Below are 243,716 nucleotides of genomic sequence, written 5' to 3'. Positions count from 1 at the left end.
ATAAAAAATCATCTGGTCCTTGGCAGGTCTTAAAATGCAACAACGCATGACAAATTACAGCGGCATTATTTAATTAACAAACTCTAGGCCAAAATGGGGAAGCCATTGGTGACAAGCTAAGTACTCCCTTACTCCTTCGAATTAAGAGAGTAAGTAGCAGTCAGGCACTGCTAATCTAACGTCTTTGATTAATCGATCATCAGCAACCGTGACCAATTCTATAAAATCAGAAGTTCTGGCAGTGTGCTGGTCTGGGGCATTCAGGTGTGTGTTAACATAATACCAAAGAGGAAAGACATCAGCAATGATCTTAGAGAAGCAATAGTTGCTGCCCATCAATCTGGGAAGCGTTAAAAGGCCCTTTCCAAACAATTTGAAGTCTATCATTCTACAGTAAAGAAGATTATTCATAAGTCGAAAACATTCAAACAGTTGCCAATCTTCAACGCCTAAGGTCAGACTTCATACCAAAGTAGAGTCAAATGTGAGGCCATCTGTCCGACAGCTAAAGCTTGGGTGAAATTGGGTCACACAACAGGACAATGTTCCCAAGCACATCAGCAAATCTACACCAGAATGGCTGAACAAGAAAAGAATGAAGGGGATGCACTGGCCCAGTCAAAATCCAGACCTCAACCCTATTGAAATGTTGCTGCGGGACCTTAAGAGATCTGTGCCCACAAATGCCCACAAACCTCAATGAACCGAAGAGGCGTTGTAAAGAAGATTGGGCCAAAATTCCTCCACAACGACGTCACGTGAGACTGATAAAGTAATGTAGAAAACGATTACTTCAAGTTATTGGTGCTAAGTGTGTACTTAGTTACACATGGCTTCTCATTTAGGCTCTATTTTTGCTAGATTAATAATGACTGTGTATAATGTTATGTGTTGTTGAGGTTGTATTTGCCTAACTTTAAGACCTATTAAAGACCAAGGGCCGCATGTATAAAGCCGCTCAGAGTACAATATTAGACTCAAGTGTGTCAAAATTCTAAGAATTATGTAATTTGACTCATTACTCAAGTGTGATTCATAAAGGTTATGTGTTAAGACTAGGTCTCAGCTCCTACATCTTTAAAGATGGCGAGAGGTGGAGAGGTATCCTAACCTAGAAGTAACAAGATGGCAGCAGAGAGGAGACGACCACATATATTGTTGGAGTTATGTATATGTATATTATATTGAATATTATGATATGGCAGGGAGGTGATAAAACGATGAAGGCTTGATTGTAAAGGGATTATTTTTGTAACTGACCTTGTAAGAAATGTAATAACTGTGACTGCAGTACTGAAAGTAATAATGACATTTTTTGGCAACTGGAAAAATGCACAGTGAGCAGGGTCTTAAATATCATTATTGTGGCACTGACCACACCAAACATACGGTAGTAGCCAAAAGTGTGCAAAGGTTTTTGTTTAATGACCTTACAAGTTTGCTTAATACAAAATATGAGAAAAATATTTTATTTTTAATTTAAAAAAAGTAATATTTATTTAAATATAAAGGAAGAACTAAACTTCATATTCAAGGAAAAGGAATACATAGACAACAGCATAATCGGTTATCAATATTTCACTGGTTCTCTCTTTTTTTTTGCATGTGTTCATAATTTCTTCGTATGATTTGTATAAAACAATTGACTCCAAGCACAACTACGCAATATGCTTACAAAATCATTAATGCATTTTTAATAATATTCGGATAAAGTGTGAATATGTCAATTAGGCTGGTTAACACTTTTGGCCACTACCGTATGGCAGTTCATTGACTTTTCAACTGATTTTCAAACCATGCGGCAAAAGCAAGCCACTTTTATGAGGATTGCAAGCTTCTCTGGTGCCGTTGGAGTTGTTGATGGAAGGAACTCATGTTCGCATAATTGCTCTATAATTATAAATGAGGAGACGTATATCAATAGAAAAGGATTTCCGTAGCATCAACACAAATCTGTGATCATTTTAAGTGCAAATCCATTTGAAATATTAAAAGAAATGTTTCAGTGTCAAATGATTAATCAAATGATTTTATTATAATTAAATTACATGATTGGTGTCATGCTGCTGTGACTTAACCCCTGCAGGCTCACTATTTGCTGATTCAGAGGTCGGCCATTTTGGGTTGACGTCAATGTGGTCCTTAGTTCACAACTTCACAACCATGTTCACTTAAAGGTGCAGTCTTTAATGAATGACAGCTAGTGGTCAAAATGGGTACTGCAGTGAAAATTCTAATTATCGGAGATCGTTGTTTCCCTGTAAATGTTGTAAATGTTCACGTACAAATACAAATATTTATTGTACAAGTTCTCAAATTAGCATCTACGTGCTCTCGAGTTTTGCTACTCATTTACCTTCATACATCCCGGGGTGTCGAAATACTATTGGGTGAATTGGCCATGGGCGAGATCACACAGACCAAAACAAAAAAAGACACATTTCAAAGTAAAATAACTGGCTGTAGAAGTGTTTTTCAGAGAAACGAGTATGTGAACTCAGCATGTTTCCTAAATATCTCTAAACATATTTAGAGTGAAAAAGTTACATACAGCACCTTTAAGTAAAGTCAAGTAAAGATTTATCTTTTAAGATAAGTCTCCTCCTCTTAGACAAGTCCTAAGTTTTACTATGAATTTTTGACGCTTAAGTCAAAGCTTAAGACTATTCTTAAGAGCATTTCTGAGAAATGTTATACATACGGGCCCAGATGATTTTTTTTAATATGCCCTGACACTTAAAACCATAGAAAGAGAGAGAGAGAGAGCGAGCAGTTTAATGCACCTTTACATTAGTTTTATAGCATGCAAAAGATAGCACAGAAGATGTATCACTTGAATTTTGGTATGAAAATGTCAAATGGAAAAGTTTATTTTACAACTATAAAAAAATGTCATATATTTTTGAATACTTCAGTGGTTTGAAATCACACAGACACAGATCCTCTTGGACTACATTCTGATTAGTTAAAGATAAAACACCCACATTTACATTAAATAAAAAAATACACCGGTTCAGTGGTCATCTGAACAATACAGCTTTCCTTATAAAAGCACTTCTCCCATTTCCTACATTTCTGTTAACACCCACACACTCATTTCTTGTTACATGCTGATCCCTGATGCTATTTAACACAGCATAATTCTTTGTATCATCCATTAGGTTAGATTTTTTTACAGCACAAATGTCACAAATTGGCTTCAGTAGGAGATTCCATCATGGCTCAAAGTGGCTCATGGTACGTATGCAATAGTGGTTCTATCGTTTGGGGCTCAAAGTAGATCACGCTAGCATTATGTTGGCTAGTACCATGTGAGACTGGAGTACAGTACCCGTTTGAGATCACTCTGTGTGCGGGGCAGTCATATTGTTGTTGGCCCGGCTCTGCTCTTGCGCCCTGTTTAGATCGACACGCAGGAAGATTCTGTCGGCTGTCCAGTGTAGAGTCTGTGGGCATTTCGCCGAAGGGTGTCGCATATTCTGGTTCGGGTGGCAGGGGATCGGCGTATTCGGGAAGTTGTCCGGGGGTGTCGTAGTGGTTGAGGGTGAAGGGGATGGTGTAGCCCTCCTCTATTGGGGGTCGGAATGTGAGTCCCATCATCTGCCCACCTGCTCCTACATCAGGCTCAGCATAGTCTGGAAACAACAGAGAAATGTTAAGTAGAATTGGGAATAGTAGAGAAATAGGAAGTAGATATTCCTGATCATTGGACATTTGATGCCAAGAACAAACATCACATTTAAATATCCTAATGGTGTGCTCAAGTCGAGTTAGGAAGTTTTAATTATGACGTCAGGTGTATTCAAATCACTTCGGTCGGAGCAAAGTAGTGATCTCCCTTTTTTACATCAAATTAAATAAAAAGATTAAATTACTTTCAATTTAAGAAGGGGCTGTTCATAAATTCATAAAAATGTCTTATTAGAGGACAAACATTGCATGAATACAATAACAACAAATAACATAAAATGTTTTATTTAATATGTAATCCTGTTGATATTGATAAGTATTTATTTATTATTATTATGCATATTTATTATTTTTTTGTTTGATATTAAAAATATGATATTAAAATAAATAAAATAATAAAGAATATTTGCAAACCCGTAATTAAGGAAAAATAACAGTAATCGAACATAACATTTTCCATTCTAATGGAATGGTTTCAAAAACTTCAAACTCATGCATATTTGATGTTTTAGATATGTGTCAAAATTACATATCGTAGTCTTTAAACACCTCACATCAGTTAATGACTAATCAGATTCATATAGTGAATATAAACTCACCCTAGATTGGCCTTCATGCCCAGTGCTGGCTTTTCCCTTGGCCAACCCATACCCAATTTTTTTTTGTCCTGCCTGTTTACATTCACTTTAGACAATACTGGTATCCGATATCTGTGTTTATTAAGTGATTTTGTTAGTGATAACTTTCCTATGCGACATGTTTGCCTATGATTATTTGCCAACATGGATAAGCTGTCATGGATGTTTGCAGCAAACAATCTGACTGAACAGATATAGCATTATTAAAGGATAATTCCGGTATTTAACACCTTAAGTCTATTGTAGTTTGTTTTGGATGAACAAGAGTGGTGGACAACATTTTTTTGACAATGGTTCCTCTCTCGAGTTTTTGACTATAAAAGAATTGGCCATGGACCCATTTAACATTGGAGTCAATGGGCATGTCTGAAAATGTCATTAAAACAGCCTTTAACATTAGTTTTCAAAACTGTGCAACTCACCGAGTGATTAGTGATGTTAGTTGATGTTCCAGAAACAAAAAGTGTTGCGAAATACAGTTTCTGTCGTGTTTTATTCGTCATTTTGTAAAATCCCATTGAATTCTGTTGAAGGACTGAGTGCTCGTTAATATAAATGCGCTACCGGAAACGGAAAGGGGGCTGTTTACATTTGGTCGATGTAGTCTTTTTGCTCGCTTCCGTTTCTCATAAGGCTAGCGAGCAGAGCAACTGTGCTCCGGGAGAGTAAGCGAAATAAACAAACAAAACCTTGAAAATATTGAAAGACGTGACCACTGACCAGTGCAATATGAAGTTGAACTCGACTGTGACCGTGAGTGTCCCGCGAGACATAAACATCAGTTATCGCCATCAAGTGGTCGGGAGTGTGCTAACGCTTCAGATTCAAATATTGAGCGGAAGTTACACGGCTGTGAAGTGTCTGAAAAAATAGTTCCACTATAGCAAAATAAACGGATTGGAATCATATATTGCGACGATATATTGTTTATAATCATCAATGAACACCACTAACCACTCGGTGAGTTTAACAGTTTTGTAAACGAACATTATTGGCTGTTTTAATGACATTTTCGGACATGCCCATTGACTCCAATGTTAAATGGGTCCATGGCCAATTCTATTATAATCAAAAACTCGAGAGAGGAACCATTGTCAAAAAAATTTTGTCCACCACTCTTGTTCATCCAAAACAAACTACAATATAGACTCAAGGTGTTAAATACCGGAATTATCCTTTAAGTTCCCACATGATCCCACCGCACTGTGTCCAGCAGTAGTTCGGGCTATGAAAGGGGTCCCACGGTTCCCCCTCTCCTTCTCAGTCCTTCACTCACTCAGCAGGAATGCCAAGAGGGCGAAGCCGTTTTAATTGAAGCGACTTTAGAAAGGACTCTGATTGTCTTGGCCACTGACCCTCTGTCCTCCTCATCCCAGAACCTCTTACTGAAGGGTCTGTTGGCCAGTGGGTGGTGAGGAGGGTGTTCTTCTGACTTGAATGCCCCTAATTTGGGCTCCAATTAAAGAAGCCTTTCAGGGAAGCACTGCCGTACGAAAGAAAGACATGTTTATGCTGCCACTGAGCAACTGCTGGAGGAATGAGTTCAGAATGAAAGCCATTTGCCTGTCATGTCTCCACTGGCAGCTCAGCTGAGCAAAAGCACACAGAGTGGGGCAAGCGAACAAAGGGGTCAGAATGACTACTTGGCTTTCTCTCAGTTTCCGTCCTGCTGTTTGAGCCACATTAACCCTCTTTATCACTGCTATATATTACTGCAATGTCTGAGGGCTGTTGATCTGAGATTCTGAGAACTGTTGTACCCAGCGGCGTCCTCTCGACAAACACTGCCTTGTCTCATTTGCCGTTTGAAACATTCCTTTATGAATTTCGGTATTCATTGCTATACTTGTCTAAAAAGCTCTGTGGATGTCTTACCATTGAGAGGAGGGTTGGGGAGAGCATCGTGGATGTTCCGAACCAGAGGGTAAGATACAAGCTCTGGGTTTGTGCACGGAAGCTTCTTCCCGTGGAAACCCTGACAGCCTTAAGCAGAGACAAAGAAAGTCAGTCAGGACTCAGGACATAAACCAAGAAACACATGGGAGACATATACAAAACAGTACTAGAGATACAGAGCAATAGATTACCTTGGTCAACACAGCATTTCTTTATTTGTGTATTTCTTTTTCTGAAATAAAAAACACAGGTGAATATTACAAAACCTGTCAAGAATATGTCTGGCTCATATTTCACCCCAAAATAATAATAAAAAAGAATAATATTTTTCATAATGAATATTAATCTATTTTTGGACCATTTAAATTTGTTGCATTATTTTTAAACCCAGCGAAAAAATGTATTACTGTACATTTTAATTTTATTTCCTATTATATATATATATACATCCCCAATTTACGGAATAAAATCATACATTTCCAATTTGTGCATATTTGATGTATTAAATGCAATTTCTTTTTTAATTAACATATATTAGACACCTCAACTGAAGTAACCAGTTAACCTCAATTGCATCAGATACATTATGGTTAGGTCCAGTAAAAAAAATTTTTTTTTATAATAAGAATTGAACCATCATGGTTATATTTGTTGTACTGCATTTAATTTTGTATTAAAAAAATAATGTATATAACAATATACAATACATATTAATGTGTTTTTTTTTTCTCAATTTTGAGTGAAAATTCTCATCAATACTTGTTATGGTGACATGTCTGCTTTTTAACATTCATTTAAATTATAGAAGGTATTTTTATATTTCTTATTTTTATATATTATTCTATATAAGGAACAATAAGTGTGTTACCTTCTCCACCAAATAAGCCCAGCTAAAAGGCAACCCACACACAGAGCGGCTCCCAAAACCATGCCTGCCACTAATATCACTGCTTGACTTGGGCCTGTAGGGAAATAATAAGAAAAGATTTAGCCTTTCAAAACAAATCTACTACCAGTTTACACATCATGATGTTAGCAGATTAACTTACAAATTCACCTCACCTGAGCTTCTTGTGATGACAGGACTCTCAGTGGGCAGAGTTTGTAGAGTTGTCTCTGGGACAACTGCCTTCCCAGTATTCAATTCTAAATCAAATAAATTGAAAGAATTCATCACAGGTTTAAAAGACTAAGAATTTTAAGAATGAAATGAATTCTTAATTTACCATAGCGTGCTTGGACTTCGACCAATACAATGGTCTTTTATTGCCTATATGTACTATACAAATTTTGAAACTGAAGTTTATGTGGCTTAAGGGAACTTTAAAGAGATTCTGTTGCAGGCCCTCACCGTCTCCATAGGAACGGGGTCTGAGGGGGGCAGAAGGGCAGCCCAGCACTTCAACCTGCGCACAGGCCCTGATATGCCACTTCTGGGGTTTCAGAAGAAGGTAGCGTGCTACTACTGGAGGAATCAGACTGTTGAGTACCGTCACATGACCATCAGAATGGGCCTCAAACACCTTAACAGAGAAAAAATTGGTAATATGAATATTAAGGTTTATTTATATTATAAAATAAAGCCAAGACCGAGATTATACCTAGTAATGTATATAAAAAAGTAACTGTTTAGGTAACATTCACACAAAATGTGTTTGTGTGCAATGTCCATTTGCGCTGTTTATTAATTAGCTTTTTTATGTAAATATGCGCATATTTTAACACCTTAAACTGGTTTACTGAGGCACACTGTAAAAATTATTTTTCAAAGCTGTACGTAAAACAAAGATTACTGGAGCTTGTTTTACTAGAAAATACAATATCAGTCTTTCTACTTCAAAAATTCACGTTTAATTCAATGTGTTACTTCCAGTTCCTTCGTAATTAATTGTGAGATTTATTAATGAACTCTAAATGAAAATTATTTCGGTATTTTTCTAATGTGCAGCATTATGTACCTTCTTGTCTTTGCTCGATGCCGCTTTGTAGGCTTTCCAGTTTTTGCGGTCTTTGCTGAACATGAGGGAGTACGATTCAATGTAGTAATGTGCCGTACCCTTTGTTATGATGCCTGAAAGCAGATGTAAAAAAATATATATTTTTGTGCTTCTGTAACATTCACTTTTGCTCTAATATTACAGTTTGCACAATGATTATTAGAGGTTGACCTCTGACCTGTGACACTACTCCTGTTCCACAGCTCAAGCTCCATCCACGGTTGCTGGTCCCCAGAGCTCGCAGCCCACTGAGAGCCCCCGTGTCCCGGAGCCCAGGAGACCTTCTGACCCAGTCTGTTCACCTCGTCCCACACCGAAGAAGTGTTATAGGCCACCACCGTTAGCTCCCTGTCACACTCTGGACGCCCATGGAAAGGGAACAGAACTTGTTCAGACAAGTAAAGACGATACTTTCTCATACCTCCGATATACATTGTAATTGTTAGTCTTCAGTTGTTAGTGTTTATCTTCTAGCAATGTATAATTACAAATAGGCACTAACAGCATGTTTAAGGTGTAAGTATCATGTAGCAGGTGTAACTGTGTATTAGATAAACTGTAATTTATTCCTGAACACTCACACACACACAGGCTTATTCCTGGTATTAGGATCCAATTAAACTATTTTAAAATGCAATTAAAAATTAGACATTTGAGAATACAGCAGTAAATGTTTGATGTTTTTGAACCAGCTTATTTACATATATTATTATAAAGCATAATCATGTCAGGGTTTTTTCAATAATGGCTTTTGTATGAAAAAAAAGTATTTTACAATATAAATTACAATAATCTTATATATTTAGTGTTATTTTATGATTACAGCACAGTGTAAGAATACATTTAACTGAATACATTTAAATGTATATTTTAAAATAATATCAACTTGCATTTGAATTGCAGTTAATAAAACATCACAAATAAATTCATAAAGAGCAAAGCTAAAATTCAATTAGTATTTAAAAAAAAAGATGTTACTGGATTACATTTGCTATGAATTCGAATAATATCTCTTGAAATCATATTTAACATACAGGGAAATAACAGTTATTACCTCTGTGGAAGACAAGCCGTTTATCTGACAAGGAGCCGCTGTAAAAAAATATATAATAGATTATTTATTGTAAAATAATAAGTAAATTTCTTTTAATTTGGGTTGCATGGAGGCCACCATGATAAAATCAAATGACCAGCTGAATGCAACTCAGTTTATCTTGGTGGCCCTGCTGTTATTGGAGCTTTAACACATTTCTAAGGGTACGTTTACACGACAACGATGTACTAAAAATGGGGAAAAAAAGGCGACAATTTTGTCAAAACGATCCTCGTTTACACGGATCCATACAACTATACAACCATACAACTATAACTATACAACTATAAAAAAAAATTTTTTATTATGCTGCCAGGCAAGTAGTTGGCGATGTCACGTTGTAAAGAAAAACAATGTGCCTATAGACTGAACACGTAATACACATATCCATGATATTACCGTTTTCACAAATTTGCGTTTTTGTAGTTTAGACAATAACGATATCGTTTAAAAAAAACTTTGAAACCCGTTTTCAAAAGTTTGTGTTTTCAGATCCCCAAAAGGCAGTTGTCGTGTAAAAGAACAACTAAAACGCATAAAAACTTTCTATTTTAGGTTAAAAAATGTCAGTAAAAAACCCCTTTGCTTTTGTGTGATGCTGCATCCACACCACCAGGTGTCAGTATAACTTGCACAACATGCCACACACTCACGTTTTCGACAGTACTCCATTAGCGAAGTTCGACTCATACAAGGTAATGCCCCTCTGCAGAGACGCGTTGATCATGCCCCCCAAACTGTCTGAAATAACCCCCGCATGGACTGCAGCTTTGCATAATACAGAGGTCTAAAAAACACCAACACACACATATGTTAGAATATTACATCATAAACACTCCTCTTCTCAAAAGACCTCAATGAAAAGTGACTGTTGTGAGTTTTTAAAAACACAGTTTCTGGTATCAATCCACATATGGTAGTAAATTCAAATGCGGTGACTAATAATCTCTCTATATTGCACACAGATAAAACCCCGGCTTACATCACGGTAGCCTTGTCCATGCCAGCCCCAGATTTCTCCTGCAACACCTTTGCAGCCTGCAGGACAGAATGCACTGGAACACAAGTGAGTCCAGGATTCAGATAATAAACATTAAAATGTAACCTACAAGAAAGAGTGGGACTATTCAGAGTGATTTTTTTATTTTACTTTGCTATAATGTCAGGTCATTGTTGAGGATTTTTTTTCTTACCTAATTTGCTGGGAGGAGAAATGTGTCCCTCGGCGCAGACATGAAACGAGCTCTATGGGACAGAAATAGCATTGACAGTTACAATTCGGAACATGTGCTCATATACACTGGCTTTTTGTTGTCTACATTTCCCAAACTGACTTGACAAAATAGTATCTTGCGAAATCTGATGTATCACTCAAAGGACAGGAGAAGGTCAGTATTTGATGCATAGCTCAGTCAAGTTGTCTAGGGCTTTACAAACAACTAAATACACAGGAAAGGAAGGATGATACGAACCACTTCTGTTAACTCCGGAGCAAATGGCGAACTTTTGACAAAACATTGACTTCAAGGGATATTTACTGGAAAGTTACATCTTTTAACTTTGAGTTTAGTAATGGGATCAGTAATACTTTTTTTTACATAGTTTCAAAAAAGGAAGGCCTATATTTCAAATAAATGGTATTCTTTTTAACTTTCTGTTCATCCTGAATCTTAAAAAAATGTATTCCGGTTTTCAAAAAAATATTAAGCCGATCAACTGTTTACAAAGAAATGTTTCTTTGCACTAAATCAGCATATTAGAATGATCTCTGAAGGATCACGTGACACTGAAGACTGGAGTAATGGCTGCTGAACATTGAGCTTTGTCATCACAGGAATACATTACATTTTTAAATAGAAAAGTTATTTTAGATTCTAAGAGTTTTTCACAATATTAATATTTTAACAGTTTATTTATCACATAAATGCAGCCTTAGTGAGCATAAGAAGCTTCGTTCAATAGCATAAAAAAAATCGAGCTTTTGAATGGTAGTGTAAGTTGCTTCTATGTAAAAAAATAACTAAAATAAATGTATTCATATAATATATTAACTAATAATAGTAATAATACAGAAATAATATTTAAAAATACATGAATATAAAAAGTTTGCTCACTCCCCTTTCCCCTTTTGTTTTATTTATAGCTCTAACGACTCTTACAATTACAAAAATGTTTTAATTTATACAAATATAGAAAAAAATATATATTATAACATCTTAAAAATACGAAATAATTAGTATATGTGTCTAAGATTTTGACAGGTACTGTATGTACCTATGAGAGTTAAAAGCTTAAAACTTCGAAAGAAAAGATTCTGAAATGATGCATGCCAGCCGGTCAGAAACGGCCATGAGTGACTGCTACTGTGTGGTCAGGTGATGGTTAAGCTGTCATGCTGTGCTTGTCTATGCAGGAGGAGTGAGCATACAGCATTCCATCTACTTCAGTGTGTGCCCAAGCACTGGGGCCTCTCCTTATTCAGGCCAGGAGCTGCAGTCTGCTGCCCTGCTTACAAAGCAAACACTCTGAAACTCAGCCAAGGAGGAGAGCTGCATTCCAGTCGGTCACCCTAACGCACTTTTTAAAATCCCTTCAACCAGGGCCGGCCCATTGAGGTCCTCTAAAGCCTACACTCCTGGGCAAAAAATATATAAAAATTGGGCCAAATGGCAAAATATTAAGAGCTCTTTTAATGGACCATTTTAATCACACATCACTGGTCAGGAATTGTAGATTATGCTGTAGATAAAGCACGGAATGGCCTTCCCCAACTTGCAGACAGATTTTTACAGAGAGAAGAGTCAGTGTTTTTCCACTTAATATTAATGGATTCAAACAGTTCACGAGTAGTTGAAAAATGTCTCCCAGTTCAAGTATTCATTATACCAAATATTCATTATAGGGTTCAAATCTGGACTCTGACAAAACATGAGCCTGATGGACTTGTTCTCAAGCCAATTCTTGGTTGGTCTCGCATAGCCAGACCTTTAGACTGATGGCAGAAGGTCTGCACAACGCGGTTTGGTATGTTGCTGCTGTTTTTCTTCCGGTGACCTCAACCCATGGCTTGCTCTCTCATTGGCTGAAGCTCATCGTTACACTTGACACCCCAGGATGTCGAGTCGGCCGACAGCTCCAGATATTTAACATGCTAGATATTTGTCTGGCGTCGATGAGGCTTCGGGCGCTGTTGAGTAGTTCACACACAAAGATTGGCAAGCGCTGATCACCCCACGATCACAGTCCGATCTGTTGGAGAAACTCGTTGACTTGCAAATCGGGCTTAAAATCCTGTAGTGTGAACTTGGCATAAAGCAACCAATCAGTTTGTTTTTTTCCATGTCACGTTTAGAGGTGTGAATAATATGTAACGTAGATGTCCCTACAATAATAGACCAGGAAAACTCTTGGACGTATTTTAAATAACTCTATGCCGCGAACTTTACATACATACTTTAGAAAATCCAGAATTGAGTTGATCCTGATAAGCGCTCATTGTCACAGTTGTAAACACGGTGGCGTTCTTCTTCCATAAGAGGGTTTGGCATTACGGCATCTTTGTTTCCAGGCGTACCGCTAAAGAATGCGATACACATGGACATCCATGTGACGACTAATCAGATGACGACTTTGAAAATCCTGAAGTGTTTCCATTGAAGTGTGCATCAGACGTTCAGCCAGCTTCCTGTGGGCGTAACGTCTGAGACTACTACTTGGTTGTCTGTGCAGTTTGGGCAGGAGCATTGTCTTGAAAATAACATCTGATCATTCCTCTTTAGATAGCAACTTTTCATTTGTGGGAAACAAGCCATTCTGTAATATTCTCCTGTACTCCAAAGCATTCAAATAAGACACTTCACAGTAGCTCACCAATCCCAGCAGCTAAAAAGGCCCCCACACAACAACACCTCTTCCTCCATGCTTCATTATGTCAGTGATACATTCATTATTATATTTCTAAGCAGATTTTTGAAGACACCACTCTGGAGCATCACCATGCAACTCATGTTTCATTTTGATTCATCACTCCACATACAACTTCCCATTTTCTGCCAAAAACCTTATTCTGTCTTAGTGTCTCTACTCTCTGTTTTTCTGAGACAGCAATAGCTTTTTAAGTAGTGCATTTGCTTAAAGGGATACTTCACCTCTGGAAAGATGAATGTGTATTTAAAATGGGTCATTTATGTAGTAAAAATGTGAAATTATTTTTTAATTTGGAGCCTTCTAGACTGAGAAAAGCCAGAAAATGTATTTGTGGCTCATGTGGATGAAAGACAACAACTCCCAGAATGCACTTGCTTCGCTGCCCTACGAGGCCACTCCCAAGCCACGCCTACCGGTAAGAGCGCAGTTAAACAACTAGGCTAGGCTACTAGTGAGTCTCCGTGACAAGTCTGCCCGGGATTTCGAGTAGGGTTGTCAACTGTTCCGTATAATACGGAATCGTCCTGTATTTGACACATAAAAGTCTTGTTCCGTATTGAACTGATAAGGAACGCACTTTGTTCCGTATTTTTGAGAATCAATTCAGTGCAAATCCATGACAGACACACACATAGCCTATAATATATGTCAGACTATGAACGAAGACATTTGTAGGCTATGATAAGAAAAAAAAACAGACGGTGCGTGCAGTAGATACTAATTTCTCCCCGTTTGTCTATGATCAGCGTAGCGTTTTTTAACATCTTGGAACATCATCAGAGAATGCCCTTTTAATTTGTCGTTTCAGTCATGGTGAGTCATGTATCGTAGCAACGATGACGACAAGTGACAACAGCGGGAAATGTAAAAATGACTACCTCCGAGCAGCCGGCGAAAAAGAAAATAGCTCATCACTTGTTTAGCGTTCATGTAAACACTACATTCAGATTCACCAATCGGAATGAATTCAGTTCGATTGAAACAAAAGGTGTGCATGTAAACGATGAATGACGACTGCAGAAAGCAAAAGCCGAATCCCGGATATTTTGGACGATCTCGACGGCGGGACATGTCTGGGAAAAAGAGGATGGTAACCCCTACTACTCAGCTTTCTCCACAGAATAAGAAACTGTTAGCTTAGCTTCCAAATAAAAGATGGCTGACACTATTTGTACATTCTGTGAGTGAGATCCCACCCTCTATGGGCGGGTTGAAAACATGCGGATCTAGCGCCTTCTACTGGCTGTAGTTTTTAGCCTCTGGCCAAAAAAGCCTCCGATGACGCAAAATGACGATTTTTGCGTCATCGGAGGATTTTTTACAGACAAAAAAGACATAAATCTCTCGTCTCAGGGGGATAGGAGGGAGGGAAGCACGGTAATTTGAAAATACTACAGGTTTTCTACTAATACAAAGCTTAATGCTAAATCCTGAAGTATCCCTTTAAATTTAGCACATTTCCTGACCAATAATTTTGTGGTTAAGACAATTGAATGCTTAGTGTTTAGCCATTTTGGGCTTGGCCCTTTTTTTTTTTACTCACGAGTGTACACAATGGGCCTTGGTCCCACTATAAAAAATATATCAAAAACAGGGAATAGGAAACGTTTTTACTAACCTAAGACGGACACTTAAAGACATTATTTTAGTGTAGTTTACCACATTGACGCATGTATTTAGCGATTTGCGTGGGACCTCCGGTAGAACAATTTACATATGTTGGAAACGAGTGTAAACAGTAGTTGAGATTAGGATGGGAACTACTTCCACTCCCAGAGTCAGATGAAGTCCTGTTTACGGAGTAAGCTGTACAAACAGTCCTTGGTGTGTTTACTCTGATCATATACAACGTGCTCAGAGCAAAAAGAACCATGAAGCCATTAACTCTTATTTTGTTGATAGATACGTTTTTTTTTTCCTACTGTTTATAGGTGACATCACGAGGGATGGAGCGGGAAGTGTTCTGTTGCAGGGCATGAGCCATTACCTGAGTGCTGATTGGTTGAATAGGACATGACAAAGCCCCGTCCTGAACGGTGAGTGCCGGAGATGAAACGCACTGTTACTTCATTAGTAGTCACAGATATATTCCTGTTTGTGGCGGACAACTGCCCACACAGAGGACCTGTGAAACACAGACCACATAATATAAACACAGCAGATTTAATGCAACACAATCCTGCACAGCTTCACTGCCATAAAAGGCTGACATGTTCATGCAGACTTATGTGACTAGGAAACTGTCATGCTACAGCAGAGTGGAATGCAGCATACAAGCTAGAGTCATGCTTATGGTCACATGACTTCGAGGCACTAAAGAACAGCATGAGGTTGGCTCTCTGGAATTTCTCAGTAACATACTGTAAATGAGGTGGCTATAAAATTACAAAAGTTGAAGGTGGTGAAAAACTGTAAATTCCCTTGTTAATGTTGCCTTTTGTGGGTGAGAAGGTATTTACCGGTAGTATAAATGATTTAATTCATATTTAACTTTATCATAATTATATTGCATTTTTTCAATTTCTTTAATATTTAATATAGTTTATATGATAAGTAAATTCATACTTGGATATTTAATATAATTTTTTTTTTTAATTATATAATACAATTATAACAATATAATCTAATAATTATAAGTATTATCATTATACTTTATATGATAGCATTTAAGAAATTTAATTTTGGATGTTAAATTGTTATCATTTCATTTATATGTAATCATTTTGTTATATTAAACTATATTGAATTATTTTATTTATTTTTAAATGTATAATTTTAAATATTTAATATAATTTATATCATATTTATTGCATTTAAGAACTTTAATCTAAAAATGTATATAAATGATTTTATTCATATTTAGTTTTTTTAAATAATTTATTTTATTAAATTATATTTAATTATGTTATTAACTTATTCTATTTAATTCATAATTATAAATAAACAACTAAAATTGATGACATCCATTCCATAGCATATGAGAAAATAAATCCTTGATTAGTTTTTAATATCAATTAAGCTAATTTTAATATCCTTATAAAAAATCATTGATATGTATTTATATTATAATATTAAATTAGATTTAATTATATTATTTTTTTATAATTTTAAATAATTTATTTGAAATCCATAGCATGTGAAAAGTAAATCTTGAAGTAATTTTTGTGCGTGTCATGGGCAAGACTGTCATTCCGTAACGTCTGTGTGAAGAGGGTCATACCCACTCTAGTGGCTCCACTGGTGTCTGTGATGGTAAGAGAACCAGATATGCAGTCTTGGCTCCACTCCAAGTCAAAGTCCCCAAAGGTCAAGAGCAGAGTCTGGCCCTTCGCTCCCCTTAGGCTCCACTCACACTGGGTGTGGTTAGGGTAGGTTCCCGGGAAGTTCAGCGAGGTCAGTGTGCCACTGGTGGGACTGAGGACTGTATGTCCACACCCATTGCCTAAAGGGGAAAAAAGAGAGGGAAGATCAAAATGATATTAATGTGAAAGTAGTTGAAAAGGCATTTTATCTTCAGTTCATGTTCTGGTTTTGTGGTCTGTTTCCACACATAATTAAACCAGACATTTTATCTTTCATTTAACTTCCATTAATCATCAAATATTCTCACTAGTTTCGCTCTTGGCATGTTTCTAGCCCATGGGAAAATGAGACGGGGGACATTTACAGTAGTATGAGAATTGTGGGTATTGGCAGGTCGCTGACTGCATATTGAAGAGTGGATCTCTAAAGCTTGTGTGGCAAGGGGGCTTGCCAATATCAGTATTAGAGTATCACACTAGAGGGGCTTTCCATAACTGATGTTCATTAAAGCCATAATTACAGTAGGGTTTAGTTGATGGCAATGCTGTGTTATAGGGTAGTTTCCACAGTCATGCCCAGCCAAGTTCATTAACAAGACATAATCACTGCAACAAAACCCCAAAACAATTAGCAACTAATTTGGAGCTCAACTAAATCCCAGTATGAATTGCCAAATGTATCTAATGTTTTTGAGTCTCCTGCTCCATTTATGGGCTAGACGCTGTGTGACAAAGTAGAGCGGTCTGAGTCCATCGTCCGTCTTTCATTCCTAATTTCTCAGTCACCTCTGATTCATTGGGGTTGAAGCTTCTCTGGCCCCCTTCTTTCCGCTTTATGTGCAAATGTGCAAAACCTTTTGCTATGAGGAATCTTAATCATTGCATACTAGGAAAACAAACATGATTTGTGGTCAGGCTGTTTACTGGTAATGCTCAAACAATTCACTGTGTGACTCAGTGTGGTTAAAGAGTTCATTGTTTGACTTTGGTGAGAATGATTTGATCATTCAGATACATTTCAGTCAATATTTTCAGTGAGATTTGTGGATGAAGCAGTTTCTTGCAATTAGGTGTTATTTCAACCCATTCTCATTCAAAAACAACTATTTTATGAGGTGGCGTTTTTGTATGAATTCATTAAATGTGATTTCAATGGAATTAATTTTTTTTTTAGAAAAACTGAACCCCATTGCTAAACCTAACCATCAATGGGGCATAATCAGATCGTTCAAAAATATATACGAATCACGTTGTTATCTTGTGTGTAATCTGTTTGGTTAAATAAAGTTTGGAGACCAAATAATAACAGAATATAATTGTTGATAAATTGAATTAATTAATTATCAAATCAATTTGAAGTATCCCCAAAGGGCAATTTATTTTGCAGCACTGACGCAATTTTAATGCAATACAAAAACTACAATGTTAAGAGACAGAAATGTACAAAATAGATAGAAAATAAATTTGTTAAAAAGATGGATTCTGCCTATAAATTGTGAAAAAGTGATGACGTTTTAATATTTTAAAGCCGGTCACACTGAATGCAATTTTCCATTCCACTAAGCTACTTTTCCATTGTTTTTCTTTGTAAACGCGCTAGATGGACGTATTTAACCATTGCACTCGCATCTTGCATCTTTTGTAACGTCTCGCACATAACAAGGTATTCTAAAAAAGCAGAGCTCAAGTTATAATGCGTAACATTTAAAGGGGTCATGGACTGGCTTTTTGATTTTTCTATATTGTTGTCTGAGGTTGTCTTATGACGTTCGCTTGGTTTTTACATTCAAAAACATCAAAATGAATAAGTAATAGGCTATCTTCTACCCCGGTTTTTATGGGCGTGCCGCATTGAAGACTTGGAAGTAAACGCCCACTGCTATGATTGGATAACAGTTTTGCATATTATAACGCGTCTCATGTAATGCGTGAATCTGTGGGCGGGGCTTAACGGGCAGTGTTGAAGTAGGCGTTGATCTTCTTCTGTGGAGGCGGTGTTTGATACCCTTTGACGTCGTAGATCCCCACTTTGAAAAACCTGTCGTTCGCTGTGCCTGGTGTCAATAAAAGCTTTTATTGGACTAACAAGGAAGTTTTCAGTTCTGAAACTTACAGGATATTCTGATAGTATGATGATCTCTTATATGTCAAAAGCTCAAGGAAAATTTGATCACCCCTTAAAAAAAAAAAAAACACACTTCTAGTCTAGACCTTGCACTTTTTTTTTCATTCCACTGACCTGCATCTCACATTTTTACCAGCAAAAACTTGTTCTGTGTGCTCTGGCCATGAGTGTGTGATTTCTCCAAAACAACTACAAGTAATCCATTTTTATATAGGTTAATTTGCCCTGATAAGTGCAAATGCTGTCCCTTTGTGGTTCTATCAAAACATTGCTTGTTGTTTGATCCAGCCCAGCAACACTGGCTCAACCAATGATGCGAGTTTGGGGTGGGGCTATCTGTTTTATTTGACCAATGGCAGGCAGGTTGAGTGTTTATGAAAACCTGTGAGAAAACAATCATATCTGCAATTCCATTTGGTGGTGCTATGTTCAGAAATGAGACACAATGGGTTGGCCACAGTTTAACAAGGCCAGTTGTTTTGTAACCACAGCTGAAAAATTCACAATGAACACCTCATGAAGCACAGCCTGAGGCAATCTGTAGACATTATTTAACAGCAGGCAGACACTTTGATGACATCTGTGCGAGTTGAGTTTACAGCGAGGTGTTTAAAGCATGCAGTGATTGAGGATGCATAGACTGGGTATAATTAAGACACTTGCTGACACACAATATAACATTCCTTACAGCTGAGCTACTATGAATGCACTGGGACCATGGATCCTAATCCATCATCAGCGCTACACTATCAGGCAGCATGTAATTTTATTTTCTCGTCATGAGATTTGCAGGCACGTCCCTGCAGGCCTGAGCCCATGGCAGACAGGATGTTCGGGTGTTTAGATTGTCACATCACAATTCCTCTACATCAATCATATACAACTGTAAACTCAAAAATATTTGTGGACAAGCTGTTTTTTTCCCTGCTCTTTTGTGTTCTGCTAAATCCTGGACACTCTTGTATAATAGTACAATCTCAAAAACATGTCAGTTTCCACTCCGCTACAATAACATCCCGAAAAACAGTCAGCATCCCATCTGGCTCATCGGAATGGAAGTGTTGTACACGTAGTTCTGGGGGTGGACGCTTGACTGGAAAACATTTTCCTTAGTCCTCATAGTCTGATTCCGGCTGTAGTGATTCATGCTGACCCCACACATATTGAGAAATACCATAAACAAAGTCATTCTTCCTAACAGACTCTCTAAACACAGGCAGGGCTTGAGGACATCTTCCAGTCCAGAAGTCTGGATGCTGATATGATTGTGATCTTATATGGACAAATATTGCTATAAACACTTTATTTATTCTTTGTGTATATTTCTCAAAATAAGTTTTAGAGAATGCAGTCAAGGGTGATTTCTAGCTGATATGTGAAATATTGTTGAGCTTAGCATAATATCAAATTATTTACATTTTTATTATATAGCCTGCCCTAACCAATTACAATCGCATGATTTTTTCTTTTCTTTTTGCTCCAGGTATTTTCGGGTTTCCATGACCTGTTGCTCATGATCCTAGTTATAAGTTCATATTTTTAAATGGGTAAGATGATCACAGAGTGAAGGAAATACAGCCAACAAGTGCCCAGCATAGACTACACCATGGGAACTAAACTTAAAAAAAAAAAAAGCATCTAAGTTACATTTAAAGTTTGTTTCGACAGTGTTCAGAACTGTAATTTTAAACATTTCGGTTACATGGAAGAATCTAAAATATAAGAATAGTTTTAAAATCAAGGTTTTTGATTAAAATAGTTTACTGCGTCCATTTGTGTTATTTCATTGTTTTGTTGACTTTATCAAAAAATTTTTTTATAAAATATTGTTTATTATAATATATAAATTCTTCTTTTTAAAACATTTTTTATTTCATTTTATTTTACATAAGTATTTAATACCTTCAACCGTATTAATGTACTAGTAGTATGCACAAAATCTTACCCTTTTGACCGCATACCAACACCAGCGTTTCGATGCTGAGAATAAGCCAAATCCTAGAGAATTCCATAGTATCCCAAAGCGTTGCATATCTAGCGTGCATGGTTTCCTTCGGGATATCCCGTCGCTGACTCTATCGTTCAGAGTTTATGCCATGAGTTTTAGTTTGTCGTAGTCAGTCTACAGCCTCTCACTCTTCTCATCCAAGTTCTCAGCAGTAGCCCGTCCCCAACTGGGCATGGATTAATGCACTCTCCTCTTATTGGCCTCGGGACGTGCTAGTCAACTAACAATTCCTGTTTCAATACCTGACTTGTGTAAAGCGAGATGTTCCCCTCTCCCCTTTTCTTTTTCAATAAAACGATAGAGGGTGCAACGGACCGTGCATGCAATGAGAAAGTTGGGTGGCCATTGCGTAAAAAACTTTTTTTTCTTCTACAGTCTATGGTTAAAACACTATGCAACAACATAACGAAACCGAAATAGTTTTAACTGCTGCATTTTATTAAAATATGCACTTGAATTTAATGTAGCAACAATTTAAAATCCTTTGAATTATGGAAATACAACGAACGCCCTTAATAAAATTAAACAAAGAAACTTAATCGAGAAACGCTACATAAGGGACCACGTGATGGCGTAAAATTACGATGACAAGAGCCGGTTCTTTAAAGCAAGCTGTCCGAAGGAGCCGATTTGTGGAAATGAGACGGACTTGTGAACATATGCAGCTACACACATGGAACAAAAAAATACTGGCATGTAGGCTACACACTCTCATCCATAGGCTAATATAAACTCAGTAGGCTACTACACCATATATAGCCTATGCTATATTTAATTTGATCTTAGGCTAACCGCTTTTATTTTAAGATACGGCAAGGGGCAATATGAGACCTGTTTCCTGAAATTGTACAAATTAAGCACCAACTGATGATAGTTTAGTTTATTGACTCATTGCCGACAGTAATTACACTTCGTCCCACATAGTTTCTATAACTAAATATTGCTTCATAAGGCCAACCACCTTATAAAATAGTTACACTGAAATGAGTAAAAAGGCCTAATAAAGTTGGCAACCCTTTTACAAAGCTATTGTAATAATTGACTTGTGGTGCCCTCTGTAGGAGAAGTGAGGATATTACTGACACAGACACAGCTGGATTGGCTATGGAAACTTGTCAGGGGCAGGTCTTTAGATTAACTGTTCCTTATACAAACAAATAACAACAACAGAAAGAGATGGGGTTTTTTTGGGGCAGGGTGTGTCCAGTACTTTAAGGTGTTGTCTACATTCTAAAACATTTCTTCTAAAGGCTACAGTAGTGTGTTGTGGCTTTATTTTGGCAGAGTTTGATTGCTTATAGTCTTCAATAGCTGCACTTCTAATGTTGTCTGCAATGCGTATGTCTGTTTAAGCCGTCTAATTGTTGTAGTAGCCTACTCCTGATTTCCATGCTAAAATAACAAATATAAATACAACCTGTAGGCAATTAATTATTAAAAGTGCACTCAACCAGTCATTTGTTACTGTGGCAGTAATCTTGAGCTTACACTGACACCTAGTGGCAAATTGATTCCTTGAGTGATTGTTGGGGGTGTAAGATAAAGCGAATAGTATTCAGCCAGCTATCTGATCTTTTTAAAAGGCTGATTTTTTTTTTTCAGTACTGATTTTAATTCCTATCTCAGGGGTAAAACTTTAGTGTGGTGAAAATGACAGACTGTGCCCTTTTAATTGTATTTAACAAGTTTTTGTAATGTAAGTGCATGCTGCAGATGTTCTGTGTGTGGAGCGAGCATATTATTGGCTATATACGTGGCTGTGTGTTTTGTGTCATTTATATCAGATGTGGCAGATGTTTGGACTGCTGGATTCTTGGAGACTTTTAGACCATCAGAGCAATAAAGCAGACCAGTAGCAAATTCAGGAATCACGTAGGCCTAATAGTGAGCATAGAGACCAATTGGAATACATTATACAACATTAAAGGGAAAGTGCACTCATTGTTTTTTTTATTTATCCCTAAACCTCCCCCATCCCGTATAATTTATTCACCACCATGTTGTTCCAATCCTGTATGTACTTTTTCTTCTGCAGGACGCAAAAGAAAATATTTTGTTACGTTTTGAATGGCAATTAATATACAAAATCTCATAGTCTCGTTTGTAAATTGTTCTGTTTATTTAAGCAAATGACGTTTTAAAAACTGATTTAAAACTAGTAAATTAATTTTATTTACTAAATTTTTTCCCTTTATAAATGTACATTTTAGAATCAGAAGACTCATTCAAGTATTTTTTTTAAATGAAAGTAGTCAATCTAATTCCAAGTATTTACACGGTGTATAATCACGTATGACGTGTTCCTCAAAAATGAACAGCAAGTAGGCTAATGTTTTTGAGTATTATTTACTAATTTATTCCCACGTCTCTTTTTCCTTCTGCATTGTATGATGACAATCAGATCCTAAATATGACAACCTCCAATAATTTGCAATACGCAATTTGTGTACATTTTGGAAAAATAATGATGCTATGTGCTACGGAAAAAAAAAAACATACAAATATTGCTATGAAATTACAATTATTTTTAAGCAAATTGTAAGCAATTATTTGTTGCATAAATTAGTAAGTTGTATTTAAGTAGCCTACTGAACTTTTGACAATATTATTTGTAACCATTTTTAGGTATTAAATGTTTTTTATTATTATGAATTTTAGTCAGGTATTTTTTATTTTAAGAGTTTTTTTTATAGATGAGTTTTAAATAAAATCAATGTAACCAGCTATTATCTATTACTACTTCTCACATTCTGAAATTGTACCACCAGATGGCAATGAAATATTAAGAAACAGCTGAATGAGATGCATGACAATCCTGTTGTATACGGTCTGACATGCTAAAAATGTCAACATATCTGTTTCCCTGACAGATTACAGTCCATGTAAGTTTGTACTTAAAATAGAGATCATTCTGCTCTCAGTATGAGGTCACAACCTTCAGACTGTTTTCTCTCACAACAGCCCAATCTTTCTTTCTTTTTTCCAAGTGTTTAATCATATAAACAGTGCTACTGTTTATTCTTAGAACAATGTTCCCTATACAGGACACATACGTGCACACAATCTAATTTTACGTGAGAGGTGCTCTTCATAATCCTCCCACGCTTCGCTCGAATCAAATAAAACTGTGCACAGTCCATCACTCTTTTGTCATTTACCTCGAAAAAGAGGTTTGTGGGTGTACTGGTGACTCCCTTAACAGGGGCTCAAAGTAGTTTTGTGGAGGAAAGCGCACCTGTCTCAACCTTCATAATGCTATACAGGCCCCATTCTGACGTTCACATGGGACACCTAAACAAATGATAAACCGCTGCAGTGTGCCCGCCGAAGCAATGACTGAACAAGGTCACATAGAAGATGGTGACTATTACGCAGTGATTTGTGCCTTTGCTCAAGGCAGGTCCCAGAGATCATGTACAGTATTTGGATATTGCTGCAGTATCAGCATAATTAGGGACTATCGTCTAGGCAAAATAAGCACACTTTGGGTACAATTAAAGGGATTGTTCACATACAAATGTTTCACTTAACTTGATGTTTCAAACCAGTATACAAAAAAAAAAGAACGTTTCAAATGTTTTGTCTGTACAGTACAAGTCAATGTGACCTCACTGACTTTTATTGCATTGATATTTTCTAAATATATCTTTTTTTATTTAATTTTTTTTTAGTTTAACATCAATGAGACATTTTTAAGTTGATAGGTGTAAGATCTGCTATTTTGTGGCCTGATGGGTGATTCCCAACAGCATACTGTACTTTCCCATATTTGAGGTTTAAGCACAATAAATGTATATAGAATGTCATTATGCTTTAAACAGGTGCATATTTGCTTCAATTTACTCTCTGGCATAATTTATTCTGCTTTTTAAAAAATAGCTGACTATCATATTGCTTGATCTGCTGCTGTGAATATTCAATATTCAGTGCAGTATTCTGATTGCGATAGACAAAAAGGTTGCACTGTTCGCCGCGGTGTGAAATGAAATTGGTATGAGAAACGTGAATGGATCTGCATGTGGCTATCTGCACCTGCCATCCTCGCTGGCTGCGGGACATGGCTGGACCTGGGCAGCTGAGGTTCAATTTGGCCCTGTTGCTTCTATTCATGGCTCAATAGGTAGTCCTTCCTTTGTGGAGCCTAAACAGATTAACACAAATCCATCCAACCTGTGGGACTGCGTAGATAAGATGCCCCATAGCTTGTTGGCCACACAATGGCTATTGTTCTGGAGAACTGGAAACCTACAGCGCGAAAGTCTGCTTGGTTTACCGGCTTGAATTTGCATGAAAAATGAAGAGTAATTTCAATAACAAATCTTATATATGCTGTTTCTTGCATGACATAGTTTTGACAGTTAACATGACAGCTATCCATAATAAATGTCATGCAAGAAACTGTTTATAATACATATAAGATGTGTTCATTTACTCTTTATTTTCCATGCAAATTCAAGCTGCTAAATGTAGCCTACAGCAACCATTGCAAACTCTGCAAACTGATATGCCAAAATATATTATTCTATTCATATTTAATGCATTTAAATACACAATATATATATATATATATATATATTTATGTTAAACAATCTTAAAGCTAAAATGCAAAAAAATAAAAATAAAAAATTAAGACAGAATGCCTTGTTGTAAACTATATTGCATTTTTCTCTGGATCTTTTTTCAGCTACATTTATATCTTGATATATGCACTTTTAATGGATAGTAATACTTTAAAAAACATTTAAAGTCTTTCATACCGCGTTATATGTATTCATACCAAAATGGACATCTTTTTTTTTGTCCACTGAACCCTTTTATTAACCCGTTTTGAGGAAAATACAGTTCTATATTAGTGTGTATCAGATATAGCCTAAACAACTCAGAGGCAGCAATGCAACCTTGGAGTCAAAACAAGGTTGACAACTAGAATTCTGTTTTAGAGAACGCAAGAATGCATACCCCTTTTCCTCTCATTTTATTAACCAATATAAATCATTAATTTCCCTGTTATAGAAGCTGCTTGTCTTCAGTAGACTAGCCAGGTTAAAGAGATTACGATGAATCATAATGAACACCAGGATGATTCGAGCTGAACTTCTCTAAAGCCCCGCATGGGGGCGTCGTTCGCACACTTTCAAGTACACTACGCATACTCGAGCGCCAGAAAGTGCGCTCGGAGAGAAAGAAACATCGCTTCGAACTGTTTATCCTGACGTCAGTTTGAACAGATCGCACTGCCCCCGTATCACTTCACGCGACTCTGAACTGAGCTTCGGCTGGATTTCGGGAATCGATGAACGGGAGTGAGTCCACAACTTCACCATCCAAACTACTGGAGCCACTGAAATGATTTCGGCTTGTTTTCCCAACTGGACTAACAACAGAAAATGAATACCTGCGCATTTCTCTTGATCCTGGCTGTTCAGATTCACGCCGACAGCGTAGAGGGACCAACAGGTAAAGTCCCGTTTATCTGGAGTTACAGGGACTGCGCACTTTCAAACTTGTGTGTGTTTTGAGGATATGGGAAGCATACGCTTGTTGTCTTGACAGCAAAAGGAGACGGAGTTGCACTTATAAGTCGTTGAACTTTTCTAATAAGGGAGAGCTTTCGTCTCGGTTGTCATAAATGCAGTAAAGGAAGGTGCCATCAAAAGCTAAAAAAAAGAAGAAGAAAGAACTGTGTTTCAGGCTGTTATTTGCTAGGCGAAGACGCCTGTTTAAACATTCCCTCAGAAGTTATGATGGACGTGGTTCATAGTGTGGGTCTTTGAATTAGTGTATTTTTCATTCAAGTTGTCCGTTATAATGTAAACAAGTGTAGTCTCATCTGCGATGCTTGAAATCAGTGGTTGAAATAACGAATTTGTGGATGCACCGGACGTGTTATAAAAGCAGTGAAGTGGATTTTTTTGTGTGTGGATCGAATCCACGTCAGAATGATTGACAGTGAATTGTATTTTAAAATGAATTACCCACCAGCATAAGTTATTTTTGTTTTAACTGAGTTAACACTTTTGGTTTGCTTTTTTTTTTACACGAAACAATCGTTATACGTTTTTTCCCGCTTTTAGTAGGACCAGTATTTTACAGTGAAGTATATTTGGAGAGTAGTGTGAAGAACAGTCATGATGCAACTGAATCCTTGATTCACTTCACCGCGCTCTTTATTGCTGATAAAAAGCTCTCGCATATATTATCGCCCACAGCGTCCAAGAGCCTATTATCTCATGTCCAAAATAGGTTTCTTAATCATTGAAATAACACATTTGTCTTTTAAAGTCCATCTGAGTTTGGCTCCACTCTCCTGTGTTTTTACTGTATAAGAGATGAATGAATAAATAGCCATAAACGAGCCTAAGATTGTTTTCTGGTCTTATATCTGACCAATAAACAAAACCAGCCTACTGACCAGGCTGGGAGACCACCTAAAATCAGCAAACCAGTTTAGGCGGATTGATTGATTTGCAAGGTAATGTGTAGATGGGAGTACATTCACATTTGAATTAAGAAAATATACAAATGCAAATTGTACACATTTGAGTCATCTTTCGTCATTTCCCTCCTGAAAAAACATCAGCTGCTGGTAGTTTGCTGGTTTTAACTGGTTTAAGCTGGTCTCTCAGTCGACAGATCACCATGACCAGTCTCGGAAAACCAGCAAATCCTTTTGCGTTCTTACATGGACATTATTTTAAATGACTTAGTACCTATGTTTTGTACCTGAGCTGTTTTCTTCGTGAGGAGTGTTGGCTGTTCGCCACAGTTTTTGATTTCAGATTTGACTATCCTCGTAGGCATAACCTGATCCGCACACGCACAGATATTATGAACTGCTTCCTCCTCCACACACTGTCAGTGGGCTGTATGAGGACAGACCGAGAGCAGGTCCAGGAGAACTGAAGGGTGCCGTGTGTGATTGCTCATAATGGACCACTCCCTCTGAGCCAGGCTGTAGGAAACATGTCGCATGATTCGGCCAAGAAACTTGACAAACAATCATGATCCATTTGAGGAAGCTATTGATTTTCAGTTAACTAAATGGCTTCCATTTAGCAAGCTGTCAAGTAGCTGTAGGGTTCTGTGACTACTGCTGCGGTCTGTGCATTCCCCTCTGCTCTTCGGCTGCAGTCTAATCCTAGTTTCTGTTGGTTTTTGGCCTGATTTACACAGTGTAATCCACTCTTATTGTGTTTGGCTGCTGTTTCCGCCATTGTTTTTTTTTCCCCTCTTGTTTTTCCACGTCCTGGTTGACAGAAGGTAGCGATGAGTGACCTGATGTGAGATGAATACAGGCATTGTCACCAAGTTCAATCTCATTTATAGCTTTTCACACCCTCCCTATCAAGCATGCTGCATGCTTTCCTTTTGTGAGCTGTGCATCATTATTTTGAGTTTCATAGTAATGAATGGGTGAACTTTATGAGCACTGATGTTGTAGGCTAATTTAAAAAAATAATCAAATGGTTCGTACAAATGCATAAAAGCACAAAATCCTTCAACATTTTTAATGAAAAGGCTTTTTCTTTTTCAAATCAATGCATTTCCAATCATCCAAGCAACCTCACAGCACACTCACTGGAATCAGTATTGAGGTTAATAAGTAAGGTTTAGATTATTTGTTTTAATGCGTCTATGAATAGCATAATGATTGCATGGCTGACGGTGACCTCCAATTGATTTCACCTTTCAAGGATATATTTTCTTTTAGTTCTCCTGTTCATAATCATAGATGCTGTTGCAATCCAAACTGTGTCGCTATGCTGGAACTGACACAAGCGAATGTCTCTCATAATAAGGGGAATGAAGCACATCATTAGGAGGAATAGGGAAATAATTAAAGCACATGAAGATAATTATACTAAAGCTGAGACAGAATGGGGCAGCTTCACACATTAGCTGCCTAGTGATGGAGTCTCATGAGGTTTGACATGCAGTGCTCTTTGTTGGGTTGTGCCACAAAGTTTTATTCTATGGTATTGACATTTTGAATAATCTGTTAAAGCCAGATTATATCTGTTAATATAACTCAGCATCATTTTATGATTTGTGTTGTGGTGGAATTGACCGATATGGGTCTTTCATTGGCCAATATTGATAATGACATTTAGAATTTGATTTTCTGAAATTAAAGTGAACTCATTTAGCGATTTATTGGGTGCTGAATGCGACTTATGATATTTGTTATCAGACTGATAAGTAAAATAGGCCGATTATAGCTTATTATTATGATAGCCATTAGCCAAGTTATCATACCTCATTATTTCCAGTTAGCATAATTAGCCACAGATAAGTGAATTGTTTACTCAGAGCCTGTCATTTTTCTTCCATGACATTCTTGAAAGTTATATTTACCATTTAACTTTTTAAAAGAACGTTTTTTTTCTTTATTCCAATTGTTTTATGATTGAGCACATTTAAGTGATTGAGGGATAAGAAAGATTTCGGCACTTGTTTTTAAAAGTAATAAATCATAAACTAACTGGAATTAATTAAAATAATTATGTCTGGTGTATTATTTGAGGCATACATCTGGACTGTATTTATTTATGAGTTTCCTTTTCCTTCCAACCCACAAAAATGTCGATTCAAATCTATCAGCTTCAAAATATAATGAATTATTCTAAGTGTCAGCCAACATTTCAATAGAGTTGCATCCTTGTTAATTCTACATGACATTTGATTAAAATTAGGCTACCACGTGTGGTCATTGGCAAAGTGTAGGCTGGATAAATAGGCTTGGCTGATATCGCTCTGCCACTTAGATGGGTAAATCTTGACTTGTACACAATTTGAAGTGCTTTTTCAATATGATGTCAACCATGTTTGTAAAAGATGAGTTTCTGTCCTTCCACAGTGCCTAATTGGCTTCCTCAGGTTTGCTGGACTGTCAGTCCTCTAGCTTACTTATAGCTTAGACTTCAACTGTTTCTTGTAGTACAGAGTGTGGCATGTGCATCAAGGTGATATCCATTTTCCCAGGACCCACTGAAGCAACTGAGTCATCATGCAAAAAGAGCTTGTTTGGTAAAGTTCTGAAAGTGGGGATGAAGTTTTATAGGGATTTCCCCACTGATTATGAGATAATACAACATGTCTGAACTTCAACGAGACCCCCCAGGTGTAGGCGGGAGACCGTGGTAGGATGGCTCGGATGGCTTGGATGTCTCGGGCGCCCAGATATTACGCATCAAACGGATTCATCATTAATCAGAATCAACCTGACATCCAAATTCTTTGACCTCATTTAATTGCAGAGTACCTGCTGCGGCGAGGACCCTGGTGACCAGAATTATATTTCCTTTGTAATTAAGGAAATTGCGTAGCTTTTCTCCCCCCCCCCCCCCCCCCCTGCACTTCCATCTGCAGTAGAAGCTCAGAGGGCCTTTTATTTTTCCTTTCAGTGTTAAGCGCCACCGAAATAATGAGGGAATGTGTCGGAGAAGGTTTTGAATGCAACAGCTCAGAGCGCTCGTTCCCCGGCATCAGAGGCAGTCCGTCTCTTGTCGAGAAATGTTTTCTTTGGACTCGCCTGTCATATATAAGAGCTGGGAGGGGGATTTGGGAAAGGAGGACTGCCAGAGGGCTCTCTCCTCCTCTTCTTCAAACGGCAGAGCTGCTCAGAGTCAACATCTGATGGGAAACGAGCGTACGACAACAGAGCGAACCGGTGCTGGCTTTTCCTTTTGTTGTCTCTGGAAGGCTGCTCCATTCCTCACTGATTTATCTATGGATTTCAAAAAACAGTTCCAATTTCAAGGGGCCCCTGATGGAAATTTGGCTCTAAGAGGATCTGAGACTGGTGTTTAGATGTGAAAATGACAGTGAAATAGATCATCACAGACTCCAGAACAGGAAGGCACTTCGAAGCCTCGGATTGCCCTTAAGTTTGGCAAATTTCGCTTGAGAAAGATCTCTGCCTGGTTATTCTCCCATGTTAAATCCAGCCTGCCCAGGTGCAGCATTTTTGAATTCATGCCGACAGCGCACTATGATTTGTTCTCCTCCTTACAAGCAGTAATGCCTGAGGCTACGCTTTTTTCATTTTCATTTTCAGGAAGCTTTTTGCCTTAACTTTGTTTAGTGTCAGTTGAGCAGCACCACATATCAGAGGATTGCAGGTGTTTACAGTGTGTGGGTGGTGAATATACTTTATTTTTAAGCCTAGTAATTTCACAGGTGATGGTAAACAATGATTGAGACTAAAGAGCGTCTCAGCGTCGCCTTTTTGAATTATATCCACCCAGGGTGAGAAATATTTTCTGGAAATGTTGTTAAATGATATTTAGGTGCATATTTCCATTCGCAAAATAAGATACTTGCTAAGTCTAACACAATTTACTTATGCTCACCAAAGGCTGCAATTGTTAGGGATGGGCATTTTTAAAATTTTTCATTTCAAGTACTGACAGGTCTCAAAAACGAGTACTTGAGTACTAGTTTTAATAGTAGTAGCCTAATAGTTTGCAATTAGTTAATTTGTCCTTATTTTATTACTGTTTACTTGTTTTTTTTTTTTAAATCAAAATTATCAAAACTAATTTTTTTTCATGTTTCATTTCATGCATTCATTACTCATTTTGTGGATGCGCTCTTCCCATTAAAACGCTCTGAAGCATGATTAATAAAGCACAAATAATTCATAACGTTTTATTACTATAGTGTAGGGCCCTATGTAATCCGTAATTTTTTTTCCATATTCCGTTTTTTATTTTATTATTTTTTACCAAATTCTGTTTTCTGTTTTAAGTTTTCTATTTTCCATTTGAATGGTTTCATTAAATTTGAATAATCAAAAAGCCTGTCTTATTTAAAAAAAAAAAAAAAAAAAAATATTATTATGAGTGTTGTTGTAACACTCATTACACTTTTTATTTCTATGAAATGTTTTTTTTTTCAGGAATGTTGTCTTTAAATTTAAACTTTTCTGGCAGTCAAATGTATATAGAACATTACTTTAATCTTTGAATCTTGAAATTAAACAACTTTTTTGTCGAACACTACAGAGCTTTACTCTTAAAATTAAAACATGGAAGAAAAATTGTGATTATCCCTTAAAAAATAAAGTTTTAATAATTATTATTTATTATTACCATTATTGTTATTATTATTAGTGTTAGTGTTATTATTACATTGAGATGTAGGCTATAGCTAAATTCTAAGTACAACTGTAATTCTGTCACAATTTCAAGTTAAACCGAACTTTTATTTTGACGGGTTGCCGTGTCGTGCCGAGTTTGTGTGTTTATAATATATGACCATAGTTTTATCAAATGAAACGGTAAAATGCTAATGAAGTGACTCTCAAAGCGGCTCTGAATATAATATTCACAAACACTAGTCTATATTGTGATTTGATTTAAAGCTGCAGTCCGGCACTTTTTTGGGTTTAAAAATATCAAAAAAGACATTTAAAAAAAAAAACGTAACCAGCCAGTGTTCAAAACGATCTGCTTGCCTTACCTCGATTCAAAACGGTAAGCATGTAATAATGATTTTAATTCCAGTGGTACTGGTGGATTTCCGCGGGAATTTCGAGCATGTCTTTGCGTCATTACGTCACTTCTGTACACATAGAGAAGGAGTCCCCGGCTAGCGTGTGTGGATGACGGAGGTGGAGATTTAGCTTAGCACTTGGTATGGCGGATCCCGAAAGTTTAAAGCGACAATCACCAGTGACAACTGGAGATTCACCAGTTGTAAAACCCAAAGACTTCGGACTTCAGAGTGGCTACAGAAAAAATATATTTTTCACGTTTTGACGTGATATAAGCAATCGTTAGATTTAATCCGCATGATATAGCCTAACGTTACTGCAATGCTTCCCCCCACCCCCCGAATTTGGTCAGAACAAAAGTGAATGTTACTTACTTGTTCAGATGACATTTTCCGATGAAAATTCTAATGTTGACACTTTCAAAAAGTATACTTTGAGATTGCTGATGACAGTAACGTTACAGTATCCACAGCGACGCGGCAGCCTCAATACATTGTGTTCATCCGCGCTGTTTCATGCCGATTTACTACCCACGCACAGTTAATAATTCCGCGAATAACTGCAATTGCAGATTTCTAACAGAGATGGCGACAAAGAGGAAAAACGACGGACTGCAGCTTTAAGTACTGACCTTCTTTTTATTAATTCATCAAATTTGACAAATTCCGGTAAATTCAACGTTATACGGTAAATTCCGAATTCATTAATGGATACCGTGATTCCGTCCGTGTTTTCCGCATCACTGAAATCATAGGGCCGTAATAGTGTTCTCATTATAATGTATGGCAGATTGGCGCTGCACATCTTGCACTATACCGGTAACTGTATTTTCCATGATCAGAGTGATTCAAGGCTTCACTGTGCACTTTCAAATCCATAGTTTCACTTTATTTCGCCAGTAGTTCGAAACGGGGCATGAACCTGAGATTCCCTAAGAGGTGGTCTGAGTTCAGTTGCACTAACTGTGGCTCAGTAACTCTATAACTACATTTACCTCTGATTTTATTCTCTCTGAATGCATTCTGCCTGTCTTAAACTCATGGTTTCTAGAGGAACAGTGTTTGGTCTATGGTTAGGCCTTCTTAGTGCAGGGCTTATTGCCATGAGAGTACCTTCTGCTGTTCTGGCCAAACTTTGCTTTTTCAGGTGATTTTTTTTTTTTTTTTCTTTTTTTTTTCTTCCTGTCATTAGAAAAGCGAGCCAGTCACTCTAGAGTCCCTCTCAGCTCCTGAAAGATCCGCTCTGAGAGATGCCACAACAGCCGAGGACATAATTGCACAGAGCATGTTTTTGTGGCAAGATTTCCTCAATGGACAGTTAATTAAGGCCGTTGAGGTCGGAAACCAGTCATGTTCAATAGAATGCTCAGTGGTGATTTAGGATGTTAAGAAGCAACTGGCTGCTGAAAAGATTTTAACATTAAATAAATGAAGATGCTTAGAGACTCCCGTTCTTCCTCACTTTACAAGGAATGTGAAAGTGTGCAAACCATTTTCTGACTAATTTGGATGTAACTTCATTGTTAACAAATTAAATGTTAACTGTTATGAATGAAAATGATTGCATAATAAATGGATTTAATATTTTTTAGTGCATGGTTTGCCCACAATTGAACATTTTAGGATTGAACTGAACTTATATGCATTGTGTTCCGCTAGTATAAAAATATAAAGAGTTTCAGCATATATTGTTTTGTCTTCATTATATTGCTTTTCTGAACATTTCTTTTCTGTCGTGAGACTTGCGGTGCAGTATTCAGCGAGTCTTCGTGCTGGCCTTTTGTCTTCATGACCTGTTTTGAAGGTCTCTGCTTGTTTCAATGCCTCCTTATAATCAATGTGGCCCGGTGGCATTTTCCTTGTTACCTTCTCTTTAAACAAATGGGGTGAGCTCTTGTCTGAATCATTTATCTGATTTGCCAGTTCCTGGCAAGTACGATGATCTGAGGATGCAAAATGTCCCCTCAGTAGAATAGATCTTTTGTAATTGCATGACTCTTTATTCTCTATTCATTGTGAGTGTTTTTCTAAGCCTCTCCCTCTTTCTCTATTTCTTTCTCTCTCACCTTTTGCAGTATTTCTCAGACTGTGCATGGCGATAATGAGACTGCTCATAACATTTGGTTTATGGCAAAACTACCCATTTCCCTGACCTTTTTAGCTTGAGTTTTAGATTCACAACGCTACAAATATCACGCTTTATGGATTCCCCGATTAGCATTTAGTATGTTTGGATGGCTTATGTGTTATGTGCATCATCGAAGGAATACACACACAGCTGTCACATAACTCTCAGGGATGTACTGATGAGGTTTGTGGTGGTGCTCTTGAGGTTTCTGAATTTCATCTTGGCCCTAGTGCTGCACTGACAGGCTGGAGAGATTTACACCAGCCCTGCCCTTATTCTCCATACTCACTCAGCCTCTCGCTGGCCCCGTCCAGCAGAGATTAAAGTCGTATTGATCCATGAGCCCAGGAAAGTCCATTTCACTAAGACTCCATCAAACAAGGACCCCCTTTATGAACCATGTGTTTCTGATATAGAGACATGAAATATAGTGGGTATGAAATATAGTGGGTGAAAGCCATCCAGACTCATACCTGGACTCGTATGAATGTAATGTGATCATAAAATATCTTTCTCTTTGTGTTGTATAACCCTCAGGGAAGGAGTTAGAATACATTTGGATTTCCTTGTTTTTTTTATTTTATTGTAAATTGGAAAGAGTGTTATTTTGTTATACTCCCATATATTGGCAGAGATGGATAATAATTGATTTTATGATTTTGTGACAAAATATCTGCAAAAATATCCACAATAATATTGTATGTCCCTTGTTCACCCCATGTGTATTCATTAACTATGCAACCGTCATGGTAGAAAAAATAGCCTAAACCTTTCAGAATCTGCAACATGTTCATTAGCCTATTTTAAAGTCCCCCTGTGGTGAAAATCAAGCTTTAAATGTTGTTTATATGTCTGCTGTGTTTTTATAATTGTTTAAAAACAAACTATGTGCAAATTCATGAGTCAACACTCTCTGTGGTCATGACTCTCTGTGGTCATTAAAAATCCAATGGCATTTCTCGTAAAGAGTAGGTAACCCCTGTGTCCTGGCCACATTCCACCCATTGGCCCTTACAAATCACGGCCTTCTAATAATCCCCATCCATTGAATTGGCTTTATCATTCTCTCTCCTCTCCACCTATAGCTGGTGTGTGGTGAGCGCATCGTTGTCCAAGTGGATGCTGCACACTGGTGGTGGTTGAGGAGAGACCCCCTGAAATGATTGACTGTAAAGCGCTTTGGGTGTACAGTAGTACATATAAAAGCGCTATATAAATGCCTCATTAATGGTGCTTGCCATAGGCATTCTATTCTACTATTTTCATTCTAACACTGTTTGAGTATTGAGTGTTTTTGTTTATTTAGTACTGCCCTGAATAAGATATTTTACATTTAAAAGATGTTTAAATATAGTCCACAAGACAAAATAGTAGTAGAATTTATAAAAACGACCCTGCCCAAAGTTTGCACACACTTGATTCTTAATACTGGGTGTCATTATCTGGATGATCCACTGCTGTTTTTTTGTTTTGTGATAGTTGTTAATGCGTTTCTGGTTTGTCCTGAGCAGTTAAACTGCCCAATGTCCTTCAGAAAAAAAGTTTCCAATAAATTCTTTGGTTTTCCAGCATCTTTTTGCATATTTGAACCCTTTACAGTAGTGACTGTGATTTTTGAGATCCACCCTTTCACACTGGACTCAGTTACCCATCTATTACAGATTGTGAAAACATTTTCTGATGCACAAGTAGGAAAGATGATGAATTAGAGCTGGTGGTGTTCAAAAACGGGATGATGTTCCTAATTTATCTGATGTTGATAAAATGCTAATAATGACCAATACCGATATAGTCACGATCTTGATTTATTGTGCATCATTTGTCCTTTCTAACAGAATTTGGACTTATTTTAAAGCACATAGACAGATTATCTCATCCTAATCCATCTCTATAAATATCTCCAAAAAGTGATTCGAACTTCTAGAAATTCTGGCACTTTTCAGCAGTTATTGGCAGCGAGCATGAGCTCGCGATCACAGATGCAGTCTGTCATACTTGTTAGATCTCATCATAAACACACCCATCTGGTAGGCTGTTCACTTTCCTGTCTGTTGTTTTCTCCTACTTTTCCTCAATGTGACACCCAAGCAGAAAGTTGCCGCCTGTACTTCTGGATACACAATCTGCAGAAAGCCCTTTGTCACTCTCCGGAGATCCTTTGGGAAAGTATTGAGTTACAGTCTCAGGCATTGATCTATGAGAAGATTTAGTTTGAATTTCAAAAAATCCACTGAATTCGTTCCCCTGCTCGAATGACGCTGGGTCAGGAGTGGATGTGCGCCAAACCTCCCGACTACTTCCTCCTCTGGCACGCAAACGCCTTTAGCTGCAGCAGCCGTCATCTTTCTCGATTTCCAAAATGTTGCCCAGTTACAAATTGTCAAGTTACACAAAACTTGCAGGGTTAAATCAGCGGAAAGTGTGCTACGTTTACGTGCACCCAGTGCTAACGTCAGCTCTCACTCCTCTGTTGACGCTATGAAATACGAAACCACTAAATGAGAACAGCACTTTCCAATGAAGTTTCCTGATACTGAATGGATAGTTGTAAGCCTGTATAACAGGTTCTCATGGGCATCCTTTAGACGAGCGGTGTTCGGCATCACGCGGGTGGCCCGTAATCATATCGGCACTAGTGGTTCAGCGGATCACAAAACTCACAGTTCGGTTCGGCAAGAATAAAATGTTCTGGGGGTAACTTTGCTGTCCATTTATTACTTAATGCAGTACTCTCACACCACAGCAAAAATGACTTGCCTAACTAATAAAGTTCAAACATTATTAAAGGCAAGTGAACAGTCAGTAAAAAAACCTAAAAACGCTCATTACAAGCATACATGTAGATATTACAATTTAATAAAGATACAAATAAAGTAAGGTCTAACTGTAATATTCATTTCGGGTACAGAAATGTAATAATTAAATGTAAAATATAAAACTATAAATGTAGGTAAAAACTATAGTGTTCACTTTATATATTTAATATAGATTAATATTTGTTAAAGCAGTGTTTTGTTGTTTGATTAACATTGACAAAAGCAGACTGTCACTTTAAGACCTAATGCATGGATTCAATATAATGATACACATCCAATTTTTTTCTCAACTATTTACGTTATTTTGACATATGTTTGTATATGTGTTCATCCAAGTGCGAGGAGATGCAAAAGAGCAATACAGATAACAGCGCGCTACTAGTAACAAATTCAATTCTCTTTTGCCTCTTCTAGCGCTGGAATGGTTTAAAGGGGTCCTATTATGCCCTTTTACGAAGTCTTGTTTTTGTTTTTGGGGTGTACTGGAATATGCTATCATGCTTGATTGTTAAAAAAAAAGACATTATTTTTCACATGTTTTACATTTTATTACAGCACCTCTCTCTTCAGTCAGGCCCGAACGCGTCGTTTGTTTCCTGTTTTGGTGAAGTCCCTCCTTCCGAAATACGAAATGTGCGATGATTGGTTTGCTAGCCCAGTGTGTTGTTATTGGCAGCTCTTAGCGCGTTCTGGAAATGTCACGTCCTTTACCATAACCGCAAGCTCTAAAACTCAAATATTAAGGATGGCGTCAATTTCAAACCAATTCAAGCCTAATTCAATTCAAACAAACAAGAGGATTGGCCAGAGTGGATTTCTTGCACGATCTTTGCAAGCACGGATTTCATAGGACACTTCAGAGTGTTTTTTTGTGTCATTTTCTTAAATGTTGTATAACTTCGAATCTAAAATGTCTAATCACGAGACTTGTCGGAAAACTGGTAATGAAAACAGGTGCACCTCGTCCCCTTTTTTGCTTATTCGTGGGCGGAGATTATTTAAATGAGTTGAAAATTAGTTAAAATTCGTTGTAGTTCTGGGAAATTGCATTCTGTCAAATAAAACATCTTCCTTTGGAGTGGACTTTGAGCTTTGTAACCTTTCAGATCTTTTTCATACTCAAACAGCAACATTGCACACTAACTAAAGTTGAAAAAATCAAAAAGCATAATAGGACTTATTGAATGTGTAAACTGGCAAGACAAAACGCATGCAGATTATAAACCTTCGCTCTATGCAGGTTCAACTTGCAATTAATCAGTGAATCACATGCGTGCCGAACCGTAGGGCCTGGTCCGTATACGGATCACGGATCAACTACGATCCGTTTAACCCCTAATTGCCTCCATTAATTCGTTATAGATGGAACAAACGGGATTTGAGCTCTTCTGCCTTGAAACGATAATTAAGGCGTAGGTGGTGTCAGCTTGATTTAAACGCACACATTCGCACATCCAGATGGATAACATCAAGCCTGAAATAGTCAGTTTCCTCTATTTTACAGCTTTCGGTGACACCTGCCATGTCACAGCATTGTGAATGTTATTTGAATGGGAAGTGCTCTTTCTGTTTCCGTGGTGACTTCTCCCTGGTGTGACAGCTGTTCTCGGCAGGTTATGGCATGAGTGCGCCCGGTGTCAGCAGGGACTGCATCACTGTCACCTCAGCAGACTTCTCTTTCACACCTGTTTGTTCTACCTGAGCTCTATGTGTGCATGTGTGTGCTTGAAGATCACGCTTTCAGGTGCTCTATTCACTTTGTCATATTTGCTTACACTGATATCATGTTAAATTGTGTTCACAAGCAGTCCGTAATGATTAAGGATGTAACCTGAAGGCTGAGCTGTCTATAGCTAACGTTTTAATGGAAACACATTAACGCCTATTCTCAAAACCTTGTGAGCTCCACTGACTACACATCAGCCTTCTAACGCAGCTAAGCTAAAAAGTGATATTTAAAAAAAAAACATAAAAATAGCACTAACAAAATATAATTTTAATCAAATCCCTATAGGGAATCGTTTAGCAATCCGCACGGGCCCATATGCATACCCAGATGCTACGCCACTGAAGTGAACGCAAACTAGGGCTGGGCGATAAACAATAACGATAATTATCGTGATATAATTTTTATCGATAAAACGATATCAAGAGTTCGATAAATGTTCGATAATGTTTTTGCGCCAAAAGCGGAACGAATCTCATTTGAACCGCGCGCGCCACACGGACCGTTTATCCGCTCGGCTCAAAGTCTGAACGGCAGCGCAGCGCGAGCTCACTAGAGCAGACGCGTTTACTCTGATCGCTCTCGGTCTCGAGATCCAGTGAGAAGCGCTTAAATTCAGCGAGGAACACAAATGTCTCAGTGATTTAAACTAGTTTAAAGGCAGATGAGACCGCGCTGACGAACAGGAGAAACACTGTGAGCAACGATACAGTCAAAGCTTTTCCGTCTACACATTCCCATCATTCACCACGGATTTAACGTTACTGTAACGTTAGCCTAGTAATATTATTAACTGCACCATGAAATGTGCGTGCGTATATATATATATATATATATATTGAATTGTATAATATTATTCATGTAGACAATATATTAAAGGACTAATGGAATATAATTTTTTTTTTTTTAATGATTTATTTATACATTTTAAGATACATTACAAAACAATGGGAGACAAAGAGACACTAACATATGTAAAAGTACATAGGCACACCGAAGTCCCACAAGAAAGAAAGAAAAAAAAAAAAAGAAAAAAAAAAAAAAAAGAAAAACTTACGAGTGCAATCCAATACAATCCTGCATAAAGTAAACCCAATTATATAATGACCAGACAATACAGAAAAAGTATCATCTGGAGATTGATTGGTGAGCTTGGGGTCAGAGAATAGGGTGCAAAATCAAACACAGAGAGCAGGGTCAAGCTGGAGAGTTTGAACATGTTCACGAAGGGGTTGCCAAATCTTGACAAAAATAGCGCTAGGTCGGCAAAGAGTACCTAATTTTCTCTAATTTCATGAAATAAAGAACGTCTCTAACCCAGCGAGCGTGGGATGGAGGGTCAGGGCTCTTCCAATTCAAGAGAATTAACCGTCTAGCCAAGAGAGTTAAAAAAGCTACTAAGTCTGAGAAATAAGAAGGCAAAGAAAGGCCAGGCTGGGAAACCCCAAATAAACCAATAATTGGACAAAGTGGTATTTCCACAGAGGTTATGGCTGACAATGAGACAAAAATTTGCCTCCAAAAAGAAGACAGGGCAGGGCAGGACCAGAACATATGAATTAAAGTGGCTGAACCTGAATGACACCGGTCACACTCTGGGTCAATAGAGGGGTTAATGCGAGCTAACCTGGTTTTGGTCCAGTGTGCTCTATGAACCACCTTGCACTGTATAAGTCTATGACGTGCGCAAAGAGAGGAGGAGTAAACCCTGTTCAAAACTACTTTCATAATTACAGTTTTTAATAATGTATTTAGGCTACTGGTTTTCATAAATACCATAGAAACCATAAAGTTACATTTTATCTGTGGTTATCATGATCTAAATGCATGATGCTGGATGACCAATGGTTAATTTAAATAAAACTAAAGAACTAAAGATGTTACTGTTTTTGTTAATGAACATAATTTGTATATAGTTAAATCTGCATCCTAACTCAAGCTCATACTACTGAAATAAAGATATTTATTTTGTTAAGGAAAAATGACAAATGTTTGAATGTTCTACCTCGGATTTGTGAAATGTTCACCTGTTTGGCAAGTGTTTGTCATGATATGTTCTGACAATAAAGAGTAGCCTAGTTTAAAAACACAACGCTCTGGTTTCTACAGCTTTCACTTAGGAGTAAAAATCTGTCTTTAAACTTGAAATAAATAAAGATTTGACATTTATCGATAATTATAAAAAAAAAAATATGGTGATATTTTTTTTGGGCCATATCGCCCAGCCCTAACGCAAACATTTGAGAACGAAATCGGATGTGCATCATTATATTGGATCCGCACATAGTCTTAAAGTGACACAGCAGCCACAAATACCTGCTGCTGACTGTCATTAATGTTAATCAAACAACAAAACACAGCTGTTAATATTTTAGTACAGGGAACACTATGGTGCTATTTTACATTTAGGCCTAATTATTAAATTTTTGTATGTGAATAGTTAGACCTTACATTATTTGTAACTTTGTTGTGTCGCAATTTATGCGTTGCAATCATGGACTCTTATTTTGATATTCTGTTTTGTTTCCCTGCTCTGTTTAGTTTAGTTTCCTTGGTTTCTGATTATGTTCCTGTTTGTTTCTATGGTTACTTATAATTATTAGCTGTGTATCTTATTTAGCTCCTTGTTATCCCCTGCATACTCCCTTTTTAGTTCAGTGCTCAGTCAGTTGTTATGTAATGCGTTTATCTCTTGTGTACCCCCAACAATCTCCTGCATTTATTATTAAAGACTAAAAAGTATTCCTAGTTTGTGCGTGTTGCTTATCCTTACCAGCACGTTACAATATGCTTGTAATTATCGTATTTGTTATTTTATTACTGACTGTTCACCTTTAATGATGTTTGAACTTTTTTAGTTTGGCTAGTAGTTTTTGCTGTGGTATCGAAGTAATTAAAGCGTGCTTTAAGTAATAAATGAAAGCAAAGTTATATTAGTATGTATGTATGTCAGCATATAAAATCTATTAACATATCCACCACCAATTTTTTTCCCAGTGGATTGCATTCTTCACAAAGGTATACTTTAATTTTGGATCAAAGAAGTTTCCTAAAATGCATAATGTTGCTTCTTACCTTGCGAAACAACCGTCTTTGCAGCTCACTAGGGTTTGGAACAGAGCTTTTAAAATGAAGGCTTCTTTCAGTCCGTATATCTCTGTTATAGAGCAATGCCTCTCTAGAAGCAATACTTTTAAAGTAAAAGCACAGTAACAAGCACATGTCCACTGTCCATTTTGTGTGATTTCCTGTGGGTAGCTGCATTTTCAGTTTCCCTCTCAGACCATCTCAGTCTACACCTACATGCTCCTAAATTCGTGTGGCGTACAGAATGATTTCTCCCACATGGCCTCCAAATAGTGCCGAGACGTCAGTGGAAGCCTTGCCAGCACCCGCTTGGCACGCCAAAGTAGATGTCAAGCAATTTAAAAAATGTTCGATATGATCCATCATATGGTTTTGAATTATATAAATGCAGCATGAGGATAATCGAATGAATGAAGGGCCCAGGTGACAGGTGAGCCGTTCAGACTCAGGTGTTTGCTGGAGACCTGAGAGTGAAGGATTATTGATCTACTACCGACCGGCAGAAAGAGCTTATCGCTGCTTTTAGAGCTCTTCTTCCAGTTGTCTCCCTCAGGTCTCTGGACTCTATTCCCAGATCATGATCCGATCACCTCAGATGAAGTGCTTCTTCCTCTCGGCACTTTCTCATCTACTCCCTCTCTCTTTCTCACAGTCTCTCTTTCCCTGTCTGTCTTTAGTCTTTCCTCTCCCTCTGGTTCCCTCTCTCAGATTGCCCGTATTCTTGGGCTCTGCTGAAATCAGCATGCAGCCGTTGGTTGACATCCATAATGCATATGCATGCGCTATGAAGCTCGCTGGAGTTTGCGTTCCGTCTTGTGGGACGGTGTCGGTCTCGTCCTGAATTCTGAAGGGCTTCACTCTTCACTGTGAACATTTTCTCCCACCACCTCTAGTTTTGATTCTTTGTCAAACAGTTCTGGATTTATGCACAAAATTTCACTGTCAGACTTGTAAATGAAATATTAGATATTCGATAATAAATATTAGAGATTGGCCAATATTATTTTTTTCTAGGACTAGAATATTTTTTGTGTCTAATGTTATATTATTATATGTTTATATTTATTGTTATATATTTAATAATAATAATAATAATAATAGTGATTTTATTAGCACTAGAAGTATTCTATACAAATATGTACTATTTATAATAAAAAGTTTTATTATTATTATATTGCTATTATTAATGTTATTACCGGTATGTTTAATAGTAGTAGTAGTAGTAGTAGTAGTAGTAGTAGTAGTAGTAGTAGTAGTAGTAGTAGTAGTAGTAGTAGTAGTAGTAGTAGTAGTAGTAGTAGTAGTATTAGTATTAGTAGTAGTAGTAGTAGTTTTAACAAATTAATTTATATTATTATTTTTAAATAGTTTATTAATATTGTTGTTATTGAAAATAATAGAAATATATTTGCTACTAGTAGTAGTACTAGCAAATATAGTATATTATTATTAATAATATTATTATTATGAATAATAGTAACATTATTACTAACATTAATAGTAACATTATTATTAATAATAATAATAATAAATAGTTTTTTTATATTGGTAAAAACTATTGGTCAGATTGATTATAGTTCTAATTATTAATAATTAGATGTACAAATATCACCACTTTTTGTGTCTCTGAAAATTTTTCGGATCAGGTCCTCAAGATTTTAACTTCCTCTTGTCTTCTTTTCAATTCCCATCTGTCTGATTCTTCCTGGAAAATACTCAGCCTCTCTGCTTCCAGATACTAATCAGGAATGAGGACTGTCTGACAGGTAGAATTCATTCCTTTATTCTTGTTTTATCTTGGCGTCAGTGCTAACACAGCTAGAGAGAGCTAGATGGACCTATCATTTAGCTACATTTAACATGTGAGAGAGTATAATTCTTGCCTGTAGCCCTTGTAGATCAATGGATTGAACGCTTTGGTGTCTTAAGTGCTAAGACTGGTGTGTTTTAACTCGACTCTTACACCCCGAGCAAAAGAATTTGGGGTTTATGGACGTTTTTAGACTTCTTGTAGGGTTTCTGCAAAGATCAAACATGACTTTACACAACAGCACATTTCGGAGCAAAGGTACATGTTGTTTTAGATTTTTTCTTTCATGGAAACGAGAATACACCTGAGTAAAAGGATGGCTACATGAGTGTGGCCTTAAAATGGTTCCCATCAATACTTCTGGAGGATAGCCATTGTGCCTTGAGCTGAGGCAGCTTCAGTGCGGTGTTGCATGTCCTCCTTTCGGAGGGTGTTTTTTTGGCCTGAGGTCGTTATGGTCACATTTCAACTAGGCTACATGTGAAATGCACTGGATGCTACTGCGAGTTCTTTTATCTAGAGATGCACTGGTTGACCGGCCATAAATTGGAAGCGATTTGTATCTCTGAAGGGAACTGACTGTCTTCAGAAAAAACTCAGTGGGATTTTCTTTTCCTCTAACTTCTGTGGTAAATAGCCTAGTGCTTATTATAAGTGCTTTGTGTACAGCGGTAATCAAAGAAACCGCTGCAGTTCCATAAGCACCTCCTACTGTCAGAGAGTGAAATTGCATTTTCATTACGCTTATTTAGCATAATTTCACAAATCTAAAGTCAGATCATTCTGTTTTTGCTTTAAATCTTGCAATTGTACAATCTAATTCAAATTCAAAAACAACTGCTCATGCTACATGCGTGCAGCATCTGTGTTTGGATCGTGATTATAATGCAGTGGTTGCCTCTAATTTCAAATGGCTACAGATATTTTGTTTAAGGCCAGTTTGCCTGTTATAGAGACAATAAATAATAAATACATTTTCTTGAACTAAGAAAAAAACCAGCAACCTGTATTGGAATCGACCAATTTGCTTGTAAAAAAATAGGAATTTGAATCGTCAATGAAAAATCATGATCACTGCATCACTACTTTCATCTAGTAGTCGACTTTGATTTTTAAAAATGCTATATTATATTTATTATTATTATAATAAATATAAACCATTTATCAGTTGCCATAAAAATGATTGCTTTATCAGTATCAGTCAGAATGTTTACATTAGTGTACCATTTCTTCCATTTTTTTTAACACTTTTATTTTATACACTATAAATAGGGCCTAACACTTCTGTAGATTTACTTAGGCTAATATATGCACTACGATAATACACTACTTCAATGCAAAGTATAACTAGTATGTGCTTTGGTCTTATAGTATAACTAGTATGTGCTTTGGATACTCTTTAACTCTCTTTAAAGGAACACTTCACCCATTTGCATTAGACTTTGTATCTTTAGAAACTCAGTCACATTTTCGAATGGTCATGGTTTATTCCCTTATTTTCCCCTGAGATGGGAGAAATAAGGATTTAAGTGTTCCACTTCCTGCTTTTTGTGACGCAAAAATCGTCATTTTGCATCATAAAAAGCAGGAAGTCCAATTTCTTTGAATACGGGTAAGACTACAAACACTAGCTCATCATTTATCCAGTAGAATGCGCTGTTCCGCATGTTTTCAACCCGCCCATAGAGGGTGGGATCTCACTCACAGAATGTACATATAGTGTCAGCCATTTTTTATTTGGAAGCTAAGCTAACAGTTTCTTATTCTGTGGAGAAAGCTGAGTAGTAGGGGTTACCATCCTCTTTTTCCCGGACATGTCCGGCCGTCGAGATCGTCCAAAATGTTGGATTCGGCTTTTGCTTTCTGCAGTCGCCATTCATTGTTTACATGCACACCTTTTGTTTCAATCTAACTGAATTCTTTCCGATTGGTGAATCTGAATGTAGTGTTTACATGAACGCCAAACAAGTGATGGGTTAATGTGCGTTTTAACATTGCTAAGAAAACTCCTCCATGAGAGATACGAGAGCGGTGCGTCTCACAGGTGCCGCTCATCAGTAATCACGCCACCGGCCTCGCGTCGTTCTCCCGCGGCCGTCAGTCTCGTTCCTGTTCGCCACAGTAAACATAATGAATGGCGACTGTAGAATGCAAAAGCCGAATCCTGGACATTTTGGGCGACATCAAAATACCGGGCAGACTCACGGAGACTCACTAGTAGCATAGCCTTGTTGTTTACTGCGATCTCTTACCGGTAGGCGTGGCCTCCTAGTGCAGCGAAGCAAGTGCATTCTGGGAGTTGTTGTCTTTCATCCCCATAAGCCAAAAATTCATTTTCTGGCTTTTCTCAGTCTAGAAGGCTCCAAATTCAAAAATATTTTCACATTTCTTCTACATAAATGACCCATTTTAAATACACATTCATCTTTCCAGAGGTGAAGTATCCCTTTAAAATTGGTACAATACAACGCTGAAAACAATGCACTTTGAAGAATGTGTTGTCTGTTTGCTAATATGTTGCACTGTATTGCATCTAGCAGGCTGTGACATCTTTTGTTTTCTCTGGCATCATGAACCGCTTTTATTTCTCCCTGGATCCATTAGCTGGTCAAACTGGCTAATTGAGAATGGGTTTAAGCAGGGATTAAACCAGCATGAGATGTAGGTGGATGAGGGAGGCGAAGGAAAAAGGCTTTGGAAAGAGATGAGTGGCTAATATGGGTATTAGTGCACGTAGGTGCAGTTATTTGGCGTCATGTGACATTGAGTAGAAACAGAACAAAGCGCTGCCGACAATGGCCTCAGTGACTTCAAGTGATCTCACATTCACTGAGGCGCACAATGTTAACGGCTTCCGAATCTCTCATTCTGATCTCGACCCTTGTGCTTGTTCACTCTGGATTTATGTGCACTGCTGCATGAAATGAGTCTAAGATTGTTTAGTTCCACTTGTTCCTCAAGCTAAATAAGTTTAACATTAGTCTTGTGTAGGCAGAACTTCGATAAAAGGTCCGCATAACAGCTTATTCTGGCCAAGAACCACAGTGTTTTTGTTTAGTCTTTTTTTCGTGCCTTTTTTAAAGTTTTCATTTTAAACCAAAACGAAAAACGTTATTTAAAGTCACCATGTATTCAATAATTGTATCTCTTAAAACTAATCTTTGATCACCAAAATTACATATTTAAACGTATAAAAAATTCTTCACACCTTAAAGTAGCTTGAATGTAACTGTACGCCCTTGCCTCATTTAATATACGCGGTTCTATGCAAATTAGCCCCGCCTCCACTCACTCACCCCAGCTCAGAGATCCACTCGTTGACGTGATTGGTTACCAGGTAGTTTGTGACGTCAGAAACGCCAGCGATTTCAAACCGTGTTTTTGGTTCACTGCAGTTTTAAGGAGAAAATACTTATGAATTTGCACATTAAAAACACAGTAGTACAGAATACACTGGAAAAATGTAATCAGAATTTCTGCCCGTCAAAAAGTTTTAAGTTACTTTTTAAATAGTCTAAGTTGTCAAATGCTTTTATTAATTCATTTTAACTTTTAAAATGTTAACATATTAACTTTAAAAGTATGAACTTGGTACATTGTATGACTGATTTATACTGTTAAGACCTTTACAGAGATCACAAGGTTGCTTTTTTTTTTTTTACTGCATATTCACTAATTTCTTGATTCTTGATTAGTGTTGAATGTCTTCAGGTTAGTTTTACTTCAGTAACTTCCTTGTTGTGATTTAGCATGGTGCATCGAGCACAGTTGGACCAGGTTTACTTCAGGTTAACCGGCGGCAGCTGTGTTCTGGTTTTTAGTCTTTTAAAGAATGCAGTCTTATATCCACCACCTCTATATGTCCCCCTTCAAACTCAGCCGTAATCCTATTACAAAGGCCAGTCAGACCTCAGGACATATGAATGTAACCAAACTTCAGAGGTTTGGCGCATACTTTTTCCTGTGTGTTGAGTTAAAACGTTCAATTCTTGCCAGTAGCACTCAATGGGACTCCATGGAATGTGCATGCTTCTCACATCCTGCTGCAAGGAGAGATTTTAGATTTCTTTTATTGAGGATAGGTCAACTAAGGCTGTTATTTTCTGTAGCTGTATTAACACACACAGCTTTACCGAGGCATTGGAAGCCCTGCACCATTGGCGGTGAATTAATGCCTGAGCCCACATCGTAGCGTTGGGATGCTACATAATGGCATGACTGTGGTGCTGTGGATTTGTTCTGGTCCACTGAGCCTGAGTGGCGCCAGAGGTTCTGCCCAAGAGATTTCAAGCGGTATTCCAGAGACCAAATCCCGGAACAGACACTGAGCGAGCAGAGCAGCCCCCTAATCTCTTCGTTATTAGCTCATAAATATTTATTTGAGACTGCGTCTAAAGAAAGAGATTTGCTCACAGATCTTCAGATGAAGAGCTGCATTTTATGTCTTTTGACTGCGTGGAGGGCCCTGTTTTTTAACTTGGCAAATTATTCTTTTGTGTCTGGTCTTTTAAATGAATCAGTTGAACTGGTTCATAAAATAATTCAGTCTGAATTATTCATTCACAAATTAGACTGAATCGGTCTGAGCAGGTCTTGGAATCAACTCACTGATTCATAGAGTGAGATTTTTTTTTTTTTTCATGTTAATATTTATTTAATTGTAATATTTTTGTTATTTATATTATGTATTAATGTTATATTAATATATATTTTGTCATTTTAAATGGAAAACAGCGGTCTTCTCTTCTCGGTCACAGCAGTCTTTAGTGAAAAAAAACAGAACCATTGTACAGAATACATTAATTCAGAAAACAGTCTAAATGATTCATTCAGAAATCAGACTGAATTCGGTCTGTCTGTGCTGTTCTTGAGTCAACAAATAACTGATTCATTTAGAGTCTGATTAAAATTGATTCAGCTGAACTGGTTTGCAAAACCTGAATGATTTGTTGGTGAATTGGACTTTTGGTTCAAGCAGTTCTTAAATGAACTCATACATATCTGATTCTAAATGATCCAGGTTAACAACTCGTTGTTTCAATGAACCAAGATATCGTTCTTGGTTCATTTAGACCGTGAGTTGTGAACCTGGGTGATTTAGAATACGATATGTCGGAGTTCATTCAGACATAGCTATCTGATTCTAAGTGATCCAACAACAACTCGCAATATCAATGAACCAAGAACCATCTCTCCACAATAAATGAGAACCGTCCTATAAATTACAGGTTCTAAATGACCTTATTTTTATGAACTGAATCATAGCTGCAATAAACTGAACTAGGACCCATGAAATTGCAATAAACACACCCCTGTAAAAAAAAAAAAAACTTCACACTTTAGATTAGGGTGTACAATTCTCACTATTAACTAACTACGACTTTTGCCTTAATAAACTCATAATTGCTGCTTGTTAAAAGTTAGTAAGGTAGTTGTTAAGTTTAGGTTTTGGGTAGGATTAGGGATGTAGAATTTGGTCATGCAGAATAAGGCATTAATATGTGCCTTAAGTGAGAATTGGACCCTAAACTAAAAAACATTTTTTAAAAATCAGTTTTTTACAACAAACTGTTCGAAAGAACCAATGCACCATAATGAGTCCAGTCAGTAATGTCTGTGGCTTTGCTCTAAGCAGTGAAAGTCCTCACCTCATCAAGCTGCTCACCTTTGCTCCCGGGCAGCTTTAAGAGTGTGTCTCTGTTTTTGTGTGTGTGCACGTGTGCGTGTATAAGCCCACAGCAGACAGGTTCCCAGGGTGGTCATTAGTGCCCCAGATAACAAATAGTGTTATGTCGGTTTCCTTTTGCCCCAGGGGAGTAAAAAGCTTTGCTGTCTGATGAAAATATCACCTCGCTCCCTGGAGCAGACACTCAGTATAACTTCATTAGCCAGCTCAATCCACACATTAACTTGATTACAGTAACTAACTTATTCAGCTGGTGACAATGGGACAATGTCCTTTGCTCAGGCTTGTCAGTTTGCCGCAGGGTGTGTCTGTTCTTTAAAGAAGAACAAACTGAATTGAACTTTAACTGCAACCCATATTCAGGGATGAAATGAGGTGTGGATCCCCGGGAAATGTTCTGGTGGGTCTGTCTACTTGTTGTAATTGTAGAAACTATTTATTCATTTTATTTATTAATATTCTTGCAATGGGTGGAATTTCAATGGTTGTGTACAATCTTAAAGGAATAGAGTGCTGCAAAACACATGTGCTTTGTGGTTTTGGAAAAGGCATTCGACTGTGTCCTTCGCGGCGTCCTGTGGAGGGTGCTCCGGGAGTATGGTCCTTGTACGACCGGAGCAGGAGCTTGGTTCGCATTGCCGGCAGTAAGTCAGACTTGTTCCCAGTGCATGTTGGACTCCGGGAGGGCTACCCTTTGTTGCCGGTTTGGTTCATCATTTTTATGGACAGAATTTGTAAGCGCAGCCAGAGGCCGGAGGGTGTCCGGTTTGGGGACCACACGATTTCGATTTCGTCTCTGCTCTTTGCGGATGATTTTGTCGTGCTGGCCTCATCAGACCAGGACCTTCAGCATTCACTGGGACGGTTTGCAGCCGAGTGTGAAGCGGCTGGGATGAGAATCAGCGCCTCCAAATCCGAGGCCATGGTTCTCAGTCGGAAAAGGGTGGCTTGCTCACTTCAGGTTGGTGGAGGAGTTCAAGTATCTTGGGGTCTTGTTCACGAGTGAGGGAAGGATGGAACGGGAGATTGACAGACGGATCGGTGCAGCTTCTGCAGTAATGCGGTTGATGTACCGGTCTGTCGTGGTGAAGATTTACCGGTCAATCTACGTTCCTACTCTCACCAATGGTTATGAGCTTTGGGTCATGACCGAAAGGACAAGATCCCGGATACAGGCGGCCGAAATGAGCTTTCTCCGCAGGGTGGCTGGGCGATCCCTTAGAGATAGGGTGAGAAGCTCAGTCACTAAGGAGGAGCTCAAAGTAGAGCCGCTGCTCCCCCACATCGAGAGGGGCCAGCTGAGGTGGCTCGGGCATCTGTTTCCGGATGCCTCCTGGACGCCTTCCACTGGGAGGAGACCCAGGGGAAGACCTTGGAGACTCTGAAGGGACTATGTCTCCCGGCTGGCCTGGGAACGCCTCGGTGTCCCCCCGGAAGAGCTGGAGGAAGTGTTTAGGGAGAGGGAAGTCTGGGCATCTCTGCTTAGACTGCTGCCCCCGCGACCCGGCCCCGGATAAGCGGAAGATGGATGGATGGATATATCATATAATATTAAATAACTGAACTTATTTAAAAAACGTACACTTGAACTTACATCAGCGTGATAAAGCTACCTAAAATGACAAACGTCTTTAGAAAAAAAAATATTTTAAGTGTAATTTGATTGTTTAGTTTCTCACGTCCCATTTGATTTAATGGAGAGGGCGGCGATTATGAGCTATAATGCATCCAGCCACCTGGGGGCGATCAAAACGTTTTGGCTTGCAAACTATTCTTACTCAAACGTTCAAGGAAAATGTTTTTTAAAATAAAAAAAAAGACACTGAAGACTGGAGGAATGGCTGCTGAAAATTCAGCTTTGCCATATCAGGAATATATTGCATATTAAAATGCATCACAACAGAAACCAGTTAACTTAAATTGTAATAATATTTCACAGTATTACGTTTTTTTTTCTGTATTTTTGATCAAATAAATGCAGCATTGGAGAGATAAAGAGAATACTTTCAAAAAACATTTATAAACCTTAATGTTTTCAAACTTTTAACCGGTACTGTATATCAATTATTAATCTGCAGTCAAGGAAGATATATTGCACCATTGCTTTCCCCCACCCAGATCTTGATGCTTTTATTCTGTTTTGGATTTTAATTCACCTCAACACCTCTCCTGCCTGTTGAATATGTCCTCTAAGGTTCTTGAGTCTTGTTTTTTTTTCCCCCTCCTCTTCAATCTTCCGCAAGCTCACCCGCCTGGCAGGATCCTCTTATGCAGCATGCATGAGTGAACCCTTTGGCCCTTAACGAGACGTGTCCTCGCACACTTGCTAGACTGTAAATGAGGTGGCATCCCTGACCTACAAAACGTCCCGCAACTTTATGCCGCCAGCCTGTGAGAAAAATTGAGATGTTGAGGACAAAAGGAGGAGGGGTTGATTGTGGGCTAGTGGGTGGAGTCTTGAATAAAAAGGTGGTACCTAGGTTAAATTCCTTCTCTTTTATGCCTGAAATAACGGAATAAATTTCAGTTCAAGTTGCCTGGCAACAATCCTGAAGTGGGACTTCTCTTCAGCAGGGGGAAATCTTCATGGGGGTTCTTTGCTGACATTTAAACATGTTGTTGATTATTGGCTTATGCTGAGGGGATCTTGTTTCTTTGAGCAAATCTCTGCCAATTAGATTCGCAACGCATGCATGTTTTTTTTTAAAAAGAATATTCCACGTTTTGCTCCTGAAATTAAAAGGGAAATAATAGATTTGCAAATTAACTATTAACAAATCCCTTAATTCGCAAAAAAATTATTAGGTTCGTTTGAGGTGGTTTTTGACTTGTGCGAAAAAAGAGTTAATGGGATATGGAAACGCATTTGCCAAATAAATTCTGACATAGCGCACAGAAATCAGGATCACATAACTGTAAATGGAGATGAAAGCTGGTGTGGAGGTAGTGCTACGTTTTTTTTTAAAATTATATATTTATTGCATTCATTTTTCATCAGATACCGTGTGTGGATTATTATGTGGATTTGGTGGGTGTCTTGAAGTCAACATAAAATCATAATGGACCTGGTCCGGTTTTGATCAAAAATAATAAACTTTCAAATTTTATTAAATGCGTTTTCTGTTTTGTTTGCATTTACAGTCCAATAATGTGTAGACCTTGTCCTCATGTTTAGCTTGTGTCAAGTACGTCTCTCTTCACTTTGTCTTTCTCCCAAGTGAAGGATACTACCATTTTAGCACGAGGTCAGACACGGCTCTAAAATGCTGCCTCATGAACTGGAAAGCTCCTGTAATGTAATCAAATGTTCTCAGGGGAGATGTAGTTTTATCAGGGGTATGCTAGTGATTCATGGCTCCTAAACACTGAAATTACTGGATTATTTGTTGCAAGGAAGGATTTGGACATTGCCGGAGTGGTTTGCTGAAGAAGCGGTCTCCTGTCCAGTCAGGCGAGACGTCTGGGTTGAATACCTCAGCTGTGTGGCTGACCTAGCTGGTCAGAAGTGCATACGGAAGAGAGACATAAACAAAACCACTCACCTACACTGTCTTTAGCATAAGGATGGTTGCGTCGCCTCTGACCGATGCGGTTTGTTACCGGTTTTGTGTGTCTGAAGTCCTCCTCAGAAAATGGGAAAAGAACACACACACACACACACACACACACACACACACACACACACACACACACACACACACACACACACACACACACACACACACACACACACACACACACACACACACACACACACACACACACACACACACACACACCTCTCGTTCACATTGATAAGCACTGTAGACAAACATGTCTCTTATGTAGCAGGACTTTTTCATCTAACTGCAGCATGCACAAACTGAACTGTGCAATTTTGCTTGGTGCTGTTAGTGGTGCAGAAATCAATTACAGCAGCTTTAATTGAGTGAAATCTCATTAGCAAAACATGGGGAAGTTTAAGAACACAACGGATACCTTGAAAAAGGGGTTAAATTGTGCCTAAATGATCTGAAAAGGAGTTCTGGAAACTGGTCCATTTCTTCCAATATTTCGGCAAGATTTAAAAAAATGTCTCTTATGCTCACCAGGGCTGCATTTATTTTATCAAAAATACAGTAAAAAAGTAATATTGTGAAACAATATTTATTAATATATTCCAGTTATAGCAAAGCTGATTTTCAACATCATTACTCCAGTCTAATTACTGACCCCAAATTACTGACCCCAATCTTGAAGGTGTGTGACTTTTTTTTATTTTTAAACCCCAATGACTTTCATGATATGGACAAAAACATTTGAAACGGTCTTCAAAATATCATTGTGTTCTGCAGAAGAAAAAAATACAGGTTTGGATGAATAATATAAGGGGGAGAAAATGAATTCAGTTTAAATGTAATTAATATTGTTTTTTAAAAGTATTTTTTTGTGTGTGTAGGCCTAGGCCACCACAATCACCACTAGATTTAGGGTTCCCCCACCTTTAAAATCCCAATTTATCCCCAGGCTAACTTATACTTTGAGTAAATATGCCATTAAATGTCAGCATTTCTCTACCTCCACTGCCCAGCATTGGTGTTTAATTTAAGGAGTCCATGCATCAGTGTGTGGGCTATCACAACAGCTGCATCACAAACACACACAGACGCCTCTCTCTATTTCTCCTTCTTTTTTGCCTGTTTTTATTTAAACATTTGAGAAACAAATGAGAAACAGGGAAGACAGACTGAAGAAAATGAGAGTAAAACAGACAGAGGTGACCAGAAAGACAAGGAGAGATGGGGAACGGGGTAGACTGTCAGAAGGTTTTATCCATTTTGTTTTATTTGGCTCATTTTTTGCCTCCATGCAGCCTCATTTGTTTCCCCCCGCATTTCAATAACTGTCCTCAGTCGTGTTATCCCTTCCACAGCATGTTCTCACATCCCCCTTTGCTTTTGTCTTCTCATCCTCATCCTTCATTTCCTGCTTTGGCCTTTAGATGTGGTGTCTATGTAAAAGCTTCCATCATTTTTAGAAAAAAAATGGTTGGGTTTTGCCTTTTCTGTCTGGGAAAAGGATACAGATGAATGTTTATCTGCTGATCTCATAAGATATTTTGCAGTGTTTTGTGCTTGTGTTTCAGATGTGTGTACACTTTCATTTTTTTTATGGAACTGAAAAGCTTATCTTGTTAAACTTTGGCGTGAAACTCGTCTCGCACCGTTGAATAATACCTCAAATCGTGTGGCTTGTTGAAGAAAGGTGTGTTATTACTTTTATAAATGATAGGATTGATAATTTCTGGCTGGCAGGAATAAAACAGATGGAAAAGATCCCTTCAAGATATTTAAGGAGGACACCAGCCATATCTAGAGAGCAGAATATCATAAAGACTTATGATAAAGGGGGTGCATGGGCTCTTTTCACTTTTGCCTAGCAACGCCCTAGCAACCATCTAGAACATCCTAGCAACTGATTGACAATTGATATTGACATGCTTCTAAAACTATTTTGCGTTGACTTTGACAATACGTTTTTTTAGCTGAAGTCTTAATAGAAAAACATTAATGCAATTTTTTATTATTTGATTACCGGTATTAGCCATTTTTGAGAGAAGTTTCTTGTTTTTCCAGTAAGCATATAGGATAAATGGCCTATAATAAATCAGGAAACTAGATGAGGTAAAATAAACCTTGAATATGGGTTGACACTCTTGATTTGTGCTTTTAGGTGAAAGTGCAATAATTCTAATAAAATCTAAAACTACATTTTTGTTCAATTACAATTGATTATAATTTTGAGCTAAATAATCAGGATTATCAATTCAACCATTATGCAGCATGACGAAAGTTTTCATTGTATAAATCTAGACTAAAACGATCCGATATTTAGTCGACTAAAACTGAGACTAAATAAAAAAAAATAGCTGACAAAATTAACAATATCACCAACACAGATTTTTACTCGCATTTGGCACTTGGTGAGTGTTCATTTTAGGCCCTGCTTGGAAAACATCAACGAAACATGCATTCTCAAACACCAGGCGTCCACCCCCGGATGCAGACAACATGACAGCGTTTATTGCGTTTCGTCTGCACGTTCTGAGGCGAAAGTAATTTATGATGTACGAAACAAGCCACTGTGGCTTTCACGATTGCAGCAATTACCATTTTTTGTATTACATATATTTAGCTGCAATTTCCCAGGAAGTGACTATTTTGTTCTCTTCAACACATAGGATGAAACTAGTGCTTTATTCGCAAATGTTTTGTGTTAAATTCACAACTTTGGATGGAAACACATAGCTATTGTCCCACAATCAAATGAAAATGTATACTGCTGTGCTGTAGCCTGCTGCTAACATGCTGCTCGCTATTTGTCATTTCAAAACCTCATTGAGCATCTTTTCCCTCCGAGGCAGGTTATGATCAGCCCTTAACTCCAGCCTCTGGCCTACGGGTCTTCTCAGTGTGTCCTGTCAGCACCCAGCAGGACATCTATCATGGGTTGCCCAGGCAGGTAGGAGCCTCTTGGGGCAAGAGGTTTGGCAAACAGCCGGCTGCACTCTGACTCTGTGTCAGTGTCACCGTATGAGTCATTGTGCCCATCATACAGTAACTGTGCACACTTGCAGCTTCGTGTCTCCAGTCAGGAAAGCAGCTAAATATTTAAATTAACTACTACATTTTGTCTCTAGTGTCAGTGGTTTTAGACCGTTACTTAGCCAGATGTGATGAGGTAATTGCTCTTTGCTAAGAATGCTAAAAATGTTACTGACAAATCCTACTTAAGCAATTGTGACTGACTTTTTTCTAATGTAAGTATAAGGAGGATCTGTATTGTAGGACAGTTTTAAATGCAGTTTTACATAAATTACAGTTAAATGCTGTTGCAGGGTCACTTGTAATATTGACACAAACAGCCTGTTTTTCATTTTCCATATCTTTAAATGTTCATGCTAAATTTTTCATCTCTTCTTCCCAAATGCGTATGTATAACATCAGGACGGACACCTTTGCTCTGAGGTAAATTAATATCACTACATTTGTAGTCTTCACAGTTTTTTAAATCATTCTATCGGTAGCAATTTCTTTTCAAAGATAAAAATGGTGGATAAAAAGTCTTTGTAATGTTCTTTGAAGAATTAATTCCTGCAAATTAAAAAATATTAGTGCTATCAAATCAATTAATTGCGTTTGTTTATAATTATGTGTGAACGTGTGCATATATACAGTATTTATATGTATATATATAAATAAATTAATATCAATTAATCAATTTGACAGCCCTAAAAAAAATATACATTTAAATTGAACCACTTTATGAGCACATTTGACTGAATCTGTTGACTTACACTACCGTTTAGAAGAATGGGTTCCGTAAGATTTTTTTTTGTGAAAGAAATTAATACTTTTATTCTGCAAGAATGCGTAAAGACTTGTTTACAAAATATTCTTCTCAGCAAAGGGTCAATTGCATTGCGACATAATCCTTTGTGGATGTTATTTTCTGTACCTGTCAGTTGCATCTGCTTTGAGCTCAATGTAAATATTGGTGCATTAGGGTCAATGTGTTTGTGCTTATTAGATCACATTGACTTATTCTTTCATCAAACCGCAGAGGCTACCCGGGGCATCGTATTTTTCTGGAGGCTGGGGAACGAATGAGGAATGAGTCAATATCACGATTGTTACGCTGAGACTTTGCCCTGCTCTGGAGAGTCTTCTGGCCTCCATCATTGGCTTGTTAGGGATGCATTTGTCTTCAATCGACCCAGGAGTCTGCAACATGGCTCCCTGTTATTCTTCTCATTCCGTCTTTGATCTTCTGGCTGTCTGCTGCTTCTGCCAACCTGCTGGAAAATATCCAGTCGGCACAGTTGGTGTCATAGAGGGAGGCAGGAAATAAAGCCTTGCACCTTTTAGCGTCACAGCGCGTATAGTGCATATTTAATTACGTCTGGGTCCATACTCGGGAACATGAAACGCTCAAAAAAGTGGGAATCGGAGATGAACTGTTTTTTATTTTTATATTTCTTACTTCAAAGTCTGAAAGTGACTTTGTGGTGGCCCTATAAGAGAGCAAAGGGATCTCGCTATATTCCCTTTAGGTGCCCGCCGCACCTCCTGTCACAACAGCTTCGTCATCCACTCAAACGCTCCTCGACGGGAGGTGACACAAAGCGCTGTGACAGGACGGCCATCAGTTCGCATCCCTGTGACGTCCTGATCGGTCCCTGTGATTGACAGGTGGGAAGCACCCGCAGACTTAGTCGAGGTTTTCAAAGAGCAGCTCGCTGGGTGACTTGTGCGGGCCCAACGTTTCAATTATCAGCCTTCTCACTTGGCAAGACAATTGGCCTTTGGGCCTCTTTAGCACATTAGACGTGATGGGTGAGACGAAAGCACTCATAAATCCTGCCACTTATGCTTTCTAGGATCTGATGAACAGTTTTTGGCCCTGCGGTTGCCTCATCAAAGACACCCTTGACTCTGTATGTGGCACTGATATTCCTCAAAACGAATTGGGCAACTGTGTGGCTCAGGTGCTTGATTCATTCTCTGCATGTACAGACTGTCTGCCTGTTATGGTTTCATGTCCCATGTTTTCTTTTTAATTTTTCTGGATTCTGTTTTAATGGTTCAACACATTTTTAATAATGCCTAATCAACTGAAATAATAAAACTTTAATAATAATTTATTAAAATGTTAACAATAGACCTATATCAATAGTCGGGGTAGTGATAGGCTATATTTAATTTTTGGCATGAATGAAGACAAAACTGTGAGGGACAGAAGTACATACTAGGACCTTCATGCAGTGCATGCTATTGTAAAGACTATAAGTGTATGCCTCGTTTTTATCCGTGTTAAACCTTACAAATGTAATGCCATTAATTTAAAAATTCTGTTGTTTGTTTTGATGCAAATTTATTATCGAAAACTGTTGTAATCATGAATTCATTCAACTTTTAACATTTTTAAATTCATATTTAAAAAATGTAAGACAAATTAAATCTGAACAACTCAAATTGTGGTTTATATTAAACATGGACAAAAAGTTGTGTGATTGTGAGGTATGGTATTCCTATGAAAATAATGTTTTAATAAACTGTATTTATACATTTAAGAGCTGTAGTCTGTATTATATTTGTAGTCTTGTATAATAGTATTATATTTCTGTCATAATTTCTTTAAAATAACTGAACTTTTATTTTGGCGGGCTGTAGGTTGAGTTTCTGTGTGTAGCTGACGATAGTTTTATCAAATGAAATGGTGAAATTCTGGTGAAGTGAACTCTCAGATCAGCTTTGGAGATAATGTTCATGTGGAGTGTGACGGCAGATGCTGAAAACACCACCAGCGTATCACAATTTGATTAAGCGTACAGCTGTACTTTTGAATTATTCATTTCCATTCTGTGACCTTCTACATAATATAGTCAAATCTATTGGTAACACTTGATTTTACAGTGTCATTGTTGCATATGTTACATGCAGATACTATAGTAATAACTATAAATTATGCATAATTACAACCGAACCAAACCAATTCCTAACCCTATAGTAAGTACATGTTGTGACTTAATATTACTCAGTACTTAAATGTATAATTACAGTGTAACAACGACACATCAAAATAAAGTGTAACCATTCTATTTTTTTGTGACTGGATTCCATGATTCGGTCTGCAATTTTTTTTTTAATCATTGGACCCTAATGCGTTGATTTTAATTGTCTTTTTAGAAGCTACAACTTGTACTTTTCCTTTTCCCTGCTTCTTAATTGTGCTTTTGGAAGTCTAATAACTCCCTCAGATGATACAAAAAACTCCCTCTGTTGGGGTGGGCGTCACTTTTAAGTGTGCGTTGTTTACTTTTCAATCAGCGTCAGGCTTAATATGATTGCCAGGGCCCGTTTGACTCATTACATTGTACCGTTTCCCTGCATGGCTAGGCCCAGATGCTATGCTAATTAGCTCGCGTCTGAGGGGAGAGAACCCAGGGCTGCAAGCGGACACGGCGGGCTGGTATCAAATGGGTGTGCATAAATTAAGCAGTTTGTCGTCATTATTTTGCACCAAATTTCCAACGCTAAAAAATTCAGTGCGGCTTTGTGATTAATTTGAAAAGAGATGACACGGATAAGTGGGTCTTGTAATTACTTTGACTTTGAGAAACTTGTTAGCGTGTTGACATTTAATGTTCGTTGAGTTTTGGCACACGGCGAGCAGTTTTGACCGCTTTCCTCGCGCTCGTTCCAACGTGTTGTGCTGATCACCCAAACATCTCTCTCTCTCTCTCTCTCTCTCTCTCTCTCTCTCTCTCTCTCTCTCTCTCTCTCTCTCTCTCTCTCTCTCTCTCTCTCTCTCTCTCTCTCTCTCTCTCTCTCTCTTTTCTTTTTTTTCTCTCTTTTTTTTCTTCTTCTTCTTCCAGGAAACCCTACAGGGTTGTTCAATTTCTTCGCCTCTTTGTTCTTGTCCACAGTCCATGTCAGTAAAAGATAGCTTGCATAAACACGGATGGGCTTTTCGGTTTCTTTGCAATGTGCAATTTGTGTCTCATTATACTGGACACAGCTTCACACACAGCATAACAAAGCCGATTAATAGTCTGTAATTTTAATCAGGAAACTCAATCGTACCGCTCAACAAATGGAATCGCGATGTGTGAAAGCAATTTGAGGTTATTTTCTTCACGGCAGCTCAAGAGCAGTGGGATGGGCCATGTAACCTCCGATTAGACACTGATGAATGAAATGCTTTTCATTTGTTTTGTGAATGATTTACAATAGAACTGATTGTTGAATCATTTCACTGTTTTTTTTTCATTTTTTATTATTATTTTCGTTAAGGTACATTAGACTGCATTCTTAAGTTTAAAATTTGCAATTCACATACAGTATATGGCTGGGTTAAAAAGCAAGACGTATTTGATATTTGTGTATTTGCTCTATATAAATATATTTTTTGACTAAACTATTTCAATACATGGAATTTCCCCAACAGTTAACTTTCTAAGTGGTGATGCTGCAAAAAATAAATAAAAAAAATGGTTAAATAGTTCTGAGCTGATTCCCTATTGATGTGTGGATTACTATTTTGTGTCTAACAAGTGATAAGATTTATTCATTTAAATGAATCTGATCTCACCAACACCCTGATGAAGGCCAGTGGGCCGATACGCGTTGGTGTTTTAATGTTTTAGCCCAAATAATAAAGGCTTTTTAACTTTTGCATCCTATTGAGTGCCTGGACTTGGATTTTTTTCCAATTCTTCTCTAACCTTTAACCCTTCCAAGAGCACCAGAGGATACAAGGGATACCAGCAGCGCTCCAGTTCCCCTTTGTCTAAATCTGATCTCCGTTTAAGTGAATCGGTTCAAATCTTTGATCATAGCTTAGATGGTTATATTAAGCATCACAACTCTTTTCAACATCGATAATAAAAAGAAATATAACTTGAGCAAATCAGCATTTTAGAATAATTTCTGAAGGATCATGTGCACTGAAGACTAGAGTAATGATGCTGAAAATTCAGCTTTGCCGTCACAGGAATAAGTTACATTTTAAAATACATTAAAATAGAAAACCGTTAACCGTAAATAAATGCAGTCTTAATGAGCATAAGTGACTTTTGGCAAACTATAAAAAAATACAGACCCCAAATTTTTATTCTCCTTTTTTTAACTTTTCACTCTTTGATTAAAAGCACAACATGTGTATCCATTGTTCAAATTCACATATTCTTTTCTGCAGTGTTGATTAGAGCCACTGGTGTGTAGCTCTCTCATTAGAAACTCGGCTCGGCCCGTCTCTCATTTGGGGGATCAGCATACATTTGTTGCGCACATTCTTTATGGTATTTGCTCTCGGGATTAAACTTGAAATTGTTCAGAATGACTCGACTCAACCGAGCTCTAGGGAATGCTAGACGTTGATCAATCATCTGTCTCCTTGCTTGGTACTTTACATGTCGTTGCTTCATTATACCAACACATGGAGGAAAACTTGTCCCCCCCCCCCCTAGCCGAAGGGTAACGCAGCTCTTTTTATAATGACAAGGTATATGTTCCAGGTTGTCATTACACTTCGGATTCAACGGTTGATGAATGGGTTGACAGAGAGGGCAAGTCTTGACAACTCCCATCTAAAGTCTTCCTTCACCAGTCCCTTTCAAACTCATCCCTTCCTCTTAGACGGGTATCTACCTGCCCTAGACTGAAAATAAACATCTGTAACTGACTGTTATGCCTCAGAGACTAACCCCAAAGGCTCAGTTCGACATGAATGCCAATATTTGTGTAACCCAAACTTTGACATGATACAGAGAGGGTGCAAACATGAACTGTAGAGCATTGTAAACCATATTTTAAGTAGGGCAAGCTGCACTCAGATTTGTGTACGTTTTAAGCGCAATGAGAGATTAGCCGCTTATTTGAACTGTAATCGCAGGCTTACCACTCAACCCCAATTCTCCAGCACACAGACTTGCTAAATCTTCGCAAAAGTTTTGTGTTTGTGATTTTTGTTCATTTCTCACTACGCCACTTTCCCCTCTCCAAGGGATCACAGCTAGTCTCAGATGCACTAGCGCGCCCATATGGCAGGGAAGTCAATTGCAGCTGGATTTAAAATAAATGTTTACTGCAATATCATGTTATATTTCAAAGTAGGCCTATGTCTTCGTACTTCACTATTGCAACTTTAAATCATAATATAACGTTATATGTCTTTTTTCTCATCTGGAAATTGATTTAATCTCAAAATACAGCTCTACCGCTGTACAACATTTTCTTATTGTAAACTTTATCTCACGATTACCTTATTATTTTGTATTCTGAAGTGGAAACAGGCTTCCATACTTGTCAATGCAGATCTGCTACAAATTTTTTTTTTGGCCTTTTTTGGCTGTGCTCCTGTTATTTTCCAACTGCTTGTGTTTTTATTCAGCTGGTTTGAAGCAGATGCTTTGGTAATACTGAAACAAGCATCTTAAAACAACTTAAGAACTAAGAGGATTAATATTGTAATACGTGCACAGACATCCTGCATTTGTAAGTTTTAATAAGGAAAATAGCGTTGTTTTTTTTAAGGTCTGAAAGATGTGTGCATAACACATGGTTGCACGTCTTCCGTCAAACAATGCATGAAACCTTGAATTCACCTTAGCGTGTCCTCAGTAAAACGCTTTGCTTTTCATGCAACAAAGATAGAATAATAAATAGATTATTTTGGCTCTTTTGACACTTCGCCTGATTATGCAGATGGCGGAAGCGCAGAACCGGATGTGTTGTTTGAAAACTGGTTATTTATAATAAGGAGGCTCAAAGACAGGCAGGGAAATGTTTCTGCTGCATTGTCACAAATGGAATTTCAGACAATTTTCTGTTGAAGAGATGTTCACACATCCCTAGGGACATCAATGACTGCTCTCTCAAGAGGAAGTGGCATTTAAAAATTAGATGCAGCAACAGCAAAATTGACATTATTGCCATTAAAACCGGGTTGTTATTAAGATTAGGGCATAACGAGGGGTCGGTGCAAGATAATTATAATTTTTTTTTATCATTTGGAAGAATATTTTTGTATGACAGGCCAATTATTGCTAAAGATAATAATTATAACCTTTATTTTCTATAGCGCTTTTGACTGTACATCTCAAAGCACTTTACAAAAACAAATATAACAACAAAAATACACCATATAGAATAATCCACAATATAACATTTTTAATTAAAGCAACAAAATAAATAACCATTTAAAGTAATGCACAATGGAAAATTTAAACAAATATTCAACTTAAAGCGACCGTGAAAAACTAGTTTTAAGCTAAGATTTAAAAATGCTAAAAGATTTTGCTTGCCTTATCTCGATTGGTAAAGAATTCCATAGTTTTGGAGCTATTGAAAAAAACCCGCCATCAATCGTATGAGTTAAAGGAACCGTTAAAAGACCAGTTTCAGATGAACGAAGGCCATGCATTTATATATATAGCCTATATAATATGCGTTTTCTAGCAATATGATATTTGACATAATAAATATGTTATGGATTTCCTCTGAAATTATCTTAAAAAGCTTATTGGGTGATTGATTATTATATAATATTATCTAATGTGACATTTTATATAAGCATCCGTCCGTCCATCCGTTCTAATTATGGAACAGAAATGTCCTTTTCAACCACAGATTTTTGGAAATATGTGAGGTGTGTGTACCGTAATGTAAAACTTGTTCATCTACTATAACTTTAAGCCCTTGCTTGACTTAGCATACGTGATGTATGCACAGATAGAGCTCATCTACACGGTCTGTTTCCCGTTTTTAAAACACCCTTTATGACAATATTTACCCATGATCTTGCTTATTTATGTATATATGTTTTTCTTCCACCTGTTTATACCTGCTCTTTTCATTTTGGCCCACCATCTGTCGTTCAGGGTTGTTTCTGTTGTAGACCATGGCGCCGTGTTGACAGCCACACCTGGGTTATTGTAAACCATCCAGTCTTTTCCAGACCAGTGTCACCCCTGTTGTGCCGCCAGTCACCATCCACTCCGCCGACCCCACCTTTCCTGTTCCTCTTCTGGTACGCTGGCCAAAGTCACTCTGTCTGTGGAGGTGACCCCTCAGCTCCAGATTAAGTTATGAATCATCTCCTTAATCTGTCCAGACAGAAAGTCACCCCACAAACTAGGAGATGGACTTCTGCAGCGTGTCATTTGCTAACAGATGGTATAAATCTTACTCTTAAATGCAACGCTAAGTATTAATCATTGCCGGCCGTGTTGCTGTCATGATTCCCTGCGAAAAAGCCGTGGGCGGGCAAAGTGTGATTAATGAACTCTGGGATTCAAGAAGTCACGTGCGAACGCACTCCACCTGCCTTTTCTCCTGTTGCACCCTCCTCCAAACAGGAAGTTGACCTGCGAGAGATAGACAGATGGATCATTCTGGCTAATTAGTCCGAGGGAGGTGCCACATGTGCTCTATCTCTCACTCTCAAAAGGGCTTCTAGATTTAGCTCCTGACACATCACGAGCAGTGCTCTGCCCCCGTACAAGGAAACCGAAGGACGGACGTTAGTGTCTGCATGATGCCATGACTTGCTGAGTCAGTCGCCGTTTGCACGTTCGGACACTCAGCGCTGTGGAATATGATGTTGAAAAATGGATGTGTTGTTCTCTCACTTTCCATATGCGGATAATCCACATATTGAGGTCATACGCTCTGTTCAGAGGTTGAAAAAGAGTATTAGTCATATACTAAGAGTAATGTGTTGCAGTTAAAGGGTTAGTTCACCCAAAAATTTTCACCGCCAGCTGACAGAGACTCTCTTCTCTCTGGAATGGAAGCTTTGCTTTTTTTTTTTTTTTTTGCTTTAAATGTATTTTAAATGGGTGTTTTTTCCCTGACATGTCACAGTTTCCTTTTAATACGTCATGCGTGTATTTGCACAGGAATCACAATAACTTTTGACAATATTTTTTTTTTCTTTTATCTTTTTTTTTCTATTTTTTTCTATTTTTTTTTTTTCATTTTTGTCAACTGAAAAGGAAAAATAGATTTTTTTTATTTATAAACGCTGTTTAGAACTGAAAACCCACCCTGTTTTTAATTATATTTGTATAGTTAAATTAATACAATTTAAATAGATAGAAAATGAATGTACAGGAAAAAATTTAGTCCACACTATATTATACTATAATAACAACACGGATGAATGAATCACTTTTGGAATTTTTTTAGCTGAAGAAGGATAACAACATGGACAAAAACTGCAGCGCACTTATAATAAACAGAACGTTATCATCCGTTGGTGGGCTTATGTAGTTATCTTTATAGTTATCGTTCTAGGTGTGAATGACCCGAAGCTGGCCAGCTACTTTCTTCCAAATGACATTCCTGGTGTGACGGCACACTTTGCCCTGTCAACGCCTTTCACCTCCCCTTCGATGTGGGAGTACCCATGAGTGCCTCTCCTCTTTCGACCCCGCCCTTCGAAGGAAAAGTGGCTTGCGCCATTTACATAATCAATGCTGGATTGAGTTTACATAAGCCGCTTTCACCCACTGCGAAATACCTGGCAGAGCAGACATCATTGCGCTTAAATCGGCCTGTCTTCCAGCTCCTGCTGGTGCCACATCCACTCAGAGGCTCGTAATCTCTCCTTCCCTCGCAGAACTCGCTCATTGGATGAGGAAAGCCTTAGGACTCGTATGAGTGCTGTCATCTTCAGTCCTCACATTCAGACGAAATTGGCTTTATTGTACGAAAAACACACAACATGGCACCCACTTGTGCATGTCTTTAGGGGAAGTTGGGTTTTTGCCGCCAAGCAGAGTTTGCTTCTTGCACAAACACATCAAATTACTCAGAGTGACATGATTTCTGATGATCTTTGTAATATAGATGTTTGTTTCTTATCTTTGTGTCGCAGCAAATTCTTCCCGCCTTTTATTTGTGTTAATGTGTGCACTTGGCCCATGCTCTTGCTCTGATGGTAATGTAATCTGAAGGGACACTAGGGCTCTGAAGGGGCTCTAGCCCTACCCAGCATGCCTCAGTTGACCCCCCCTTCCCCCTCCCCACTGTCCTAACGCCAACCTTCTGCATCCCTGGACATGGCCAGCGTGATGAGAACCACAAGGCATAATTACGTTGTCTGAGCAAATCAGGAAGGAGACACTTTCATTCCCAGTGAAGTGTTGTGGCTGTGCCACTAGACATTTCCTCCCCAGCACCATTAGTGAAATCAGCCCTGTCCCTTGTCAGATTAAGTGTTGGCTTGAGCTCATGATTAGTTAAGCAACTTTTGTCCTTCCTTTCCCTTGTTTTTGCCAATTTTGGGGATGATGTGAACTTTTGCTTTGTACAAGACAAGTCTGCATACTTGTTTGTTTCTCTGGCAATCATCTGTGGATAATCAGCTCCTGACCTGATGGTTTTAAACAGTTGCATCACTGATGCCCTCAGAGAGAGAGAGAGAGAGAGAGAGAGAGAGAGAAAGAGAGAGAGAGGAAAAAAAAAACCTTTTATTAGTGGTTTTTGCCAAATCAAGCATGACTATTGGTATTGCTCATACTTGGGGTTGGGAAACAAAAATGTATTTCAATTCTGGAAGCAGGTACTTGTTATAAAATGTAAATTTTGATTTCACTTATCGATTCGGTATGATTGCACTTTATTTTGATGGTCCCTTTTTAACATTCTGTTGACTAAGTCACTTTGCAAATACATGCCTACTAACTCTTTAGAGTATTAGTAGTCTGTCTGCTTCATAATCTGCTGAATAATACCATGAACAAAAATCAGCAGCCTAAAGAACTACCGACTAATAAACTAGACAGACTCAAATAAATGTCATTATTAAATACAAGTAAACAATCAGTAATACAATAAGAACAATAATTCAGCTTTATTGTGATGCTCCTCCAACAGACATTCTACTGACTATAAGTAACTTTGCAACCACATGTCAACTTATTCTAACCTTAACCCTACCAGTCTACTAATACTCTACTAATACTCTAATGAGAGTTAGTAGACATGTAGGTGAAACGTTAGTCAACAGAATGTGTTAAAGACCCACTCCGATGAAAATCATGTTTTTCTAGGTGTTAACATGTTCTTGTGGCATTTGTCTGATGTTAGAGGACATATCTTGAGAAAAATAAGCTCAAAGTTGTATTTCTGAGTATTTCTACATTCAAATGTCTGTGAATCAGTAGCAGACGCTAAAATGCCGTTTAAAATAGACTGGAGTTATGACGTAGTAACTGCACTGGGCGGGGCCACGAGCTCATACTCAAATTGGAACACATACTGTCACAAATAAGTCACTTTTCACCGTCTATCAATCGTCAAAACTAAAGTTTGGAGAGCACAGACTGATACCGTCAGTAATTACATCATTACATAATGAGAGAGGGCAGCCAGCCTCCTCCAGCCAAGCAACAGGCGACATTCGTGCATGTGAAATTCCGCGCTCGTCCAAGTAGACTTGCACACGCCGGGTGGCGACCGTGGCGACGAGTTTCGCCTGTCGCAGTCGTTTGTCCTCTCGTGTGTCAAGCCCATCACTCGTGAGAGAGTCAGTCAGTTTTTCAGATAGAGCGGTGACATTAGCATCATAATAATCCCGAAATTCCGAGCAATCCACTGATACTAAATATGTCCTGATTTATCACTGTGGGAGGGATGAAATATTGAGACGAAGTCGAGCTGTTTTTTACCGCGACGTCTCGGAGTGAAATAATGATCGGTGATCGGTGATAACTTTGATTAACTTAATAATAATTAACGTGTATATATAATACTGTAATGCTTCTCCGTGCCAACGGCTCCGCCCACAACGCAGAGGCGAATTGCTAATGAGCTACTGCCGCTCTACTGAAGCGAAGTCCCAGAAAACGGAACAGGTTTTGAGATTTTGGCTAAAAATGGCATAATCATAATTTAAAGACCACTGGGAATGTTTAAAAATAGCTCAAAATATGATCGGAGTGGGACTTTAAAGGGACAATCAAAATAAAGTGAAACTATCAATTCCTGTGCACGCATTTTGATATGATTTTAAAATATTCGTGCCAAAGAAGACTCAACAAGAGAACACAAATACTGAATTGAGTTCTCTTTCGTGTCTTCTTGCGTTTGAACAGAGAAATACACACGCGATTGTCAAAATATCCTCGTAAACACAGTTGGTTATGTCTTAATCGAATGTAAAAAGTTGAGATAGAATGTGTAATTAGAATGTCTGTGTCATTACTGTTAATGTTTAGTTGTGTGTGCTCTTTTCCCCAACGTTTACCCGTGCTGTGTCATCTAACGCTCACTTAATCTTTAAAAACTCTTTAATAGCATAGTTAAATGTAATCTTTAGCAAACTCTAAATATACATTTTTCATACTGTACAGGGAACTACACTAACCTTTTCCACTGGTGGCACTTGCGCTACTAACTTTTTCAGTTACTGGCGCAAAACATGATTTGGTCGCACAAATTATTTATAGTAGGCTAAGCCGCTCTGGATAATAATGAACAATAATGAAACTGTATTGCATACAGATGTACTTTTTATTTTACTTGCCATCTTTTAAACCACATGCCGCCTTGTTTTCTTTAACATTGGTTGGGATAGATTTACTGCAATAGAAAATACAGCACACAATAATGTGCAAAATTAATTTCTTTTGGATTTCAACATGCTATGGTTGCCACAGATGGGCAGACTCCTGAACTCTTATAATACATATAATCCATAAAATAATATAATAATATATTTTCAGCAGCTATTGACTATTTGGTATTAAAGATACAAAAAAAACAATGCATGTCCACTTCACAATTAAGTGAAATATAATAAGGCTATATTATAAGCTACATTGAACTTAATTATCAATTCAGATTCCTCACTTGCTCGGTTTGCTTGACACCGGAATGCAGTTGGGAGTGCTGCTGCGTCACGGGATATGTACATGTCTATACATTTCGCGTGCTTCATACTGTCATTGTGAAGCTTCAATTTACATGAAGCTGCGTTTACGTGGACACTTATAATCGGATTGACGGCTCAATCGGACTAAAAAAATCTTAATGTAAACACCTTAATCGATCGGATTGAGCTCGATCCGAATGCAATTTCGATCGGATTGAAAGGGGTGGTTTATTCCTTTTGTAATGTGATCGAGAGAACATGTCAACACTTGATCGGATACGGATTGAAAACCGAAACTGAAAGGACTGCGCATGTACAATGGCGTATGACGCGCGGAACGAGCTGTTCTTCCTGTTGAATAAAGTGTCATATAAATGAGTGTCCCGTCATTCTAAAATTCTCATTTCACTCAGCGCCTGTGAAGTGAAGTAGGACAACGTCCCACTAATTGTTTTGGATTCTCATCCACAGACGGCTGGTTTTGGCCGCGGGGAGGGGCATTTTTACTGCGTGATAAATATAAGCAGCACGGCAAAACGGTTCAATCCTCATTGTCTCCAAATCATGACCAGAGACGGATTAATATTACGTCTGCTGTTTAAAACAAATAAAGAACCAATAGAGGAGAATAGTTATGCGCGAACAGCGGGAAACGTGTGCCATATAAACGCGCACATCAACCCGATTAATTTATAAGTCGCGGGGCTGAAGCCAACTGTGTTGAATGCTCAGAGCACGTTATAAAACGTATTCTTAAAATACAAATTTCTGTTTTAATAAATGCTCATAGTAAATCAAAGCATATTGCCTAAAATATAAGGTAGGTACAAAATTAATCAGTGATACATTTGCGACCCATTAAAAATTAGGGTCGCAATGGCATTTCAAAAGGTCGCATATGCGACCATTTTGGTCGCAGTGTAGTTCCCTGCTGTACATTACAGTGATGCCTAAATTCACTTGTATTATTTAAAAGTTATTGATTTTAGTTTAGCATTTTTTATGATTATTTTTTAAAATTTACCTTTGGCTTCGATTTATTTATAAAAACTCACTCAGAACACCATAGCAACACCCTGGCAACTAACCCAACGCAGCAACACCTTATCATTTTCAAGCCTTTCACTGTCAAGGGCTGTTCTCATTTTCTACAGAAAACCATAATTTCATACGCACATTATTTTTCTCAACCACCCTCTCTTGTTGCATCATGGCAGGCCTTGCTTATCTGTCTCAGGTGTGCATGGATGGAAGATCTCCCAGCCGCTCCACACAGTTGTTACATAAGCAGGTTGTCAGGCCTGGCTCTTTTCTATACTATTATGACATGCAATCAGGCCCTGTTTGACAGCAAAATATGAGTTGCCAGCTGAGGTCAGTGTTCTATGTGTTTTCAATGACAAAACCCCAACTGCTGGTATTTTTGATGGAAGTTTATTTATTTCAGGCTTTTTAGTGTAATGGAAATTGTAAAGCTCTGCAGGTGTGAAAATGCCCTGCGTCGTTTCTTTAGTTTGTCAGCTGATGCCTGCCTGAACAAAAACAGCAGTTTGACTTGTGAAATGGTCAAAGCCCGAATGCCTGCTGAGAATTTCAGTCTGAAATTAACATAAAGTGTCTGCCTATGCATTAAGAATAAATAGCAACTATTAAAATAAAGTAACCTCCCTGCAGAGAGTGATTGACTCAAAGAGTTGTTTTAAATGACTAAATGGATTTGTGGTTTAGTTACGACTATGAATGAGTTAGCGTAGAGGCAGGGGGGCACCCCCTTGTGGGGATTATTTATTAAGAGACCTTTTAAAGTGGGCACAAAGTCAGACGCATGTGAAAAACAGCCAGAAGCTAAATACATGTCTGTCACTCCAATCTCTTAACTCAGCAGCTGCAGTGCTTTAATTCCTCTTGTTCTTACATGCTGTTTGAGGTTGAGTCCAGTTGGTGCACTTTGAAGAGAAAGTTTGCTTCTTGCAAATCCAGCTGTTATTTTCATATTTTTCCTCATGTGTAGAATCATAATGCTGCTCCTCAGATTTGTATGCTTCAAGCGCATAATAAAGTACACACAGTTCTGTGATTCATTTCTGTGTGTGCTTTGAAGGCATGTGTACATTTCGATTTACAAATGACTTGATTTATTCAGAATGGGATAGGATGTGTATTATTTGGAATTTGTTGCTGGTGAAGCAGTTTTTGATTTGTTTTTGTTCAACAGTTCAAGTCTAGACTTTCTGACTAGGGATGGGAATCACGAAGAATTCAGTTATTCCGTAACGATTCCATTTAATAGTTCTTTAACGAGCTTTGAGGAAGAAAAGTAATTCAATTCTAATGCCAAATCATGCGATAACAAACACAAAATGTAGTATATCATCATTTGTTCGCTTGTTTATTCATCTAGGCTATTTGTTCGTTTGTTCTTTATTTTCTCATCAGTTTTTCTTTTGTTTGTTAGTTCATTCATTTGAATTATTATGTTTTATATAATACTGTTGACCAAAAAAAATTCTGTACAAATGTCTCTTTCTCTATCATATGAACAACCAATCAATAACTACACTGACTTAAGTCTCACATGCCTTAAGCTTTAACCCGTTTGAGGAGGATATTTTTGTAAAAAGTAATGCAATTCTAATGCCAAATTATGCGATAATTGGAGCAATCAAAAAAATTGGTTTCATTAGGCGCGTTTCCATTACAGATTTGCGCAAAACTTTCTAGATTTTTTTTCTTCTAAATGTCGACGAAAAACTATTGCAAAATGACGCCGTTTCCATTAACTGATGTTATGCGACTAAAACATAATTTTTTCCTCTCGCGAAAATTGTCGTGTTTCCATTGGCCGTATTTCAATTTGCGCAATTTGAAGGGTAATGGAAACGCGGCTATTGTTTATTTGTTTTAGTTAATTTGTTTGTTTCTTCGTTCATTTGTTCATTCATTAGTTTGGTTGTTTGTTACATTTGTTCATTTATTTGTTCATTCACTTTTAAATACTGATGTTAACAAATTCAGTACTAATGTTTTTCTTTAACTGCCTGTCATATAAACAACAAATAAGTATCCTAACTATACTGATTTAAGTCTCACAAAATAACACAGTAAGTTGTAAGCTGTATGTATTTGATTCAATAAACAGAACTGACTTACCCAGCTTATTTTGCTATGCAGAGGTAAGCTATTTTCTGTGAATGTACAAGATTCATTCTGATTCATTAGCTGGTACAGGTAAATAATAAAAGAATATCAAAGTGCATTAAACATGCAGTATTTGCGCTACAAACCAGTGTGTTTGTAATTCCGTCAATACACTAAAATAATATACCAACATCAATTTCAAGCAGCATAATGCTGTTTGTGCTGTATGATTTGGATTCACTAAATCGGTTGACTTTGATTCACTCTGAATTCACTCATAAGAAGAAGTCAAACTACTCTGCACTATTCAATTAAATTCACATTTATTTGTATAGCACTTTTCAGAATACACATCGTTTCAAAGCAGCTTGGCAGGAAATGCAGCAGTACTCATTACAATTTAGTGATCTGTTATCAGAGGTAAGTGTCTAAGTTATGTATTTCAGAAATGTATATACAAAATCACAGTTAGCGAAAAATTTATTTATTTAAACAATATAATAATTTAAGGCAGAAACAATGAGGTCATTGAAGAATGATTATTACATTTAGAAAAATGTAGCATTGGTGCATGTTGATTCAGAGTTTGCGTCATCTGAGGCACTACACCTGTTTGACTCAGTTCCAGTTTGCTAGGACAACAATATTGATAGCTTTTATTGCTCACCACCACAATTAATTTAATTGTGTGTGAATCTCAGTATGATTTCAAAAGGCATTGTTCTTTATTGTTTGTGGAGAACAGCCTTTCTTATCTGTCAAATTCATGTCTGTTGGACAGTATAATTCAAAATCTGTCTCGATTGACAATAACCACTTTTTCCCGTTACACAACGTGGATCTGGCTTTATTTCACAGGACCCCCCCAGGGTCAGAATGGATAAGGAGCAAAGCTAACTGCTGCGTACGCTGTCAGTTTTTTAGTGAAGTACTCAATGCATGACAGGACAGAGAATAGGTGCTCGCAGTATAAAATGACTTTGCGTTTGCTCTTTGATGTCACCAGGTGTAATGCGCTACGACAGCACAGAGAGCGTGTTATAATAGGCAGAGAAATTCAAATTCCAGCTGAGTTCACGTTAGGTACTTGCGATGAGGTTAGCTTTGACTTTGCGACTCCGTAATTGGATAAAATATAAAATGGGAGTCTCTAGAGTCACCTCTGATTAGGAAATTCAATTTAAATTGAAAGTCGGGCTCTGACTTTGTGGACCCTGTGAAGAGCTAGCAAGAGTCCAATCATTGGCTTTATTATCAGAGTAAGATGGATGGGATATGTTGGGACCACAGCTCAGGTTGAATTATGGGTATTACTCCGATCATGCTAGATGATCATAAATTGCTGTTCACAAAACCACAAGGGTCATTTCAGGGAGATTTGGTCCGGGTGAAATATGAGTAGAGTTGGTCAAAATATTCTTCTTAACTACTGCAGAAAGAAGAGCACTTGCTAACTACAGATAGTACAGCCAGAGTAGACCTCTTTAAAACTGAATACTTTGGTAGGCCTTTAAAATTCAATGTGGTAACATCAGTTAATACATGGTGCCATGAGCACATTTTTTTCATAGCGTATATATTAATCTTGGTTAATGGTAATTGTGTGTGTGTGTTAATATGTAATTGTTTAAAGGTGCAGTCCGTAATTATATAAATTATCCAAAATCATTTTTTGAGAAAAGTACATAACCAGCCAGTGTTCAAAACTCTGCTTGCCGTAGCTCGATTCAAAACGGTAAGCTTGTAAAAATGTTTTTAATTCCAGTGGTACTGGTGGATTTCCGCGGGAAATTCGAGCATATCTTTGCGTCATTACGTCACATTTGGACACATAAAGGAGTTCTCGGCTAGTAGGCTATATTGCGTGTGAGGATGTTGGAGGTGGAGATTTATAGCCTTTTCTCACAGCATTGATATAATTAAACTTTTACATTTTATGGCGGATCCAGAAAGGTTCAAACGGCAATCACCAGTGACAACTGGAGATTCACCCGTTGTAAAACTTCCCGAGCGGCTACAGGAGAAAAAGAGACTGCAACCGGGCCCATGCGAAAACAAGGATAAATATCGGAAGGGCATTATAGTCACGCAATGCTGATGTATTTAACATTAACAGTTTAAGAACAAAGTTTAATTTTCACGATTTGACTTGATATGATAAGTGATCATTAGATTTAATCAGCGTAATTTACTGCAATGTTTTTTTCCCCTTAGTTGGACTGAACAAAAGTGGATGTTACTTGTTCAGATGACATTTTCCTGTGAAACTTCTTATGTTGGTCATACGTCCAAAAAGAAGAATCTGTGATTCTCAATGACCGTATACACACTGGCGCGGTGACTGACAGCCGCACATTCTCCTCAAAACATTGGATTCCTCCGCGCTGTGCCGTGTACCCACAACCCACGTAAAGTTGATCATTCCGCAAATAACTGCAATTGCAGATTTTGAACAGAGATGGCGACAAAGAGGAACAACTACGGACTGCAGCTTTAACATTTTATTATGAATTATTTGCATTTATAAAATGAATAGAACCTTATTGTAAAGTGTTACCAGTGCTTTCACCAAAGAGATTCACAAATTATAACCTACTGCATTAACAAATTGGAGACTGTGAGATGGTATTGTGAAGTCATGTTAAATGACAGGGTTTGTCATCTACAGGATGATATTTGTGCTACTTCATTAATGCTAAGATTCTAAATAATTCATGTTCAATTAAAAATGGCAATGTAATTAAACTATCTTCTTCACAGCTTGCAATAGGAAGTGACTTTCTCATTATCTCCGTGGCAGGCCATTGCTGTGGATCATCATCTGTTCGTGCTTGTTTTTAAAAGTCACACACACGCTGTACAGCAGCACAGCAGTTGTCAAAAAAAAAAAAAAGGAGACTGGCGAAGATTAATTATCTTGGGATTTTGTAAGAAAGGGAACATGTAATCTTTTCACCCTCTTTTGGAGCTTATAGCACTTACTGCAATCTGAAGTCACCAGCTTCTTTTACATCAGAGCAATGGTAAAACCTCAATGTGGTGAAAAATAGGCCAGAGAGATTCAGCTCTTTTAAAGTCATTGTATTCACCTTTTTCCCCACTTCTCTGTGGGGGCGCCATAGCAGGGAGTGACTTCCGGTAGGATGCTCTCAACTTCCGTTTAGCAATTCGCCTTTGGCTAAGCCACACCCTAGAATGTAGATTGACCAATCACAGCGCAGCCAAGAACGAGCTCCCACAGAGGTCCGACACTTTTTCACAGCGCTCCATTGACTTTAACACAGGCGTCTAATATTTTTGGTCTCGGCAGGCTATTACCGTCATAGTGTTATCAAAAATATGGTTAAACGTTGTGCCTGGGGCATTTGTAACACAGATACGCATTTCCCAGAGAGGTTGGAGGGGGGTGTTGGTTTTTTTTCCCTTCCCAAAACCAAAGTCAAATCCTGACAAGTGTCGTTTTTGGATTAAACTGTGTGGACGTCCTCACGGTCAGCTAAACCCTTCAAGGATCAACAAGCACACTTTTATGTGCTCTAAGATAAATTTTTCTTTTAACCTTACTGTGAAGTTATACTAGTTAGACAGTTTTAGGTTATGATTTCGGTTCTCTACCCTAATTGTTGATACGCTAGCACACGCTGCTAATAAATACAACTTTATACTCGCATAGTCCGTTTGCTTTGTAATAACGATTATAGAAGTGAATAGAGACCTACCCAGCTTTGCATGAACAGTGTTGCTCCTTGATATTGTTAGTCCCAGCTTCCGTCTTGATTAGTAGGGTATGCAGTGGTTAATTTTTTGACTGTGACCATTATGCTTTTGCCTCTATTTGGATGCCTTGTTGTTGCTTGCGTTGCTTGTGTTGCCTACTTCTATCGGACACTTTATTTGCTGCTTTATAAAAGTTTGATAAAATTTTAGCAGGAAGAGCTGTCACAGCATAAGCCATGTTGATAGCAAACCAAAGCCCATATGAAGTTGACGGACATTAACTAAGGGGGGCGGGGCTTAGCCAAAGGTGAATTGTCATCAGCTAGACGACGTTACTGGTGATGGCAAATAGTGGAGGCTCTGGTAGAATTTGTGCCGTTAAAGGCTGCCAAAAGTCACAACAGCTACTGCAGGGCTGCCAACTCTCAGGCATTCAGCGTGAGACTTATGCAATTGACACTTTTCACACGCTCTCATGCCACACATCCATTTTCTCACACAGAGAAAAATCGCGGAACAAAGAGGACACTGACACCGACATACTAGACAGAGCAGGTTACTGCTATTTTATTAACAAATTTTCAGCGCTCAGATTCTGTCAATTTTATTATGAAGTTTAAACAATAAATACCGTTTTGGCGCTTGTGACGTGTGACAGATCGCTGTAGCGGCAGGTGAACCGATCTCACTCTTCTTTACTAAAAATTACAATAGGTAGCCACTAGCCAGTATTTTGAACGATACAGTACAACTTACCGAAATGTCTATCTATTGAGAGTTTTTTGCTAAATATGTGTACTATATTACATATTTATTATATTCCTGCTGTTCCCACGACTTCAATATTTTGTTACATAACCCACGCAATGTGATTGGATTAATTTATAGTCTGACTCGCCTCTACGTCCGCTTTTAAGAATGTGAACTGCTCATGATTATGGCAAAGAATTCGTCCAATTTTATTACTGTGCAAGTAATTGTATGCTTCCATGCTTTTATAATTTCTAAGCTCCTCGCCGTCGACACCCTCACAGGGCTTTACGGTAACTTTTTTTATTAGGAGCACTTGTGACACTTCCAAAACACTTCCAAAATGTAAGACTTTAGAGTCTTAAACGACACAATATTAATGTGCCACATATAACATGCACAAGTATGGAGTGCATGAGAAAAGATAATTCGGAAACATAGCGTGTTACAGAAGTTTACCTTATAAACATTTAAAATGTTCAGTTTTAGAAAAACAATTACACTGGCTGTCCTCAGAAAACACAAAAAACATGCATCAATTCATACATTTCATATGCACAAATACACAATGCACAGACGCTGAAGTGTAGTCCGAAAATTTATTTAAAAGGACAGTCGCCAACAAATTAAAATTCTACCATTTACCAACCCAAATGTCGTAGACCCATAATATTAAAAATGCCTTCAAGTGTGTTCTGAAGGTTAAAGAATGATAATAAATTAATAATATATTAAATGATAACAGCATTTTCAACTGTCCTTATTAAAGCTCTGAATTGACATCTGCAGAACACAATTAATGTTTCTGCCACACAATGTACAGCAATCAGATGCTGACTATTTCAGTTGGCCAGGCTTTGTAGTGTGGTCGTCTTGTAAGGCCTGAATTGTACGGGGATTATTAGGTTGCAACCTGTTAATGAATATGTCCCTGCAGCGTAAATGACGCGGGAATTGCTGCGCTTCACGGTTCTCGCTTGAAGTGTGAATGTCCGCATACAAACATTGTTGGCCCTGTTAATTCTGCACCAGCTTCTTTGCAGTATTTGCACAGCATAACATCTTTATCTTGCTCGTATTGTACCCACGGAAAAGCGTCTAGCCATTATTTTTGGAACCTGTACTGTTCAACGTTACCTGTCACTGATATTTTCTGCTTCTTACAAGGAACAACATCTTGTTCTTGTTCAACGTCTTGTTCTTTTTTTCTCTAAGCTACTCTGTTCTGCCTTTTTTGAGACAGAACTTTTAAAGTAAAATGTGATACTCTTCATCCCAACACAAGGCAATTTCAACGCTACAGTCGTCTCAAAACTTTTTCGAGCCGCTTGGTTGACTGGCATCAAAAGCAACCAATCGCAGTGCGAAATGTCACTGTTGATACATAACGTACGTGTAAGGGCATTTGGGAGTTATAGTTTTTAGCTTTGATCGGGTCAGTCGCACAAGTGCACCTAAATATCTACACAGAAATTTTTAGTCGCAAATGCCACTGAAATGCCTGCCTCAGACAAAACAAGATCATTGAATATCAACTTATGTGACTGCTGGCCATTGTTTCATATCATAAATCCAGGTGGTGGCGCTTGTCAACTTCGTAGGATGATGGACAGACAAAGTTATGTTGTTTACGGTCTTCGTTAAATAGTCTTGCCCGTGCTGCCACCGCAAACTAATGTTAGCCATTGTTTGTTGCCATTATGGACATTAAAACGAAGTTAAACAGATTACAACCTTCGTTTCAGAGCTGTCCAATAACGCCTAAACCATAGACCTAAATGCGTCAAACTGCGAACCGGAAGTTTTGAGCATCCTGACTACGCGCACGGCGCACACGCAAAGCATAACGGGTAGTTTTGCATCCCGTGAAAAAGGTGAAAAATCCCCCTCGCTCAACATACAAGAAGTGAGATGTGACTCCACTGCACTGGAATCCAGATTAGCAGCTGGAGAGGAAGTCTGGCTTTAGAGTAACAAGTATGCAGTGAGTTGAGGTGATTAACTGTGTCTTGCTGGAAAGTGTCAATGAGAATGCTCACAGAAGCTTGGGATAGTGCCCCTGTTGTGATATAGGCTACTATCTCCTGCTCCTTGTACATTCTGCAGCTAGCTTTGTAGCACCTAGACTGGCTTCTTACCCGAGAGTTGAGGCAATGATTGGCACTAACAAGCCTTATATTTTCAGCCTAGATTGCTAGACTGATTGCTGACTGGGTGAAGGTAGACTTGGAAAGCAGACTGGTTTCAACTGCTTCAAATGCTGCCTTCAAGTCCTGCTGGGAAGTTCCTGCTTCCATACTACATTCCATTTACAGTCTGTATTTCCAACTTTCTACTTGCAGAAGTGCAGTGGAACTTCATTGAAGTTTGATTTCCAGCTTGGAAATCCACAATGTGTGTGTATGACATGCATGAACATGGTGGCATGTGATGATAAACATTCACTTTTAAGGAAGTAAGATTCATCAGATTAGTCCCACAATACATTGCTGAGATATAGGTGTAAAATCCTATTATTGCTTTGTAACTTGGTTGATAGGAGTCTGCAAAGAACAACTGCAGAACAAACTTTGTTGCTTCCATATTTCTTCCAAACATTTTTGGTCTGAAGTTAGGAATATTAAGGAATACCACCTGTGACACTTTGAATGGAATGTAGCATTAGAGCTTGGAAGTTATGATTATACAAAAATGTTTTGGTCTGCAACAAATATGCATTGGCCATTTTTAATCTTATTTTCTTTAAGCTTTTAAGCTTTTTTTTAATTTAGAGAATAATAAGAAATTTATTTTTGAATTTACATGTTCATTAGTATTTATTGCAAGATTTATCACATTTTTTAATCAACAGTCCAAGACTTGGAAAAAATTAACTGTACATTCATAATTACATTTGTGATTAATACCAATTTTCTTCAGTCATGATTCTTTTATTAGTGATAGGGGAAACATAGCTTTCCGAAACTTAGGGTTTTGATGGTGTCCATCACTATCTTAAACTGACACATCCGAACATGGACATTTTTCACTAATTGCGTCTTGTTTATGATTTTGTGTGTATAATTATGATCATACCGTGACTTAAAGACAGCATCTAAATTTGATATTAATCAAGCTTCACTCAACGTATGTTGTGCTTTGCATTGAGAAATTTGTCCAAGCTGAAGTCATGTATGAGTAATTTTATTTACAAGAAGTAACAGATGGCAAGGAATGCATTCGGCAAGCGAGTCTGTTCTCCTTCACCTGTTCCCTGTCAAGGTTCTGTAGCAGAGCCACCGCCAGTCACATGGAGCATATGGCTGTTGGCCACTGCTCAAACTTTAATTACCCAATAAACCCTAGAAATACAACCCTAGAAATGCCAGTCTGCTTATGTTTGGGTTTCTCCCGTTTTATTTCAGCCTGCCGTTTCTGACACAATGCCTGATTTGCCACACGAGTAGTCCTGTGGCTTGGTCTGCATGGTGAAAACTCACTGGGATCCAACGGTATTTTCAAAAAAACAACCAGGAGCTGTGAGACGATGGAGGGCAATAGTGGGGAGCTGAAAATGAAAAGTGCAGGGGCGGGATTTTGGGAATTACTTTTTGGTACAGCTTGTCAGCATCAGCGGAGAGTTGACTTTCTAACACCTACAGCTTTGAAGTTGAGAAGTGTGTCCTGGGGTGAGTTGAGGCCTGTGTCTCGACCCTCACCTTAGTGGTGCTTTTAATTAGCTTCACTGTTAAAAATTGCTGTAAAAATACAGCCAATTTCCAACAGTAAAATACTGTTATTGAAATAAACAGTTTAATCCTGTAATTTTACAGTCTATGTTCCATAAATTAATTACTTGAGGTAAATTTACAGCATTAATATGTAAACCCATTTCTTCCTGGAAAAAACAGCCGTGGACTGTAAAAAATAGCACGTGGGGGCGGGGCATCTTCACGCGGTCTATTTTTGAACAGAAGCAGTCAAGAACAGAATTGTTTCGCAACACTCCTCTGGGCTGTTTTAATGAAGGTCACTGTTCAAGGTAAGTTTATTTATTTGCTGTTATTCTATTATGTTGCTCCCCACCTGTAAATCGCCCTTTTTACAAGGTATTTTTGACTGCCAAGTTACTGAGCGCGAATTGTGTTTTTGTAGACAGAGCTCTCAACGGTTGAGGCATTTCGCCTGTTAATGAATGTTCTCTGAGCTCCGATTATTACGGTGAATTCTTTGCTTGGTTAAAGTTAAGTTACCATTTAGAAATTAGTTTGGCTTTCTTTTGTAGTAACCTTAACTCGATTTACATGGATTTCTGATTCAGTAGCGTTACACGATGCGAATCTTACCAGATGCATTTTATTTGCATAATATCATGCACATAAGATGGAGAATAATTACAAAACTACTCGAAATATCCAGATCCATTATAATAATACAAATTTTGTGGTCAATTTGTTTAGTTTCCATGCAAACAATGTAAAGCTGTTAAAATTCCCAAAGCAAAATAGATATAACCTATATATTTTTTTGTTTTAGTGGTGCGAGTACCTGCTTTTTTGTGAGATTCACATGCACATATAGACATAGTATTAAAAAGTCAAAGAGATTGTGTTTGAAAGACGAGGCAGAGACGGATATTCTCGACTTTTCGGCGCGAAACACGTTTATACAGACAGACAGTTCTCAACAGCTGGGGCATTTCACTATTCAATGTTCTCCGTGCTCCATGCTAAATGTCTTTGCTTGGTTAAAGATTTCAAAATAATTATTTTCTTTTTCTTTTTTTCTAGGAATCAGTCACTTGATGTTTTACTGAGACTGTACACAGCTAATCTTTGGTGAGTTTCACGCCATGTTGAAGATCAGATGACATTTTATGACCAATTAATGCAGAAAACCAACCAATTCCAAAAGGTTGAGGGTTCACATAGCTTTTTCCCCACTGTACTATCAAATGTACTTATTCTGCTTTAAACATTTGTTTGCACATATACCTTAACAGATCTCTATACAATACACACACACTCAATCACTTAACTATCTACTCCTTTCCGGCTAACTGGAAAAAACAATCACTTTCTTTTACACACAGCTAAACTTTCTCATCTTGTCCCCATAATCTTTCTGTTAAAGGTATAGTTCACTTTGAAATTAAATTTTGGTATGTTTTAGCTTACCTCAAGGGCATCCAAGATGTAGGTGTCTTTGTTTCCACAGTAGTTTCAATTTTTATATTTTTAGGTCAAACCGTTCTTGTCTGTCAGTCATATAATGCAGGTCTATGGTCACTGTCTCAAAGAGCACGCACAGAGAAGTCCGAATTAAACAATTCCTCATCGTAAGTACACTGATGGCCTAAGACACAACACAAGCGGTTTGTGTGAGAAAACGAACAGTATTTATATAGTTTTTACCTCTTGTACACAACCACGTCCAAGTGATCTGAGGGCGCGCGCTTCCTGGTGTGTGACGTGTGCACGCGTTCTGGCTTAGTCAGTGCAAGCGCCGGAAAGAAACCATACGTAATTGTTTACTTTTACGTCGGTTTAAACATCCCGGATAAGCGCAAGTTAGTGCCATTTCTATTAGCCATCTTACCTACAATCTCTGTTCTGTGTAAACAATGAATAACGTACACGCACGAGAGATCACTTCCGGCGCACACGTCACACACCAGGAAGCGCGCGCCCTCAGATCACTTGGACGTGGTTGTGTACAAGAGGTAAAAACTATATAAATACTGTTCGTTTTCTCACACAAACCGCTTGTTTCGTGTCTTAGGCCATCAATGTGTACTCACGATGGGGAATTGTTTAATTTGGACTTCTCTGTGCGTGCTCTTTGAGACAGTGACCATAGACCTGCATTATATGACTGACGGACAAGAACGGGTTGAGCTAAAAATATAAAAATTGAAACTACTGCGGAAACAAAGACACCTACATCTTGGATGCCCTTGAGGTAAGCTAAAACATACCAACATTTTATTTCAAAGTGAACTATCCCTTTAACAGAAAGATTATGTTTTTTTATGTTTTTCCTCTATGCTGTAACAAACATACACCCTCATTTGCTCTCTATGATTAGCTAAAGGATTAGTTCTCTTTAAAAATTTTTTTGCTGATAATTTGCTCACCCCCATGTCATCCAAGATGTCCATGTCTTTCTTTCTTCAGTCGAAAAGAAATTAAGGTTTTTGATGAAAACATTTCTCCATATAATGGACTTCAATGGGTCCCAAACGGTTCAAGGTCCAAATTACAGTTTCAGTGCAGCTTCAAAGGGCTTTAAACGACACCAGACGATGAATCTTATCTAGCGAAACGTGCGCTCATTTAAAAAATAAACAAAAAAGTTTACGTTTTATAAGCACAAATGCTCGCCTTGCTCTGTTCATACGCAATTACGCTGAAAAGGTCACGCTTGCCGTACCGAGTCAGTGTTTACAAATGACCATATACACATATTCAAATGTCTTTGTGTTAGTTTATCGTTTAAAATGGCCATTTTGTGTGCGTATCCTGGGTGTTGTAATATTAAAAAGCCTAAAAGAAAATTTTCGTCAGGACAGACATTTTTGACTTTTCATAGAAGCGTGACCTTTTCAACGTAATTGCGTATTACATGACGTCACGAACGCGCATCACAGAACAGAGCAAGGCGAGCGTTTGTGTTTATAAAACGTAAACTTTTTTATTTATTTTTGAAATGACCGAACGTTTCGCTAGATAAGACCTTTATGCATCGTCTGGTGTCGTTTAAAGCCCTTTGGAGCTGCACTGAAACTGTCATTTGGACCTTAAACCGTTTGGGACCCATTGAAGTCCATTATATGGAGAAATTTTTTCATCAAAAACCTTAATTTCTTTTCGACTGAAGAATGAAAGACATGGACATCTTGGATGACATGGGGGTGAGTAAATTATCAGCAAAAGTTTTTTTTAAAGTGAACTAATCCTTTAAGTATATTAACATGATCATTGTATGTCTCTTTTAAAAGTCTTCGTAGAATATGTGATCACTAGTTTTTGCCTTGTGATTTATTTAACCACTAAGATTTTCTTGATTTTCTTTCCTCTCAGATCTGTATTTCCTCAGACCAGATGTGTCAAAAGCTGATGTGGGACGTGTTGGCTGTTTTTTGCCTCTTGACTTCCTACGTTTTTTCACCCATCGGGTCTCTTGATTATCCTCTCAGATCCAGACTTCCTCTCAGGTCAGATCTTTCAAAAGCAGGTTTGGGATGTTTTGGCAGTTTTTTGCCTCTATCAAGGATTTTTCATCCATTGGTTCTCAATGGTTTCCGCTCAGACCTGGATGCTGATGTGACATGTTGGCTGTTTTTTTTTTTTTTTTTTTGTTAGTTTTTTCCTCTTTGTAAGGTTTCTGGTTTTGCCCACTGGTTCCTCTCATTGAATTTGAAAATGTATTTTTCAAATTTGTCTGTGAAAATATTGTTAAAACCTGTGACCTGTTTTAAATAAATGGCAAATACTGTACCATAATCTATTTTTTCGTTATTTTTTCCATTGAGTAAAAAGTCTGTTTGGAATGTCTGTATACATTATGCTATTTATATAGGGATGTTAATAGATATCGGACAATAGAGTAAATAGAAAACAGTATTTATATTCTAACTTTTTTATACTGTAGAATTATAGCTTGAACCACAGCTGCCAGTACTTTGTGAAATTACAGCTCAGCCGTAAAATTAAAAACTGTAGAATTACGGTAAATGGCTGGAACCACAGCTGCCAGTACTTTACTGTGAAATTACAGCATTGTTGAAACCGTAAAATTACGGTAAAGGGCTGGAACCAAAGCTGCCAGTACTTTACTGTGAAATTACAGCATAGTTGAAACCGTAAAATTGCGGTAAAGGGCTGGAACCACAGCTGCCAGTATTTTACTGTAAATATACGGGTGAATTTTTTACAGTGTTCTTAACAGCGAGCCGTGGTGGGCTCACCCTCCGCACTGCTCTGCAGGCACCATAGACCTAAAACACTGCCCCCTGCTGCCAGCCTGACATTTCTCCATGACTGGTGTCGTGCATCTGATGAGTTTCCTACAATACTCACACTGGCAAAAGTTTTTCAGACTGTTGGGTTGGCTGGAGCTCCCTCTTTTATGTTTTTCTTTTTTTCTCTTTATCCTTTGTGCTCTTATATCTTGAATATCGCAGTTGTTTCTGCTAGAAAAGAAAGAAATTAAATAAGGAAAAATTGCAGCTTTTGCTAAAGCTGCGTGTCACCTAGTGTCAGCAGGATTGGAAATACATTTGTTTTCTAACAGGTTTCCTGCACTCCCTCGGTTTCCGTTGGTCAACCGAACAGATAGCCCCACCCCCGAACTACCACCATTGGTTCAGCCGTTGTCGCCGGGCAAAATGCAAACAGCAAAGTTTTGAAAACACCTCAGTTAAATCAACCTTCAAATTGCTTTCAAATACGGTTTGGATGGGGAAAAGGCATTGTGACCATTTTTTTTTTTTTTTTTTTAACATGCTTTCAGTCTCCATTATTTCACATTTAAAAAAAAGATTTTTCAGTTTTAGAAGAGATCTTAATGTCACAATTTGTCTATATTTAATCAAAGTTAGTATATGGCACAAACAGTAGCCTATTTTGTACAAATATTTTCATTTATATTTTTATATAAAAAGGAATTTGTGTAGAAACATATGAGATGAAGTTTAGTATTGACAACTAGGCCTACATTAAATCTCCATTTACATTTTTTTTCCCCCAATGTCCCACAGTTTTGATTGAATTTTCTCTTTCTTTGCTGTGAATTGAGGTTTATTTATCAAAGTTGTCAGAAATCAGGCATTAATGTCTTTAAGACATTAAATTCTTCACAAAGTTTTCTGTTTGGCTGCGTCATCATAAGACTCTTATTTATTCAGTGTGAATGCATGTATTTTTCTGGTTGAAAAGATTGAGATTCAACTACACTGAGAGAGTGCAATGCTTTCAGTGTTTTGAGATGTGTAAAAGGATAGACAGAGAGGCTATATCTTCAACAGGTTCTCAGCTGCAGCATTGTGCTGTTAGCGTAATATTTTCACACAACATTAATGGCCAGCTGGCGTTTATACAGTCAAAGGTGAAATGCTCTATAAAACATTAAATAAAAATATTTCTCAGTTGGGCTAAGCATAATCGGACCTTTGCTGTCTGTGGGAGTAATGTTTTAAAATAATGTTTGTGTAAAAGAGCATATCATGTTAAATTTGCCCTTTAGTTGGGTCTACTAGCACTAAGCATCTAGTTGGCTATATAACCACGCTCTGTACCTTGGCCTGTTCTGCTCTCATTTACTCGCATGGCTGTCACAATACCGGTCTGATGAGGCCTTGAGAGGATCCTGCTTAGTGTACTGCCCATTTCTTATTATACAGCAAAATCTTGAACAAAGTGACACATGCATTTGTTGGTTCAGCCATGTCCAGATCATCTAGACGAGTGTTTTTTATTTTATTCCTTCCGGGGCAAATGTGGCAGAATAAGGTCAAGCCAGTCAATGAGATTGTTAGTTGGAAAAAAAAGTAATGTTTTACTTTTTATAACTATTCTGCAAGGATGCATTAAATTGATGGAAAGTGACAGTGTCTTACGTTTCTCACCAATATTTCTATTTCAAATGAAAACATTTTTTAAAAATGTTATTCATAAAATACCCTTGAACAAATTATTTCGGTGTCCCAAAAAATACTGTTTTCAACTGACGATAATAATAATAAATGTTTCTTGAGCACCTAAACCTGAAATTTTAAGGATCATGTGACTGAAGACTGGAGTATGGCTGCTGAGATATAAAGAAAAAAAACTATATATATATATATATATATATATATATATATATATATATATATATATATATATATATATATATATATATATATATATATATATATATATATATAATTTTTTTTTTAGTTTTTTTTTTGCATACCATTAGTTTGTAATTACAAACAATAACACAAATCCTGTAAACTTGCATGATAGCAGTTGGAAAGAAAGCCAGTCCTAATGAAATGCTATATTGTGAGATCTGAGTCTAGGTGTGTGTGAAATGGAGAGAAAGCATTGTCGCTTTGGGACGTGTGTGTGTTTAGGTAGCAGCTGCTTATTTGGTTTCGCTCTGACTGATTCTCCTGTGAGACAGCATATGTAAATAGATATGTGTGACTTCAGACTGCCTGTTCCCATCTCTCCATCTGTCCATCTCCATGGCTCTGTTTGGATCCTGGAGAGTGTTGCTAGTGATTTCCTCTCGTCTAGTGTGTTTCTGTGGGTGTTCCGTGTGAATCCATGCATAAAAATGTTTAAAAAATGTATTGTTAAAAATTAAAACACTGTCTCTTTGCATCCACCCACAAAAAAAAAAAAAAGAAAGAAGAAAAGATGACTGGGGGCCCTTGGAGTTTGATGTAAGTTCAGGTCATTTAGATTTTGTGACAAAAAATCAACTTGAAGCAGGCACATTTCATGCTAATTGACAGGCCTTTTCTACTATGGGAATTTCAATAGTAAAGTTCAATAGTAAAAGTTGAGGAGTGGTATTTAAGTGTTCTAGGTATTAAGTGTTCTAACTTGTGATTGTCACCATGAGAAAGATAAAATGGGTGAAAAAATTCCATAGAATTACATTGAAGGAGGGACCAGAATATAATTTGGGATGGTTAGACTAGAAACCAACTAGAAACCACAGAGAACATAGTAACCTCAGAGCAATTTGCTGAAAACCACCCCGAACAGCTTAGTAAGTACCCGCCCTGGCATTGATGTGGCCAATTTTCACAGTCAAACATCACTCACAATTTTATCAGAAAATATTTCTCTACTTTATCTGAAGGCAGATGTTTTCAGTCCCCTTCTCTTCCTTTCTCCAACTAGTTTAAATTTCCACCGAGACACCTTTCTCTTGTTCTTTCGGTAGAAACTGATAGATTGAATGCTGTGGCCCCCACTGACTTGAAGATTGCTGTGATCTACCACAGGAGCTCAGAGGGACGTCGTCTCCCTAGCCTTCTAACTAACACGCACACACTGTAGATGTTTTTTTTAAAGAGCATTTCTTGCCTCTGCTCATTTCTAAGGCAACTTCTAGTTGCCAGTTATGCAGACCTAAGGCTGCGCAAAAACATAATTGTTGATTATTTCCCTTGAGATTGTAATCACACTTATTAATGTTGGTTAATAGAATTTATATTACAATATTTATTTAACATAAAAACTACAGTTTTTGTCAAAATACTATGTATATTATTGTTTATATAATAAGACTGGTAACTTGTTATTAGCAGGTAGGGGAGCGCGGGGCATAACCTAACGCGGGGCTAAATGTAACACGGACCTTTTACGTAGTTACTCAGGGTCACGCGGGTTGTGTTTACGATCTTTTTCTCTCGCTGCCAGAAGACGGTCTCCCGTGGATTTGTGAAAATTTTTGGTAATATTTTGTGAAGATACAAAGAGTGTTTTGACACCATGTTAGTATTTTTTTTCATCATACGTATTTTTCTGTTTCTGTGTTGTGTGTGTACGTCACCAAATCTAACTTTATATTGCCTTAATCACTGTCTTGTTGGCTAAAACATGGCACCATTTTGAAACATGTCAGCAACTCCTAGCAACTGTTAGCTAGGTTTAAAATATTTTTTACACAGCGGGGTTAGTTGTAGCACAGTGTTACAACTAAGCCGCCAAGTGTTCACAATATTGTAGGCTATGGGATTTGTTTACTATATTGATCACTTGTTTATTTATCAAAAATATTGCCTGTTTTCATGTAATAAACACTTTAAAATGTGATTTTAAGCTTGTTTTTTATTATTATTACTGTTACTATTAATAATAATAATAATTTTGCATGCAAAACTGTTCAGCCCTTTCCTATATCTCTATCCATGATATTGATCCATAATAGAATGATGATTGGATGAGGGATGGATGTATGGATATCTATCTATACAGATGTACAAACAATATCAAACTATACAGATAAAATAGTACTTATGTGTGTTACACACAAGTGTTACAACTAACCCCTCTGTCTGTTACAACTAACCCCGCATATGGGGTAAGTTGTAACATTTGCACTTCTGTCACTTTCAGTGCAACTGTACGAAAATGGAAGGTCCTAGAAAAAAACTTTAAGTGTTCATTTGTAGCAGAGATGTGTATGTTTCTTGTGTAAAAAAAAAAATTAATCTAACCTAATTATTTTTTAAATAATTGAGCCAAAACCAAAATGCGTTAGGTTGTGCCCCGCTCTCCCCTACTAAAAAAATACTATATATACTATACATTAGAGATGCGCCGATGTATCGGCCAACAATGGGTATCGGACGATAAAAGCAATTATTTTCACTATCGGCCATCGGCATTTGTTTAAAAACAGACGATGATCAGTGCCGATTATATCCTGTCAATCAAAAGGATGCGGTAAAACATGACCGAGTGCTACTCACACTGTGTGTGAAAAAAAGTCTCTCATGTTGAGGTAGTTAAGGCCAGTTAATGCAACAATAACGCATTAACAGCTAAAAACTGCACTACATAAAAAAGCAGGCTCTATTTGACCCTATAAATCACTCGTAGTTCAAGCCAGGGTTGCCAGATCCCTATACTAAACATTATTTGTAGCGCGGCTCTCACCCAATAATCGCAAATAGCTCTGTGCTTGGTTACTTCTAAAAAGAAACCGTGTCATCTTTCAAATTCTGTCTATTTTATCACAAAATTCAAACAATAAATGACGTTTTGATGCTCAGTTCAAGCAGCAGTGCGGACCGCGAATCTATTCTTCCACTTTAATACAAATTATATCTAGAAAAACATGCATGAATATCTATCAGAAGGTAAGTTGAAAGTTACAGTACAATGTACCGAAATCCGTATCTTGTCTCATAATCACTCAATCAGTGTTTCAACCGTGGAAAGATGTCATTAAAACTTGTTTGTGAAGCTTGAAACTTGCTTGTGAACAATATCACTTAATGTTGCATTTACCTCAGGAAAGTCTACTACTCAGGAAAAAAAAAAAACACCTAGAGAGGAGCTTATTTACTGTTAATTATATGTGTATGTTTGAATAAATTTGTCATGAAGACAAGTGCTTATGAAAACTACCTTATATGTGTAAGGTATATATTGAGTATACAAACATTTTAGCTTTTATTTAAATATAAAGTGTAATGTGTAAATATTGTATCTGGAAATAAATAGCTGTTGAATATAATAGCTCTGTTGTCAATCTTAACCTCTAATATTAGTGTACCAAATGAGAGGGTTCTCTGTTTGGGAGAGATTTTTTTCCATAAGAAAAAACAAACTATCGGCATCAGCCGACATCATTCTGAATAACCAGCTATCGGTATCGGCTCAGAAATTTCATTTCGCTGCATCTCTAATATATATATAAATATATACTGTACAGTGCTGGGTAGATTACTTACAAATTGTAGTCTGTTACCGATTACAGATTACATGATGCAAATTGTAGTTAGTAACAAAATTTAGGTTACACATTTTAGGTAATGTATTCTGACTACTTTTTACCTATCTTGTTTTAAATTTGCCATTACATGTACCATACTGAAAAAAAGAAAAAAAAAAGAAAGAAAATATATTCCATTTTTTGATACCAACATAATAAAGTGTATTATATATTATATTATACAAGGGTTTTCCAAACTCAGGCTAATGTAAGAACTGCAGTGGGTTTGTGGGTTGATAAAAAAAAAAAAAACCTAATAATTAATTAAATCACAGGAATTTTAGAAAGGAAAAAATTCAATTAAAATATTGTGAATTATTTACTGCCATTTTGTGAATAAAATGCTGTAATCTGATTGAGCAATTTAAATTGTAATATACGATGATTGCGAGTATGTAATTTTTGGAATCAGATTACGTTATCCAGATTACATGTAACCAGTTATTACCCGGAACTGCCTAAATAAGGTGTCAGTTATTCAGCTTTGGTATCTTTTCCCGCTTACCATATAGAAATGGATGCATGTGCTGGACTATTAGCAAATGGCATAAATGAAGCCTACTGGGACAGAAGCTCTGGTAAGATTATTTCTTTATACTGACTCACATGAGGATGGGAATCACATGGGTAATAAGTGGGAACTCATATATGCTGCATAAAACAAGCCGAAAACTGTATATCTTATAGTGGTCTTTTTATAGCATAAAATACAAAACCTTTAAACTTATTCTGTAAATAGCAACAGTGATGGTTAACTTCATCTACTTCTGCCTGACTGGATTTTAGTTTTCACCCCTTTTGTCTGCCATAAGATTCACAAATGTTTTTTTTTTTTTCATCAGCATATTGGTAGATTGCATACTCCAAGATGTTGCCAGCTAAAGTTTGGGTTTGTGTCATTGGAGCGAGGCCTCAAGCACACATCTGATTGGCATCTTATAGACGTTTCTACAGCAGTTCTTCTCAATCCTGCTCCTGGCAGCCCTCCAGCACATTTTAGGGGCCTAACTAGTCTGAAACACCCCATTCAGGACATGGAAAACCCAACTAATGAGCAGTTTTAGTCATGATTATGTGTGTTAAATAAGGGTGAAGTCCCAAAACATGCAGTGTTAGTTGTCCTCAAGAAATGGGCTAGAGAAATGTTGTATGAAAAAAGAAGTATTCACCACTCTTCTTTGAAATCTCTATATTTTCCCTTACGTTTTAAAAGAAAGCATTTGGCATAGCATTGATATCCATGGTGTTCTTAAATAATATATTTTCATTAATCAAAGTCACTGTGCTCCTAGGTGGAGTGCAGAGACAAAAGATTAGCATAGTAGGGGATGGGAAAGAAGAAATGCGCTAGTCACTGTATGACATGAGCGTAATTTCACACCAGTCCAGATACAGGCGGATGCCTATTAGAGAGAGCTGCTTTGAACGCGAAATGACTGTCACACTTGACAAATTTGCCTTTAAGAGGGCATGTCTTTGCAAAGAAACTTCAAGTAAATTTGAGTACAGGTGCACGCACGCACAAGCTAAGAACGCAATAAAACATTAGTAGCCCTGCTGATATGAAAATGGAGCAAAACAGCTTTTTGAGAAAGTCTATTAACCTCCAGACAGGCTTTCCATCTATGAGCTATTCTTTTGCCAAAGCTTGAAGCTCTAAACTGGCAGTTCTTGCTCCGAATATTACGACTTGCACCCGCTTCCTGTGACTGAGTAGTGCAGTAGGTCTCGATCCACAGCCATTGACCTGCAGCAGCTGTATTGACACAGGAAGTCCTGCAGGTGCAAGGATGAGCTCTGCCCACACTGGGCGCCAGCCAATGAGGTCTCAACGCTGCATCTTCTTATTTGGTATTCTGACGGTCGTTCTGAGCAGTTACTGTGTGTGAAGTCTGAAAAGCACTGCCAGACAGACTTCTCATTTGGATTTCGTGATGACTGTCTCAGGAGCGCCTACTTCCACTTAGCCTCAGGTGCTAACGTGCTTCTCAACCTCATCAAGTCAAGCAAATGCATGACAGGGCTCTGGAATTTTTCAGTTACATTTTTAGATGAATTCTGAAAATGATTGCTTTTTCAAAGTTTAATTTTGTCATTAAATGTTACAATGGGCGAGGTAATGCGGTAATACACTCTTATCATTCTCTAGTTAATTGGACTTGATTGGGATTGGTCTAGTTCAGGGGTGTCCAAACACTGTCCTTGGAGGGCCACTGTCTTGCAGAGTTTTGCTCTAACTTGCCTCAACACATCTGCCTGGAAGTTTCATGTATGCCTAGTAAATCCTTGGATTAGCTGGTTCAATTGTCATTAATTTCTCACCGTCATGTTGTTCCCAACCCGTAAGACTTACGCTCGTCTTCGGAACAAATGAAGATCTTTTTGATGAAATCTGAGCTCTTTCTGTCCCTCCATTGACAGCTACGCAACTACAACTTTGATGACTCAAAAGTTCATAAAGAGATCGTATAAGTAATCCATAGGAATTGAGTGGTTTAGTTCAAATTTTCTGAAGAGACTCAGTCGCTTTATATGATTATTTAAAAACAGTTTTAATGCACATCTTCCAATCGAGTATTTATAATTTACTCACCCCCAAGGTTTTCCGAATCTGCTGAACAGAAAAGAAGATATTTTGAAGAATGTCCGTATAGCCAAACAGTTGATGGGACCCCATTGACTTCTATAGTATTTTTTAAAAATGGTTTGGTTTTAAGTTTTATTTCAATTTCTGAAAATGTAAAAAATATAACAATAACAAACCAAGACAATAATGATTGAATTAATTTTTGGCTCAATTTGTATTTCAAATATGTACTTAGTGTAAGTTATTGGATTGTATTGCTGGTCTCAAGTTTAAATCTTCCATAGTCGATGCGGCTAGCGGTGAGGTATGTTCGGGATTCAGTGCATCAGCCATTCGATGGCACTATGATAATAAGACCCAATAAGATCATTGTATTTTTCACAAAGTGCTAGTAGCACATCCATCTTTGGCCTGTTGTTACATGCATTATGGAAAGAATCTGTGATACTTCTTTCGCTCTATATAGCTGCCACTGTGTGCGAGTTAGGGCTCCCTCATTAAAACCAGCGGTAGGAAATGAAATGCATTCATTGTGAGCGCTAAGAAAGGATGAATGGCCTTGCAGTAGAGTGGCGAGAGACTTCCCGGTTCAACACAAACAGTGTTTGTCTTTGTCTTGATTCTTGGCTGGGTCTGTGCGCCAGGATGCTAATGAGGCTAGCGGAGGAGCTAGGCTGAGGCCCAGACAGCCACGGCACATTCCAGCCACGTGCCTAAGCAGTGAGGGAATGTCTGCTTAGCACAGGAGTGGATCTAAACGGCTGGCGTAAGAACTGGGAAGCTAATAGCTAGTTCATATGGGCTGGTGTCGTCTCTCAGTGCTTACGAGATGTAAATCAAAGATCTGGTGCTCTTTGAGGAGAGAGGCAAATTTCAAAACCCATTAATTACCTTTAAAAGGAGTTAGAAAGCTGTTTTTTGAGGAATTTTAAGGAAAATATAAGAAACTCGCTTTCTTGTACCACATATGCCGTTATCCATTGGTGGCAGGTGACAACTGACCACAAACAGAATGTTTCACAGTCACAGTGTGGATGCCTGCAGCTATGTGTGTGTATAAAAAGGCATGGACGATGTGCTAAATTGTGTTTGAGATGCAGTCGCTTTGAATTTAGGATTACTGAACATGACTTCATTGTATCTGTTAAAAATAAACGAGTTTACTAAAGTGTTAAATATTACAAGTTGTTATTACCGGTAAGTGTTTTGTCTGTGTAACATAGTAGGACCCAGTGCACTGCAAAATAATATTTTTTATCTTGTTTTATGGTTACACCCTGAAAACAGAAAAGACAAAATTGTGGTAAACTTTATAAGAGAATATGGTGAATTAAACTTTTTTTTTTTTTTTAAGTATAAACCTCAATAAATGTTATGCTAATAATAAAAGCAAAACTATTTGCCAATGGCACAAAAAGTAAACCAAAAAAATCCAGCATATATTCTCTGAAAAAGGTCAGATTATCTTAAAATGTGGCTAACAATCTAAAATAAATATGTAAATATAATTACTGCATATCTTTTTAAATCAGGAAATATTGAATAGAGAAAATAGTTTTGCTGCTCTCACCACAACTCAACGTGCTTTTTAAAATGTATTTAAAGGTGAATAAATCCATCTTTTGTGATTTGTTTACCATTTTGATCTTTTATTTATTTTACATTTCAGGAATTTACTGCCGTTGCTAAAGCTAGGTCTCAAAGTGTGGCAAAAGAACTCATTTTAAAGACGAGGTGGTGGTGAAGGGATGTCACAAACCTCATGAGAACATGTCTGGGGAGGAGAATCTAATTTATGAAAAAAATTTAAACTCAGATGGCAAGTTGATGTTGCACATTTCAAAGTGGGACACACTTTAAATATCCCCTGGCAAGGTAGTGCTAACCTGGAAGCATTGTTAAACAAATTGCCTCTCTCCAACATTACTGCTCTAGATAAATCTGAGACATTCCCCTGATCCTCTGACAGCATCCTATTTGTCTTGTCCCTGCACTTTTTCCTCTGTAGTAGAAGCTCGGCTAGCTAGCAGATCCATAAAACTTCTGAAGATACAAAATGTTGTGGTACAGATTAAATCTGTACTGTTTTCGACAGATCCACTGCGTCAGATTTAGTTTTTTGATCTGTATCATCACTTCTGGATTTCAGTTGAGGTGTAGTTACATCTTTAATGGAAAAGTTTTTTGTGCTCCCAAAACATAACACTGTCTGTTTGATGCTAAAATAGTCAGATTTCTCCCTTTTCTGTGGCTTCCACAAAAACATGATCCCTATGTTGATTCATTTTATAAGATAGGAGTACTGTGATTCGGTCTTGATTTTATACTATAGTTCAATAATCGAAAGTTAATATTGGATAACTTGCATTTTAGGCACATAATATCTTGTTACTGTGCATTTTTGAGTTGCCAACAAAATAGTTTTAGTGAAGCCAGTGCAAAATAATCTGAGCAACACAGAGATGGTGTTTAATTCCTAAATGAATCAGTCTGCTAATGGATTCAATGACTCACTCATGAAGACTTGGTTTGTTTTTATGAGACATTGATTTTTTTTTAACGAATAATTTAAGTTAATTTTCCAGTGACTCACACCTAGGCTGTATCCGAAATTGCATACTTACCGAAAAACAGTATGTGAAAGTAGTATGTAAGAATTCATAGGCTGCATCCAAAAACTTCCGAACTTTCGGCACGACCGAATCCTGCTTTCCATTCGGTGATAGTTGAGCTAGAAAAAGAAAGATGGTGTCTGAAAGTTGCGTTTGCTGGTCAGTTTATGTGTAAATGGAATGGTTTTGACCAACATTTTCCACTTCTGATGTAATTTCAAGCGATAAATTACTACTGTATAGCAAATACATTTTTGTTTAGTTCTCACCAAAGCTCAATCTATTTTGCTGTTATCATTAAACTGTCACGCTGCCTCAGAAGTCTGTCCGAAATCTGTTTCATGTGGTACCTTCGTGCGCAAACGTTGCTTGCAGAGTCATTGCCTATAAGTCAGCGAGGTAACAAGTCAGCTGCCTACGTTTTTGGATTCAGCCATAGTGTTCATAAAACATTTGGCGAAAAGTTTCCAGATGACCTACCACTTCTGGCGATAGTGAAGTATGCATCCAATGGACACTTTACTATCACATGAGGCCATGGGAGAGGTATGCATACTCTATTTGTTGGCCATGTGAGAGGAATGCATACTCTTCCACACTTTGTTCCACACTTTGTATGAATGGCAGTGAAGCGACACAACTGACGCTGGTACTGTAGATCAACGGTGACAACATGATGAATGTAGAGAATATCCAGATTATATTCATACTATACACATTCACACAAAGTAATTACTTATTCAACATACTGTAAGTACCTGTTCAGAAAGTATGCAATTTCGGATGCAGCCCTATAGACTGTCATTTAATGTATGAATCAGTAGTTTTGAACAAATCCATTGGGTGAATCGATGTAATCCTCACGAAGAATCATTGGAACAACCCTACCACCAATCACAGATGTTATTAATCTGAAATAAATCAAAATCTTCATACACAGTTTTGAAGCTATTGATAGCCTGACTTTAGCAGGATTCATTGGTACATTATGTCCTTCGAGGGTTCAGACAAGTCAATTCTTCAACGTTGTAATGAAGGCTAATAACAGCCTAACTCTCCAAAGGGAACTTGTTCACATTAATAAACAAAACAAGCGGATGAGCCTGCACACACAAAAGCCTCCATGCTCTCTAGCCAAGGGGCTTTCAACCCTGGCAGTGGCTCAAGCCTGATGTTTTCTGTGTTGTTGCTGTGCCAAATTATATTGTAATTACTTATTGGAGGCAGTCATGACAAGGCTGGGTCGAGGGGCTGCGGGAGGAGCAGAGAGGAGGACTTGATTGTTGCTGTTCAGTCATGATGGTAAATCGTTTGTGCTTGACTTCAAGAAAATGTGCATTGATGGAAAGAAAAGCTGGGCGTTCCACGTCGCTCTCAGGATCTTCTGAGAATGTCTCAAATGTCTTTGGCTTTGGTAGGAGAGGAGTAATTGCCAAAATAAGGTGTCAGTTTGTCAGCTTTGGTATCTTTTCCCACTCCCACAGAAACGGATCCCTGAACGGTTAGCGAATAGTGTAAATGAAACTTGCTAGGACAGAAGCTCTGGGAAGTTTCTCTCCTTCTTTTTCTTTCAGATATACTGGCTCACAGCAAAGTAAAACAAAACTTTTGGTACTTGTGGTTCATTGAGTCGTTTCACTTATTCAGACTATTCAGGGAACTTGTATGTTGTTAGATTATAACAGGAATGTTTGGTTTGCAATTGCTAAGTGATGTCACAGATGTGTTCATTAACATAAAATTCAACTGATGTGCAGTTTTGTCACAGGTGTCCAGCTTTGAGTATATTTTAGCTATTTTATAATATTTAGAATTTATTACCATTTTGATTATTTGTCTTTAGCTCAAATAATAAAGCTATTTCTTGAATGCCAGGTTTGCATTTATATGTACACAGCAATGGTCAAAAGTTTGGGGCCGGGTAGTTTTTTCCCCCCATCAAAGTACAGTAACACGTAATTTTAAGTTGAAATAATATTTCAAAATATTCCTGTTTTCTGATTCAATGTATTTAAAAAAAAGTACCTTATGCCTGTGATTAAAAAAGCTGCATTTTAAGCATCAATACTCAGTGTCACATGATCCTTCAGAAATCATTAAAATATGCTGATTTGGTTCTCAAGAAACATTTCTTATTATCAATGTTAAAAACAGTTGCACTGCTTAGTATTATTTATTATTATTATAATAATTAAAATTGAAATATTTGTATCATTGTAAATGTGTTTACTGATGTAAAGTAAAATATATTTATGTAAATTAGTTTTGATCAATTGAATGCATCCTTGCTGAATAAAAGTAGATTTTAATTTCTCTAAAAATATGTTTTTGCATAGTATGCACAATCATAACTTCAAGATATCGGCCACGATGAAAAAATCTTTACAACAATTGCTGTACTAGCCAGATTTGAAACCCCTTCTGACTTGGCTGTTGAGGGGACAGGCCCAGAGGTGGCAGTAAAGAGGCAGTCAGCTATGAGGGTCACCTTCATGTCATAGTTATTGTCAAAGCCATTGCCAGCGTGGTTCCTCTCCCCTCTGCCCCGTCTGCTTTGAGTTGGCTCAAGTCAGCAGCACATGACTGGGATTTGTAGACTGCCCACCGCTGCCTGCTCTTTCTCACACTACAAGGCTAATGTGAGGGACCACAGCAGATGTGGCGAGGTGCTCAGGCTGTGGCACATTAAGCCGCTGCCCTCGGGTCGCGAATGTGCGGCGTATTAAGCGTAACGTGGAGTTGAAATTAGTTGCAGGCTGAGTTTAAGAAGTCTCTGATGTATTAGAATAATAGTTTGGAATAGTTATAGAAAGCTTAAAGTATTAGGCCCTGTCCCAAATGGCGCACTTTCGGTTTTGTGGACTTAAAATGGCCACCGCGTGATTATGAAGTCCACGAGACCATACAGTGTCCCATTTGACTTTTTAGGTTTTTAGAAGGGTTCTCGTGAGATATGCCCCGTTGATGCACTCTTTTGCCGAGCCTGCACTGAAGTGAGCTCAGCAGCAGACTTATTTCCATCAATCAAAGCAACGTTACATTGCGAAAGCGCGGACTCGTTTACCGCGAGTGCTTTGGGTGCGTTTTGGACAGGGCCTTTGTTGACCACAGGAAGTTTGTTGACTTTTATAAACTATTTGTGAACACCATTTAAATGGGACTTGTGTACTGGTTGATATGGGTTTTTTAAAAGCAAGTAGTGATTTATACAATTAATATCGCAACAGCCTTGTCAATTTTATTATATTTATTAAAGAATATTTTAACATTTCATATCCCATGTGTATTATTATTATTAGTAATAGTAGTTAGTAGTATTAATACAATAAACATTTTATTGAATAAAAAATTAATTATACTTTTTTGATAAATTCATAAAACCATTTTTATAAATTATACTGACAAGACTGATTGTGTATTTTGCAACTTTTCATTATTATTATTATTATTATAACTGTCTGCTTTGTTAATATCTACTGACAGCCTTTTCAATATCATTTTTTTAATTATATGATAATTTTTATTAATACAATTTTATATAATGCATCTACACTGTAAAAATTTTTTTACCTCTCCAAGTCAAAATATTCTAGTGACTGGTCACATCAAAAAAATGTTTTTGGCCCAAGTGAAATTCTGTAAAATAAATTGAATTAATTGTTGCAATAGTCTGTTAACATTGGCTCAATGAGAAAATTTTGACTTGGGGATGTAATTTTTTTTTACAGTGTATTAATAAAAAAATGCTTTAATAAAATACTTCTATTAAAATAATATTTAATAATACATAAATAATAGTGACCAGGCTGGCAGTATATTTGCAACAATTAAGCAGGCAGAGTTATCTTTGCCCGTTTAATTGGTCCTCGCTGATATATCGGTCTGTCACACGACTTGTGTTTGTGTCGTAAATCTTCAATCACTATTGATGATTGATTGGTAGAGGCGATGGGTAGACGTGTGTCCTTGTAGATGTTGTGTGTGAGAGTGCTGTGTCTTGAATAAAGGAATGATTACTTTGGCGAATGGCTGACTAAAGAGCCGGTGTTGTAAATGTATGTGGATGTGTGCAGTCTGGCACCTCTCACTCGGCAAAACCAGAAATGAGATCACAGGGCCTCGCATGATGAAACAGAGCCCCAAATAACACACGGCTGCTTAATTAGGCTGTCGGGCCAGGGGGTCCTAGCATGCCTGCCTGCAGCCACATTAACTGAGGGAGTCGTATTGTAATTCACATTTCAGTGTCAACAAATTGTGGATCAAATGCTGTCCAAATGAAATGTTAGTGCCCCGGAGGCTTTTAAATATATACGGCCAGACGCTTTAAATAATTCATGTACAGAGACTTGTCAGGTTAAGCAGGAAGCACGTATTCCTAGCCGTTTAAGGTTTTTAATGAGAGGAAGTCATGGACTTGAATCAAGACCGATAACATGTTTTGCTTCTCTCTGTTCCTCCCTCGGCAGCGGGCTGCACGTTTGATGAAGACTCCGACCCCAGTCTGTGTGAGTTCAGCCAAGGGGAGGAGGATGACTTTGATTGGCAGCTGTTCCGCGCTCACGCCTCGCCACACTCCACCTCTGATCTCCTGCGCGGTAAGTCTTCCCAGCATTGTCCATTCTTATTCCACCAGTTTATTTCACACTGTGGCGCAAACCGCTTCACGCCCGTGGTCCCGTCCATCACAGATGCCCTCCTACCGGCCTCATCAGAGTGACAGCTGGAACGATGGCCGCCTTAGCAGCATGCTCTTTATTTTGTTTCTCGTTTTATTTGTAGTTTTGTAAAAAATGTAGAGAAAGTTTTCCGTGTTGAATGCGTTGTTATCGGAACTACTGAGGACATGTAGCCGATATTCCAGTTTTGTTGCTGCAGGAAATGAATAGAACTCCCTCGGACACATGTAAATCAACTTTGACCAGTCAAAACAAGCGGGCGAAATGAGAAAGGTAAAGAGTCGGATCTATAAACGCACATCAGCAGGTCTCGTCTCTCGATGTCTTATTCTGTCCATGTCAACCGGCGAACAGAAGTGATTAGGAAGTTGGCCCTACCTGAAACCAATCGATCCCGACAAATCAATGAGTTCTTTGAAATGTAGCCCATCCCGAAACGGGAAGTGTCAGAGAGATGCGCACGGCCTGCTGGGAAGGGGCTTTTATTGAGAGTCATTGTTGAAACTGGATCAAAAACAAGCAGAGGGAGGCAAGAAAGTGCAGAACTAGTAATTGGATTAGGCGGCCACCGGTGGTAAGACAGTGAAAGAGACAGATGGATCGCTGGGACTTCGATGCGAGGAGAGATAGGATGCCGATGACACAATGAAACGGATAAAAACTTGGTACGGTTTTCAGCGATGAGGTAAAACACTGGGGACCTGGATAGAGAGGCTTGTGAAAAGCATATCTCAGGGGGAATGTGAGCCAAGCTCTATAATCTACACAAGTTTGAATGGAAGGTCAAAGACTACCAGAGGAATAGGAGTTTACAGACTGGGCCGGCTGTCCTTAATCTTTTTGAGGAGACAAATAGTACTACATTTGTAGTGTACGTTTATAATAAATAATAATAGTTCATAATATAGTATAATAATATAATATATATATAAGTGCTGAGTAATTGAAGAAGGAAACATGAAGTAACAATGAAAAATGCTGTTACTGTTAATTGCAACATTTACAAATACAGCTAACACTTTATTTTACAGTGTCATTGTTACATGTAGTTACTATAGTAATAACTATAAATTATGCAAAATGACATGCAACTAACCCTAATCCAAACCAATCCCTAATCATAACCCTATAGTACATTACTTAGTACATAAATGTATAATTACAGTGTAATAATGACACCTTAAAATAAAGAGCAACCCAAATACATTATTCAAATCAAAAGTTGTATCTGTTAGTATTATTTAATGGACCTGAACTAACATTAGCCATGGTTAATAAATACTGTAACGAATGAATTGCTCATTGTCAGTTATTGTTAGTTAATGCATTAACTAATGTTAACTCATGTGACCTTATTGTAAAGTGCTTTGGTACTATTCTCCACAAAGTGGTACATTTTCAGAACTTTTACACAATCTCATAAAAAATAAACAAAAATGCATAATATTTACATTATATTAATTGTATTAATAATATTTCGCTACACATACTGTAATATATATATATATATATATATATATATATATATATATATATATATATATATATATATAAAATATTATTTTCTTGATAAAATCTCAATATTGTTTATATATATATATATATATATATATATATATATATATATATATATATAAACAATATTGAGATTTTATCAAGAAAATAATATTATGAAGTATTATTTGTTTGGTTTTATATATCATATTTATTACATTTATTTGTTTCTTTAAATTACAAACTGTAATTGGTTTGGATTTCCTGACCTGTTATGACAGCTGTTTTACCATATTTTTTTTTCATTCAGCATTTCTAAAGGGTGATTTGATGCCTGTATCTTGTATCATCTAAATGATTGTGAAAATGACTAAATTGAAAGATCACCGTTTTTCGGTGATTAAAGCACATTTTCTCATTATCTGTTACACTAATCTTGTGGTTTGAAGTAATTGTTGTGTGAAAGGAAAGATTTCTGCTAATGAAAGCACTGCAGCAGGTTTTGAATAAACGACTGGCAGTGCTACAAGTGTGATCAGTTTGAAGTGAAGTCTAAGAGAAGGTTCCCAAAGCCACTAAGACGAAACTATAACTCGTTTTAAATATATGAATGAGTCATTAGGACAGTTGAGGATGATGGAATCCTCCAAAGTACATCATAATCAGCATTCTAATCATATGCAGACCCAAGACACTTCACCCGCAGTCACAGGCGCTGTGCCGTAATTAATACATTTCCCTCTGGGTTTAATTAAAGCCGACTGTCTGTCGTGTGACATTCACTCTGCTCCGAGGGCAACAGATGAGTCTAGGCATGCAAAGTTTAAGTAGGTGAGAATGATGTCACACCTTGAAAACACAGCAGGAAGTGTTTGACTGTGTGAATGTAAACAGACACTGACGTCGCACGTTCACCCTGCGGAGTTCACCGTATACTCTTACATGGAGAACACCACACTGGCATCTGTGATGGGCAATGAGGCATTTAACCGGCACATTTTTGATCTTCATAACATGGGGCAGATTTGCTTTGGGAAACTAGGTCAGAAACTGCCATGGTACTGAGTGGCAAAGCGGATCCTTTCATGTTGTTTTCTGTGTCAATATGCAAACGTTGCGCTCTCATGCACAAGGCCAGTTGTATTTTCTCAGTTCTTAGCGTTTCAGCGATTCTGTCACCATCACCCATCTTAATTCAGAGCACGACGCTGAGCTAACTTTTGCTTAGAAGATTACAAGAGGATGGGGTGTAACTCTGGTCCCTGTGTGTTGATAAAACAGCGGCACAGTTTTTGCAGTGATAACCCGTATCTCTCTGTCAGAAGACAAATTCAGATTTTCTGTCTGAGGAAGAGGTTTATGAGGGGTGAGAAGGGGCTTTGGATGCCTACAGGGAACAAAATGACACTTTCACATTTATGTATATAAAAATAGAATTTTTTAATATAATTTTTTTTTCTCTCTCTCTGTCTCACTAGACAACAGGTCATATTTGTGATGAACAGTTTCGTAGTGTAACCTGTTAGATGCCAACATGGGTCATTGTGTTACTCACCTACTGCACGGTTTAAATCACCATCTAAATACAACCAAAATCAGGATATGGCTTAGTATAATTATCAAAAAGCAAAGGCTGCAATTGAATTAAATAAATATATAAATAAAAATAACCGGCTTGTTTTCCACTAAAAAAGAAAAACGAAGACATTTAAACTGATTAAATACATTTAATACTTCTTATTTAGTAATATTTTAAATGACAAATTGTATTAAAAAAGTAAAAATAATATTTATATATTTTTTCATAGTCATTTATAGTCAAAATGTTTTTAAATCACATTTTAAATATCAATTGCAATTTGTATCCAAAAAACAAATGTATATGTATATATCCCCTCCTAGAATCGTGCCGTCCTCCTCAAATCTCTCACACAACTGAGAAATTGTGATTTTGTTCCTCATGTTTCACATGTTGCTCAGTTGCTTTAGATTAAAAGGGTCTGTCAATCCATAAATGTAAATGTTTCCATATGTAGTTCTAGAAAAGAATAAAAAAATACATACCCTATGATGGTACATTAGGGAAAAGTTCTTAAAGACATCTTTCATAGACTGAATTTGGGTTTAGACTGAATTTGGGTTTAGACTATCATTCTTACAGTTTGACTTCAACCGTTCAACTCTGTTTTATTTACTCACCAAAGCCAATTTTGACACATTTGGTGAGTATTCATTTTAGACAGGGCAAGCAGAGTTGAGGCACGTACTCTTGAGGTCAATCTGTGAACGGTCATTTCCAAAGAGATTACCGGTACTCCTACACGCTTGAATCTAGTGGATCGGTCCGAGACGGGAAGACCTCTCGCTCTCGGTCAACGTGGGAGGCAGAGAAACCTGCAGCACTTCAGATAACCTAATTGGTCCTTTCTCTCCTTAAGCTAGGCCTTTGGGTCCAGCAGAGATCTGCAGTAATCTCCTCACCGGAAGGAGGTTCCCACAGATATTAGCGCTAAAGCCAGGCAATTCTCTGGGCATGTTGTATCTTATTACGTCCTTCCTTAGTCAGAGAGGCACCGAGGCACACCGCGCTGATCAGAGACCTGTAGGTCTTTATTACCAGCCGCCCTTCACCTTTCTCAAACAGCAGGCTCGTGTCCCATCTGCACATTATCCACACTCTGATGCCCAGGCCTTATTCATCACTGATATGAGAGACCACAGGGGCCCCTGACAGAGGAAGTTGGTGGGGAGACACATCTGGTGGAGTTGTAGGGTCATTATCAGACCTGGCTGGCTTCCCTCAATGATCTAATAAAGTTTCCTGAAGCCCAGTGCTGCCTGCATCCATCCACCGTCTCTCAATCACCGACTTCTGCTCTGGGACTCTCAAAGCTGCCTCTCGACACACGGGTGGAATGGAGTTTGTAGTGCACTGCAATTATTTTGAATTAGTCGGCATGTTTACGTTTGGACTTGTTTATGACCAGGGGCCATGTTGCATAAACATAGCCGCCAAGTTACTAGTCTGATTATTTACTCTTCAGAATTAAATGAGACCAATCTGCATTTTCATGTAACTGACTTAATAAGACCAATCTTAAAGAACAACATTAGATGACTAACTTGTAAGACTAGTCTAAGCGTTTTATGCAACCTGCCCCAGGTCTGGTTTGGAAAGATGCATGGTCATAGTTATAATTTACTATTAATTTGAAGGACATTGAAAAAGCTTGTTATACAATAAAAAAATTTAAAAAATTAAACATAAAAAAGTTACAAAAAAAAAATCACCAAGGCTGCATTAAAAATACAGTAAAAACAGTACTATTGTGAAATATTATAAAATATACATGCCTTATACTTACAATATACCATTGACTAAGCTCATTTTTCAGCAGCCATTACGCCAGTCTTCAGTGTCACATGATCCTTCAGAAATCAGTCTATGCGGATTTGGCGCTCAAGAAACATTTCTTGTTATAATTATATCAATGTTGAAAACATTTGTGTTTGATGAAGATAGTTTAAAAAAACAAGATTTATTTGAAATTTTGTAACAAAATCTTTACTGTCACTTTTGATCAATTTAATGCATCTTTAATAAATAAAAGTATTAATTTCGTACAAAGAAAGAAGGTCTTGCGGACCCCAAACTTTTTGTAGTATATTCCCCCATGCCAATTAGGAAATCATTTTTTGAATGATTTAATTGACTGTGATTCATATTTTGAATCATATGAAAACAATGCATTAGAAATACAGGCATTGAGTAAAAGGAAAAGAAAAGAAAGAGTGCTTCACAAAAGTAATCGGCAGCTCTGCCAGTATGTGTATATATAGGCACCATCTCATCTGAAATCAGACTCACCCTTAGCACTCAAAGAATTGATTAATCATGCCTCTCTTGTTCAATTTTTCAGAAACTCTTGGATTAATACAATGATCCTCCGCTTCTCTTTGAACTCTCATCTGATCAGAGAAGTGTCTTTTTAACCGTCTCAGCCCAGAGTTTCAAGTTTTACGTTTAGCACCTCGTAATGGAATCGGCTCTTGACAAAGGTCCCAAACAAAAACCTCACCATCCATATGATTGAAATTCCATCATCAAAGTGCGCATGAGATCAAAGCGTGATGAGTATAGTAGTAAAGTAGATATGCTGCTATATTAGATGGCTGAAGGCTGATTGAATAGAATTTCATTTCAGAATTCAGAATTTTTTTTCAGAGTTTTCATTCTGGGATTGTGTTTTTCCACAAAGGATGCATGTGTTGCTGTTTTAGAATCTGTCCAAAACAAAAAAAAATGTAACAAGATGTTTAACTTAAAAACTTAATTATGAAATGGATGCTGTATGCAAATGATGTGAAGTTTGATGATTATTATTCCCGAGCTGCTGATTTACCTCATGGTTAGGAGTACACATTATTTATATATATTTGGTTTTTTTTAAAGGGTGAATTCTAAATCCATCAGACTTGTCCTGTGAGAGATTTGGTGGGACGGTGGGAATAAAAATTATGTGTGGTAAATAGGCACCACTGAGATGGAGGGTGAAATGGGGAAATGAATTGCTGTGTAAATCTAACAGGGCAGACTAAATCCAGTTGTATTAGGAGGCAGATAGCATAAACCACAAAGCCAGGCTCAGACCACTACTCATTCACAAGAGTTCATATTTAGTCACACGCAATAAATAAATAAACAGCAAGATGGTTCGTGTAACAAGGGGATAAAATGTTGGCTTTTTCACCTTCAATGAAAGGCAATACAACTGTGTCTCTGTTAAGATGCTATTTTTTTTGGAGGAGCTTGTTTCAAATGAGGTGACATTGAAGAAATTTAAAGGGTAAAATTGAATGTTTGCATTTTAGATCCATCCCTGTAAGAGTTGGTAGCTTCATGCTGTATATTCATGTTTTTATATTTTTACGGGAGTTTATAAGAGGCATTCATTGTCAAAAAGTACCAACCTTCTCAGTGTTTATTCTGTTTATGAGGAAATATATGCTTATTTTACACTGTATAGCTGCACAATTATCCGTACAATAACTTCACAATTAAGTTGCACATTTCCCTTACTGGATTATAGTTATGTCTGCAGTGCTTAAAACAGAACTACAATTCCCATCATGCATTGTTGCATTAATACTTTTTGCAAACTACTGCTGTTTACGGTGTTATTGACGGTTGTGTTGTTGTATTTGTTGCCTCTTTAAGGTCTTTGTTGTGTTGACTCTGGATCTCTGTTCTAAATAGTGGTTTGTGTGTTGGATGTTAAGAACCCTGCAGCCCACATCAAATAGGCTTCTTAATTTCCACATCATCTTTATATTCTTGACATCTATTGTTTGGTTCCCAAAAGTGTTTATGGTCAGGCTTGTGTAAATGAATTAAAGTACCAGCAACATTCCGATACTTGTTTTTCGTGTCTCACATGTTATTGTAAACAAGATTTACTCCAATGTGAGACAAAACCACACTACATGGATCAGTTATCATAGAAATAGCGGAGCTGGATCCGTTTACAGGCACAGGATGGATTTGCACAGACCACAAAACCTTAACCACTTTAAATAAAAATACATTTCTGAAACTACATTATACATTACATTAAATTACCCTTCACAAGTTTGGGCCCAGTAAGATTTAATTTTTTTAAAGAAATATTTTTTTTTTTAAATTTCATCCTTTTTTTATTCAGCAAGGATGATCAAAATTGATAAAAAAATTGCAGAAATCATCTGTAATGTTATAAATTTACTATTTAAAATAAATGCTGTTCTGATATTTCTATTCATTAAAGAAACATGAAATAGTATTGAGCATCATTACTGTTATCAACATTGATAATAATAAGGAATGTTTCTTGAGGAGCAAATTAGCATATTGGAGTGATATAGTTCATTTATTTAAAATGTTTTAAAAAAGTCACAATATTACTCATACTGTTTTTACTGTATATATTTGATCACATAAATGCATCCTTGGTAAGCATTTCTTTCAAAAACAAAAATAATCTTACAGACCCCTATCTTTTGGTAGTGTGTATACGACAAACGTGGTGATGTTTTTATTATGTTGGCTATAGTTTCATCCAACAATAGTGCTGTTTTCCCCACATATGCATTAAATTATGACATACTTCGATTTGTTGAACCAGCTGTCAATCAGAGTGTCCACACCCCTTTTCAGTAAAGAAAATGTGGAACGTTTGAAAACACAATTGTATGACAAGCTTTTAGTCTGACGGCCTCTTCCTCCTCAACCAACCATTAAAATGTCATTTAGATAATCACAATATAGCAAATTATCTGTAATTTGTCTAATTAGAAGACTATAAAAAATTATAATAATAATCTAGCATGCTGATATCTGCATGTACATGCTGAAATAGGAATTCAGAGCTGGTGTTTTGTGAATAAACATGGTTAATGATGCCTAATGGTGTTTACTTTAATGAGGGCACACATTGTTCAGAAATCAAATAAGGTCACAATTTTAGATATTCCAGTCTTTAAACAGGACACATAACGCTTTATTTTACATTGTGCTTGTTACACGTTACATGTACAGTTACTATGTATGTATGTATGTATGTATGTATGTATGGATACATGTATGTGTGTGTATATATATTAGGGCTTTCAATAGATTAAAAGTAAAACCCTTTTGTGCAATTAACCACATACTGTATTTATCATGAAATTAAGCATCTCTGAAATTTGTCCTAATCTAATGCACCAGGCGGCCATTTTGGAGCCTGAACCGAGTCTTTAGGTGGGATTAAATTTTCTTTGTTTGAAGTTACAGCAGAAAACACCCACAGGGACTTGACATTAAGCTAGGCGACGGCATAGCTGAGCATGTACTATGCTAATGTTAGCCCCCCTCTAGCGACAGCCACCCTGTAATTAATGTTGTTTTGCGGCTAGCAGGAGAGACCTTTCAGAGTAAAGAGGTCTGTTTAACTGTATAATTGAGAATGAAGTTATGACCGTAACCTTCAAATAGCCTGTGGTGGTGGTCACCTTGACCATGTCAAGTAATAGCTGCTTGCAAGCAGCTTATCTTTTGATGGCTCAATGAATAAATAGTGTGTTCGAAGGACTGCGACGTTAAGATGGAGGATGTAGAAAGAAGGATGGGATAGCGGCATAATGTGTCTTAGGGTTCTGCTCCAGTGCGGAGCTTAACCCGCAGGCAAAACGGCTGGTTGTGTTTATGTTGTCACGCTTGCTTAGCTGTTATGCTAAGCAGCATGGAGCTCTGGGACAACCCCCTGATCGTGCTTGTGTTTGCTCTCTTTTTACCCTTCGCCTGCTCTCTCTTTCCATGTCACTGACATGTTATCTTTCAGGAGGATTCAGAGCTGCACTTAAAGCCATTTCAGATGTGACATTAGACTAGCGCTGTGAAAAGCTAGTCACATAAAGGGCTGCCCACGTCTTTCCGGGCTAATTTAAACTCTGTCTAGCAGCGTGACACGAATTAGCCTGTGACACGACACGCAGCGTGAATGTAATGCAAAAAGTTCAGTGTTTAAAAGTGTTAAACTGATTATCTTATTCATTGTCATGGTTTTTTTTTTTTTTTTACTTTATAGAAAACCTCTGCTATTCTCTTTATAGAATAGACTAAAGCTGGTCTTGACTACTTATTCTTACGGTGTGATACTATATATCGTGACCAAGCCACAGTCTTGGATTATTTATTTGGATTTAGAGGGATTAAATGAATGCCGCAGGTGCTGAGTTGGGCATATATTATGAGATCTGCTGACTTGTTTTTTTTTTCGGCTGTGGAAATGGTGTTTTACAGCTCGGAGGTTGTTTTTTAATCAAGGGTTGAGGAGAGAGAGTGCCTTGGGGGGGCACTGGAACCATGGTTGAGCGTGGTGTAGATGCTGCCTAATACAGTCAAAGCCCATCAGTAATTCAGTGTCCTGGCTCACTGGCCACAGCATTAGGCTTTAAGGCAGCACATAAAGTGTGTGAACACATTGCCATTTATCTCAGTCTATGGGCCTGTGCACACACACATCTGACATTTAGTATCTCATCAGCATGACAGATTGTTCCACCATAGAAATATTAGAAAGTAAGACACTGTGTTCCAAAATCCGCTTTATTCTCACTGTGGTAATTGTAAGCATCTGTACATAAGCAGTAATTAGTTCTCAAAGGTAATTGTTGTTTATATTTCGTTGTTTATTATCTAAACTGAATAATTAATGAGAAACCAGCTTGACCACCTTAAGATGGTACAGTATGAACCAACTATTAGCTGGTTTGTTGCTAAGACAAGATGGTCTGCTAACTTGCACCAGTTAATGACCAACTTCAGCCAAATAACGGTTAACCAACTTTGACTAGCTAATGGTCATCTACTATGATCATCTGAGACTATAGTAGTGACCAACTAATGGTCATTTTGTACTAGCTCGTGGCCATCTCATACTAGTTAGTATCTTAGATAAACCAATGAGCTGGTAATAAACCAATTTGTACTAGTTTATGACCATCTTAGACTAGCTACTGATAATTTTTGACAAGCTAATGATCATCTTAGACTAGCTACTGGACATTTTTTGCTTGCCAGTGACCAGCATAGACTAGCTAATGATCATCTTGGACTAGCAAAAGGTCTTTGTAGACTAGCCAATAACCAGTTAAGACAATTTATACCAGCTTAAACTAGCTAATGATCAGTTCAGACTAGATAATGATCCGTTTAGACCATATAGAAACCAGTTGTCATGTTCCAAAATGCACTACCATCTTAGACTGGATTTTCCAGCAGGGAAAACAACAACAAGATGGAATAATTCAGCTGATGGTTGTTTGGTTATTTCTGTCTCAAGAGAATTTGTTTGCGATAAGAAGTCTTCTGTGTTGGAAATGCTGGTTAGCTCGTACTTGTACACAAGGCCTTCATTTTCAGTAAAAAGTTCAAGTAGAATCTTTGTCTTTTATTGCCTGACGTGCTCTCTTTTTCCCTTATTCCTTTGCTCTGTTCTCAGGTGCAATCTATTTTGGGAAGAATTACCATAATAACACACGTCGCGCGAGACTGGCTGTCATTGTAATTGATATCTAGACGCGGCTGCTGGGCGGAGCCATTTGCATATAATCACTTTAACTGATATGATAATGAATGTGGTGGGCCTGATGCAAGCAGAAAGTCTCTCCGGAGACGGATGGCTATTTGAATTATACTCAATAAGTAATATATTATCCTATGAAGTGAGACTCTTTTGGCACAGCCACACCTGGGTAGTTTTAACAAGGTCCACCTTGCTTATATAAGCAGTCCTCTTCATGTTTGTACATGTTTTCTCGTAACCTTAATTACTTGGCCTTGTTCACCCAGATCTCTCTTGAGTGAGTTGTGTCCTTGTAGCCACCTGGAGTTTTTCCTTTTATTTATGCGACTGCCGGTAAACGCTCACTCTACTGGTGTAGTGAAGAAGTCAGAACGAAAAGGGGTTTGTTTACTACTTTTGATGAAAAAAAAAATCAACCTAAAATTACTGATATAGTAAAATTATGAGAATTACGGTACTTACTCAAATCAAATCAGAGATAATTAGGCACAGTTTGTAAGTCATTGTTTCAGGTTTCCCACAGAACTGAAAAAAACAAACATCTGAAGCCTTAATACTAATGACCAATGAAATATTTGAACACACCTTGTACTCTTTTGATGGTACAAAAGGGAATAAATTCATATTTAAATTAAATAACAGTTTTTGACCATACCGCTATAAAGCCAAAACAATCTGTTACCTTAAATTATCCGTTTATTACTGTAAAGCCGATTTGAAGCAATCTACATTGTTAAAAGCGGTATATAAATGAAGACGACTTGACTTGACTTACAGTGAAAGCCAATGGTGTCCTAACAACTTTCAAACAGTGAGACACTTTTAAAAAATATTTTCTTTGGTATTTCACAGAAGAAAGGAAATTATAGAGGTTATGCTTGAGATGAGGGTAAGTAAACGATGACCGAATGTTCATATTTTGGGGTGAAATATCACATTAAGGGAGGCAAATCTGTCAAATTAAACTCAGAGGCAAACACATCCCCCCCCCCTCTGGTATCTGGTGGGATGCTAAAAGGGAAAAGGTGATATGGAGTGAATAGATTAGAAAGTGAATTCAGAATAGGTTTGGGAAAGGCTCTGGTTGTAATGCAGTCATCCAGCTTTCTGGCAACTCACTTACATGAGTTCATTTGTTCTTCGAACACACACTTCTTCAGTTGACCTCCAGTTAGCCTCAATTTCTGCTAACTGGCAGCAGCAACAAGCTGAGAGCACAAAAACACTCCACTTCAGAAAAACAGCCTGAGGAAGTTTTAAACAACTCTTTGCTTACAAATATAATCTTGTCTGAATTACAGTTGAATACTGATAGTTTATTATCATTCAAAATTGTCTACTTTTTGTCATCAGTGATGTCACCCAAAAAATTCTGTCAATTTACTCTAATGTCGTTTCAAAACTGTATACGCCTTTCTTTCTTTTGGGGATAACAAAAGATGATATTTTAAAGAACTGTTTTTATCCATACAACGAACGTCAGTGGGGTTAAAACAACATTGTACAGAGTTTTTCTCTTAAAAATATACAAGATTAATTCTTATCGAGGTTGTGTGTGAAAAATGTTCAATTCATACACTACTATTCAACAGTTTGGAGTTTTTTTTTAATGTTTTTGAAAGAAAAGCATTTAAAAGTATAAAACTTTTGTGAGTTTTAGAAGTCTCACCAAGGCTGCATTTATTTGATCAAATCAACTTTCGAATAGTTCATCCAAAAATGTAAATTCTGTAATCATTTACTCACCCTTCTGTTGTTCTAAACCTGCATACTTTTTTTTTTTTTTGCTTCTGTTGAACTAAAAAGAAGATATTTTGAATAATGTTGGTAACCAAGACAGTTGGCGACCGCCATTGACTTTCGTAGTATTTTTTTTCCTACTATGGAAGTCTATAACTGCCTTCAACTTTCTGGTTACCGACATTCTTCAAAATATATTTTATTTAGTTCAACCGAAGAAAAAAACTCATACAGGTTTGGAACAACATAAGGTTGAGTAAATTATGACAGATTTTTGGGTGAACTATCCTTGCTAAATAGAAGTATTAATTACTTTCAAAGTAAATAAATAAATTACTGACCGCAAACTTTTGAACGGTAGTGACCATTGTCAGGTTATACTGGTCTTACATGGCACCTAACCATACTAGCTTACATTGCTAGCAATGACAAAGAAATGAGCAGGTTAGCTGACATTGTTAAATGACTAAGCGGAGATGCTCCTGCTGCTGGAGTAATTGGCTTTCTCTCCTCCACCTTCTATCAATCCAGGACTCTGTTGTTTTTTGGGAGAATGGAGGTTCTGATTGAGGGGAAATGTTGGCTGACTGCAAAGACATGCTGGTGTCATGAGCAGAGGCAGGAGCACAACCGACTGCAATTAACCGAACACAGAGAGAACATAAATGAGGATTAGAGAGAAAGAGAGAGAGAGAGAACCAAAGGGAGTGAGAGGTCCAAAAGAAAAAGAGTAAACGAGATAAGAAGTGTAACAGGGTTGACGAGAGCGAGAGAGTGAGAAGGGGGGATTAGAGGAAGTCTGTAGATACGACACCAAGGAAGAACAGAGGATGATGAACAGTGAGGAAGATGCTGAGTTCCAAGACAAAAGAGCAGAGAGGAGTGATAACGCTGCTGAGCATGAAGAGAGAGGGAGAGCGAGAGATGGAGCTCTCTGAAGGATTGGGAATAGGAATGCTGAGAATAAAGCTCAAAGTTAAATATAAAATATGAAGCACAAGGAAGACTTTAAAGTGAATATTTTGTCTGTTTTTCCACAAAATGACAAACACTGGCTTTTATATCAAGATAACGTGGTGATTGTATTGAGCGGCTAGATTTGGCAAAACGGTGTGGTTTTTTTAGGTTGAGGTCTCGTGTTTGTGCTGATGCATACAATTCCTTTCAATGTGAATGTGTCACCAAAAAGGTGTCTTTTAAGATTTGTTTGATTTTTTGTTTTTGCGGTGAAACTCAATGGCAACTAGTTGAGTTTGAGAATAATTGATCAATTGAATTTAAGTGCCACTATTATGCCATTTTAAATGTTCCTAATTTTGTTACAATATGCATCCAAGGTAAAAAAAACAAACTCATATACATTGCACATTTCTCAAAGAGTATGAAAACAGTTCATTGGAAGATTCAGCCTCTCTAAACCCCTCATTTCCGAGAGCTTCCTCTGCTCTGATTGGTCAGACAGCACAGTCTGTTGTGATTGGTTTACCGTTTACAGAGCGTGTCAAACACAAAACGCCTGTTACCATATCTGAATTTCAGCTTCAGAGACTTCCTTCCTACTATTCTTGTTGATGCACAGTGATACAAACGATGAGGTCGGTTTTTCCATATCCGTTCCAACGCGAGTCCTCATCCTTTTGAAGTGCATGCAATGTGGATTCGCAGTGCTGAAAACAGCATCTTCTCGACATGTTGACAATACAAACCGAAACTCTTCCAGGCCTCAGGTACAACTATTTGAGGGCGGGCCAAAGTTGTTGTCGTTCGCAGGCAGCCAATGAAGACCATAGGCCGACATTATGCAAATTTGTTACATTGTTACGTAGGCTTGTAACCGGAAGTGAGACTGGAATTGCTGACGACTCTTTTCAGCAGGCAGAATCGATTCAATCTTTTAGGAAACAGTTTTCAACTTTCCTGGGTTTAAACTCTGATTGAGTGATTACACGACACAGGATTCATCAGGCTATGTTGTAATGTATCTCAACATACCTTCTGGTGTTCACCCATGTTTATTTTATACTGTAAAGAGGAGATGAGATGATCGGTTCTCGAGCGCTTGATGTGCTGTCATTTGAACTAAGGCAGTGATCTGTCACGCCATATTAAATAGCGCCAAAACGACATTTATTCTTTGAATTTCGTAATAAAATCGACAGATTTTCAAAGTTGAGGCTTTTCTTCATATTAAAGTAAAACACAAAGCTTTTTTGTGCTTATTGGATGGCAGGCACACTACAAATGTTTAGGAAAGTTTTGTTCACGCATCAACAAAAAACAGCACAGCACACACTAAAAGATTTAAGGTTTAAAAAACCATATCATTACCGATTAAAATCGAGAAATTAATATTGGCAATCCAGAGCTAGTGTCCACTGTCCACACAGCTGACGTGTTTAACTGCGTAGCGTATCCACGATGTGTGCATGAAATAGACACGGAAAACGCCATTGGAGAAACCCAAAAAACGAAAATAGCTGTTTCGGCTGAAAAGTTTTGGTAGCCGAAATTTCGGTGCATCCCTAATATTTAGAATTAGTTTAGAAAAGAATATCTAATCAGTTGGGGAAAAAATACCTTGACATATCAGGGAAAAAACAGACATAAACAGTCAAAATTAATAAAAAATGATTGGGTTTGTTACAAAAATTGTGACTATTGAATTTAAACAAAAAAGGACCCGTTCTAAAATTCTTATTTTAAATTCTTGCACGGCCCAGGCTAAGAATAAACGCTTTAAATAAAACAAACAATCAAATTAGTTAAACAAACGTGCAAGGGGCAGGTGATTTATAGCAAAGTTATTCCTAGTCTGATGTGGAAACCTGCTGCGATTTCTGCAAAGTTCTGTGCATGCCGATTACTAGTGGGCAAAAAAGTTAATAAAAAAACTGCAGAAACTTTTGTTGACCATAGCTTTAAGCTAGTCTCAAAGTCTAGCTTCACTGTCAGTGCTCCATCCAGCATCCGAGCACTGTTTGCGGTGGAGCCGAACAGCAGGACTCTCAGTGGAACCTCACTCAAACGCTCCCGACTGCCACTACAAATGACTTCTGGGAATCCTCCAGCGGGAGCTGTCTAAAGTGATCTGCTCAGGCTGAAGCGCCACTAACGTGGGCGCACGTGAACTCGAGTGTGGAATTGTAATAATGCCATGCGTACAGCTCCAGACCGACAGTAGCGAGACATTCGCATGGAATAATGAGAAACATGTTCACGGATGTATGCGTCCGTGTTTACGCTCACACATACAAATACTGTGGGCCTTCAGCAGTGCCAGACAGAGACGTATACGCTTTATGTATCCATCACAATGCTTTCCATAATGAAATTTAGTTTTACAAAGAGAACAGCTGCCTTGTAGTCACATTGCTGGGAGTTACTGTCTATATATATATATATATATATATATAAATTGGAAAGTTTCCTTATAGGATGGAGTGATGGTGACTAATCGAGACAATGTTTTTATGAGTTTAGTCCAATGTAAATTCATGTTTCATTTGATATTTACAGTTTGCGTGATACTAGCTTATGGACCACTATTTACCTTAGGGCTGCAAGCCTGGGACACACTACCGGTACTTTAGCTCCGGTTTTGGCCAATTTTTGCAGTCTGGATAAATCAACAGTAGTTGCCGAATGTCTGTTGACAGATTTAACAGAAAATCGTGTAGTGTATGATGGCCACAGACTCCAATGTTTTAGCTTCAGGCTGTGATTCCATCCAGTCAGAAGATTTCAAAACATGTTTTGATATTTTGAGCTGATTTTAGAACACAATTCGTAGTGTATGACGCGTCACCACTGAAACCAAAGCTGTCCTCTATCTACCAGTGTTGCAAAGGCCTATTTTATATATGCATATATTGACACATTTATTATAATATTTTTTGAAAAATATGATTGAAATATTTTAGTAACAATTAAAAAATATTAGGGCTGTCAAAATATTAATCACGATTAATCACATCCAAAATAAAAGTCTGTGTTTACATAATATATGTGTGTGTACTGTGTATAATTATTTATATATATAAAAACACACACAATCATGTATATATTTAAGAAAAATTGGTTATATTTATATATAATATAAATTATATAAATGTATATACAGTATATAAATGTAATTTTTTCTTAAATATATACATGAATGTGTGTGTAATTATTATATTATATTAATTATATTATAATAATTATACACAGTACACACACATATATTATGCAAACACAGACTTTTATTTTGGATGTGATTAATCGTGATTAATCTTTTGACAGCCCTAAAATATATATACATTTAAAACAGTTTTGTTTCTATCTCATTCAAATTTGATTAATTTTAATATATATATATATATATATATATATATATATATATATATATATATATATATATATATATATATATATAAATATATATATATATATATATAGTGTGTGTGTGCGTGTGTGTGTGTGTGTGTGTATATAGTCACTCATTCAGACAAACCAACAATTAGTCAACTAATCAGCCTCAAGATATATTACAATAGTCTCATCAACAAATCCTAAGATTTGCATACAGGAGTAATCAGCCAATCACAGCATCGCGGAGGTCATCTCGCATGTCACTTTACCTCAGTTTTGCTGTTATCTCCATCACATAATGTTTTAGGAATTCACAGAGAACGTAATGAACTAAAGAGAATGCAAACTTTGCATCACAGTTGAACAGTGTTAGTTTAGTAAAATGAGTGTTACATTTTAAATGATATATTTTGTAATACCAGGTTTGTTTTTGTACTGTTGATTATTTTCTCATCCATATTTATTTAAGGATGTCTTCCTCCTTAGGCTCCTCTGCGAAAATATCACTTATTTATTACTCTGAGAGAGAGAAGTAGAAAGTCTGAATAAAGTTTTTTTCTTTTTCTTATCCCACTCTTCCATCTCATTTCATTCCATCAGGAAGAAAGTTTATATGGATAACTAGCTCTGTTGTTCATAGCCTCTGGGCGAGTGCCATAATGGCTGCATCATTTTCATGTCACTGCTTGCTAATTTGCAGGTGCCCTCTGGAAGCAGGAGTGCTGTTGTCACATTTCACAGGACATTATTCGACATCCCTTTGGACTCGCTGTATAACAGAGATGACCCAGTCAATCATGTCTATCCGCTCTCTCCCTTTCTCCCCGTCTGTCTGGATGGACATTGAAGTGATTTGGCAGGGTTTACCCTTGGACTAGTTGGGGTCATCATGTTCGGTCATGCACATGTCCTGCTAGACATGGCTCAGAGACAAACAGAGCTAGATTTAGCTTCATTCCAGCAGTTCTGTCCCCTATGTGCTCTTACACACCCCTCTAGAGAAGAAAAAGCCCTAGTGGCCCCTGTTCAAATCCAGGGTCATTTTCCCTTTGACCTAAAAGCAGTCCCAAACCTCATTAGAGCTTCTCTCAGGGCCTCTAGTGGACGGTTGTCTGCTACACTAATGGCCCATGGAGTGACCAGAGGATAAGATTTGAGAGAGGACCTCTGACCAGACAAATGCATCTACTGAGGTGACATGATGTAATGTAGTGTCAAGGTCATCTTACAAATTAGTATCAAATAGTATTATCTACTATAAATAGTAATATCTAAACATCATTAAAACTTAGTTTTTTAGGTAACTATATTTATATTTCACAATTGCAACTTTGTTTCTCATAATTACTTTTTTTTGTGAATATTTCTCTCTTGAAACTCTAGGCTATATCTCACAGTGTGAGTGTTATTCCTTTTTAATGTAATATAATGTAATATAAATCTTACTTAACTTTGTTTAAAATAAGAAGGTATAGATATATTTAAGATTTTTTTCAAGATTCAATATGAAATGTCCTGTGCAGTTTACCTTGTCAAGTGAATTTAAGGGTGTTTGGCTATTTTTACTGAAAAATGAATCAGAAATGCTGATTAAGAAAATATTTTTCGCAGCGTAAGCTCTGATATCCCATCCTTTAACTTACACAATAAAACGTGGTAATTGAATTGGGCGTAGATCAACAGAAACCGATATGAGAACGTATTCCTCATTACATTGCATTGGCGGTTTCAGCTGCCCTAGTCTATTTTTGACTGTAGAGGTGTTATAGAGTGGCTTTGTTATCTTTGCTGACGATTAGACTGCAAGATAACCAGGATTTATCGGCCCAGTACGGATAACAATTCATTACTAGACGAGAACTGCAGTAATCCTATTTCCACAGGCCGTAATTGGGTCTCAACACCCCCCTTCCCGCCACCAACGCCGTCGTCACCTAAACTAGCAACCATCAGAAAAATGGTAGAGAAATCTTTCAAAGTGAATTCGAGATGAAGCTTAAAGAAATCCCCAAGTATCATGCGTTTGTGTAAAATGAAGTGAGGAAAAGACGGCAAGACTGGGTCCTTGATGAGGATACGCACAAGCTCTTGTGTACCACAGTGACACTGCGCTGCAGAGAGCAGTTTGCCTTTGTTTTAACCCTCTGACGGTCTTCGTTTCGGAGTCACCTCCTGGGCCTTCCCGGTCAGAAGTGACCGGACACCTAAAAATTCAATTTCCTCCATCCCAGTAAAACCAATGCAATTTATTTTTGTTCTATAATATTTTTTCTTTTTAATTTTGTATTTTGAGAGAATTTGATTAAATTTATTAATATTTATGCAATATTTATGGTCTATTTTTGCCATTGAAAAAAATACAAATTTTTTTATTTTTTTTTATTTTTATTTTTATTTTTTTTATGCAGTATGTTAGTTTAATATAGAGTCTAGGCCTCCAAAAAAAAAATGGTTGAAGCAGATTAGCGCCATCTGGTGAGAGTATGGAGAGAAAGCGTAGAACCATGGTGTAACCACTAGATGGCATAAACAGCACTCTATGGAGAGGCATGTGACTTCCCCAGCTGTTTAATGGACACATTTACTTTTTTTTTTTTTTTTGTGGATTTGAATATATATTTAAACAATCTCAAAAACTATTTCTTATCAAGTTTTATATATATTTTTTTTTTAGAAATAGTGATTTAAAGTGTTAGTTTTTGCATTATGATTAGTCAAACCTAAACATTGTGTTAGAAAGCCTAGAAAAATTATCCTAGAGTGGAAATCACACAATCCACCTAATATGTCATCATGGCTTAGTGATATAATGATGTTAATTATAAATATAAATATATATATTTTTAATATATATATAAAAAATAAACAAAAATATGAAAAATTATTTTTTAAATTTTTTTTTAATTTTTTTTTTTAATTTTTTTTTTCTCTAGATGTTTTAGAGTGTCACCCCTTTAATGCTGTGTACTTAAAAAAAAATGTAAAAAAAATTTTTGGGTGAATTTTTGTGTTTTTGTCAATTTCCCATTCATTTCCTATGGGGGTCATTTTTGACCAAAGACCACAAGTGTGATTATTTTTTTTATGACCACTTAGCATGCTCGGATCATGACCTCAATTTTTTTGTGTGTTCACATACATAATGCCATAAAAGTCACCAAGTTTCGTAACATTCCGATGAAGCTGTGATTTTTAAAAATTCAAAACATATTTTTTGTAATCTGAATTTATTGGTGTGTATGTGTATAAAAGTGTGTTTGTATGTGTGTGTGTGTGGGTGGGTATGTCTGTTTTGCACTCTTGATATTGTAGAGTTTCCCCCCTTTCCAGCGGTGTACTTTTTTTTAGGATTGTGTCCGTTTTGTAGATTGTACACACAAAAATGCGGAGAATTTTAGAATTTTTGTAAATTTCCCATTCATTTCCTATGGGTCGGTCATTTTTGACCGAAGACCACAAGTGTGACTATTTTTTTCACGACCACTTAGCATGCTCGGATCATGACCTCAATTTTTTTTTGTATTCACATACCTAATGCCATAAAAGTCACCAAGTTTCATAACATTCAGATGAAGCTGTGATTTTTAAAAATTCAAAACAGAAAATATTTCGGTCAGAACCGACCGAGGACCGTCTGAGGGTTAAAGCGCGAGGCTTAACAGGCTCACCGGTTCAAAGACTTTTCCTTTATTGCCTCCGCCTGCCTGTTTGCCTGCTGCCATTCGGCTTTCTGTCTCACATAGGCGTATTCACACTAACTGCTTTTTACTTCTGTTCGGTTGTTCTCTGCATGTCAACCCACACTCAATCTCTCCGCAACCATATGCTTGTTCAAAAAAAAAGAATAGCGCTTAACGCTGTCTAGTATAGGCTATTACATGATTACATGCATTGAAAGCACGGGCCACTTAATATTCACGGAGGGAGGACGACACATAGGCTTCAGACATGAATGTAATATCCCGTTCCCTTCTTTTCGGGCCACGTAGACTGTAGTGAGCCACTGATTTGATGTGGTATTCCTGGTGACAACTACACAAAGGCTCAGTACTTAGTACACGATTTCTCGATAACACTTTAAAATGCAGTACTCTAGAACAGGGGTGTTAAAACTGGGCTATAAGTTCAGAGAAATATAAGTGATTTTGTGAAAAATCAAATGTAATTTTACATTAAACTTTCATACTGTTTTCTTGTTGGAAATCATAATCATTAATCATTTGAAAGGCACCATACAAAAAATATTATTTATACATAATATTATATAAACATTATTATTATTTTATTCTGTCGACTATTTTCTAGATCATATTTTACACATTTATAATATTTACAATCTGAATGGGTCTTCTTTTTAATGCTTTTAAAAGACGTCTCAGCAAGGCTGCATTTATTTGATAAAAAATACAGTAATATTGTGAATTATTTTAAGGATTTTAAATAACTGTTTTTCGTTTTAATATATTTTAATGCCATTTATGTCTGCGATGGCAAATCTGAATTTTCAGCTGCCAAATCCGAATTTTACTCCAGTCTTCAGTTTCTTATGATCCTTCAGAAATCATTCTAATCAAACAATTTAAGAAACATTTCATGTTATTATCAATGTTAACATGTAGCCTACATGTAATGTACATTAAATATTTTATGAAGTGGGTCCCTCGCAAAGGTATCATCATATTTGGGGGCCCATGGCATTAAACGGTTTGAAAACCCCTGCTTTAGAAGACAGCGGGGCTTTGTGTGTAATACTGCACATTATGTCTTACTGCAATCACCTTTAAATTGATGTTTCTCTTCATTTTCATCTCAATTATCCTAATTATTGGAATTCCATAGTTCTGCCTCAGCAATAATAAGGGCCAAAAAGCTCTTAAAAAGCCTATTTCACAAAAATAGCTAATTTCACATTTTCCTCTGGCTGCTAGCGTATGGTTAGATACTCCCCGTCTGAAGCCTGCCGTCTTGGCAAGATTCATTTTGTGATAAGCTAATAAAACATATCCTCAAAATGTGTTAAAACAGGAAGCTTAACCCGCTAAAGGCTATCAAGGAAAACATTCTTGGCACTTTGTAGGGTAAAGTGAGGCGTAGGAGGGGAAGAAACATTATGCTTTAGGGACTGTGGAAATACTCTGATGTAAGGAATGACTCTCCTCTTATATGCATGCTCTTCAATGACCCTATTTCCATATCCATGTGGAAGAGCTATTGTCAGTATAGGACACAATCACGCTTCCACATATGAGGTTCAAATTAAACAGCTCCATCTCAAGCCTCTGGGAGCACTGGAGTCATCATCGGCTTGTTTGTGGCCTGACAAGTGAACTCTAGCTTCCATTAAACGTTCTCTTGACATTTTAAATGTGGGCTGTTCTGAGTCATACCTTTTAGAAACAAATACCTTCATCACGTCGTAATAAGCTTGTTTTTTTTATCTCTCTGCAGGTTCAGACACTTGATCTGCTGTAACTAGCAAGTATAAAAGCACTCGCTTGCGTTCTGTCATCATAACAGAAACAATGAGCTGAAATCTTAGCTTGATAAAGTGAGAGAGGGAAGCTTTAAATGGGATAAATCTTTTAAAGCGGAGAGCTGTGTGTGTCATTAGCCGCTATTGCATTACAGATTTGTGCAAAACTTTCGCGATATTTTCTAAATGTCGATTAAAAAAAACTATTCCATTAACCGATGTTATGTGACTAAAAAAAATTTTTTTCCCCTCTCACGGTAAGTCATTCCAAAAATCACGACAACGGATGTTGGTAGGTTTACTTATATCCCAGCCACCACACTAGTCATAATCTTTAATCAAAAAGCAGGTGTTTCTCCTCCTTATCTGCTTCGAAGTCTTGATAAATTGTGGCGTTTCTTTGTTGTTTAGAATCCAGTATTCCCGTGATTCTTTTGTCGTTTATGAGTTTAATAAAGAACTCTCGTCTTCTGGCCAAACAGCGCGGCATCTTTAAAGAATGATTGACTTTTACGTACGCCAGGTGACCTGTAAATGCAGTTTTGCTAAGTTTTCCTTTTTCAAATTACCTGGAAAATTACCTCATGTGAGTGTAAAAACTTTTTTGCCATATATGGGAGTTTTTGCTAAATGTACGTTTCCATTGGGCGTATTGAAAGTTTTCGTATTCGTTTTGCATTATATTGCATGTATTCAATTGAAAGTTTCCATTGGGCGTATATTAAATTCTCAATTTCAATTTGCGCAATTTGAAGAGTAATGGAAACGTGTCTTTTGTGTTCCACATTTGCATCACTTGCTATTAGCAGATATCTCTTCCCACAGTGTTGGAGAGTAAATAGTTAATAACTAATAGTTGTGAATATATTAACCAACTACATTTTCAAGTAGTGTGACAGTTGTTAAGCTGTTTAAAACATTTTTTGTCAAATTGTTCTGCACTCCATATGCAGCTTTAGTTTAAAGCCAAGTAAAATTAATTAGTTAGTTCAGTTAAAAAACAATTCACTGTTCCATTTGAGTTCCTGATCAGAAGTTGAATTTCATGCCATTATTAATGTAGTAAAATCTTTAGTAATATGCGGTTTGCCATTGTTTTTTTAATGGTTTTATTACTTTCTATTTAACAAAAATGTGTGTTTAAATTGAATGCTGATTAATTAAGATCCTCATTGTTTAGTGAAAGATAAATGTAAATTGTAAAAATTAAGTAGATTGTCAGGTAATTCAATATTTAAAAAATAATATTGCTCCCTTGAGGTTTCTCAAATGGAGAAAACAGCCAGAACAAAACACTCACAGCTACCAGTTGAATATATTCATACACTATTTGTTGGCTGATTTCCCTAAAAAGTGTAAAAAGTCTCTGTGGCGTTTTCATAACATTCCCGACCTGCCCAGCATAGCAACACTGGCTCAACCAATGGTGTGAGATTGGGGCGGGGCTATCTATTTGACTGGCCAATGGGAGATGGGGACTGTTTGGGAAACCAATAAGAAATCAATCAATAATAAGTTTGTTTTGTTACATATTGTAACTTCACTGTTTTTTGCATCTTTTAGTTAGAACCTTTAATGTAACTACTAAATTCCAAGTAGCTTGTAGTTTGGGAAGCTGTCTGTTTGTGTGAAAGATGAGACAAACTGGAGTTTGGGTTAGAGCTTCACTTTTACACGTTGCCTGGTCTGTTCTGATCATGTTAGCTGGTTGACTGTTATGTGGAGTGAAGCCGCGACAAATTTTCTGTCTCAGTGAGTAGAGCGTTGATGAAGCCAAGCTGCCATGATTGATGTTCCAAGACTGTCTCATCCATTTTTAGTGTGATGGAGATAGTGTGTGGGGGGCAGTAGGAGACTAAACGAAAAGAGAAAGATGGAGGGAATAGAGAAGGGAAAGAGTTGGTCTGTCTGAATATGCAAATAAATGTGGAGATGATCTAATTTTTTTTTAAATGTAGCCAGTTGGCTTAATGAAAAGGGATACATACATATAGTGTGTGTGTGTGTGTGTGTGTGTCTGTGTAGTCACTCATTCATACAAATCAACAATTAGACAACTAAGCCTTAGTTTTTAATGAGTGTTTTAGCCTAATTTGTACTTTTCTGTTAGTATTTGCTTCTATTTTGTTTATTATTTATTTTTTTACTTTAAACGACATTTAGATATTTCATAGGTTGTATCTTGAATAGAAATACATTTTGTCTTGATGCACTGGCAGTTTTGTTTAACTTATTTTTTTATACTTCATTTATATGTGATTTTATGTAATTTTTATGAATTAAAATAAATAAATATAATAAATAAATGTCTTATGAATTACTGTCATAAGAAAAAATACACATTTTCTGAAAACAAGTCTTAATATCCAGCCCAACATCTTATGCAGTGTTGCTTCTTAGGAAGACTGATCTTGTTTCAAGGTTTTTTAGGTATTTAACTGGAAAATTAGTGAAAGTACTCATTATGAGTATAGTGTGTATAATTAAGCTGGGTTTAAATGACCTTGACTAGACGTGTTTCTCAGGCGGCGTTCACAAAAGATGCGGTCTTGCATTCAAAATAAGTAACCGAATGCACAGGTCTTGTTCAAAAAGTTTTACTTTAGTCGTGATGTGTGTATAGCTGTTTAAAAGGTATATTCACCAATAAACTCAACAAACAGCTAAAGCATGCTAATGTTAATTAGATCACTGCTGCCAAAAGTATTTAAATATACAATAAAAAATCTAGGTAAACTAACCAACTTTCACTTACTGTGGAGTTAGTTGTTAGTTGACCTTACATAACAGCATGTCCCAGAATTCCACATTTCTTTAGCAGCGCAAGTGATTTTCCCTTTCGTCTCGTTTTCTTTGGAGAGCAGAATGGTAGTCAGGTGGATGTCAAGGTCTCAGACACAACACCCTCCTCTGGTATGCCCATGAAATGAGCTGCTTAACCACGGTGATGGAAAGAAAACATCTCGCTGTTTTGACTAGGTGGTATGTTTGCAGTTTGAACGGCAGAAATGTGAAGTTTAGGTGCTTTTTGCTGCAATCTTTTTGTTTGTGTAAACGGATGTCTCTCCGTTGTTGTTTCAGTAGCAGTAGAATTGAGTTAAAACATCTAGTGACACAGACAAATCCCATCATGCTCTTGAATTTGAAGGTGACGGAAGACAAGTCGCCGGAGCGTGGTTGCTTATGGTAATGTTGGCGCATTATAGCTGCTGTGAGACTCAGTAACAGCACACTGAATTGTGGGATTTCGGTGACCCAATTATTTCGTTGCGCTGTGGGCGCCGAAGTAACTCAATATTATATGCTCAAGCAAACCAGGAGGAAAAAAAAAAATCTATAAATCACATTCCAGTGCATTTTGCATAAACCCACACTTTTCTAATAGAATATGTATGAGAGTCGAGCTCCATTGGAAAATGAAACCTGCATCTAATCGTCTGCCCAAGTTATTTCCTGCTTCAATATTAGCCAGCTTCTTATCTAGTCCAAGGCCTGGCGTGAGAGGATATGCTCTGCTTTCCCTCGCTCTTCCTCTCTCCTTTTCCCCCAGTTTTCCTCTAACTCACTCACTCCCTTGATCTCTCTCCTTCTGTCTTTCCTCCATCTCATTCTCTCTCTTTCTGTCCTCCATCTGGCTCTTTACCATCTTCTGTGGCAGATCTAAGACACGGCCTGAGCTCTCAAAAGCCTCCTATGAGGCACAATCTGCCCAATTCCTGCTAAAAATGTCTAGTTTAGACCATCACAAATTTCCAGACTGGACTAGAATTTTTTTTGCTGGTTAGTGGTGTTTGGTGCTGGACCAGATAGACCAGCATTTGCCTTGTTTTGTCTTTCACACCAGAAAGTGGGAAAAACTATATAATGCCTCTAAATTCAAGATATTTGGGCAAAAATGCCCCTGTGTGCGTTTTTGTCTAATACTGTAGTTATATTATATGACATTAAGCACTTGCTGCACCCTATCAATAAAATATGTGACTTACTGATTGTATGTAACAGTTCAATAAATAAGTTAATATTGTTATATTGTTATATTAGATACTATATTGTCTGTTTTTGTTACCTATAAAGCCATAGCAGAGCGATTGTGCGTCTTCGAGGAACACAGCAGTGCTTCTGAATGAATTTCTGTTTTGAACGAATTGTTGAACCAATGATTCAATGGCCCATTCCTGAATGAATCAGTTGTTTGAACGAATCGAATGAATGACTCAATGACTCACTCATTTAGACATTTACCACCACCTACTGGCAGTTGTAGTTGTAGAGTATTTTTTCATAAAAAAAATTATATTCCACACTAATAAAAAAAAAATTAAAGGTAAAGTTTACCAAAAAAATAAAATGTTGTCATAATTTACTCCCCCTCATAGCCGTTGTAGCCTGAAATTTTGTGAAATAAATTTAAATCAAAAAGAATATTTATTTCTAAAGCTATACTTTTTGTAATGTCTATTTGATGCTTTTCTCATTTAACACTATAATGATTTTAAATGTATCCTTTAGGGGTAATGTCTTAGCCAAATTTGATGGGCTATTAATTTGCAATTAATTAGATTAGTTAATCACCACATTTTGTAATTATTTAATTAAAAAAATGTAATCCCTTGACAGTATATCTACAGAATGCCACACATAATCCTAAATAAACTCTCCATATTTTACAATCTGCCCTTTCTACAGGCTTAGACAAAGTGCTATGTTTGCATTCACATATTATGGCGGGGAAAATTGCTACACTAAAACAAATTAAATTGTATTGATTATTTCAAAGCTCGAACATGGGAAGCAAAATGTCGTTGGAGTAAAGTGCTTCAGAGTAGAGGTGATGTTCTGTGGATTTATCATCCCTTCATAATGATAAGTGAAGGTGCTTGCGTATGGTTTTGCTGACAGCAGTGGATTGCTCATGGACCGAACACCACTGGAGTTTTTTCCCACCAGAGACCCTCTCTCTGGGAGTCTGTATATCATGGTTTAAGTCATTGTCCAGATTCTCTTAAACCGCGACCTAATACCTCTTTGCTTTGGGGGTATTTCCGTTCAATGCCAATTCATGTTTTAGTTCAATTTGACGTTTACGGGCGTCTGGACTGAAGGCATATGGAACATTTATCTTAAATAAGTCATTTAATACTTTGTTGATACTCAAAATGTTAAATAAAACCTTATGTTAGGTGATAAAGTGTTTAAGTTGTGTAGAAGTTTACTTAATGCACCATCTTAAAGAAGATGTTTCTAGCGTTTACAACAATGTCTGTTTTGTGTTCCGCTAACTTTGATCTCATTCTTTCAGCGGTGATGGAGAGGTTACTGTTGGTGTTTCATGCTTTGTGTTGCAGTGTTTTACCATTTGACACCCTAACAGAAGAAACTGCTTTTTCATAGAGAGCTTTGTGTAGCCCACTATGCCTAGACTTCCCTAATTAATTCCCATGAGGCTTCCATGGTCTCCGGCAGTAGTGGTGAGCAGCGTCGTGCAAGAATAGGTGTGTGTGTGTGTGTGTGTGTGTGTGTGTGTATGTGTGTGTGTGAGTGAGAGAGTCTTCCTTTGGTTTCATTTAATTACTTTTCTTAATGTGTTTAAGGGATGGGAAGTGTCAGCCTGGACATGTGAGTATTAAAGTGACAGTTCATCCAAAACATAAAATAATGCCATAATTTGCTCATGCTCATGTTGTTCCAAACATGTACTTTCTTTATTCTGTGTAAATCAAATAGATAGTCTTAGCCAGATAATATTTTCCACAGGAAAAAGTTAGTCATATGGGTTTTGGAATGACATGAGGCTAAGTAAATGATGACAGAATATTAATTTTTTTCCTTAGTTATTCCTTTTAGCTGCGGAGTGAGGTTCATTTTTAGTTTGATCTCTTGGCAAGTGTAGATCGCTAGACATGTAGCTCGGAAAGACCCACAAATAATTCACTCTTCTTATAGTGCACAGAAACATCAGTTGAAACACCTTTTGCAAAACGTCAGGGGAGGAGCAAGTTTCACTGCAGAAAGAAATTTCTTAATCAGTATGTTTGTCTTGTTTCAACATTCTCGAAACAACATAAATGTACCTGAAAAGTTGAAGTGTAAAGATGTAAGACTTGTTTTCAGAGAATTTATCTGGAGTCATTTCTTACCCCATTGGCATTGTTTTTTTCCCCCTCATTTTAAGCATAAACCTCAGAAAATGTATTCAGATTTATGTATACAACAAGCAAATTTATGTTTGCCAATGGGATATTAAAAATAAACTTAACTCAATATGTATTGTATTCTCTGAAAACAAGTCTTACATCTTCACACAATTTTTTTTATCTAAAGTAAATTGATCTGGTTGGCTGTTACAAACAACATAATTTTATATTTTTTTTATATTTTTTTCAGTGTAAAGGCCTGTTTACACCAAGAACGATGACTATAATGATAACTATAACTATGAAGTTTTAATAATCTTTCTAAGTCCGCAGCACATCTATGACAAGAACGACACAGAGGAACGAAATTGCTGGAAAGACTTTCAGAGCAATTTTTCTCCAGCTGATGATCAATAAAAACATAGACAGCGGACCAGAATCCACTCGACTTGAAAGAGTTTGAGGATTTAGAAATGACATAACTGCAGTGCGCTTATAATAAACCAAACTGTACAGTGTGTTGGTGTGACTGTGAACGGCAATATAGTTATCGTTCTTAGTGTGAACCGGATTGTATGCTGAAAAAAATTATTAATTAGTATTAGTCTTTATTGTTTTCCGATTTAAAAAAAAACTAGACTGCCAACAAGATCAATTTACTTTCAAAGCAAAGTTGTGTGAAGATGTAAGGTTTGTTTCCAAAAAAAATACATCTAGAGTTGTTTATTTTTCTTATCCCATTGGCAAACAGATTTTTGCTTGTTTTATACATAAATCTGAATAATTTTGAGGAGAAAAAAAAAACAATGCCAATGGGGCATGAAATATACATCAAGATAACATCATCTTTTATTTGGAATAACATGCATTGGTATAAATTGTATTGTATAAAACCAGACCTCTTCAACCATAGAGCTGTCATTCACCCACAATAATAATCCTTAGACTCAGAATACAATTCCATAGTTTTTTATGCCATGTTAAGCACATTTCTGGTCGCACATACAACTCATTAACATACAGGAGTGATTAATTGTTCATATAAGACTTCAATGGATTTAGTGAGGTCAAGTAGACGACACAACAGTCGCTTTTGTTCCGCATCCTATATTTTACGAGTCGTCGTCTGAGCCTGTTTGTCTGGTCTCCAGCCCGGGCTCAAGGCTGAGAGTGCGCAGCCTGTCAGAATGATGAGTGTGTCTAATTGAGACGGAGCACTGCAGGCTGAGCCGAGGGATTGACAGTTAATCACAGACACGTTAAACTCTTCAGCACACGAAGAGCGCCTCCTCCTGCGCCGGCTCGTCCCTCCCGCTCACCTCCGCACCCCCGCGATCTGCGGCCCGCCGCTATCTGCGCAAGATTTATGTCATCTTCGCGACAGCTCGTTCCTGGCATCCATCCATCAGGGTATAAAAGCCCCTCCGGTGGCGTTACGTATACCGAGCCCGCATGCTCAAACCACGTCAGTGCCAGAAACAGACAGGCCATCTTCACATCACGCGTACACACCCACACTTTTAAAGGCTTCAATCGCTTCTTTGGTTCGCTATTCTCAAATGTGCCAAAAATAGAAAATAAATCACCCCCTTCGACGGTTCAGTTTTCTGCAGGACATTTTTAAACCCCTAAAATGCCACCTACTTTACGCAGGAATGCTTTTCTGAGTCTATGGATTATTATTTTGGGTGAATGACAGCTCTATGGTTGAAGAGGTCTGGTTTTAATTGCTGACTGAAAACTAGGGAGACCGAAACAGCAAGCACACTAAAACTACTTTTAAATGATGCATGCCTCCACCCTTTGTCGTTTTATTTTCTCTCTCAAAGGCACAGGCGAGTGAAGAAACGGCAGCCAGCTGTGTTAAAGGCTGCTTCTTGTTGAATGCCTTATTATGCTGATTTATCACTATCGATTTTAATTCCGCCAATAGTTGCCTCAAGCTACATAATTAAAATACTGCATTGCTGAGCCTTCACAGAGTCCCTTAAGACTGCAGATAACTTGTAAATTTGTGTTTTTTTCTTCTTCAATAAATAATGCCTAGTGTGCATTCACAGGCCTAAAAGGGCAAAAAATGGATGGGCACTGGAACAGAACCGGGGCTTAGTTTGGCGGTGCTTGGCGCAGTGGGACATGTCCCCTGACTTCAGGACCTGGAGCTTATATTTAGCACCTGAAGTGTCAGCGGCGCTGTTGATGTCAGCCCAGATTTCGACCATACCTTTCCTTCCGGGCCCCAAGGGCTCTGGGAAAGGTGCACTTGGGATACCACTGTCAGAGCACGGATGTGAGAGGGTCAGCATAAAAAACCCAGTTCCCGTCCAGTGACGCTTAGTTCTGACACACTCCCTGCAGTGCTGTTTTCCTCGTGGGTCCAAATAAACAGCTGCCTCAAATAGGGAAAATGAAGTTGGGGAGTTTGCAAACTGAAATAAAGCTGCATTGCTCCTCATTTCTCTCCCTTGTCTATTACAGCGCTACAGCAGCAAACCAAGACCATTTGAGCTGTTTAAAGCTGAAGCTTGTTATTTCTGCACTAAGTAGAATTGCAAAAACATGACTGTTTGCAAACATGTTTGCTGAACTGCATCTCATCTTCCATTGCTCGGTTAAACGGGTTGCCCCAATCTAGTAACATTGATTAAACTGGGCGGAATGCTTAAACAAACAGCAAAGTTATTAAAGTACCTTTTCAGGCAAGTCAGTGTACAAATGGCTTATTTATAGTAGTTACAGTCCTTGAGTTTGATTGGCTAAGCGCTGTACCAAAAGTGATATACAGTATGAAAAATAAAGTTAATATAAATCCGAGTCTGTATAGTGGTGGGGATTTTTTTTTAACTGACTCTTTCTAGCAGTTACATTGATACACCAGTAGCTGGCGACAAGTGTCTTTATGAGTGAATAAGTCAATTAATCATTCTTATTTGATTCCTTAAATAACACATGATTCATTCAAGAACAAATCGATGAGTCTAAAGCATTAGTAAATTATTTGAATCATTCACACAACCAATTAATTCACAAACTCTAATTCATTAGAGTTTGCATCCGATATTGCATACTTATACAGTAGTAGCCGAAAAACAGTGTGTCACAAAAGAAGTATGTCCAAATTCTGTACTCACAAAAGAGTAGGCAAAAAGTACCCAGATGAAGGTACGATGGACACTTTACTATCCCATGATGCCACGGGAGAGGATTTTTGGATGGCAGTGATCACGTGTTAAGGACAACAAGGGGTATGTAGTACGTCCCGATTACATTCATACTACACACACTCATACTATATAGAACATACTTTTTTTAGCGGTCACAGGTCACCTACTCAAGAGATTATGCTATTTCGGATGCAGCCTGTTTTTTTACGAGTAAATCATTCCCTTCACGTAATTCATTCAAAAACACTGATTCATTCAGGAACAAAACAAGTGACTGTATTTGTGAGTGAAAGATTTGACTCATTTGCGTGATTGAATAAATCAGTGTTTTTGAATGAATCAGAGTCAAATCAAGTGACTCTCTTAATGAGTGAATCACTTGAATCATTAACTCAACCTACTCTTTTAAAAACAAGTCACTCTCTTTATGAACGAGTCATATGAATCATTCACTCATCTAATTTGTTCAAGAACAAAGATTTATTTATTATTTAACTATTTTAATTGGTTAGGCCAAAACATAAATATTTAAAAATATAAGTTACTCAATATTAACCCTTTTTTTTGATGGAACTGTTGTAAAACTTCTCTAACATTAACATTGAGAAAATACAGGTTGTGTTGCTCTGTCTGAATGATTTTCCCTTTAGCTTTCTGCTGCATTCATTAGATGAAATCTGATAAATGTGGTCTTTTGTAATTGAATTCAGGGTCTGGAGACATACAAAAACACTTATGTCCCTCAGACAGGGCGTGGATCGTGCGTGGTACACAACAGCCTCGCATCCGCCCCCCCCTCCCCTCGATCGCAAGCTGACCAGAGGACGTTTCGAAAGGTCACTGCGTATAGACAGTTTCGGCAAAGCATGTTTTTCCCCAACGCCTTTGGCGACAGCTACCAAAGAGTCAGCGGCTCCTGATACGGGCTTATCTCCCAACCAGCTCCAGAGGGCACTGGCTACACTCGGCTGTTATTTACTCCTTATCATAGATGTGGTTTTGTTTTGTCTTCCATCACTCGGTTTCTTTCTACTATAGCCTTTCAGAGAAGTCTCCCAGTCTCCAGCTCACCCGGAGCTTTGTATGCATTGTCTCGTCCCCTGAGAGACCGGGGTAATTGCGGCCCACCCCTCTCATTGCCGATTTAAAGAGCTGGAGCTCTGCCAGTGGATCCACCTGTGAAGCAGCGTGTTGTTTGGTTGAGGAGGTTTTGTTTGTCTCGAGAGGAACCGAGGGGCTGAATTGGGAATACGAATATCAGTTGACTCCCTTTGAGGCAATGTACTTTTCAAGTCAAGTCTTCATTCTGTCATTGCTTGTTCTCAAGCAGGAAATGCATTTTTAATATGCTTCTGCTAACAGTTTAATAAAGGAAAACACTGCCAAACACTTTTCAAACTCGCTTCAAGATGTTTGCCTGGTTATATAACAGGACAAACATCAATTCATTATTTCTCCATCATTTACAGTAGGATAACATTTAGATAAGTTTTCACAGAGGAAAACATTATTCACAAAATAAAATCCACAACAGAACAGCCATCTTTTCTTCTGCTTTGAGCTTTTATTTAATAGACATTGGATTCTATTTCTATGTCTATTCTAATCGTGATGATTTAAAACATGTATTATTGGTCAGTTTTTACTTTCATTTGGTGTTTATGCAAGTTTTAATACTGATCTTTTAAAAAAATTATATTTTATGAAATATTTTATATTTATGTATTGTACGCATTAAATTAGTTATACAATATAATGTACTATTTTTTCTTTATTTGACCGTGCAAGTCACTCACGAACAAGATCCTTATATATATATATATATATATATATATATATATATATATATATATATATATATATATATATATATATATATATCATGGTCATTTTGATAATTCAAACGTCCAACACAACTGAATAATGCCAATTAGTTAAATACCTTCCCTGTGTTAAAGACGTTTAATAGCATTAAACACATTTCATTAATCTCATTATTTGTGTCTTAATGTTAGCAGCATGCATCCTACCCAGCTCTACACACCCATTAAACTAGTTACTGTATACAGTATATAACTGGGTTGGCAGAGGAATCCCATAATCAATTTCACAGGCATGATGTAACAGTTCTTTTATGTTTTACATTGTGATTAGTGGAATTAAATGACACTCAAACCTTCATTCAAAGGCCAGTGAATGCATAAGGAACAATGAGACAAGATAAGAAAGCTGACATAAACAAGCCAAGGTGACTAGAAATGTATTTATTAACATAGTGGAGCACAGGACAGGTCTGTAGACAAGTGATCTAAAATTCAAGAGAGAGACAGAGCGATGGGGAAGTCTGAATAGAGATTAGGTCACACTTTAGGTATTGTGTCACACCCAGGAGTAGAAAACCCGTCATGGGGTGCTACGCTGAATTTCATGGGAGAGAGAGAAAATTGATTTTTTGCAACTGAGAAGGTTTCACACTGTTAACAGCAGCTTTTAGGTATTTCTTTATTACTACACCTGCTGTGTGTTTTTCTGCCATTGCACACTTGAAGCAGTAGTTACGCAAAACACATACCCTGCTTTTGAAATAGATACCATTTGATTATATTAATAAAAATGTTTCGAATTGGTTTCTGCATAACCAGCTGCATTTTTCCTTGAAATGGGTGAAAAAAACAGGTCAAATATTTATTTGTACACGTTTTTACAAGTCAATGAGAGCAGGGAATTGAGATTTGTTGTGAAGACGGTGTTACAAATTGTGCATGACATGTATCGGTTGGAATTGTATTGGTAGTGATGAATGAGTTTCATATTTGGTCTTTTGGGGTCATTCCAAGAATTGGCTTTCTCATATTTTCATGCTCAGTGTACCACTACATTAAGAGGACCTGCGGTAATTGCATTTCAATACGAAAACTTGGCCGATTAATGAATGCTAATTAAATGTTTCCCCACTCAACTAATGAGACGTTTAATTTGATGACAAAAAGGCGTCATTTAATGAAATTTATGATGGAACATATTAGTGGGGTTACTTGCATTATAATCACTAATACATTTTGATTCACATGATGTCAAATTGGAATTCTGCGTATAAACAGTTACATTGGCGGTAATGCATAGACGGTCATTGTGTGAAGATGTGGAAGAGTGTACAAATAAAAGTACCTTATGTGCGTCAATACATCATATCGTTAGTAATTTGTCCGATATTTCGATCCATATCGATGTATTGTTTCTCCCCTATTAAAAATAATGGCCTGTTGTAAGTGTTGAAGGCTCTGCTTTATGCTTTCATAGTGTTTCGTAGTTTTCAAGTGCTCTAACAATTATTAAAAATATGTTTGAGACAGTAATTGTGAGTAATATTCACCACTACTTTTTTTTAATGTGTTGTATTTTTTAATGCACTGTTTGTCATTTCAAAAAACATGTTTGATATGATGAAGGAATGTGATTACACAACAGGGTTTAAAATATTCATTTGAGATGAAATATTCATTTGTGTGTGTGTTAATTCCAGCACACACTCTTGCATAGTAATTGTGTCTTAAGGGGGAAAGACATCAGCGCATGTCAGCCGCATGGAAATGACATGAGACGTTACCATCATGATTTTCTTCAGAAACAGAATATGAATGATGAAGGATTTCAGTGCTTTTGCATAATTGCAAGTTGAATCTTTTTCCGCATTTATTCGAAAATACAGTGGAAAAGGGGAAATGCAAGTGATGGTTTAGGTGTTGAGAAATTGAAAAGAAAACCTTTGTCTCTTTTGGGGTTGTAAGTCAGGGAATATACCTTGATTAGTTGGTTTTAACTGTTTGTACACTTTATATTGTTCTGTCATGGGTTGAGGTAAGAGGCATGATAACAGACCGCACAACCTGATCTTCTTTTGCTGTCCACCTTCAAAAAGCATCCCCACTTTAATGTGTGTGTGTGAAGAAAGAAAGCCAAGGCAGAATGCCTTAAATTTCAGCTGACCTTTTGAGAAAGGCTGAAAGACATGGGAAGAAATGAGCACCGAGGCTATAAGAACAGGAGGAGCCTTAAACACTTTAAGGGAGCGAGATGTGAGCACGACTACTTCTAAAATTGAAGTGGGAAGAGGACCTATTGTATTGATTCAACTATATTCAGCGCTGCACCCCCTCACCTCTCTTTTTATTCTCAAACACGCCTTTGAAGCCTCTTGATGTCAGAGGCGAACAAAGCCCAGCTGATGGGGTCAAATGGAGGAAAAAAAGATCCTCTTAAAAGTTCTGAGAAACAGGAAAACAAAACAAAAAATGGTTCTGATTTCTGTGAATATGGTGCACTTTAATGTTTCATGACTTTAAAAAGTCATTAAATGCACAATCCCCATGCTTTTTGTTGTTGTTATGAGACCTATTAATAATGGACAAACTAATATCTATCACAAAATTGGCCTAGCCTGAAAAGCATCTCTCCATACAGAAATTTAATGTGATTTTTGTTTTCTACGGTTTCATGTTTGGACAAAGTATTGTGTTGATATTTGACATTATTTAGTTGACATTTAACCCTGTTACCCAAGTCATTGCTAGAAAAATTATCAAACCATTTTTTGGGTAACTACAAGCAAACATTTTTGGTCAACATTTGGTTAAACTAGCTAGCCCTTACTGTAAGTTTTAAGTTACAAATTAACTTGGTTGCAAAAATGTCAAACCTGATATAAAATTAATAGACAATAAAACATCTCATATCATATTTAGTTTGACCTCCTGGGGGTAACACTTTTTTTTTAAAGATTAAGAACCTCTTTTTCACAGACTATGCTCTACCTTATTCATGCAAAGTGGCGAGTGCCGTTACCCCAGGTCTGTCCCTGCTTCTCTGACTTTATATCTATTCTTTTCTGTTTCTAATAATCTTCTTGTTTTCCATTCCGCCTTTATCTGCCCTGTTTTGTTCTCTCTCTCATTCCTCTGACCGTTTCAGGCCTCAACTTTCCAGTCCTCTAACTTTTTGGTGATTGCATCTTTCAGCCTTTCTCTCGTCCACCTCAACGCTGTCCTTGGTGCTTTCTTGACTCGCTCTCTCTCCTGTTTTCTCCGAGATAGCATCTCGGTTAGCTGGCGAGTGGCTGTTTCCCTGCGCTGCACCGTTTGAATGACGATGGGCTCAATCACTTCAAATCTCGTTATGTATGTTCCTGCGCCCTTGGGAAGGGTTAGCAGCGAATGGATGGGACTTTATCAGATTTCACCAGCCTTGGAGGCATAATTCACCAAAGGTCACCTTATGTTTGATATTTCTAGTTTATGTGAACAGTATGTCTGTGCCGGTGTGTAACGGTGGCTTCACGATGAGGTGAGTAGTCAAAGGTTAACCTGTGACGCTTTCAGTGTAAATATCAAAATGGCAAGAGGGACGTCTGACCTTATTGAACGGTTCAACAGGAGGTTCTTTGCTCTTCTTGGTGAGTTCACATCAAAAATGGCCTAAAAGTACACAAAGCTTTGTTTTGGCACAGTACCTTCGTGCTTTTTAAGTCTTGGTTCGTTTATATATTCCTTTGCCGTGTGTATTGTTTGTTATGTCTGAAATTGTATCTTTCATCATTCCAGTGCTAATGGAATTCACACAATCCATTTTGCAAAAAAAGAAAAAGGTTGAAGGAGAAAAAATAGACATTGAAGGTTAGAAGTTCATATCGTTCATAACGGAGAAAGAAGACAATGCTCTCTTAGACTTGACGCTGACTGACAGTGATTAGGGCGACTCGGTTTTACACAGAATAATTGCTAACCTGGAGTCATGCTAGGTGATAAAACTTTGGGTCATTTTCAAGGATATCATTGAATATGTATGATCTCTAATGCATGGAATGATATATGATGTCTATCTCTAATACAACGAGGAGCTTGATCCATTACTGCTTACGTTTCCCTAGACGTAGTTGAAACAGTGGAAATGTTTTATGAATGCCACAAATTACTGTGAACCGTGGAATCGTCTTTACAAGAGTATTTTATTGACTGCTCTTGAGAGTAGCTTTGTAACCCAATTAACCTTTGAACAATCACCAGAAACATTTTATTTTCCAGCGATAAGACCGAATCAGTTTACTTAATTACAGACACACTGAACATTTCTAACAGTAATCATTTTATAAATCAAATTATCTCAGCTCGAATGAGCTTTTCTTGTGTGTGCAGCCTCGGTCGACACCTTGATTTTAGCACCTGATATTGACTGTTAAAAGGATCTAGTTTTTGGTCGAATTAACTCAACAACAGTAATAGACTCAAAGTGAGGACAAAAACCTAATCATGAGGCATTTGTAAGAACTGTTGTTATCAGAAAGTTTCTTAAGAGCAAAGTTCTCTAAAAATGTACAGCTTTAAAATTATTTGCGTTTTCACTGAACTAATGAATCACTGTTACATGCAGTTATGTATCTCTAATACAGGAGGTTAAAGGCTGCTGATAGAAGCTGTTACACAATTCTGGGAACAAAAAGGCTTTTTGCCTTGACAGTCATTTAAAAGTCTGACAGATTTTTTTGGGAAACAAGAAGTAATTTTTTGATTTTATTTTTTATAAAGTAATTATTTAGTTTTGCCTGTGAGTGATTATATACAGTGTACAATTGTATAGCACTGGAATATACATAAATATACATTTATCACACCATTTCCAAATGGCAGAGCCAAAATACTATTACTATGTTTTTGGTTGTTTTTACAAACTGAGGGACAAGCCAAAATAGTGTGCCACAGATGCTGTCGATAAAGCTTGTAATTATCCTGAAAAAATTCCCCCTAATGCTCACGGTTTAAGGGAAATTAAATATTGAATAATCAACATTTTAGTCCTCTTGGGAGAAGTTGTAGCAGCCACCTTGGCTTTCAGAGGTTTCAGGCTGGCTCTGAAAGATTGGATTCTGATCTGAAACAGGAGAAGAAGATGGCGAGAAGCAAAATGTCAGCACCAATATATTGTGCTGCTTTGCCCCACTCCCACCTGTGAGAAAGAGAAGGACAGGGTGCCAGCGTACTCCGATGGGTTCTGGGGCCTCTGGCTGAGATATATGGTCAGCTCTGTTGTTTGGGTTCAGATTCAATATGATATGATGAAGCACAGACTCTCCGCTGTGAATTCAATCAGCGCCTCCTTGAGATAGTTCTGGAGTGTACTCTCAAATGTCGCCATGTGTTTTCCACTGTTTTAGTGGAAGCTTTTTTGAATGTGCTGGTTGCACTATAATAAAGCAATATGAATCCATCTATTTGGCTGTCTGGTTCTGTCTGTTCAATCAGTACATCTCTCAATATATCACATTATCTATAAATGTATTCATGTACATTTCTGTTTTGGTTGCACCTAAATAGATGCAGAAATGTTTTAGAGGATTATGATAGCCATTAATTATATTCACAATCTGTATATTAGTGGTGGTGGGGATTGTTATGCCAGTAGGTGGCAGAAAGTAAATGTCTTTATGAGCGAGTCATTGAATCATATATTTAAAAAATTCATTCAAAAACGCAGATTAATTCAGGAGTCAAGCGGCTGCTTGTTGCATGGAGACTTGTTTTTGAAAACATACATTATTTAAGAAGTAACTAGATAAGGCAGTTTGGGGTGTGAGTGTGTGTATTGCAGTGTACATTGTAGAACAAAACGTCAAATAATCGTCAAGTTATGTTCACCGCAAGCTTTATTTTACTCATTAATGTATAAACTCCATTATAAAACCCCATAGGAAAACCTCAAAGGACCCAGCGGTGAAGTAGACTTCCGGGGTCTGACGTCCTTCACCCCTCTATTGAATGTGATATACCAGCTGTCAAAATATTTATATTCACAATAGAACGATGGCATATAAAAAGAAGTGCTGGGCAACGATTGATCGCGATTAATCACATCCTAAATACACATATGCATGTGCAAATTTAAGAAATATTTGCATGTATATACTTAATATATATTTAAACAATTTATATTATATATAAATATAAGTATTGTATATATAAATAACACATTTTTCTTAAATATATACATGCATGTGTCTGTATTTACAGTATATATACAAAATAATTATATATACAAACTTTTATTTTGGATGCAATTAATTGTGATTAATCGTTTCCCAGCACTAATAAAAAATGATGCTATACTATATCTACTAGATAAAAAGCTCTAATAGTATTTGCCTGTTGGACTTATATCTGGATGTTGGACTTGTATATGGATTTTGTTTTTTCTATTTGATTTATTTTACATCCTTAATATATCAATTTGACCATATATCTGTCCATCTAGATTATTAATCTGGCAGCAATTTAGCTACATCAGTATTGAAAGCTTTAATTAGCCATTTCATCAAAGTCAACAGCTTTACCTTCATGGGCTTGAGAAAATCAACAGTACCTCATGAACGTCATAACTCCTTGCTTACAGTGACTCTCAACAGCTCCTCTGTGGGTTGAGATGCATGTTTAATACGGCTAAATCACTCTTTATCTGTAGATTTAGCGGTGTTCCCTCCTTTTCCATCCTTCGTTTCTTCCTTGTGATGTGCTCTTCAGATGTCTCCAGAGTGCAATATGAAGAAGCCTTGAGAAATCTAATTAACCAGAATGCCTTGAGAGAGCAGGGCTTTTCACACACATGTACACCCAGACATACATAAATCAAGGGATGTCCTGTGTGCTTTGGAGAGGGCCTGGTCCCAGAGCCATTAGTTATTAGTTATGATCCTTTTTACGAGTTTTTTTTAAGTGTGTACACGTGATTTTCAGACTTGAACATTCTGTGGTAAATTCTGCTTGAAAAAATATGTACTTATACCGTTTAAAATGGCATCTGATTTGATGGTTTAATTAATACAATGGCATTCATACATTTTTATGTGCGGCTTATGGTCAAATACTTTTTGCGGCCTGTATATATTTAATAACCTGTTACCGGTATATTCAGTACATGATAGATGAAAGTGTCCCCAACACAATGCCAGCTTTTGCCCAGTGACTAGCTGATTTCTTCCTGTCATTTCAACTTGACTGTAAAGTCTCTTTCTTTGCTAGGTACTGTAATTCATAGCTGTTAACCTTCAGCTTAGGAAAATGAGGTTTTCTTTTAATCAAGGTTTTTTTTGCTCTGCCAGACCATATAAAAACTCCTTTGATACCAAGGCAACAAGGACAGTCTGGCCCGGTCTCGTATTTTTCATGTGAATCAACAGAAAGACCTTGGGATGGAGTGACGGTTGTCTTCTAGACGCAGGGGCATTTTGTTCGGTAAGCAGACAAACACTTGAATGGTGGCATGTCGGATTAGGGAGGACAGAAAAACATGGTTAGAAGTTCTTCCTCGTGTGTATGTATATGAATGGTTCATATCATATGCAATTATTCACTCAGCCTCAATTTGCAAATGGAGCTCCTAACCCCAACGTCCCACTGTCCTCTGATTAATAACAAGCAGGCGAATGTTGTATCTGCTTGCATGTGAGATTGTGCTCAATTAAGGACGTTTGACTATATAGAATCTTGAGACTTTTAACTTCTTTAAACCTTTTATGTTAAAACATTACCTTTTTCATCTTAAAGTAGACATGCATGTATGTGATGGTGTGGATTTTTTTAAAAATATTGTGTATGATGTTAGTGATATTTTTCATGTTTTGGGGAAAATGTTGGAGAAATATTGTCGGACAAATATTATCAGACAAATTTTGAACTCGCAAGCTGCTTCAAGCTACTCTTTGGTCATTCTATAAAAAAAAAAATCTCCAAACTGTCAGTGTACTCACCTATCCTAATTTCTGTAATATTCAAATGTCTGGTGTGATGGTAATGACAGGAATATTGGTATTATGTAAAAAAATAATTGAGTAAACTGTATACACTTACACTACCCTACCATTTAAAAGTTTGGGGTCTAAGCATTTGTTTCTGATGCTCATCAAGGCTGCATTTATTTGATGAAAGTAATATTGTGAAATATAATGGCAACTGAAAATAATAATAGAAAATGTCAACTTATTTATTTTCCCAAAGCTGTATTTTTAGCAACCACGACTCCAGTCTTCAGTGTCACTTTCAGAAATTATTATTATTTATTCAAGTTGAGAAAAGTTGTGCTGCTTGCTATTTTTGTGTAAACAGTGATGCAGTTTTTAAGGATTATTTGATAAAGTATCAAGAAAACAGCATTCATTTTAAATACAAATCTTTTGTATCATTATAAATGTAGAATGGATTTTATTTTTTTATATCAGTTTAATGCATCATTGCTGAATAAAAGCATACATTTCTTGAATGGTAGTGTATATATTTGTTCATATAGAATAAACTGTTAACAGAAAATATAATCTATCCTTGAAAGCTAGAATGATTGTTAAAAAATATTTTATTTTCATTAGAATATATTGAAGAGTCATATACAGTACAGTATGTATATGCCTATTTTGAGTATTTGTGCCTGTTGCTATACCAACACCTCACAAATTTCTGTCTTTGTACTGAGAAATTTTGCATTTGTCACACTCCGCAGAGACAGAGAGCCTCGAGGCTAAAAAGAGCATGAAAGACATTTTAGTATTCCGTGCTGTGTGTTGTCTCTCTCTCTGTGTGCTCTGTATTGAGAGAGTAATGCCAAAATTGTCATCCTTTGTGAACTCACTGAAGGGAGAGATAGTCTGCGGAAAGAGACAAATAGACAAACAAGAGCTTTTGAAAAGTAGGAATGGGAAAACTACACAGAAGTTTCTGAGTAGGCTGTAATACAGCAGATATGCTCCGCAGAGAAGCTGGATATTTATTTCCCCCTCAATTTCTTTTATTCTCTCTGAGCTTAGTGTATATGTGCCTGTTTCTTTAAGCGGGCATGCTCTAATATGCACTAAAGCTCTCCACAAATGTTTGTAGCCACACAAAGATATGAAATGTTTTCTTATTCAGAGAAAACATTTCATGTTCTTGCTTTCAGATTTCTGTTTTTTTGCTATATTTTATGACCGAAACACAAAGTGACTATGTTACAAATAGTTAAAAATAAAATCTGTCATAATTAACTTACCCTCATTCAGTCCAAACCCGTATGACTTTTTTTCCGTCTTTCTTGAACATGAATGAAGCATTATTTCCCATATAACGAGAGCATACAGTGGATGTCAACCTCCACAAAGGATAAAAAGCAACATAAATGTATCATAAAACAGGTTCATATGACCCGTGCGCTATATTCAATGCCTTGTGAAGTGATATGATTGCTTTGTGTGAGGAACCATATTCAATGTAGGAATATTTCTTTTAATAGTTGATATTTGAGTGTGTATGTTTGTATTTATGTGATGGCTCTGACCTTTGGCTGATTCTCCCTTCTTGCTGTGTTGTCTTCCTCCTCAAGGCTCCTACATGATGGTCAACTCCTCCCAGCATGCAGCGGGGCAGAGGGCTCAGCTTCTGCTGCAGACGCTAAGCGAAAACGACACGCACTGCGTGCAGTTCAGCTACTTCCTGTACAGCAGAGACGGCCACAGCCCGGGGGCGCTGCGGGTTTATGTCCGGGTCAACGGTGGGCCGCTTGGCATTCCCGTATGGAATGTCTCTGGCTCACGTGGACGACAGTGGCACCAGGTGGAACTGGCAGTCAGCACTTTCTGGCCAAATGAGTACCAGGTGAGCAACATTATGGTTTAGTGACTGCCTTCTCTGGTTGGTTACACAAACTAGGTCGTTTGTAAGTTATTCTTTCTGTCTGACATTGATTGATGTCGCATGCAGTATATTTAGGGATGTGTTTAAATGCTTAATTTACAAAATGAAGGATGTTTTTGGTCACTAGACGAGGGTAATGGTACTCTTCAAAGGTACTTTCAAGAATTTGTGTAAATACCATGGTATATATCAAAGTAATATTGTAATCCTACTGGAAACTGAAGCTGGTACTAGCTAGTCAAAGCTATTTATCAGTTGGCCTAAGATGGTCATTAGCTAGTCTAAAATGGTCATTAGCTATTCCAGGGGAGTCATTAGAAAATGCAATTTGGTCTTCAGTTGGTCTAAGATGCTCATTAGATGGTACAAACTACAGTAGTCATTATCTGATCTAAACTAGTCATTATCTGGTCCAAGAGAGTCATTTGTAGGTCCAAGTTGTCCAAATGAGGTCGAAGATGATCATTAATTGGTACAAACAGCTCATTGGCTAGTCTAAACTGGTTTTTAGCTGGTCCAAGAGTTGTTAGTTGGTCTAAGGGGCTGTTTACACAACACCATTTTCAACTAAAAACGTAAACCTCGTTATGCATTTTGGCCGTTCATTTACACGACAGCAACGCTTTGGGTTTCAAAGTGCAAGTTTTTGAAAACGGTCTCCGTGTAAACAACAAAAACACAAATCTTTAAAGACGATGACGTCATGCATATGCGTATTATGCGTTCAGTTTATAGTGTTTCATCGCCATCTAATGGCCTGGCAGCAGGATTCAGGGCTTTTAGTTGTTTTCGCGGATTCGTGTGAATGGGGATCGTTTTGAAAATGGCGTCCTCTGTACGCGGAAAACTCAAAGGAAAACCTCTCCGTTTTAAGCATATTGTTGTCGTGTAAACGTACCCTGAGTTAGTCATCAGTGGGTCTAAGTCTAAGATGCTCATTAGTTGGTACAAACTTATTAGCTTAGTCTTTGATGGTCATTACTTAGTTGGTTAAAGCTGGTCATTAGCTAGTGCAAACTAGCAAACCATCATGAACCAGCAATAAACCAGCTACCAGCTAGTCAGACCAGTTTAAGATGGTCAAAATGTTTATTATTGTTTTTTTTTTTTAACATGGCTGGTCAACAAGCTAATGTCCAGTTTAAACCAGCTAGAAACCAGCTATCACTTTCTAAAACATTTCAGAAATGTTGGATTCTAAGCTAATTTGTCATGTTTGCCTCAAAAATATGACTGACAGCGGTTGTAATCTCAATGGCAGACCTTGTAAACTGGTTTTTGACTACCGGTATGTGCCCTTAAAGTTGCTTTGACACAAAGATATTATATCAGAGCTCGACCAACAGTAGCATACACAGACGTCGATTATCCTCACAAAGAGGCATTACACAACCAGTGATGGAGCTACTGTCTTATTAGTCATGCCCTTTGCATTGTTTAATTAGCATTGATCTCGGCATGAATTTAGGTTAGTGCTGTAGGGCTTGGACAAGCCCACAATATAGACCAAGTCGATAGTGTTGACACGTCTTAGTCAACTAGTAACCTAATTTCCTTACTGTACCATTACGTACGAGACACAATCTACCATCATTGCTTACGAAATGACAGCTCATTCACGTCCCCCAAGCCAATCGATTGGTGTCAATGGTCGGTCTGCAATTGAGCAGACGCACGGGGCTTCATCCATAAATTCAATTTCTCCTTTCTGCAAACTCTGCTCAGCTGTCAGAAAGCAATTAAGTTGAGTAGTGTTTGCTTTATCGTGAACTGTCAATCTCTCCAACCTAATTAACTTTCACATGCCAGTGAAAAGATGTGGCCTTCATGTGTAAATAATAGTCCTCCCGCCAGTCAACAAGATGTGAAGGTGGAGGGGACATGACAATAGGGGGAATTTGTTGTGTTTGTGTGTGCCTACACAGTCGATTTGGCGTCGCTTCGAATTTTGCTGAGTGCACATGAAGAAAACCTATTTTTCACTATAAACCAAGGAATTCAGCTGGCTAGCATGAACCCATTAGCCCTTGGTATTGGATGGTTGGATGTGGTTCATAAAGCATCTTCATTGACGGCTTTAAAAAAAAGCTGTGTATGATTATGCAATACATTTTTGTAAGCAACATAGATGTCGCTAATCATTTGTTTTACCTTTACCTTTTTAGTGATGCACTGAAATTTTGGCAACCAAAATCATTCCACAGATGAAACGGAAAAATAAAATTTTTGGTCTCGACTAAAATAGTTTTGGAGAGCTGAAATCATTGACTAAAACAGTGGCTAAATCCAAAATCGCCCCCTATACCCTTATTTGTAGTGGTGTCCGTATCCATAGTGAACGTTATCGAGTCATTCTATCCCACATTGCACTGCAATAACGAGTGATGTACACTCAATGGCTGTCCATATTCGCTCACTTGTTTTCATTCACTCCTTCAAGTGAACTGTATGTTAAGACTAACATTGGGAATAGTGATTTGGGGTAGGGGTGATTTCGGATTTCACCATCTATTTTTTGCACATAATGTGGAATTAGGGAAATGTGATTCCCCCAATAACAGCACAGAGGTTTTGTCTTTTGTCATTAACAGTGAAAGAGTTTGAATGCAGAGTGGCATAGACATCTTGCTTCTGTATTTTAGAACCAGTGGCTGAACGACTGCATAATACTAGTTTGTGCATTTGATGAGGTGATGAGCTTTCTCGTTCTCAGCATAGTTTTCACACAACGGGGTGTCAGCACACTAAATCACACTTTAGGTCTGGAAGATGGCAGACTGTCCTAATCAATGGTAAAACCAGAGCTGTGCCACAGTCCCAGCGGGTGCCTCATTGCTAAAACCGAGCCAACAAGAGAGATCATTTAAAGCTCAATTCTTGCATTTGTTATATTTTGAGACCATTCCGGCGAGCTTCCATTCGACCCCTTAGCAGTCGCCCGTAATTAAATTCTCTCTGTTTATGTGTACTTAGTTCCTTTGTGTTTTTCTTTTGTCTTTATTTCTGCCTTTCCTTGGCACTTCCTGCTGACTCTGTTTAGCTTTTCCTGCAGTTTCTGTTTTGTGCCCTCATATACCTCCTTTCATTCATTTTGCTGCTTCTCAAATCCAGCTGGTGTCATTTTTCAGGGATAGTCTTGGGTAAGCAATAAGATACAGGAATAGTTCATCCAAAAATGCGAATCCTCGTACCATTCCAAACCTGTATGTGGATATTTAGGGGCTGTCGTGATCCAGAAGGACATCATAAATGTAGTCCATGACTATATTTCAAGTCTTCTAAAGCCATGTGATAAGTTTGCGTGAGAAATCAAAATGTAATGCATTATCACTTTTTAATCATTTAGATTCTTTCCTTTCAGTCCAAGTTTGCAGCTATCCCCCGTTTAGGTCCAGAATTTAATAATTGTATGTCATATTTGGTTTACATTTAGTGCAGTCATATGGTTTGTAGTCCTTTATGGAGCTTGACATCCCCAGGTTACTATGAACTGCAGGGTTTCCCGCAAAATATGTATGGGGTGGGGTTTGTCAGAAAAAGAAAAGAAAATTCTGTACCTCCATGAAATACCTTCAAGTTAGCCTACGTGTCGCCACCATACACATCAGCATAAATGCTCCTGATAAATTATTTGTTATTAAAGCATTAACATTCACAAACCACTGTTAATTTAACATAAAAGCAAGCAGGCTGCGTGCATGGTTTGCCATGACTGAATGTGCGTAAAGTGCGCTCCCTTAATAATTCCTAAAAAGCTGACATCAGTTCATCGCGATCTCATACATCTCTGTTATTATCAATGAAGCAGACTGCATAATGAATCTTTCATAATAACTACACTTTGTTTGTTATAATCAGAGGTTTGCCAGCATGCAGAATTCAGCACTAAACAAAAAGTCAGTTTTGAGCGGTGAGGGGATTCTATCTTAAATCTAGTCCCGCGCCGCACGTCTCTAGATCACAGGCCCGGCCCGAAGAGTTTAGCGGCGGGAAATATCGGCTCGGGCAGAGAATCTAAGCTCTAAACAGGACAGAATAACACGGCGGATATCGCTCATATAACATTTTTTTGACGACGTAGTTAAGGCGGATGCCTTAGTCCCAAAGTGCTGTGGGAAACCCTGAACTATTTTTGTTGAGAAAGATTTAAAAGATTCTACTATTGTTTCACAGTAAAAAAAAAAGAGCACAAAGGTTTGTAAATAAGGGAGAGTAATTTTTTTTCTTTTTCGGATTAACTATTTCTTTAAACTGAAGAGTGTGTGAAACATTGTTTATCACTTTAAGCCGGGGCACCCCCCAAGTGTGAGTACATAACAAAGGTAAAAATAGCTGTGTGTCCATCTCTCTGTCACCCTGGTCTTTTCCCTGGAACACAGAGTCAAACCCATGAGCTCTGTTAATTTGCCTTGAGGATGTGCTTAGACCTTTGCTATCAGACTCAAAAAAGCAGAATCACAGGCATGTTGCATGTCTCAATTTGTTTTCCAGTGTTGTCTTTTGTGGATTCTTGTCCGGTTACTGTGACTGGCTTTCCTATATTCAAGAGCGAGAATAAAACATGAAGTAGGTCCTCTAATAAGTCTTAGGCTAGTAATGTCTTCTAAGACCCTTTCAGCCTTGATGGCAGCCAAAATTGCCCAACAATTGCCTCATGACTCATCACAATAAGGACGAGAAGAAAATTGAACAAAACGAGTACATCAGAGAGAAAAAAAACATTGTCTGCAGTCATAAAGTAATACAAAATGAATAAAGCCAGAAATATATTAAGGGCAGCATATTGACATTGTACATTTGTGTTTCAGCCAGTAAACAAAAATAAAAAAACTCTCTGGAAAGCTTCTAAGAAGTGTTCTCAAAGGACAAAATGGCTTTTATCTATGACGTTTAAATATTATCCAGTGTTTGTATCAATAGCCTGTCTGGCTCATCTAGGAGTGATTGCTCAAGTTGAAGAGGTCCACTTCTTTTGAGAACATGATGACTTTGCTTTCACAGAAAGAAGTGAGTGTAAGAGATCAGATAACCCATACAACACTGTGATTTCCCAAAGCTAAAATCTGTAAACTGATTATTTTCATGGAATTAAATCCTTTGTTCACATAACAAGGCCACCCAGGCTAAATATCTAGTTGGAAGGAGCTAATAGCCTTTTTGTCTGACTCTTGTTTGGCCTTATAATTAAGGGTTTCACACTAACTGTTTTTTTTTCCTCATAACTGTAATGAATGGATTTAGCCGATAATAGATTTCTCATAAACAAGCCCACAGGTTGATTAATTTGACAATATGTTGTCCACACTGGTTGCTTCTTGCCTAAATTAAATGTTCTTTTCTATTATTAATAAAGTAAACATGGTGTTGTGTGCCATTCAGAATGTAACTGACAATTCCAATTCATAGATTGATCTTGAATTAATGTATATTACATTTACAGTGTAACTTCGCTGATTTTCACACTGCTTTTTATTGTTATAGTTTCGGTAGTAAATGAACAATGTTTAATTTTTCTCCGTGTTACATGGACCAAGAAATTCAGGTTAATTTGTCAGCAAAAGTTTGCGGGTTTACTAATTTTCTTTAAAAAAAAAACCCTACATATTTTTGTATCTCCGCCCATGGACATGGACAGCCCTTGGATCAACAGAGGGTTATTAACAAAACAGTTATTGTGTGAGTAGGTATTTTACTTAAAATTGTATCGTACTTTGTCTACTCTTTAAACAGAATTATGGTAAAAATGGGACACTTTTGCAAGTTGGCAACAGCTTTCTTACCTGTACGCGACTGTGTTTTCCTGCTGTTCGTGATCATCTAGTTCGCAATGTTGACTACAAACACAGAGGTTTTTCTAAATTTTGTGTTGTAGCATTCTCTCCATATTTACGATTCCTTGCAGCCTTTATCTATTGCCTACAAACGTGTTGGATCCTTCACTGGAAACGATAGTAACTCGCTCCTTGCTGCTAAACATTTACTCTTTGAATTGAAATGGTCAACACAATTAAGAATAAAAGTTTGCTAAGAAGTATTTCCTATTAAAGCAAGTTGTTTTTTGACTCTGGTAAGCGTATCCATAGCAGACTGGTGGGAGTATCCTTGGATGGCAACATGCCCAGTGCATTATGGGTGTCGAAGTTTTCCTACCTATTTGTCAAAAGGGAAGACAACAGCTCTGTTTACTCTAGTCCTGTAGCACCGATTGAAACTTTTTTCGCCTTTTTGCTGTATAGGCAGCCAAGCGTTATTGAAAAGCCCATTTTGCCAGCAGTGAAGTACCCATTTAAGGAAGTAGAGTAAAATTGAAATGAAATTCAGTGAAAAACATTCAGCTACTACAATAGATTCATTTTCCAGTATGAATTAAGTATATATTTCCACAAACTGTTCTAATAATCAAATTCAGTGGTCACTATACTGTTTACGATACAGTGATTATTACTACTATTATTCTTATTAATAATAATAATGACAATATAGAAATGTTATTATTAGTATCATCATTATTCTTATTGTGAGCTATATGCATTTTAATTCATATCATATACTTTTAATTATTTTAATTGAACTAACTTTCATTTTAATGTATACAATCAATAAAGTAGCTAAAAACAAGAAGATTTTTCAGTGCTTGACAATTTATGATGTTGTTGAGCAAAACAAAAATCTTTTCTGACTGCTCGGTTAATTGTTTTGATAGTATTGAACTATGTCACTTGAGAAATGGCTAATTATCATAATTAGTCAAAAGTAAAGATGTCTTAACTTCTCTCAGACTAATGAAGTTCCTGCGCTCTGCATTCGATTCTGTGTCTTACGAGTTTCGCAATGGGCTGTCCATCCCTATACATGTAAAATGAGACTGTGGCCTGTCTCTCGTGATATGATGGGCCCCCACGTTTATGTGTCACGAGATACCATATTTCCTGCTGTCTGTCGTGTCTGAACATCAATAGAGAGAAAGGAATGGAATGAAGGAAAATTGAATAGACAGAGATGGGGAGAGATTGGGATGAAGAGCAGAATGGAAATGGGTAGGGATCACCTTGAGTTTGAAATATTCGAGTTGAAATCTCCCCTGTCTGCCATGCTCGCTCATATATTTCTGCTGTTATTGGTGAAGGTGTAATAGATAGTGGGAACTTGTTATCAAATATTAAAGATGTTATCGGGCCTGCCAGGACTGCCAAAAAGAATCTAGCTTCAGCCCATCCGTACCTTTCCGTCTTACCCCTCTCTCTCTCTCTCTCTCTCTCTCTCTCTCTCTCTCTCTCTCTCTCTCTCTCTCTCTCTCTCTCTCTCTCTCTCTCTCTCTCTCTCTCTCTCTCTCTCTCTCTCTCTCTCTCTCTCTCTCTCTCACGGGCTTCCAATTAAATTCACATCACATCAACAAATCTGTGTCTGTGTATTTGTCTCTCGCCACGTTGAACAACAAAGCTGAAGCTACGAAAGAGTAATTGAACCTGACACATTCTTAAGAAAATGCACAAGAGTGTAAATAATAAAAATTGATGGTGGGCAGAAGAAAGAAATGTAAGACGTACGTAAGAGGACATTAGGCCAGATCCATTAATAATAATATCGTAGATGAATAAAATGCATTCCACCAGGATGGATTCATTGCATGAGCAGACGAGGTAGAATGCATGCTTTCGAGTTTCATTATTTGAAAATTTTCTTGTTTTAATCTGTTGACTGAAAACATGCAAATAAAGGGAGGTCTATAATACTTGGAGAAAGTCATACACAGCTATTTTACAGGTTACTTGTGACCCGTTGGTTGGATCATTCTGAGGAGAACATGTCCTTGTGAGCCTGGTTTGTTGGTGTCTGTCCTCCTTGATTGCGGTCCTTCACATCTATCTTTTCTCTTACTCTCTCTCTTTCTCTCTGAGCTCCTCTTGTTCGTTCTCTCATCAACGCCAACATTTTACTTTGTGCATTTGAACCTTTTCAACTGGTGCGTCTAGCTGTTTAAAATGTGTTTTAAAAGAAAGACATCAATAAAAAGAGTTCAACTAAAAGCTTAGAATGTGGATTTTAGAATGAAAATCTGACGTAACAAATCGTAACTACTGCAGTTTCAAGTCTGTTTCATAATTGATGTAATAAGATCATAGTCATCTTAAGTTTATGCATTGGGTTGGATTAAGGGATGTAGAATATGATCATGCAGAATAAGGCATTAATATGTGCTTATAAGTACTAATAATCTGCCAATATCCTAATCATATATGCATGCTAATAAGCAACTAATAAAGCGAGAATTGGACCCTAAACAAAAGTGTTACCAGAAGTTTTAACGTTTGATTTGTAGAATATACATTTAATCAAATTAACTTTCATTTTATGTATAAAAAATCAGTATGTTTAAATTTCGATGGCATTGTTGTAAAGTATCTATAAACAAGTTTTTTTTGTGCTTGACAATTTATGGTGCTGTTAAAAATTCTTTTAAAAGTCATTCAAAAAAGAAAGTCATTGAAAGAAATCTACATATTAGAGAATACATATAATTAGTCATAAATAATTATTATTCCTTTCATAATGATATCGCTAAAAATAGTGGTCATCATTTAAGAATAAAAATATTGGGGGCACTGTAACACAAAAAAAGCTAAATCGAGGGAGAAATATTTGTTTAAAATATTGATTATACTTCTATCTTTGTATCTGTCATGTGTAGTCTGTTTTGGTTTTGTGTTCTGTGTTCTGTTCTTGTTTTGCCAGTGTTCCTTTTGCTAGTTTGTGTCCATGGTTTTTAATTGAGTTCTCACGTGTTGTGTTAATCATCCCTGCATTTAAGCCCTGAGTTTCCTTTGTTCTAATGTCCGGTATCGTCAATGTTACGTTATTGTCTTTTCCTTTCTTTATCTCCTGCGATCTCCTGAGTTTGCCGTTGTGGATTTATTGATTAAAGACTGTTTTTTTTTCTTTGTGTGCTTCATTAATCCTTTAAAAACACACATATGCCTCTTTTGATCTAATCCATTGCAGTCACAAGTCTTGTTTATAGAAGGACTATAGAGATGCTCGTCTCCTTAAAGGATTAGTTCACTTTTAAAATGAAAATTCTGTCATCATATACTCACCCTTAAGTTGTTTCAAACCTGTATGAATTTATTTCCTCTGCTGAACACAAAGGAAGATATTTAGAAGAATGTCAGTAACCAGACAGGTTTTGGTTCCCATTGACTGCCATAGTAGGAAAAAAATATACTATGGAAGTCAATGGGAACCAAAAACTGTCTGGTTACTGACATTCTTCTAAATATCTTCCTTTGTGTTCAGCAGAGGAAATAAATTCATACAGGTTTGAAACAACTTAAGGGTGAGTATATGATGACAGAATTTTCATTTTAAAAGTGAACTAATCCTTTAAGGTTATAAAATATAGGGTTCAACTCAGCCCTGCATTGCCATACCCAGAAAGAGTCTTTTATATATTCATCATAAATCAGAGAGATTTGTTCCGTGAATAGTCTGCATGAGGGAAGTATAGCCACTGATTAGAATAAATGTGATGCGGGTAGATGATTTTAATAGCATAAGAATGCCTTAAAAGAAAAGTGTGATTTGGTCTTTTGTTTCGGAGGGCTGATGGCATGTCAGCAGCAGCACAACCGTGGAATGGTGAGGGAAATTCCAAAACACATTTCAGAGTAATCTCCCGTTGCATCATCCTGCAAGTCTGTTGTCAGTTTATTGTGGTTATATTGCAGTCCTTTCCAACAGCAGATTAAAGTTGTGTTACAGAGCCTGAGCCAGCGCCGGCTGTATATTCTGCTGTCTGGAGTCACTTTCCTCCTCTCTTCCCGCAAAGCACGTCGTGTTTTTTAGATCCCAATCAGAGACTTCACATCCATCTTCACGTATGTCGGCGCCGTTAGAGGTCAAGGATAGGTCAGGAACATGAAATCACGCTGCTCCGTGATGAAATAAGAGGCTTCTGACAGCCTGGAATGTTCTTCTGACCAGGTAATGGGGAAGTTGAACATGGAGTGAAGCGCCGCCATGACAGCTCTGAGAGATACTGCCGTCAACTAGTGCTACAGCTGCAAAACATACAAATCCCCTTCCACTGATAGCAACGCTCCTGGATAATTCGACCCATTTTTGACAGGTTTCTTCAACTTTAGGCATGTTTACATTTGCCGTTCAAAAGTTCAGGGCTTTCTTTTTGGAGAAAAATAATATATATATTCAGCAAGGAGGCTGCATAATTAAATTGATCAAATGTAACCATAAAGACAAAGTACTCTGACAATTTATTCCAATTTTTCATTTCTACCACCTTTATTTCCATCACATAATGTCATTAACCACAATTCAGAATTTGAGAGGGGGATGGGGGGGGGGGGGGGGGGCATATAACAATGTCTTCAATTAATAAATTCGTGTGAAAAGTGTTTAAGAGAGTAAGAAGTTAAACAAACTCTCTTTTATGATTGAAAATCAATGTTATTTTAGTTTTATGCTAGGTTTATTAATATTTTAAAATAGCTTTTATTTTTATGTTGATTTTAGTTTAGTTTTTAGTAAAAAAATGTTTTATTATTCTATTATTTTGTGCTTTATTAGTTTAAAAGAATATTGCTATGTAGGTTTTTCTTTCAGTTTTAGTTAGTAATTTCCTTCAACTGACAGTAAAATTATGTCAGGTTGTTGCCATGGCAACATTTCAAATTTTAATTTGGTTTGTTTTTCAACGAATATTTATATTTGATTCTATTTCAGCTTCTAAATGTTTTCAATAGTTTTAGTTAACGATAATAACACAACGTTCATGTGATTTTTGCTTGGTTACTAAACCGTAAACAAAAATAGTATATATATTTTTCTTTTTTTCTTTTTTGGAAACAATACCTTCAGGCGTGGGCAGCAAAGCAGAGTACTGTTGGAAGATAGTACAAACATAGCCTCTGCGCTCTCGATGTGTAATAACATCTCATCACTGTCGTTCGCACAATATTGATTTGATTTCATTACACTGGAGCGACCGTCCTTTGCTCACAGCCTTTGGCGAGTGTGAAGCGTCTCTCCCGGTCCCCGGGGACTCGTGCCCCTTACGCTCACATTATGAGCCGATGCGTCTGTGTGTGTGTGCGCGCAGCATACCGAGTGAGAGCCATGTGTCACAGTGAACGCAGGCCTCCTGATGAAGCCATTATTTCCTCTATAGGCCTCAGGGGCCCTTTAGTGAAGTTGGCATCCATTTTCTCTCTCTTTCTCATTCTCTTTACTTGCTTTGGCATCCGTTTTCTCGTTTTCTGTTCTCAATGACTGTCAAAACTTGTGCAAAAAGAAAACTCAAGAAAAAGATGCGAAATGCCAAAAAGATGAATGATGTTCTTTTCAGTGCAGTTGACAGACTCTTTCTTGTTTTCTCTCATTATTTCTTAATTGTTTCATTAATGTAAGATTAATGAAGCACAATGCAAATGTAAGACAATAATTAAAATACATAGCGCAGACAGCCCATTAAAACACTTTTTGTGAGTTTGATTGAAACTATTATGATGGTGTTTAATAGATACCACTTTGTGTTGATTATACAAGGCATCACTTATGTTTATTTATGGATTTGCACTGTATAACACTGCGTATTTAATCGTATTTTAATATTCAGCCTTAAAACAAGACTAATTTACTTGAGAAGCAAACTTGTGTAAGATAATAAGATTTGATTTTATTGGACTTGATTGAATAAGACTTGATTTCAGAAAATAAATCATGAATTAAGTGTATTTTTCCCCTTGATGATTTACTGCTTTGTGCAATCATTGTAATTTCCTTACTTCAAATGTTGAAACCACTCTGATTTTAAAGGCCAAATAAATATTTGCAGGTCATGTTTTCCTCTTTTTGTGTTTTCAGATATTGCTAGAGGCGACTGTGGACCGTAGAGGCTACATTGCAGTTGATGACATACTCCTATTGAACTACCCCTGTTGTGAGTAGCACACAACTGTCATTGTTGTCAGCGTGTGAGGGTGTGTGTGTGTTTAAGCAGCATGAAAATGTGAAGGACTTTTCAAATGGCCTTTAGTGTAATATTGTTATCGGCCTATGCTATTTTGAGCCAATTTTCTGGAGCAAAAAAAACAAAACAAAAAAACAAATTTACAGGATTGTGTTAAGTATTACCATATAACATTGTGTTTATACTAATGAAAAGCTGATGTTTGGCCATTGTTGCAATTGACTAAAAACTATTAAGCGATTAATAGAAATATTACAGTGTGTGTCATTTGCAAAATGTACTTCTCAATGGTTGAGAAATTCGATAAATAGATAATTATTATGATTGTCAAATGTTAATAGATTGATTTCTTAAATTATAAAGTCTGATATACTATTTATGCAACTCTCTTTCCCTGCCGACTTTTTTTGTTGCCAGTCAGTGGCAGCATTTTCAATCATTTTTACAAAACTTTCATGGCACCCATAATATTTTATGTTACATAGAATTAACATAGAATATGTCCAAAAGAAGAGAGCATCTGCTTTATCAAAAAAGAATAATACAAATAAATAAATAACACTTTTCATTAAAAAAAAAAAAAATCAACATTTTGAACAATCATGAGATGAGGAAATCGCGTTTTTGTCAAAGACAGCCCCCGGATCGGATTCAGAGGAACAATGATCAAAACATAGATGGAGTAGATCGAGTCTACTCTAGACACAGTCCTATACATCTTCCTGGGTTCCACATTTCATACGGTAACGTTAGGCAGTTTTGATTTATATGCTGTTTAATGTTTGATGATTGAGTTATTTTATATGTGCATATCAAGCAATGTTTCTGCTTCTTCGCTTGTGTTTTGATCGGGAGATGCTGTACTCTTTCAGAAGATGCGTAATAGTGCAGCCTACCATATAACTGTGAAAACATGGATAGCCCGAACATTCTGTCAGTGGCGGGGAAGCGTTGTGTCATACTCGTAAATGATAGAAAATTCCGTCAATAGTGGGGAAAGAGTTAATTATAATAAATTATATAGTTAAATGTATATTTCCAGCATGCACTGTAGAAATTAACATCAGCCATTGACAAAATCCAGATGGTTCAATCACTGTTTTATAGTTACTTTTCTAACACGAACCATGGCGCTGTGAGATTTGCATTGCTCTCATATACAGTACAACCTTCTCAAATACATCTTCCTATGCAGGTCCAGTTCCACACAGATCTTCCTGATGGATCTGCAAGCACATATATTTTGGATATCAAAGTCACTTTTGTACCCAAATTCACCTTTCATCATTGTTTCAGAACAGCTTTTAGTTCAGCAGGATACGGTTACATGGTTTCTTTGATGATGAAAAAAAAAATCTAGTTTCCATCTTGTGTGAAAAGTCTGAGGAACAAGTCTCTTTATGTAGACCATGTCACTTCCCATTCCAATGTTAGGTCACAAATGTCTGTACACACTGTCTGTAGCATGATTTTGTAATATGAATGAGTCAGCAGTGCAAGTTCAAAGAAGTTTGTCATTTGGATAATGTAAACCAACAGCCAAATAACTATTTAGTCAACTAAACGAGACGCATAACAAATTAGTAAGCTCTTTTTCTCAGGAGGAAAGTCTGTGGAAAATGGGCAATTTTTTTTACACATTTTGTTTGAGGCTGAGTAAATACTATAAACTGGCCCTGGTATTTGTCTTTCTGAACGGGTGCATGATGATGCTGTATGGTATTGAAGAATCCTTTGTTGCGCATACAGTAGCAGCTACATCACAATGCCCCGTTCACTTTGACGTGTTTATGGCCTGTTTAATCTTTGAAGGTCTGAATGCAGTAAATTTTGGCTTGCAATTCTGTAACCAAAGCTGGTTCCACAGTGACTAAACACCCTCTGGCTCCGCCTGCTACTGTAGCCACGCCCCAAACTCTCACCATTGGCTGAGCTGGAAAGAGATCTGAGCTAATCTTAATGTTTTGATGATGCTCAATGTGTACACTTTTGGGAAAGATAAACCCATGAATGGCATACTAATAGTAGTAAATAAACAATGAACTTGGTTAAGATAATGCATTTTAACATAAATCTTATATACTCTAATCAAGTCTCCATTTGCACTCTGGGAGTAACAATGGAGGTATATCAGCTATCTCAGTTATTTTTATTTGGGTTTAACATTTACTATTCAGTGCATGCATCAGTATGCTGCATATGTACTGCATTAGTTAGTGGGAAGCTGAACCCTGCTGGTTGCCGGCATGCTGAGATAGCCTGCTAGCTGCCGGACATAGTAGAAAACAAACAGATCAGAGTAGGGAGGAGATGTTGCGAGGGAATGTGTGATGTGTTCGGCCCTCCAGTGCAGTGAAGACTCCGTGTGTACGGAGCTGGGATTTATTTTATTGCAGAGGGGGAGAAGTAGAAATCCTTTAAACATCCCTTATCCAGCAGAGCTAGATATTTGTTTTTGTATGCTGACTGTAGACTGGAAGTTAAAGTTCTAATGGTTGTATTGAAGACTGTGTTGTTTATTAAAATCTTTCTATGTATGACTTACTGGCTGTTTAAATGACTAATTTTGGTAATTGGTGTCAGATAAAGACTTTAAGGGACAAGCTATTTGTGCAAATTATTTGGCTTACAATCTAACCGTGCGTTCACACCGCCGCCGGCGAAAGCGGCAAAATTCGCTCTCGCCACCCTGCCAACGACGATGTGAAAAGATTCCTGGAGGCTCTGATGCTCTGACGTAGATCGAATGCTTGGTCTTTTTTTAAACTTTATTTAAAGGGGCCACAAAACTAACAAGCATGTCGATCGTTATTTTCGAACAAATTGATAGATGGAAAGAACTTAACAATTATAGTGACATGTTTGCTAACAAAATAAACCAATTAAAAGGCATTTGTGTGGTGTAGCTTTTGTGTTCATGGTTAAGTGCTATTCTTATTTGCATTCTCGCTGAAAAACAAGCGTTCTAGCGCCAAAATCTTGCCTATAATAGTGTTGCGCGCCTTATCAAATTCAAATGATCAACCTCTCCTCTATTTTGTTTGGGAACTAATGTGGTCAGAACCAAAGTTTACACTGCGTTCCCTCGAATCCTCTCAAACGGAGCACTTCTACATTCCGATTGGTTGCCGCCGAACCGCGTCATAGTGGCAGTGGCAAGGAACCAAATCTCAATCAGCTGACAGAATGGAGAAAAAAAACCTTGGGAGAAGCCAGCCTCAGTCGGGGGGCCAGTTCTCCTCTAGCCAATGAATGAACAGTGTATGATTATAGGAAGATTTGTTTGGATTTTTTAAAGAAAATGTATAATTTTATTCAGCAAGGACGCATTAATTTGTTCAAAACTAGATATATTGGGCAGACCCAGAATCTAGAATCAACCGGTAAGTTCGGAAATTGCTAATTTCTCATGCGTATTGCGTTTTAGGCCATGTTTGTGCCTACTTTGCATAATTCCTTTAGTGAGTCGGGTGCTAGAACAATGCAGACTGCGTGTGCAAATAATAAATGATGGAGCGGGTGCGATTCTTATTCATTCTTAGTGACTCCTGCCTAATCTGACTGGCTTTTATTAAAACAAGCTGCTTTATACGATAACAGCACGTCTGTATATTTATTTGAGAGATGCAAGCCTTTTCTAGGGCCGATTCAATAGGCTCCGTCAGCGCAATTATCAACTTGTAATGGCTTCTGATGTGCTGAAATGTGTTTTAGTGACCAGCCGATAGGGATAGGTGGCACATTGCAGAGATGCGGTCTTCGCTCCAAGTTAACAATCCCTTTCACAACCCCTGAGGGACACCTTAACGCTTTTAAGGCTTCATAAAACTGTAGTGATATTTATACATATTTAAACAGAGAAAACTGACAAAGTACTATTAGATGGTAATAAAGTGCAATTCCAAACAAGCAAATCAACAGATGCTGTGGTCATGACGGCTCATCTCTGCTGAGTCTCCTAACACCCTCTTCCTTCGCCCCCCTCCCCACTTCCTGCAGGCGGCAGATGGCATCATCTAAGCCCCACTGTGCACATTAAATAATTAAAACTCTCATCAGGACCTGGACACACATTGTCGTGAGTGGCATTGCGCCAGACTGCGGAAATCACCGTTTGGCAAGACGAGTCAAAAAAGGAAAGGCCGGCAAAAGAGTACAACGAGCGAGAACGAGAGAAGATTTCCTTCTGTTCTTGTGTATTCTCTACACATCATAACCTTAGTGTTGTGGCAACTGCAATATCTATTAATCAAAGTCTTCAGGACTCAAACGAGCATATTTAATAATGTAGCTGACAGATTTCCAGTCCCTTTTCATAGTTCCTTGCCTTGTGATTCATGTTGACTCATAAACACAAGAATTGAGCATCACACAGTGGAATCCACACCGAAGCGCGTGGCCACCCGTCGACTACAAACAATGCAGCTTGGGCCTCCGCCTGGTTTTACAAACCAGATAAACAATATACGCTCAGAGTGGAACAGCATTCTCATAGCCTATTTATCTGCTTTGATTGACAGTTTTCAGATGTGTGCAGTGCGGGTAGGCGGTTTACGGTACTTTATATACATCCTTAAGAATACGTTTTTAGAACTCCAACACAAGCCTGCATATCTAACCAAGACAGCCTTTTTACAGTATGAAACCTACAGTATGGGAGAAATATATTTTTTAATGCAACCATTACCGTGCCAATAAGGGAATTAGCCAAAAATTAAACAAATACACATGGGAGATTGTAATGGAACGAAGCAACTTTGCAGCTCAAAAGCATTAAAACGGTTCTTTTAAAATAAATCCTTGTATTGTAGGGCAAAGTTTTACAATTGACTGCGCTTTAGTTATTCTTGTAGTTGTGGCTACTGAATCAAAAGTCTTGCACATTCACATAAAATAGCTCACTTCTCCATTGTAAAATAAGGTGGATATCGAAACCATGGACAACTTTTTTTCAGTATGTGTGTTTTTAATTAAACATGCATGTAGTTGAATTGGCGGGACATTAAACGTGATTTTCATCTCTTATCACCATGCAAACAGAAAGAATTCAGTAGTTCAAAATATTAAATTATACATAAACTGTACGCTGTTTAAGTTACAAGCAAACTGTCAGGCGTGCAGGGCTGGCTGCGGTTCCCTTAGGAGCTCTCCTCCGCTCTCAGAGACTAAACACTGTTAAGCTATTCATGTTGCCCGAGGGCCTTTTTACATCTGACACCCTTTCAAAGAACTGATTTTTAAAAATCGCTTATACATTCGCAACTACTGTAGAATGTGCAAGCCATATTTAATAGAACCTAAGCATTTATTGGTTTGTTTACCTTTTTTTGCTTTTTGCTCTTGTCCACCTTCTTGTTTTGGTAGGCTTCCGGACTTCAATGAGTAGTGTATCTTCTGCCACCATCAGGCTCTTAAATTGGTTTCTTCATACAGTGTATTTTGTAATATAATGTGCAGACAATGAACGTAACATCTTGGCTGAACCGTCTTTTCATAGGGGTGTTTTTGTGCACTTTATATAGCATACTGTAGCAATCTTGCACCTGTATTTTCTTAAAGTATTTCTTTATTTTTATCTATCCTATCCATCTATTTCTTTCTTCTTTTTATCCTGTTTAATCCCTGACTCTATATGTTCAGTTGGAAAAAAAAAAGTCTTCAAATGAATAGATATGACTTTTAAATTCAAAAGGTCATATTTTAGTTTAGTTGAACTGAGATTTCGTTTAAAGGGAAGGAAAGTACCAAGAACCATATATGCTGGAGGAAGATTATTTTAGAGCTTTTTATGTCATAGGATTTATCAATTGTCTCACATACAGGCAAGGAAACAACCCATATATGGACACAGCGTTTAACTAGCAAGTCAAACTGGAACAAATCAACATTTCTGGCCACTAAGAGATTGTTTCCCTGCATTTGAAGTCCACATGAAACAACGTTCACAAACGCATTTTGCTTCCAAAATGTGACACGTTTGATGGAAGATAGAATATTTAAGTGGAGAAATGTTGGGCAGGACTTGACTGGATTGTAAAATGTGGGCGTTACGTACCAGAAATGAGCCAGTTGGTTCAGGCATGATGTTGACCATAAAGGGGCCTGAAAATGTCAGCAGAAATGGAAAGTTTATATCAGAAACATGTATTTCAGTGTTGACTTGTTGTAAAGTGTGAAAGTGTGGTCAGCATCACTGCGGACTACTGTATGCACACTACCATTCAGAAGATTAGGGTTGGTAAGATTCTTTTTGATATAAATTAATACTTTTATTCAAGCTAGGATGCATTAAATTGATTAAAAGTAACAGTAAACACTTTTACATTGATACAAAAATATTTTTGAAAAAATCATATTATTAAGGCTGTATGTATTTGATCAAAAATACAGTTTAGCATCATTACTCCAGTCTTCAGTATTACATGCGCCTTCATAATTCATTCTAATCGGGCTCATTTGGTGCTCAAGAAACATTATAAATTTTGAAAATTCGATACGTTTTTTCAGGAATCTTTGATGAACAGAAAATTCAAACGGACAGCATTTAAATATTTTGTAACATTATAAGTGTCTTTACTGTCAGACTTTTGATCAATTTTCATCCTTGCTGAATAAAAGTATTAATAAAAAAAAAACTTACTGACCCCAAACTTCTGAAGGGTAGTGTATGCTAATAATCTTCTTTTTTTCCCGTTAGTTTGGATATTTTGTTGTTATTCTGAATCCCTTATATATCTGTGCTCAGATAAATCTCCTCATTTCTCGCGCTTGGGAGACGTGGAGGTCAACGCTGGACAAAACGCCACTTTCCAGTGTGTAGCTGCAGGACGTCCCTCTGAAGCCGAGAAGTTCCTGTTGGAAGTGAGTATAGATTGAATTTTATGGAGGTATTTTTAGTGAGTATAATCATGTTTTTGCAAATTCTTCTTTTTTATGGAGATCTTTAGCAATGGAATAATCATCTAAAGGCTGAGGTTGCCATCTGTCGTGACTTACTGAAAGTCAAAAAAATGTGCACCAAATGTGCTCAAAGCACCTGAATGTTACCGTTTTAAAAGGGCAGCATTCTTAAGTAGGGCACTGTAAACTTTTTGGTTTAAATTGACTTTGTTCTAAAACTCCTATAGTTCCTCAGATGCGATCAGAGAGGCCATGTTTATGAAATCAGAATTAATTTGTCTATTTGTCATTTATTTTTCAAACAGAGCTTTACTTGACAACCTTTCAGTTACAGTACATTTCCGATCTTTAAGAAAATTAGTTGTAAACTGTAAATCCTCAAAAGCAAAGCCATGTAGAGATCACTCTTTCTTCGTCTGCCTTCGTTATATAATGTAATTGTTCTGAGAGTATTTTTAGGATCTAATATGGTCTTTGGAAGGAACGTTTCCAACTGCCCTCAGAGAGCTGAAGTTTATGGCATCAAAAGGGGGAATTGAATTAAATGAATGATTATGTCACATCAAGGTCAAGGAGAGATGCCTGTGGTTACAAGCTGTCACAGCGACACAAGATTTTGCAATAATCAATGTCCTCAAACCCTCTGAAGTGCTCATTCTTCCCCTAAACACAGCAGGAGATATATGATTCTGTCTTCACTTCCATTTTATATGGATGTTTTCTTACTTCCTCTGTCTGTAGTTGTAGCGGCAGCCTAGTTTCTGCCTTTAATCATGGATATCGTACTCTGTAAATGCCCCCCCCCCCCTTTTTTTTTGGCAGCTGTGGTCCTTACAGGCATTACAGTTTGACATTTTGGTAACCTCTATATTTTACGGTTTATAGCTGTCATTAAGTGTGTGTGTGTGTGTGTGTGTGTGTGTGTGTGTGTGTGTGTGTGTGTGTGTGAGAGAGAATGTGTACTTTAATGGGAAAATATTGTTTAACTAATGATTTTTAAAAAAAAAATCCCATAAAAGTATGCATGTAATTTACAGAGAGAAGATAACATTTAACAAGACTATGAGGTCAGTCATTTTTGTGTGTATATATATATCGTACATGTGTGTAATTTTATATGTGTGTGGTACGTATGTACACAATTTTTTTTTTAACTGATACCAAACAGGGGTATTGTTCAAATGTATCTGTAATGTGTGGCATGTTTAGCACAAACAGATTGTCCCCAGCTCTCTTACTGTATGTTGTTCCTACGTGTTTGCCTGTCTGGCAGTTCACTGAATGTGATTGCTAGGTTGAATAAAGACAAAGTGGCCCTCAAAGCCAGATGATTGTACGTTTGGCTTTGTTTTATGCGAACCTCAAATTTGCAGCCATTGCCCACACATTACCCTTACATTCAGGTCTGGTTTGTGTGGTCTTGAACCACATTGAAAGCCTAAACACTTTAGCAGCCCCATAATAAACAAACACACAGTTGTGTAGCAGCCGCTGACCTCCTTCTCGAAGTGCTTTCTGTTCGTATGAGTGCACTCTCAGTGCTCATTTTGTGTCCTTGGTATTCAGAGAGGGGAAAATGCGAATGCGTTGACATCTTGGATGGGTGCTATTCACACCACTGTCTCGCTATGATTACCTGAGCCGCAGTGAAAGGTTGCTGCTGCTATCAAGTGTGGTTTTGTATGAGAGACGTGTCTGGTTCCTCACCAAGCTCCACGTAGCAATTCCCAAGACTTTTTGGTCCTTATTATTCAGTTGAATCATATTTCAGTGTCCAACTTTTATGGCTCGTCTCTCAACATAAATTTAAGCTTTTCACGGTCATTCATCTGCATGAAATGCCGTCATTGCTGCACTTACGGTAGTACTGTATACACACGAGTACGCATGATCATGAATTGGAAAGTGAAAGTAAAAAGCGAGATTGCATTCGAAAGCGATTCCAATGCCCTGCATATTGATAGCGTCTCATTGATGCCTGCATATATATACAATATGGGATATATATGCAGGCTCATTGATGCCTGCATATATATACAATATAATAAGTCAGCAGCCATATCACCCTGTAGTCCAAGACCGGTTGCCCACTGAAGCTAAGCAGGGCTGAGTCTGGTTAGTACCTGGATGGGAGACTCCTGGAAAATCCAGGTTGCTGCTGGAAGAGGTGTTAGTGAGGCCAGCAGGGGGCGCTCACCCTGTGGTCTGTGTGGGTCCTAACCCGGGATGTCTTTCGGAAAAGAGTAGGGATGTAACCCTGGCATCCTGGACAAAAATATGCCCAGTGGCCTCTGTCCATCATGGCCTCCTAATCATCCCCATATACTGATTGGCTTCATCACTGTCTCCTCTCCACCAGTAAGCTGGTGTGTGGTGGGCGTTCTGTCGCAATATGGCTGCCGTCGCATCATGTATGTAAATGCTGCACATTGGTGGTGGATTCCCCCTTCTATGTAAAGCGCTTTGAGGTCTCAGAAAAAGCGCTATATAAATGTAACAAATTATTATTATAACCCAACTGTTGCGAGAGAACATTAAAATATATATATGTTTTCCCGTCCCTTTAGGGGTTCATGCGTCAATTTCTTTCCGGACATACATAGTATTTGGCTTCGGGCACATCCCTAACTCTTATGGTGGTTTTATAGTGCTTTTTTATCCCTTTTGGAGCTTGACAGCCTGTTGTCACTGTGATATATGTGTGTACCTTAAAAATAAGATGCATAATTGATAACTTCGTCAAGTAATTGGGCAAATGCAATTTTAGTCTTGTTTTGGCTGAGTATCTGAGTTTAATGACAAATGGCTTTTTCTCAGAAAAGTGCATTGCTCATTCAGTGTTTATATAAGTACTTGGCAGCGTATGCTTGGGGAGTAGGCTTTAGCGTGTTTTCATGTTTTTCTTCTTTTCTAGCGGCACAATGGTGAAGTGTCCTCAGGTGGTTCTGTCAAGCACTTGGGCCGCAACCGCTTCGCAGTGTCCTTTCAACTGGAGGACGTCCAGAAGCCAGAGCAGGACCTCTACCGCTGCGTCACACAGTCCTCCAGAGGCTCCGGCGTCTCCAACTTTGCTGAACTCATTGTCAAAGGTGAAGAGCTTGTTTTCTTCCTTTCTTTTGTCCTTTGTGTCTTCGTTTTACTGCCCATAATGCGCACATCACAGGATAATGGGATGGTTAAATCCATGTCATTGTATTCTTTTTCTATTATAGCCTTGCATTCTCACATCTTAGGCTCTTTTGTTCTGAAATGATCAGTTTTGTAAAGTGTGTGTGTGTGTGTGTGTGTGTGTGTGTGTGTGTGTGTGTGTGTGTGTGTGTGTGTGTGTGTGTGTGTGTGTGTGTGTGTGTGTGGTAATGGTAATCTTTATTTACACAACCTCATGTTGTTTCAAACCTGTATGCTGCTTTTTTCCCGTTTAACACAAGAACATTTCTTTACATACACAAATAAAAAAAAAAACACCATAAAGTAGTCAAATAAAGTCATACAAATTAAATTTAAGTTGTTTAAGTTGAATCTTCACCTCCGCTGCAGCTAAATTCAAATACAATAGGGTGCAGATTTGATATGATTGACACCCCATCTACATATTGCTATGTGAATAGGGTGCCATACTTGATTTGAGAGCTGCTCTTGATCTGTTGCAGATTTTCAATGAATCACATTTTTCTTTACATTATTATATGTAGTCCCTTTTAGAGCTTGAAAAAAAAATGGCATAAATGTTTGAAATGACACTAGGGGTAAATAATGATCATTTTCATTTTCTACTATCCATTTCGATCGGAATCTGTGAGATTCCATTTATTTGTATTTATAGAACAGTATCAAGGGTCTAAAGTAGTACAAAACATTTCCTGAAAATAATCACGATGATTCAGCATCGTATTTAACCAAAGCAAACCTCCTGCCTTTTTGAAATTTCAACCATATAACTTGACACCTGCCCATCAGCCTACAATGGCAGCTTTCTGTGCCCACCTTTAAACCCCGGTCAGATTGATATCCCCCAAGCAAAAAGAGAAGTCAGGGGTGCAATAAGGATAGGGTTGGATGGAGACACGTGGGTTATTCAGCTTCCATCCTCAAGGCATACTGAGAGAGGCTATGAGACAGCACCATGCTAATCCTATTGATAGATGTAGCGGCACGGATTATGGCGAATTTAGAAATACGGCTTTACTGTATGCCACAATGTGACCTAGAAGCACAGCATTATAAAACCTTCAGGCTGTTTTTTAATGCAGTCATAACAAAACTAGAAATGAAAAATCACAGGTAATACCCTCAGAGATCCTAAAAGAGAAACTTCGAGCTATTCAATTATTTTTATTTCTCATACTGTTTTATTTATTTATTTAATCTATTATTTAACAGTATTATTTATTATTTAAAAATAAAGGATTATTTTTGAGTCCTAATGGGTTTTTATTTTATTTTTATTTAATTTTTCTCCTAAAAGAAACACCCTTGTTGTATGGATGGCACTTTCCCAGCAGATTACTTTGTAATTGACATGTTATTCTTGCTTGCGATGCTAAAGCGATTGTAAGAGCGTCTGCTAAATGCCTTAAATGAAACCATATCACGGGATAAAATTGTAAATGTTCTCTTGATCTTGTCATCAAATTCAAAACTCATTTAACATGCACTGTTTTTAGGGTTGTCTGACTAATCAAATGTTCAGCAAAGTGCTCAGATACAAAGCGCTTGCTCTTGTGGCACTTGTCACATTGACTCATTACAACTTCATCATTATATTTTTTTACCAGAGCTGTAGGCAGAATCCACTCGGGAACATCGCAGTATGAAGCACAACTTATAATGAGACCCGCTTGCATCTGTGCCTCTATGTTACAGAGCTTTAAAGCCATTTCAGACTATAGCTGCATTCCCTCTGCAGCGTGTTATTGGCATTGCTTCCTGATGGCTTTTACTTCGACAGGAGGTCCTATTTAAAATGCATTACTGCACCTCAGTTAAGCACGGCAGATTGGCCCCACCAGACGAGTCCATAAAGCTATAGGCCCACGTTCTAGCGTGGCAGCGTTGATGCAAGCTCATTACGCTCACCTTAGATTTTCCTTTCCCCTCGCTCTGATCTTCTCCTTGTCTTTTCCAAACTGCCCTCCCACGCTTGCCCCCGCTAACGAGAGGCTAATCAGTCCTTTAATTAGCTTGATCAACTCATTTCACAACCCACTGTTCCTCAATGGGCCCATAGATTACATAGCAACAGGGCTAATGCAGAAGAGCTAGAGGGCTAATGAGAATTGTTCTCAGTCAGTCCGTAGGGTTCAGATCTGTTTTTCGCAGTAACTCTGAACTCTACTCTGGCGAAAGAAGCTTTCTCGGGGTGGAATTAATAATCTGCCCTAACCAACGCTGGATAGAGGGAGAATCATAAAGAAAAGGCGGCCAGTTTTTATGTCTCCTCTCATATGAAAGTGGAGTTTGAGTTGGCTTTATATTATTCTTTATTATGCCTTTCTCTGACAGACAAGATGAGCTTTATTACTCGCTGCCATCTCATATCTCTCCCAGGAGAGGCTTTCTTTGTCCCTAGCTGGATATTTGCAATCTGCAGCTGGCCCTGAGAGAGAAAGCTTGCAGACACAGCAGACCCGAAGATTAGTCATGGGAAAAGCCAGCACTGATATCTTTTTTTCTTCATTGGACCCCTCGCTTCCATCCTTCTAAATCAATTTCTCTCACTAATTGTTTGATAACTCAAGACCCTTTGAAGCTCTAGTGATTAGTCAGGGTTTAAATATATATATATATATTTAAAAAAAAGTTTTACCTTGCAAATCAAGAAGATTTTTTTCCTTGTTATTCTGGCTACCGTGTATCTGCCCGCCAAGTTCCTCAGGGTGCTAGATATGAAAATCTCACATTAAATAGCATGACCTTGTATCTGACGTTCTTCCACAGTCTACAGTCTTGCACATCTGTTGGTTTACTTATAGCTCTCCCTTGAGGACCTGAAAGAACCAGCTATTGGAGGTTTAATGTGCATGGCCAGATTGGTATTTTAACCCTTGAACCTGGCATTTAAGTTGTACCATTTTGAACCGCAAATGTTCTTTCACCTCATGCCAACTGTTGTCAAGATAAGCTTAAAAACTGGGTAACATTGATTAGACTGATTCAGGTTAGAGTACTTTAAAAAAAATTCATATATTCCTTCTGGGGGTTGCTTGAAAAAGGCAAAAATATGAACATATTTTATTAATTCCCTGAATAGACTTTTACCATAATCTTCTCTCTGTTTCTATCACAGTTCCCCCATCTCCCATTGCTCCGCCCCAGCTGTTGAGAGCAGGCTCCACGTATTTGATCATTCAACTAAACACCAACTCCATCTTGGGCGATGGCCCTATCATCCGCCGGGAAATCGAATATCGGGCCAGCCAGGCACCCTGGTCCGAGATCCTTGGAGTTAACATGGTTACATATAAGCTCTGGCACCTGGATCCAGATACGGAGTACCATATCAGTGTGCTGCTTACTCGGCCGGGTGAGGGTGGGACCGGGCCATCTGGACCACCCCTCATCAGCAGAACCAAGTGTGCAGGTGAGTGACCGGAGAACTTCACCCTCATTACGAAGTCTGTTGAAAGTAGATTCATTTAATGTTGGAATGACTGTGATGAGAAATGTGATGATCTCATTTCACTGTGATGAGAAATTAATGAAAATATATTTCCTCTTTCTAAGCTTTCCATTTAATCTTATGTTGGGAGAAAATCAATTAAGAGCTATATTTATATTTATAAACTAGTGGTCAAAACTTTAGAATAATAAAAAAAAAAATATATATATATATATAGATGTTTTTTAAAAGAAGTCTCACGTGATCCTTTAGAAATCATTCTAATACTCTTATTCGGTGCTCAAGAAACAATGTTTTAAACAGGTGTTGCTTAATATTTTTGTAGAAAAAAAAAAGTATTATTAAAACTATTATAATTATTCAAATGACTATATTTCAAATAAATAGTGTTCCTTTGCCTCAATCTATCTTGCGTGTTGATGAATCCTGAAAAAAAAATTATCACAGACTTTCCTCAAAGATTTTAAGCTAAATATTAAGCAGCAAAAATCTTAACTATTCCAAACTTTTGATTGACACTACCAGAATATTCTCCCGATTAAATTCCATTAAAAACCCATATTGATCAACCACTAATGGAACAGCATGTGAATTTTGTCAAGTTTTTAATGCCGGTTCGTAAAATATATCCAACTCACTTTTTGAAAAAGTGGATGATTAATTTAAATTTAAATGTTCTGAACCGAAACTGCGGGCATCTCTCCTGTGGCGCCTTCTTGTGCCTGTCAAAACAAACAGTGAGGGGTGCGGTAATGCAAGGTTCTACCTGCAAATGAGAGTCTCTGCCACGTCCAGCTGTTTCAGAACTGGAAAGGGTGTGATTAGGAAGATTGATCCTAAAAAGAGAGTGAAAATGCAGGTTGAGCATTCGCCCCTGGACCTGGTCAACATGGTAATGGTCACCATTTTACGTCACATCGTCTTATAAACACACACACATGCTATCACACAAATCATCGCCTTCCTTTTTAAATGACACCTCACAATCATTCCCAGCTTGTTCTGGAAACCAGACACCTACCATTCATCAGCCAGCAAGACAAAGAGAGGCAGCCAGGTGAAACCCGGAGAGCGGAAGAGCATGACTACACAGGAGGCTTCAGAATGACATAGCAGGGAGAAAAAAGACATCAGCAGATAAGACGAGAGAGTCGGAGCGAGAAAGATTCGTCTGCGAATCACTCGGAGACGCGTTTTAGTCTTAAACAGCTTTTGTCTCTAAAAGGAAGGCGGAGAAAAATGAGGAGCAGACATTCACGCTAAATATTTCCAACTGTTTCCATTTTCTCTTCCACATTAAGTCTAGATTGAAATTCTTCTTTAAATGGAGTATTTGCATCATATTCCCAGTGGTGCCTCGCTGCACATGAATATTGGGGCTGTTTAAGCTGCTGTCATATTTGCTGAACTGTTGAAGATGTAATTTTGACTCAATAGAAGCACATCAGTGGGATTGGAAGTAAAATGAGGTTTTCCATACTCCGTTCGTGCTCAAATCTCCTGTGTATTCTGCCGTCAACTGAATAGAAGTCGAAGATATAATTGAGTGCTGGGAGAAGTGCGCTAGCGGGAACGTAATGTTGTGTCAGAGGCTATGAAGTTTGATTTGTTTGACAGTGCTTGCTCACATACACTCTGATGACTTATTAATCATGGTTAAAAGAGGGTTAGCGTCTACAGTCATGTGACTCAATATTCTGATTAGTCTCCACGGAAACTCAGTCTCAAAAGAAGATAAGACAAGATCTTTGTTTTGTAAAATCATCCTCAATAGTTTATATTTGAAACAGATCCATTCACTGAATTTGATGAAAGATTTATAGTTCTTTACCTAACGCATTAGCTCCGCCTGTCAAGTGTACGATGACATGTTATTCCTCAGAGGTCTGCTCATAAGACTTGATGGAACTCTTAGGTAGCCTATGTTTCACTTGAAGGGATTGTTCATTCATAAATGTAAATGCTTCAGTTGAAACATGGCAGTTGAAACATCATTTTAAAATTTCTTCTTTTGTTTTGCAGAAGAAATTTATAGAGATTTGGAATGACATGATGAGTGTAAATGATGACAGAATTGAAGAATCTCTTTGTCTCTTTTAAAAGTTTAAAGGCAGAATGCATTTAAAATCCGCTATTATCTATTCTCTAAATGCATGTTATATGTGTTATTGTGAACAATTCATCCGTGCATGAGTTTTGACCTCGTAATGTCAAAATGTCATAACTGGACTTTTCAGGGAAAAGATCTCTGGTGACACATGCAGGACTTTTCTAATCCTTTAGTCCACTTAAACTCTGTCCCTGCGATCTCACGTTTGTCTGACTCTTCTTTTGAGTTCAATGTCCGCATCACAAAATTCAATCTACAACTGATGCAAGCCCCGCTCTTAAAAAAAAAAAAAAAAAAAGTGTTTAGATAATGCATTACACTTGCTTGTACCTCACAATATGGAAGAAAGTAGCGGTCACTACCTCCATTTCATTGTGACTGTATAGTTATAAAATAGTTTTGATAGCATTGTGGATAGATAATTTCATCAAGAAATTTTGAAATGTCTGTCTTGTGATTGTAGATGTTTTAATCCATCTGACCACAATCTCTTCTTAAACTACAGATATGAGATTGTTTTCTTGTAGTGTCCACTTGCTCTCCATTTTAAGCTAACTGGGAGAAATGGTTAAAATATTGACTTTGCTGAGAAAAAAAAAAATCCCAACTAAACCATTCTAAAATAGTTAGCAGGTCATTACTGGTTGTAAATGCCGGTTTAAGAAGGTCTCACATATTGGTTCTTAGCCAGTCTCCCATCCTGAGTCCTGACCCACTGAAACCCCTTTTAAAGCAGCCATCAGGCCAGCCAGTCCAGCTAAAACCAGCAAACTAGCTTAGGCTGGTTTAAAGTCGGCATGAAACGGAATTTGTGATCGTCTTTTCTTCCCTATTATGATGTGAGTGAAAGAGCCTCTCAAACAAGAAAAAAAGAAAAATAGGGCGAGACATGATTTTGTCCATCAGGAATCGATTGGATCGTTGGATCATTGTGGTTTTCTATTGCGGCGATATCATGTGAGTGACAGGTTGTCCCGCCCTCACACCGAAAAACACGTCATCAGAGAAAAGATGTCATTGCAAAAGGGAGGGAAAGTTATTTTGATTAATGATTGAGCCATACGAGGGCACATGAATTAAAAAATATATATACTGTATAGAATATTCCATATAAAAACAAGAATTTTTATTTCATGATGACTTAAAGATGTTTTTAATCAATAGGAGAAGATTACGTTATTTGTTGCTTTTTCTTACCCACGGGTTGTGGCACTTCTCTTTATCTTTAGGCTGGGCTGCTATTATACATCACAAACTCCCACTGGTCACATTTTCGCACTGATGTTTTTTTTTTTTTTTGGGAGATAGAGTCTAGTGTCAGCTCATCTGTCTTCATCCAGCAGGTGAATCCACCTACTCTGTTACAAAGGTGACTTTAATCATCTTTTCCGGCTTCATATGATCTTCTCAAAATGGCCTCCATCAAGAGATGCCATTAACGCCTGTACACAGACCCGATGCTGTCAATCTTCCCTGTTGATATATTCCTAGCTGGCATCCAACAAGATCTTATTAGTGTATTTGTTTGTATGTTTAGGCTCACCTTGTATGGTTCCTTACTCTTAGCAGCTCATTTTTATTTATTTTTTCAACTGCAAGAACTTTAGATACTTTCACAACCCTTGGTGACTTCTCCTCCAAAAAAGAAAATTGGTGGAAAGTGAAATGAATGATGGGATGACTAGGTTGGTTCTGGCTGCAGCTGAAGATTGCATCCTGGTGCGCGGCTCTTGGAAGTGACCTACATAAAAATGATGAAAGCAGGCGCAGTCCTGTGGGCATAGCCAGGGAACTGCTGGACATTTCACAGAACACGGCCAGGTGTGCTTGATGAGGCGTTGTTGTGATTAGGAGCAAGACTTGATGTGAAGGAATGTTCCTCGGAGGAGAGGGAGATTAGAAAGAGGAAAAAGATGGAAGAATGGGACAAACATTGCACTTCTGCCACAGTCTGGTTCACAGATGGACCTCCACCTGCCACTGGGTCTCTTTAGGTGTTCCTCGGAGTGAGTTATACTCTGGACTGTAATGACTAAAAGGTACATTGCTCCCAAAAATGCAGATTTTGTCATCATTTACTCTCCCTTGTGTGGTTCCAAACCTGTATAACTTTCTGGTAGCACTTTATTTTAAGGTGATAGTTACACATTACTACATGTATTTACTTTAGTAATAAAAGTAAATTATGCATAATTACAAGTAACTAACTCTAAACCAAACCCTAACCTTAATCATAACGATAGTAATTACATGTAGTTAATTAATATTACTTAAGTAAGTACAATGTAACTGTGTCACCTTAAAATAAAGTGTAACCGACTTTCTTCTGAAGAGCACAAAAGAAGATATTTTGAAATATTGTAGCCTCATAGACTTTTATTTTATTCAGGAAACATTATTCAAAACATCATCTTTTTTGTTCTGCAGAAGAAAGTAAGTCCAAAATGCTAATTTTCTCATAATTTACTCATCCATTCCAAACCTGTATGAATGACTGTCTTGCATAAAAAAGGTGATACTTTGAACAATACTCTTTTTTCATGCAATGAAAGTAGATAGTGGTCAATGGCTGTCAGCCCTCAAAAGGCCCAAAATGGACCAAAAAACATTATGTGCTGTACAAGTTTTCAGAATGTTGAAGTCTGAGTTTTGTGTGAGGAACAGACTGAAATTTAAGACACAGCACCAAGTTTGAAATCTGTGACTAATGAATATGCAAGTATTTGAAGATTTTCAGTAAATAATTATTTACATTTCAGTCTGTATGTTCATATTCAGTCTGCAATTGTATGATTTTAGAAGACTTGGAATATCCTGCATAAGTCATATGGACCTGTTTTATTGCATTTTTATGGTGCTTTATAGTTCCTTCAGCGGCTAGACAGCCACTGCTCACTATATACACTTCAAACGTTTGGGATAACTGTATTTTCTATTTTTTAACTTCTATTTTCAAATAAATGCTGGTCTTTGAACTTTCTATTCATAAAAGCATCATGTTGAAAAATGTATCAAAAATATTAAGCAGCACATCGGATTTCAACATTGATAATAACATTCTTGAGCGCCAAATTAACATTATAATGACACTGAAGACTGGAGTAATGGCTGCCATCACTGGAATGTGTTATATATTTTTAAATATATTTTTTTTAAAAAGTTATTTTAAATTGTTATAATATTTCACAATATTGAAAGGCTGATTAATGATGAAAATATTATTTAGGGTGAATTGTCCCTTTAATAAATGTCTTTGAGGAAGTAACATATAAGAGCTTATTCTTTCATGATTTTTATTTCCATCATTTTATATACGAATGCTTTTATGTACATTTATTAAACTCACTCCCGTCCATCTCAATGTAAAAGGTTTTACTCCAAATATCACAGAATTATGTTTCTCATTCCTTTTCCTTTTACAGACCAACGACCAGAACTTCACGCCCATTAGTTTGCTGTACAACGAGGAATGAGCTTAGTTCTCTCCGGACTACCTCATGTATCAATATTATCTAGTGTAATGGGACAGAAACCGGTCTTGTTTGGACTTCCAGCTGCCCGTGAGGAATTGACATGCTGCCCCAGGCCTCTGGCTGCTCTCTCTGGGTTCGGTCCCATCTCTGATGGGTGCCAAGGAGTGGGCGCTCGAAGCGCTGCTCTTGGCATCCAGACAAAGCCTTCGAACTAGGTTAAGGGAAGTAGGGTGGCACAAAAGGCCCTTTTGGGCTCCTCAAAGAGCACAGTGTAGACTCTTGGATTGTTTTTTAAAGATGGCACAAGCCAACAGCATCCCATTTGTTTGCTTTTAACTAACAATCAATAGTTCCATTAAGACGACCAACACTATTCTGGTCGTATTTCCTGTGGAGGCAAATGGGACCTCTACATTCAATGTGTATTTTCGGAAAGGAATCTCTTTCATTTGTGCCATTTTCAGGTCGACTAAGTGCTTCTCTTGATAAGAAACCCAATCGCACTGGAAGTTAATCTAAATGTAAATCTATGAGTGAAACGAAATGTAAATCTAAATATAGATCTTAAGAAAAAGGTGTGGCAAAAGCTCTCTGATGTGGGAGATATTTCAGGATTAAAAGAGCTTAATGTCACGAGTGCGTTTCTGCAGGAGAAATGCTGAATTACTATTCTGTGATCCATACGTGTTCTCCTCTGAGGACTTCAAAAGGAAATGCATTTCCTCTAATTCAGCCCCGCTGTCCTTACGGTCTCGGTGCATTAGCTTCCTCACTTTACCCTTAGTAGTAAACCTAAATCTTAAGAGTATGTCTTCTAAGCATCGGTTCAAGAGGAACAATAAAGACCTTGAGCCATGACTTTACACAGGAAGTGCTCACTTCACATCTCCTTTGTTGTACCTTCCCACTTGGGCCCATTAGTCACCAGGCCCCATTAAAAGAACAAAGAAATACAATACATTATGTGGAGATCTATTTGACAAAAATGCATTGATTGTCTTAATAATGGACCGTGACAAATGCGCTCATTGATAGTGGGGCTGGATGTCCTTGGTTCACCCTCCCTGCTGTCTGCGCCTCTCTGTGAGAGACACTAAGGTTCCTGTGTGCCCTACAGACAGTGGCTTCCTCTGTCTCTTTATATCATATACGCCAAAGGTGGTCGCTGATCTTTCTGCCCTCGGTAAATAAGAAAGTACGAACACAGATGTGAGGTATGCCAAAAATAGTTGGCCTAATGCAACGACCTTGCACTAACGGTAACTGGCAGAACTGAATGTCCTTGAACGGGGCTCATGGCCCCTGGACGGTGTGCAGGCAGATACTCGATTTGCTTAGCGACATGGAGGCAAATGGCGGGAGAGAGAGTACAACCTGCAGCCTGTGGAATTAATTAACGTAATTTGGCATGAATTGTGTCCTCATTAGCAGGTGGTCCGTCAACCTTTTTTGACCGTGGTTGTGCCTCCTACCTATGGAGGGTGGGGTAGGCGAGAAGTCTTATGACCTGGTGATATCTCTGTGGAGATTTCCTGCTTTTTTGGCTTATGTTAACAAAACTGTTCCACTGTTTTCCATTCCAATAGAGCCCATGCGGGCGCTGCGTGGTCTTAGAGCCTCGGAGATCCAGTCCCGGCAGCTGACCTTGCAGTGGGAGACGCCGGCCTTCAACCTGACCCGCTGCCACACGTACTCCGTCTCCTTGTGCTACCGTTACACGACCGCAGGGGGCGGCGGTGGGCACAACACCACAGTGAGAGAATGCCTGGCTGTGGAGCACAACACTTCGCGTTTCACCCTCAGAGATCTGCCTCCTTTTCACACCATCCAAATACGCCTGGCACTCGCCAACACCGAGGGCAAGAAGGAAGGGAAGGAGGTTACGTTTCAAACTGAGGAGGACAGTGAGTAGTGGAGCTTTCAATTAATATTAATCTGTATATATCATTTGTTGTACTTCTGTTGCAGTGGCAGCCGCTTTTCAGGAGTGGGGAAGCGCAGATGTCTTATGAATGGCAAAATGTGTAACATTGTGTAACAAAATGTGTTATTACTACCACTTCAGACAACCACTAATCAGTAAAATAATTGTCCAAGCTCAGAACTTAATTTTTTTTTTTTACAATATTTACAAATGTCAGTAGGCAAAAGTTGGCCAAGTCTTGGCCATTTAAGTCTCACCTAGCCAATATATAGAGAACCAGGCTTTAAGCAAAATAGTGATTGAAAGCAATCAATGATCTGAAATCTTCAGTTAAAGTAAACTGTTAAGGAATCTGTCACTTTTTATTGATAGATAGATAGATAGATAGATAGATAGATAGATAGATAGATAGATAGATAGATAGATAGATAGATAGATAGATAGATAGATAGATAGATAGATAGATAGATAGATAGATAGATAGATAGATGCAGGTCAGGGGAGATTTGTATGCCTGTTTCTGCACTCAATCCAGCCAGCACGGGCTGTAAAAATTTTGGGTGAAGTAAGATTTTTTTTTTTTTTTTTTAAACAAGCGTTTCACCCAGACAGGAAGTATGATGAAGAGAGGGAGGAAAGAGAGCGCTCAATTATCAACACTCCTCTGAAGCCTCAATCAGCAATTCTTTTCTTTCATGGCCTGTCACAAGAAAAAGTGATTGAGTCAGCGATTTTGACTCAATCTGAGCGAGCGTGTTATTTTCGCCACTGGCTATCTCTGCCTCACCAACTATCACCCCGCGCACACACACTCTGTGCACATACCCAAGGGCTAACAAGGATGGCTCAGTGACAGAGCACAAATGTGCTGTAAAAACATCTGCTGAGCTCAGAACGTCATCTGTCTCTCTAGCGCCATTTCCACTTCCTCCTCATTCTCTCTTCCAGCGTTTATGTTTGTTACTGAACCCGTGTTAATATTCATCAGCCTAAAAAAAGCCATGTCATGTCATCAACTGCTAGTGTTGCCCTTTCTGTCTGTCACACAGGCTTTGTATCTCCTGCTGAGAAGTCCAGCTCAGACCAGCATTAAATTCCACGCTGTTCCCGGCTGGTTTTATGGTGTGGTTGATTGAACAGCGTAACTCCTGCTGTTCATTTGTAAACCTAAACGATAAAGCTAATTAACCAGCATGGCCTTGCTGGTGAATCTGGTTAAGCTAGTTAAAGGGACGGTACACTCACAAAAATGTAAATTGTGTTTTAATTTACTCACCCTCATGTCTTTCCAAACTACTACTCTCTTCTACACGTTGAAAGCTTGTAGGGGTGTCAAGTTCTAAAAGGACAACAACAACAAAAAAGAATAATGAATGTGATTCATGTTCTTTCAAGCATTCTGAATCCTGATGATAGCTTAGTGTGACAAGAAGAACAAAATTTATATTATTATGCACTGAAAAGCTATACTTACAATAGTACTCAAATTGTATTCAAGTATGCTGTGTGAAGATGTCAAAGGAGATTGGTTCTCATTTGTCTTGTAACCAATCGAAATACATTAAATTTGAATATGCAGAAGAGCTCATTTCAGAGCTACTGTAGAAGGCATATATATATATATGTATATATAGCTTCAGAAGACTTAGAATATAGAGCGTAATTCATCACTATCATTACTATGATATTATTATGGTGCATTATGGTTATTTATTTGCTATTATAGTATTTATTAATATTTTAATAAGCTTTTATTTTAATATATTATTTTTGTAATGTTAGTAATTTTGTTTATATATGTATATATATATATATATATATATATATATACGTTTTAAAAAAAAATTTAGCTTTATTTTTATTTCATTTTACTTCAACTTTAACTTATTTTATTTAATGTAGCTGCCAAGGCAAGTTTTTCCATCTAAGAATTGTTTTATTTTATTTCAGATTTATTTCAATTAACAGAAACTACAGGAATAGCTTTAGTTTTAGTTAACATTAACAACATTGTATGAAAAAGAGTTGTGTCAAAAGAAAGTCATACAGATGTGAAAAGATAGGAGGGTGAGTAAATTATTACGGAATTTACATTTTTGAGCGACCCAACCAATTCAGCATTCGAAACACAACATATACTATTCTTTATAGTAGGATTCCCAGAGCCTAAAAGCCCCCAGATATACTTCATGGATCATCTCTTTGGTTCCATATCACTTATATTAGTTATAATGGATGAGTCTATGTAATATGTTAATAACATAAGAGGCCTGCTTTTATAATGACAACGGCTGTAATGAGGATATTAGAGTTGACCTTTGGGGGACTTTAAGCGATTAACCTTCTCCCTTTGAGTAAATGCTAGAGAAATTACTAGTCCAACAATGTATGATTCAGAAGGTCTGTATCTTCATTCATAACCACCGGCTTCTTCGGTTTCCCATAGTTCCCGGTGGCATTGCTCCCGAGTCTCTTACCTTCACGCCGCTGGAGGATATGATCTTCCTGAAGTGGGAGGAGCCGGTGGAACCCAACGGCCTCATCACGCAGTATGAGGTATGTGCTTTCTGCTCTTTACCGCGCTCATATCCATTTCTCTCACGCTGTTTGAATCCTTGGAGATTCGCTCTGATGTGTCAGCATTTTTACCAGGTGAAATATCGATGAACCACAATCCTTGAAAGACAAAACTTCCCACTGTGTGTTAAAATTGAACTGCCAGTTTAAATTATTTATGAACGTGCCGCTAACACATGATCCTCTGCATGCGATTGCACACAGACCTGACTGACAGTGCGCTGTATTAGTGAGACCTTGGAATGTGAGTGGTTTCCACCCCTGTAACATTTTTCAGTCTAGTTGGCAGGAAATGCTGAGTTGTTGGTGGTGTTCTTTCTCAACTCAGTCAGTGACAGACAGAAGTATGTATGAAGTCATGATTTGGACCTGGAACTCTGCATGCTGCCAGAGACACAAGAGCCACCAAGGCCAACCCTACCTCTAATTGGTCCCTACTGCACCAGCCATCTGTTAGTAAATGACAGGAAGATGCCTCTATCTAAAGTTATACGTGCTGTCTCCTACACTTTGCCATTTTAGAAGCTTGCTTGTTTGAATTTGTTGCCATGACGTCATCATCGAACAGCGTCACGAACCTCACAGTGCCTGGGGTTAATTGCTTTGCTTGAGGACACATTGATAATTGCTCATGGCTCAGTTCTCGAGGGGATTGAATCAGCAACCCTCGAGCTCCGAGCCTTAACCAACACACCACAATGTTTTATGAATGCGGCTGCTGTGCTGTAGGAGCTTCTGGGACAGTTTTGGAATGATATCAAGAAGTCATTACTGAGGTAGTGTCACGTACAACCCATAGAAGATTGTAAAAGAATTTAACTATAGAAGATTTTTGTGTGCTTTGTATATAATAATGATCAACAAATTATCAAAATTAAACGCACACAATGTAAAAATTAAACAAAAAAGAAAGCCATTTTGCATGATAGTTTGCATGACTTTAAGTTGAGTTTATTTTTTTATATTTATTATAATATTTACATTAAATGAAATAAAAAAAATAGAATAAATCTAACTGAAAATATGTCTCTTTGTCTATCCATCCATCCTTCCTTCCTTCTCTCCATATCATTGTTTGCTTGACTTTTTTAGTTGTTTATTATTATTATTTTTAATTATTGATTATTTTAAATATCTTGAATGAATTTTAACTAAGAACTTTTCTACTAACTTACAACTTGTATGATTTACAAATTGTTCTATTGCACTACTGCATGAAGTAAAACAACAAAAAAAGTGACTATTTAATTTAATATCTGGTTATTTTGATTATTTACACCTGGAATCGAAGAATGTTTTTGAAAATGTATTATCATTGTTGTACTCTTAAGATGAATACTTCAGAACTGCAGCAAATTGAAAGCTTATGCCTTTGTCCCAAAAAGAAGGATAGCTAACAGTCTAATAAAAGCCCTTAAACTGTTTCTCCATTCTTCCGTTCACTGCTCACTGAAAAGGTGGTGGGCCTCCCACAGCCAGCATCTGTCTCTCTGTTCCTCTCTTCCAGAACATTCTCACACTCTTTCTCTTTCTGGTCACACTGCCTGCCTCAGTGTCACCTTTCTCCTCACCCATGATTCAGGCTCTCAGTCAGTCACTAAAAAGTTGTGAGAACGCCGCTTCTGTCACGCTCCAAAACACACATCTCACCTCAAGAGGAAAAGTTGCTTTTGTTTGTGGAACCGTCAATCGGCTCGGCTATGGGCTGAATCGAGATCATCACATTTTTTGAATGCCACATCTGTCCATCAGGCGCCTCCTTTCTTACCATTTGGACTTACTGAGTTATCTCTCATTGATAAGTTGCTTTTCTTTTTTCCCCAGGCCTTAGCCACCAAAGTCGCCCCAAGGATGTTTTCCAAAGGGGATTTAAAGGCTTGACATATAAAGTGGAGGCAAGGACAGATTTTCAGGCTCAAGGAGCCTGATCTTCTCAGGCATACAGAGAGATGAAGAGGGAAAGAATAAGAGAGAGGCAGAGCCTGGAGAATTCACTCTCGTTTCTCTCAGATTAGCACATTGTCCACTTTTCTCTGAGCAGTGCTGACGAAAGGCTCGCAGGGCGCTGCGTTCTCCCTCAAACCTTCCCCCACTGCTCTCATCCATGCCTCATATCTTAAAAGAGGCCTGGTACAGGTGCAGCAAATGTTTCTTACGTCCCAGAAGCCCACTGCACAGTGAAAAAGCAGGCATTAGGCAGCTAACACACTAATGCTCTGCATGCTTGATATCAGAAAGTTTGTGAGACCCTTGCACTCCATGGTGAGCATTGATTATAGTGTAGCATGTACTGTACTGATAGGACATTAGAGTACTGATTATAGTGCAGCAAAGGTTCTTTGTTTTTACTGATAACATTTGTGTGAATTTGAATTAAATTGGAAGTTAAATTAAAAGTTATATTAGAAGTTCATCCATCCATCCATCCATCCATCCATCCATCCATCCATCCAATAGTTCCAATTCACCTTTAAACCATGAAGGCTTTTACATTTTAAAACTGTTTCTAGTTAATCGTAGTTGAATTTCATTGAATTTCCATCCTGTTTGATAATCGATTCAATTAAAACTCTGCAAATGCTCACCAGATCACATGTTGGTCAATGTAACATGAGGCCAAAAGTCCAAGAAAACTTCCCAGAATAGGTTTACTAAATAAATTAATTGTTTACATGGTGACCGAGCACACTGAATAATTTCTCCTATTTCGTGTATATATCTTTGTTTTGTTTTTTGCACCATTTTGACTTTGTTGTGTGTCATACTGTAATTCAGTAAAACTTTTCTGATAACGGATCTTGGATAATCTTTTGGCGTCATGTTTCACTGAACTTTAATGTACACTGAATGTGGTTTGGCGTGTGGATTTTACTTTACTCTTAAAATTGCTTTGTGCAACATACAAAAATTCTATAAACAAGATGATGATATCAAGTAACTTATGTTTCAGGCTAAATCTGTCCAGATTGATTATTATTTATTTTTTTTACTCTTCCAATAAAAATTGCTTCGAGCTTTGCATTAATCCAGGCAACATACTGTAGACTGGAACAGAGTATTTGAGTGCTGTCATATATGGTACAATCACGGTTATTTTTTGCCGTGAAGATAATAGTCGTACATGCCCACTGGCTTCCCGCTGATATTTATGAGTAGGCAACCACGTATTGTTTATAAAATAAATGTTTGATTTCATACATGAATCATTTTCAACCCACTCTGAACATGGATGTCAGGGTTAGCAAACTTTTATAAAACATTGTTTGATCTGAACTACCACACACTGAGTCACTGTTTGTTCAGTTCCAAAACAACAGTAATTTAATGAAAATATGATTTATTTAAAAGGGTTTAATGTGTGCAATTACAGATCAGCTACCAGAGCATTGAATCATCAGACCCCGGGATTAACGTTCCAGGCCCGAGGCGCACTGTATCCAAGCTGAGGAACGAGACGTACCATATGTTCTCCAACCTGCATCCTGGCACCACCTACCTGATCTCTGTCCGGGCGCGCACCGCCAAAGGCTTCGGCCAAACAGCTCTCACTGAGATCACCACCAACATCTCTGGTGAGGACTGCATATGGTTGTTTTTGGGGAATTACGTGCAAGAATGTGTGTAAAACAAGGCACATCCACTTCATATCCGATCCGTCAGTTGGCCCATAGTGTGTGGTTAAATGTTTTCTGATCAGATTTCTACTAATTTCTAGGGCTGCCCCCGACTAAAGATTTTTCAAGTCGATTAGTAGTCGTTCATTTAAGCCAATAGAGCTTAAAAAATGTAAGCTAATCGCACATTTATGATATTAATGGGGAGGAGTGGGAATGGTTTGAGTTTCAGGGCTGAGAAAGAATAATATAACATTGCTAACATTGGTTCTACATTGCAGAGAAATTCCAAACTATAATATTGAGCCTTTAAAATAAATGAAGCACTCAAGCGCACGCATAAAGCTTGCAGCAGCACACCAGTAAAAGTAATGATTATGAATGTGTTGGGGGAAAAAACAAAAGAGACTGTTTGAACATTTTAATAATGTATTAATAAAGATGTAGTTGACGATGCTGACTCGGCATCTCCACAGTATAGTGGATGTTCCTATAGAGAGAAATGTTTCATACAGATTACAAAATCAGAGAATTTGTTTTCGATTTGAATTGGTTCATTTAAAAGTAGACTTTTCAGTATGTCTAGACTGTATTTCTCATGTCTGAGAAGCAAGTAGGACTATATGCTGTTGGGTTTCGGTTCATTTTTTTGTCATACTCCAGACTCCAAGGGCAGAAAGCACACCCTGTTTGTTTTCTTTATTTTACCAAAGCACAAAGTTTTGGTGTTATTGTGAGTGTGCACATATTGTGAGTGAAACTTTACAGTTTAGTCCACTGCTATTAGGAACAAATGATTGCCACCGGGAACACTTGGATATCTGCCAATAATAGTGCATATTTATCTAGGTTAACATTAGAGGGAGCAGCCATGTGAAGTGGTGAACATTAGACTACTACTTGCATGTTTCAATGATAAGTCGTAGTTAGGTCGAGGAATGTTTGGCGAACGTTGGATTTCCTGCCCGACATACAGTACGGTAATTAGCACATGGACCAGCCGTCTTACGATCTGTCTGTCACGGACTGCATGACTTCGCCACTTTCTGTGGATTTTTTCTTCCTTTGCGACTAACTGACTAATTAAAATGTGTCGACTATTAGGGGGCAGTGCTTATAATATCCAAACATACTTCAGACACACTTATTTTTATGAGTCTTATCCAATTAAATGTACTTTTTTTCGTCTTAACATCACTTAAAATGTAAAAAAGTCTAATAATTACTCTGAAAATTGTTTCATCCCGATCAAGTGTTCATCTTTATAATCTGGTCTCTGAAAGAAAGTATTTTAACATATGTAAAGTGATTTTAGTTGGCATTCATGAAGTGATTTCACTCGCCTAGGCTATGGTACATGAAAGAAAAAGCTTTATATGTTAAATGCATCCCAGTTATGCACATTAGTAAGAAATAGATAAGAAACTGTGGTTAATTTAATTGCTTCCATTCTCCTCTGATGGACGGTCACTGACCTTTGCATTTGTTCATTTGCTGTGAACAAGCAATAAATAACTTCAGATTCAAAACAGGTGCTCCAATTTCATGTTTGAATGAAAAGCCAGAATGTTTGTAAGGAGTTTTTATTTGAAATTGTAAAAATGCAGAAGGTGCTTTTGTTTAGCATTACAGGAGCAGAACACTTCTGCAGTGATGTGAAATGTACGTGTGCGTGCATGCGAGTGTTGCCATGCACCCTCAGATGTACCAGATGAGATCTACAAACTGTTGATTGAAATGCCTCAGATGTTTCAGGAGATGTCTGAGGTACAGAAATATATGGCAGCGGTTGAATAGACTGGAACAAAGTGAAACAAAAGCAGGTTTCGCAAAAAAAAAAAAAGGAAAAATGCGAAACTCCAGAGTTTCCGGTTCATCATCCTGCGCTTCAGGTGCACTATTGATCTCTGAAGCGTGTTTGTGCGCGAATGCCCATATCGCCGCTTAAGAGCCATTATGTATTCCCGAGCGGAACTGAGGAAGTGATAGTGAAACTGAATCACAGCAGATGCTCAGAACCCAACAGGCCCTTCAAGAACATTACACGTTTCCCCTCGCTTCAAAGAGAACTGACATCACTGTCATCCTCAGCATTCGAAAACTAGCCGGCTTACAAAACAGCACCATATGTTGCTGTCAACCGGATTCAGCTGATGCTAAATCAGGATTTCTCAAACCTGGACTGATGCAAAGCGATGTATGTTAAGCCCAGCGTTTTATAGAATGGGAACGATTGAGATCTTGCCAATATTTGGTTGTTTTGAGATTATTGGCATTGGCCCGATAACTCTGTCTACTTGGCCGATTAACAGTCGGGTTGTTTCACTATGCATCAGGTTCAAAATCTGCCAATGGATAAATAATTTGATACATTTTTGTTGTTGTAGTGAATTTTTATGTTTTTTTTTAAATTATTTTAGCAATTGTGTGCGCATTTTGTTAATCAATTGTATTTACTTATTTATTTATGATTAATATAATGATGTCCAAAAGTCTGACACCACTTGGGAGAATAACATTTTGTATGCATATTTAGCTTCATAATATGATCACCAGGTTTTACACCAATTGTGAAGTTCATGCAGTTTGAGTGATGCTAAGAAATACATTTTTCAATAGATTTTTTTAAAACTAATTGTTATGCTGATAATTGAATTTCTAATGGGAATATACAGTACCTCACTGTATGTTATCCGCATTATTGGTATATATCTGGAAGCATAATTATAAGCTTTTTAATTATAAAAACTACAGCTCATTCAGTCGTAGGACTCTAGAAGTCAAACAGGGACTGGGAACACATATTGATGTTGACTATATATACTGTATGGACAAAAGTACATATATGACCAGTTGTATACTCATATGTATGTACACCAGCATTATATTATGCTTTGCTTATGTGTTTTTATTTTGTGTCTGCAAGTACTCAAATCCATCCTGCGGCTCATTTCTACTGAAGTCCCCTCAAGTAGCTGCAGTTTTCCCACCGCTTTTAATATCATAATCATTGATTTCGCAGATTGTTTGCCTTTGTTCGTCAGCTCTAATTGACTGCTGATATTAAGGAAAACGTTATTGCTCAACACGACCATCTCGGGGGAAGGATGCAGTCCAGACTCAAATCCGTCTAAATGAGTTTCCCCTTTATTTGTCCCACATGCACAGCTTTTAATTACACCCTGAGATGAAGACGCGCAGAGGGATGGGTTTGGAGGAGGAAGCGGAGTTCATATGAAGTGTTGGTTGTTGTCGTGAATTAGGGCGGTCTTATATCAGACAACAATGTAGGCGTTGTTTGTGAGGTTCGTCTAATTAAAACGTTTAGCTGGTTATGTTGGCTTTTAATAATTAGCGTAAACTTCACTTTGCCTCACGTTGAAATGACAGTCAATGTACACAATGGATTTGGAACCTGAACTATTTCTTTTTGACTGTTGAGCTTTTGATTGTTTTTTTGTTTTTTTCTTCTTCCCATTACTCTGACAAACTCAAGTTTACTTCTGAAGAGTTGTTTAAAAAGTTTTAGGAAGATATTCTCTTATATTTCTGTCTCTTTTGTTTTCTGTCTCGCTTTGAAGCACCAACATTCGATTACGGAGACATGCCGTCCCCTCTGAGTGAGACAGAAAGCACCATTACAGTCCTGCTGCGTCCAGCACAAGGCCGAGGAGCTCCGGTCAGGTGAGAATGACATCATGTGCCTTAAAGGGATAGTTCACCCAAAAATGAAAATTATCCCATAATTTACTCACCCTTAAGCCATCCTATCTCTATATGACTTTCTTCTTTCAGCCAAACACTTTCTTCTTTCTGAGTTATATTAAAAAATATCCTGGCTCATCCAAGCTTTAGAATGGGAGTGAGTAGTAACTGAGATTTTGAAGCCCAATGAAGCGAATCCATCCATCATAAAAGTAATCCATACGGCTCCAGGGGTTTAATAAAGGCCTTCTGAAGCAAAGCGATGCATTTTTGTAAGAAAAATATTCTTATTTCTAACTTTAGAACTTATTTATAACAGAGCTAATAACTAATAAATAAATAGTTTATAATATTTTAATTAAAAATAGATTATGTAAATACATAACGGCATTTTGATGTTAATCAAATGTAATAAAAAAAAATTAAAAAATATGCATCTGAAATTAATATGATAAATATGATAAAAACACAAAATCAATAAAACTTTACCTACTTTTTTTTAAACGTGAACTATGATGGTATCTCAAGTTCTCAACACTGGTATTTTAATGTTTTGTATGTTCTATTTTAATACATTTTTATGAATTATAAACTGAAACCTAGAATTATTTTTTTTTTAAAGAAATGTATTTGTGGTAATCAACATTATGCCACAAATGCTGTCAATTGAGCTTAACTTGTATTGAGCCTGGGATATTCCTTTAGCAATGCATTATTACTATTATTGCTATAGTATTATCATTAAAACATTGTTGTGTGTATGTATGCACAGCACGTATCAAGTGATCGTGGAGGAGGAAGCTGGTAGGAAGGTGAAGAGAGAACTGGGTGTTCAGGACTGCTTTCCCATTCCCACATCTCACGGTGAGGCTCAGGCCCGTGGAGCTCCACACTACTACACTGCCGAACTGCCCCCGAGCAGCCTTCCTGAAGCCACGCCATTCACTGTGGGGGACAACCACACCTATAACGGCTACTGGAACACCCCCCTGGACCCCAGGAAGAACTACCTCATCTACTTCCAGGCCATGAGCAACTTCAGAGGCGTGAGTCTCAGAAACTACTGATTTTGATGTTAATCCAATGTAATAAAACATATATGCACATATTTGTTCTCCGAAGTCCCTTCTCGGTAAGCCCCCTCAAGTTGCGTTTAGGAAACTCTGGGAAAGCGTAACCCTGACTTTAGAATCCAAGATGGCTCCTCAGCACATCCACAGTTGTAACGTATTGTTTATTAGCACTTCTGTTTGTCTGCATCTCAATAAACTCTCTGGAGCACACAGTACTATCCAACCTCTATTTGTGGACATGATACTTCAGCATTATCTGTGCAAAATACTACGTGTTTGTATTACGAAAGAGCAAGCACAACAAATGTTTTCCCTGGATGCATCCATCTTAGTTTTCTGACCTGTGTACTGGAACGCGGTCCACTCGAGTGTGACGTCATTCCCAGCTACGACATCCCTCCTCTGAGGTAAATGGAACGCAACGCAGCATAATTCTAAGAGCATTTCAGTGGGAATTATGGGACAGCCCTACAAATTGTCCTACTCTCTTGGCAGTGCCCTTACTTTTAAACTAGGGAGCGTTTTGAGACACACACTGTTGTTTTTTTGCATCTTGAAAGTAAATGTTATCTTTTTTTGATGGAAATGTTATACCCTGATCTGAAACTTTATTTTTACACACTCCTACAGATTGTTTGCAGTGTGCACAGCGGGAGATAAAGTGCAATACAGGAACCTACAATAAATAGTGAGACGCACCTGCAGCTAGTAAATCTGCAATTAGCTGGATGTACAAAACATTATAGCATTGCTCGTTCTTACGGGATGTTGCTTATCTTCCCTTCTCCAACTGTTCAAACCCATGAGGTAGTGTGTGTCTCAGTCCCAGTATGAAATTAATAACAGAGTATCAGCGCACACCAAGCTTTGGGTGTCCGGGCCTTATTCAAATGGGAAAAAACAGCCCCTGTGCTCCCCGTCCATGCCTAGATAAGAGGATAAACAACAAGGAATATCGTCTTGCTGGCATAAACCATTTCACAGGGATAATTGGGCACAGGTGCAGCTGATCAGAAATAGATCAGCTGGCAGTTTATGTTGTTAGAAATGGCTGGGGCTGGGAGACAGAACGAGCTCGACGGCACAAGCAAAACAGAGCCTGGAAAACAGCCGGGGAAATGGGAATTCGGATCCGGAAAGGTGCCAAATAAGTTTCTAAATAGGAAAAAAGCATTTGTCGGAAGCAAAATATAGATCTTGCTTAATGCAGCTTTTGATTAAATCAGATTAGTACTTTTCCAGTGGCCGGGAATATAGTTTACTGTACATGTTCGGTGGTGCTACTGTAATGTAAATATACAGTGCCTTGCGGAAGTATTCATGCCCTTTAATTTTTTTCCCTATATTTTGTCATGTTGCAGCCTTATGCTGAAGGGATTTGAATACTTTTGCAATGCACTGTACTTTTGGTCCTGATTCTCTTCAGATTCGTTCGAATTAATTATTCAAATTAATTAATTATAATATTATTTCATTAATTTTGAACCGTTAGGTTTCCAATAAATACGATTAATAAAACTAGAATATAACTGCAGAACAGCAAAACTTTCACTGTTGCTGTACAGGAAATCTGTGAATCATTGTTTTGGATTGAAGAAAAAATTGGTGTATCGTTGTTTTTAGTCTAAACCAGTCAATTCACTAAAGCGAATCAGAAAAATATTTACTGTCTAATCAGTAAACTATACTGTCACACACACACACACTGAAAAAAAAGTTAGTAGTGTCATTATATTTTGTTAGTTTTCCCCAACACTGCTGCATGGATAGTGAATAAAGCAATGTATACAGTGCACAAGTCAACCTCCATCTTGACCATGACAGGAAACCTCTCCGACTTTTGCCTTATGGTTTCATGGTTATTAGTTACCTGCCGCACTCAATTATGCACTATTAAACCTCAGAGCATTTCAAGGTTGTGGGAGTAAAAATAATTTTTAATGGTCCATTTAGATTTGACACCAGCTAGCAAACCTCATGCTCAAAAAGATGTGGGTGACATTTAGAAGAAGGTTATCACATTGGCTCAGCACCTGGAGGAATGGATGAGCCAGCTTGGCTCATTCCACTCTTCTGAACAGCAATTCAGAGACGCAAAACTTGGACGGACTTTACCTACGCTATTACACAGTTGGGTTTTTCTGGCAGCCTTGAAGGAAAATGCCTCTTGATGACCTATAGTACAGACACAAAGTCCCTCCCCGCCGAACCCCTCAGGGCTTCTCACTCTTTACAGACTGAAATGCACCTGTCAGCCGAGCCATTGTGACTCCACCTCCCCTTTCGGTTTCTCCCTACTTCAAACCGTACGTCTTGGAAACTGATCGCACGGCTCAGTCTCCTTTGGGCTCTGCTGATTTACTTGACCGACCTTTAGCTAAATATTCATTTTTATTCAGCTCTATTTTATGCTGCAATAACTGCCGTAAAGGCTGACAGTCTAAGCTAAAGGGAACGTAGCTCAGGAGACTTAACTAGCATTTAGCACTCCCCTGTTACCAATTTGAACCATTCTGTTTTTTCTTTTTTCTTTTCTTTATCCTGACTGCATATAAACAATGCTAATATACTTTGCTTTGTCTCTTGGCCAACTTTATGGTTGAAAGTGGTTTTCAAAGCTTTTGGCAGCTGCACAAGAAAGAAAGTCCTCTGCTGCATTTGTTTGGCCGTTATTCTGACAATTAGTCATTAGAGAGCTGTGAATGCTGTCAGGGCTTCATGTAATTGCTTTCAGTGATAAATATATATAAAGATGCTCTTAATAGATCTTTGATTCTCAGCTGTTTATAAAGGGCTGGTTTTCTTCCTTTCTCTTTCACTTCCTTTATTTTATTTTTTGTCATCCGCTTCCTTAAGAGTCCTTAGAGACAAAACACAAAGATTGTAGCTGCTAAACGCTCTCTTCCATACACACACACACAGAAACGCATATCTTTTTCTTTTTTCCTTTTCTTTTTATGGTATGAAACCCTATAGGACTGACCAGACACTTTCAATGAGACTTTTTCCCTCTAATTGGCATCGTTTGCTCTCTGTTTTACCGGGATGAATGGCATGAACTGATGCTGATGTTTCTCACTAAAATACTGTACAAGTATGCCTAGGTCATATATACATTTATAGTATGTATATAATTTGTTATTGTTATATTATATTATTAATTTAAAATTCATAGAGTGTAGAATGAATGGCATGAACTGATTTTTCGGACTAAAATATGGTCCTTATTTTTTATTTTTTTCATACACATACATACAATACACATTACACGTGTGTGTGTGTGTGTGTGTGTGTGTGTGTGTGTGTGTGTGTGTGTGACTGCCCCCCCCCCCCCCTCTCTCTCTCTTTTTCTTGCATACCTCTTCTTCTTCTTCTGGAACCAAGTAGGAGCTTTCTAATAAGTTCCTTTCCCATGCCTCCCTGGGCCTGTTATATTTATAGTGCTCATAATTCATTTACTTAGCTTGAGTTTGCTGACAGATCCCCTTTTGCAGTGCCTGCCATGACCGTTCCCACAAATTTGATTAAATAGAGCAGGGAAGCTTAAAGCTTTGTGTCTGCGTCTGTCTGATCAAAGCCCACTGGCTGTCTCTCGCCTGTCATTTGGGGTCAGTCTTTTCTCACACGCATGGTGAGCTACGAGTTCTTATGGTGCGACATCTAGGACCGGCTCTGTGCTTGGAGAAAACAGGCAGTGTTTGCTTTATCCCTGTGATATGCTCTCATGGGAGAGTGTGTATTGGGAACCATGGCACACTTGCATCCCAATGATGGCTGCTGGAGCAGATAAAGATGGGTTTCTCGTAAAGCCTGGATTGGCCTACATGACATTTTAAGCGTGGGAGTGGAAGGGGTTGCTAAAATATCCATGCGTGTCCCTCTTCCCTCTTTTGAAACATCAGTGCAAGTCCGTCTTTACCTTTTCCCCCTGTTCCTACCACCCTTCCTTCCCCCTTTGTATGTTTTCCGAGATGATACAGGGTTATGGTGGGCTTTAGGAGCCAAGGCAGTTTGAAATAGGTTTTCAATTAAAAAAAGCAATTCAGCCGCAGTTTAAGCAGAGGCCTCTCACTCCTTTTCCGGATGGGAAGATTTGCATAATTGTTCCATAATGCCCGAATTAGCATCTGTAAATCTTAATTTGATAATGCATCTTCTTGTCGAGGTGGCAGGCCGGAATTGGATTAAGGGCTTGGATCTCATTAGCGCTATTTGACAAAGGTCGTTTTCATAACACCAGTATATCATCAACTGCGATTTCGAACAAATTAATTCCTTTTTATAATTCTCTCCTGGCTGGAAGTCATTCCCCCCTGCCTCTTTTGTCCTCTGCTGCCATTTTCTGTACATTAAAGACTTATATCTTATCAGCACACACTAAAAAATGCACACGAATAGGGTGAGTGAGGTATTTTTACTCTTTTACTGGCATTCATGCTGTTGTTGAATCAGCAAAAGTCAGTGTTAGCCCATTTGACATCTCATCAGGTATCGTGCAGTCTTATTTCTGCCGTTTGACTGTTTCCCACAGCGTGACACTGCATCTCTGTTCTCTTTTCTCACAGGAAACAAGGATAAACTGCATCCGCATTGCCCGTAAAGGTGAGTTATTCAATGCTGATGCTACAGAACTTTTTTTGTAGAAGTACTGTGCAGTTTTGTACTAAATCGTTTTTTGAAAGACAGTGTGAGGTGAATTTGGCTACTGTATGCAGGGTCGAAATCAACATACTGAGAATTAACATTCTGTACATTTAGAAAATGTACTTTCTCATAATTTCTTACCAGCCATGAAAGTATATTTTGTATTCTTTTTTTAATAAAATATGTTGTTGTAAATATGATATTGGGATTTAAAAGACCCCCTATGGTGAAAATCAAGCTTTTAATGTTGTTTATGTTTAAGTCTTTGTGGTGTTTTTAAAATGCTTTTAGACAAACCATGTGCAAATTCATAAGTCAACACCATTGCTAAGTTTTTTTTTCTCCTTAAAACTGCAGTGAACCAAAAAGAAAGTCTCAAAAAAGATGTTTGAAATTACAGTTGTTCTCTACGTCACAAACTACCTTGTAACCAATCACGTCAACGTGCGGACGGTCTTAGCATATCATTAACTACTGCGAAGCAGGGGAGTCTCAAGAGAAGCCAGGTTATCGCTGTATATTTTTCTGTTGACATAAAAAATCGGGTAGGTTTTGCAATATAGCGGGTGAATTGTGTATATGATGTTGTATTATCCTGTAATGATGAACTATATGCCTTTCTGCACTGACTTTCTAAGTTGTTCAAAGCATTTCAGATTTTTAGAAGGAAGATTGAGATTGCGAACGGGAACATGGTTTGTGTAACCTCTTTGATAATGTAGTCAAGCAAAAGGCTAATCATATTAAATATGTATTTTTGTGGATCATACTCATAGTTGATTCTAAGTATTAGAGAACGGTAGAAAATATGGCCATAAAATCAATTGCAATTGTCTTTGTCACATTAGTGGGAAAAAATTACAATACCTATTTAAAAAATGAAGAGAATACTGAAAAGAGTTAAAGTATGATAGAGTGGCCACAAATAGTAAAACATAAAAATTGTAGTGGATTGGATGTAGGCCTATGCTGTTATTCTGACTGCACAAGTGGAGCTTATATTTGCTATTCACTTATTCACAATGTTACATGCCTGAGGGTCACAGCTTTTCTAAGATGTCATCAGCATTCGACTTCCAGATCCCACTGGAACTAACAGTTTGCTGCAGGCGGATGGTGCACCAGTGTTGTTTTTAGAATCAGAGACATCAAAAAGAGAGCACTTGAATGGGAGAAATTGTTATGCTAAATATGGCAACTGTAGTCCTGCTTTAGAGTTAATCGAGTCAGTTGTCTTATTGATAGAGCCACCGCTGCAACTGTAGGAAGTCCTGTCTTAATGTAACATGATTGTTTACTCTAGAATGTGTATGCACTTTAGCAGGACTGGCCTGAAAAATCTAACATTTTATGATTTAAACTTAAAGAAAAAAAGTATTTATACAAACTAAGTTTATGAAGTCATTGTTGTCATAATCTATAGCTGATTTGTACTGTGTTAACATGAAGGCATTTTCCGTATTGATTTGTCAAGTGTTTTACCTGTATTTTGAATTACACATAGCATTTTGTTGTGTTTTAGTGTTAAATGCATATCTGTCAAATTGACAGATAATGTCCTGATAATACGCTGTAAGAACACAATCCATAGAAAACAAAAACAATGGATTTCCCCATTCAAGTAGTGACTGAGTGATCTTACTTGGCCTAAAGGGACGCTGCTTGGTATTGGTTTCAAAGTGGTTTCCCTCTTCCAGCTCAGTAGTCCAGCTCTATGATCATTGCTCAAACCTTTCAGAGCTGTACCACTGAGAAATACTCCACAACGGTTCACTAGCTAATCTTACATGTGCACTTTTCCCCCCAAGCGCTCAGATTTCCAACCTGAGTTGCGAACGTCCGTGAACTCCCTAAAGGGCACAGTGTACGGCTTTGGGATGTGTATTGGTTTACAGTGAAATTTTGCGTCTAGACACACACAGATTTTTTCCTTTATACATCCCCCGCCCCCTTTCTCTTCTGGAGACAAGGGCACTAACGGAGAACAGGTCACTCTTTCATCATGTTTGTTTTGGTTGCTTGCGGTAGGGGAGTGGACTGTATCAAAGCAGATTTGTCTAGGGCAGGCAGTCTAGGCAAAGACACGCCGCAGCACGCAGGCAGAGAGAGATCGCTTTTCGGGTCCCTGTCCGGTCAGGAGACAGACCTTCACATCAAACACCACTGATGGAGTCACCTGTGCCTGTCAATACATGCTACCATCTGTCAGGCCCCTCAGAGGAAGATGAAAAGTTTCAGGAGGCATATGTTCCTGTCAAGGCAACAAAAAAGAACTGCACTCCCCTCTATCGAACGGCATCAGGGTTCAGTACGAGCAGGACGGGATTGTAGTCTTCGGCGTTCGACGCTAGTGAGCCTAGCCGCCCGCTTAATTTGACCTGGCTTTCTTTTTGAGACTGAGTGACTGAGGGTGACGACTAGCCTTCTGAGCATGAAGCCAATAGGAGGAAGTGGACGTTTTATGCCAGTTTTTGTCGTCCCATCTGCTCAGTGGGCACAGGCAGATACTCATTCGGGATGTGGGCTAACGCGCCAACATATTGATGAACAGAATAGAGCTCTCTTGACTTTCCCAACAGGAAAGAACGATTAAAGAAATTAACAGTGCGCTAACAAACAGAAGGGCAAGAAACAGTTTCACTGTGTTGTATTCATTTATTAGGGTCTCTCAATGACAAGAAGGAATCCAACTTGTCAACAAAATCCATTATTTGTGCCTGTTGATTTTGATTGGCCACATGAATTTCCTATGAATCAACGATCAAGGTCCAGAAGAAAATTAGCACCCTGATGTGCTCAAAATGCAACCGGATTGCATAGTCTTACAAAACTAAGCTGCCAAGACTCCAATTTTCTTGCACAGGTGACAGTTTAATTAACATTCCCTTGGCAATCTTCACAGAACAATAGACTTTCGTTGTAACTCCAAGTGCTAATTTCCACTTTTGGTGCGCTCAGCAGGTGCTCACATTAATCTTGAAACAAATTTCATGCCTGTGTTGGGCTTAATTGATATTCTGAAAGGGAACTCAGCATGGTGATAAAAATCTGATCAGGTTTGCATCAAACTTTAATGGATGTTTTCCCATCTATATTTCCTGTGATGAATATATTTAATACCTCATTAAGAATACCTCATGATTTGGCTGATATTGTGAAGATTATGCATGAACTATGCAGATTATGCATTTGTATTTTATCTTATGTTTGGAGTATTGTATCTTATGTTGACACAATATCCTCATCATTGTCTTTTTTTCTCTTTTTTAATGAGGTTTAAATTTGCTGAGGTTTATGCTTAAAGTGAAAAAATAAAACATAATCTAATGAGATTTTGCTTCTTAATATACAGTAATAATAGTAAGTTTAATTTATATAGCGCCTTTTAATATGCTAAGATATTGTTTCTTGTCCCAAGACAAAAATATAAAAATGGGTGGGGGGTGGGTAAAAAGAAAATATTGATAACATTATATAAAATATTATCTTTATTTAATTTTAATTGTAGTTTAAAAAGTATTTACAAATCGTTGATTTCTGCTTTTTTCACTTAAATATTTTTTCATTATTTGTTATTTACATTTCACCGTCTCGCCATTTTTAGAAAATAATTTAGTTTTTTAGCCGTTTTTAGAGCCATTTAATTGTAGATGTAAGAAATCTAGATCAGATCCCTTTACTGCTGACATCTGAAGTATATGTATATTTAATATTGTTATCAGTCTGATACAGACACACACTGTATTGGTGCCTTAGATACAAATCTGTGCCTGTGTCTGTGAAGATATGCACCAAAAGCACTATACTCTATAAAAAAGATAGTTTCTTCTAAGATAATTCATGGTTGTGCTCTTTTCAAAAGGTTCCTGTGGGAGTCTGACTTCTCAAGTGTAGAGTAATGTGGGGGTCTCCGTGGGGGGGTTGTGAAAGTATAGTCTCTGTTGTCTTAAGATGTATAAAGTCTATCACATAGAAAGTTGCATTGGATTGAAAGGGTAGGAATGGTCTAGAATTACACTTCTTTAAATAAACTCTTCTCCTTCCAAGCACTTTGAAAAATCTGTCATCTGTCATCCCTTATATCGTTACAAACCTGCATGACTTTCTAAAAGAAATGTTAAGTGGAATTATGCTGGTCACTTTTTTTCTCTCCATGCTGTTACGAAGAAGGCAGACTGAGGCTCTTAAGCTTCAAAAACTCAGAAGTACCATAAAGTTATCGTAGAAGTAGTCCATACAACTATACGCCACACTCGTTGTATAACAAGTCTTCTGAAGTCATACAATAGCATTTTGGGAGGAACAGACGGAAATTGAAGTCGTTATTCACTGAAAATATTGAGTGAATCTTTCTTTTGATGTGGATCTTTTGAGTAAACGATTCATTGTAATTAAAACGAACATCACCATCTTTAGAATTTCTCCTTTTGTTTTCCACTGAATAATCAAACCGGCGCAGGTTTGGAACCACATGAGGGATATAATGACTTTTGTTGTTGTTGTTGTTGTAGTATGTGCTCAATCCAATGCCATTCTGTAACTCAACAGAAAAAAAGTAAAAAACAAAGCTCCTCAGTTTTCAGAAGCATTTCTTCCCAACACTGAGTGAACCGTTGTCGCAGAAAGATGGGGAAGTTTTGAAACTGCCTTTGGCATTTGAGGGAGCAGAGAACGCCATGGCAAATTCTTTTTCTTGCCGCCCCACATCCCTCCACATGCTTATGATTTATTTTTAGCCTTGGCCTTGCATGGAGAGCCCTAAAGCAGACCTTTTTCCTCGGGCCTCAGCTCACTCTCTTTTTCATAGAGCCCTGTAGCTTTCAGGCCACTGAGACCTTAAGGAAGCGCTAACACCAGGCTTCTAGCACTAGGAAGATCTCTAGTCCCTCTTCAACAAGACGTACAGTAGGACTCCCACTGTGATTTGACTAAGGAGACATGGCCCCATTGGCAAGCAACCCGCTATTAGTTGAAATAGCTTCAGTGTGGTTGGAAATTACACTCAGTTTCTTGTCATTTGCAGAGGAAGGGGAGGTTGGATTATGTCACAGGTTGTTTGCTTGTGAGTGTATCTTTCGTTCTTTTTTTTTTGCCATTAGTCGTAAATTGATGTGGCAACAGACCTGCATGCCTCTGCCAATTAAATAAATAGTGTAAGAGCTGAAAGTCTGCCTCGAGGAAAATGTCTGCTTGATATATTTCATGGACCACTTGATTGTAAATTATACTTTTGCATCTTAATGTGTCTCGCATAATTCTTTTTACTGTTGCCGTATGACATGAAGCCAAAATGTTATTTTTTAATGGCATAGATGAGAGTAAAGAGACAGAAAATATCAGATTTTTTATCATCAGAAAAAGCCTATTATACCTATATTTTGTTCGAATGAATCAAAAGTATTTTCTTGTTAGCCTTTTGCTAAGACGCTTAGATAGGCAGGTTAGCCTGTGAGCAGCAAGCCAGGTTATCGGGCTAATTATATAGCTTGCACGTTTTCAAGTGTTATTTTAATATTATTTAAATACTATTGTATTGTTTATTAATATTTATAATTAGCTTTTATTATTTGTATTATTTTTAAAATATTTGTATTTAGCTTTAATTTATTTTTATTTCAGTTTTCTTTTTAGTCATTTTTGTTCTTCAACTTTAACATATTTCTGTTAATTGCCTAGGCAACTTTTCTGATTAATTTTATTTACATGTGATATTTATAATTAACGAAAAGTTTTTAATAGTTTTTTTTTTTAACAATAAAAACATTTCAGTTTTATTTAAATTTCAATTAAGACAAAATATATATTAAACAGTAGTATATAATTTCAGCGTAGTAGTTCTGTTAGCCAATGAAATAGCTTTTTTGGTCCAAGGAAGATTATTAAGTATATATTTGAATTCTGTCACATATCATTTATATATGTTTTATTATGATTTGGATGTGGCACACAACCTCATTTGGAAAAGCGTGTAACTATTGCACTTAAATGTGATGTTTTTGTGAAAACAGCAGACAATACTGAATTCCATTAATGTTCACACATTCTCAACAGCACATAAAACCCCACAAAAACATGCACAACATTCCCGTACAAGCATGAGTGTGTGAAAACAGTATAAATAGCCCAGCTGCTGCGTGTCCAGGTCAGGGCGATTTGCCTCAGGCTCCGCTGCATATGCACACTTTCTCTTTGCTCTCTCTTGGATCACACGATCTCATTTTCTGGTGTGACAGAGAGTCATGCTTTCCCCAGGAGCCTCCAATTGTGAAATGACCCCTGCCCACACGCTGTCAATGGAGACAGGTGCCTGGGATAAATAGCTGACCGGGTGCAGTTGGTCCTCGCGCCACAGAAGAGGCGTGCAATCTGCGTGGTACAGTAGAGAAACATCTCATGATGAGAGACAGAAGGAGCCCTCAGAATTGCCAGAGATCTTTTATTTCTTTCACCATGGCTCATGACTGCATTTTGGGTTTTGTCTCAGGCCTAAATTCAGATTGCTTTTCCACAACTTTCTGTCAGTGGATGGCCATAGGTCTCTTGTTTTTGGTTTTTCACTTTTAATATCTGTTTAGAAGAATCCAGCTAAAATCAGCTTTTCTGTATTACATGGTTTCTATCTTGGTAAAAGTTGGTTCAAGAGCTGTACTGATGTCAATGCCGCGCCATCCATTAGCTCGACACATCTCGTTTTTCTGTCTTCACTCCGTCACTGTCTTGTTGGTGTCAGCTGACAACTTGTTAGCCCTGTTAGCTAAGTCACACTAGGAACTATTAACGATAATGACAACTATAGCATCCAGCCAACACATGATAACATTGTTTTTTTTTTAGAAGAGTTCACTGCAGTTCTGTGCCGTCTGCCACTTTAAATGCTCGAGCCGTTTAAAGTTGGGTGGATTCTGATTGGCTGCCAGTGTTTGTATCTTTCATCAGCTGGAAAAATCATTCTGAAAGTGATTCCAATTATATTGTTCCTCTGTTTTAGTAGTGGTGTGGACTGCCCAATTATTATAGCATTATTAAAACTTTATAGATATTGTTATAGTTATTGTGTGAATGGATCATGATTAACATAGATGTGATCAGTGTGAACATCTTAATCTGGTGCAGTATAAACTGTTATTTTCCTTCAGGCCTCATTTGAATGTCTTTCCTTTGAATGTTTGTTTTTGATTTCTTTGCTGGTTAATATGTTAATTCATGCTGGTTTATATGTATGTCAATTATTGCTGGTGTCCTCAAAAGTTATGTGTGTGTGTGTTCTTTAGCCGCCTGTAAAGACCATCAGCGAGCTCTTGAGGTCACTCAGCGCTCAGAGGAGATGGGGCTCATCCTAGGAGTGTGTGCTGGTGGGCTGGTGGTCCTGATACTGCTACTGGGGGCCATTATCATAATCATTAAAAAAGGGTGAGTTCTACTGGTCAGGATGAACATGTGAGAGCCAAAGCATGCTGTAATGCAAAACGTATTTGTACATTTAAGTCACAATATCACATGCAATTTCATTGTCATTGCATTTGGTTTCATAAAACATAAAATAATTTAAAAGTTTCATTCAAAATTTTGGGGGTTTTCAAAAGAAATGAATGCTTTTATTCAGCAAAGATGCATGAAATCGATCAAAAGTGATAGTAAAGACATAACACAATTACAAAAGGTTTATAATTGAAATTAAAACTTTTGTTCTGTTCTTTTGAACTTTCTATTCATCCAAAAATCCTGAGTCACAATAGTAATAATTTTTTAATCATTGTAAATTGTAATAACTTTTCACAATATTACTGTTTTTACTGTATTCTGATCAAATAAATGCAGCTTTGGTGAGCATGAAAGACTTCTTTCAAAAACATTAATACCCCAAACTTTTGAACGATAGTGTATATATTTTCATTTATGTTTTTAAATGATCTTTCGATAAAAAAAAATATATATATATATACTGTATATATATATTTGGTCCCACTTTATATTAAGTGGCCCTAATACCTGTGATCTTACATGGTAACTACATGTGTACATAGTATGTAACTACAGTGTAAGTACACATTGGTACATAGTATCTACAACTGTATTATTAGTGTAACTACACATATGTAACAACCCACGTAATGGTATGTGTAAGTACAAATGTGTAACAGGACATTGGTAACAACACTTTTTTTCAGTGTAACAGGAATTATGTAACTACATTTTGTAACAACAACATGTAGCCTATTTGTTGTTCCACTTCCACATGCAGTCTTAGATACTGCAGTTACCAGTTGATGTACACAACAATTACCTTAACAATTACACTTTATATTAAGTGGACAGTTCCTGAGGAGTTACCATGTAACACTGGTATCACAAGGTGAAACTTTAGTTGTAATTCAACATTAGTCCTGCCAGTCATATGTATTCCAACTGGTAACTGCAGTATCTAAAACTGCATGTGGAAGTGGAACAACAAATAGGCTACATATTGTTGTTACAAAATGTATTACATAATTACTGTTACACATGTGTACTTACTGAAGTGAAAAAATGTTGTTACCAATGTCCTGTTACACATTTGTACTTACACATACCATTCTGAGGGTTGTTACATATGTGTAGTTACGCAAATGTTACAGCTGTAGATACTATGTACCAATGTGTACTTACACTGTAGTTACATACTATGTACATATGTAGTTACCATGTAAGTTCACAGGTATTAGGGCCACTTAATATAAAGTGGGACCATATATGGTGTCGTCACTGTACTGTATGTGTTGCAAAACAAAGAAATACTTCAAATGTTCCTATGCCTTTATGTTATAGACGCTGACAGTTATAAGCCTGTGGGCTATTTTAAAATATTTCTTGTGAAGGTGCCATTTAAATGAGACTTAATTCTGTTCCTTAGATACCAGGCTATTGTGCGTTCAGCTATGACTAACTTAAAGCTACCCATTCCAGTTTATGACTTCGATTATTCGGCTCAGTCAAAGGGCACCCAGGTGTTCTCCCCTGCGTTCTCACGTGCATCGGTGGAGAGATTGCCAGGGGTTTTCATCTTCTGAGATTATCTGAGTGTGAAATATTTAATTAAAGAGAAATGCAATTCAATTACTCACTTAATTAGCCCTGCCCGCTGCCGCCCTGAACCAGAAATGAGCCCGTAATTGGGATGGAAAAAGTGTGCTTTCAGAGATAATTAGCCCACGGTTCTCAAAAGGTCATCAGATCCCGTGGCAAATGAGAAACACGGGCCTCTCGTTCCTCAATCACTGGAGATGAATCTACGCAATGGTCATCTCATAGATTCATCCTCAGCAACCGATAAAGACCATTCACATTCTGTGTTTCATATAAATTTCTCACATGCATGAATAGTGATTGCCTCGAGGCTGCTATTTTAGACATTAGTCTGTTATGTCAGTTTTAGATGGTTTATTGCTGTTTAGTCTTGCACGATAAGCAGATCATTATTTGTATGTCCAATTTACTTATTTAAGAAAATATTATATAAATATATAATATAATATTTTGTCTAAAGAAATAGTGTTCTACAGTACATCTCTTAAAATGTTAAACTAATAGTAAAATGATAGCCTGGTTTCACAGACAGGGCTTAGATTAAACCAGGATTAGACCTTAGTTCAATTACGGCATTTAAGTAGCTTTTATAAACATGCCGTTGAAAGAAAAAAAAAACATTACTTGTGTGCATCTTGAGACAGAACATTGGCACTGACATATTTTAAAATATACAGTATCAGTGCTTTCAGTTAAAACAGCTCAAAGATGCATTTTAGTCTGAGACTAGGTTTAAGCCTAGTCTGTGAAACCAGGGGTGAGACTAATAATAATAATAATAATTAAGTATTCTTTTTGTTGTTGTTTTTGTTATTATAATTATAAAATGTATTAAATGAAATATACTTTACTATTTCGTCTAAAAATAGTGTTCTAAAAAACAATCTCTAATCTCAACAAAAAACAATATGATGCATTGCTTGCTGATTTAAAGACCCACTCCGATGAAAATCATGTTTTTCTAGGTGTTAACATGTTCTTGTGGCATTTTTCTGATGTTAGAGGACATATCTTGAGAAAAATAAGCTCAAAGTTGTATTTCTGAGTATTTCTACATTCAAATGTCTGTGAATCAGTAGCAGACGCTAAAATGCCGTTTAAAATAGACTGGAGTTATGACGTAGTAACTCCACTGGGCGGGGCCACGAGCTCGTACTCAAATTGGAACACATACTGTCACAAATAAGTCACTTTTCACCGTCTATCAATCGTCAAAACTAAAGTTTGGAGAGCAGACTGATCCCGTCAGTAATTACATCATTACATAAAGAGAGAGGGCAGCCAGCCTCCTCCAGCCAAGCAACAGGCGACATTCGTGCATGTGAAATTAGACTTGCACACGCCGGGTGGCGACGAGTTTCGCCTGTCGCAGTCGTTTGTCCTCTCGTGTGTCAAGCCCATCACTCGTGAGAGAGTCAGTCATTTTTTCAGATATAGCGGTGACATTAGCATCATAATAATCCCGAAATTCCGAGCAATCCACTGATACTAAATATGTCCTGATTGATCACTGTGGGAGGGATGAAATATTGAGACGAAGTCGAGCTGTTTTTTACCGCGACGTCTCGAAGTGAAATAATGATCGGTGATCGGTGATAACTTTGATTAACTTCGGATAATAATAATTAACGTGTATATATAATACTGTAATGCTTCTCCGTGCCAACGGCTCCGCCCACAACCCAGAGGCGAATTGCTAATGAGCTACTGCCGCTCTGCTGAAGCGAAGTCCCAGAAAACGGCACAGGTTTTGAGATTTTGGCTAAAAATGGCATAATCATAATTTAAAGACCACTAGGAATGTTTAAAAATAGCTCAAAATATGATCGGAGTGGGACTTTAAGTGGTCAACCTGGTGGACCCTCTTCATCAACATGTTTACACTACTGGTCAAACGCTTGGAATTTATATTTTATTGTATTTTAATATATTTTAAAATGTGATTTACTGTGTTCCTATAATGGCAAAGCTAAATTATAAAATATATGAGAATAGATAACTAGTTATTTTCAGTTAATATTTCCCACTATTACTGTTTTTACTGTATCTCTGTTAGCATAAGAGTAAGAGATTTCTTCCAACAACATTTAAAAAAAAAAAAAAACGTAATTATTCCAAACTTGCTACCGGTAGTTTAAGTATGCTAGACCACATTGGTTAAGCTGGAGGGGATCCATCTTTTAACCAGCTGCCCGAAACAAACCATATTGACCACCTTTGGCTATAGTTTAATGTGGTATTTCAAATGTGATGGCTAATTTGTTTGCATTTGAGCATTTTATTTATCTTTTACATGAAAAAAGATCAGAACATACCTCCTCGGCCTCTCTTTCTTCAATCTCTGACTTCTGGGGGGGAAAAGAAACGTTTATGTAAGCTAAACGTTTGAGTGCAGCAAACCCTCAGCTCAGCCATTTAGCCGGAGATAAAGTGTCACAGTAACGCACCTACTTCAGTTAGTGATGGGAGTCCTTCCCACTGAAATGGAAAGAGAGATACCGGGCCTTTGTGTAAGACAGAACATTTTAAGCCATTTAATCCAAATGCACCCCAAAATGGAGTTGAAGAATGTTTGTAATACGAATGCAGATGGAAGTGTTCTCCAAGCGTTTCATTGGACAATTTAGCGGATATTGGGTTAGATTGTGCCGCCGAACCGCAGTGAAGTCTCCATTGCTGAGAGCGCATATAAAAGTCCCTCTCAGCAGGCCTCTTTGTTAGACTCGTTAAAAGCAACAAGAAGACATATTTGATTAGGCCGCCATTTCCCGCTCTGGCTGAGGTTTTGTGCATATCTGCATGCGTCCCATTACTCGCGTGGCAAATGCAAGCTGCTGACGGCTTGCCATTTTTCACTCTAATCAGAGCTCTGCCAGTGCTTGCATCTCATGTCCCTTCTTCTTCTTGTTCTCTTTTTTCCCCCTTTCTTCTCTTCTTCTATTTTTTTTCTCCTCTCTCTCCAGAAGGGATTACTACTCATACTCTTATTATCCGTAAGTGGCTTCTTCTCCATTGCACATCATCATTTCTCATGGCTTTTTTTGTGTGCTTTTTGGAGAGGGGGGGGCGGCAGCAGAGTGATGATCTTCTCTTTCTCTCTCACCAACTCCCCTAACTCGCCTCATCTCTCTCTCGTTTCCTTCACGTTCCATATCTCTACCCCCCCCCCCTTCTTCTTCTCTCCTCGCCCTCTTCTCTGTCTCCTCAGTAGGAAGCCGGTGAACATGAATAAGACCCCCATTACGTACAGGCAGGAGAAGAGTAATATGATGGGCTCCATGGAGCGCAGTTTCACTGATCAGAGCACTCTGCAGGAGGACGAGAGGATGGCCTTGTCATTTATGGACACCCATACGTGCAGCACTCGCAGTAAGACCTGACACGACACACACACACACACAGAAGAAGAAAAAAATTCACTAAACACAAAGAGCAACTGTTCTCCCTTTGAGTTCAATGAGAAAAAGACATTGGTTCCAAACCCAATAAACTTTTGTTCATCCTCAAAACACAATTAAATATATATTTTTATGAAATCTGAGAGATGTCTGTCCCTCAATTGAAAGTCTATTCATCCAAATCTCGGTTCAAATCATTCATAAAAACATTGTAAAATGTATCCATATAAATCAAGTGGAAAGGATGTAGCTTACATGTGAATAAAACCTAAATTAAATCTGTTCATCATATAGATTAAACCATTCGGTTCATATGATTTTTTTTACAAATATTTTATGAACGTTTTATAATTAGAAATCTTGTGCGTTTGGAAGGACATGAGAATGAATAATTGATGACAATTCAGTTTTCATTTAAGGGTAAACTATATTCCTTTAAATTTAATTTGTGCCTTAAAAAGGGGTTTTATCATTTGAGCTCCCTGTGTAAAAGTAGATTAATTCAGAATTGTTCAGTGAGCAGAAAGTTGATTAAACTATGTATAATCTGCTTTCTTTATGAAGCAATGCCTGAAAAAAAAAAACAAGTTGCATACACTTGTTTTTGTTTGCTTGAACTTATTCATTCCAGTTAAAGGAACTTGCACATTGCATTACATCAACCGAAACAATGACTACAGAGATAATACTCATAAATGAAAACTGCAAACAGTTAACCATATAACTGATAAATGACGCATTGTATGATGGGAACTCAAGTAGGTCTTAAACTTAAGCTATAAAGTGTTGAAGGAAATTCACCCCTAAAATGACATTTCTGTCATCTTTTACTCACCCTCATGTTGTTCCAAACACGTTTGACTTTCTTTCTTTCTTAAAACATGAAAGGAGAATTTTTAAAGAATATCACTTTAAAGAAAATTGAATGAGGACTGAAGCTGTCAAGCTCCAAAATGACACCTGGAACAATACAAGTATGATTAAAGTCCTCTGAAGCCATTGCTTTGTGTGAGCAACAGTCATACATTTAGTCATTTTCACTGAAAATGAGTTAAGTATTGATATCAAGTTTTGATAAATTGTTCTCCTAAGTCAAATCTTTTTTAGTGAATCAGTTGATTCAGTTCACAAAACTGTTTTGAATGATCATGCTCTTGGATTATCACGAAGGTGTGTAAATGATGACAGAATTAATATTTTTTGGGGGAAACTATTCCATAAAATTCATTAGACTTAATCCAAACTCTTAATTTGTGATTAAACTGATGAAGAAAAACTAGTTGCAACTAAAACTTTCACAGAAAATGGATATAAACAAATATGTGTACTGTTCTAGAACTCTAACTGTTCTTTTTCTAGAAAAAAATAAATTTTCCCCTCTCACACTCACAATGTGCTAAAAGCGAGAGTACCAGACATTTACGGCAAAGAGCACAAATGAATGGTTAGAGACTTTCAGTCACGTACACAGTTAAAGTGAGGCTCAGGGACTAGGTAAGCTCCTGTTAATTTGTCCTCATTTGTAGTCAGTGTGAAAGCTTCATCAAAGCCGCCGTCCTTCCGTAATCGCTCAATCTTTCACTGCTCTTAAATATGAGATGTAGTGCTGTCCACGTCTTAATATAACACCCAGTCTCCCTTGACATAAGACTATAAATCCTAATATAAACATAATCCATGGAAACCAGTGGGAGAGGGAGAGAACAAATAGTATACTTTAAAAAAACACACACACACAATCAGTTTATAAGAGGCAAATGGACTCAGATCTGCACCAGAAGCTTATCCTTAAAGGCATCATGGTCGAGGATTTCAATGTGAGCGGGCAAAAACAAGAGAAACGCTAATAATATCCAATTCAAAGGTATCTGACTCTGCAGACACTGAATAGTTGATGTCTCAAAGAGAGAGATCTCTTGATCAAAATGAAGTTTTAATGGCATGTCTCAGAGCTGTCTTGCTACATTTAAAGTGTCTACTGCGTGGAATATACTGTCTGGGTTTCTTCTTTCCTATATCCGTTGAGAAATGAGTAGCAGACTGCTAATTTATTTGAATACACAGCCCTAGTCATGAATTCATAATTGCTCCCTGATCATATTTATGAATACCAATTATAAACACAGAAGATGAAGTGCCATAAGGGGATGATAATTCTCACATTAACCCTATTATACTTGTTTGGAGTTTTGTTCTTTTTTTTTTAAAATAAAATGTTTATTGGTTATTTAATGAAACTTTTCTGAGATACTTGAGCTGCTTACTTCAGGTGCAGCTGTTCCTATGCTGTGTTTATTGTATATGTTTATACTTTATGAACAATAGTGTGCAAACATTTGGTGTGTGTGCTTGTTGATTTTCACCAAGGTGATCCACGGAGCTCCATGAATGAGTCCAGCAGTCTGCTGGGTGGGTCGCCTAGGCGTCAGTGTGGCCGTAAGGGATCGCCCTATCACACGGGTCAGCTTCACCCGGCAGTGCGTGTTGCTGACCTCCTACAACACATCAACCAGATGAAAACCGCAGAAGGTTACGGCTTTAAACAGGAGTATGAGGTAGGTTTTGTGTTGTGTTGTCTTTTATTATTTTATTTTTTTTCATTTTATGATTTAATTTTATGTGCAGTATAAATCCGTCTGTTCATGAATGGTCTGTCGACGTGCCAAGGTTTAGACTGTTTAACAATAAGTTTAAGAATATTATTATTAATAATACTATTATCATCAATAATAATAGTTGCATTTCATTTATAGGACACCTTCCCAGAAGTATCTTTACAATCATTGATTTAAAATATTGAGTTATTGGAGTAACTGTTCTTTTTAGTGTACCTGTTGTTTAAAAAAAATGCTTAAATCGAGTTTTATTTCAGAGGAAACCACCACATCTTTCTGGCTAGTTAGGCTTTGATAGCATATGTTTGAAAACGGTTGAGCAAGAGGTTTCTTTCAGAATCATATAAATCTTTCACAGCTGCCACTACAGGTTTTCTGATTTATTTAAATATGCTCGGGCTTTAGTCTTGCTTACAGTGCGGTCTATCTTGGCGCTGCCATTTTCTTAGTGGAGGGAGCTGTCGGAGATCTCCAGCCTCCAGAACTCACCATCTGCAGGCCTTTAAAAACAAACCCCTTCATCGAATCTATTTATGATTTGAATTAGCTTTTATTTGTATATTTTCAGTTTTATTTTATTTTAAGTAATTTTGTTATGTGCTTTTGTAATTTTTATCAGTTTTTTATATTGTATTTCTATATAGCTTTAATTAATTAATACATTTGTATTCTACTTTAACATATTTAAGTTACTTGTTTTTCATGTAATATCTCCATTTTATTTTATTACAATTACCAAACACAATTTTTAATTGTTATTTTTAGCTAACCAAAACAAAACTGGCATAAAGTGATGAGTATATGTTGTAAATGAGCAGTTCACAAAGAACCTTGATGCATTATACATTACATAGCACAACTGTGGCTTAGCTAACCTCAGAATGGTATGTAAAAGCAAGTTTGAGTCATTCTTCACGGATAGGTTCACATCTCTCCCCCATGGACTATAGCAGAGGAGCAGTTATTGAGATGAAAGTAGAGGTCATACAGCCCCTCAGCATTACTGCACAAAGAGCACATACACTGCTATCTCTTGTCCTCCCTCTATCCCTTCCTCCGTAGCTAATTTTCTCTCCTCAGAATGCGGCTTGAGCATCTTCTCTCGCCGTCACACTCTTGTGGACTGTTGACTCTCCTCTAACTGTTGTTGTCCACAGAGCTACGAGACAAAACATCCCTCCACGCAATCAGAGCTCTGCCACTGGCCTGGCTCTCTAGAGCTCAGCTTGTGGACTCATTAAACTCTCCCCTCAGTGTGAAACAGATTCAGCTCAAAAATCAATACGCACTCTCCTGGACATAGTGACACTGTTTGTGTGTGTGTGTGTGTGTGTGTGTTTGAGGTCAGTGTCTTTGTGCTTCATAAGCGGAAAAGAAGAGACACAGAGTTTGAGAGGGAACACAAATGTACCGGCTGGGTTTCATAAGCTTTATTTCCCCGCGGACCACAAGTACAGTCCATTGATCAGTGCTTATTGACAGGATCTTTAGTTTAGATAGAGTGGAAAAGAGAGAGTAGAGGTCTGTCCTATAAGCAAAGTGCAAAAAAAAAAGTTGTTTGGGGGTGTGTTTGGACTAGGAGAAAATTAATATATATTTTTGGCTTAATTTTCAACAATATATGTATTGTTTTATAATGTGAATCTTAATTGTCCTTGTGTTATATTTCCTTAAAATATATCAAGTGGCATTTTTGTAATGCAAAGACATTCTCCGTGTACTTTTTTGAGGTCATTGTGTAAGAATCACACACACACGTGTGTGTACAGTGTTTGAGGTAACGCATTACACGCAGAGGTGGACAGTATAATACATTTACTTGAGTACTGTACTATACACTTTTTGAGTATCTGTACTTTACTTGAGTATATTTTTTTCTGGAAACGGTTTACTTTAACTTCACTTCATTTGAAAGACTAATATCATACTTTTTGCTCCACTACCATTCTGTCAAGGTCCTTGAGTAGAAAGTTAGTAGTAATGTCAGTCAGGGGATGATGTTGGTGGCATTTTGGTTGGCGTCAGAACCCGACTGATGTTGGTTTCTGACGTCAACACGATTTTAATTTTCAACCACAATACAACATCTGTCCAACGTTGGAGATTAATGTCAATCTGGTGTTGGATTCTGGCATCAAACTGATTTTAATTTTCAATGTTGGGTTTGGTCTTCTAAATTTTGTCATTGTTTTGGAGCACTCTAGCTTATAGATAACAGTAAGGCTAACATATCATACTAAAAAATAGGCCACTATTTGAGGGAACAGCCATTTGGGTGTCTGAAAACAAAAAAAGGTTTAAAAAAAAAAAAACAGCAAGCCCAGGAAAGAAAAAGTAACGCAAAATTAATGTAGTACATTACTTTTCATAAAAAGTAACTAATGGCGCTTTTCCACTGCACAGTACCAGCTCGCCTTGGCTCGCCTCACCTCGACTCGACTCGCCTTTGTTTGGTTTTCCACTGTGTAAAAGTTGTACCAGTACCTGCTTCCAGGTACTTTTTTTCGTATCACCTCCGGCGAGGTTCTAAGCGAGCCGAGGCGAGCTGAGGCGATACTAAAACGTGACGTGACACACGGGAGACTGCTGATTGGTCAGCGAGAATCGTCACTATTCACTGCGCCATCATTGCACGGGCCAGACGGAGTATCCTGAATAACCCCGGCATTTTTAAATAGTTTTGCCAGAGATTGCGTGATATACCCTTTACTAATATTATGTAAAACAGCATACACTCGATTTCCTCCATTGTCCTGTGTGTGCGGGTAGCGGGTGTGTGTCGCGTCGCTATGACGACCACCAGGTACTATTGTGGAAGTACTATGCAATGGAAAACGGAGCGAAACGCGAGCCGAGCCGAGCTGAGCTGAGACGAGCTGAGTCGAGTCGAGCTGGTACTGGTAATGGAAAAGCGCCATTAGTAATGAAATTAGTTATTTTTTTAGGGAGTAACAATATTGTAATGCATTACTTTTAAAAGTAACTTTCCCAAACATTATATATATATATATATATATATATATATATATACATTTCTGTCCCATTTTATTTCACTAGAATTGGCAGTCTATGAAGTGCTTTCACCTTGTAAACCTAGTTTGATGTAAAAATGTTGCTTCTATTCACATTTATATTTCATTGCATGCCAGATTTGATGGTCAGGGTTTGGGAGCATCTGAGAAACTGAAACTAGATAGGATGCAAATCAATTAATTTAGAAATGTTTTGGTCGGCCTGATTCAGCATTCCGTTTTCCCTTACCTGCTGTCCACTGTGTAATGTAATATTTTCATCTCTTTTCAGTAATATATGCAGTTGCACATAATTAATCAAGTGTTAACATAAAAATTCTTGCAAATGACCTCCTTTTATGTTCAACAGAACCATGAAATCATATTTATCCTTTGTGGAAGTGGAATTATATTTAATTTAGCTTAATGTAATATCAGAAAATACAATTTTGGGGGGTTGCAAAGCAATCCAGTCTCTCTGGTCTAAATGCTATTTATGTCACAATTTGTCTTTTAATAAAATGTATTTCAAACAAAATCTAAGAATACTGTGATTATCTCTCACTACTAACAGAAATGATCTTTCTCGCTCTTTCTTTTTATTTGATTATTTATTTGTAGAGCTTCTTTGATGGCTGGGATATCAATAAGAAGAAGGATAAAACTAAGGGAAGAAACGATACCCTGATGGGTTGTGAGTCCATTTTTTCAGTCTTTGCATGCTTATAACAAATATGATTGAAGAGCAATGCCTTTATAATTTTTCAGTTTGTATGGTATTGCAGATTCTATCTGTGAGGTTATAGGAACCCAGTTTACTAAAGGAACTTTGTTAATCAGATAACAGCTTTAACATGCCAACAAATTCCCTGTAATAAAGCTAATTTGCATTGAAAGGAGACTTGTTTACTGCACAAAAGTAATGCAGCTGTTTAGTGACTTGACCCCAAAGTGAGCTCATGTGATTGTGTGTGTGTTTCAGATGACCGTCACAGGGTGAAATTGCACCCGCTGCTCGGTGATCCCAACTCCGACTATATCAACGCCAATTACATCGATGTAAGTCAGCAGTCACTTACTCTCTTCAGCCAGACTCGCAAACATTCACACTGTTTCTGTTATTATGTAGCTCCCCTGGAGTTTATTGAATATCTGTGGACACTCTCACCATATGTGGCATATCATCATATCAGTTTTGATAAGAAAACTTTTTAGGCCTCTAACTGTCCTCTTTGTGGTGGGTTAGGCTTGGTAGCTTGTTATTTTTGTCCTTGTGTATCTGACCTCCCAAAAGATTTTGGAGAGAATGTGGTCAGATATGAAGCGTAGCCTACTAACATGTGTGGCAAAGTGTTTTAGGGTCACTTTGTGTCCAGTTTCCCCTTTAATAAAGAGGCAGGTGGACACAGATGGTCAGCTGAAACATTGCCCTCTTTAAACCTGCTTTTCAGAGAGGGCCCAGAATGCACCAGGTTGGAAATGACCACCCTCTCTTCATGGGACCCTCTCCACGTATTAGCTTGAACTGAAATTCTGTTATAATTTCCTCTCCAAACCTGTACAACTCTCTTCTGTGGGATTTTTTTTTAAAAATTAATTAAAAAAATAATACAATTATGACTATTGAATACATTTTCAGTTTTGGGTGAACTATCGCTTTAAAGAGATTTAAAAAGTTTTTGGATCAAAACTCACTCTAAATCCTTACGATTTCCTCACCTTGACTGTCTGGACCTTAGATACAGGAAGTGATTTACTGTGTTATGTTGTTTATTCCGAAAGGAATGCTGTACGTGTGTGTAGCATTGAGTGATTTGAAAGAAATTGGAAGAGAATGAATAGCCATGAGTCAAGACACATAGATGTATGGTAATTATATACTGTATTTTGGGGTATTTTGTTTTTTTGTTATTGGCCATAATATCAATTAATCTTGAAATACCTTGGAATTCCAGTGTTTCAGTATACACCAATATACAGGAGCAAAACAAGGCATAGGCCAATTTAACAAGAATTTATTTTTTTTGTTCCATTTTATTTTGGCCTTGAGTAGAAAAGCACAAAAAAGTCAACAAATGACCTATAATGAAAGGATGCTTCTTTTTAGTGTTTTTGTAAACTGGCAGTAAGTAGAGGCTATTAGGGAACATATTAAAGTGAGTGCAGCTCTGTTGTTTAATGTGTTTGCTCCTTTTCATTTCTGTCCGTTCCTTTTGAATATCTCTTGAATCAGCCCAATAAAGGAACTAGCTTACACAAGAATAAATGAGCAATTTAAAGGAGAAGTGTGTATTTTCTTCTATGTTAAAATACTTTCCTAGCCTAAAAGCCTAGCCACTTGTTTAATTTCCCTGAGAAGTGGAAAGACAATTTCAAAAACATTCTGTTGTTTGAACATTTCAACCAGCCCCACATAGCAACACTGATTCAACCACTGGAGTGAGTTTGGGGGCGTGGCTATCAGTCTGTCCAACCAATGGCAGTTCAGGAAGCCTTTTCGAAAGCAATTATTATTTTTTCGATTCTTTTTGATGGCGCTTGAGGAACAGAAATAGCACACTTCACACTTTAAGGTTAGTCTGCAAAGAATTTGCCCACCTTCACATCCAAAATGTATGCCTCCATTTTAAGTGTTTCCCTGGCGTGAAGCTTAGCCAGCTAACACAAGTCTCTCTTTCTTTCTTCCTCTAATTCTCTCTCTTTCTGTCTGTGATCTGTTAATCCTCTAGCTCTTTTCAGCCTCTCATTAACTAGAGTCTGTCTTGTCTTTTTCTACCCCCCTTCCCCACCTCTTCGACTTTGGACCCTGTAGATTCGGATAAACAGGGAAGTAAGTACTTCGCTGCTCTTTCTTTTCTTTCTCTCTGGTTTCTTTCCCTCTGTTCCCCCCATAGATCCCGTTTTTGTGTCATGGCATTGCTCTGTTTGGATTACTTAAACATGAGGAAGAGTGGCTCCGTGACACACAGATCTCCTTTATATTCTTCCATAAAAGTGATCGCATAAAACTTTCAGGTTCCATCTGTTAAATTTCTTTGATTTATTTCTCACGGTACCTAGTTTGCAGTTTCTCTTTAGAACAAAAAATATATATTTTCCCATTGTCAATTCCGCTCTTTTTAAAAAATACAGGTGGTGAGAGGGGTCAGAGGTCAGGGGGTTAGTCTAGAATAGTTGCTGGACGGAAAAATCCTAAACCAGCCTAAAGGGGTTGCTGGTCTTAGCTGGTTTAAGCTTGTCTCTTATCTTGGCCAAGCTGGTGCTCAGGTGGAGGTCAGTCTCCCAACCTGACCAGTTGAACAGTGCCCAAAACCCCTTTAAATCCAGATTTTGTTTGGCCATCAAAGCTTGAGAGACTACTGAACTGCACCTGAAGTTTAGCAGACTCTAACTTTATCTTTAACATTGATTTAAAATAAAAATCAATGAAGTCTTGAATAAATAAAAGACTTGAAGACCATCTGACCACTCTGCTAAACACCAACTTGGCAGGCTGGGAGACCTGCTAGACCAGATCGAACCAGTTAAGACCAGCAAACCACCCGAGGCTGGTTTAAGCCAGTGTTTTATAATTATTATTTTCACCAGAGCTCTTATTACTGATGGCGTATGTATGAAAAAGAGCAGGGTCACACTTCATAATAACTTTTATAAATAAAATGATATAATTATTAAACAACAGATGAGTAGCTGCACATTTTTTAATATCAACAAATGAGAATATAAATCAGCGTTTATTATACATATGTAACACTTAAAAGATAATTCGTTTTTCAAAAGTTATTATAAAATATCAGTCACAGAGAACTTTGGAGAAAGCATTTTGATCTCTTGAGCTTTTTATGCAGTGCATTAATAGCGTTATTTCAGAGTTTTAAGTTGCTAAGTGTTGTAAAGTGTTGTGTGAAGCCTTTTTTATTGTTTTTGTTTGCTTGTTTTTCTCCCTTTAATGAGCTTCTGTGTCCTGTAAACTTTCCTTCTATTTTCAAATCAACCATTAAATTCATAACTTTAGGCACGATGTATCGTCATCTTGATATATCGTATTAAAGCTGCATTTCAGCCACAGTGGTTTGTTGCAGTTGCAGCTTTGGGATTGTGATATGATCATCACGAATTTGATGGCAGATAGGGCGACCTGTGAACTGAATCATTACTGAGATTCCCTATCGCTGTGTGTCCTTGAGCAAGACACGTACCTCACATTTTCTCCAGCGGGACGGTCACTGTTAGTGCGCTATAAATCCTGTTGCACTGCTGTGGAATGTACTACACCTTCGTTTATTTATTTTTAAGACCTATATGGCTGACCTGTGCTCTTTTGGCCATGGTTGTCTTAGATTTGGAGATTTATATGGAGACATAATACTATAGTATTTGCTGTGTTTCATTTGTTGTGAATGAAAGCGAGGCTTTGGGGATTTTTTGGGGGATTACAGTACAGTTTTTAACACATTTGCAAAATATAAAATTTCATTCTACGTTCTAAGGTTGGAAATCATAAGATGAACTGCTAGCTCACACAGTATAAATGAATCATGTATAGCCGCCTTTATGTGGAGTCTTTGACAATGAGGTCTTCGTATTTGGGGTCCCTGACATTAAAAATGTTTGAAACCTTGAGTAAGTAATAGAAAATCATGCTACTACTTTATGAATCAGCAGGACAAAGCTTTTTTGGACCGCAGTTATCTTCCAAACGTTTTTCCCTGTAAACCCCATAGAGTGATGAATCCTTTCTATGTGGAACAAACATCCCCCACCATTTCTTTTTCCATCTACTGTGTGTCTGTTTCTATGTTTGTTTGTACAGTGTTCAGGAAATAGCTCGGCCCAATCTAAAATGTAGTGGGCGTCTGCAGTGTTCTAAATGGAGCAGCAAATGCTCAGCAACAATAAAGAACATGTCTCTATTATTCTGCTAACGTCTGTTTAATGAAAACAGATCCAGTTTTTGGGAGCATCCCCAGGTAGTTCTTTGAAAAGGCTTTGCTTTGATGAATAAATTGCATGTTTTGAGATGTTCCTAGAGTTTCTTTCTCCCTGTACATTCCAAACATGAGCTGATGGAGGAATTGTGTTGGGAGCTGATGTCCTCCATGATGAGTTTTATGTTTGGGCAAATGACTATTACTTTTTTTGCAGAAGCCTTTTTGTTTGTTTGTTTGTTCTTTGTTACTCTCCAACACTATTAATGCAAGTTTACAAACACACTAGCTACGCTACTAACTTGACTAAATTTTTTCGTTTGCTTTCAGTTTTCGGAATAAAGTATCTTTTCCCCTAAGTCCCCCAAAATGGACTTACTTGTCAGTGAGTTATGTTAAACACACTCTCCTTAGCAATTCTTGAGTAGTGTTGGGAGGTCAGATTCATGTTAGTGAATCAGTTCATTCGAATGGTTAATTTCAGTGGTTTAGTTGTTTAGTTGTGGTGTAGATTTGTGTTTAGAGTTGCTGTCATCTTAATTTAGATCCTCATTTTCTGTTCCAGGCTAAACATTTTTTTACCGGTAATCATTTAATATATTTATTTAATTACAGATAAAATGCCTTTGTAAATCTCTTCAATGCAGCTACCTTTTATTTGTAACTTATGTAGCTAATTACAAATCTTGACCGTATAGCTTAAAGATGCAATCAGTAATTTTTTCCTTATTAAAATATGTTTACCCCTAAAGAAATGAATATTACTGGTAGTAGAAGATACATATTCACAACATGCTTAATGCATCTGCTTTTTTTAATTCTGTTAATGCATTTTACATTATAATATATAATGGAACCAAACAAAAATTAGATTAATCTAGATTAGTGTTTTTTTCAATCGAGTCCCAATTTAAAATCATGCACACCTATGTAAGATGAAGATTGCAGTCATTAGTCGTTAGTAGCCTAAGAAAAAAATATTAATTTTACATAAAGTAGATCAGGGGTGTCCGAACCCGGTCCTGCGGGGCCGCTGTCCTGCAGAGTTTAGCTCCAGCTTGCCTCAACACACCTGCCTGGAAGCTTCTTAGCACTGGTTAAGGTGTGTTTTATTGGGTTTGAGCTAATCTCTGCAGGACAGTGGCCCTCCGTGAGCAGGATTGGACACCCCTGGAGTAGATCTTCTAAGACATCGTCGCCATGTTGCGATCATTTTCAACAAACAGTTCTGAGAGTAAATCAATCACGGTTGATTTTGATAGTAGCTTTCAAAGCAGACTTTTGAAATGGACAGAACTAAAGACCTTGGACCTCTGAGGAACATTTGTTTTCTAAGAGGAGTGAGATACAAACAAGTGATGTTTCTAGGACACAAAATGCTTACACAGCACGTCACCTCTCTCTCTTTCTTTTAGGGTTACCATCGATCCAACCACTTCATCGCCACTCAGGGTGAGTATCTTTGTCTGGACAGGACTTGTGAATAGGTGTGTGTGTGTGGTTATGTCTGGCAGTGTCCATTCCCAAGAGGGAGAGCCTCTTTTCTCTCTTCAGTTTGAGCCTTTGCGTTTGTGTGTGTGAGAGACTGACACGTTGAGAACACAGAGATCTTTCCAGATGGAATCTAATGAGTTCTGATCCAGGAAATTATAGAGGTGTGTGAATAGAGATGCTGCAGCAAAGTCGGGATTACCACCTGCTGTCTTCTTACCCGAAATCCCCATCAAAACCACCAGCACAATGACTACAGGACCTTGGGTGGAGAGGAGTCTCAGATTGTGTTCACTGCAATCATTTTTGTAAAATATTTTGGTCTTGTTCTTGAATAATAATATTTAAACATCTGGATAAAATGTTTATTTATTTATTTATTTATTGTTACCTTATGGCAATTTTTTCTCTTGCGTTAGCCATAAAAATCTCTCTATTTTGTTATATTTATATTTAAAACAAGAAAAGGCAATTTGCTTATACTGTGGTAAACAAATGTCCATACAAAGATACAGTAGTAAAAGATGAAATCACCTAATTTGGGCTTCAGCTAACAGTCCCAACTAGGAAATAGGGCTTCATGAACATAATAATGTAATATTTAAAGTGCCCCTATTGTGATATTTTAAACATTTATAATTTTGTCTCCTAAAGTTTGCATGGATCCAAGGTAAAAAACAACAAAAAACACTTTCATTTTCTCAAAATATACTTTGCAGCATCACCTCTTTTCTCACAGTGCCTGAAATGGCTCAGTAAATGATTAAGCTAAACTCCTCCTTTCCAAGAGATTCCTCTGCTCTGATTGGTCAGTTAGCCCAGTCTGTTGCAATTGGTCTACCGCTTACAGTGCATGTTGGAAATTAAACGGCCATTACCATATCTGAATTTCAGCTCCGTACTCTTCCTCGGTGCTTGTATAAACAGTGCTACGAACAGTGTAATAATGGCGTTCGTTTTCCCGCATCAATTCCAGCCTGATTCCTCATTCTCAGTGCATGCAAAGTGTATTTGCAGCGCAGAAATCCGCTTCTTCTCGACATGTCGACAACACTAAAATGTTTGAGTGCGGGTTAAAGTACCAAGTAGACGTTGTTCACAGGCAGCCAATGAAGACCATAGGCTGGTATTATGCAAATTTGTTACAAACCCACATAGATATTTTACAAAACTGAGGCTGGAATTGTTGAACTCTGAACTCTTTTCGGCAGTTCAGAATCAATTATTTATTTAGGAGGCAATCATTTGAAAGGTAATATTCGAAAACCATAATAGAAGCACTTTAAAATCTCAACATGCAAAAAAACTAGCTCAGTTTAAAAACTATAGAACTCAATGGAATGTCCCCCACCGTGACAGACACCGTGTGTGAATGTGAGATAAATATCAGACATAAACCGTCCCCTATTCCTTTCTCAGCTCTATTAAAACAAGGTCACCCTCTTCTCTCATCGTTTCAGATCTCCCATAAATAAATCATTATACATGTTTGTGGTTTGTCTGTCTTTCCCCCTTATTGAATTTCGAGGCAGACTCGATTGATGAGAGAAATTAGCTTTTTCTATCAGAGAGCCACTTCCTGCTGGGGTTAAAAACGGTTCTATTCTCCAGAAATGTCTGCTATTGAATTACTCTCTGTGAGGTTCTGGATTACTGAACTGCCTTATAACATGCAATGACACTTGGTAAATTAAACCCGCTGTCTGGAGCATTGGCTGCCATTATATTGAGTGTGTTTGTGTGTTTGTCTGTTTGTTTGCAGGGCCCAAGCAGGAGACAGTGTATGATTTTTGGAGGATGGTTTGGCAAGAGAACTGCTTTAGTATCGTCATGATCACCAAGCTAGTGGAGGTGGGCAGGGTATGTTCTAGAACCTTCCTCATCTGCACACTAACCCATGAACTAAAGACACTCCCCGTTCACAACAGCCCTTCGCATTTCATTCGACCATCACTGTTTGTGTATTTGTGGGTCTGTGACTTTTATGTGTGCTTGAACATATGTACATTGATTTTAACATCACATCCCATTCATCAGCCATCAGTGGACTATGTTTGGAAATATTATGTTTTATATTTGATTATTACTGTATGCACAAGAATTAGCATTTAACACTGTACCATATAAATATTGTTTTTTTTAGACATTTGGAGTACCTTGGAGTATCATGTAAATACCATGCTATATGAATATGATAATCATCTATGCATGGTTCAGTTATGATATTACCTGATATTATATATACTATGGTATTGAATGATTACCATATTCATGTTCTGTAAAATGTACAGTGTCATGTAGAGAAGCACTTATGCATATACATGTACAGTATCGGTACTATATAGGTACACATACTGTAGCTGGTTTCTGAGGTTTTTTTAAATGTATTTATTGAAAATAAATTTTAAAATTATTGATTTTTGATATTCCATTGTGCATGCTTATTTTCACTATTTTTACTTTTAGAACATGCACTTCATCTAACACTCACTTAATGTTAACCTAATAAGTTAAATATAATCTCAAACTTAATAATGAATATCCATTTTCATACAGTACATTATAATGATGTGATGCCTAAATTCACTTAGCATGTACATTTATTGATTGTACTTTTCAGTGTTTATTTTAGTGTTTAGACAAAATGGTGAAGTATTTTAATATCTGAAAATAATTATACAGGTCCGAAAATCCAAGTTATGTCATGATACTTTTTGTTAGTGCAGGCTATATGGTATACATCAAAGTACAGTGATATTATCATATGATACCTTCACTGTACCATGGTATCACCACGGTACAGTGCCATTATCACATGCTTTTGTCAAATATATATGTCTGTATTGCTGTCAACTAAAAATAAGATTTGAAGTATCTTTCGTTCAATCATAATTCCCACTCTCATGTAATGCGATCTGCTCCCTTGCTTTGTGGCCCACTCGTTCCAGCCTTTTTAAACCACCTCTATTTCTTCCTCCGACATAATTTCCTCTTTCATTTTCCTCTCCACACCTGCATCGCCCCTTCAGCGCTTCGGAGACAGCGTCTGCTGACAACAGTCCTCTTCACGGCCCGTCCCTGCCCTCTTATGAAATCGGGGCTCTATTATGAAGAATGCGCTTTCCCACGTGATGATAAAAGCTGTGAACAGCAGGGATAAATAGATGATGGCTTAGGTCTGACAGCAAATCTTAACAGTTTGTGTGACGATAATAAGCATGCAGAAATAACCCCAGTTTACAGTACACAAGGAGAGACTTTTTCTTTTTTTAAATCATTTTGAAAATATTCAATATGCATATATAAATGTCTTAAGGTAAATCAGATTGTTAATAATTTATTTTGATTATGATTGTTAGTAATTTTAACAAACATCTATTTTAGCCAAGTGCATTTAAAGTGTTAAAGTATATGCAAGAAGTAAAACATTACATATCTATTTTTTTTAAAAAGAAGAAAGGTTTGTTTTCTATTTAGTATTTCATTAAATTAATCAAATTTGATTATTTTCCTTCACATATTTTATTTAAAAAATTTAACATGGAAAAAGGCCATGCAGATATTTTGAAAATTTTTGATCAATAGTGAACAGACAGTTTGGACTTATACATGAAAAGGAATCACATTTTCTGACTTTAATACCGTTATTGCTGTTAAAACATCTGGCTTAAACACTTTCATACTCATACAAGGAAGAATAATGAAACTTATGTAATGACATGCTTCATAGTGTTTTCTAACCTGAGTTTGTTGGTTTGTCTTTCAGGTGAAATGCTGTAAGTATTGGCCAGATGAGTCAGAGATGTACGGTGACATAAAGATCACGCTGCTGAAGACGGAAACTCTGGCGGAGTATACAGTGCGAACTTTTGCCCTGGAGCGGGTACGAGACCATTTCTTTTCCTCTAGAGACGGGACAGGAAATGATGGGGAAAAGAAGGGTTGCATCTCCCGCATGTCACAGCCTCTAAGCCACGGCTCCAACATGCTCTCAATTCTCAGAGAAGCTTGTGTGATTTGCTTTGCCATTTGATATGATGAGATCTGCTACGCACGGATTAATGTACAGTCAGCAGGCCGTTATCGCAAAATGAAAACAGACAGGGTGATCAGGTCTCGCGTTGCATATCTCGTATCAAGTCACATTACCCTGCTTATTACACTCTCACACGCACACCAAATAAATAAATAAATGCACATAAATTATTGATTTTGAAATCATTTTGTTATATGAGAAGAAAGAGCCTTTATGATATGAGAGACATGAAATTAGCACAGCTATTTCAGAACATTTTCTTTTATCATCTGTACAGTTTAGCATCATTATACAAAAGTATTTGACCTAAAGGCCTGACGATAACTATCATTCTAAGTTTATAAGAGTAGCAGAATCCACACCACAACTATAACGATAATGGCACAGAGGATTTAAATCATTACAATCCCATTCAAAACTATTGTTTACAGCTGGTGAACGATAAAAACTTTGACAGCCAATCAGAATCCATCCTGCTTTAAAGAGCTTGAGCATTTAAAGTGGCAGATGAGAAAACCGCAGTGCACTTATGATGAACATAACAACATCGATCATTGGTGTGGATGCTAATATAATTATCGTTATAGTTCTCTTTATAGGTATCATCCTTGGGTGTGAGCGGGCCTGAAGAATGCCATTATTGACTAATCAGAATCAAGTATTCCTGGCCGTTCTAATAATATGTGTTGCTATGCTGATATACATAGGCTCTTTGCTAGGATTAGGGTAGAATGCGAATTGTGTGCGTGTACTCTTTTTGCGTGTGTGTGTGTTAGGGGAGAATATGGAGTGACAGCCCTTTAAATGAAATGGAGAAAAGCGCCTGATACCCAGCAGAGACCCACGAGCTGTCTGTTCGAGGATTAGAGCTGCCTCATCTCAGAACGCTTTTATGGCAGGCACATTAACTAAAGCATCTCTTTCTCTCTCTCTCATTATCTCTCTCTCTCTCTCTGTGATACAATGGGCTAAATGTGGGTGCGTTTACCGAAATTAGCTGAATTTAACCTCTTCCACCTCACCCCCCTGTCTTCTCTTATCATCCTCTTAGCTGCCCTGTGGAGGCGCAGTTCCGTCGACAGGCTTTGATGTGAGTTTTGTGCTTGCCTCGGCCCTGTCAATCAAACACGGGCTGTGGGTGGAACGGTGTGCTTCTGTGTGTTTGTCGAATGGCCCGGAAAGCTCCACGTAACCATCAGACGGGCTTTTGGGTGAAGCTCTCCTTGCGTGTATCCAAACAGACGAGCAACTGGAATGCAGTAATAGGAAATCTCTTAGTGGCCTGTCAAGTAGACACACGAACCTCCCCTGAGTGGAACCACTGTTTATTTTACTGTCGCTTTTGCTAATTCATCTGGGTTTCTCTTAGGTGTCTTTGAGCCATAAAATGAAAAGGGGCTTGATCGTGATCTCCACTACTCGTAACCTAAAGCTACAAACCATACAAGCATATGTTGGAGCCGTGGCCTGGTGGTTAGCGCACGTGGCCTGACACATTGAGCCAAGATGCTCATATGGACAATTCGGGTTCAGGCTGCTTGCAAATGGCAAAAAAAAAAAATTATATTAAATTACACATGATATTAGATACAAGTGTGGAGCATGTTTGTCTTTCAGAGGGGATACTCTGCCAAACACGAAGTGTGTCAGTTTCACTTTACATCATGGCCTGAACATGGAGTCCCGTACCACGCCACGGGTCTTCTAGCCTTCATTCGCCGGGTCAAAACCTCCACGCCACTGGACGCAGGGCCTGTGGTGGTCCACTGCAGGTATAGAGCTCTTTATCTCATCACATTAACTGCTAATGTTCGACAACCAGAAAGTGTCTAAATATGTCTTGATTTTGAACAGTATGCACTGCCATTTAAAACATCACCAATGCTGCATTTATTTGATCAAAAATACAGTAAAAGCAATAATATTGCGAAATAGCATTACAATTTAAACCAACTGTTTTCTATTTGAATACATTTTCAAATGTAATTCATTCCTGGGATGGTAAAGGTGAATTTTCAGCAGCATTACTCCAGTCTTCATTCTTCAGAAATCATTCTTATATGCTGATTTGGTGCTCAAGAAGTATTTTATATTATGTTGGAAATGTTGGAAACAGTTGTGCTGGCTGCTTATTATGTTTGTGGAAATAGCCTTTTTTCAGGATTTTTTGTTGAATAGAAAGTTTATGAATAGCAGCATTTATTTGAAATAGAAAGCTTTTGTAGCATGATAATGTCTTTACTGACTTTTGATCAACATTGTGTGTATTTTCTGAATAAAAGTACTAATTTCTTTAAAAAAAATCTCAAACTTTTGAGAGGGTAGTCTATATATTGGGTTATAGCATACAACCAAACAAACTTCTTCTTTTTTTCTTTTTTTTTGTGTGCGAAATCTTTCACTTGAAAAGTCTTTTTGAAATACTCCAATGAACTTCAAAGAATGTCATGGTAATATCATGTTACAGGATAATAAAAAAAACATGATATTGACATGTCTAAACATCTGGTTTAATCTTTTTTGGTACTTTTTTGTTAGTGTTTACTGTCAACTGTTGTTATCTTGGACTTTGACGTTGACCTCCTGCCAGGTCGAACAGGACTGCCTCAAAACTTCACCGGCTTGATTTTTGGTTCATGTCCAACCAAAGAAAAAAACACTGTCCCACGTCATAATTTCTGACAGACATCTTGTGTTCTTCCTCTTCAGTGTGGGGGCAGGCAGGACCGGCTGCTATATCGTGCTGGACGTGATGCTGGACATGGCAGAGTGTGAAGGAGTGGTGGACATCTACAACTGTGTGAAGACCCTCTGCTCTCGTCGAATCAACATGATCCAGACAGAGGTGCAGACGCTCGCATGTTTACCCATAACTCTCTGTACCCAGACATGGCAGGAGACTTAGCAAATGAGATCTCTTGTATTTGCAAAGTCATAAGCTCTGTGGGTGTTGCTATGAATATTCAGAATGTTTAGCTTTGGAATGTTATGAAAATTGTGTATGGATAGGTGGGAAATACGCAAAAAAAAAAATCCTCTCTTGCATCTGTCCTCTGTGCGGAGGCATGTGCCTTTGCTTAGATGTTCCCGAAATTTACATATCCAAACTTTATTATGTAAATCCCACAGTCATTTGACTGTTTAAAACATTAGTAATTATTTACCAGATGCTTTAATTAAATCCATCCGCAAGTGTTTGTTTTTGTAGAGCGGTGTATACACTCGCAGTCCCACTTTGAAACATGCCACACATTTTGTTTGCGTTCAAACATGGAGGTTAAACAAATTCTGCTACTGGCATCTATTTACTCGGTATCGTCCTTTATCTTTCATGCATTCTTTCTCCTCTAGTCCTCTCTTTTCTATTCTCCTTGTTCCTGTTCTGATCTTTTCTCACTTCATCTATGAAGGGCGTTTTTTTCACAGAGACGAGGGTGGCGGTGAAAGCCTCCTGCAAAACTTCAGACGATAAAATAATCGACAGAACAAAATCGAAACAAAGCAAATAGAATCAAATATTAGATTAAATTGCTTGTAAACATGTTTTTTGAAAGTACACTGTCTAACAGCAATACCAGTGGATAATGCTTCAGAGGCTTTGCTTGAGCTCATTTCGAAATAAAGGTGAAAAATCTCAGGAAGCAGTGCCTCCGTGTCACTGTGACTGGCTGATTATATGCACGTTAATCCATTGATGTCTTGCCAATCATCCACACGACAGCAAATCCACATGAATGCCTCCGACTGGATGGAGTAATTGCAGAGCGAACGGCTCACCCACTCGGACATCATCACTCTCAGTCAAGTCTGAATCCAAATGTAGTCTACCACAGGAAGTATGTAGCTATGTCTTTGCTCTTTCTCTCTCTCTCTACAGGAGCAGTACATATTCATTCACGATGCCATCCTGGAGGCGTGCCTGTGTGGGGAGACGGCCATCCCTGTGAACGAGTTCGCCCTGGCTTACAAAGAGATGCTGCGGGTGGACTCTCAGAGCAACTCTTCACAGCTTCGAGAGGAGTTCCAGGTCTTTGTTTCTCTCCTTCTCTCATACTGTTTTCTAGTTTTCCCCGACGTCATTGGTGCAAAATCCCACATCACTGTGTACATTTAAAACTTTATATATCTTCTGATTGGCTGTGAATGTCACATTCAGAGATGCTCCGGAACATCAATCAGAACCGACCGGTTTTTGCTCCAAACACGCAATCTTTTTTGTTTGTTTGTTAGTTTTACTTTGGCCAATCTCTGGCCAGCACTGATCAATCATTTCCCAAAAATGTAATTTTTGTGGAAATATTATGGAGGAAAATACTGTACCAGACACAGCACTTTTTGTGATGCTTGAAAATTTGGTTGAAAATTATAAATATTGAATTGGGGGTCGGGGTGGGGGTGTATATGAATGTATCTCTGAAGGGAACTGTCATCAGAATGGTTTTGATGGTATGTTTGCCTCCTCATACCTCCATATAATGCTTAAGTTATAAGTATGATGCTTCTGGGCGCATCAGTTTCAATAAATGACCTGAACAGGGCAGGAAGTTTGAGTTCTGAAAGTTACTATTATTAACACCATAAATTGAAAAAAGGGAAATGGCATTTTTCTAATTCCTCTATAAGTATATAACTTCTTGTGAAGTTCTGCAAATGTAAATTTGCTCAGTGGAGCAAAGCAAGTTTGATAGCAGCAGTCAAACAAGACGCTGAGCTACAAAAAGTGTGAAATGCGCTGCCACATAGATTAATGATCAATACTGTTGAATAAGTGTGGCTAGACATTCAGGGGAAATTTAAATAAACGTTTCAACTATTTAAAAAAAGGCCAGACTGTGGAAGTCTCCAACGCAAGATGCGCCAACATTCTGTAGCGTATGTACATCTGCATACAGTAACACAATGATTTCGAGAAAACAGAGCGGTAATAAATGACAGAATGTTGGAAACACTTTCAAAACTTTTCGTTTGTAAATGCGGGCATCTTATGTGAAGGTTCTTCAGTAAGGAGGCTATTGATTACAGAGGTTTAATAATAATAATAATAATATATTTTATTTATAACGCACTTTTCATTCCAGAAAAATCTCAAAGTGCTACACAGTAAAACAACAGTAACTAAAAACTAATAAAAACAATTAGCACATAAAAGCCTTTCTGAATAAAAAGGTCTTCAGATCTGCTTTAAAAGTGTCCAGGCTCTGTACTGCTCTCAGCTCACTTGGGAGGTGGTTCCAAAGCCGAGGTGCAGCTGAACAGAAAGCTCGGTCCCCCATGGTACGAAGCCTGGTGATGGGGACCTGAAGAAGCAGGTGGCCTGATGATCTGAGGGTGCGGGGTGAGGATTTCAAAATGATGAGTTCTTGTAGATATGGTGGTGCATGTCCGGTGATACATTTTTGTGTGAGCAGGAGGATTTTGTAGTCGATTCGGAATGAAACAGGGAGCCAGTGCAGTGAATGTAGAATGGGAGTTATGTGGTCATATTTTCGGACTCTCATTAGGACTCTGGCAGCGCTATTCTGGATGTATTGTAGCTTCTGGATATTTCTGCCAGAAATCCCAATAAAGAGTCCGTTGCAGTAGTCAAGCCTGGTGGAAATAAAGGCATGAACAAGTTTCTCTGCATCTGGAAGAGTTAGAAGGGGACGGAGTTTGGAGATGTTTCGAAGATGGTGGAAGGAGGTTTTGCAAATGTGTTTAATATGGTCATTGAAGGTCAGCTGCGGGTCAAACCGAACCCCTAGGTTTACGACTGAGGAGGAGAAAGTGATGACCTGGCCGTCATAGATGATCTGAGATATGGGAGAGGAGTGTATCTGATGTGGGGTTCCAACAAGTAGTGCCTCTGTTTTACTGGAGTTCAGCTGGAGGAAGTTGCTTTTCATCCATGCCTTTATCTCATCAAGACATGTGGTGAGTCGCGACAGGGCTGTGGAGGAGTTCGGGGCAGTTTTGATATATAGTTGCGTGTCATCAGCATAACAATGGAAGGATAATCCATGTCTGCTGATGACAGAACCGAGGGGAAGCATGTAGAGAATGAATAAGATTGGGCCAAGAACCGACCCCTGCGGAACACCACATGTTTAATCAATGATTGTTTTACTAGACTGCCAAACATAAATAATAAAGGTTGTAGTGCAAAATTTATAATAATAGAAGAAATACCTTGCATTCCTTGTCCAGTGGGAGCAGTATTAAGTTGTGTTTCTCTTTGCGACAGATCCTCAGGTAGCGAAAGGCCAGTGAAGGTTATTTAATACCGTTCCAAATGTGTTGCTGAGAATACTTTTATTGATTCAGAGGGAGGCAGGCTGAACTATCCTTGCTTTCCTGCACTTACCTCTACATTGCATTTTTCTGACTTTATGTTCCAGGTAAATTGTAAGGCATTCATTATAAGCGATTTCTTGCTGAGGCTACAGAAGTACAGAAAGGCAGATTTGGATTACAGGGTGTAGATTTTGCTGTAACTCTTAGCTGTTGATGGAGGATATTATAATGGGATTTGTACATCTATATCACAACAATATCTTTTCTCGTGAATTATGGCTATATGTTCCTTGGCTCTAGAAGAGAACAGCAAATCTCTTTACCTTTTGGTTTGCACAGGGAGTCTGTTTGTTAATGTGTCTGTTTGAATAGCACTTTTTTTCCCTCTGACTTTAATGAGCTCATAGAAACTGTGTTTATTATGTACTATGAGGTTGGCCTGATTTTGCGATTTTGTTTGGTAATAGCAGTAACAGTGTGGAGGAGTCAAATTTAATTTGTTTTAAAGCTAGATCCAAAAGCTGTTGTTGGAGTTGAAGGCACATCTGCGGTCACCAGATGCACAATACAATTAGTGCATAATGGAAATCTTCATAATCACCAATGGGCCAGCAGGAATCACTCTTGTTTTCTCTCAACTAACTTTCTTTCTTTCTTTCTTTCTTTCTTTCTTTCTTTCTTTCTTTCTTTCTTTCTTTCTTTCTTTCTTTCTTTCTTTCTTTCTTTCTTTCTTTCTTTCTTTCTTTCTTCTTTCTTTCTTTCTTTCTTTCTTCTGCTTTTTTGTTTTCATGTTTTTTTAAAAAATAATGTTCCTACTTTGTGTGAAAAGAAGAAGAATTGTGAAACAAATTATAATTGGGACTTTATATGTTAAAAAATGCTGCTTTATATAAAAAAAAATGCAGCTCAGTTTCTCCCAGTTGTGACAGTATTTCTCACAATGTAACTATTTCTTGTAATTGTGACTTTATATCTCTCATTGTGACGTGTGATCACATTATTTATTTATTTAGTTACTAAGAATCTTGCTTCCATAGGTTTCTTTTTAATTTTCCGTTTTTATTTTCTCCTATTATATCATGAAGAATCAAAGTTTGTGTTTCCGGTTCTCTAAATGTCTTCCCCAGTCCAAAAAGAGCATTTGGAACAGTTAATTTAGGATTATTTATATAGTAATATGCTATTTGATATTTTGAATGAGCTATTTTTTTTCTTAATTCTATTTCTATATTTTGTTGTACATTTTAAAAGTAATGGGTTCCTTTTCTAGTTACTTGAAAAAGTATTACGTAACTCAAGTTACTTGTAATGCATTTCCCCCAACACTAGTAATATGCTATTTGATATTTTGAATTAGCTATTTTTGTTTCTGTTTTTTTTTTTTTTTTTTTTTTTGTTATGTGATTTTGTCATTTTTATAAAAAGATTTACTATTTAACTTTTTTTTTTTTTATAAAATTTTTTAGTCTTTTTAGTAAAACTTGAACTTATTTTTAGGGCTGTCAAAAGATTAATCGCGAAGATTTTTTGAAGTTTAAGTTTCTCATCTAATATATGTTTTATTTAATGTAGCTTTATTTCAATTTGTAATAGTTTTAGTTAACAATAACAACACTGATTTCTGAGTCTCATTCTAAACTTCTGCAACTTTTTGATGTCATATGGATGCATCATCACAATAATAAACCCATTGACCACAAACACTGCAACTTTTAATTTGTCGTCAACATCATTTCCTTTCTTCTTCCCTCAGACGCTAAACTCTGTGACGCCTCATCTGGACGTTGAGGAGTGCAGCATCGCTTTGTTACCACGAAACCGCGAGAAGAACCGCAGCATGGACGTTCTCCCTCCTGACAGGGCCCTCGCCTTTCTGGTGACCACCGAGGGCGAGAGTAACAACTACATTAACGCAGCGCTGATGGATAGTTTCCACCGGCCCGCTGCTTTAATTGTCACCCCCCACCCGCTGCCCGGCACGACCTCTGACTTCTGGAGGCTGGTGTTTGACTACGGCTGCACCTCTGTAGTCATGCTGAATCAGCTCAACCAATCGAACTCTGCCTGGGTAAGCCAAAGCATCCACACAGCCACCAGAACTTCCACTACAGCCGCCAAGAGGACTTTTCTTTTTTTCTTCTTCAAAATACATCTTTATCGGTTGCCTTTTCGCATTCGCATCATCGCATGTCCTTTGAAGTCGTTAAAGCTATTTTGTCCCCAGCTTCTCTTAATCTCCCTGTGAAGTGTTATATATTCATAAGCCTATAGTCAAGTCTCATTTACATACAGCTTTCCTTTGAGTTCGCGGAGTGGCGTTCCGGTGCTCTTCTTGATCACGACTCTCTGAAAACCCTGACGTGCGCTAACACGCCGGCAGTTACTCAGTGTCACTCTCGCAGTCGATCTGTTCGTTTTTCTCTCTGTGGTGGATTAACGTCTCTCCCTCTTCTTCATTCGCATGATTGCTCTCTGCAGTCCATAAGTGTTAATATTTATCACCTCACTTGCCTCGCTGTCATTAATGTTCTTCCTCTTTCTTGTCTGTTCTCACTGTCTCTGCCCGTTTAATTTCAGCTCAGTTCAGTTTAGTAAGTTTTCATATGTATAGATGCTGATTTCTAAGGCTGCAATATATTCCAAATACAGTGGAGTCAAAATATTGATGAGATAAAAATGGAATGATTTCATGTATCACATTGTTAAGCCCAATGTATACTTCGGTTTTTACCATAGACTGTAAAAATATATGGTAGTGTCCATGACGTCACCCACAGGCTTCTGAAGAGCATTTTTTAAGCCTAAAGTGGGCGGAGCCTGCCAACGCCATCTTGGAAGTGCGTCACTCCCGAATAACTGAAAATGAGGCGGGATTAGCTTGGGTGATAGGACGGCTAACAGACAGCAGACAAACGGCTGGTAGTGACATCAGCGGCAATCCACCTGTCACTCATGTGGCTACACCCTTAATTATGAAGAACTTTAAGGCTTTATACAATTTAAACGGATGAGTTATAAAATAAATTAACCCCCCTACCAGTTGTCATGAAGGGCAAAATTAGCTATATAGACCAAAACCACTTTTTGTACCTGGTTGTAAACATATTTTTTTCTGCTGTAAAGTTGTGCATATTAAAATGGGGGGTACATGGGATTGACTCTCTTTTGGAGCCTGTCTCTAGTGGCCAGTCGATGAATTGCAGTTTAAGTCATTTCCGTGTTGGATTCGAGAGAGACCGGAAGGTTTTTATTTTGGGGGTTGGCCTCTGACTGTCTTGCATGATCATAATAAGTTATACTGTTAAATATACTGTACTTATACTGATCCTTCCTTTTCTCTACCCGATTCCTTCAGAATCCCACTTTTACATAAACCTCTTAACCTCCAGAACCCTTTTCTTCCTCAACCGCATTCCTTCTAAAAAACACTTTTCATCCTAAAACACAATTTCTCTCTGCATCCTCTCCCTCCACAACCATTTTTCTTCTAAAACAACATTCCATCTATAAATTCAGAGCCACTTTTCCTGCTCCGTCTAGTACATGTTTCTCCCTAGAATCCCTTTCCCTGAAGAACCCATTTTCTTTTCTTTCTTTATTATTATTCTCTCCGGGTTTTTTTAAGAATCCATAAAGCGTGAATGGGTTTCAAACACCTTTGTGAAAGAAACTTGACCTTGAAAAATCCATCCAGAAATAATCAAGAACTTGTAATGCCAAATTATGGCTTCTAAACACTTATTCATCCATTCTCTCTCTTCCTCCTCCTGTCTTTCTCTCTCCAGCCTTGTGTGCAGTACTGGCCTGAACCAGGTCTTCAGCAGTATGGTCCTATGCAAGTGGAGTTTCTGTCCATGTCTGCAGATGAGGACATCATCACCCGCCTTTTCCGGGTCAAAAATGTGACGAGAGTGAGTTCCATCAATTATCATTCACTCTCTTCCATAAAAATGTCTCTCATATCTCCCCTGTACATTGTAAGCTTAGCAGACCCTTAATTTACCCTTAAGTTAATAGAAAGGTAATCACTTAATCATCATTTTACTCACTTCAGAAAATTGCTTTAATTGAGCAATTATGCAAAATGACAGTATACAGAAGCATTTACAAATGAAGTTTACTGACTTGATTCTTTTGGGCCTCTAAAGGTACACATAAGGTAAAAAGTTATCCAGCTGTGCAAATGAGCCTCTTAATTTTCTTTCTAAAAATTACATCGATTCCAAGTAATTCCCCGGGAGAATTCTTTGCATTACCACCACGGGGCTTTAATGATATTCTGCAATAATACATTTTTCATACCTTAGAACCGCTTGATCATTATGTTGTGCCATTTAACTGTCAGCTTAATTCCTTACGTTTAAAAAGTGCGGAAATTGAGATTTTTATGTAATCTTTGAAAAGCTTTAAAAGCATTTTGAGGCCTTTTATATGACTCTGTTGGCCATTATGCCATGTTGCATTCATATCACGCTTTAATAGACTACGAGATAAAGTGGTATAATAAATAGGGTTTGTCAGTCCAATATATTTTGTCAGGCAAAGCTACAAGAGCAATTAAAGAACAGAGGAAAAGCTATTTCAAAATATCCATTTTCATACCATCAGCACATGACACTTCATATGGCGCCACTTTCGCAGGCAAGGACAGATGGTGAAATAAGTTTCCGTAAGCCTGCAGATATGAAATATACATTAATGAGCGTGCCACAGAAGGTCATTTTTACCACTTTCAATTTGCCCCAGCTTGTCATTATTGTAAGGACTAATTTTGTACTGTTTTTCTCTTCGAATGTTTGATGGCAGTGCTCTTTGGCTAATAGACATCTGCAGTTTCCTCATTGCTCAATGTACTTTTGACAGATGTGACAGTGTTTTAATGCTTTGGCATGCTGCGTGTCTGCGGAACATTAGAAACTAAGAGTGGGGGAAAGGGTTTCAGCACTACAGAGAGAATTATGGGGGTGTGTGGATGGGATGCTTGTGATTGTGGGTGCATGTGTTATTCAAATCTGACATCTCTATTACTCAGATTGTGTGGTAGAGAATGTTAGTGTTACTGCTTCTGCTTTAAACGCTGTGCCCTTTCTGTGGTGTTGCCACGTTCACTTATAATAAGACTTGTTTTTATGAAGTGGCAGCCACGGGTTGTGATTATCCAAGAAATCTTACATAATAATGATCTAATTAAATCTTACATACTAATTTAATTTTCCATAGTATGTGTCATGATGCGCTTGGCTAATTTCAATGATTGATTAAACGATGAATAAAAACAAAATGGTTTGTAGACTGATGTACATCAGGGTAAAAGATATCGGAATATAGAGGTAGAGGCAACATTTTCTAAAACTGTTAAAGAATGTTAAATTTGCTTTGGGAAACAAAAAGTAATGTTTCTAGAACGTTCTGGGGAACTAAAATAGTTAAAATTGCCAGTTTGTTATTTAATTGTATTTATTTATCATGTTAAAAAAAGACCCCTTAGGTCTTAAATGTCAATGTAATTCCTTTTCTGCATATCAAATTGACGCTCGTTGTGTTACGATACATGCAACAACCGATTCCATAATGCGTCTAAAAGTCACTATATTCTAATTGAACACAAATGCGATTCAATGAGGGTGGTTATTATCACTTGAACAGGCTTTAAAAGTTCTTTAATTCGGACATAACTTAATAATAATACATCTTAATTTATCCTAATTTAATTTCTTCTGGCATATATGCATTTCCTATTAATTGTTTACAAATTGGAAGAAGATTTGGACAGAAAAATCGTTATGTCAGACTTGTCGCTCAGCTATGGTCAGTGCGCTCACTTTCTCCCAGCAACCCTTAGGGCAGTTTTGGGGTGTGCCTCAGGGCTCTATATTAATTCCACCTGTGTTTTAAGCCAAAGCAGGCATGTATCAGGGCCAGCCTTATAGTGTTTCTTCCCCACCCGAGTGAAACTCTTTCCCAGCAGACTCATTCATCACAACCTAAACACTGCTGACTTGGCACTGCTGAGACCTCAGCATGGAGAACAGTCCTACGCTACTGTACACATCCATAAACAAGCCCAAATGCACAGCTGGCGATGCATTACTGATCGTGACCTTTCCTTTTTCCCCCCCATCTCATCCATGCAAAGCTGCAGGAGGGTCAGCTGGTCGTGTGCCAGTTCCAGTTCCTGCGCTGGTCTGCGTATCGTGACGTGCCTGACTCCAAAAAGGCCTTCCTCAACCTGCTGGCTAGCGTACAGAAGTGGCAGAGGGAGTGTGGGGAAGGTCGTACGGTGGTCCACTGCCTGTGAGTAGTATGCCAAACATGTTCCACAGAATCCCAACTCAACTAAACAATGTTTTTATTCATTTACAGCATCTTATAATATAACGCCTGCTGAATTTTCGTTTGAACAATGGCTCTTAAGTGTTTTCAATACATTTGTTTTAGTCTTATTAGTTGAAGTTAAATTAGTTCAGTTATGCCTAAAACATCTACTTTTTATTTCTTCTGCTGGACAACAAGTCAACTTCCATTGTGTCTGTTTTGGTTTGGATGTCTATACATTCCGTTAATGCTAATGAATACCATTCATAGTGTTAATGCAAACAGATTAAGTAAGCTTCCATTTTGCTAATTAAAATAGCATGCAATTAAATTAGGTTGCGACAGTGTGATCCAGAGCTGATTTTAATTAGTTAAACTGAATGAACAATTACTCTTTTTGAGTGTATTCTAACATTACTTTGTGAGTGTATTTGTTTGACTGTTGTTTGGCATTCTGTCCATTAATTTCTGCAGCACAGTAATATACAAATGCAACTGTGTATATTGTGATATCATAAGCTTTATGTACTGCTAATCAGATACAGACAAATATATTGAAAAACACCAAATCAGCTTAATGATGTGATCCTGCTGTGTTCAGCTACATCTTTTACTTCCGCCATGTGTCTTCTGCAGCGTGTCATTGATTGATGTTTCCTCCAACCACTGATGCAAACAGATCTTTTTTTGTCCTGCTTGTACAGTGAGATGTGTCTAGTCTAGCAGGTGCGCTGGCACTCTCCATCAGTAATACACCTAGTGGAAGATTCATGAGCCAGTGTTTCTCAAAAGACTTGCCCATTTGAGATTTGATTATCTTTGAAGTTATTCTTTATAATTGAAGTATTGCTTTTCAATTCACGAGTATGAATGTAAATGAATTGGCTACCCTGTACAGGAAGCAGAATTCGACTTGGAATTGTAACTACAGGAAGTGGAATTCACAGAATTCGAAAGGTTCAAAGGTCTGGGGTCAGTAAGAATTACAAAAAATAATAATAATAATAATACTTTCACTTAGCAAGGACATATTAAATTGATCAAAACTGACAGTAAAGACATTAATAATGTTACAAAAGAGTTGTTTTATATAAATGCTGTTCCTTTGAACCTTCTATTCAGCAAAGTATGCTGAAAAAACTTTTTTTGCTTCCACAAAAATATGAAACATTAACTTTTTTCAACATTGTTAAAAAATATAGTTCAACCAAAAATGAAAATTCTCTCATCCTTTACTCAAATAAATGATTAGCCAAAACAAATATAAGAGATCAAAAGGGAAAGCTAAAAGCATCGTGATAACGCTGAAGAGCAGAAAATAAATGAACTAATCAAAGAGCACTCATACTATGACAACAATTAAAGAGATAAAGGACTAAATATAAGAGAACATTTTGTGCTTTAAAACTTATATTATTGACCTGATCTGAACATTTAACACGAGCTGTATTTGAACACAGATAAATGGTCCAGGGCATTTCATAAGAGCACGTGGACTGTCCTTCAGGTCACGTTCTGGCCTTGCGTATTGTTGAAGTGTCGCCTCCTCGCAGCGGCCCGAGTGAAGGCCGCTGTGCCCTTGAACGGCACACTTAATCCTTGTCTTCGTAGTGTTATCTGTGTCTGCCGTGACACCTATCTCTGTTTGCCAGTGAGTCCGATAAGAGATAATTATATGCAAAATACCGAATTCCTGTATACCGTCGCAAACAAATCATGAACAATAACCTGATGTAAAGAAATGAAACTCATAAAATGGTTCTGAAATCAAATGTTTTCTAAACAAGGACTTCACTCATAGCCAGCCTGGATGATCTCAGCCTAGGTGTTAACATTGTCGTTATCCTTTTAACCACACACTTTGTCTCCGGGTCTCACTCTTGCCCACCGAGCTGTCTCATCTGGAACCCCAGGCACGAGTTCCCTTCCCATCGCCGCCCAGAAGCACATCACTCAAAACTGTCACATAGTGTTACCAACCACAGGCAGAGAGAAGAGATTATGGAGATGAAATCAATTATGCTTTAATACAGAACAGCGCAGGCCTTTCTCCGCGCTAAATCCAGAGCTGCCAAAGCACTGACTGCGATTGATTATCTCAGCGTTGCCTCATCTTGCTGCCGCTGTCGCGCCGAACCAATACACAGCAGAAGATCTTCAGAAAGCTCTTTGTATGCCTCTCGTGCAGGCTGGTTTCATATTAACTGGATGTGTGAGATTTCTGACTGAATATCAGCATGCAGCACAAGTCAGATCTTTTTTCTTCAATGTCTGTCTCTTTGCTCATGACAGACGGGGTTTGTTGTATTCGTGTATGTCTAGGAACGGCGGTGGCCGCAGTGGAATGTACTGTTCCAGCAACATCCTGATGGAGATGATCCAATACCAGAACATGGTGGACGTCTTCTATGCTGTCAAGACTCTTCGTAATGCTAAGCCCAACATGGTGGAGACACTGGTAGGGACAAAAGTTCAGAAAGTCTTTGTCTTTCAAATAACCAAAACTCATTAGTTGATCAGGGCCTTTCTAGAAAGTTCATATTGGCCCAAGACTTTTTACTGGTGATCCCTCTTTTCCCTGATCCCAATTGAGTAGGCTTTACTTTAGGAGTATAATTTCAAATATGTTGGGGAACACCTTAACTAAAATAACAAGGCAGCTTAATTTTCATGTATAAAAACATATAGGGCCCTATTTTAACGATCTGAAACGCAAGTGTCAAAGCGCAAGTAACTTTGTGGGCGGATCCCGGCGCTGTTGCTATTTTCCCGGCGGGATAAACGACTCTTGCGCCTGGCGCAAATCTAAAATGGGTTGGTCTGAAGTAGCTTTATTATTCATAGGTGTGGTTTGGGCGTAACGTGAAAAAAAAACAATCAGAGCGTCCTCTCACATTCCCTTTAAGAGCCGGCACGCTTGTTCCACGGCGGATTGCTATTATAACGGCGGATTTGCCAGCGCACGCCAGGAGCAGTTCACAGCCGAGGAGACCGACGTTCTCGTCAGGGCCGTAAAACACAGAGAAGTGACATTGGGCTTAATTAATTTACTGGCCCAACTTAGCTTCGGTTAAACAGGCGTATAATTTGGGTAAATGTGTAGCCTAATCTAGATTTTTTTTTAAAAATCTAGATAGATCTTTTTCACATCTTCACGGGCACAACAATGATTTCCCTCGTGTGTTAATATTTTTCCTTGTAATAATGTATGATTTGCAAAAATTGAAAACTGCTGCGTCTGTTTATAATTATTAGAGAATCAAAGTGGATGCGCGTTAACACGCTACATTATGGCCAAGCACGCGCCCTTAAAATACCATATCACTAACGCGCAACGCGCCACTGTTTTTTTCCTGGTCAGTGGCGCAATTGCTTGAAAATAGTGGAAAATAGCACCAGGGAAGTTTTGCGCCGGAACACGCCTCCTCTTTGCGCTGAACCGCCCCCCGCGAGCGCAAGTTCATTCCCTAATTTACCGACGTGCGTCTGTGGAGGGAAAAGTCCGCTGTGCGCGGGTGCAAGATAGGAATGATACATGCGTCGGTGTACAAAGTCAATTGCGCTGGGTGCAAGATAGGGCCCATAATGTGTAAAGAAATATTAAATCTGATTTTTAAGTTAACAAAAGCGTAATTGTTTCCTAAATTAAATTTGTTTGCTTTTGTATTGTCATATTTTTTTTAAACATGCAGATACAATAAAATAATTTTATAAATGATTTCTGAAAAATATGAAAAAAAAAAATCTATATATATATATTATATATATCTTTTTTTCATTTTTTTTTCCATCTTGCTTTTGATTCACTTTTCATCTATTTGATGCATTTGCTCAATATTTATTTATTTTTTAAACTCAAACTTTTAAACGGTAGTGTGGTAGAATGGTTAGATTACATCTGCACTTAAGGTATTAATAAAATATATTTAACAGTTATTTTATATATATATATATATATGAAATAACTGTTAAATATATTTTTAAAAAGTTTAAAAAATAAATATTCAGCAAATGCATCAAATAGATCAAAAGTGACAGGACAGTAAAGACATTTATAATGTTACAAAATATGTTTACTTCAAATAAATGCAGTTTTTTTTTTTACTTTCTATTCAATAAAATAAATAATTTTATTGAATAGAAAGACAAAATGTAGCACGGGTCCACAATAATATTAAGCAGCACAATGGTTTTCAACATTGATAATAATAAATATTTCTCAAGCAACAATTCAGTAAATTATAATAATATTCAGAAAGTTTCTTTTTTTTTACTGTATTTTTGATCGGTTTCACTTTATTTGAATGGTCCCTTTAACACATTCTGTTGACTATAAGTAACGTTGCAGCTACATGTCTACTAACTCTCATTAGAGTATAAGTAGAGTATTAGTAGACTAGTAGGGTTAGGGTTAGAATAAGTTGACATGTAGTTGTAAAGTTACTTATAGACAGTAGAATGTCTGTTGGAGGAGCATCACCACAATAAAGAGTTAACAGATATTAAGCAGACAGTCTATTAATACTATAATGAGAGTTAGTTGGCATGTAGTTGCAAAGCTATAGTCAACAGAATGTTTAAAAGGGACCATCAAAATAAAGTATTACCTTTTGATCAAATAAATGCAGCCTTTGTGAGCATGTTTATATAAATATTTTGAACTGGTGTGTATACAAAAATATAGAAGTTTTGCACTAATTCTGTTGTTTCTGTGTGTGTGGTGCAGGAGCAGTATCGTTTCTGTTATGAGCTGGTTCTGGAGTATTTGGACTGCTTGGAGGTCAGATAGCGAGTTTCCCCCCCACAACCCCCCATGCTGACCTGACTGCATGGAGCAGGACCACCGGCAGGCTCACTCTACACCCCCTCATCCCCCTCTGCTTCCCGTCTTTCTGTCGTCTTACCCAGATCAAAAAGCAGAAGGAAGAAAACGGGACCAAAAAAAAACGAGGAGTTCTCTGCCGGTTCTCTTTTTTTTACCCCAAACATCTAAATATGTTACATCCCTTTCTGTCATGGCTGTTTTTTTCGGTTTAGGATTTTTTTCAGCACATTTTCCTCAAAGCTGTGAGCGATTCCAGAGCCTGGCTTGGTGCGGTGTGGTTGGTTTACCTCTGCTCGCAGAGATAGTGGGCTGTTTCTAAAAACAGCGGCTTTATTTTACACCTGCCTGTTTCTCTCTGGCTGGCTGGACTGAAGAGCAGAAATAAACATCACTTGGAGAAGATCTCTTCATGTGCAGTGCAGTGGAGATGAGTCGGGCGTCTTTACCGGGGCTTTTAAAAAGGAGTCGGGCACCTGCCAAGCCCCTTAAAAAGCGCCAAAAGGACAAAACACACATGCATGCACAAACGCTGACATCCACACACACACACACACACACACACAGATTCAACCAGCAGACAGCTTTCCATCAACTGCCTATCAAGATGTCGATGCCTCTTCAACGCAAAGGACACGCTTTTCGCCAACGTTTTCCACGTCTCCGAGGAAATGTATCATCGGAGGCGGAGTTTATTACTATATATGGTGCCATATGTCTCAAGAGGAGATTGACAGGAGGGTCAGGCGGCCATGTTGCCCAGCTGTGGCTTTCCTATCTTGTTGTGACTGTTGTCTTTTTTCCTCTCACTTGTATATATACTCACCGTCTGCTGGAAATCCCTGACGTCTTAAGGTGTAAGTCTCAAGTGCTAACAGTGGCCCTGTGTGCTTAAAGCAAAGGAAGTACATTAACAAGGGGCAGACGTGATGGCATTCTAAAGCTTGCGGTGGATTACACCCTGACCTTTATCCTCTCACTCAATGGTTTTGAGAGAGCGCAGTTAATAGTCTTTTTACAACGGTGCTGCGAAACGGGGAACGGAGGCGAAACTGTGTCAGAAGTGAGGAGAAAGGGACCAAAAAGAACACCGGCAATCTTCTTCTATTCACTTGTAACTATTTATCGGACTGACCCGTGTTCTTTGAGTGGATTTTGTTTAACAATTGTGCAGCTTTGAGTGTACAGCTGAATCCTGGGCTCGAGATTCTTCAAAGCATCCCTTTAAGTTACACATTCACAGTCCATTACTGTTTTCGGTGGGTTTTATTTTGCCGTTTTCCTATAATAGCTGGACACATGATGGTTGATCGTTTGACCATCGAGTGTGCATTCCATGAAGACAGTACCGTAGTGTCTCATGAAGGTTTTCCAACCATCAGTGTCACAAGCCCCATGTTAGCTCACCTCAGAAATTTTAAACCACATATAGCTTTTATTCCACTCTCATTGAACAAGAAGTTATTTTATGATATATATTTTTTTATTATTTTATGCTACGATTACACATTTTTATTTAATTTTGACATTTCATTGTTATTGCTACATTGTAAAATCATACAAATCTGGCTTTTAAACTTGATTTGATATGTTTGGTAACAGGGTTACATAAAATTGCTCATATTATAAATTGTACCTTTGCTACTTTCTGAAGGTGAAGATCAACATTTTCTAAAGCCGAAGAACCTTCTTTCACTGTCTATTGGTTGAAAGAAAAAAAATATCTTTATTTTTTAAGAGCTTCAGGCTGTATTTTGTACCTTATTCGTGGAAGGTGCCAGACAGTTTAGTGCAGGCAAGTAGAACTGACAGCACAGTTCAGTGATTAAACTACCACATTTCAATGGTGATAAATACAGTTTGCTATTTTTAACTTCAAGCTAAGTATAAATGCTGAGAGTATCCACATCAGTATTACACTCGCATCTCTCAAATTGTTATGACCCCAACTGTGAAATCGCAGTATCAGCAAGATGCCAAGTTAGCAAACCACAGGCGTTTTCCCAATGATCACATTACTCTGCATAAAGCATCTCAGATGCCAGGCTGCCCCGGTCCACACTCGGGTGACAGCATGAGATTCCTGATTATATTAACAAGCTAGGTAAAGGGACACCCAAAAATGAGAAGTCTGCCATTATTTACGAATCCTCAAGCCAAAATTATTTACTACATGATTATCTACATGATGATAGAATTAAAAGTTTTGGGCAAACTGCTCCTCTAAGGGAGCCAGGGAAAATATTAATTGATTGAAGAGGCTACAAAGACAGTGGTGTGACTTTCTTCACCGAACCCCCAGCCCCCTGTGGACTTTCATGGAAAGTGCCTGGTGGAAAGTATGTGTACATATAGATGTATATTTGTGTTCTGTGAATAGTATGTGAATAAAGTTTGTTTGGCCAGATTTAACCATTTAAAAGTAACAGAAAGAGTTGAATGTACTGTACCGTATAAGACTATTTCCTGAATATGCCGCCAAAAGATCTGACACGTGCTCAGTCAGCTGAGAATGATCTCTAAAAGCCATTCCAAAGTCGCCCCTTCAGAAGGCCCATTCTGTCACTTTAAACCCCTCCAATGGTTTTTATTTTTATTTTTACCATGCGCATTCCAAAGACATTAGCCAACTTCTACTAGTAGTCACCTATGCTAATACCGCATAACTACCCCTACTGTCTCACTATGAGAGAGGAAGGACTTTAGCCACTCTTGACAAATGTTGAGCCAGGTCCTTGTTTTTTGTGCGTTCAGTTTGTTTATTTGTTTCCTTCCAAGTGTTTCTGTATGATACTGAATGAATTGAAAAAGAACTGTGTTTTTGACCATGTGTTTGTGGGACTGGAAGAGGACGTGGAGGCATATATCTCACGGGGAACTGAGGGTTGGGGTGGGACGGGGTGTTCAAACAACAATAAAATGTTCTAAGACTGTAAATGTCTTATTGGAGCGTTCATTTATTCAACATCTTGTGTGTTTGTGTAGCTTTGAAGGCAACACTAAATATATTTGTTTACAATAGTAAATGCATTGGGTGTCATGAAATTATTAACTATTTTTTTAATAGCATTTTGTCTACATTTATAACATTTCAACATTAGTACATTAATGTATTTTGAACGGACATGAACAATCTTATATTTATAAACTAATCTAGATCAACAAATGCTGTAAATCTTGTTCATTATTAGTGTATACCTAATGCATTAACTATTGTTAGCCAATTCATCTTTTTTATTCTGTTTTCAAACATTTTAAATTGAGTACATATTGTGTAAAATAAGTTCTAATTTGATTGAAACATTTCTGAGAACATTTGATGTCATTAAAATTGCATTATGGAATACTCTATTTTGATTGGTCGATCACAGCATTCAGCCGTCAGATATATATATACAAAGTTCTGTCATGAAACTCTAGATTGTGCAGGCTCACAAGTCCTTAACCCAATCTGCTTGCAATAGGGCACAGCTGATTGGTCCCCGCTGTATTGGTAGCCAATGAGCTTGCTGCCCAACGTTCAAATTATTGTTTGCTGTAGAAGTTGCAGCGTGCTTTCAGAAATCCTCCACCTTCCCCAGCTCCACCTGTATAGATCTGCTATGAGGGTGACTCATGCATGCTTGTACACCAGCAGTGTGTCGTGTGTGTGTGTTGGCAGTGGCAGATTTATTCCACCAAGACCAAACACATTACTCCATCAGCCATACAGCCATACTCATTACCATGCCAAAACTCTCAGAGAGTTGAAATGACAGAGTTAATTTATATTTTTGTCTTAACCCTTAATATATTACTAATAGTGTTGCAGTATGTGTCTTGTTGCGATTGTTGTGTACATTGTTTTTTGTTTCTTCTTATTGGTAAGATTCAGATAATATACAGGTAAGATTATAAAGTCATTTAAACTCAAATCAATATTTCATGTTCACTGATTTATTTGTTTGGTCACCCTGTCTGGTTATTTTGTGACATTGACCGGCCGGCTGTATATTATCTCTTGCTTATAGTAGTGTTTATAAAAAGTCATGACATTTGCAACAGTGTACACAGTGCAGTTGTTTAAAACCCATTACCGGGCAGGCAGGCAGGCCATAATTAATAAATAATCTTGCAGTCTGGGAGAGAAGTGAGAGCTGCGATTGTTCTTGGGCTCATCCTAAATGGAACTTGAACATAAAGACTGTGACCTGACTGACATTTCATATCCTTGTGCTTTGTCAGCCAGATCTGCTCTTCTGGGATAGACTCGCAGCCTCTGCTGATTCATTAGATTCGCTCACCCCTTTTAGACCACCGTCTGTCTGCCTTTCCATCCTTTCCTTTCCTGTCGCTTTCTCAGTCGGGTGGTTCTTATCACTGTCTTTCTATCTCTGCAATGTCTATTTTTGAACTCAATCTCTCCCGCGCCCATCCCTACCTCTCTCACTTCCTCCTTTTTTGTATTCTCCCCATTTCCTGGCATGGATGTGAGGAGGCTGCAGACCGCAGGCTTTCTCCTATGACATACAGTAGCTCGTAGGGGAGATGTGAATTATTCAACAGGCCTGCAAAGTGATCCAGTGTTGGAGCTTAAAGACATGCCAGATTAATTAGAGGACAAGACCTCCTCTGTCACAGCACATATACTGAACTGCAGTGTTGAGGGGTCACTAGCTAAAACTAGCTATGCTACTAACTACATTTTTCAATGGCATGACAGTAGCTCAGCTGTTTAACCTTTGTAGATTTTAAAGTAACAAGCTACTTTTTCCAAAAGAATGACTAAATGTTCCATTGCGATTTTGAATGTCACTTTGCATGCCACACGCAGCTTTATAACTGAGTGGAGCTGAGGGAGTCTATTCAAAAATGCTTTCCTAAAACGTCCTGTCTAACCCTTATATGCGAAATTGGAAAATTTCGGAAAGAACTGGGTTGTTTGAGTAGTTTATGTTAATTAATTAGTTAAAAAGGAAACCAATTAGCTAAATTTCGCTTTTTTTCCTGGTGAAATAATTAAAACACTGCTGTTCATGACTGTTTGGAATCAGTTATGGGGCTTATCGCTTTTTTTAAACGTTTAGCCCATACAAATATATAGCGTTTAATCTTTAAACAGTGGTGCAGTGATACTACTGCAATGAGGTCACAGGTGTATGTTTGTAGAGTAATTTACAACGGCTTTGAATGTGGCTCAACCAATCAGAATCACCGGGACTATCTGTTTTATAAACCGCTATCATTCGCATCAAACTGGCAAGTCACGTTCTGCGGCAATCGGTACAACGCCTAGCAAAAATTGCAGGTGAGGAAGGCTGAAGAAGACCTGGCTAAAAGTTTATGATTCTTACATATGTTGTGCATCATAATATTGTTCACAAATAAACAACTTATGAATTTGGAAGCCTAAATAGAATCGGCAGAAGTGAAAAACTATGCGTGGGATATAAACAGTTGCATGACTTCATAACCACCATTAAGCTTCCAACAACTCTTTCGAACTTTATTTAAAACATTTTCCCTGAACGTTTGAGTTAGAATAGTGCATGAGCGTGATTATAAACACATTGGGGCTGTAAAAGCAGACTAGTTATTAGATGTGTTTACCTACAGTATAGTCCATTTTCCCACTTAGCAACAGCCTTTTTCCAAGTAAGTCAACGTTTTTTTTTCTTTTTTTTTTTCTGATTTATTTTGTCACAGACCTTATTCAGGGGTCAATTCAAAATTCAATTAAAGGCAGAGTAGGCGGTCTCTTAACATCCTGATAGCAACCACTAGTTAAGTGGTCTAAATGTGTGTATATATATATATTGTCTGTTCAGTTCGAAATCCGAATGCAATGATACAACATCATACCTGCCTGTCGACGCATTTCCATACCTCCGTGCACCCTGCTCGCCCAGACATCACAATTCATCAGTGTGTTTCATGCTATGCAGAGTTAGACAGATGTCAGTCACAGAGTGCCACAAACAAACAGCAGCCAAAACCAAAACAACTCATCTGATCTTATGCTGCGTTCATACCATAACCTCTGTAATTTGGAAGAGATGGAAACCCATGACGTTAAACTCAGAGCAGTTCCTGACTCGAATAAATGCGTTATAATGGCAACATTAACGACGCCGAAATGAATCTGCGGCAGTCAGGTGGTACAGGTCAGTGCTCTTTAAGTTGTTTT

General features: G+C 37.7%; 2 protein-coding genes across 10 annotated transcripts; one reads left to right on the top strand and one right to left on the bottom strand.

Moving 5' to 3' along the window:
- Positions 1–2,759: 2,759 nt before the first annotated feature.
- LOC307005241 (discoidin, CUB and LCCL domain-containing protein 1) lies at positions 2,760–20,829 on the bottom strand. The gene is made up of 15 exons (XM_079625173.1): positions 20,614–20,829; positions 16,462–16,683; positions 15,229–15,366; positions 10,508–10,559; positions 10,297–10,369; positions 9,968–10,101; positions 9,276–9,313; positions 8,400–8,579; positions 8,183–8,295; positions 7,576–7,747; positions 7,287–7,370; positions 7,093–7,186; positions 6,416–6,456; positions 6,204–6,311; positions 2,760–3,635 (listed from the first exon to the last, which is right to left on the bottom strand). Exons 1-15 carry the CDS (start codon positions 20,711–20,713, stop codon positions 3,223–3,225), a joined length of 1,962 nt encoding a protein of 653 aa, XP_079481299.1. The 5' UTR covers positions 20,714–20,829; the 3' UTR covers positions 2,760–3,222.
- Positions 20,830–25,806: 4,977 nt separating this feature from the next.
- ptprub (protein tyrosine phosphatase receptor type Ub) lies at positions 25,807–240,891 on the top strand. 9 transcript variants are annotated; one of them, XM_079625163.1, is made up of 30 exons: positions 25,807–26,133; positions 99,606–99,734; positions 142,663–142,934; positions 154,854–154,929; positions 161,705–161,820; positions 164,774–164,948; positions 168,146–168,439; positions 175,648–175,965; positions 178,432–178,541; positions 181,933–182,134; positions 185,758–185,860; positions 186,654–186,927; positions 191,520–191,556; positions 198,870–199,008; positions 203,625–203,654; positions 203,873–204,030; positions 206,427–206,614; positions 210,307–210,379; positions 210,668–210,744; positions 216,029–216,065; positions 217,867–217,964; positions 219,871–219,987; positions 221,758–221,912; positions 222,850–222,985; positions 224,018–224,167; positions 228,167–228,481; positions 230,199–230,324; positions 232,550–232,707; positions 235,051–235,186; positions 237,455–240,891. In XM_079625163.1, the coding sequence occupies exons 1-30, from the start codon at positions 26,064–26,066 to the stop codon at positions 237,515–237,517; spliced, it is 4,332 nt and encodes a 1,443-aa protein (XP_079481289.1). In that variant the 5' UTR covers positions 25,807–26,063; the 3' UTR covers positions 237,518–240,891. The 9 variants fall into 9 exon arrangements, with proteins under 9 accessions (XP_079481289.1, XP_079481291.1, XP_079481290.1 ...); XM_079625165.1 differs by having other exon boundaries at positions 203,870–204,030; positions 217,867–217,955; XM_079625164.1 differs by having other exon boundaries at positions 203,870–204,030; positions 232,556–232,707.
- Positions 240,892–243,716: the final 2,825 nt, after the last annotated feature.

This window comes from Phoxinus phoxinus, assembly GCF_949152265.1.
Source record: "Phoxinus phoxinus genome assembly, chromosome: 10".
NCBI lineage: Eukaryota > Metazoa > Chordata > Actinopteri > Cypriniformes > Leuciscidae > Phoxinus > Phoxinus phoxinus.
This window is presented reverse-complemented; position numbering and strand designations above follow the sequence as displayed.

Bases quoted from the DNA above. Each gene is read 5' to 3' on its own strand.
- ptprub (XM_079625162.1), top strand. From the start codon at position 26,064: ATGAATACCTGCGCATTTCTCTTGATCCTGGCTGTTCAGATTCACGCC. The intron at 168,440-175,647 runs GTGAGTGACCGG...CCATTCCAATAG, and splicing joins CAGCAGAACCAAGTGTGCAG to AGCCCATGCGGGCGCTGCGT. The intron at 224,168-228,166 runs GTCTTTGTTTCT...TTCTTCCCTCAG, and splicing joins AGCTTCGAGAGGAGTTCCAG to ACGCTAAACTCTGTGACGCC.
- LOC307005241 (XM_079625173.1), bottom strand. From the start codon at position 20,713: ATGCACGCTAGATATGCAACGCTTTGGGATACTATGGAATTCTCTAGG. The intron at 10,102-10,296 runs GTAAGCCGGGGT...GGTGTTTTTTAG, and splicing joins ATGGACAAGGCTACCGTGAT to ACCTCTGTATTATGCAAAGC. The intron at 7,371-7,575 runs GTGAGGGCCTGC...TATTTGATTTAG, and splicing joins ACCCCGTTCCTATGGAGACG to AATTGAATACTGGGAAGGCA.